Genomic DNA, 265,865 nt, shown 5'->3' with positions numbered 1-265,865 from the left:
TATGTTTTGTTTTGCCTGTCAGGTTCACTTTCATCATTTCATGCATGAAAATTCCCGATGCGATTACAGGTGGGTCTGCCTTGAACCAATATGCCATATTTTTATTTGTCCTTTTTTCCGGTTTTTTCTTACATTGGCATCAAATTTTTTAGAAAAGCTTAGCTACTTTTTCTAAGTCGTTTCATTATTGTACTAAGAGTTCAAACATGCAAGGCTAGCTCCTCGGATTAGAATCCCCGATCAAGCTTGTTGATGTTCATCCCCTTGCTTGGATCTTTGATTAGCTTGGGCATGGATTCAAGTCTTTTGTGAAGAAGAGTGTGAACCGGTGCAAGAGCCCAAGTTCATGCAAGTACTGTAGGCAAGGCCCAAGGGGGTGGGTATTAGGTATAGCCTATGCGGAGGTTTGTTTCCTGTAAAATGAGGACACCTCGTTGTGCTTTTTCTCTAAAAATCCAAGGCTAATTCAAAAGGACCACTGGAATTATCTCCATAAATAGGTTTACCCTCAGAGATGGGATCCATCTCAGAGCAAGTAAATTATGCATGGATACACAAGTGGGCATGGACACATTAACATGCCCACGCATGTAGGAACAGAGATTTGATGCCAGAAGCAAACTTATATATTGGAGAAACAATTCCATTTTTCCATCAAAATTTTGCTCCGACCTTGGGCATGAAGCCATCATTACATCTCTTGGAATGACATTGAATTAATTGATTTTTAACGTATCTGATAAATCCTAGCTAGTCCTACGAATTCAAGAGGTGTGACCGCCGCTAAACCAAGGGAAACCTACTATTTATCCTAGTATAGTACAGGTTTAGGTCCTAATGCATAGTTTACTATTTGGAGAAGTGGAGGGAGGGACTCACATGAGCTAGGGACTGAAGGACCCAATCAATCCTAGGAATAAGCCCCTTTACGGAGAAGTAGAAGTTCACACCTGTCCAGCAACGAAACTCAAATCATGGGCGACAACGGGGATTCCCTTCCAAGAAAGTAAGAACTGGTGGAATTGGGCGGGGCGAACTATCCTAAGAAAATAAAATGTGATTCAAAACTGGATTTAAACCATTAAATCTCCTGGATTAGCATTATACAAGTTGATAACACATCTTTTCTATGCTATAAGTCTATAACACAAGAAAATTTTGGCAACATTTATGTAAGGTTCCATGCATGGATAACGGGCTGCATATGGCCAATAAATGCGCGATAAGATAAAAGATTGTCCAGCACATCAGCGAAAACACTAATTTTGCAACTTAACAAGTAGATGTGTGTAAAGTATTGTTCAACCTGTACATGGAAAGAGTAGTGGAATCCAAAAGATACTTGAGATAAACTATTAGACATTAAGCACCAGTCTATGCAGAGACCTGTAATCATAAGGAGCACCATTCAAGCAGATCTCCACTCAAAAGAAAGTTTGAATCAATACCCTTCATTTTCTTGACAAAATAATCATTCAGAATAACGGGTGCCAACAATGTTGACCGCTTTTGCTTTCTCAGCTTCCTCTTGTGCAACTTTTAGCACTTCCTTTGCTTCATCCAGCGTGATTCTGGTGGCTTCTGCTTCCTTCTCTAATTCTTCGGCTTTCTTCTTCATCTCAAGTAATTTTCTATTAATATTTGAATTTACCTTCTAGAGGGAAACAAAATTGAAGTCTACGTAGGGTCATCATATTATGAACATCACTGTAATTTTCTGTTACGTTTATTCCTCCTATTGCTGCTGTTTTTCGAAACAATTCTGAAAAACACAATCACCATATTTAACAATACTGGAACCTAAGACAGAAGGAAAATCAAGCATAATAGGTAAATGCACCAAGATCGACCTATGGTCTGATACAAGTTGAGTTTGAGCCAAGCTTCGTAGGTAAATGCACCAAGACCAACCAATACAAGTTGAGTTTGAACCTTTAGTCACAACAATTCCGACGTTATTAACTAGGTGATGCCGCTCAAGTAATTTCAATTGATCAAAATAAAATGTCAAGAAAGTGGAAGATTAAGTCTTTCGTTATGCATCACTCATGATGAATAAGTGTAACCCAACGTAGTTGATTGTTATTAAAATAATGCTATCAAAAGACGAAACACAGATCACAAGAAACCTACAAAAGCAGTTAAACTACCCAACCCTAGTTTCCGGCACCAAATGCCGTCGAGATTCAATCTTGGTCGATAATATGGCGGAAAGTGTAGTGGAACGTAGCCCAATTGAAGTGGTGAGGTTCCCCTGCAACTCTATGGAGTGTTAAACCAGTCAATACTTCCATGAAGCATTAATATAAATCCCTGGATTTCTTCATCCAGAAATGGGACATAGTTCCCCGTTAAATCCACAATCATTCAGGTAGTTGGACCATCTCACATATTACCGACTTTATTATATCACAATCCCAGCTGAAGTCAATGTGTCATGCTTTCCACCCAAAAGAGCAGAGTGTTTTAGCTCCCGCAATTTCCCATCATCTAGAAGAAAAACTCGTTCAGCCATCAGAACTGTCTCCAAACGGTGAGCAATGACTATTACCTATGAGAGAAAACCGGCATGTATTATTAAGTATGTTTTCCGAACCATAAGAAATTAAAATGATTTGTATTCCAGTCCAACAGACTACTTTATGCATAGTTAAACAACTGCAGGTTTGTTGTCGACCACACACACACCCCACATATTCCTGCACACATGAATGGACAATTGCTTAGTTGATTGCATTATGATAGGCAGAATCACAACCTAGCGTCATGGTTTGGCGTACGAGTAAGATGGAATTCCAATTAGGGCAACAGATTGACATCCCTAAAACAAAGACTCGACACATGATAGTGAACCCACAAAACCACCCAGACCCCCTTGCGTGTTGAGGTTGCCAATACCAAATCCTGATGGAAATGAAGAGGACGTGCACCAACACAAAGCCAAGCCACTACTATAGTTTGTTGCCTGACGTATCACATAACCTCTTCTAACCATAGAAATACTAAAGTTATTTTTGCCCCTCCATTCTTTGCTGTATGTTTTTTGGGGGTTCCCAAAGGGGATAATCACACGCTTTTGTTTAGAGAGTTTCTTGAAAGAAAGGATGGGTGGGGGGGTCACAAAATATAAAAAATTGGTCTTAGGTCCATTATGTGAATGTCATAAGCCCACAAGTCCACCTATTAGTTTTCTAAGGTGTCAAGTCCAATTTAAAAAGTTCATAGTAGGGTACCCTAGGGTTTAGGCACTTTTATAGGGTTTTAGGGTGCACTTTCCTATTATAGAGTAGGGTACCCTAGGGTTTAAGCACAGGGTTTTAGGGTGTACTTTCCTATTATAGATTTTTAATGGTTTAGGCAATTTTATAAGGTTTAAGGTTTTGGGCACTTTCATAGGGTACCCTAGGGTTTAGGCACTTTTATAAAGTACCCTAGCGTGTGGACTTGTGGGCTTACAAAACTAATAGGTGGACTTGTGGGCTTATGAAATATAGTGGACCTATCACCAAATCTCTCAAAAAAATAGTATTTCAATAAGTACAACAAAAAATTGTTTGTACCTATCAAGACATTGAAAAGAGATAAGACACGAAAAAATAATTAGTCGATTGTCCTTACAGTACGATCTTCCATCAAGCGCTGCACAGCCTGTCTCACCAATTGCTCAGATCTGCTGTCCAAAGCAGAAGTTGCTTCATCCAAAATCAAGATGGACGAGTTCTGATATACTGCCCTAGCAATAGCAAGTCTGGCATTCCACAAAACAGTAAAGTACCAGCACAATTAGTATATAGTGCAATTCGACCCTGATCCAAAACAACATCCATCCCTTTGAAGAAATCCAGTGTTGCGTACTTCTATTACACTCCTATCATTAACTTCTAAGCCAAACCAAACCAATCATTAATGTTCCAATCACCACCATTAGAATCAATATACTTTGGAAGACCACAAAAATGTATTTGTGAAGATTGAGTGAGTTTAACTTTATACGTCTCAATACTAGAATCTAAGTTCCCGATATGGTACCCCACCTTTGCTTTTGGCCACCACTTAAAATTGAGCCCCTAGGTCCAATATCAGTTGCATATTGTTCTGGAAGCGATTCAATAAATTCATCAGCATTTGCAGTTCGTGCTGCAAGCTTAACCCTCTCCATGTCAATTTGAGACATGAGATCTCTATACCCAATGTTTTCAGCAAAAGTCCCTGAATAGAGTGTCTGATAGGAATACAGCAGTTAAAAACAAATTCTTGGATGAAACCGCATAGAAACTTCGCAGTTCGATGTTGACCATGAACAAATTAACACCTACAAAAACAATGGCTTCCAAAGCATTCACCACAAAGTATTGCTTCACAGCTAAGTAGCACGGACAAGTATATGGACAGACGACACACAAAATTTCAAAGAAATGCAGGACACACCTTAACATATGAATTAAACATATTATACCACTCATATATGAAATTTTATCAAGAGAGAATAAAAAATGCTGCCAAACAGTGATTGAAATTGAAATACAAAAATATTTCATAACTTAATCACCTTTGTATCGTTCCCACAATTTGATGAAACATAATAAAATAAACTATACATCATCACATAAATGTACCACAAAGTCCTCAAAATTGGTAGGGAAAATTTCAAAATACCCTCTGGCTCTGACCTTTCATCAAGATCACTCAAGAGACGCATGACATTTTAAAAATGTCAATTAAACACCTGTACTGTCCAACATTGCTCCCATCGTCAACCTCCATCCAAAAACACACGGAATCTATGACCTGACCAATACAGCCTTTTTACTTTGAATCTGAAACCACCGTTGGAATAATACAACTTTAATCTGCAACCACCATCGAGCTAATACAGCTCTTTTACTCTGAATTAGCTTTACTCAAGAGGGCCTATTTGCTTTTAGGCGCCAACATTCCCTTCCAAATGCCATGTCATTGCCATCTTCCATCCAAGTAAGCACCAGAAGGCCAGGTTTTGGCCATGTCACCGATTCCGTTTGCTTTTGGACGTAGGTTGACGACGAGGGCAACACTGATGAGTTTTTCTAACAGTACAGGTGTTCATTTAAATTTTTTAAAGGCAGGTATCTACAAGTGATTTTGATGGAAGGTCGGAGGGCATTTTGAAATTTTACCAGAAAAATAAGCTAAAGGACGTGGGATCAATAGGATGAGAGTGTCTAACAAGTGTCATGTCTGCGTCCTACACTGCATGCCAGTGATGCCATCTTAGAAATCTTCATGTTTCTTAGCCTGACAATGATAACAGATGCATCAAAATGTCATAACCGCCTTTATCCAAGGCCTCTGCTAAAAGTACGAGTCAGAATTGTACCAAATCACTTGTGAAGCACTGCAGGACTCTCTGGTTAAAGCAAGGATTAATATCCAAAAACCAATCCAAAAGTAGAAAAGTAGTTAATCAAATTATCCATGTTCCTTTTTATGCCCTTGATAGCTGTGTTCCCAATGGGCCAACCTTAAGTGCAGATGTGAAATATTTCTTTTTCAAAACTATCAAGACCATGTGGTGTTTTCACTGGCTTCCATAATTTCAAATAAAATTCTGTAATAACAAATGTTAAGTTAAACCCAATTCATCATAAGGAAATTCTGAAACAAAAACCAGCAGGATCGAAATGGGTATCTGCCAATTACTCACCACATCCTGAGAGACCAGTCCAACATGCCTTCTTAAACTTTGCAACCGTATATTTTGGATGTTATGATTATCGATTAGGATAGAGCCTGTTAACATGAGGTAAACAGAGGTCATGTCAAAAGAAAACGTAAAGTTTGTAAGAAGATAGTATAATGCTAAACATAAACGTCACAAAAAATTCCAAGTTCATAACCATTAGATGGCATACCATGCAGAGGATCATAAAGGCGAAGAAGCAGTTTTACAAGGGTCGTCTTTCCTCCTCCTGACGGCCCAACAATAGCAACTGTTTCACCAGCTTTGACATGAAGGTCCAACCCATTCAATACAGGAGGCATATCATCACGATATTTAAATAAGATGCCACAAAATATCACATCCCCGGTAACCCGGTCTAAAGTAATGGCATCCGGTGTTTCAATTACCTAAATAAAGCATACATTAGGTGGCAAATTTTTGCAAGGGGATATTTATGGCAACAAACAGCTAAAGTGAAAAACTGTTTTTTAACTTAAAATTTTCATGTCAATACGACTGCAAGAAAGTGTGACAAGACTATATTACTTGTGCTTAAAGTTAATACCACCAATCAGCATAAACAATACAACAAGAATACTGTAACGGAGATGCAGCTTGCAAAACCATCGGCACATAGGCTGCCAGCTGTGAAACTCCATCCATATTACATGCAATTTACATAGATCAAAGATGCCTAAGAGTTCATTATGAATACTCTGCACCACCTTCAAGTCAGACAAATAGCTATTTGTAATAGATAATGATGATGCTCTTTTAGTGGGTTTTCAAATATATGACGATGATGCTCTTTTAGTGGCCAAAAATGGCATCTCAAATCACCCAAAGTTGTCTACCCATTCAACCAGTAATGGATGAATATCTGGCTAAATACACTTGTATGACCAAAGAATTTACACTTATATGACCCAAGAGGACATGAAACAAAATTTCCATAATATCAAGGCCTACGAGAACAAACTAGAAAAGCACAACACAACCTGATTGCAGCACATCATGAACTCATCTCAAGCAAGACATTAATGGTCTGTTTATATTATCACTTACCGAATGTCAACATTTGATGGAAAGCCTACCCCGATTACTCCTAACCTGGTTAAACCAAAACAAGTTACCTTACATTGGAACCTGGTCAAATCAAACAAGCGTTCGATTGCCGGCTCTCCTTGTTTGAACTCATTGTATGCTTTTCCCACCCCCTGCGTGATTCTTCAATTTCAGATCGAAAAATAATATAGCTGCTCAATGGCTGAACCATAATGAGAATGAAAAGAAATGTTAGCAAAATGTATATGCACTGGTTATCAAGAAACGATTAGATAAAAATAAATACCAGAATCATTTTCATCATGCCGGTGAAACAAAAGAAACAAATTTAACCTAAATCTGCATGTACTTTATGCATCTTGTCCTTTTTCATGCATCAGTGATCCCACCTAGACAGTAGAACCAAGCTATCTAACACGGAATCAGTATATGAAGGGATGTATTACACATTTATCACTTCAGTATAATGTTTGTACAAAGCTTGGTTGTGATTGGATTTAAAAGCTAGTTCCCAAGAATTCAACATTTTGGCACTGAATATTTTACATTGCACAAGGGTTACAACATTCCAGGTAACTAGCTAAAATACATCCATTCAATCGGCCAAAAAAAAACTGGAAACGGGTAGATTAGGCTCTTCATCAATTTCAAACCAATAATGTAACCACAAAAAAAAAAAAAAAACAAGGAGTATTCTTATTTTAAACTGCAAAAATGAATTTGAACCATGAGATCCTACTGTTGTGTATCTTTTATGATTGAAGTGTTAGACCGATGACATGCATGCACTTAATACACCCACAAGAGTCTACACAATGGCACGAGCGTGAGGTAGATTGCCATACTGCTCCAATGGTTTGGCTCTAAACATTCGTAGAAAGACATACCGGAACTATCCACAACACTTGTTGCAAGCTGAGCTATATAAATAATTACGCAGCAGTTAGAGGAGAGGCTAACGTTTTCATTTTGCAAAGCAGTTCAACAAATTTATTGCTTTACTCATTTATTGTCAGTGTCTAAGATCATCATGAGTAAGACCTGAAGAGTTTCTTTTCTCCTTATTCTCTCTTTAAATGCAAGTATATCACGCCATACCTTGGTTTTGTTTATATGTATCCACTTCTTCTACATAGCTGAGCTCCCTTTACCTTCTTCTTCTTTTTTTCTCCCTAAGTGGTTTTTTGTATAAAGAAAAGAAAGAACGGCACAAAATCTTATTTTAGAGCTCAAATTGTCTGAACGGGAAACCACCAGAACTCAGAGACTAACATGCATTTTTCATTGTGTAGTGAGCCAAACCAAGAGCATCCCAAAGGTCTAACCCTCAGTATTCTCAGAGGCCGAGGTCAATTCAGTACCCGAAACGCATGGCTATGGCTGAGGCGAACAAACAGAATGAACTGGTACAGTGGTCTGGCTCCTATCATTCTCACCTCGGATTGATGGGTTCCTAAATGGTTCGGCGTAACTGACAGGTATGACTCGCGCGACTTAAGGATGACAGCTCACCCCTGGGCACCTAACCCTCTGGCTCCATAAGTCACGTATGGCGTTAGTCGAAGCGGTTACAGCACGAGCCAGGCACATACACACCTGGACGACAGCTCATACACATGAGCAGTAACTGCCTCACTCGATGCATCAATTGTGACGTCAGCTGAAGCGGACTGACCGTGCATATGCTTGGAGGACCAGTCTAGAGGTTCTATATAAAGGGTAATCCTACCCTAAAAGGGGTACGCCATACCTGTCTACCTTAATTGCTTTTTTCTTGCCTCTCTTCCTGCAACCTCCTACTTAACCATTGGAGTGCCTTGCCGGTCAACTCCGACCGGTCAAGGCCCTAACGGTGGGTGTTGCTTGTGAAGGTCAGGCGACGGAGCAAGGCTAGCACATAAGCTCAAACCAGAAGTCTGGTTGAGATCCCTAGTTAGAATCATAACCCCACACATTGTCCATTGAACTCTAAGATAAAGCATCTTTGGATTCGAAGAAGTATATTTTTAGATACTCATAAATCAAGAGTTAATCAAACAGAAACTTCCACAAGGGCTTAACTGCCATGGTGGAGAGTGGAAACCACTTCTAATCCGATGATTGATCAATAGACGTACTGAACTCTTAGTGTTCAAGTTGAAGTCATGAAGTCATTCAAGTAGGTGATGAAAAGCATACTCAACTAATCCATAGACATTCATCACAAGGTCCAATAAACAGGTTATGAAGAGAGTCTGGATATGGAGATATAAACAAATGAGTGTAGCTGCACAACTATATAACTAGTTAACTATGAACTGCATGCAAAATGAACTAGTATGTAACTGTGAACATTGAACAAGATGAACTAATGTGGATCTGAGAGTTAAATTGGCTATAAAATGCATTAGAAATAAGAAAAGAAAGACATGCGATGCTAGAGAAGTAAATCCACCACAGAAATAAGACCATTAGCAGCGGAATATGAGCAGCGGAATATGGTGTCTATTTAATTGACTTGACTGACATGCCTATTCCTACACAAGAATCCGGAACTCATCCTACGTTCAATCAAAAATTGTACTAAGAAGAAGAAGAAAACGGTGTCTATATGATTGATTTTACTAACATGCCTATCCCTACACAAGATTCCAGAACTCATCCGATGTTCAATCAAAAACTGCAAGACAAAGAAGATATTAACAGGTTCCTGCATAACCCACCTAAGGTCATAACCAAAAATCACTTTTTCCCTTTCATGCAATGTGACTTCAAGATCAAGGTTAACAAGAGATTCCAAACTTTGAGTGTACAATTCAGAGTTTTCAGTTTTCACCATCTCACACTTCATATAAGGGAAACTTGCATCAGATAAACATCTAATGGGAGCTTGTTGACATACGGTAAACCACAATAATACATATTCCGTTAGTTACCAAAAAAGACTAAAGGCACAAGCATGGAAGAAAATAAGACGTGAAGTTAATGTCGGTAATTACCTGAATAGGCTCAATCAAGAAAACCAATGATGTTATGAACGAAACCATGCCACAGCAATCGCACGAACCGCCTAAAACGACCAGTGAGCCAACACAAAATATCAACAATGCCCCAAAATATACAATTTGTACTATCTGAGGAACTAATGCCTTCATTTTCTTCTTCTTTAATTGCCTGGATAGGTCGGCATTAGCTAACCACCGAAACCTTGCACCCTCAGAGAACTCTGCATTGTTAGCCTTCACAAAAAGAATTGAAGGGAGGACCTAGTACATAAGATATAAAAGCTAATCAGCAAAATAAAATCAACATAAGCAAGAGCTTTTTTAATCCTAGGTAATAATCTTGAAAGAGAAACTTTATCTCACATGAAAAGGTGAGAAAGACAGTCATTGGAACTCCCAAAAAATTAAGACAATAATGTGCTAAAGCATAAAGGACCAAAATGAGCCTTGAGTCCAATCAATTGGGGTCGGCTACAAGAATCTGTTTTCTCTATTAAGCTTTGTCGATAAGAAAATAAATGGAGATATCAGCAAGGAGTAAAAAATGGCATGGAAAAAACTAAGGCGGATGCACATAAAAACTTCAGGAAAGCAGATCAACCACCTCACTGATAGAGGTAACAACAGAAAATTGTAATATTTCTATGTCTAACCAGAAACCATATTCAATGGGTGAAGAAGCAAAGTATAGGAGACAAAGCTCAATCACCTCCGAGGAATCTCACAAATTAGGGCAGCAAATGAACCGAGCCATCCATATACAGCTTGAAGCTCGCCTCGTTTTGGCTTGTACAAACTCATTTAAATATGTTATGAACAAGCTTGAGCCAAAAATCCAAGCCCAGTTAGTGACCGAGGTGAGCTCTGAACTCGAATAAGCTTGGCTCAATTAATGACAAAGCATTACTTCACCAAAGAGCATTCACCAATGAACCTCTCTCTCCCACCCTCCCGCTCTAATAAACTGTACATGTTGATGTAACAGAATTTCATATCAGGCCCTCCTTAGTACATGCCCAGTGACCAGACTCACGTGCCACATCAAGCTTCATGGCTTAGTCTGCCTATTGACCCAGGCAATTTATGATTTCATTCGGGCCATATACTAAACAGTTCCATGGTACTTAGCCACCACATATGAAACTAGTCTACAAATGGTCAATAACCCAACCATATTTCATAAAAAATTTAACCAATTGCAAAACGTAATGGAAGGGAATTCAAAATAGGAATAACAAAGGAACTTCCGGAGATTAGAGCATATCGTAACCCGGTTACCTCAATCCAATATCCTAACCGTCTGGTATGACAGTCATGCAACCAGAACCAATACTCCCAAAGTTGGACGATCATCGAGAAAACTAACACCAATGGATTAAACACGATTCCGCCAGATCTAAATCCAGTGACTTAACTTTCTTTCTCCTTTTTAAATAGCATGACTAATCCCCAAAGTGAAGTCCATATAAGTGAAACTTTTCTTTTTGTTACAATCGTGTTTTACTTCCTCTTTTTTCTTTGTCCTCTTCCCACGTAATAATCCCATATCCACACATGCATACATAGCACGACCCTAGCAAAAGAGATCCATGTTTAATCTAACCCCAGCACTATTCATTTTCTATCATTTACAGAATGTAATGTATTTATATCCTAAAAATTACAATAGATGTTGTACTGGTTTATAAGATTTCAAATAACCAAGTTGGGGCATTATAGGAACAATACCTTCTATTCTTCTATTGGGTAATGAACACAAGTGTACCTCATTTAGGTAGGCTGACAGAGCAGCAATGCTAAGATTTGCATCCTTTGATATCTTACGAAGCCTTTCACCAAGATATGCAGTGGCAAAAGCGATCAAGGGAATCACCTTCAATGAACCAGAGAAACCCAACACCTTAGCAATGTACACTAACTAAAAACTAAGGATATAAGGAAAATAATCTACTTATTCATTTCTCACCAATGCACAAATCAAGGAGAGAACAGGGCTGATAACCAGCATCTGGGTTGCCATTGCCGATAACTGCAGAATACTTGGTACAATTGTCTGCAGTATGATGGCAAGAATCAGATTCAAAGTACCTCCAAGGAAATTGACAAGCTTCTTTCACCTGTCTGGTACTCTATGTTAGAAGGTTGGCCCTCATGCCGTAAGAGCCCACGGCATGAGCCCCGTAGGCGGTAAATGGTTGTCACAAGGCAGTGTTTGATTCATTTGAATGAACAGAGAGCCATGATTCCAAGATTAATGCACATTCTATAATTTCCTTAGCGATTGAATGTATAATGTGTACCGAGTGTCAGGTAAACGTCACCAATCATCCCTCTAGTTTTCATCGAATGTCACTTTTGTCCCTTTGATATCAATCGCAATGATTTTAACCTTTAATTGCCTTTTCCCTTTCCTAGGATATCACATGAGACTGTATGTACTATAGGATTAGTTGTACTATATTCAATTTTGATGGGATTAAGAGTGGAGAATAATTTTTGACCATCCAATGAGGGAAATAAACCCTTATTTCCCATCAAAACCTCTCTCAACTTGGAGCCACTCCTCACCTCCACCTCCCCTCTTTCCTCCGGCCTCCCTCTTCTTCCCCTCCTAGCCTTGTCGTGCTCCACTTGCGCCTCCCCTCCCCCCCTCCCCACCACCCTCCGCCTCCTTCCTCCGTCTGCTTGTCCGGCCTTGCTAGGGTCGATCTAGTGAAGATTTGAAGATGGGATGGCTTGGCTTTGCTCATCCGGCGAATAAGCCGACGGATCCCTCGGTCGGGTTTTTTTTTTTTGAAAAATTTTCCTGTCTCTTTTTGGTTTCATTTGTTTTGGGTTTTGTTGGTTTGGTTCTCTCCCTTTAATGGGAGTTTTCCCTCCATTGTGGGATTTTTGGTGTTCTGTTGGATGTCTTTGCTGCAGTTGAGGGTTTGTGTTCTTCTCTCTATTTGGAGGTCACTCACGACTGATTAGCTGGCAAAGCTTGGTTGCGAGGCTTTAGTGGGTGATCTTGGGTAGCTAGACCTCTTGTTTGGTTATTTACTCCCTTTGGGACAATATCCAACTTCAATGTATTCGATAGTTTTCTGATATAATACAACTCATACCATTTTGGCAAAAAAAAAAAAAACCCAAATGTTTGGATTAACTACAACTACCCCCACGTGGTATCCAATAATTCCTTCAATAAGGTATTAAATGGGCAAATACTCTCCTCTAGTCAAGTCTTATTGTTAGTCCCACGCGATAAACACGGGACGATAACAATGCCATGGATGCGGGGTTACAATTCCGACATCAAACATGAGCATCTCCGATCTTGGCTTAAAAAATGGGGATGTCACTCTTTTTAAGGCACAAGTGGCAATTTTGCATGTAGAAATTTGGCATATCTTCAAATGCACACTCCAAAGAATATTTCAAAAGTAAATATATTTGGGGAAATGATAATGCCAAAATTGTTTTTTTGGTGTCAAAACTCTAGTGCACAAAAGGTTTGTACCATGTGTAGTGTACAAGACTTTTATGCGTAGAGTTTTGGCACCAATAAAAAAAGTTTTGGCATTATCACTACCCTATATTTTTAATGATTTAATAATTTATCAAGTTGTGTAGTAAAACGGGGAGAGCAACAGAGACTCACATTGAGCAGAGCATGGACAGTATCAGCAACATCCGAAGCCTCGGCCGTAATCCTATACGCAATATCTCCCCCCGAAACACCGCCGCCGCCCCCTTCGAAAAACCCTAAATCCCTCTCCAACACCCTCTCGAAAACATAAACCCTAATCCTACACACCGCATTCAACGCCGCGTCCCACACAAACGCCTGCTGCCAGTAACTCGCCGCCAGCCGGACCGCCGCCAGAGCTCCGAGCACCACCGCCTCCTCCCTCACTCGAACCGGACTCATCGCGGCCGCCGCGGAGGAGAACTCCCCGATCTTGGGGACCATGAGGGAGAGGGAGAAGACCGAGACGGCGCTGCACGCCCAGCCGGCGACGATCGGCCTCCATTGGGATTGGACGTAGGGTTTGATGGAATCGAGGGAGGAGCGGTTGGAGGGCGAAGCGGCGGTGTCGGTTGAAGAGGATCGAATGGTTTTGTTGGCGAGAGTTGGTTTGAGGGTGGTGGTGGTGGTGATGATTAGTCTAGGGTTTGATTGGGGTTTGTATTTGCAATGGAAAAGAGATTTGGAGGATGTAGAGGGAAGGGTGAAGTGAAGGAGTTGCAGGGCCATTCTTTTGGAGTGGATAGTGGCCGATGAGTTTTCCAATTTAGAGAGAGTGAGAGAGAGAGAGAGGGGGTGGGGGAGGGGAAGGGGGAGGGGAATGTCCCGTCGTTAGTTTGAAGTTGGTTACCGTTACGTGGCGGTGCAAAAGGGCAAGGTCCAGTCCAGTTATTTTCATGTCAAAGTCGGATCTTGTTTTGGGCCGTGGTGGGTTCATGTCAGTCCGACCTAGTTTTGGGCCATTGTGGACCTTTTCTAAGCCCACATTAATGAGCAGAATAGTTCATTTCATAAATCTCATCGAGTATGTCATCTACGAAAAAAATTAGCTCGATTGAACATTGATAGATACATAAACGAAACTCATAATTGCCCATTCTTTTTCTTGTACAAATATATTTCGTTCATGTACTATCGATATTTGGTCATGCTAATTTTTAGCGTGGATAACGTACTCGACGAACTCTATTAAATGAACGATTATGATCGTTGTTATGGGTCCAAGAAGGGCCCAAAACTGGACCAAACTGGACATGAATATTACTGGACGGACCTTCCTCCGTACAAAAGATAAAGATGACTAAGGGGTTCTGGTTTTCGGGTTTTCTTAGTTTTATTCTTATTTAAAAAAAATTGTGTTTATTACTCCATCCGTCCGGATTTAATAGTCCTTTTTTGGAGTTCGTACATTTTTCAATCGATTATATCTTCTAATTTATAATGTTTTACGTGATTTTGAAAACATTGTATTATAGAATTTATCGAGATCTATTAAACAAGATTCATATTCGATATGAAATTTATTACTGATTCAAACATATAACCCGTTTTTTAGCCGGTTAGAATAGAACTAGGGACAATTAAATCCGGACGGAGGGAGTATAGTTTTGCGTCAAAATTTTGTGATTTATTAATTCGTCTCCACAAGAAAAATCAGAAAACTAAAAATTTATTATTTTTACTTATTTTTTCTTGTCAATATTCAAGAAAAAATCCAAAAATATAACTGTAACTTTATAAGCATTATGACTTTTTACTCAAATTTCTTGGGTTTTATGGGCTTTTTCTTGGATTTTTTTTGGGTACAATTAAATATTTTTATTTTTCCGATTCCTCTCGTTGAGACGAATCAATAATTCACAAAAAGTATGGCGCAAAACTAATAAAAGTAGAAAGGAAAAAAAAAGAAAAAGGAAACAAGAATGAAGCCCAAAAGCCTAAGAGGAAAAGTAAGAAAAAAAATGAAGGGAAAGTAACACTAGTGAGAAAATAATTGATAACCGAGGAGTTGGCTCGATGGTTGATTATTTGCACTTCAGAGACATATGGATTCATATCCCCTGCACATACATCTCCTTCCATTAATTATGCATCCAGGATAATCAAGATAATCTTAGTACTTTATAATCAACACTCAGAAAAGGTCTCCAGAAAATTGTACAAACATTTTAAGAAATAGCATTACTTTGTGTAGGAATAAAAACACCTATAATATGGTCATGCCAAATTACCAAGAAAAGCAATGGCAAAACAATAACAGAGAAGGAGAATTATTATAAAGGAAAATTAATGGCTGGGGATATTGATAAAAATCCCACAATTAAATAAGCTTCATTTCTCCTTTAGTTTCTTGGTTATGGCAAATACTGCCCCAGCCACTGCAACAACAATCCCTGAAATAATTAGGGCAGACTTGAGGGTTTGAAGTGCATCCCTCTTTTCCCTTTCCTTCTGAGTTCTGGCTGCTTCAGCTTGTTCCTTCATCATGAACATTTTGTACACATTATTATCTTTTTGTCAGGACTATATAAATTTACAAGAAGGAAGATGGACAACTAATGAAATTATGTAGAAGAAAAAAAGAGAGAAAGGACACTTAACTACGTACGTGGCTCATTAAATTAACCTCAGGTTATACACTAGTTGCTTGCGTTTTCCTTATATTATACCTTTACTTTCTTTTTCTCCCCGACGTGGGACTCCATGTTTTAGTACATTCCCTTTTTCATTTACGCATATAATATCACATCATCACCTTTTTTAAAACCGGAAACCAAAGAATAAGAGGGTGATAAAAAGAAGAGTGTGAAAATCAATTTCCAAAGGAAAAAGGTTGATCTGTAGAGTTGAAGTCATTAGTGCTTAATTGTGAATTTTATGTGTGGACATTCTATATGTATCAACTAAACAGTTTACATAGAAACTAGAAAAAAAAGTGATCTAGCTTTTGATGCTATTTATATTTTGATCTGCTCCCTTTGGTAGACAAAAAGACTCCAATACTTATTCAAATAGTTCTCCCACTTGCAGGAAGTTTTTTTCATATACCTTCTATGGTTAGCGTAGAAAAAAGAAGTCTTACAAACTTAGTTTCATTTTTGTGTTGGGTACGGCTACATACATAGTGGGGTACTTATGAGAGAGCAAAGATATTAAAAATATATATTTATCCGCAAACGTGTACCCGGTATGAATTTAAAATTACCATGCATGCAATATATTTGCTTTTTCTTTTATCAGCCAAAACCAACATTGTGTTATTGGCTCCTCTCTCTTTTCACCAAAACTCTCCCCGTGATAGAGATTTGGCGATAAAGGGTAACTGTGATAAAGATTTGACGAGAAAGATCCTTTCTCGCCATCCAAAGAGGCACTATAAAGCGCAGAAAAAGTTATAGTCCTACCTTATTCTCTTTTGAGGCAGCAACTTGGGAAGAGACAGGATCAACATCGAAACTCTTGTTGCGGCCAGGATTCAATTCTTTGTCCACATCTGCGGGTGGAAATATTTGATCATTTTCCTCTGGAATCCCATATTGTCCCTCCATTATCTTCACCGGATGGATAATCTTTTTCCTTCAATCTGACAAATTTCTGTTCTTTGTTTCCTTTTTGCCTTGTTGCTGTAAAGAGAGGAGAGAAAACAGATCTGTAAAGCAGAGTCTTTGGAGGAAATTCCGGAGAGAAACTTCTTCTCAGACACTTGTCAGTATCCCCACTATTGTGAATTGTTTGGAGAGAGAGAGAGAGAAGTGCCAAATGCCCGGGAAAAGCTGTTGGATTTAACTAACTCCGGATATCCAAAATTAGAAAAGTCTACCATTCAACTTTGGTCGATATTTTTACGATGGAAGAAACTTATCTACGACTTCGCGCAATCTTGATCATTCATTTCGGCAATCAATGGTTAAAATCTGCTTTTCAATTTTTACCGGTCAAAATGATTTTCAATCCAGACCGTCCAAAACACTTTTGGGCGCGTGCGATTGAGCGCCGTAAGCTTTATTTTCGGGTTGCTCCGTAAAGAAGTTTTTTCCTTTTACAATATCTTTGCAAAGAAGTCTGCCAATTCGTAATCTTCCTGTGTGTATCTTACGCATCCATTAGTAACTAACTTTATGTTACAAACACCATACAAAATTATTCAAACAAATAGACTAAAAAAAGATAAGGAAATCGAACCATAAAAATACATAATTAGAACTACATAATTATTCGTAACTTGTCATTAATCTTCACGTGAGGTCATGACCTTTGAACACCACGAAGAACATTACTAAATTCTAAAAATAAAATAAAAATGCTTGAACCACACTCGTGTGTGGATGTGTGATGACTGATGTGGGTGTGGTTCGAGACTAATTGAAAAGTAAATAATCTCAATACTATACCAAATGTGAGAGAGAGAGAGAGAGAATACATTGGCCACAAAGGTAATGTACATTTCTTTTGATGTCCTAATAGATTCAATTCGCTGACAAAATAAACGAGTTGATCACCAACTCGAACGAGAGGCTCCGTGACAAATAAGAGTAGCAATCATCACCGCATACATCCCCTTCGCTCCCTCTTCGATCAGGAGCATTACGTGCAACAACTGTGTGTTCTAGAGCAACTCAGTAATTTCCCTAACAAATTCACTTGAGAAAATCTGACCGTGTGGATACCAGGACATAAGCGAAAAGTATCTCTACATCTACCTAAGTAAATTTGCATAAGCATCTTGGTCTTGGCTGCTGAGCCTTCGCTTCAACTTTGACAATGCTTTGCTCTCCAGCTGCCGGACCCTCTCCTTGCATATCCCAAAACCAACACCAATATCTGACAACAATTGTATGTTCGAACCCTCAAGGCCAAATCTCATCCGAATTATTGTCTGCTCTCTAGGAGTGAGAGTGCTCAGGAGGTAGCGAAGATGCTGCTTCATGAAATGTTTTTCCATGCTAACTTCTGGGTTCTCAATTGCAGGGTCAGCGGTGATTTCCTGCAAGAGCATAGCCAAAAAATAGCAAAACTACAGATCACAAAGCTTTCCATTGACACAAAGTGGGTACAAACACAAAGTAGGTTAGGATCAAAGAGAGAACACAACAAGGGATGAATTATAGAGAACACACTAATTTACACTAGCTTGGATTTACAATAAGGTGGTGCCCACCTTTTATAGGCATAAGGAGGGGAATACCGACACTATGAGTTACATACTTTACTGATCTTAGTCATACGTCTGCTTTTACACATACCTACTACATCACCACTCATAATTGAACTTTACTGTACATACGTCTGCATCACTACTTCTTACATAATTGGTTATTACTATAGATAACGCAGCGTGCCCGTGCGATGCAGAGAGAGTCATCACATAATTTTTTCATAGTTGATAGAAGTTAATATTAATTCAAGGTGAAGCCTCAATATTCTGTTTCGAGTGGTAAGCGTCAAACAATAAAATGATGTAACTTTGTCGTACCTATTAAGTCAAACTTCCTCTGAATTGTGATCAAGCTAGATACTTATCTTTCCATTGATAATTCTTAATTTTTTTTTTGCATTTCTAGATGGATTGTGTTCCCTTTTGGAGTTTTGGTTGAGTTTCCCCTTTTCTAGAGGATAAAAGGGGAGAGGCAGGGATGGAGGTAAGGCCAGGGGTTGTGTGGGTGGGTGGGTGGGTGGAGGCAAAAAATGTATTTTCAAACTTAAAATTGGATACAAAACAGAATTCAAGGAGCAAAATGAAAACCATGCCTTCAATCTTACCTATCAGTTCGGGAGATTTATTTATTTTCTTATTTCCAGATTAGTCTGCAAGTTGCAAACCATACCTTCGTACTAGGGTTCGCAGATTTTTTCATGAGATTCAATTTTACTTGTAACTCCAAAATGTTCTACTCAAGTAGTTAATTATCAATTTTTAAATAATCAGGCCATCAAATGGAGCTTCAAACCGTTGTTATCTGCAAACTAAGTTGCAAGACAGACACATAACGGTTGGCAGATTGAGAAAGAACACATCTAACAACCACGTTTGAGATGATTAAAAGATGACACGAATACCTAAAAATCTATTCTTTACTTTCTATTTTCATATACTCTAGCTGAGGTTTTATTGTTTTTCTTTTTCCTATCAGCAAATCTTAAGTACCTAAAAATCTAATTGCAGTTATACCACATGGAAATCATAAATGGGTACCTGATACGTAGTGTCTTGGTCCGTCCATATAGGTTGGTCGATTGAGACAGGCTTCCTCACAGAACACAGAAATCTTTGCAACTTCTCATCTGTCATTCCAACTCTTGTGGCAATATCCTCTGTTTTTGGTTGATGATTTCCATCTTCAATGCATAATCTCTTTGCATCCATCACCTTGTACAGAAGGTTGTATGAACTCTCCTTCAACATTCAATTTTTTAGGGTCAAACTCAACAATTTTAAAATTCTGAAACCTTGCTCAAATAATCTTCAACAGCTTAGTCTTCTAAATAATTGAAGAAAAACACAGATTAACTTCATAATGTAGCTGAATACAAGAAGCTGAATAGTTGAGAAGGAAGAGGGGTGCGCACTGGGATTGCAATTGTCCTAGAGTTTTGAACAATGGCTTTCCTAATTGCTTGCTTTATCCAAAGGTAAGCATAAGATGAAAACCGGCAACCCGGCCGCTGCTTGAATTTTTCAACACTTCGCATAAGACCTCCACTTCCCTCCTGCAACAGACAAGCCAATGGATGAGTAAAGAAGCTAGTTTCTTTGACTCTGCATAACTACTAGTATCTGATTGCCAAGGGAGGGAAAGAGAACTTGTGATAATGTCGGCAAAGCGCAACCAAAACAAAGAATCTGTACCAAATATAAGAGGAAATTTCCCGGGTGTGTTGTATTAAATGGCTTTCAAACTTGATTGATTGCTTTTATCTTGGCTATGCTTATCAACTATGAAGCACCGACACCTTTAGAGGTCGAAGAATCGCAGTGTCAGGACACGGGGACACGGCGGGACACCTCGGAGATACGTACGGGACACGCCACGTGGCGTGTCCCATATTTTAATATTAAATTTTGAGGGGGACACAGCTGGGGACACGGCGGGACATTGCTGGGGACACGACAGGACACCGCTGGGGACACGGCGGGGACACCAATGGGGACACGACAGGGGCCAAACTGCAATTTTTTTAAAAATTTTGGGGGCCAAACTGTAATTTTAAAAAAATTGGTCAAATTGTAATTTTTTTTTAAAAATTGGGGCCAAATTATAATTTTTTTTAAATTTCTAGGTGTTAAACTATAATTATTTATTTATTTATATATATAAATAAATATACACGTGGCGTGTCCCCTGCCTTGTCCGTGTCCACATTTTTTTAGAATTCCCGTGTCCCGGTGTCGGTTTCAGTGTCCGTGTCCGTGTCCATGCATCATAGCTTATCAATTTACCAAACATGATTGATAACTGGTATAGATTACCATCTGGGTGTTCACAAATAATTCTCGGAGCACATTTCGAGATTTAGCTTTAAAAAGCTTGTGAGTGTTTGTCAAAAATTTTATGAGCAGATTTTGAGAATCTATGAATTCCTAGAAGCTGAAATAGGGATAAAATCCGATTCTACAGAAGCTGGGTTTAAGCTGCTTTTCGGATCAGATTTTATATTATAAGTATTCTGGAAGTTGATTTTCATCTTTTTGCAGTAAACAATATTAGCTTTTATCATAATTCGACACCTATTGTAAACAAGTTTATCTGCTTCAACAATAATTCAAATCTATAATCTGCACCAGAATCTGAAGCTATAATCTAAAATCTGCATCCATAGCTATCTCAAACACGCATATGCTATTTTTTAAGAGAATCATACTTCTAACAAATTTAGGTCAAAAGAAATATCAAAAGGGATTTACAAGCAAGTATTTAACTTCTAGGTTAATTTGGTCTTCTATGTAAGTATATTTCATGATGAAACGAGCAATGGGGTTGAGTTCCTTGGGAAAGGTGACGTGAAGAGGTTATCATAAAAAACTACAGACGTTAGAAAATAAACTTTTTGTACCTGCAATAAATCCTCAAGGTTGAGACCACGTCCACAATATTTTTTAGCAATATGAACCACCATACGGGAATTGGCATAAATTATTCTCTCCCGGCAGTTGTTACCACAACGGACTTGCCACTTCAAGGCCTGACAACTAAGCCCAGCAGCAGAAGCCCATTCTGCCATTGTTGGTTCACGGTCAACCTCAGACTGAAGCCTACTCTTCAATTCTTCTAATCTCTTCAAAACCTGATAAAATATGAACAGTAATAAGCAGATCTCTTATTTTCCGAAATTTGTTGTAGAAAAGAAGATAGAGCACCAAGTGTACATGTATCTGAGTAAACAATTCAGTTTCTTCTTGTACGGTCAAAAGTTTCTTCTTTTCTGGTCTCCGCAGGAAATTTCGAACAGGATTGTCTGGTTCGTATGGTTTACTTGATTTTCTTCTTGATTTTGACCTTGGAGGATTTCTAGTCTCCTGAACCATAACTTCAGGAATTGGTCCGCCTCTTTTCTTTTGCCTCTCTAGTAGACGTGTTGACCTTACAGTTATCACCTCCTCAAGCGGGAAATTTGAGAAACTTGTGGATGTGGAACTGAAAAAAGGTTCAAGACATGATTCCCATTTGAAATTGATTTTGTACCAAGAACATGATAATATACATCTATACAAACACTCCTTGTCCCTTTTTACCATTATTCCATTTGGGCCATCTTGAAGTTTCCCATAATATAAGTCCACTTACCAGAATTGATGGAAAAGTTTGCTATCATTCCTATATTGGCCTTCTCTTCCGATCGCAGTGAAAATTAAAGGATCGAATTAAATGCCATAGAGGAGGGCACCTTTGGAAAGTGAAAAACTTTGAAACAATTATGATGTCTCCGTGAGAAGTTGGCTTCCAGAAATGGACTACCAATCTTATTTTGGCCTTCTCTTCCAATTGCAGTGGAACTGAAAGGATCAAATTAAATTCCATAGAGGAAGGCACCTTCGGAAAGTTAAAACTTTGAAACACTTATGATGTCACCGTGGGAAGTTGGCTTCCAAAAAATGGAGCAACAAAAAGAGACAAAGGGTTTTTCTTTCTATTTTTCTTTCTTTCTTTTTTTCTCTGTGTGCGTTGTGCGTTGGGGGGGTTCTGTGTGTGTTGGGGGGGTTATGGCGGAAGGGACTTTTAGAAAGAAACAGACCTAGGAGTTTGGAATTCATCAACTTCGGCGCGGAATTCATCAACTTTGGGTCCAAATAAATGTAACTCATCGGCTAACAAAGCTGCTTGTTTTGAGGCTGACAAAGCTTTCTTAGCAAGGGCAACCACATCATGTGATTCAACATCCACAAGCCTCTTTGTTTTACTAAAACCAGACAGCATAGAAAAGGATGTTAAATCACCATACTGCAAGGACGGCAATCTGCAACAGATACCAAACAAGCGACTAATAAATTGAAGAGAGTGAAGACAACGATTGCCATATATTCCATAAAACATTGTGAAAGCAGGGTGGCAAAAAATCTTACAGATACCATAAAGCAGGCAAATTCAGAATCCGACATTCTAAATCCTTTAGCCGTTCATAAGAATAGCTAATATCGTCTTCATGTGCTGAGGACTCACTCTCCTCTCGTGTCTTCTCCAATATTACCTTGACGCAATACAAAGTTAAGTATTAGTACCTCAGAAGAGATCATGTCATTCTATGCAAAAGATGCAGTTGGTGGTGGTTTATCACACTGAAGGGTTGGATATAATGTGAGGCAGAATAAAACTCTCCACTCCCAAAGAATTGAATATAAACCATGGTCAATATGGTGAAAAACTGTACAAGGGCTTCTGATGGGAGAACGAAAATATGCCAACTAAAAGTGCACTTAAGCTAGGTTTTCTTAAGAATATGTAGCTGATATCCCGAGAGTTTTACCTGGCATGTTTTGTCTTCCCTCGTTATGCGCAACAATGACCTACCCTCGTCACGCTGCTCTTGTTGAACGACTGAGGTTGGGAAATGTTGAGCTAAAGAAGTAGTAGCCAAAAAGGGAAGTGAACGAGCTGATTGCTCATGAAGCATCAAAACTGCAATAACAGGATTACACGAGCTTGGTGTACTTATAAGAAAAATGTGCTTGAAACCAAAACAAAGATGGAATTATGAGCAAGTAGATAGCAACCCACCAGCAAAAACACAAAGAAATCTTCTGAGGAGCATTACTCTGCAATATCAAATACCATTACCCTCACAAAAATTTCCCTCAGCCCCAGGAAATCCATTATTCCCCCAAAAATCATTTCCTATTTTTAATTTTGCAGGTTTACATACCCTATAAAATGCTGGTCAGAGCATAGTTAATGTATGGGAAAATAATGATCTATTGACTATGAGTTCAGTTAAGCCCATTTAGAAGACTTCTGTCCTATCCACTAGACAATGGACGCTGTTCATTGATTCCGCAAAAAATTAGACCCTGATGCATAGTATTAGATAGCTTGATAGACATTGTTTGGTCAATTTATTAACAGCTTTAGCTTTTGGGACAATTGGTAACTTAACATGGTATTGGGAGAGGTCTTGGGTTCAAGTCTCTCTGATTGCATTTGTTCCCTGTTTGCATTCTGTTTCTCCCATTCGTATTCGGTTTCACTCTATTTATGAAAATTTGCATCTCCACGTGCAAGATGGGGTTGCAAGTGAGGGAGGGTGTTAGATAGCTTGATATACATTGGTCGGCTCATTTCCTAACAACTTAAGCTTTTGGAACAATTGGTAACTTAACACATAGCATCAGAATAAGAAGAGAATATATACAAAACATTGGATCGTGATGCAGACTGCGGAAAAATGGCAATGGTTGAGGAATTATAGTAAGATTTAGAAGGGTACCGAAGGAGATTGAAACAAAGAATTATAACTACATCACTCCATTTAAGTTTGAGCACCAATTATCCGTCAACCCCTCTAAGTAGAGTTTGCCCTGAATTGTCGTGATTTTTTTTCTCTCCATCAAGACTCAAGTGAGATAGACGCCAGGAGGAGGTCCCTAATATGAAGGCTACCAAAAAGAGGTAGAATATACAGAAAAAATGAGAAGAGACAAAACCCTCCTTGATCCAAAGATTGAACACTCTAAGTAAGGCTAATATAAGTCTGTGCTTGCGTGATAGAATGGCCTAAAAAATCCTCCTATTTCTCTCTCCATAACGCCAACAAAGGCTCAAGGTAACCACTATCCAGTATCTAATCCTTCGTCTCTCTTGACCCGACAACCAAAGTCCCAACACTAAACCAATTGAAACACACTAGCTTCTGTAAGACTGTAACCCAGTAACCCCAACAAGGGAAAAAACATGATCCATAGAATCCAACCTACCTCAGCAGAATGGATCACTCTTCCTGCTGAAGCCAGGAAAAGGTTTTCTACACCAGAGTTCCACAACAGGACGTAAACCATACCTCTCCAGGATGTTTAGTGGTTGAAAGCTCCTCCAAGCGACGTGGTTTGTTAAGGTGCACGATCCCCCCAAAACTTTCCTAGGTATTCCAGGAAAAAACATCCTAACACCATCCCCCGAGGGCACAAGATCTTAATCTCAAGAAGCCATAGGATCGAGAGCAACAATGGAAGTTCCTTGCTTATTATCTCCTCTATATAGTAATAAGAGATCCATCATTTCTACAGCTTTCTCACATACAAGACCAAATTGACAATTATAAACTTTCCAACCTAAACTATCAATGGTAAAAATGGCATCTAAAGCAGTCGTGCAAACAGAGAAAGCAATGGCTCCATTCACTTGTCAAGAAATGAATGCAAGAAAATTATTCCCGAGAAAACTCTAGTGAGGTAAAGGAAAGGGAAATGTGTTTTCCAACAATGTGTTCATTTGATTAATGAAATTTGTGAGAAAGTTAAAAAATAGTAGTGTAAAAGAGAGATTCCTGTCAAGATTTTGCCAAAAGCTCGGTTTGCTATGGAACCCTCCGGGTTTTCATCAAATCCTTTATAAATATTCCCAACTCATCCCAAAACCTTATTTAACTAGTTCTGGTCAAAGAGCCTTGCTGTTCTTTCACTTGCAAGCATTTCATTAATTCCTTCCAAAATGTTACAAGTTTATCCTTAGAAGCATCTTTCACCAAATTTGGTGAAAAAACTTGAATCTATCTTAACATAATGAAAAACTATGATGTGTCTAGAGTTAATATGAACTTCATGAAATAGATGGATTGTACTTTCAGTCCCTTTCCATCAAATTTAAATTGATGAATCATTGGAGATAATTCAGGAGCAGAAGACACAGAAAACAAAACATATATGCAACACGTAATTGCAACCATTGTCAAATATGACGCAGCCAGTTACCTTCAAAACCACAATCCAATCCTGCAATTTTCATACATTCTTCCAAACATGGTGCTGTTTTGTTTAATTTTAGAGGCACAACCTTAACCAGAAAGTGAAGCTAACAAGAACTTCAAATCATTAAGTTACATCATCAATCTGGGGTAACCTTTTGTCCGTATTCACAGTGAACTCAATACCAAAGGCAGGCTGTAAAAACCCCAAGGGGTTTGGCCAAGTGGGCATGGGAAAGCTAATAAGTGTTTCTCCTCCGTGAGGTCGCATGTTCGAATCCATAGAGGCCAAACATTTCAAACCTTGGATCCAAGGGAATGTTTCAGGGTTTCGGAATTAGTTGCGCTTAAGCTGGTCCAGACGTCTGGATATAAAAAAAGAAAAAGAAAGAGGCAGGCTGTAAAGACCAAAGCAAAAAAAAAAAAAGGATATACCCATTTGCTCTTTGAACGCCCGCATTACAGAATTCAGATATCCATGCATTACTCCCTATTTCCATACAAAATTTACCTGAAAAAGAACAAAATGAAGAAATCCGATGATGGGTTTGGGGAGGGAGGATCGGAGGAGACAAAGTAAGCAAGTTTCTTCCTGCCTCCATTGGTGTATATACATATGTACGTATGTTCATGTTCTGTAGTGTTATCTCCATCTACATGGGTTCTTCATTCATCACTGTCTCTCCTCTCCTTTTCGTTGCCCCAAAAGTGATAAAACCCAAATATTTGAATGGATGAGGTATATGGATACTTTCAGATTTCAGTATCTAATCTACTCTGTTTCGCAATAACATCCCTTAACTTTCTCCAAATTGCATTGGTGCCCTTACCTTTCTTTCTATTTTCAATTTTCATTCCCACCAATCCGCCATCTCAATTCTCAAGCTTGGTTGGGACTTGGGAGTCTTGGGGCTCAGGCCTCGTTCCCGAAAGGGAAATAAGTAATTATTTTATAAGAAGGTAATTTCAAGCTCAAAAAATCATGTGCTTACGCAAATAATTTTCCTATTAATATGAAAATTGTTTGATAGATCTTATTGAGATTTTTAATACGGTGCCAAAAAAATTGAAAAATTATTTTTCATTTACATTATTTTTGAGTTTAAAATGTGAAATAAGTACTTAGTTTTTAAGAAGGTGTTTTGGAACGGGGCCTCAGAAGTCAGATCCTCTCTACATTTATGTCTCTCCATATTTTCCAAAGGTTTTATCCTGGTTCTGACACTTCATAAATGAGAGAATTGGACAGCTAAGATTGCACCAACACGAAGGAGCAAACCCAAATGTTGCGATGTGGTTTATCTCTAACGCCCTTGAGAAATGACGTCGTAATATTTGAATGGGTTTGCTCTTTCGTGTTGGTGCAAACTCAGCTATCCGATTCCCTCATTTATGAGATGTAACTCCGGGATAAAAACCTTTGGAAGATATGGAGAGACATAGATGTCGAGAGAATCCGAGTCCGGTTTTGAAGCACCAATACACAACACACAGGAAAATAAATTTTATTTCCATTTACTTCACCTCACTTAATTTTTTATGGGGAATCAATTTCTCTTACAATATTTCCGACAACTAAACATAAAGCCTAAGCGTGGGGCATATACTTAATGTGAGAGAGTTTGTGTATATAAAGTGTTTATGGTCGTATACACATGCAAGTTGAAAAACCCAATATCTGGTTTATGAGTCCTTGTATGGACATTGACCTATTGGGCACTGATTGTGCATATACCAGCACATGGAACTTACTTCAGGGACCCATACAGATAATTTGAACTGTTCAATAATTTTTAATTATTTTTTTCAAGTGGCCCGACTTGTAATCTAAATAAAAAATTAGAATATTAAATCAAGCACCTACACTTATCCAATTGAGTTGATTTCTCACTTGTCCAGCTTAGCGGTATGTGCACAATCAGTGCTTTGAGGTCCCACACGGATAATTCGAGCCGTTCAATAATTTTTCAAATGGCCCGACCTATAATCTGAACGAAAACTTAGAATATTGAATCAAGCATCTACACTTATCCGGTTGAGTTGATTTTTCACTGGTCCCATGTGGCGGTATGTGCACGATCAGTGCCCAATAGGTGGGAATTTTTCGGTGCCGGGTGAGTATATCCCACGTGGTACCCGCTCGGCACATCCAGGCTATCCAATATACTTTTGAACGACTCGGATAGAAACCTCTCTCTTCTATCATCCCAATACTTTCTCTCTCCAAATCTGAGCCGTCCAAATTTACAATGGAGGACTCGGATGTACCGAGCGGAAATCACGTGGGCCCGGCGCTGGAATTTTTTTCCAAGGTGGGTGTCCATAGCTTTTTCGCTGGTTTATTAACGACTACAGTAGTTGCCAACCAAGGGTATTGAAAAAAATGACAGATGAAAAAAGCTAGACCACTCTGCTCATTGCATTGCACAAACACTACAAGCACTACAAATTCATGGACTACCCAATTGAGAGACCTAGCCAAACAAGGCGACTACCACCAAGCCCTCCTCCTCTACCGCAGCCTCCTCCGCTCCGGCGACCCCTCCCCCGCTGCCTTCACCTTCCCTTTCGCCCTCAAGTCCTGCGCCGCCCTCTCCCTCCCCCTCCTCGGCGCACAGCTCCACTCCCACGTTGTCAGAGCCGGGTCCCAATCCGATCCCTTTGTCCTAACCGCATTGATTTCCATGTACTGTAAGTGTAGGTTCATCAATAGTGCACGTAAGCTGTTCGACGAAAATCCTCTGTGTAGAACCCTGAGTGTTTGTTACAACGCTTTGATTGCTGGGTACACTTATAATTCAAGATTTTCCGATGCGATTACTTTGTTTTGCCGAATGAGGGAAGTGGGTGTGTCGGTTAACGATGTTACGATTTTGGGTTTGGTTCCTGGTTGTACTGTTCCTAACGATAGGTATTTTGGGATGTCTGTTCATGGGTTTGTTGTGAAATGTGGATTGGACACTGACTTGTCTGTGGCAAATTGTTTGCTTACAATGTATGTTCGATGCGGGTCGATTGAACTTGCTAGGAATCTTTTTGATGACATGCCTGAGAGGGGGTTGATTACATGGAATGCTATGATTTCTGGGTATGCCCAGAATGGACTTGCTACTCAAGTTTTGGAGCTTTACCATGAGATGGAATCCTTGGGGATTTGTCCAGATCCCGTAGCACTTGTTGGGGTTCTGTCATCTTGTGCTAACCTTGGTGCCCGCAAGGTTGGTCTGAAGGTTGAACAACAAATAGAATCTGGTGGGTTCGGATATAATCTGTTCCTGAAAAATGCTTTGATAAACATGAATGCTAGATGTGGTAATTTAGCAAGAGCTCGCTCTATTTTTGATGAAATGCCAGAGAAAACCTTAGTATCGTGGACAGCAATTATAGGCGGGTATGGAATGCACGGGCAAGGAGAAATTGCAGTAGAATTGTTTGATGAGATGATCAAGACAGGGATTAAACCTGATGGAGCAGTGTTTGTGAGCATTTTATCTGCTTGTAGCCATGCAGGATTGACCGATAAGGGCTCGGGTTATTTTAGTTTAATGGAAAGCAACTATGGGTTGCAGCCGGGTTTGGAGCACTACTCTTGCGTGGTGGATCTTTTGGGTCGAGCTGGTCGACTTGCGGAAGCTCATGGACTCATTGAATCAATGCCTGTGGAACCTGATGGTGTTGTATGGGGGGCTCTTTTGGGTGCTTGTAAGATCCATAGAAATGTCAACCTAGCAGAATTAGCTTTTAATCGTGTCATTAAATTCGAACCCTGGAACATCGGCTTCTATGTTTTGATGTCGAACATGTACACAGAGGCAAAGGATATGGAAGGGGTAAGGAGGGTTCGAGTGATGATGAGGGAACGGAAGCTTAAAAAGGATCCCGGGTGTAGTTACGTGGAATACAAAGGAAGGACTCACCTTTTTATGGTAGGAGATAGAAGTCACCCTCAAACAGAGGAGATGTATAGGATGTTGGACAGGTTGGAAGGTTTGGTGAACGAACTTGGCAGGTATGAGAAAACTGATCCAGCTAGAAGAACTGAAGAGCTTGTAAATGGGGTGGGAGTGCATAGCGAAAGGTTGGCTATTGCTTTTGGGCTTCTAAACTCCGGTTTAGGAAGGGAGATTCTTGTGATAAAGAACTTGAGGATATGTGGAGACTGTCACTTGTTCATAAAGTTGGTCAGCAAGGTTGTGGATCGGCAGTTTGTCATTAGAGACGCAACTCGTTTCCACCATTTTAAAGACGGAGCCTGTTCTTGCAATGAGTTCTGGTGAAACTTGCCTTGATGAGTTCAATTGTTTGACAATCTACAAGTTGGCAGGTTGTTACGCATCACTCACCCATTACTGACTTGTAACACCATTACAAAAAAGGAGAGAATCTAATCGAACTACTAAAAATTTGCAGAGAAGGGTAAAGGCATTTTAAAGCTGAGAGCAAAATATTTCTCCGGAATTTTCCATTCTGCTCAGGGTTTTGTGACATCTATTCCAGAGGGGAAGAAGCTGTGTTGTATTTTTAAGGTAGACAGCAGGGATTTTTCTCACACAAGGTTTTGGAGATTAAAAAAATTCCTCCAGCAACTGACTAGAATGAAAGGAGGTTCTTGTTGCAGAAAATTATATAAAGAGAGCAAGGTAGACGTGAATTAGGATTTGTTTTGTCAAAAAAAGAGAGCATTTCATGGAATTCTAATATACATGTAAATTGCAGAGCTGTACTCATCAAGAAGATAAGTTTAATTGATCTTCTTCAAGGTCATCTTTCGTATACATGCATACATAGGTCTTAGAAGCGTGCAATTAGCGGTTCATTGGGTCATCAACATGGCTTGATTGCATGAATTGGAAATACTTGCGCAGCAAGGATTCACGGCTCTCTCTCTCTCTCTAAATGGACTCAAACTGTCTTTTAGTGTTTGTGTCGTGTCATTGTGTGTAATTTTAAGCACTAAAGAATAAATTTTGGAGTGCATTCATGAGAAAGTGGAGTGCAAAAATCATTATCTTAAACCTTTTCTGAGTTAAGGAAAACTGGAAAACATTGCCATAACATAATCAAAGAAATATGTTACATGGAATGAGTGGAACAACAATTCCTTCTTTCTATATTACACTACCATGTACATATTTTATACGTGCGTATAATGACTGCACACAGCTTGAAATTGAACTCGACCCACCCAACATTACTTTCAAATTTTGGTACAGAATAACACAGCCAATAGAAAAACGCGCAATGCTGTTCAGCATGCAATGTTTTACTTATTGTCCATTTCCATGGCCTGAATAATCAGTTGACAGTTTGGAACAATCAACATCAGATATATTAACACCTAACAGTATAATAGCTGCTGCTAGTTCGAGCCACCAATTCTTATAACTGCATCAGTCCCAGAAACACATTCATCTTCAACCAACGGAACCGTCTTCCACACCGTCAACTTCATCGGCTGCTTCCCTCTACCTACACATATAGGGAAGACAATTTTTCGAATTTATTTAGTTTCACATTCTTTAATTCCTTGTAACATAGAGTCATTCTCACCATCAGCAGGGCTAATATTTTCCATGCAAATGGAAGCAAAATGAGAACCAGCTAATTCCAGGAGGGAGAACTGCCAGTTGCCTGCTGAGTTGGAGGGTTCTTCAGAAGAATCAACAACTATTTCAGATGCCTGAACGTACAAGGTGGAGATATAAGTAGTGAAAAACAAATGATAGCTTCCTTTTTTCACTGCATCGAAGATGGATGTTAAATGTTGAGTGGTGTAAAAGACAATTTGAACTAAATTAATAATTCTTGAAGACCGACTATTCTTGGTGTTTTACAACAACAAAAAAAAACATCTTTACTGAATTTGTTTAGCTTTCATTCATAATAATTGTTTAGTTTTTAGATTCCTCCCACCAAGAGGAACGATTAATCCAAAAAAACGTAACGAGAAATTAGGAAGGAAAAACGAAAAGACACTTCGCTTAATTTAAGTTAAACCCACCCTAACTTGGGTTATTTTGCTTGGTAGTTAAATGTAAATTCTCGTTCTTTTGGCTCAGCAAATGTAAATTCTCATTACGAAGGTCAAAACCTAGACAAAGGAACCGAAGAACGCACGGGTGAGTGGAAGCATTGTGGGGACACACTGCCACATGAGGGATAGTGTATGGTAATTGCTCCCCCAACACATGGGCCCTGTGACAGAAATGGTTACCAAATCACCTCACTTGGGTAAAAAAAATCACCTCTCAATTTTGTGACATACCTCAGAGTTTAAATTGCCAGAGAGGTCACAAGTTCCTCTAGTAGCATCCTGGTACCGCATGGTAAAGGTCTTGAAAGGTGCACCAGAGAAGCCCCTTCCCAGAGCTTTGACATATGCTTCCTGAAAGTAAATAGAAAGGAAACAAGAAAAATAAATATCACAATAATAAATCAAGCACGCAAACCCCTCTGATAAGCATGGCAGAAGAGACACGCAGAAATTCAAGGTGACATTGGATGCAGAAAAGGCCATGGTAGCTAGATGGCTTCACTGTCTATTGCAGTATAATAGAATGTGAAGTTACAAAAATCATCATGAATGGGTGCTAGAAACTAGATCCGATGCATTGTTCTCTGTTGGATTGAAGTTATTGGTTATTGTGGCTTCCTTCTCCCATAAAGACTAAAGATCCTACATTCATTGAGATGGATGGCTTCAAGAGACAAGCAATGACAAGGTTAACTCCTCGTAGAATATGCCAGGCTGGAAAAGAGGTGTTAAAATGGACAGAATCAAAGGAAATGAAATACGAAAAACAGATGTGTGCGCGTATGCGCATTTGTTGATTTGGAAATTAGATAGCTGTTTCTTTTTTGATAAAAAGTGTAGGTATGACAAAACAGCGGAATACTGGGCATTCCTGAAGTCTTAACCCAAACATTCAGGGAGTTGGAGGAAAACAGAGTTTTCACCTCGTAAATTTTGGAAATAGATCCTTTCTCTGTACTCTAAAAGTCATTATTGAACTTCCCAGAGAACTCCAATAAAAAGAAAACTTCCAAAGAAATGGCTCCAAATTTTCTTCAGAAGAATTTCTACTAAAAACACCAAATATTAAGGAACCGACTTTTTCAATTTTCTGATAATGTTAGCTCATTCAACTTTCTAACCAAAGTAAAAGAAAATAGGATAGCAATAGTAGGATTTCATCTCATCCCTGTAAACACAATGACAGTCATCTCTGAGGCTTTCCACAGATTTTAGCAGATTTATGATTTCCTTTAAACTTCAGTATATGGTGAGAAAAAAAAAAAGGATTATTTCCAACTAAAAGTATATCTAGTACTAGTTATTCGAGAAACATAGCTAACCTTTAGCGTCCACAATTTTATGAACTCCTGACGCTGAACTTCAGCGTTTGGAACAGCTGCTAAGAAATCCACTTCTTCATGCGAAAAATACCGCCTAGCAAAAGACAAGATATCGTGCTTTATTGTCCGTTGCTTTTCTTCCACATCAATACCAATCTATAACCGGAAAGGTATACATCAATTTAAGAAAAGGAAAAAAAAAAAAAAGAAGCAAAAGGAGAGCCAAGGTAACTAGGTAAGTATATATATTAACTGAATGAAAGTGAAGTCCATGAGAAGGATCGAAGTGTACTAACTGGAGAATCAATTGCCACCCCACAGGCTATCAAAGAGGAAGTATGTGATAGGTTGAAATGCAACGGTGGTGGGTGCGAATCTTCACTTTGTTGCCACTCCACCTATCAACGTATCCAATTAGAAAATCTAATGATATACAAGTTTATTTACCTTCCAAAATATAGAAGGAACACACACACACACAAAAAAAGCATGAGGAAACGACGGGAAGTTCTCTAGCCTTCACAGAAGAAAAACAAACCTCAGGCTTCCCATAGGTGTTCTTCGTAAACTTCAAAGACCTCGGACTAACTTGAGAGTTTATCTGATCTAGAATGAGAAAAATGTAAAGTTACTGCAAGGTGTTGCACAACATCTCTCTACGACATTGAAAGATCACAACAACAATTTTCAAAACAGTAGGCACACATGATATTTTTGGGTTCTCCATCCTATTTTGGCTCATGTTATAGTTGGTTTTGCTCCTGAATCTGCCGATCAGTCAGTTTAAGGATCAATCCGATTGATCTGACTGTAACCTACCAGAGAACCGAAGAAGTGCAGCAGACGGTTTGGACGTGACTCACTGTTGAAATCGGTTTACATCAGAGAGCACCCAACTAGTTTGGTTTGGGTGACGAGCCAAGGTCAAGCCCAACCCGGCCCACAATCCCCCATAATTTCAGGTCTGTGTTAATAGATCCTAACCCATTAGATATTTCCTAATACTGGATGACAGACGAATATATAAAAATGAACCCTTAAACATTGCTGCTATCAGTTTATGCAGAGATCCCAAGTAAGACCCAACCAAACCCCCACCAAGACCCCGCCCCCCCCCCCCCCCCCCCCCCCTAACGCACACACAGAGACAGAGAAAAGTTGTAAAATGTAAGTAAATTGCCCAGATAGCTCATAGCTGATAACATCCAATCAATGACAGGTTTCATTTTCAGAAATACATTTGAAAGATAATGGTCCTACATCTTGCTATGGTGGTGCGAACCAAGGCACGGGCTAGCAGGGCTCTTTTCCTAAGCTCATCTCCACGCATACCCAAAACATTTTCTTTCTCACAAGGTGATAGGAGTTCCAGATATTGACTGAGAAGGGATGCATTCTTCACTTCATTTGGTAAAATGTACCAAAGATGGGTTTCCCTGGAAATTACATGAAATTTTTCAGAGTTCATACCACAAGCTGAACTAAGCACTAGCATGCTAGATATTTAACTATTTTAGGATGTCCAACAAATGCAAGAAGATGGACATAATGATAAAATGCTAAATTCCATTAATTTTTTAAGCATGATATATGGCATCTTAGTACATGAGGAGAAAGTAGTACAACCCTTCAGAAATTTTTGTAAGTAATCAAACTTAATTCCTTTCAACTTTCACATGATCTTCCAACTTCTCAACTGCACATAACCATCTAGAACAAAAAAGTAAAACCCATGATACCAAAACCTATTTTCAACAGTCTCTATCAAACAAGAGATATCAAGACTGAGAAAATGAGCACAGGGAAGTCAAATGCAAGTCCAGCTATTGCTTTTATCAACAATTGAATTGGTTCCACGTTGGATGATCATTTTGAAACTGGGGTTGTTTTCTTAAGTGAAGAACTTACGGCAACCGCATCCCAATTGGGATGATATAAAGGTAATAATGACATTCCCATTTAAACGAACCTACAAATGGTATTCAAAAGTAAGAAATACAGGCTTGCATACATTTGAGATGGAAGTTGCACAGGGACCAGAGGGGATACAGAATTAAAGAACCTCTGACTGAAGCAATGTGTCTTCATCATGGAACTTGAACTTAGTAGATGACGTGACATGCATGTTGGGATTGTGCTAAATCAATCTTCTGCACCATAACAACAAGAACGAAATAAGACAGTTTCACATATACAAGGAAGGGTATCACTGTACTGTACAAGAGGTAAGCAAAGACACAACACTAAGTTCATTGAGTCGGATTCATCTAAAGGACTAATCTCACGCCAAAATGTTGGAAGACACGACTAAATTTCACCCTTTCCTACGTAGATCTTTAATTTCATAAGATGAGATAGAGTTTACAAACACAGAGAGCCTTTTCAGCTCAGAGCGGGAGCCTTATGTAATGCACAAATAAATATACATGACATAGAATCTGCAAGAATACCTAGTCTATTCCCCCTAAAAATAAGTTCTTTTTTTGAATCCAACCTTGTGTACTTAGCACCAGCAATGTTACGAGGGAAAAAAAAAAGATTTAGAACAACTAAACAGACATGATCACCTCTGCTTAGTTGTTCTAAATCCTTTTTTTTCTCACAACATTGTAAAGCAATGGTAGAAAAACTATGTAACTAAGGAACCAAACACACCACAAAAAACAATGTGGAACTGCAATCAATCAATTCTGATAGGCTTACATTTGAGATTCAGATTTTTCAAAAAAGGTGTAAAAAAGAAAATTCATAATAGTGCTGTTTATGTAATTTTAACTCAGCATCCCCATTAATAAGATGTGCTCTTACGAAAAAGGTCAAAAAATACACTTGTTTGGCATCAGATTAGAGATTAGTAAAAATGAGTTTAGTAAACCTCTATTCAGTTGGATTTGGGAAACCAGAACATCCCAAACATATTTTCTTTAACCCCCAACAGCCCTACTCTAATCACCCCATCCTACCTCTAAAAGACTAAAACCATACAGTCTTCCCCATTGCAGGGGAATCTTGAATCATTATGACTTGCAATTCATAAAATCTACCCCTAATTTCAACCAAATTCAAGCCTAAACCCATCCCATCCCAGACCTAGATTTACCTTATCTCAAATATTAACTTGAATATTTGAGTAAATTGACATGTTGTTTGCTTGTTTGTTGTAATATATCATCACAGTTCTTTTCTCTGTTGTGAGGGGGGAATTGAAGACACTTTCCTTTGGATTAGGGATTTGGTGAGAAAAGAAAAGAATAGAGAAGGGATTCTCACCACTTGTTTGGATAAATGGTGAGAGATGATGAGGAATATGTGTAAATGCACGGCTTATTTTGTTTCTCACCAGTTCTCACAAAAAATGATGAGATTTGGTGAGAAACCATAACCCTTTCTTTTCTCATCAAATCACATCTTCCAAAGGGGGAACTCAAAGCACTGACAAGCTGTGAGAAAGACAACACCATGAATGCGAGAGAAAGAAACCCAAATCAAATACTCGGTTAAAATAAAGTAAATTACAACGAGCCCATCATCCAAATCAAAACCATAGTATCATATTCATAAAGATGGGAAAAGCCCTGTAAGGCGATTAAGCAACACGTCGTATACGTGATATAGTCGCGAATGATTAACTCTGACCAAAAAAAAAAAAACCTTGAAACTCATCAAATGAATCCAGTGCCAACTAAAACTGTAGGGAAATTACAAGAGTTCGGCATAATCTATAGAAAGTAACAACGACTGATCTAAACAACAGTAGAAAAAATTCCAATGGATCACACTTTAATAGTCCAAAGATACTCTAAAACAACAATCAATCAAATTTTGCAGCTGAATCTAACGATCGAACAGGCCAAAAACATCATAGATACATAATGTGATTAAGAGTATGGGTGATAAACTAGCCAAACACGATCTCGTCTTGCCATTAAAAAAAAATCTGAGCTTAAAAAAAAATGTTCAAGCTCGGTAACAAACCAATCTTGAACAAGTTTTAAAAGCGCGAGTAGCTCGATAATTGAGAGAGAGAGAGAAGATTACCACCAGAACTCTTCGGAAGAATCGAAGGTGTATAGCCCTTGCGAAGGGAGGAACCCCAAGCTGCTCCTCGCTTCGCATCCACCGCCTCTGCCGCCGTCACCCAATTTTTTCCCTTTTGGCAAACAAAAATGCTAGGCACACAACATACGGACGCACAACAACTCACACAACTGCTGATGTCATTCTCAAAACGACGTCGTTTTGCTTTAAAAAAAAAAAACCGGTCGCAAGGAATAGTCGCCCTTCTTCCCCTTCCCCATTTCACGATTAGAATATAGACAAGAGGAGCGAGAGAGGGACTCCCACCACCACCCAACCCAGCGCTCCCCCATCGGCGGAGACCGCCATCACCACCGGCCTCTAGGTACCCCGGCATTCTCTCTCTCGAGAGAGAGACCGTTTGTTACACTTTCTCCAACAAAATCGAATGAAACTTGAAGAGGTAAAAATTTTGAAGATAGATGGCTTGATCCGAAACGTGTAAATCACTCATTTTTTCCTACTAATCTTCCCCATTTTGTGTTTCTTCCTTAGACTTCTTTGATTTTAATACAAATCCTCTATTCTGAGATTAGGGTTGCTCGAAAATTAGGGCTTTGAAGGTATTGTTGTATCCTACTTGATTGGCATTGTTGTATCCTACTTTCTTTCCTTAAATTAGGGCTTTTGTGTATCTAGAACTGTTACATAGCTAGATTTGTTTCATTTTATAGAAAAAATCAGTGTGCTCTAACTTTTTAGAATTACTTCATATAATTGTTGGCTATCTGAGAATAGAGATTCATTTTATCCTAACATCCCCATTTGATTCATGTATTTACAAAGAACCAAGCTCCCTTCTGCCTTGTTTATCATATTTGAACCCGATATTAGCAAGCCTCCCAAAGGCTCTCCAAAGGCTCTATATGTACATACAGATGTTATGTGTAGATTTTAAGGCATATGATTTGTTTTCTCTATTTTATTGTGTAGATAATGCATTAGTTTTGTTTCTGCCTTGTGAAAATGGTTCATGTGTCTCAATACTACCAATCCTATAAGAAGACATATTTATATAGTTTTTTGTGCGACACAATTGAAAGGAGAGAGACTGGCCTGGTGTTAACTCCTGAGTCCTGATGAGACCCTAACCTTTGAGACTGCAATACTACATCTTTGTTGGATTTTCATTATCCTTTACTTAATAGATAAGTAGTACTATATTAACAAAGTAGTGGACTTAATAGATAAGTGTTGAATACATCATTTATATAGCAACCTGTTGAGGTTACTCGAACCCTGCAGGCTGCCTTTGAAGCAAGGATATTTGCTCTATGTGAAGGAAAGATGTTGTCATGTACCTCCCATCTTATTATATGCATTTAGCCTGATTTTAATTGTTTGAAATGATGCTGTTTTTAGCTTCTCTTAGGTGGTCAATCACCATTCCAGTTGACTAGTTTCTTTCAACTCTGCTCGGACCAGGATTTGTTTAGGAATTTCTACAATGAAGAAAAAGAAGATAGGAAACTTGGACCACTGAAAGGGCTCGAGGAGAAAGAACTGCTAGTGCTTGTAGCCAACAAAGAAACTTGGACCAAGATGATTCGTGAGTTTAAACAGACAGATATCGACACAGAGATGACTCCGCTTGGCAGTTCAACAACTTGGAGATGCCACATGCCGTTGAAAGAGATTGAAGCTATTCAAGTGAATCAAAGGCCAAGAAAATGATCAATTGATGTACTTTGAAATATGAAGTAATTTGTTGGAATATCAAATTGTAGTATCAAGTTTTAGTTTTGCGAAATCTAACTTCGATTGTAGCCTATTTGTGTTACTATATTGTTTTATTGTTTTTGTTGGGAATGGATAATTTGGCAATGGATTTTGGCTATGAATGTGGCTTGTGAATGGTGATTTAGAATAAAAAATGCCTGGGGTGGGCTTGTGCGTAATCTCATGTTGTTTCTATTGTTGTTATTGCTGTACTGACTAAGACGTCAGGCTAGGACCAAAAAACAGGGGAGACCATGCCAAAATTGAACATGAGATTCTATTCGATTCGACATTATCATTTCGTGGCCGGAGGAATAACAATCAATTGAGTTTTTAAAGGCTTTTTCTGGAGTAAGATTTGGTCAATTGAGATTCTTTTTGGAAGGTTGAAGTTGAATTCATAGTTCCATCAGATAAGTTTTTGAAAGTCGTTTTTTTATGGAGGATGATTTGGTCAGTTCATGGTGTTATTGATAGCTTAGAATGAAAGCAAAATAGTACTAAGTTTTGAGGTGAATTCAGTCCGCAATATCAATACTAGAATCATGCTAGTGTATTTGGTTCTGGAAAAATTTCGGCATAATCTCCCCTGTTTTTTGGTCCTAGCCCGACGTCTAGCATCTCAGTCAGTACAACAATAACAACAACAGAAAGATTTGTATCTTGTATCTTGAAAGATTTGTCTCAAGGTATTTTCTAAAAAATTCGACAGAGTTTCCCTTGTTTTCAATCTAGCCCGACTTCCCAGTCAACAATAGCAATAGAAAAAAGAGCAAACTAGTAGTTCAATTGCAATTGAAACGAAAGTTTTAAATTTAGCCGACATGAATACATAATGTTTTACAAAAGAGGCATGAGCCGAACATCATCATCATCATCTACCCTAAGCTATATTACAAGCAAAATGAAAAAGAAAAATCCTAAGTGTCGCTAACATCTCTTCTTGGCTGGACGCTCCATACACCAAGGAGAACTTGATTTTGGAGTTGTGGAACTGCTTTGTGCTCTCCCTCTTGCTGGGATAGTAGCAGTTTTGATGATCAGGGAAGTAGTGTCCAGTTTGTGTCTAGCGTATATCCTACAAGAATCCCCAAGCTTCGTGAATTATCATATGGAACTATGGAATGCTGGGTCATGGAAGCAATGATCAGTCAGTCCATCCATTTGAGAAGGGAAGAAGGTATCCTATAGTCAAAGCAGCTGCTGCTGCTCATTCTCTGCTGCTGTTCAGTCAGTCCAACTCAGTGTGTTGTTGAGCCATGGCAATCTCGTTAGTCATGTTCGTTGTTGGACCATGTGTGGACTGCTAGTGTAACGACCCTAGCCCGTCCCTAGAGGTTAAGCCATAACAAAACGCCGGTGGAACTCCCACCAAGGCCATATCAAGTAACAATTACCTCATAAGCAACAAAAACATGATCAGAAGATGCTAATAAGCCTATCTTTAATGAACATAAGGTCCTAGAGTGAAAGATATGAAGTTAGACAACCAATCTCAAGAAATAATTTCAGAATCTGCAATTTCATCAACTTCAACTTAAAATCTGACTTTGCATAGAAATAACTAAGGTACAAACTCCACATATTTTTTAAGGTCTATGAATCTAGTTTCAAAATCAGAAAGCGGTTCGTAATTTCATCGCTCGAGCTAAAAATTATGGCTGTTTCCTCAACATGTGTCGGTGCAGACTGCACAGTTCCGAAAATGAGTGATGCTAGGTTAAGAATTTCTATAGAGCTCAATACTTCGAACTTGATCCTGAAATTTTTACTGTAGATAGAAGACTCATAGAGGAACTCTCAGTAAAATTCTCAGAAATTTAAGAACTTTCGAACTATCTCAATAAAATTCCCCAAAATCAGACAAACATGAATTTTCCAATTCTGCAGAATTCTAAACCAAGTAATTTCTGTTCTAAACTACTTAAACTACACAAAATCCAAACATTCAGTAGGGCTTTCATGAGTTCTTCAACTCCCTAACAAAAACTCAACTCCCAATTCCAATTAAACTTGAAATCAATCTACTAGAGCAGCAAGGAATATGAATTTCACACTAAGAACTTTGGAATTCATACCTACTTGAATTTCGATCAGCAAACCTAGGATATTTCCTTCTAGAATTTCGATCAGCAAACCAAGTATTAGTGTAACAAGATGCCAAAACATATACAATTATTTACCTGCCGCTGCCGTTGCTCGAGGCACAATTTCTCTGAATTTGCCATGCCAAGCACCTCTGATCGGGTCAGAGCCTTGAATCTGTGGTGGATAAAGTTACTTTGGGAGTCAAATAGAATTTCAGGGATTGACACCCACAGAAACAATTTAGGGGTTTTTTTTTTTTTTTCAAGAAACTCAATTTAGGTTTTTTTTCCAGCAACTCAGCAATTAGTTCAAGGAGAGAGAGACCTTCGTGGTGGGGTAACGTCGGACTGCCCAGAAGCCGGTTGTGGTGGCGGTCGCCGGCGGTGGGGAGCGCTGCCCTCGTCTGCGGTGACCAGGAGAATCAGCCCGAGATAGGGAGAGGGGATTTGAGAACAGACGACTTGGGGTTGGGTACCGGTGGTGGACGTGGAGGTGGGAAGCGTGGTCACCAGTGGAGGTGGAAGCGTCGTCGCCGGTGATGGTGGTGGTGGGAGCAACCCTCCCCCTCGATAATCTTCTCATCGTGAATGTGGGGATGGAAGGAAAAGGGGAAATGCGACCTGGGAGGTGGGTTTTTTTTTTTTTAAAAGGTCAAAACGACCTCGTTTTGAGATGACGCCATCACAACCGTACGTTCTGTGTCTAGCATTTTTGTTTTGCAAATGAAACCCTGTACCTTGACAAGTCTCAATTCGGCCGCCTATTTTTTGGGGCCCGATCTCTCCGGCTCCGAAAATTCTTGTGCCTCTGTGCAAAGAGATTTTTCAGCCGTTGGATTGTGTTATTTTTTTTTTTTAAATTTAAAATTTTCAACGACCAAAAAATCTCTCGGCACAGAGGCGCAAAAATTTTCGACACAGAAGATCCTGCCTCCCAATTTTTGGGGTCCGATCTCTTCGGCTTCGTCCGAAAACTCCGGCGCCATTTGTACTGAGAAGTTTTTCAGCCATTGAATTGTGTGTATTTTTTTTTAAGATTTAAATTCAATAACCAGAAAATCTCTCGGCACAAAAAGATCATGTCTCCGAATTTTTGGGCCTCATTGCTTTTGAATGCTGAATTGTGCTGGGACTTGGGCCTTTACTATTTTTTGGTATACAAACAGTCTATAGATTTTCGGATCCTAAAATTAGCCAACTTTTGAGGGCCTAAAACGATGGGTATATTGGGACTTTAGTCCAGAACCGGTCTAATTGATTTTGGAAACCTACTTTATGGCTTTTTATTTTTATGGTCAGAATATATTTTGGATTTGGTAAATTATTTGGATGACATGTTCAGGATGCATTTTGCAACGGTAGTAGCTTTTGGGAGATATGTGATGAAAATGAATTATGAATTAATTTTTTACCATATCTTTGGTTATTTATTATGATATACAATGTGTATGAATAATGTTTTACGCAATTTTTTTAAAGTTATATTGTTAAATTGTTTTCTTCTTCGTTAATTGAAATTCTCCAAGTAGTTTTTAAAATTTTTGGTGCTTGGAAGAAATAACGACAAGTAAAATAACGATTAAGTTTTTTTGGTTCGAAGTCTCTTTTGTCCTTCCTTTATTTTTTTGTAATTGAAAGCCTCCAACAATGTTACTGCCAATTTTTATACTAATAACAATTAAGTTAAATCTAAGTAATTACAAAAAAGCAAGAACACCTCAAACGATCATTGATCCCAAAAAAAAAAAAAAACATACGAACTAAAAGAAAAACAAAACAGACAACTAAAACGTTATACAAATTAGGTCTACAAATTTAAATGAATTTGTTTCATGATGGTGTTTTGGGTACTATCCGAAATTGGAGAGGGTAATATGGTCTTTAGGCACACCTGCTCAAAGAGAATGCAAAAGCGCTACTGATCCTATCAGGGATCTTAGACATGCACAAAATACGGACTTCTTTTGTAGGCCGTTGGATGAGTCATCCAATAGCTGTGATAAAATGGAAGAATCTCGTGGGTCAAATGCATAAAAAAAGAGACGGGTCGGAGGAAACAGGTTCTCCACTCACATGAGTCAAGACCCAATCCCCCATTTCTCAATTCCTAGTTCATTACGGTCAGAGAGAGAAAGGGAGGGAGGGAGGGAGGGAGAGAGAGAGGAGGAGGCAATTAAGGCGTTCGAATTCGAAACGAACAATCCAAGCGACAACGACTCCAATGTCCTCTCTCTCTCTCTCTCTCTCTCTCTCTCTCTCCAATTTTTACAAATACAGAATTAGGCTTTTAGGGGTTTTTTTTGTTTCGAACCAAAAAGAGCACTAAGATCGAATCTCTCTCTCTCTCTCTCTCTCAATTTGGTTAGGGTTCAAGACCCGATTATGGTTTTGCTGATTTCAAACGAAAATTAGGTTTTGTGAACTAGGTTTGTCAAATTAGGGTTATGGTTTGACGAACCAGAAATTAGGAGAAGATCAGGGCCTCAGGCTGTTTGGAACCAGAACTGGATAAATCCTCGTATGCCTCAGCCTAATACATCCGAGTTCCAATTCTTTTGATGTTGTTCATTTTTTTCTGTATTTATATTGTGGTCCATTGGTTGATTATTCTAGTTTGTCGAAGAGTGAAACGTGATTTCATATTGGATTCCTTGCTGTTGCTGCTTTAATTTTGGACAAATTGCGGCATTAATTGGATTGCCTTTTTTGCACAGATGGTGCAGTGAGAAGGCCCATCGTGCACTCCATGAAAAGGATTTCATAGTTTCTGAAAAGCTATTAAAATACGCCATTGCAGATGCATCATCTTGTTCTGGTGTCGCGATAAAGCAAGGATTGGACATGAAAACTTTTTAGGTTTGATGTCTAATATGACCCCAGAACAAGAATGATGCATCTGCAATGGCGTCTTTTAATAGGTTTTCAGAAACTATGAAATCCTTCATGGAGTGCACGAAGGGCCTTCTCACGCACCATCTGTGCAAAAAAGGGAATATATCAAATTAATGCTGCAATTTATCCAAAAGACTACCGACTATACAATATCCTAAATCCCATGAACTAGAAATCGAACCTACTCTGCTAGTACTCAAACTTTCATAAACTGGAATTTTGAATTTGAAACTATTAAGCCCAAGGCGTATGCATAACCCTAATTTGACAAACCCAGTTCACAAAACCTAATTTCTGTTTGAAATTAGCAAAACCATAATCAGGTCTCGAACCCTAACTAGATTGGGAGAGAGATTCAATCTTCTTCTTTAGTCGTTCTTTTGGTGCTTTTTTTGGTTCAAAACCAAAAAAAAAATCCTCAAGCCCTAATTTCTGGTTTTGCAGAAAAATGCAGAGAGAGAGAGAAAGAGAAAGAGAAGAGACCGTGGAGTCGTCGTCGCTTGGATATATTGTTCGTTTCAGATCGATCGTTAAAAAATCTTCGAACGCCTGAATTGTCTGAAGGGGAGAGTATCAGGTATATATTTGGACAGGATTTTTGAAGGAGAAGAGTACTTGTATTTCACTTAGAACTTGAACTTTTTTGATATCTTTTACAAGATAATTTATAGGTACATTCTAGATTTTACACATGTGACTTATACTAACAACAAATATCTAGATACTTTCCAGGGATCTTCTAGAACAAGGTCTTCTAGAACAGTAAAGATACCGGTACAGAAAAATTGGGACCGAAATCCTACCGACGGCCGCCGGTGGGCCGTCTCCGGCCACCGGACGGCCGATCCGAGCCGTTCAAAAATTCTAAAAAAAAAAACCGAGGGGCCCAACGCGGGAATCAATGTCATCCGAGGTGTGTAGGGTGCTTGATCGGAGCACCCCTTTTCGTGCGTATATACACGAAAAGGGGTGCTCCGATCAAGCACCCTACACACCTCGGATGACATTGATTCCCGCGTTGGGCCCCTCGGTTTTTTTTTTTAGAATTTTTGAACGGCTCGGATCGGCCGTCCGGTGGCCGGAGACGGCCCACCGGCGGCCGTCGGTAGGATTTCGGTCCCAATTTTTCTGTACCGGTAGCAGTACTCCTTCTAGAAACAACATATTTAATACTCCTCCAATAATATCTACTATTTGGGCTTTTTTATTGGGTTTGTCTTGGACTTCATTTTTCTTGGGCCAAAATACCAAATCAAGTTTATGCTCCAACATAAATCGCCTCTTCTCTCTCTCCCTCTCTCCGAACGTAATGAACTGGGAATTGGGAAAGAGGGGATTGGGTCTTGACACGCATGAGTAGAGAACCCGTTTCCTCCAACCCGTCTCTTTTTTTATGCATTTGACCCGCGAGATTCTTCCCTTTTGTCATAGCCATTGGATGACTCATCCAACGACCTACAAAAGAAGTCTAGATTTTGTGCATGTCTAGGATCCCTGATAGGATTAGTAGAGAGAGTGTGTGTGTATGTGTATATGTACACCACCACGTTTCAAGTCCACACCCTTTTACCGTCTGCACCTCCCATTTTCCGATTGAAATTTGATGATCCGAGCCGTTCAATGTGTTCAGAACATGATTTTAAGCGTATTTACGAGAAATTGGCAAACAAAATGACCGGGTATGGCTTGATTTGAATAATTTTTTATTGAACCGTTCAATAAAAAATTATATATATATATATATACACACACACACATACAGATCGAGTCATTTAATTTATTTTTAAAAAAATTATTATTTAAATTTTTGAAAAAGGAAAGTAAAAGCACACTTTTTCCAAATTATTCACCCTCTTACAAATGAAATAAAGCGATTTTTGGACGGGGTACTTTTTTTTCCTTTCCCCAATATCATCTCTACTCCTTAGGCCATCCACAGTGGTATAATCAAAAGTCAATTGTTTTTAAAGTTAACAATGTTTGTACAAAAGATGGCTCACAATGGTATAATCAAACTTAGCAACATCCTTAGAAATAATCAAATTTTAGGCTTTGGATAACCAAAACTAGCAACATTTTTCAATAATCAAAATTTGTCGACCCCACATCACATAAGTTAACTAGTTCCAAAATTTATATACACGCATGTTTCAATTGGTATTTTCTTCTTCTCTTCTTCGCCAACTCTATATATTCTCTACTTTATCCACAAACTATTTCTCTTTCTTTCCCTCCAAAAGTGAAGTTCATATCTCTTGATCATCTACAATTCAACCAATCGTCGCCAAATTAAGGTATTTCATTCTTCTTTCCCATTTCTATTCCCCTTCCCCCCAAAAAAAAATTTCATAATAGAATGAAAGAAAGTCGCTGATTTTTCCCCAAAATTAAGGGAGATAATCAATATATTTTTGCCCAAAAAAAACGTTAACGAAAAGAAGTGAATGGCGGGAAACAGAGGGGAGAGGGAGAGAGATTGAAATTGTTGTGGACCCCTTATTTTGGTTATGGACTAAAAGCGACCATTGTGAACCTCAACATTGGTAAACTTAGCAACCTATTAAATGAATAATCAAAAGTTGATGTGTCAACTTTTGGTTATCCATTTTTTATTATGCCACTATAGATGGCCTTAGAGCATCTCCACCCATTTACTCAAATTTGAGTAAAAATATGAGTAATGCTTCATTTGGTATCGTATGTTCCAATGAGTAAACTCAAATGTCAAATCCAAGCATAAATATGCGCAAATTTGAGTAAAAACTTCATTAATGACAATATCGTAAACTTAAAGGTGTGAAATTTGTCTTCAAAAATTTAGTAAGAGTTTGAGTCTAACCAATTTTGAGTAATGGTTTAGGTTTGGGTAAGGAGTGAAGGGGAGTTTTGGGTGATTTTACTCAAATTTAAGTTTGAGTCAAAATTTGAGTAAGGAGTGGAGATGCTCTTACTCAAATTTAAACTTAAATTCAGATCCGAGTAAAAAACAATCAAATTGGAGCTCCACTCCTTACCCAAAGTTATACCAAATTTAAGCTTTACCCAATTTTTCACCAAATTTCAATGGCTATATTTTGGTGGTAGGCGGTGGTGATTACTCGTGGTTGAGGGCTGTTGTTGACGACTCAGGCGAGAGTAGCAGAGGTCGAGAGAGAGAGAGAGGTCGATCATCGTCGTCAGCAAAGATCAAGAGAGAAAAAGATGCAGGAGATCGATCGATTGATCGAGACACAGGAGTTAGTCGTCGTCGTCGTCACTCGGGCAAGGGTAGCACAGGGAGACGCATTGCAATTTTTTGGCGGCGGTGAGCGAAGGACGTTGGTTAGGGTTTGAAATCCGAGTAAAGAACTGAGGAAGCCAGTTCCAAACCAAACTTTTAGTCAGATTTTTATTGAAATTTGAGTAAAAATTGTGTAAGGGTTGGAGATGATCTAATAAGCCAAACATAAGAGAAGGAAATTCTTCTTCGTTTTTCTGTCAACTATGATAATTACATTGATATAAATTTAATGGCACTTGCATAACTTTTTTTTATCGGCAACGACACTTACATAACTTAATTTATTACAAATATCTATATCTATCTACCTATACTATATATTAAAGTGGTCATTAGTGAGGAGGACTTTCATCATGACAAGTGTCATAAATTAATGGCGTTTCATAAAATCAATTGAAGTTGGCTAAAACCAATTAAACACTTAATCACAACTCAATTACATCTCACAATCATAATAAAAAACGAAAGAGAAAAAGAAGAATCTATAGGGGTAAGTAGCATGATCTATATTCTCTCCATCTTTATTGTCGTTAGTCTGAATGTGTTAATTTTGCATTCATGACAATAACTACATTATTATTTTTGGTTAACTTATCTCATTGAATTACGGACAAAAGCTTTAAAAAAAATTGAACACCCGACAACCGTCGGACTAATCGTTTCGGTTTGCATCTTATGTGGTCTAATCGTTAATGATGGTTAACATTTTGGATGGAAAAGTTGGGTGTGCCGATCACATGTGATCAAAACCTAAATGGAAGAGGCTTAATTCTTCCCTAAAACCAAGTGGACTGGAGTGTAGTTGACTTCCTTTACATACTCTCATGCACATGGGCATGGTTCGATCCCCGTAAGCCTCATGTCCCTCCCCCAAGTCCCCTAGGATAGTGTAGATTAGGATTAATGAATGGCAAAAAATAAAAATAAAAATAAAATTTTTTCCTAAGAGAGTTTTTTAAAATTCTGACCTACTGAGACGAACAATAAAATTGAGCTAGAGCTGCGATGGGAGAGTGGGGAAACAAAACGTTGGGGGTAGACTTTCTGTTTGAAAGAATGATAGGCCCTACAGAATACTATTAAAAGGTTCCATTTCCATCATTATTTAAGATCTTGCTAAATAATGTCCAATGGAGTCCCCTCACAAGTTGATGTACTTCATTGTACAATAGGGTCTTGTGCCGTGAACCAAGCCTCAAAAAATTGACAAATGGATTGTGCTTTGGTCCAGTTCACTCTAGATCATCTATGTCCTGTTGTTAATGGAGATCCATTCTCATGTCAACTATACTGTCTAGATCTCTCCCTTTCTCTCCGAAAGCAATACGGTTCTTATTCACGTAATTTTTTAAAGGAAAGTGTTACAATATACTCTTTAAAATGTCGTGCACTCTTCTTTTCAATTTTTATACTGCGCTCGCGCTCTCGATCCTTGCTTTCACGGATTTAAGTAATTTTAAATGTGTTTTAAATAAGCTTTTACAGTCTCGTTCTATATTCTCACTCACGCATGCAAATTATGTGACTTAAAGTCAGTGTCGCCCTTAATTTCTTTACTAATATCCAAGCATTTTGGTCAGAATTATAGTAGGCTTCTTTCCTAGCTCCAAGCACGTTATGGGGTCTAAAGCAACCCATTTCCAATACCCAAAAGGCAAAAGATAAGTATTAATTAAGTACATGATCAACTACAACCTCCCCACTACAACAAAGCTATCCATCATTTTCAGCCGACCACCAACCGCACCACTCTCTCTCTCTCTCTCTCTCTCTCTCTCTCTCTCTCTCTCTCTCTCTCTCGTATTAGAAGGTATGTGTTGAGGATTCTCTCTCCCTCCCTCTTCCTTTGCTTCAACATTGAGTGGTTGGTGCGTTAGGATTCTCTATCTTTTAAAGTTATTTTCATAGTTTGGGTATTCGAACTAACTTATGTGTATCTCAATTAATTTTGCAAGTTCGATTCTACTATCCACTTGTAGGAGCCCAATTAAAATCGGAGAAAAAGTCCGTATAACCTGACTCTATTTTTTGAGAGTTAACTAGTGCATTGCACCCTTTTTTTGGTACGGAAGGAAGGGAAGCCAAGTCCTTATAAAATATGGCACTCGAATCAATTATAGAACGGTTATAACAAACCATACATTTTTTTTTGTTGTAGGTCATAGAATAATTTCAGATTCTACTTCTCGTAAGTTGAGATAATATTAAAATGGTGGTTGGTATTTGATTCTTATTTCTTACCTGTTTTTTTAAAAGCACTATAGGCTATATATATCATGAGTGATATTGTAAAATCTAACCTACTTAAGAGTTGATAACGAAACCTTATTATTTATTATTTACTTTGGGTGATTAACTTTTTTCAATTCTTTCCTTTTTGATAAGTTGCAAGCTTCAATTTGGACGAAACATTATAATATAAACCTTTTTTCTCCTGGATTTGAATTTCTTTTATGTGTAATTAGATGATAGAGACTTGATCAGATAGGGATGATAAACGACCAAACGATCTGAGAAGGTGGTTGATTAGGCCTGGTTTGAAAATTTAACGAGCTTAAAAATTATGTTTGAGCTTACCTTATTTATGAGACGAGCTAGCCGATGTCAAATGAGCTTTAATCAAGCTAAACATGAGCCGTCTTAGTAGTTAGTAGCTTGATGTTTTTATACATCATTAGTCAAACGAGCCGAATAATAGTTTGTTTGAGTTTGATTTGAAAACTTAACGCTCGAGCTTCAAAAAGATATTCAAGCTTCATTTGTTTATGTGACGAACAACTCTTGAAGAAGCTTTTAACGAACTCAAGTAACTCATTTGGTTTATTGGCTTATTTTCGTCTTTATTCAAAAAAAATTAGATTTTGATCGTAATTTATTAATTTTTAGATTCCTATCGTCATGACAAAACAATAATCCTCAAAAAATGGACAAAAAACTAATAAATATAAAAAAAATTTAAAAAAAATTAAAAAAATAAGTCAAATAACTTATTTAGCCGAATGAGCACTTCGGTTGATTTGGCCGCCCTAACTTGAGATGTAGGCCATCCATGTACTAAGGCACCGGAAGCCTTATCATTTGCTAAAGTGGTGCTGCTGCCGCCCAATCCAAGGGATATATTCTGATTTCTATCTTGGCACTCCTCACTTGTCAATCAGAAAGTCTAGGCTTACCGCAAACGTGTGGGACTCACTTTGGGTCCCACAAAAATACATAAAAAAATATTTATAAATTTTAAAAATATTATTTTATGGAGTTCTATATAATAAAAAAAGGGCTAAAAAAAGAATATCGGTAATTTTTTTTTTTGTTGTCAATCACTATTGCTTGTCGATAAATCCATGCATGTTTCCTTATGCGTTCATTAAATAAAGAAAACATGTGAAAAAGCTAAAAAATATTGGTATTGTTTTTAATTGTGTAAAATTCTTATAAATTAATCCTATGTCGGTCCCAATTCCCATGACTTCCTAAGAATAATTAATTCAACCATTGATTTCCTATTGCCCTAAGGGCTCGTTTGGATGCCACACTATGAAGGAGTATTGTCCAACTCCCTCTTTTAATCCGTGGGGCCGGTTCTATAACATGGTTTGAGAAGACAAAATCGGGGAATTTGATAATACCCCCTCCTCCATAACCCTCCCTAATACCCCCTGAGGGGGGCTTACATATAGATAGGGTTTGAGCCGGCATTGTGGAATCCCCCCTCCTAATATTCTCTCTCTTTCATTTCAACTACAAAATAACATTATCTCTCATTTCATCCATCAGCCAAATCAAGTATTATTTAATCATTCTGTCACATCAATGTGGGCCAACCCTTCTTACATAATATCTCCTACTATCCAATTCCTCTTTTTTACATAATACCTCTTAGGCCCCGTTTCAGAACACCTTCTTAAAAAATAAGTACTTATTTTACATTTTTAAACTTAAAAATAATGTAAACGAAAAATAATTTTTTAATTTTTTTTGCACCGTATTAAAAATCTCAATGAGATCTATCAAACAAGATCCATATTGATAGAAAAATAATTTGCGTAAGCACATGATTTTTGAACTTGAAATTGCCTTCTTAAAAAATAAATACTTATTTTCCTTTCCGAAACGGGGCTTTAATCTAATCCCGCATCCAATCGAGCCTTAAGCTAATTATTCTACACGTGGAAGAATAATCATGAAGACAATCCCCAACGACAGAGAACCTAAAACCACCTCCACAATCATAGGTTCTCAATTTTTTTGAAGTCAAAAGCACGTCACTAGCTATTTTAAGCCATTCCCCTTCCGAAGTTCTAAACCCACACTCCTCTCTCTCTCTCTCTCTCTCTCTCTCTCTCTCTCTCTCTCTCTCTCTCTCTCTCTCTCAAAATGCTGGGAAAGAAAATGGGGTCTGTCAAGAAACTAGCCAAGAAAGTGAGGGTAATGGGGGGTTCACGTGATCATGAGCCAACGTACCACGAGTGTTTGCTAAGGGATGATCACCAATGGGAGGAAGGCTCGGGGACGTCGGCCGCCACCCCGACGGGGTTTTTGGCGGTGTACGTGGGGGAGGAGCGGCGGCGGTTCGTGGTGCCGACGGGGTACTTGACGCACCCTCTGTTCAAGATGCTGTTAGAGAAGGCGTACGATGAGTTTGGGTTTGAGCAGAGGAATGGGCTGGTGGTGCCTTGCAGTGTCAACGCTTTTCAAGAGGTGGTGAGTGCTGTTGAATGCTGTCATGGGAGGTTTGACTTTGGGAAGCTGGTTGAAGAGTTCATTTAGAGAGAGAAAACTTGAAGGAAGCTTGATTGAGAGTTTTTCATTTTGATCATCTTTCAGTGAGAGAATTATGGCTCCTTCAAATGAAGTAGAGATCAATCGTATTGTACATATTAGTTCAGTTCCAAAAGGTGGGGTATATTTCTTACCCTTTCCTTTCCAAATTAGTAAAAGTCTAAACAGTACTTCTTCCGTTTCATATTGAGAGTCCATTATGAAAAATCGTGTCATTTTTTAAATGAAAAAAATCAATTTTTCGTGTATAATTTTTTGAATTTTTTTGCACCAAATTAAAGTATAAATCGAGATTTTAAATACTGTGCAAAAAATTCAAAAAATTATGCACAAAAATAATTGATTTTTTTATTTCAAAAATGACAAAAGAGAGTATAGGACCCTCAATATGGAACAGATGGAGTAATATACTAGGTATCATGAGGTTTCAACTCGAATGAGGTCAACTCATATAGGGCTGGCTAAAGCCCAAGTTACATGGCTTTAAGCTCAAAAAAAAAAAATTGACAGATTTTTAGGTTCCCAAAATATATAGTAGTTTTATGTAGTATATAACCAAAAAAAAAAAAGCTCATCCAAAGATGAAATAAAGACCCAACACGAATTCAGTCAAAGCAAGATCCAAAAATACTCGGTGGCATATTTATAAATTGGAGAACTAAATGATCCATTTTTATCAGATAATTCATCTTACTAATTGGAATTAGGTTTTCTATAGTAAAGACCATTGACCAAGGAAGTTTTCGTTTTTCTTGGCAAAACAAAATTATTAATCGTTAAAAATAATTTACAATAAATATAACAGCTTGTCGTTCCGTGTCCGTATTTTTTTCGTGTCCGTGCTTTTATCATGCTTTTTTTTGTGCCCGTGATTTTACCTTCTTTTTTTTGGGCTCTTGTTTTTTCCTTACCATTGTCCGGCCAGTGCCATGTTTTTCAAAACAACACACCAACCATACTCACCTTGAGTGATTGACGACACGCTTTCTTCACTGACTTGATTCATTAATTTGGTTTGAAAAGAACACATACCAACATTTAGAGAGAAGGGTTCGGAGAAAGAGAGAGGGTTTGTTTCAGCGGTTGCCCCAACTAAATGCCTTAATCTTACTTCATTGGAATCTAAATATCTTCCTGTTTTTGGGTGCAAACGTGTACTAGAGCTTAACATAAAAAATCTAAATTTCTCATTTTCATAGAACAAGAGCTTTGAACTTTGAAGCCATTAAAAATCTGTGCATGCACGGTGCCAATACAGCAAGTGATAGATCACTTGTTCCGAATGCAGTTGGGATTTTTTCTTATTGGTCAGTGCTCTCTTATTTTGGGAAAAGTGATTTTTTTATCTTATGTTTGTCTTACAAATTTGTAAAAAAACCTCATTTTTTACTTTCGCTTTAGGCCTCCAAAAATTCAGGACCGGCCTACGTATAGGATTGTCCTGATTTTAATCTCAATTCCTGCTAATGGACTGTATGATTGGTTTCCCAAAGTTAGTCAATGTGCATATAAACTAGTCGGACCTTGAGTTGCGAAAATGTGCATATAAACTAGTCGGACCTTGAGTTGCGAAAACATATAATTTGCTCATTTTTTTGTACAGTTTTAAAATAATAACGTACCGGAGAAGCTTGAGCAAATTGGTATACTACTATACCATGTGTTGTAGCCGCGGTAAACAAAGGGACTTGATAGGACACATGATTGTCTTGGAAAGAGAATGGACGATTGAGATTCACATCAACACTATCCATTCTTTTTCTTAGACATTTTCATGTACCATAACATTTTCTGTATACAAACTACCACAAAATCAGCACCATAAATGCTTTTACTTGACAAAGCAATTACTACTATAATTATGGGTTCAAATTCTTTCTAGTCCAAAACCTGAACGGACCATCCAAATCTAAATCATACATTAATGTATTTCAGATTTGGACTGTCCGCCAATAAACGATCTAGAGCTTTTACTTGACAAAGCAATTACTACTATAATTATGGGTTAAAATTCTTTCTAGTCCAAAACCTGAACGGGACCATCCAAATCTAAATCATACATTAATATATTCCAAATTTGGACTGTCCGCCAATAAACAATCTAGATTTGGACTATCCCCTCCAATCCAAATTAAGGACCAGAGAGAATCCAATTCCTATATTAATTAACGGGGTTGGCATTTGGCAACTCTTTGATCTTCCAGGAACTTTATCCACTTTATTGGAACAACTAAACCATCGATTATAAGCAGGACATTGTTTTTTGCACTCATAAGAATTAGGAATGTTTGCATATTATACAAAACGCCCGAGAATTACGCAGGTGAACAATAGCTATAATGCACTTGCCTGATAGATAAAAATTCGAAATGAAAAGTTGGAAGAGAATACTTGATCAATTCTTAAACAAGAGACAGATAGAAAGAATTTTATTGAACGCTTAGAAATGTGAATGTTCCCATTAGAGAACATGTTCAACACCAGAAACTCATGAGAAGAAATTTAGCTTGCATGACTGTCCACAGAAGAACTAGCATCCACAAGAATCTTCTTCATATTCTCAGCCAACTCTTCCATCTGCTCCCTCGAATGCAACGGCGAGGGATAAACGCAAGCGCAATCCAATTCCCCATCTCGTATAGTGTGGAATAAAGCAATGGATGGCCCGACTCCATGCACCGAAGCGCACCCTATATAATCCCTCACTCCCAACTCCGTGTGGGTTTTGCTAGAATGGTCGATCACGGGGTCCTCAAACACCGAGATGAAGGAAGTTCTCAAGGACGACGAAGGAGTCAAGCCAGGGTTGTCAATGGCCTTGCACATGAGGAAGTTGATGTCTGCCATGTCTGAGAAATGCTTGTTGTTGTTCTTTGCATTTGAGAAGGACGTGTAAGTTCTGTTTGCCAGATCCCAGAGTTTTTCTTCCCCATTTATGTCGTGCGTGTTCAGGATCGCAGAGTGGTAAAACCCTGTATCATTCAGGCACAGCAATGTCACATAACTAAGTCTCTGTAAGATCACATCAAACAACATTTGGTTATCTTCTTTTTATAAGACATGTCTGGCTTTTATTCAATCAAAAATAGTTACCAATTGTCATTTGCTCAGAAGAAAGCCAAAAATGCCATGAAAATGGCAGGCTGCCTCATGATAACTCTGCCAAGTGTTACAACAATTTGAGCAATTATTGCGTCTAGATAAAAAACACTTGGCCAAATACAGAGCAAGTACAAGTATTAGGAGCTGACAAAAGACAAGTATATTTGGGGATGTGGTATTCTGAATCCCATCACTGTTAGTCTAATGACATTACTTGATCTTATAGGACTTTATATCCCTCGACAATTAGACCAGTCAAACTACCAGGATCATAGAGTTCCAAGGGAGCATCGCAAAGACTAAGCTCAAAGGAATTGAAAGGGGCTTGCACAAGTGATGTTGCACCATTTTTCTTTATACATTTCACCTGCTCATATACGACATGATTCGGATCTAATTGTAGCAACATGCTCTTGAAGTTAAACAACCTACCCTTTGTATGGCGATTACATCCTAGTTGGAAGCCAGCTCGTTTAATGCATCCTTCTGCTCTTCAGAGATTTTGCTTATTCAAGTGTTATTTTTTTTTTGAACATCACTTTATTAAGTGGTTGACCACTTCATCTTTACTTCGTCTTTCAAGAAAGGCAATCATTTAATAATTTGAGAGAAAAATTGGACCTACTTGCGTTACACTTAATAATTGACATTAAAAACAAATTTTCTGATAGATGGTACTCCGTAGTCTGCAGTATAACTTTAAGACCATAAATATTCCATTTTTTCCCAACACCTGTCAATTATCTGCCAAAGTGTTTCTATTTTGTGTTTGCGTTGGCAATAGTATCATTCAGATGAGTTTTCTTTTGCTATTTTGGGTCAGAAGGGTGGGCTGGGCTAATATTGGACCCGACACGCTGTTTTTCCCTAGATGTGTCACAGTGCATAGCCCAATATATATCTACCATGATGCGTAGCATAGTCATTCAGTTCCAATATCCAAGCATAATATTTATAGGACGCCCAAAAAAAAAAAAAAAAAAAATGTTGGAAAGTGACTGAGGAATAAGGACAAAGCCATACCTATATATCTACCATGATGCGTAGAATAGTCTTTCAGTTCCAATATCCAAGCATAATATTTATAGGACGCCCAAAAAAAAAAACTGTTGGAAAGTGACTGAGGGATGATCAGGGAATGAGGACAAAGCCATACCTATATCGTGGCTACTAAGCACCGGGTCAAGAATCGGACGGCAGTCGATGAGGGTTACAACTGCATACTTCTCCCATTGATCATCAGGAAGGTTTTTAGAGGAACGAGCTGCAATAAAGCCGGCGGCTGCTAATGCCCCGCATAGTCCAATACCTCTTGACTTGCAACCCTGCAAAAGAAAAAAAATACCATAGTGTAAGTGCCCAAGTTTCTGCAAGAGTATAGGGTGCTTGATGGGTACATGCAAGAATAAAACAATTAACAATAAAAATGAACAAATTGGGAAGAAATTTCGTGATCAACAGCAAAATACGAGTTGGGTAACAATAATGGTGCCTACAATTGTTACCCTCCACCAACCATGTCACTCAGGCAATGTTTTGGGTGAATTACATTGTCTAATGCTTTGTCCATAAGTTTTATTGTTTGAAAACATGTGAAGTGCCAAAATTAAAAAGAAAGCCTCCTCGTCCACTAGCAAAAGAGTTTAAACCTTGCCGAATATTGTAATAAGGGACTCAAAGCTGAATGCATTCAGTGGTTTCAAAATTAAGAGCATTTGGTGACCCACAAATACCGACCCCTTAAATCTGAAAAAAATTGACCCAAAATGTATCTGAGTTTTGAGTTAAGGATATATGAATGATAACAAGATGCTGTATATGCTTTGCTAAAATAACTGCCATAAAATTTAAACTTGGAGTTATAGTAACATATTTCAACTCTAGAAACTCAAAATTAAAACAATCAAGGCTTGATCAAGGGGCCCTCACTCTTTATACAATCAGAAACATGTTGGATTCAACATATGATGTGTTACATGTGTATTTGGACCAATTTGCTAGACTTGTTTGTTTTTCTCTGTTTGTGGTGGACTTTCTCTGGATCACCCAATCTTTAAAAAAAAAAAAAACAACCTTTGATTAGGACCCTCAGCCCCACATGCAAGTATACTGCCAGTGGGTAACCCAAAACCAGACAAAGAGTAACAATGACGGATAGGTGGATTAACTTGGCAGTTTTTCAATCGACTTGTTTCCTCTTTTCGTAAGGTATTGAAACTAATGACCACTCAAACCTAATATGATGGCGATTGGTAAAAAGCTTATGTTATGAATTCTCATTTTTTTTCCAAGCCCCTGGAACCCCCAAAAAGGTCTTAGACATCTCAGGTAAGGCCATGTTTGGATCAGGTCTTTTACATGTTTTCCTACTAGGCTTTTAGCTTCTTTACAAGCAACTTTTCCATTGAATTTGAATTTTTTTTTGTCTATCCTTCAATGCACTTTTATTTCACAAGGGAATATTGCTCAATGGGCCCACAGCAAGGCCTACCTAGATGATCTGAGATTCATCTTGTCGCACCCATAGAGCAAATCATCCTGTGCAAAATCAGGATGATTGGAAAACCATAACTACATGATCAGATCAGTTTTGTTTCCAAGAAGATGAACGGTCCTCTGTTGAAAACTGTACAAGCCACCCATTTTTCCGAAAGACAAATATGGTTCGTTCGCGCGGCTACAGTTATACGAATATACAATCATCCTAATAATCAGAAATCCTATTGGTACCGACGGTACCCATAGGGAAAATGCACCGACGGCCACCGGACGGCCGTCTCCGGTCACCGGACGGCCGATCCGAGCCGTCCAAAAATTTTAAAAAATAAAACCGAGTGGCCTTACGCGAGAATCAATGGCATCCGAGGTGTGTAGGGTACTTGATCCGAGTACCCCTTTTTCGTGTATATACACGTATATACAAATATACACGAAAAATGGGTGCTCGGATCAAGTATCCTACACACCTCGGATGCCATTGATTCTCGCGTAAGGCCACTCGGTTTTATTTTTTAAAATTTTTGGACGGCTCGGATCGGCCGTCCGGTGACTGGAGACGGCCGTCCGGTGGCCGTCGGTGCATTTTCCCTATGGGTACCGTCGGTACCCATAGCAGTACTCCCTAATAATGCCCATATGATATTTTTGACGAATATCAAAAATGAATTGGTTTGCGAGCATCGGTACGAGCTACGTGCAAGACCATTGCGAACAAAACAGTGTGGTCAACAATCCAACTCCTTTAGTGAGTATCTTCCTTTCCCCAAACTTCAATGCTAAAAGCAATTGGAAACTCAAATGCACCTGTAGCTTGGGTTCTGTTTGGATCAAGATTATTATTTTTAGCTTCTTTTTTTTTTTCAGAAATGTTACACACACAGCATAAGTGCACAGATTTTTTGTGGGGCCCACTACGGGTCCCACACAAATAATCCAAGCCGTTCATTAAATGTAAAACATTTTTTCAAGGGCCTCCACAAAAAATCAGCTTAATCCAACACCTATAAGTGCTCGATTCAATCATCTAACTTTTCATTATCCTGAAATTTGAATGAAAAGTTAAATGATTGAATCGAGCATCTATGAGTATCGGATTGAGCTGATTTTTCGCGGAGGCCCTTGAAAAAATGTTTTACATTTAATGAACGGCTCGGATTATTTGTGTGGGACCCGTAGTGGGCCCCACAAAAAATCTGTGTACAAAATCTGTGCACTTTTGCTATGTGTGTAGCATTGCTGAAAAACAATACTAAACCAATAAAACTGCTCCAAACAGAACCCAAGCCACAAGTGCTTTTTTTTTGGGAAATTTTTATAAATGGTCCCTCTAGTTTCCATGAATTTTCATTTTCGTCCCTCTAGTATCAATTGTGTTACTTTTAGTCCTATAATTTGCATTCTGTCTCAATTTCGTCCCTCTCACTTACGGCGTTAATGAAACAAACGGAATTGGAGGACAAAATTGTCATTTCTCCTCACAGAGGGACTAAATTGAGATTTCATGCAAACTAGAGGGACTATTTCTATAATTTTGTTTTTTACTTTTGTTTTTGTAAATAAATTTAAAATACATCATATATAATATATTTCTCATCTCATTTTATAGTGAATAATAAAATATATGTTGAAATTTTGTAAAGTTTTTATTATATACATCACAAAAAATATGAGAAAATTCAAAAAACAACCCTTATGTTAATTGTCTTGGTCTTGTATTTTTTTTTTCAATTGAATTTTCACTATCGTTATTTTTTTTGTCATAAGATTAAAACGAAAAAGTTGTTCAGTAGTATTTAGAAATTTTGTAATTGTGTTTAATTAAGCAATGAAACACTATTAAATATTAAGAGATCAAATACATTAAAATATGGGTATAAGTGTATTTATTTTTGGACTTACTCATAAGATCACTCATATAACAAATAAACACGGATTTTAAACATTTTTTTATTGGGTGAAAAAATAAGAAGATTATAAGAACATGATACAAAGACATTAGCTAAGGCGTTGATTTGTGCATTTTCTAATATTTTTGTAATGTGTAATGAAATATAAATTTTTCAATATAGTTTGATTACCCAATAAAAAATAATTCAGTTTTCAAATACATTTCTTATGGTCTTTTTTAATTTATTTGCAAAAAACAAAAGTAAAATGTAAAATTTTAAAAATAATCCCTCTGGTTTGCATAAAATTTCAATTTGGTCCCTCTGTGAGAGAAAATGACAATTTTGCCCTTCAATTCCGTTTGTTTCATGGACGGCGTCAGGGAGAAGGACGAAATTGAGATGGAATGAAAACTATAGGGTTAAAAATGATACAATTAATAGTAGAGGGACGAAAATGAGAACTCGTGCAAACTAGAGGGACCATTTTTAAAAATTTCCCTTTTTTTTTTGGGGGGTGGGCACAAAATTAATGGGATTAGTGAGTCAGATTACTACCGACTGAGATCCCTTGTCCGACCCCTCTCGGCCGTTGATCTCGCAAATCAACGGCTGAGATGGGCCGAGCATGTTTTGCTCCAAAATGACGTCGTCGTCGTTTTGAGAAAGAAGTGCTCAACCCATCTCAGCCGTTGATTTATGAGATCAACGGCCGAGAGGGGTGGGACAGGCGAGTCAAACATGGGATCCAGATTCGATTACTACTGGAGGTGTGGACACTATTCGACTACTATTCTATCAGCTGGGTCAAGACCACACAACACAAATGCTGCATGATTATTATTGGGTCAACAATTACTAAACTTAGCCCAAAATTTAAATTGCAAAATTTTCTGATTATAGTCATTGGCCACCTCGTACTGTTGAACCCGATGGGTTAACACACATGCTGTCCCGGCTAGAGGCTCCCCAATTTGGTCTTTATGCTAGTATCTCAATACTAATTCAAACCAAACAAAATTAAATATCCAAAAACTAGTAACTCACCGAAAGAACCCGACCCGTCTCATCCGCACCCATCCGCAGCCTCACGAACTGCGAACACCGGGGCGAACCGGCGTCCACGAAATCCAGATTCGAAAACCTAAACGAGTTCAACGAGTACCCCAGCATGTCCACCCCACGTGCCCAAAACGGCTTGTTCGCTTTCCCACTCGGCACACACTCCTCAATCCCCAAATTAACCTCCCCTTCCCCCTCTATCTCCCTCCCTACCCCTCCCCCCATCATCCCCATCAGTTCCCTCAGCACCGCCGCCGCCGCCGTCCTGTCGCACGCCGCCGTGTGAAGCCTCAGCATCAGGGCCCACTCCCCCTCGCTCAACCTATAAACCCTCACGAAAAACACGTCAACATTCACAGCATCTGCAGCGGAACCCGTGGCGTCGTCCTGCCACGGGTTTTGGTTCAGTTCGTGTTCGAGGATGAGGTGGAAGGTGGAAAGTTTATTGTTCGGGTTGCTGATGGTGTGGAGGATGCGGGCGGTGGAGGGAAGGTCGACGGGTTGGATGCGGAGGAGGGGAGGGGAGGGGGGAAGGGAGAAGGAGAAGGCGTGGGTGGTGGGGTTGAGGTGGAGGTGGGAGCGGAGGAGGGGATGGGTGGTTTGGAGGTTGCGGAGGGCGGTTTGGAGGAGAGAGAGGTCGGGTGGTTTGGAGAGGAGGAGGGCGAGGACGGTTATGCCGGTGCCGATGGGGACGGCCTTGCACCAGCTGTGCTCGGTGCCGCCGACGGGGCGGCCGGTGGGATGGGGTGGGGATGCGTCGGTGGGCTGCCCAGACATAGGAGAGAGAGGGGGGTTTTGGATTGTGGAAAGAGTGCATGCGACAAAAGCTTTGATGGTAACGGAGGAGGGAAAATTTCAAAATACCCCAGACCTTTACTCTAAATTTCAATCAGACTCCCAATTTTTTAAAACAAATCAATTTTACTCTCAACGTTATCTTTCGTTAGTTAAAATGCCCCCTTCCGTCCGAATGACTAATGGATTTCGTTAAAGGCTCTGTTAAATAGCGTCTCAATCGAATTTCGATAATTAGAGCCGCTCAATATGACCAGAACGTGATTTTAAGGGTATCCGTGATAAATCAGCAAAAAAAAATAATCGGGAAGATCTAAATAGTTTTTTTATTGAATACTGTAGTTCAATAAAAACTGCTCAAATCAAGCAATTTTCGATCATTTTTTTTGTTAATTTCTCTCAGGTATCTTTAAAATCACGTTCTAATCACTTTGAGCGGATTGAACAATCGAAATTCGATTGGGAGGATTGAACAATCGAAATTCGATTGGAAAAGGAGAGGCGCAGATCAATCCGGATTTGTTCAAGTCCGGACGTCTAGATTTTGCTTCGGTCCGCATCTCCCTTTTTCCGATCGAATTTCGATAATCCGAGCCGCTCAATGTGATTAGAAAGTGATTTTAAGACTTCTCGCGTGAAATCAAAAAAAAAAAGACTAGAAAGGGCTTGACTTGAGCAGTGTTTATTAAACTATTCAATAAAAAATTATTCAGATGAAGCCTTTCCTGGTCATTTTTTTTGCTGATTTTTTACGGACACCTTTAATATCACGTTCTGATCACATTTAGCGGCTCTGATTATCAAAATTCAATCTAGATGCAATTTAACGAAGCCTCTTAATGAAATATGTTAGTCATTCGGACGGAAATGAGTTTTGATTAACGGAAGATAACATTGAGAGTAAAATTGATTTTTTTAAAAGATTGGAAATCTAATTGAAATTTAGAATAAAGGTTGGGGGTATTTTGAATTTTTCCCAACGGAGGACGACAGTAACTTCTCGTGATGTCAGTCACGTGGGGTTTTTGGGGTTCAGCTCCAGTCCAGTGGGTTATTGTCCATTGTGGTCCAGTACATAGTGAGGATTAACTCTGGGAATCCAAGGCTCCATATGAAGCCAGCGTGGAGCCTCACATTTGCTCTTAAACGGCACTAACGATCGTTCCGTTAAGTGCCAAACTAATTGAACTTAAGTACTAGTAATTGTTAATGAGAAAAGTCAATCTACTCCATGCCTCTTAAGAAAAGACGCCAAGCTTAAGAATAAAAAATACTAGAGTATTCACAAATTAGATGAATTCCCCGGAACAAAACGGTAGGAAAAATACCATCGTTACCAAATTGATTTCGTTAATTATAATGATTTGAAGTAGGAGAAGGCATCGTGTCTTGTCAATTTTGTCCAAGTCACGACAAATGGGTTCATGTCGAAATTCCTTCACTCAAATGTATCACATATTTTTACATTAACCCGAACTGCTTGAAATGGTGTTGTGTTCGTGTTGACATTGTTAGCCCCTGTAGTTAACAATCTTTAAAGAAGTGTCTAAAATTATGTGCATGCCATGTTTGGGTTGATATTTTTAATCCCATTTAACTAGAGTGAAAATGATTAAAAAATGTGAGAAAGAGAAAAAAAAATTACTCCTAATATTTTTTTCGTGTTTGATAACATGAAAATAATAAAAATTTACAATTTTCACAAAAGCACCCCAAAGTAAAGTTCATTTATTTTTTTAGGGAGAAAGTTAAAGGAAGGTAGCCATGCTTAGATGTGTTGTAAAAAGAAATACTCCTACCTTTATTTAACTTTTATTATTTTCAAGCTAATCAAACATGAAAAGATATTTTTTTTCTTCTCTTTCTTGCATTTTTTATTATTTTTGTTTTAGTTAAATTGTATAAAAGGATCAACCCGAATACGGCATGCTCATAATTTTATCCACATCTTTAAATATTGTTGACCTATGGGATTAATAGTGTCAACCCATATACAACACGATTGTTAGCTAGTTAGGTTGATGTTACACATTTAAGTAATATATAGGTACTTGGATATTCACCCCGTTTGTCATGACCCAAACACAATACGTCAAGACACAATGCGCTCCCCTAAGTCATTATAACGTACATCAGCTAATGTGATTATTTATGTTGGTATTTTTCATAATTTTTTTATTTTTTATTTTCTGATGGGGAATATGTCCTACTCCTGCTTACTCTACTTTTAATTCTTCTTAAGCTTGTCGTTAGCAATGGTTTTTGGTGGCTGGAGCTTTCCGTTAAAAAACAATCGTCAGTGCCGTTTAAGAGCAAATGTGAGGCTCCACGCTAGCTTCATATGGAGCCTTGGATTCCCTAGAGTTCATCCTCACTGTGTACTGGACCACAATGGACAATAACCCACTGGACTGGAGCTGAACCCGGGTTTTTGAAAGGAGAATTGCGTGCAGAAATGGAGCTCCGTTGGAAGAAAACTCTATTTACAAAAAAAATAAAATTCAATTTTTTTACATTATTCAAAAAATATCATCGACATTTGTCAAACAATATTCTTTTTTCTTTTTTCTTTTTTTTTGATCCGCAATCAAACAATAATCATATTGTATATTATTTGATTTCGATAAGCTCATTATTTTTAAATTTGAAAATAGGTACTTATTTTGTAAAGTGGAATGAGGCCATTGTTTGGTTTTAAGTTTTAAAAAATCATTTTGATGTAATGAGTGATAATAAATAGAGAGGGCTAGATAGAGAAACTTTGTGTAGAGAGTAAAATAATATTCTAAAAAATGGTAAAATAATTTTCTCACAAATAATTTCCTCCTAACTTTTCAAAATGGAAAAAAAAATATTGGACATTCAAAAAACTAGTAGTATTAGACAATGATTTGCAACAAAATTGAAAATAAGTATTATTTTCAATTTTTAAAAATTAAAAATAATAATTTATTTACAAAAATAAATTTTCAATTTTTTACATCGTTCAAAGGATCTCATCGAGATCTATTAAATAATATTCATATTGCATATTTTTTGATTTCAATAAGCTCATTGTTTTTAAACTTTGAAAACTTTAAGTACGTACTTATTTTGAAAAGTGAAATGGGGCCATTGTTTGGTTTTAAGTTTTGAAAAATCATTTTGATATAATGAGTGATAATGAATGGAGAGGGCTAGATAGAGAAACTTAGTGCAGAGAGTAAAATAATTTTTCTAAAAAATGGTAAAATAATTTCCTCGCAACTTTTCAAAATGGGGAAAAAAATTATTGGACATTCAAAAAACTAGTAGTATTAGATGACGATTTGCAACAAAATTGAAAGAACCACTAAATCAATCCGAACTAGACCAAACCGAATGAAACTTACATTTTGGTACACATCCATAGATTAATGGTCCGGATACGGTTTTAAATTTTTGCGACCCGCTGTATATGGTTCAGTCCACTAGTTTTTGCTTTGAAACTATGGATTAACAGTACCGTATACGGTATATATATTATAGAGATAAGTGTGTGCGTGTATACATGTAGTCTATATATAAAGCACGTAAAAATTTTAGTTTCAAGATTTTTGAACTTCCAGCAGTTCAGTGGAAGCATATGCTCATTAGAATCGGAACCAAAATTATGCCCAAGGCTGCGTTCTTATCAACTTGAATTAAATCTATAAATTTTGTCTTTATTTGAAAAAATTTCGCATATGTTAGTTTTGTGTCAAACTTTTGTCGGTTATTGATTCGTCTTCGACGACAGGAATCGAAAAAATATTTTTTTTTATCAAAGTATTTTGAGAAATAACCACTTTTTTAATTAAGTTCATAAGAGCATAAGAGCGCAGCCTATAAACCAAAATAATTATAGCATTGATTGAGATCTACCAACATGATTAGTGAGCAAGAAAAAACCAAGCAATTGTCTCTATGAGATTTGGTCAGATTTTAACATTTGATTTGGTGTCTCAGGCCAAAATGTCATTAGCCCACCTTATGTTTTACCTCAAAAATGGGCTTAATTAATAACATTTTTGGTCCCCAAAGTATTGACCGTGTGTTAATTTAGTTCTCAATGTAAACATTGCTGCCATTTAGTCCCCAAAGTAGAAAATGTGTACCAATCAAGTCCCCAAGGCTATTGCCATTAGTCCAACCCGTTAAAATGAGGGTCATTTAAGGTATTTTACCCTTTTTTTATTTCTCTCTCTTTTTTGAAAAAAAAAAATCTCAAAAACCATTTTTTTAAAAATACAAGTAAAAGTTTTGAAAATAATTTTTTGACAAAAAAAAAGGTTTTACAAAAACTCTTTTCAATTATTTATTTTTTCTGAAATCCAAAATGATTAAAAAAATATACTTTTGAAAATAGTATTTAGAAAAAATAAATTCTATTTAAAAAAATTGTTTTGAAAAAATGAATGTTTTTTTTAAAAACATTTTTTGGAAAACGTTACATGCAACTCACTTGATCTCTCATTTGAAAATGAGAGATGTTATTGCCCATTATCTTCTCCACACCAAGGGTTCGGACCAAAACCCAACTAGGGTTTGTTGAATCCCTTTCAAGGGGATTGAACATAGCACGACCTACTAAATGATTTCACAAAACCAACCAATTTCACAAATAAACGTTTTCGATCGACCTTCATGCAAAAACCTTTTAACCTATCGCCGCCGTCACTATAGAATCACGCTCCGCCGCCTCAGACAGCCCACGACCCACACCTGAATGCCCTATCCGGTGACCTTAAGGTATGTCTTGCGATGTCCATTTTCAGGGGAGAGAGAGAGAGAAAGAGAGAGAGAGAGAGAGAGAGAGAGAGAGAGAGAGAGAGACGAAGATGTAAGTGATGTAGTTAAATGTTCCAATAGAGGGATAGATTTAGGGAGAGAAAGAGTATAATTGGTTTGGGTTTGTTGAGAGATAAATCTATGGAATCATGATGGTTGTTGCCTTCGTCGATGCCATCGATTTCATCCATCTTCAGGGTTTGCTGGTTTAAACCTCGGTGAGGCGGTGGTAGCCGCGAGAGTAAACGTTATTTACATTTACCTTGTTAGACCGAAGGAGATGGTGGACAAGGAAGGGGCAAAAGAAGTAGTTTTTTGGCAGGAGGAGCAACGGTGTCATCGGAGACGATGGAGTTTGAAGATGACGAGAAATAACTTAAGGCTGCTAGAGTAGAGGTCATACTCGACGGATGGCGTGGACTCTGCTTACATGGTTGTGAGATAGAGTCTCTCAAGCGACCTATTATCAAATCCCGCCATCTTGGGTTTGTATGTTAAAGGTCGATTGGGTTTGTTTGTATGATGGCTGATTGTTTTAAATCTTTAAGTCGAGTGGTGGTTGTGTTAAGAGGAAAAAAGAAGATTGATGGCCTTGGACAATGGTATCCTACTAATTAAAGGCAATATGGCAATTCAATGGTTTTTCGTTAACGATGCCAAAGGCATTGGGATTTTCAAAATTAGAGGGGATTAAGTGTCAATTTTTATAGTTTGGGGAGGTAAAGTACTAACGGGTGTTAGTTTAAGGGGTTAAATGTACTTTACCCTTGATTAAATTTAAAAACAAAAAGAACATTAGGGTATTTCGGTAAAACGAACGAAACCCGAATTCAAACGTCGCACAGACCATCAGATCTACCCTCGTACAGATTGGGGAGCGGCTGCCAAAAGTTCAAATCTCCATCCCGTCCCGCTCTTATTTTGAGCATTCAGAGAGAGAGAGAGAGAGAGAGAGAGAGGGCAAAAAGGAAGAGAGAGAGAGAGAGAGAGAGAGAGAGAGAGAGAGAGATAACAACTAAACTCGTGAGTGCCTGGATCTACAGAAGAAAACCTCATAGGCGCCGGCCGACTCTCTCTCTCTCTCCTCGTTCTTCGTTAAAAAATGTCGAAAGAGAAAGGCGTCAATGTTCAAGTCCTTCTCCGTTGCAGGTACCAGTACGCCTGGGTTTAGGGTTTCGTTTTACGAGGTCTTCAATTTGGAGATCTAAAGGTACAACTTTGTTAACTACGACTAGTCATTTACGTATGTGTGTTTGTTTTCCAGGCCATTTAGCGAAGATGAGTTGAGGAACAACGCGCCGCAGGTGGTGACCTGCAACGAGTACCAGAGAGAAGTAGCAGTCTCTCAAAACATTGCCGGGAAACACATCGATAGGGTTTTCACGTTCGACAAGGTATTCGGTCTTAAAGAGCTTTTAATTCTGTTCAATTTAGTGAGTTTTGTGTGTATGATTGATAGGGTTTATTTTTTGTTTGTTTGTCTTACCAGAAGTGTGCATCATAGTCTGTGTGTGTATTGAGGTTATAGAGGAGTTCCATGACTTCCATAAGACCCCTCCGAGACCTATTTTCTATTTCTAGTGAGAAGAAATTGCTTTTTTCCATCACGCAACTTGAAAGACGGCATCAGAATTGATAAGAGTATTGGAAACTCATACAATGAAAGAGTAAAGCTGGTAGCTTTTAAGAAGACTATCACGAAGAAATTGTGTGAGAAAAACCAATTATAGGTGAAAATCAATATCCTATTATCCTTGTGGTGATTTCACAGCCCATTTGACGGCAAGCCCTAATGGTTGATCCTTTATAAATGTTGCGGTGTTTTGCATGCAGTTTCACTACCAATTTGTGAATATAGCCCGTATTATAAATAATAACAGGGCAAGGAGATTAGGTACTTGTAGATCAGTTTTAGGTGAAAACCAACATTTTTGTTTTCTGTTTTTGTAGCCCATGAGATGGGCGAGCCTATTAGGTGGAGCCTTCATTGACGCTGTGGTCCTTTGCACAAAAAGAAAAACTGATGGTGGGGTGGGGGTGCCTTTCCAAGTTTCTTTTCTTCTTCTTCCTTTTCTGTTTCTCATTTTCTTTATGGCACTTCAAGTGACTCTAGGAAAAATAAAGATTTGGTAGTTGTGTAATGAATGATCCAAGTCTTGTTTTTTTACTTAGTTCTTGTTGCCTTATCTGCATTGGCTCTGTAGAGTTGAAAGAGATAAAAAAAGGATCCGAAGGAGTTTTTTATGCTTCTCCCTATGAGATATCAAACACTTCACTTTCGTTATCTATGTCTGATACGAAGTTAGAGTGGGACACTTCTCCCCTAATTTGTATTTCTACCAGCATGGATGTATGTAACCCAGAGAGAAGCAATATGGTTAGATTTTTCATACAGGAAAATTGTGTTGTGTTAACTACTTAACATAGGTGTTGCAAAGTCAATCTAATAGCCTTGCTCGAAAGAAGCATCATTCTCTTGAAGATTCTTCAACTTTTAACTGTTAGTTTGCTAAATTTGGCATTTTGTGCATTGCAAAGTTAGCATTTCTGTCTTTTTTGTTTATTTTTTACCAACTTGATGAATATCACGGTTAAGTTTCACCAAAGCTAGGTTAACTATAAAATTTTATAGTAAACCTGTTCTAGTGGTAGAATTAGAACTTAGAAGCCAAATAAAGTTACACAGGACTAGGGCAGGTCATATAATCAGAGGTGTTAGGTCTTTTAAGGAGTGGAGGAGATTGTTGGTTTTAAAATCTACGGAGCCCTGTTGTACCTTGATAGTGATTTACCTTCTTTATACATGTTGCAGTACTTTCAAGTTATATACTGTCAATTTGTGCTACATGTAGGTTTTTGGCCCTTCAGCTCAACAAAGGGATCTTTATGATCAAGCAGTTGTTCCCATTGTTCATGAAGTTTTGGAGGGGTTCAATTGCACCATTTTTGCATATGGACAAACTGGTACAGGAAAAACTTACACCATGGAAGGAGAATGTAAGAGGTCAAAGGTACAGTTGTTTTTGTGGTTACTGGTTAGTTCATTTTAAAGGTTGTAATAGTTGTTCAATTTTGATATGGATGCTGTCTCTATTTTTGTGACAGAGTGGACCTAATGGGGAGTTGCCTCAAGAAGCAGGTGTCATACCTAGAGCTGTGAAGCAAATTTTTGACACGTTGGAGGGTCAGAATGCTGAGTATAGTGTTAAAGTCACTTTCTTAGAGTTGTATAATGAGGAGATCACTGACTTGCTCGCCCCTGAGGAGATATCTAGGGTTCCGGTGGAGGATAGGCAGAAAAAACAGTTGCCTCTCATGGAAGATGGGAAAGGTGGCGTTCTTGTAAGAGGATTAGAGGAGGAAATTGTGACAAGTGCTAATGAGATTTTTACTCTACTTGAAAGAGGGTCTGCAAAACGTCGCACTGCTGAAACTTTATTAAACAAACAATCAAGGTAATGATACTTTCACTCTTGATGCAGTAAGATATGTAGTTAGTTTCCTTGTTTATTAAGGATATATTTTGTTTTTTCAGTCGGTCCCATTCCCTTTTTTCCATAACTATACACATCAAGGAAGCAACCCCAGAAGGTGAAGAGCTTATCAAATGTGGCAAGTTGAATCTGGTTGATTTAGCTGGTTCAGAAAATATTTCTCGCTCTGGTGCTAGGGAGGTATTTTGACATTCTCCTCTAATTAATTAAAAAACAAAAGAATTTGGTAATAAAACTAGGATACTTAGTTATTTTCCAGTTACTACAGCCTACTTTACTCAGTGAAATTGTGTTCCAGTCCTCATTGGAGTCCGCAGGCTACAACCGGTCCCTTTGATTGCGATTGGGGCAGATTGGACCAAGTACATGCCCTGAATTAGGGACTACAAATTGATGAAAAGATTTTCGTATTGATTTGACTTGCTTTTCCTACATTTTTTTGTTTTGTCTGTGTAGGTATGTTATGATTCCTTTCTATTTATGCTTGTGGTTAAACATGAGTTATTATGTTACATAGGGCCGTGCAAGAGAAGCTGGAGAGATAAACAAAAGTTTGCTAACTCTTGGACGAGTTATTAATGCTCTTGTGGAGCATCTTGGGCACATCCCTTACAGGTTAAAGTTGTTTTCTGAAATATTTACCTTGTCCTTCTCTTCTTTTCAGATTTCTTAGCATCTATGTTAATTCAGGGATAGCAAGCTTACTCGTCTGCTTCGTGATTCACTGGGAGGAAGAACCAAGACATGCATTATTGCAACAGTATCACCTGCAGTACATTGTCTGGAGGAGACATTGAGTACACTGGATTATGCACATAGGGCAAAAAATATTAGAAATAAGCCAGAGGTTGATCTTTACATATTGTTTTTCCTATATTTTGAGCTTTCTTCTCTGTTTGTTTGCATTCTTTACAGATATTTCTCATTAGTTCTAAGTTGGATAGTCACTTAGATACTTAGTTTAACATTTCTTGGTCTGTAATTTTGTATATCTAGCATAACTAGGGTTTATTGCATAATCTGCAAATTCTCAAGATTGAGATAAGGAATGTCCTAAAAACATACATGATTACAGATTTGATCATCCTTTAGCATTAGAATTCCATAACTCACACTTCCAATTTCATTTGCTTTCCAGATTGTTCTTCTTTTGTTAATAATTTTTTCTGAAACGAATCAATTGTTTATTTCACTTCCTCCCCGGATTGAGTTTTTTTTTGCGTGGATTAACATCTTGTCCTTAAAAACTGGTTCAGTAACCATGGTCTTCCTAGTTTTACAAAGCTGGTCAACATGTATATACATGCATAAATACGCACATAATGTGAACGTGGTCTACTAGTTGTCAACCCATAATGTGGTCTCCAGATACGGGAAATGAAATGCTAGTTTTTTAAACTATTTCTAAACTCATCACTTCCTGGAATTCTCTGGAAGGAACTTTGTGTAAGACTTTGGACCGTGTTGCTAGTGATGTTGGCATTTCCTGTCAGTGGATAATCTATGAGAACGTTGTACCATGTTGCTAGTAAGCTGAATGTCCTATAATTGCTTCAGCTTCACCAAAACGAAAATAAAGTCTGCAATGTAGCTTGGGTGGATTCAATATGCATTTGTCATCTTTCTGTTGAGACCTGAGAGTCGAGAGATGACCTAACTTTTGTCGTTGATGGTGGTGTAACTCAGATGGCCATAATTAACTTCTCTTTTTGTCTTCTGTTTCGTAGGTCAACCAGAAAATGATGAAATCAACACTGATAAAGGATCTTTATGGTGAAATTGAACGGCTGAAGGCAGGTAAAAACTTTTGGATACCTGTTTTTGATGTGAAGATGCTTTTATCTACTAGTAATTCAGTTATACTTCTATTTGATATGTTTACCTGTGTTATATGCACCTATCATCCAGAGGTCTATGCTGCTCGTGAGAAAAATGGTGTCTATATACCGAAGGACCGATACTATCAGGAAGAAAGTGAAAAGAAGGTACTGGATTGGTCTTGTCTTGTCTTTCTTTCACTGTTTGAGCAGTTTTTTACTTTTTTATTCCTTTATAGTTCTGTAATTGACCTCTTGACCGTTGAAGACTCTTCATTGCTAATCCAATCCATTTGCTTTCAAAATCGTCGTATTTCTGTTGTCTGCTTGAATTTTCAGTGAAGCATTTGGGATGTGTTGCATGTACATTCTTACTTCTTAGTACATGGATTGAGTAACCTTTGGATTGACACACCATCAGGCGACATATGTTTCCTAAATCATTTTATATTGATTTTCTGAATCTTACTATTCTAGTATTCTCCTCCTAAATTGTATATTCTTTCTTCATGTCTAGGCAATGGCTGATCAGATTGAACAAATGGGTGTTACAATAGATACTCATCAGAAGGTCAGTTACATTTAAAACTTTAACAAATAACAAGATTCATCTGTAATGTTGTTGTGTTTTTTTGTGTCACCTCACATTCCTTGTTTGTTATGACCAGCAACTTGAAGAACTGCAAGATAAATATGATGCTCAGGTTCAAGAATGCTCTGGTTTAAGCAGTGAACTTGGTGCCACCAAGGTAATTTATGTTCACTGTGTTATATAACCTGATGTAGGACAATTGCAGGATTTAGGATCTGTAAAGGAAACAAAGAAGTAGGGTTTTGGAGCAGTGATTAGGCAAGGTTCAGGAAACAAAGAAGTAGGGTTTTGGAGAAGTGATTAGGCAAGGTTCCAGTACTAATTTATGTTGTTTAGGCAGTGGTCTAAAAGGCGCCAGGCCGCCTTGGCGCCTGCCTTGGTTTTTTTTTTGGAGATTCCAGACCCTAGGCGCCCGCCTAGCACCTAGGCGCCTAGCCCAGCCGAGCGCCTAAACAAACCGCCTAGGGACAATCATGTCGCCGCCTTTTAGAACACTTTTAGGGCTGTGAATAGTACTATGTGAACAGTAACAGGGGCAGATTGCAAATAGAAAACAAGAATAAAAAGAGAGAAGAAGATAGGTTTAGGAATCACTACTTGAATCCTTAGGCATCGCACCAAGTGTTTGATTTCATTACACAATCCATCAATGATGCTATAAAGCTCTGATTGTGCTGTAATATCCATCTCCCTTATTATTGAGGCATGACATCCTCATATATTCTATAGAGGCTGTTACATGGTCTTGGGTAGAACACAATCCATCAAAGATGTTATAAAGTTTTGAATGTGCTGTAATATCCATCTCCCTTATTACTGAGGCATTACATCCTCATATATTCTATAGAGACAGTTACATGGTCTTTTGTATAACTTAACCCTAAAAGCTAGCTGTTTAAGTGAGGGAACCCTCATGCTATTTAAGCGAGGGTACCCGTAGGCCAGGCCAGAGAAATACACCCTACCCATCTCTGGAACCTAGCTTTGATGCCATGTTACATGATCTTGGGAAGAACTCAACCCCAAAAGCTAGCTACTGAAGTTAGGGTGCCCTCATGGTTATATACTTTATATTACTTAGGTACCTAGGCTATGTGAGACTTTGCTTTACATTCCTAATTTAAATAAGGAAACTACTTAACTTTTGATTTATTAAATCAATCTCAACCCAAATAAGCCAAAATATAATACCCCCCCCCCCCCCCCCCCCCCCCCTCCAAAAAAAAAAAAAAAGGAAAAAGAAAGAAAAAGAATAAAAGAAGAACTTGACCCATAAGACGGATCATGGGCAAAAAACCCATATCCATCGAATCACACAATTAGCAAGATACTCTTTCGACTGAAAAAACGTGTCAGTAACAGAGAATACAAAAACAGAACTAAAACAAGACTTCAAGACTACCACATATTTAAGCTAACTCCAAGTAGGTGGAGCATCATCCAATGCATGCCAAATCAAAACCCAAATTTTAAATCTGGGCATTTTAGGCCTTTGTGATGTATTTGAGCTTTATGTGTTTAAATCTGGGCGTTTTGAAGCCTATAGGGTGCTATTGGGCTTTGCCCACAGATGTTTGGGCCTCAGCCCACTTGGTGTTTTCTTCTTCATCCAACCCTTAGTTGGATTCCCCTCCCCTTACCCCCTGAACTTGATGTACCCTTTGTCAAGTTTTCTTTTAATAAAATGTTACTTTTGCTGATAAAAAAAATAAAAATTCAAAGCTTGAGTCTTGGAAACATCTCTTCAGTGCCTCTTGTACACTTTTAGGTTTGATGCATCTTGTATCCATTGTAAACTTTTTGATTCTTCCCTTGCTTTCATCATAAAATGCAAAGTTTTGCAGAGAAACTTGAACCAAACAAGCAAATCGTTGGCTTGCACTGAGGAAGAGTTAAGGAGATGCCAGTATGCTCTCAAGGAGCGTGATTTTGTCATATCTGAGCATAAAAAAGCAGGTATGCTTGATTTGTTCTTTTTGTTGGAAATACTTCTGGTTGCTGAATCTTCTAATGTCGATTCCTATTTGGAACAGAAAATGCATTGGCTCATCAAGCATGCGTCTTGCGATCTGACTTGGAGAAATCTCTGCAGGATAATGCTTTGTTATATTCGAAAATCGGTACGTTATGTCAGTTACAATTCATATCCTACTAAGTGTCTTGATTACGTACATCTGTTTCTGACTGCTGCCGTGTGATGTGTTTTTTTATAGCAAGAGAAGACAAACTGAATGTTGATAACAGGTCAGTTGTGAATGATTTCCAAGCCGATCTAGTGCAGCAACTAGGTTCCCTTTGTAATACCTTAGCAACCTCAATGTCTCGTCAAAATGAACACCTCCAGTGCATTGAGAAACTTTGTCAGTCGTTTTTGGACATACACAATAAGGTACTGGTGAAGTTTTGGCTGATCTTATTCGACCACTTCATCGCGCTCTCTCTCTCTCTCTCTCTCTCTCTCTCTCTCTCTCTGTATCTGTATATATATCTATCTACCTATCTAATATTTTGTGTGTATTTTATTGGAATGATTGATCTTTGCTACAAGCTTATAAGTACTTGCTTTTGTATGAGATTGAGCTTCATCCACGTTCCCATTTCTTTTTACACACATGGATGTTAAGTCAAATTCCTATCACAGGCCATCATGGATTTAAAGAAAAAAATGACTGCTTCTAGGGCGCTGTATATATCTCACATTGAGGCAATACAAAATGTTGTTCGTCTGCACAATGCAAGCTCTGATGCTGGTTTAGAGGAGATTTCAGCCTCAGTTTCTTCTAATGCATCTTCTATTGAGCAAGTAGGTTGCACCAATTTCATGTTTGCGTGAATGGCTTTTCTTATGCTATCGTAATTCTCGTTGATGATTGATTGATATCATGCCTTCTGTCTTTCTTTTTGTTATTTGTGAATCAGTTTTTAGCTGCAGAGGCTGTTGAAGCGAATTCTATTTTTGAGGATCTTCAAGGCACTCTGTCAACTCACCAAGGAGAAATGGCTCATTTCGCTAGAGATCTTCGCCAGGTTTGATTCATTAGTTCTTCACATCCTTCGAGAATATCTAGTTTCTCTAATGGTACTTGGTGACATATCTCACTTGAAATTCCAACTTTCATGGCCAATTATTACAGAAAAATGTCCGCTTATGATTTTGCAAAGTCCTTCTAGAGAGGATGCCTAATTAGTTGATCTGTGGACTTACATTAAGTTCTTTACCTTCTTTTGCATTTTTGCATTTTTGAGTTTAGTAATTGTCTTGACTGTTTTACTGTTATTTAAACCAAATTTTGTTTACGTTTGTGTAATTGTGCAGAGATTTAATGTAAGTATTGAGCACTCCAAGAATATGTCAGAGTTCACCAATGGATTTCTCCATAAGCTTATGGAAGAATCAGGAAAGCTTCAAAGCCATGTAACCAAAATTGATGACATCCAATCAAGAAGTATAGTAGAGTTTCAGAAGGCTTACGAGGTAAATATTCAGAATCTTGTTTGCAGAGATAATAGGTTTTGAGTAGTGTTTCACAGTTTAAGCTTAACGTATACAGGAGCAATCAAAATCAGTTGCAGAGAAGCTTATTGCTGATGTAACTGGCCTAGTCTCTAATCATATTCGTCGCCAAAAGGACTTGGTATGTTTGTGTTTGCTGTCTTGAATGCTTTTTTGCTTCTCTTGTTTTGTTTTCAGGAAGGACTAATGGTTATGCTGACAGGTGGATGCACGGCTCATTAGTCTCAAAGAAACAGTTGTTGGAAATAAGAAATTTTTGGACGGGCATGTTTCCTCGATGGAGGGTATCACTACAGATGCAAAAAGAAAATGGCAGGAGTTATCCTTGCAAGCAGACAATGATGCAAAAGATAGTGCAGATTTCTCTGCTGCCAAACATTGCCGTATGGAGTTACTCCTCCAGCAATGGTAAAAAGTGAATGATGCAGTGCTTATTTCTCTCTGTTTTGTTTGCTTCTGGATATTCGGATAAACTTTTGCTGGCAAGTTGGGACCTCGTGTAATATGTTCTGCCATGGATAGGGACTTGTATAATATGTTCTACAATTGATCTTTCAATGTTGCCTGTTGGTTTCCATTTTTCCTTCGCAGTGTAAACACTACTGAAGCAGCTTCCAAGCAGTGGAAAGGGACACATGAGACCATTAACGAAATGGGTTGTCAACATGTTTCAACGTTGGTCTCCCTTGTCAGGTTGGTGGCCCTAACATTGTTTGTCAAGAAACAGAAGACTATGAGTATTCTGCACTAGACGTAATTGGAAAATTTGACGTCAGTCCTTTCTAGTTATGAAACATGGGGATTGTTTTCGGTTTTATTGATGGTTCAGTGAATTGTAGCCATATACTTCTTCCTAATTGTTTTTCGCTCTTGCAAATTCGGCATGTCCCGAAAAATAACTCCTCTATGGAAAGTCAAAGCATGCATTTTTATTTCAAAAGCTGTTTCTTACAGAATGTTGGTAAATATTTATGTGGGAATGAAAAAGGTAATGGTGGAATTCAATACTTGAATGGATTTTGAGTGCATTAGTTGCAGATGCCGTTAATTTGAGATAATTCTTGGACCTTTTGTTCCAGGAATGTGTCTGATAGTAATGAGCAACATGATACTGAGATTAGCTTGGCAAGGGCTTCAGTTGAAGATGATGTGGCAAAAAATAGTGAAGATATTATTCAGCAGTTTGATTGTGAGTATCAATCACATCTTATCTTTTCGAGTTCGTATGATATTATTCTGATATATTCTCTGTTTGTTTGCGAATTTAAATCATGTTTTGAAATGACTCCTTTCTACATTAGGGTTAAATTTCAAGGTTGGAATTTGACAATGCAATCTGTATGTTGTAGCTTGTTTGTAGGATGTGTCCATGTGGCCAGGCTAGATATGTTCCATTGAACCACAACATATTTTGGCTTCAAACTCATCTCCATGAATTTCCAATCCTTCCCAAATTCACTATCTTTGATTGCATGGCTAAAAACTAGTTTTCATGGGAAAAATAAGTGTTACAGCTTGCCTTAAACCTTCCACAGACTTTCTTACTTGACATTGCTGGTGTATTGTATGACCTAAGAATAAGATCAATTTTATTGCCAGTCAAAAACATAAATGCCTATGTGTTGAATAGATTCACCTTTGGATCTATGCTAGAGCTTGTCCCACATCTGTTGATTGTTACTCACAAAACTCGTATATGTACAAGGGAAGCCTGTCCACTACCCGCAATTGGTTTCAAGTTGGATGCTCTAACATAACAGAGGAGCTTGACTTTTGGACAACTATGTTGCCTATTTACTCATTGTTTGAGCCTCAAGTGCACCTCGTTTCACTATGATGCATACGTTATGGATCCTTTGTTTAGGGGTTGCACTATAACATGACAGGGTTTAAGTGAACATCCTGGGTTCAAAGAACACACTAATTTTTATTCTACATATTTCCCCATATATAATTTTCTCGATGCATAAGCATAAGAACTCTTTCATTTAGGGTGCGGCAAAAGGCGCAGTCACATGGTATACCATATTCCACTAAATAGATATTAGTGTTAGGATACAAGTCTATGTTTTGAAAAAAAAAGATGAGATTTTGTCCTATCAATTTTAAACAATCTTGTTTTTTTGAATATGGAGAGATAAAGAAGCCATTGCTACTGCCGGAACTAAACCTGACTTGACTTTCTGGCTTCCTTCCCGCTGACCGAACAAGCTTTGAGAACATAGAGAGCCAACTCATTGAATAAAGGATTTAGTATTTCACTGATATTGTCCTCATACGGAGCCAAAGTAAATACTAGTCCAATTTCTGATAAAGATTTTTTGGTCATATCTCTGTGTGCATTAGACATGCACTCAGTGTGTCTTCTGTTCCCATTGATGATTTCCATGCCTGTCCCGCACCCTTGAATTTCTCGTCGTAGTCGGTCATATGTCTGAGAAAGTTGCTTGGCTTGTTTGAGTGTTGATAGCCAATGGCCAATGCTAATGAAATATTAAATATCTTACATTGACTTTGAGTTCAATTTTATTATCCGATGCTCTCTCCACTGTTAGTCCTTCTGTGGAATTCAAAATTCTTAACAAGACGTTCAAGGTCAATCATATCCAAAGGCACCGATTTTCAAAAGTGCCCTTTATAATTGCCGTTTATTCTCACGTCTTAATATCTTCATAGTCATGACTTTTCAAAGTGGATTATTTTGGAACTTCCCAAATTGGAAGGACCAACAACTTGGGACCATGGAAGAGTATGGAAGAGTGATTGCTGGATGTGTAAGCCAGTTTTGCGCTTTGATTGGACTCTATCAGCTGCTGGTGCTCTGTAAAATTTTAAGACGAGGACACTCTAGTTCTTTGTGGTTGTGAAGCATTTATATGCCTATTCCCTCTTGTTTATATGCATCCTTGTATCCTTACAGGGGTCAGGGTACCATTTCTAGAAGCATAACAAGTGCTGCTGAAACTAATTTATTGTTGTTTTTCAGTTTTTAATGGAAATGGTTTGAATTTTTTTCCCAGGTGTATCAGAGCAGGAATGTGGCTCTGTAAGTGGTATTTTGAGTGCAGTCAAGGCTCATGTGACTACTCTTGAGGTTCTCCGGGAGAATCATTCCGGCCAATCGGCTTCTATTGAACAAAAAGCACTGGACACCTTCCAACAGAAATACATGGTATGCGATCTTGCATCGTACTTGTGATTCCAGATAAGTTGCATCTTGCTTGTGCATTCTTGGCCGCCCCACTCTAACCTGAACTATCCAGTTCTTCAGACTTTAACAAAAACCTTTTGGCCACCTAGTCCACGTTTTTGGCCGAAGAATACAGAAATCTGATCTAGCGAATGTTGAGGAACATAACTATAAAAACAATGTGTTTCCTCTTTCTCTTGGATGTTTCATGGGAAATACAAAAAATTGTGGGGAGAGGAAATCTGTCCTTTTGTTTCTCTTCCTTTTTTCTTTTCCTGCACAAATTAAGATTGAAAGTTTCTGCTATTGTCCTTGTAATGTACATATGAGACTTGTGACCTATGTGTTGTTGCTCTGGCCAATATATTTAGAGTCATAAAACCAATGTCATAAATTTTTTTTTGGATCATCAACCAGAGTCATAATATGCTTCTTTGACCGTCTGATACATCTGTTTTTCTGTTTGTTTCAAGACCTACTGAGGGCTCTACCATGACTATTCCTGCTTGTTTAAGAACGAATCATTGTGGCATTACCATCTGTATTTTACTCATTCATTTCCGGATATAGGCTGAGAACACGTGTTCACAACTATTTGTCAACTCTCGTTTGCTATTTACTTCCAAATTGTACCGGTTTGAGATATTCTGTTACTTCACAATAGTTACACATTTTCTGTTGCCCGATCAAAATAGAGTTAGATTGTCATCCTTTTTTTTTTTGATAAGTCGTTAGATTGTCATCTTGATTGTTTCAAAATTGATGATTAGGATTACGAGCCTACCGGCACAACACCAATCAGAAGCGAGCCAGACATTCCCAGCAAGGGGACAATTGAATCGCTTCGAGCCATGCCCATGGAATCCCTGGTAGAGGAATTCCGAGAAAACCATTCGTACGAATCATTTGAAGTAAAGGGCCTGAAGCCGTCTCTTATACCACGCTCGCCTCTCACTCAACTCAATTCGTAAGAGGCATCACTCATGCCCATTTGTCTGACTTGTAGTTGTATTCTTCTTGTATACTGTTATTATTCGCTTTCGAAAAATACAGCGATGTGGCTGGCTGGTCTCAGGGGGTTAGCAATACTGGGTAGTGTTGAATGTAATATCTTAATGAATCTGAAATAAATCCCTACTCGGGATTTACCAAATGTTTGTTCTGTTGAGGAATTTGTTATCTAATGTAAGATTTTCTGTTAGATTACCGGAAAGCTGGATATTCTGTTATTTAAGTACTCGTTTTTTTTTCTTCCCCCCTTTCCGAATTTGAGAATTTCACAGCTGGATAAATACCTTTTGTAGCTAATCCTCTTGATAGTAGGAGACTCAATTTTTTTACTGCGAAATTTACCAGGTGTTTTCTTTCACTCACTTTTGGGCTGTGCATAGCGCTAACGGGATGTTCAGATTGCAGTCCAATAACGGTTAAAAAAAGGGTTATCTTTTTCTTGTTTTCTTATGGATTGGCATTTAACCTTAGGGCAAGTGCAAGAGACTTGCTAATTTTACTTTTTAGGTAGAGTAGAGAGCCAAATTAGGGGAATTATCCTCCAGCAGTCTAGGTATCGGCCTAGGTATTATACAAATTGCTACAGAACCTAGGCAAATGTAGCAAGGAACTGTTGCCGAGCCAAAGAGTAAACAAATACATTCCTGATGCAATTTAGTTTTGGGGATTGAAGTTGATCGAGCACTTGATGCAATTTTTTTTGTCCCATTGATTTTACTCAGTTTAGTGTTCAAGCAGAAGTCAGTCTACTGCAACACTGTCCACACATACCGCGTACCATAACACACTTAGATTTCTATGGTGCTTCGGTAGATATGCAGGTTTTGAAAATACTTCTCAAGGTTTGGGGTTCGATTTTCCACCGGGCTAGTACCCTGTAGTAAGTGGGGGTTCGTGACTGGTGTGGCTGCACTAGCTCGCCGGAGGTTTGGGTTGCGCAGTCGGATCCATATAGTAGCTTGGCTGTAAGCTTGTAGGGCTATTCCTCCGTTAAAAAAAACAAAGTCAAACAAAAACACACCACCCAAAATTTATAACTTTTCTTGTTCTAGCTTATGCTTTATGACATTTGAAGAAATTTGGAAGAATCTTGTAGGAGTATATGTATGATATGAATGTGCATTACATAACGCATGCTTTCAATCCCCCCAGCTAGTGGGAACACATCCTTGTGTAAAAACCTTAGTGTGTTAGCTTCTTCCTTTTTGATGTGTTATGCACTCCATAGAAAAGCAAAATCACCTTTTGCAATTTTTTTTTTTATCGGCAATATTTTTTTTTATTAATCTTCGAAAGGGATTATAAAGATTAAAAGGATCATAGGGATACCGACAAATGCCACCCGATAATCATACCCAAAGAATAGCAAGATGCCAAACAAGACAACACAACAAAAAAATGCACACTTGTTAAAACAACCCAACAACCTACTACCAAAGCAACGGAAAGACAAAAGAACAAAGTGAAACCCAAAGGACAGATTGAATGAAACAAATCCGAAAACCAAGAGGACAAACCGAGAACCACAAAAAACTCGGAATTAAAGTTTGAGAGAGAGAGAGAGAGGGAGAGAGAGAGGGGCACCTTCCTCGAAGTCACCATCATCTTCTAAAACCACGTCCTCCAAGTCATCAAGAGCATTGATCCTTTCCACTTACACGTTCTATTAATCCTCGAAGAACTAATCCCACCGGCAACCGTCCCTCAGTGAAGAGGCAATTAAAGCTGGGACTTTGCTCCACATGGCCGGCTTGACCTCCAAAAATTGATAACACCTGAGAGATTTTGAACTTGAGATCTAACGACATTGCCACACCACCATATCCACTCCTTGCATGGTTTTAATCAGCTTTTGCAAGGTTGTTCCATACAGCATTGCCTTGACACACTAAACGTTAGACGCACCAAAGAAAGGTGATTTTTGGGTGGATTTTGGAAAATAGAGTTGACAAAAATTTTCCAATATTTTTAAAAAGTTCTGTAAGGCCAAATTACCTTTTTCTAAAAGATGAGAACCACTATCTAGCAACTTGTGAGTTGTGGTGACCACAACCATCTTCACGCCACTTGAAAATGATCGCTTCCAGCCAAAACTTTCTTCACTTCAGTTTGAAGTGTGTTTTGAGTCATGTTTGAGAGTGGTTTCCTGTTCTACACAGAAACGGGTAATTTTATTCATTACTGTCGGAGTATAGCCTCGTTTCAGCACTACACACATTTATTTATGTAAGGTCTACTAGCGTTGTACCCGTTTTATGCACGGGACAAAAAAATTCACGTTGGTGTTTTTTTCTCATTCTTGTGATCGAATGGACATAACACTAGTTCAAATTAATTTGCATTTGTAAAAAAAATGTATCTTTTTTTTTTTTTTAGTAAAACTCAAACCCAATTCTCCTAAAATCTCTCTCCCCTATTCACACCCCCGGCCTCCCCCAGGTTTTTTTTTTATCACCTCCCCTAAAATCTCTCTCTGAATCTCAATCTCTCTCTCTCCACGTTCCCTCTTTTCTCTCCCAATCTTTAAAAAATACTAAAAAATCTACAAAATTAGGAAGGGGGTGTTTGGAGGCTTAGGAGGCACAAATACATTTATATATAGTATATGACAGTATGTATTGATGATTGATGCACTCTGTCAACCGCATGAGAATGTGTAGTGTTAAAGTGTCTTGGAGCACCACATGACTGTGCTCGAAGAGCACTAATTAACTAGTTCACATAAGAGAAGTAGAAAGAAATTCAAGAACAAGTAGAAAGCAACAAACGTCTCCCACATGATTTTAGTAGAACCCTGCAAACAAATAAAGTTCTTCTTTTTCATTTTACTTTGGACATATTTCACTGTTAATATAACATCCGCACATTGTGTGCACCGCAACAATGTTATGTGCGTATCCGGACTGTTCGTTTCAGCAATCAATGGTCCGGATTGCTCAGTGTTGTGCGTAATCTCAACCGTTCAACCATCTCGGCAATCCTGACCATTGATTGCCGAAACAGACGGTCTGGATGTGCACAACATGCACCATCTCACATTCCGCTTTTTGGTTTATATTATATATGTTCTTTTTTGGCACATATAGTTAGGAATGAGTGCATACCGTAGAAAAGTAAATTTATCCTCATTTATAAGGTACGAACTTCACGGTTCATGTGCTTTACACTTTTTATAGTTCAATTTCTAACATATTTTTTGGTAACTCAAGCATTTTTTTTTGGGTACATTGGAAAGTAGTCAATCAAGATTTGAGGGAATGAAATTGGCTTAATCTGTACCTACCTTCTCATTAAATTCTGTTCCATCCAACTTCCTTGTTGGATTCTTTTATTTTCTCGATGTATCCTTGTTGAGCTTTTTATGTATAAAATTTTTCCTTTGGTGAGTAATAAAAATTTGGTACAACTTTGGATGCTGATTGTTATGTACGATATTTTTTTTTGGTTAGGAATGTGGTGTACGATATGCATAAAAATGTTACAGATTATTTTGGCAAGTTACAAAAATATTTAATTTTAATTACTATTGTTTTGGTTGCTTAAAAATTTTAGTCGAAGTGTATACCATAAGCATCTACTTGTTATTTTGGACGTGCATGTATTCTAAGTATCGGACCTGGTCACAAGTTTCTCTTTACTTATTCATTCCAATAATTTTACTTCTTTCACAATGTTATATTTTCATAATGTTATTTTATTTTCGTAATGTCGTCGCGTGACTCACAACTTCTAATTTCCCAATGAAAAACTTTTCCTGCAAAATAGATTATACAGAAAAGAATAAATTCAATTTTCCTGCTAAATTCTTGTCGATAGAACACACACAAAAGCAAAATTTTCTTTTCCTTTACTTCACTCCAACTTTTAGTTTCTTGGCAAAAAACCCAATAACTTAATGGAGCCTAAAAGTATAACAAAGTAGAATTAGTTAGTTGGGAAGTGCTACAATACACATCCGTTATTTAGGTGTGTATCATATGCACCCTCATTGAAACATATAAAAATGTTATGATTTTCAAAATGTTATGAATCTATTACTAAAAAGTTACGAATTTTTAATATAAAAGTTACGATACGAAATAAAATATTATGAATGACCAAGTAATTTTTTATAAGGTGGCACAATATGTGCATATGGTACACACCTTAAAGAGGTGTGTATTGAAGACTTTCCCTAGTTATAATTACATTGTTTTTTTGAAAAAAAGGAAAATAATATATAATTATACAAATGCGAAAAATGGAAAAGGCAAGTAAGAAAAAAGTTAATCTATGAACCCCCAGCTATAAATCGTGTCCTTGTTCTTCTTTTCAAATATAATTACCAAGTATGATTATTACGTTCATATATAAAGGGGAAAAAGAAGAAGCAAATAATGAAATGAATGGGAAAAAAAAAATCTTGTTTTTGGATTCTAAAACCAAGTGCCAATAATAATAATAATAAAAAAAGAGAAATGATTTTGCCACTTTCTTTTTTGTTAACGTTACTCTCCTGCAAGCGTATTTTTACACAAAAAATACACTTGCAGGGGAGTGGCGTTAAAAAAAAGGAAATGACAAAATCAGCATCCCAACAAAATCTTATCAGGATAGTATTTACTCCGAATATTAGAAAACTAACCCAAAAACCAAATCAGTTATTGATAAGAACTTATCCAATGTCTACCCTATACTAATCCCTCCATCTCCCTCTCCCTCTCCCTCTATATATATCACCAAACAAACTCCCCACAATTCTTTCAAACTCAAACCCCGTCTCTCCTTCTCTCTCTCTCTCTCTCTCTCTCTGCATGGAGGCCACCAGGTTTCTTTGGGTAATATTGGTACTGTATGGAACGGCAGTGATACTTAACAATGCAGGAGTTGAAGCCTCTCACAAGGTCTATACCGGGTTCGAATCCGTCGAAGCTGTTCAAGTGAAGCAACTGCACAGAACTGGCTTCCACTTTCAACCTAAAAGGCATTGGATCAATGGTATTATATGTTTTGTCCCTTGAACCGGCCCTATATATCGCCTCCTTGGACGTCGAATATATATCTATTTGTCTGCAAGTGACGTATTATATATGCATAAAAAAAAATCACATAAAAAAGCTCTCTGCAAATTTACCAGTCAGATGGATCTTTGCAGTTCTTAATTAATTTTTTATAACAATTTTTTTGTGACGCATAATTATTTAATTAGATCTTTTTAACCTCAAGCAAGAAATTAGGGTGACAGTTTGCAATTAGGATTGGAAACATAAAGTATTTTTATGTCCGCATATCCGATGCATAACTCTCGTTTGTTCTAAGGGTGAGTCCCATGCGTCAATTTGTATCTCTTATGTCCGCATACCTGATGCATAACTCTCTCGTTTGACTGTTTTATAATATTTTAAAGTACCAAAAAAACAAAAGTATGAATACACATATAGATCGAGATTTTAGACGATTTGTTTGGGCATCTATAGCGTCAAAATTTTGCCCGTAAAGTGGGAATTGTCAATTTGTGGGAACCAAATGCCATTAGTTGCTAGGGTATATCGATCATATCTTAATTAGACGAGCAATGCTACGGTATCATATTTTTGGTGATCATTGTACTAGTAGAATGTGTTCTGTGCTGCATGATAACACATCGTAGGTGCCCAAGTTGTGATTTTTGGTCTTGCATGCATATTAGGTTTAAGATGTCATAGCATTGTACGGGTAAATTAAAGAGGAGGTCGAATGGCGGTAGGGCTCGACATCTCTCATCACCAACTAACCATATATTGTCGACGTTCCTAGATTAGAAGCCATTATTACTATTCAAGTTTTATCGAGATATACTATTTAATTTTCATCTACAATAAAATCTAGAGGTGACGGTTCTATATTGTTTGATAATAAATGAAATAAAATACTACTATGGTAAACGAGTTTTGTAAGATTATCAACAATCACTGTTTACTTCAGGCTTGACTATATATAGATATTGAATTGCAAAGGAAAGTAGATTTTTCAACTTTGATATATGTTTGTAAACTATTTCGATTCCACTTGTCGAGACGAAAACTATGGTCTAAAAATTTATTCCAAATCTTGTAAAGATTAAGAGAGCAACCAAAAAAACCCGTACCAAAAATCCCCTGAAAAGTTACGCCAAACTCGCCCTTTACATAGTCAGAAACGAACCGAATTAAGAAATTCCCGAAACAACTTTGTCTTTTTGATATCCTAGGCATTTTATTTTTTGGAATCAAAATCGTGGGACTCTTTTGCCCTTATTTTTTTGTTGGATGTTAGTGTCAATCTATGTAGTTGGAAGTTGAAATATCACAAAGTGGATCATAGTGGGTCTTTGATGAGTAACTCTTTCACACGATATAAAGTTATTTGCAGGGCCACCTCCACAAACTGACAAAAGGTTTCATTTTGGTCCCTATACTTTTCGGAATTTTTTTGCTTTCGTCCCTGTACGTACATCCATGATCCCACTTCATCAATTTGAATCTTGAGCCTTCCACCTTCATTTCGCTTTCAACGTAGCCTATACTCCATTAGTTTTTTTTTTTTTTTGGGGGGGGGGGGGGGGGGGGTGGGGGTGGTCTCTCTAGCTTCAAATTAATCTTTTTCCGGTTCATATATTTAACCTCTCATGATCCAATTCAAAATATACCGATAAGACTATAATTAATGAGATACTGTAATGTTCGAATGACTATAATCTCAATTGAAAACAAGTTCGTTATCAGGAATTCAAAGTCTAGTAATACAATGTCGAACGCAATCATATTTAATGGGTATATACAGCAACAATTCGCAAATCATTCTTGTCATCTTTTTTCTCTTTGTTTCTGATGGTTATGATCTTAGTGATTTTACCTTTATTTTTATCTTCCGCATTGAAAAATTATTGTTTCCTAAGTCGTTTCAGCTGTCATTACCACTGCACTGACCTTTCTTTTCTTTCTTTTTCCTCTATTTTTTTCATGGTCAATTTTGGTTGCAAACAAACAGATCCAAATGGTGAGTTATTTCATCACAATCTTAATTTCAGAAATATCCTTTTTCCATATTATTTTTTGTTTGGTCTATTTTTATCTTCTAATGCTTTCTATCCCTTGTGATTATTATTACCATGTAAAAAACAGGGCCAATGTACTATAACGGAATCTATCACCTGTTCTACCAGTACAATCCCAAGGGTGCGGTTTGGGGCAACATTGTGTGGGCCCATTCGGTATCGACGGACATGATCAACTGGACTTCACTTGATCCGGCAATCTACCCGTCCAAGCCGTTCGATCGATACGGTTGCTGGTCCGGGTCGGCCACAATCCTTCCGGGTAACAAGCCCATCATACTCTACACAGGGATAGTGGACCAAAACCAAACCCAGGTCCAAAACTACGCGATACCCGCCAACTATTCGGATCCGTACCTCCGGGAATGGGTAAAACCCGACAACAACCCCTTGGTGTCCGCGGATGTCGGCGTGAACGGATCCGCTTTCCGCGACCCAACAACCGCTTGGTGGGGCAAAGATGGGCATTGGAGGATGGTGGTGGGCAGTAGGAGAAGGCAAAGGGGGTTGGTATATTTGTATAGGAGTAGGGATTTCATGAAATGGACCAAGGCCCAACACCCTTTACACTCCTCCGCGAGATCGGGTATGTGGGAATGCCCGGATTTTTATCCGGTTTCGTTGGATGGCGAAACCGGGCTGGAGACCTCGGTGATCGAGGGAAATATTAAGCATGTGTTCAAAGTGAGCCTCGATGTGACAAGGTACGAGTACTACACGATCGGGACGTATTTCCGAGAAAAGGATAGATACGTCCCGGATAATACTTCCGTTGACAGTTGGGCCGGGTTGAGGTATGACTACGGAAATTTTTACGCGTCAAAGACGTTTTATGATGCGGGTAAAAACAGAAGGATCTTGTGGGGATGGACTAATGAATCGGATACTACTCAGGAGGATGTTCAGAAAGGATGGGCTGGAGTTCAGGTTGTACATACTGATATTTGATCATTGTGAATCTAAACCGTCAATTTATCTTTTATGAATCTTAACATTTTCGTTTTTTTCTTTTGTGTGTCGTAGACAATTCCGAGGAAGGTGTGGCTTGATCCAAGTGGGAAACAATTGCTACAATGGCCGATAGAAGAATTAGAAACCCTAAGAGGGAGGAAAGTTCACCTGAACAATCAACAGCTCAAGTTGGGAGATCGTTTTGAAATCAAAGGAATTACAGCTGCACAGGTTTGTCCCTCCTTCTACTGTAAGGTCCCGTTTCGCTAAGTTTCTTATTTTTTTAGTAAGTACTTATTTTTCGTTTTACGAAATAAGTTATTCTCTCTCTTGTTCTAACCATGATACAACAGTGGCACCGAAATGGAAAAGATAATTCTTCAGAGAATACTCTATAATATAGATTCAAGATTAAATGGGATATGTTTTCAAATCGCTCAACCAATACACAAAAAAAAAGCACGAAAGAATAAATAAGGAAAGAACACGCTAACAGAAAAGCATGACACAGAAATTTGTGTGATTTCGGACTTGGATAGCTGTATACATCAACGGCTCACAATAGTTTTCATGATCTACCGAATGAAGATGAATGTATGACTGTACTGGTTGCGCCTAATATATATATCCCAGAATTTTACATAATTGATTACCGTGATGCCCTATTTAATCCTGCTGTGAATGTTTTCTGCGCGCTCAGAAACCCCCCGAACCTCAACAAAGTTAGAGAAGCGGAAAACTAGCTAGATGAAATTAGGCTTCACAAACTCTAATAAAATGAAATTAAGCTTCACAAACTCAACAGACTACACACCCACGTCGTACGTGCTACGTGCATTGATTTTGTTCCACATACTATTTTGTATTTTTTTTTTCCAAAATTGCTTATTTGTTTTTGTTTATTTGTGTGATTAGGCTGATGTGGAAGTGACTTTCACATTCCCAAGTCTGGACAAGGCTGAGAAATTCGATCCTAGCTGGGCAGCCATGGACGCCCAACAGCTTTGCAGCCGCAAGGGTTCAACCAACAAAGGTGGGGTTGGACCGTTTGGGCTCTTGACTCTGGCTTCCGAGGACCTGTCGGAATACACCCCTGTCTTCTTTAGGGTTTTCAGAAGAGGAGACAAGCACGTGGTCCTCATGTGCTCCGATGCAACAAGGTTTGTTAAAACACTCCTCCTGAAGGTTCCTCTCATTGGATTTGTAATTAACTTATTTGGTAACATGTTCGTTCTAGTCATTTCTCTTGTCGAGCAGTGTTACGTACACATCCATCCACCACATCTCCGACCAGACCCCTCCCACGTTTACGGATTCACGTGGATCGTAGAAATATGGGGTCCACATAGAATAGTGGGCCCATGTGCGTAAGAGAAAGGTGAGTTTGGAGGTGTGGTTGGTGGATACTGGATACACATCTATCATTTTTTTTTTTTGTTCTTTAGGATATTTCTACTGAGTTTTTTTTTTTTTTGGAATTTGTTTATTGTTTTTCGTGATTCCTTCTGAGTTCTTACTTGGTTTTTCTACATTTCGTACATTTGTGCAGTTCCTCATTGAATGAAAAACCGTATAAGCCTTCATTTGCTGGCTTTGTGGACGTAGATTTAACTGATAAGAAGCTTTCCCTAAGGACTTTGGTACGCCTCTCTCTCTCATGCATGGATTTAAATATCTACGTACGTAGCAATTTTTCGATCCTCCATCTATCTACGTATAGCGTTGAAACTGATTTTGCCCGCTTCATGGGCACTATATATTTGAAATTTTTTTTACCATCGCTACACCCATTTTCACTACGTATCATTTGATACTCCTGATACCGCTACTACTGCTATTTAACACCTTGTAGTGTCTTGTGTCTTCCTCCCTAGCTACGAATGTGGTTGCTAACTGCGAGTTTGTGTTCTATACAATCCAGATTGATCACTCGGTCGTGGAAAGTTTCGGAGCAGGAGGGAAAACATGCATAACATCTAGGGTTTACCCCACCGTAGCAGTATCGAAGGATGCTCGTCTATTTGCATTCAACAACGGCACGGAGAAAATAACAGTCGAATCTCTCAACGCCTGGAGCATGGCCAATCCTCTTCTCATGAACTGAGACCAGATAGAGAATAGCCCCAGATCCGTTATAAAAATCTAGAAATAAAGAAACTCCTCTCTCTCTCTCTTGCGTGTGTGTTCTGTGTTCCTAGGTTAGTAATAAAACTGGGGAACAAGTAGTTGATTAGCACTCTAATTAAAGATGGTTAATCGGGAATTAATTAGTTAAGCTACTGTATGTAACTAATTTGGTTTTGATTAGACTATTCAAGGAAAGTGATCCACCTGAATGTCGTTTGCACTGAGCTGCTTTCCATATTCCAATCGTTGCTGTTAGATGGCCGCCTTGTTAGTTTTGGGGTCTTCAAATTTTTGGGTACGGTCTCTAATAAATTTTCTATATCCATCTTTCTCCACTTATTACTATAAAAAGAGAGAAACTTATTCACGGGCGTTTTCAACCATTCAAAAGTGATTTGGATAGTCCGGATTCAAAATAATCTATCAACGGTAATAGATTATTTTGAATCCGGAATCTATTACTATTAATAGTTATTATTATTATTTTGAATCCGGATGCCAAGAATGAGTATCATAAAATTTATTCATGGCTCCTGCGTGAATAAGATTTTCACCTCTCTCAGAACCCAAACCAAACATATCCGAATTAGCAAAAGCGGGTGGTGGTGGTTGTTGATATTGATTTCTGAATTCTAGTTTAACTTCAGAATAATATAAAACTAGTCAAACAGGTGTTTGTTGTTGATACTGACTTCTGAATTCTAGTTTAATATTCTCAAAGTGTTTGGGTCCTTTCGGATAGATTTCATTCACCTAGTAGAAGGAGGTGATTGGGTAGATGATTGTGAGGGACCAGCGGGTGTGTCAGGACTTTGTCGCGATCAAAATGTGGTCGGGACCTAAGCATATATATATATACGGCTCGAATTCGGACTTCTAATATGGACATTGCGCTACTACCTATCGGGAAGATTATAGTGCTGGTCCGTTTTTTGCCTGGTTGATGACTTCAGATTTAGACAACCCAATAATGACTAATATTGATGAATATCGGAAGAGCAACATGAGGTTGCGCCTTGATATTTCGTGGGAGGTTGTGTTTTTTTTCCTCTTGGCTTTGCTCTTGCTACATGGTGCATCCATGGGTTTGTGTTTGTGTGCCGTTCTTTCCTTTTCTTTCTTCGATGTACCCATTATCGAGTTATCAATATACTATATTTTTGGTGATGAAAAATGTTATCTAAGGAAATTAAAAAGTGGACGGATCACTAATGTTGTAGTCGGCTTAATTTATCTGAGCGGCGGGCCCAATTGGAGGATTTTCTTTCTGACCTAAGATCCGTTTTGATGTCAACATTTTGCAAGTTCTGGCTATTTTGGAGCAAGTTGCAAAGCTTGAGCGGCCCAAGCACCCGCAGGCCATTGAGGCTAGTGCATGCCCAAGGCCGGCCTCCAATTTTGAAGGACCTAGATCGATTTCGTCCATGATTCATGTGTATGTAGTATATGCAACTTTCAAAAAATTCTCAATCAATAAAAAAGCTTCATTTAGGTGAAATGTCTCCAAAAACAAGATCTTTTTTTTTTAAACAATTAAGGATTGATCGGTCATAATGTTAAACTCTCTCATATTTCAGATTTTACTAGAATTGTAGATCCTAGAGACTAGGTATATTATTGAGTAGTAACTTAATTTACATCTCAAAAAGAAAGAATTTTAATTTTCAAATACGTACAAAAAATATATATCACATTAAAATGTTCAACATGAATACTTCTCAAATCTTAGATTTCGCTTTGGACTTCCAATGAAGTTGGGCCGCCCCCGGTTCAAGCCATTTCCTCAGAGCCCAAAGCTGCAACACAGCTGGTGGAGGAACCCTTTAAAGCCTTCACACTCGGTTTTTTTGTCCCCCCATTCAGGGCCGGCTCATAAGTTTTGGAGGTCGGAAGCGAACCTCTTGAATGAGGCCACCCTATATTTTTCATACAAACGTGATCTACAAAGAGTCATAAAAAAAAATCAATACAAAAGATTTACCATTACAAAATAGAAGCATATAATTATCCCAAAAAAAATGCAACTATTACAATACCTCAACATCCATCATTTGAAAAATTATTCTTCTCGCACTTTTTGCTGCAAACGCACTGATTAAGTCTCCATAGTCAAGCTGCTTCACCAACTCCTTCTCGATAGACAACATAGTCAACCCATTTAAACTTACTTGGTAGAGGTAGAGATAGTAAAAGAGAGGCCTCAAGGAATTCCGTGTGCAAGTATTTTCCGTCCACAGTCGTTGGTTGTTGTCTTCCTCCCCCCTTCTACTCCTCAAGCATGAAGCGTTTCTAGTTTCTGCCGTACTTACTCCTTATGATCGGTTATATCTTCTTTTTCTTTTTTGATCTTTTTTGATTGGCCATATCTTCCTTGCTAGTTCCTGCTGACCCTTAAGTTATTTTCTTCTTCTTCTTTTTTAATGCATTAGTGTTTCTAATGAATAATTCCACAATTTGGGCTTATTTTGTGGTTCTTAAATTTCAATTGGGCCTATTTTGTGTAAAGAAGTCTAGTGCAATTTTTTGTGAACCATATATACATACATATATATATATATAGGAATCCTAAAAATTTGGAAACCATCGTTTTTAATTTTTTTCGGAGGCCCGAAGCGCTCGCTTCCCTCGCCTTGGCTATAAGCCGGCTCTACCCCCATTATCACGAATGTCAAGATCTTCGGTCTACAAAGAACCGAAAGTTTGGTGATAATAACTTGTGATGAAGCTAGGTGCCTTTCAAATGTCAAAGTCATGCTTTAGGTAGGCCTTAAATGTCAAAAAGTGTATTGGTCTAGAAAGAAAATGATAGTTTACGATAAGTAAAACTAACTAGTCAGCAATGGGGTGCTATACCTGCGGTACCGTGCTATGCACATTAGTCCGTTGGTTTGACAATCCAACGGTTTATATTTTATCTCAGTAATAAACGACTCGGATGGTGGACATAAAATTTGAACCGTTAAATTACTAAACGAAAGACCCAAATATGCACAACAAGGTGCCACACAACACCATCCCTGGTTCAGCCAGAGTGTTTCTTAGAATCGAAGGCAACAGGGGAGAAGCCAAACACGACCAAAAGGGGGTGTTCAAAGTTAGGTGGCCATTATTTAAGTTCCTCTTGGCATAATTACCCTTTACCCTTGGCCAAAATTGAATTGAATGAGTAAATAACAGGAGCAAAACATTACATCAAGTACAAATCCCCTAAGTACTTTGTACACCTACATGAATCTTTTTCCAATCTTAAATCCTCTTCCGCGTCCACTGGAATACCCATCATTAATCTCTCTAACATAAAATGTCGATTGTCGGCTCTGGGATTTTGATTCCGGAGTGACTATCTAATATCTATATCTATATAATTCTATATAATAAAACACAAGGATGTGGACCCCAGACAAACACAAGTTGTTAGAAAGGTTGAGATTCATTTGATCCAAGGGCTGAGATGTGTTCTCCTACTTTTAATAACGTAACCACACTCTTTCAAATATATTAAAAAACGCAATCAGTATTTTTTTCCCTCCCCCTTACCAATCAGCTTCTGTTGTGTTGATTAGAAGAAGAAAAAAACTAAGCTTAGTCGAGTAGAATAATGGGTTTGGCCAGGAAAAAAAAAATCAGCGTCGTTTGGAACCCCTTGGTAATGGGATTCTCTGGCCCTGCACCATTGGCAAGAAGAATGGGTTTCCCTGGTAATCTTTTATCTCTCTCACTCTCATCTACACTGCTCCCCCTCTCTCTCTCATCTCTTACTTCGACGAAATCCACCTCTCTTACTGGTGCCACCGGCAACGAAATCCACCGCAATGTGTCACAGCGACGAAATCGACTGAGGTCTCGACATCAAGAACAACGTTGAAAGCTGCGTGGAAGATGAATGTGCGAGTAGAAATTTCTACTTAAAATTTACACGCGCAGTTTATGCGTTCGACGGAATGTGCGAGAGACCTATGAAGAATGAGTGATTTGGGAACTATAAATATTTCCAAGAGAATTCAAAGCCAATTGCCACGGAACGTAGAGGCCTTGACCCTTAAGTCGTATTTTCGCCTTCAGTGTCTACATATACTCCAACTAAGAATGAACTAACCTAAAAATTTCATGGGCTGAATATCTACTTGCTAAGGACTTGAAACCTTTCTCCAGTTTCACAACAAAACTCCAGTTTACCTCTGGATGAATTGCATGTGTAAAAGCATGCAATTAGGCCAGTATCTTTAATGTAAAATTAGAATTTGATCTTTCCAAAAACCCAACGATGAAATTGGTGCACTCGAGTGGTAGGATTTCACAAACACTTCTTGCTTGATAAAATCTGAAACAAATATACGTTGCGCCCAGATATAATAGATTTTTTTGGTCTTTTCTATTTCCGATATTGTCGGTTCTGTTTTGCCCTTGAAACTTTTGCATGTCATTGAAGCACTTGAATATCTGCCCTAATTATTTTTTTCAACCCGTAATTCATATTTAGCTGACTGAGTGTTATTTTCAAGTAATGTTTCATATTTTTCCCAACGGTATTGTTGGTATCTTTTGTAGTTACTATGTGTATATCTCTTGGAGGAATACCCGACCAAATAGGAGGTCGAGAGTTTTGCTGGTATCTGTTTTGATCTTCTTCTCTAACGGCGGAACCATTTTCTTACTTTGTTGTAGTCTGTTTTGGTCTCCATTTTCTGTTTCCACCTGGAGATTAGTATTTTCTTTTGTTGGAGCAGATAGTGTAGCTGTGTTTAATGACAGGTTAGCTTTGTGGCAAATAGCGTAGTAAATATGAAGGGGGAACTCACGAATTTGGAACATTGAAGCTGATTTCTCTGGTAGTATTTGGTGGTTTTGTACTTTCTTAATGCGTTCTCTATTGAAATTGAAAAAGATGAGTTGGTTAGCAAAGAAGCAAATTTGTAGGTAGTTATAAACTACAAATTGCTGGAAGTTAATGCATTAGGAACTCAACTTCCAACTCATCTTTAACCTGGTACAAAAAACATTAGTTTTCAATCGTTTGTAGAAATTGAAAAAGTTTAACAATATAGACCAAAGTTGTGATAAGTTCAATAAGACGAAAAAATTTCGAAAGCAAGTAAGTGTTTGTTCTTTTTAACACCCGCCTTTGCTGATGCCAAAGGTCAAACATTCCTCCAAATATTATAGCCACTAAAAGATTTGTTTGCTCGTTAATTTCAGGACTTCGGACACCTAACCAAGACACTTGCCCAGACATTTCCATCCTCCTAAATAATAAGGATCGGATTGGGGGATGGCATTTTTTGTCCAATTTTTCCAATAATGTCCTCCGAAGTTTCAGGCCAGAGGGTTTTGGGTGTCTAAAATCGTAATTTCGCACGGGCCTGGGGTAGTGGGCTAGCTGGCATGATCTGAGTGCCCTACGGGATGCGTGAAGTATCTCGCCCGTTCCTTTACTGTCTTCTCTGGCAACTTCCCCCAGAGTCCAGACCTTTCCATCCAGCTCCACTGGTTTATTTTCCCCTTGGTTTTCTTTCTCTCTCATCCCCTCTGTGCTTTCAACTTGGAAGAGCAAAGACCGTCAACGCTTTGATCGCCGATATTCATGGGTAATCTCTCTCGACCTCTCGACCTCCTGTTCAAAGTGTTTTTAGGGTTATCTCGATTTCGATTTTGTTTTTTCTCACCTCTATGTGTCCCTCTATCTCATGGAGGCGCCGACGTCGAAGTCACTCATCGGCTGCAACAGGTAGGTTTTACCCGTACAACTCCAAGATCGCACTTTTCCTGCTCCAAAATCTATCGCCGCCATAGATCTGGTACTCTCTCTCTCTCTCTCTCTCTCTCTCTCTCTCTCTCTCTCTCTCTCTCTCTCTCTCTCTCTCTCTCTCTCTCTCTCCATGGCAGGTGTTAAAAACACCAAATAATATACCTACGAGTTCTTGATTCTGGTCTCTCGATTTGTCTGGTAAAGAATGCCCAATAACTTTCATGGAGTTTCTCAGATTTTTTTTTTGTTGAGATGTGGGTTTCTTGATGTAAATGATGCCCAATAATTAATTGTCATGTTACTTGTTGGACGATAAGATTTGCACCCGGGCTTTCTCTCTCTACACAAGGGCTTTCTCTCTCTACAAAAGTCAGAAAATAACCCAAAAAGCTACCCATTAAAAGAAAGTTTTCTTAAGTGGAAAGTCTGAAAAGCAACAAAAATATCTGCAGAAAACCAATGTTATCGATACCATTGATACCTACAAAAATGGTATCGATAACATCACTCAAATATCTCTTCGGAGAAGACTGGTATCGATACGTACACCAAAGGTTATCGATACCCTTAGGTCTGGATAGCTTCTGGACCAAGATGGAGCAAATGGTATCAATAACAATTTGCAAAACTGCAGATTCCAGGTTGAGGCTTTTGCTTCAGCAAACAACTCCCAGCAACTTCACAGCTCCTCAGCATCTTATTTTCATTCTCTAAATTTAAGTAAAGACTACATTTTAAACCTTTTCTTTATTTAATGAAATTAAGAAAGTACTCCCTATTTGAAAACAATGACATTACCAGAATTTCAAAATTTCAATCATATCAATATGTTAACCCCCCACTTTTAGTGTAAAATGAAAAACTACACATTTTTCTCAAGAGAAAATGAATCAAAACATGACCTTACTCTTCAAATAAAATCTTGCAACTTTGTAGTTACTCTTAGAAAAATTCAAGGATCAATTACCGCCATTTTTTATCTCGAAAATCGATATTTTTCCAGAAAGTTATTTTTCCATACTTAGACAGATTTTAAGCGGTCGACAGGGTCTTCGGGTACTTGAAAACATCCGGAGCATTTCTTGGCGTTCAAACGCGCTTTATTTATACGAATTACCTGAAACATACAAAAACCTACCTTACGTGCATTATCGCTATAAAAGTTAAATAAATGCAAGATAAAACAACATAAAGCGGGACTAGTCGCACCAAATATCTACAATATTGGGTGCTCATCATATAATTAGACAAATTTTCCTAGGATATATATTTTTTCAAAGTTCATTCATTCGAGGTTCATAGAACGATTTTAAGAAATGTGAAAATAAATCAATATACTTCCATTTGCGCTGACACATTACTCATTGACACATAATACCATCGAGATCCAAAAGTATCCCTATATGATCTAATTTTTTTTTTTTTTCAAATTGAGGATTTATCTTGTCTTAATTAACTAGAAGGGTTTTGATCAATTGGGCATCAAAACAAATAAAAGATTGTCTTCCATGAGGCTACATATATGTCGAATTTTACGGAGGTCAAATATTGTAAACTTTCAGGACACTAATGGGTTTGCCCGGTTATTAAGTTCTAGATTTTCGAATCGGATGACATGCCTGTAAGTTGGTCCGGACATCATATTATATATATAAAAAAATCTCTATTAATATAGGCACAATTTTATGTTTCTCTTACGAATATGCAACAAAACTATCTACTCCATCCGTTCTTATTCTTTTGTCTCTCATACTTTCTCAATTAAATAAAAAACTAATTATAACTTTTAATTGATTATACTATTTATATGCAATATGGATCTTGTTTGATAGATCTCAATAAGCTCTTTTAAACGATATTTTCAAAATCACCTAAAAAATTATAGATTGCAAGATATAATTAATTGAAAAGTGTTACAAACTCCAAAAGAGACTAAAGAATGAAAACAGAGGGAGTAAATAGTATTAATTCTAAAATCATTTGTTTCGGCCACCAACCCATAATTCATTTATTCGGATTAGCTTTACACGCTCAACCCCACCTTTGTTACCAAACAACAGTCACCCCATATGATAAAAGTTAGGGGCGCATGTATATAAACATCTACTCAACGTATAATCACAACTTCATACAGAGGAAGCAAATGGCAGCCGCCGGCTATGACCGGATGAAGGAAGTCAAGGAGTTCGATGAATCAAAGATGGGTGTCAAAGGTCTGTCCGACTCCGGCATCACCACCATCCCTAAGTTCTTCGTACACCCACCGGAAACTCTTTCCGGTCTCAAATCCTCGTCGACATTCACTGGAATACCCGTTATTGATCTCTCTAACATGGAGTCCGATACTAATCGGGTAAAGATTGTGGAGCAAATCCGAGATGCTGCGAAAACATGGGGGTTTTTCCAAGTGATCAACCATGGCGTGCCCGTCTCGGTATTGTTTGCAATTTTTTTTTTTTGGTGAAAGCAGAGCTATTATATATATTCTCTGGCCGTTCCTGGTTTGTTAATTAGTACTCCCCGTTTCAAAATGAGTGACATTTTCAAAAAAGCGTGATATTTTTAATTGCTTATATCTTTCAATATAAATGTTAAAAAATATACAATATAGATCTTATTTGATAGATTTTAATTAGTTCTACTAAACAAAGTTTTCAAAATCACATAAAACTTCATAAATCGAAAGATATAAGCATTTTAAAATGTCAAGGAGTCCCAAAAAGGTCACTCATTTTGGAACGGATGGAGTAGTAATTTTTTAAGGACCCGACACATCTGTAGTCTAACACCGCAGAAGCACTTGTAGTTAAATCTCGATAATTCATCTTGACAATAAAAGTTTAGTCTGTGAGAATAGTAACTTACGGATAAGAGAGTATTGACAAATTTGAGCTACTGAAAATACTTTGGGACAGTTACTATTTCATAGTCCTCAACATAAGCCATATTTATTTTCTAAATACTTTTGTTGCAAAACATGGGTCGATTTCATAGTCTTATCAACGTGCTTTGTATCTGAAAATCTTCGTAGTTTTATCGACGTGCTTTATATCTGAAAATCTTTGGTCAAATACTATTGCATTCCTTGGTACGTCGTGGGCATGCCAAACGACATCTGTTTAGTCGTTTGACAGGTCCTTTGGGAAACGGCTGAAAAATGACCAAAATACCCATAAAATGACGTGTGCTAGTCACCGTGGCCGGGCTAGGCAAGATATGGGTCTATTCCCAATTTTTTGTGTTGAAGATATTACAAAGTTGTTCTTAACAGGCACTCGATGAAACGATCGCCGCCATCAAAGCGTTTCACGAACAACCAACCGAGGAGAAATCAAAATACTACGTACGAGAGGAAGGACGCGGCGTCATGTACGCGAGCAACAACGACTTGTACAGAGCCAAGGCGGCGTGCTGGCACGACTCGCTGCAAGTATGGATGTCGCCGGAGCCGGCTCCGGCGGAGGACATCCCGGCCGCGTGCCGGAGGGAGGTGGCGGAGTGGGACCGGCACGCGACGGAGGTGGCCGAGAGCGTGATGGGGCTCTTGTCCGAGGGGTTAGGTCTGGAAGCTGGAAAATTCAAAGAGTTGAGTTTTTCAGGCGCCAGGGTTCTTGTGGGCCACTGCTATCCGTACTGTCCCCAGCCAGATCTGACGGTGGGGATTACGTCGCATACGGATCCTGGGGTTGTGACGGTTTTGTTGCAGAATCAGGTGCAGGGGCTGCAGGTTAAGCACGGTGGGGAGTGGGTGGATGTCAAGCCTTTGGAGGGGGCGTTGATAATCAACGTTGGAGATTTCCTCCAGGTAACACAATTTTTTGTTTGAAAAAACATAGGTACAAAACTCATGAATTGGCCGTGCTGTGCACCATCCTAGTCGTCCGTTCGGCAATTCAATGATTTAGATTTCATTTCGATAATGAACAGCTCAAATGCTCAGAAGACAGAGATGAGATATTGATCCATTGAATTGCCAAACGGACGGCTCGAATGTTGTATAGTATAGTGCTGTTGTACACATACCACCCACACAACACCATCTCCGGGTTCAAAAATCACATAGAAAAAGCTTATGGAAATGTGCTACAGGTATTTGCCATCGTGTGCGTATAAACCGTCCTGGCTCCAAAAAAATTTTTTTTTTTAGGGTGTTTGTAATTGAGTAACTTAAATTCTATCAGTGTTTTGTAGCAAAAATCACATATAAATTAAGAATTTAATAAATTGGTATAACGCTTTTAAGTAATGCTTTAATCTATGGTAATTTTCTACAGATAGTCTCTAACGGCGAGTACAAAAGTGTGGAACACCGAGTGTTAGCTAACTCTAATCCGGAACCAAGAATTTCCATTGTCATATTCTTCAATCTTTGCAAGTGGAAAGGATCTGGATACTACGGACCCTTGCTGGAGTTACTGAGTCCTGAAAAACCAGCTATCTACCGGGATTTCACGATGCAGGAGTTCTATGAAAATTTCTATAGCAAGGGATTGGATAGCAAGTCTCTTGTTGATAAAATCAAACTTTGAGTTAATTAGTAGTACTACTAGTAACCGATATCAACTCTCTCTATATACGTGTGTATTTAATTGAGTCCTCACCGGTGGACATTAAAATTAGTCTCTCTGGAATTAGTCAAGAGGTGTGTGATCATTGTTTTTTTTTTTTTTGACATGATATGTGAGCATTGTTTACTGTAATGTTATTCCAATATTCTTAAAGCCCATAAATAGTCCTATTGTGATCCATCTTATCAGTGTCTTTTTTAATGCGCGCGCACACACGTTATCAACCATCAAGTTAAAATCCTTGCTATGTCTTTGCACAATCAAGTAAAATTAAGCAAAAACAAAACTTGAAAACTATTGGTTCCATTTCAATATACAGTATATTTGAGCATCACCAGCAGTGTAGCCATTTCCTCCGATAAGACCAGATTTTCGAGCAAAACCATCAAAATTGAGTTCCCAGCAGCCTCGCCACGAACTCACCAGTTCCCCCCTCACTCCAGCCCCTCGTTCGTTTGAGCAAGTACGGAGGCTCGCTTCATCAGACAGATCGAAGACCGTGGTTTCTCTCCGTTTTCTGGCGACAATGGCTTCAACGGATCGACTTAATCCTAAAATCGTTTTGAGCCCAGAGGATTGTAGATATTGTCGAGACGATTTCAACGCCACCAATCCCGTCAGCAACTTACGTTACCGGGGCTCTTTTGCGCCGATAAAAGGCTGTGCTTGAGCGAGAGTAATATCTACTCTTGCGCGTGTTGGTCACGCGCCCATCTGATTTTTTATTTTTTTTACTTTGTTGAGGTTTTTATTGAGGCTATTGGGTGGTGGACATGTTTGGTGGCTAGCCAGCCAAGAGGGAAATCCTATGGTAAATGGCTAGAATTATGGCTACACTGCTCGAGATGCTCTTACAGACTTGAGTTGACAGAGTTGATTTCAAAGTGCGAAAGGGTTGTCAAAAAGGAAAATGTCTTCCTAATTACATAAATGAAATACTACTATGAAGGAAGCACAACAACACAAACTCGATCAATAACATTTTTTTTTTTTTTGAAATGGCAAAAAATTTATCAAGAAATTTGACAAAGGTGGTGAGAAGATGTTAAAGAATGTTGAGCCGGTGAATGAAGTCATGTGTGGTTTGCTTACGGTTCATTTTTATTTCCGGTTTTGGACCATCTATAATTGTCTAGGACCCACCAAACCTGTGCCACCATTGCCATAAATATTGTTTGTCCAAATACAAGTTGACTAGGAAATTTTTTTTTAATGTCCTTTCATTTTTCACAAAATCATGTATTGGAAAATGTGCACTCTCATTAATTGTTCAAAAAATGAGGGTATTTTTGAAAACTAAAAACATTTTGAGTGTAATTATTATGCTTTCTTAATAAGTTGGAATCTCAAAATTAGAACAAACAAATTAGGACGGAGGGATTAATCATTGTGAATCCAAACCTGCAAACACTTGATTGGCACCCTTGCAGCGATGGAGTTAGACTTTTGTTACCGGGGGGCCGGCTTAACAGACATATATGTTTTATCGGAACGTATAATTATTATATCATAAAATTTTTACTTTTCAATTCATTACATTTGTACATTAAATTGATTCTTTAGGCTATTAATTCAACTGTCACGTGCTTATTTTTTTATTTATGAAAGAAATTGAGAAATGATAATGTAAAATAACCAATTTTTTATCAAATCGAAGCAAAATTATTAAGATTATAAGTAACTATACACGAATAATTATTAATAATATTTAAAATCAAATATATATAAAATAAAAATTTTAAAAATTCGAACACTCGGAGAGCCGGACCCCTACATACCTCCCCCCTTGCACCCTTGTCATCTTCTTCTAATTTTCAACCTTCACCAAATTAAGTAAATTATAACTCACTAGTTTGAAAAACGAAATGAATCATAGATGAACTGAACAACCACCACCCCTGTCCAAATATTCTGCACTCCAACCAGTCATTTTCACCCATGCTTGTTGAAATTCCACCACCATCCTAATAAGCCTAATCTTGTCTTTTTGACCAATAATCCAACCAAATGATAATGAATCTCTATCCACCATTGTTGCTGCAAGTCAAATTAAGCAACCAAAGGTCTCAAATTACTGCCAGGCCCAATACCCACTGATCGAGCACACACCATCATTCATCAAATCATGTAGCCCAATCAGGCTACGTGAATTGATGTACTGCACAGACATGTTTCAAAATCACCTGCTAATTTTTCCTGGCCACGTTTATGTGAGAAAAATCTTTCATTGTCTCAGAGACATTATCTCGTGGTGCTCCAACCATATATTCTTTCCACCACACATTTGTGTAATGGAGCGTGAGTTGGGACATCGCTTGACAATGCCCAGGAACACTGAATAATTACTCTTTATGATTATGAGATGGCTAAAGGAATTGAAGCACATGGCCATCTCTATAAACCACTTGCAAATTTACTTTAATTTCCATTTAATTTTATGGCATACCCAGGAGTTTGTTTAGATGAGAAGATTCTTCGGACACATATTGGGGGGGACTGCGAAGGGATAAAAAAAAAAAAAAACCCTTCGGATATGAGTTGGGCTGGATTTTCATATCTGGAAACTATGTCCATGTTCGTTTTGGGACTCTAGACCCAACTTTTTCTTTCTGGATACGGTCCCCAATAAATTTTCTCTCCGATTATTACCCCAAAAAATTTCCTCAAGTCTCAAACCGAATATGGCCATGTGTTATATATATCCGGTCATGTTTGCGGCATAACAAACACACCGTTAACTAAAGGCAAAAAGTTATAGTGAAAAAAATTTAGTTGAAAAGTGGCCTTAAAACATGATTCATGACTTTTAATGGGATTCGTCCTCTCTCCACTATTGAATGGGAGAATGTTGCTATTGTACTACTATCAGTTTTGTTGAGGATGAATAATTTGTTCCGCTTGTTTTGTAGAAATCGTGTGACTCTCTTGGCATAACAGTGTATATAATCAGGGGCAGAGTCAGAAATCAATTCTTCTACAACCGCAAATACTTACAAAAACGCTTTCACAAACACACTCGCATTCATATGGGATCCAGTGTGTATGGATTCCATATGAATATGAATGTGTTAAGCGTTTTTGTAATTAAGGAATTGTGGTTGTATAAGAATTGATTTCTGATTCTGCCCCTGATGTGTGTGGGATTCACAAATCAATATTGTGAGTGTGAAGTATTGGTGTGTATGTTTGTGGTGGTAGAATTTTCCGCCTGAAATTTTGGTTAGTGGGATGAAAATCAATAAATCACGCCCAAGATATTTTTTCTATTTACTAATCTAAAAAATAACTATATTAAGAGGTTAATATAATTTGTCCCAAATACCTATTATATTTTGAAATCAATGCATGATAACTTCATTGATAATATGCGAAGAAGTCTTTAGCCCTACAGCATTGGGGGTGCACTTAGATGGTAAGAGTAAGAAAGTCAGGAGTTCGACTCTTGTAAGGATGCTAATCTAACTATAGTAACAATACTAGCTTTCACTGAGAAAAAAAAAAAACTTCATTCATAATATTATATATCCACTCTCAAAAGGAAGAGAATGCATTAGTTTTCTATGCATTTGTAACAAGTTGAGCAAATTTACAGATTTTTTTGGAGGTCAAAATATCCAAAATCGATTGCAAACTTGTATGCGTTCTTGTGAGAAATCAACGTGAGTATGGTCTAGTGACTCAACTTATACCTACATGCCTCCCCGGCCCCCGCCCATGACTTAAAATACCATATTTTTTTTCTATAACTCGGGTGTCCAAATCAATTTTGCGCATACAACAACCAGTACGTATTGTTTACACAAAGGAAATGGTTTTTTTTTTTTTTTTAATTTTTGCTCAATTAACGTGCACCAGTTTTGTATGGGATGGTCACCGGGCTTCTATATATAGATATCCAGTGGTCATGGTTGAGCCTATGACAAAAAGTTCAAACCTACAAAATAGAAACAAAGACTACTTAGGCTTCTTTCTTTTGGACTTAATTAAAATTTAATTTAAATCTGAAAATTGTCTTTTTTTGAAATTTGGTTCACTTTTTAGCGCAAAAAAATACTTGGTGCCAAAATTTTACTTTTCTGATTACTCTCGTCGAGACGAATTAATAACTCAAAAAATTTGGCGCAAAACTAAAAAATGAAAAAAAAATCCAAATATAGACAAAATTTTCAAATTTAAGTTAAGGCCAAAAGAACGCAGCCTTATAGTTAGGCAGTACGACACGCAAAAATTTCTTTGCTGTAAAAAAAAAGAGGAGTCATTTTGTGTGCCAAATTTGACTCCAACTATGGCTTTGTCAAATCTCATACGTCTTCTAAAGCAAGTTGATATTCCTTGGAAAAAAAAAACAAAACACGTGGAGGCTAGTTAAAAAGTAATTTTTGACCCAACTATTTTGACACGAAGAGATGTTTCCACCGGGGGCGGAGCTATGTTGGAGTTCGGGGAGCCGAGTCCCCGAGTTTTAAAATTTCTATTTTGCATATACTTGATTTTGAATATTATTGATAATTATTCGTATATATATAACTACTTATAATCCTAATTTTTTTGGTTTGATTTGATAAAAAACCAGTTATTTTATATTTTTATTTCTCAATTACTTTCATAAAAATAAAAAATAAAGAACGGGATTATTGAAGTAGTCTAAAGAAAAAAATAAAATGATTGATATACTTTAATTTCATTAGATTAGAATTATTTTAATGTATAAATATAATGTATTAAAAAGCAAAAACTCTATAATATACTAATAAATATACGTTCGGATAAAAAATAGAGGTCTATCAAGCCGACCGTCAAAATCCTAGAACTGCCCTCGGTTTCCACTCACTCTCCCCCGTCTAGAAAAGGAACATATTTTCTCTACATGTATATATCTACCTAGAGGTTGGCTTATTCACGGAGACTCCATGAATCTCTTATTTTTATTCACGGAGTCGCGTAATCTCGGTCATCCATTTCAGCTTAATTAGACGGTCTGGATTTAAATGAAACTTTTTCGGGGAATAATTTAATTCTTTCTTGGAAAAATTTAATCCAAATCCGGACCGTCCAAAACATTCTTGGACGGTTGCGACTCATGTCCGTAAACAACTATTCACGGAACCCTCGTTAAATAGATTTTCACATCTACCTATATCTGTAACACTCCTATGAAATACAACTGAGTAGATCCCCAGCACCACTACTTACAAACCGTCGGAGAGAAATGGCAGCCGTGAGTTCATCAGCCGAATACAATCGCATGAAGGAAGTGAAAGAATTTGACGAAACCAAAATGGGTGTGAAAGGTCTCACCGATTCCGGCATCACAACGGTCCCTAAATTCTTCGTACAGATGCCGGAAGTTCGCTCTACTCTGAAGCCTTGTTCGGAAGATCATGCCGGAATTCCCCTCATTGATCTTTCTCGAATGAACTCCCCTGATCACCGGCCAAGGATAGTGGACGAGCTCCGAGAAGCCGCCAAGAACTGGGGTTTCTTCCAAGTGATCAACCACGGCGTACCCGTTTCGGGTAAGTTCGATTAAAAATCAGTAGATAGTTGAGAAAAGCAGAATTGAGTTTTGGTTATGTGGGTGAGTAGCAGTAGTAGGAGCGTATTGCGTATTCTTTGAGACTCTCTCAATGCCTTTTCTTCTCTTATTTTACAGATTTTATTTATTTTTATCCTCGTAATGCATGAGAAAATTAAATTGAATGAAAACGTACGCAAGAAAAGAAAGCATGACACACATATACAAGGTTTGACAACGTGCCTATTGATTCCCCAGGTGCCACACCCACCTCAGACTCGGAGATGCTGCCAAGCACCCCGCTTGGCAGCAGTGTCGAGTGGTTAATCCGGTCGTTTATCTCGTCAATCGACGGCTCGAATATTAATTCGAGAAACGGACGGCTCGAATCTTTATCCAGTTAGATTAGATTAAAGCCGTTCATGCCAAGATAAGCGGCTGAATCGGCCGCTAGGCACCACTGCCAACCACCCCGTGCTTGATAGCATCTCTCATTCCCACCGCCACACCCCCTTACACACATAACTGTTTCATTGATTTTTTCCTTTTCAGTTCTCAACAAGACAATAGAATCCAGCAAATCATTCCACGAGCAACCCCAAGAGCTGAAAGCAAAGCACTACGTCCGGACAGAGCAGAGCGGCGTAATGTACGCAACCAACAACGACTTATTCCGGTCGAAGGCCGCCAGCTGGCACGACTTCGTCCACGTGTGGATGTCGCCGGAGCCAGCTGACGTCGACCAGATCCCGGATGTGTGTCGGTCGGAGATCGTGGCCTGGGATAATGAGGCCACGATGGTGGCGGAGACGGTTGCGGAGCTGTTGTCGGAAGGGCTGGGAGTGGCGGCGGGAAAGCTGAGGGAGGCGGGGCTTTTGTTCACCAAGACAATTGCGGGGGTGTACTACCCGTTTTGCCCTCAGCCGGATTTGACGCTGGGGCTTAACCACCACACGGATCCAGGGGTATTGACGGTATTGTTGGAGAATCAAGTGGTTGGGTTGCAAGTGAAGCATGGTGGAGAGTGGGTGGATGTTAAGCCCGTCCCTGGGTCGTTGATTATTAACATTGGAGATGCTCTTCAGGTAATGGAAGTTATTAGGCCGAAGGTTGTTATTTTATTTAAAAAATAACTACTCATTTATCTTAGCGGAATGGAAGAATAAGTACTAGTTATACACAAATTAGTGTCTCATCCGTCTCAAAATGATAGTCCACTATAATTGGAAAAATCTTCAATACACGCCTCTTTAAGGTGTGTACCATAGGCACATATTTATGTGGTTCATATTGAATCACTTCATAAAAAATTATTTGTAGGACCGATCATTCATGCTACATTTTATTTTATATCGTTACTTTTATACTAAAAATTTGTAATTTTTTATCGATAAGGGCTATTTTTGGATCAAAAAATAAAGTTCTTCTGCACATAATTTTTTGAGTTTCTTCGCACCAAAATATCTTGATTAATTCTTTAATATAGTGCGAACATATTAAAAAACTATGAATGGCGGTGCTTGATTTTTTTATCCAAAATATTAATTACACGTCTTTTCGTAATACATTATCAAATTGGACGTATAGAGGGAGTTTATATTTTTGTCATTAGTTTTGTTATGAAACCTCAAAAACTAATTTTGCTGGAAAAGTAAACTTGATTTTAAGAATTTGTGAATTGTAAAGAATTGTGTAGACACGCGATACATGAATGATGTTGTTCATGTATGTAATTGAAGAGTCTAGTTGAAGTATTCATATATACGTAGATGAATGGTCATGAATGTAGAGATTCATATACTTGGCTAGATTCGTAACACTAGGAGGCTATAAATACCAATGTAAACGAGTGATAATGATGTGATGGAAAGTAGAGAAGAAAGAGTTGGAGAAAAAATAAAGATTTTTTTTTATAGTAATGTAGGGTATTTCGGATCAGCTTGCACGTACCTCGGACTAATCTCTACAGTCCATTCCTCAGCCGTTTCACATGCTAACGCTTGGGAGTGAGGTGACCCATGGTCCCAAGAGTTGTTGGCAAAGAGAATCAACACTGAAACCTTAGAATTGAGCAAACACCTAAATCCACGTCAAAACCATTTGCCCAACCCCTTGGGGTTAATAAAGATCATCTTGTTGAGTGTTTACATTGTGTTTGATTTGCAGTTTTGAGATAAAAAAGTTTTATAGGTTTGCGTATTTTTTTGTCTTTAGTAAATTTTTTTAACATTTTAATAAACTCTTTTATTTTTTGAATAAAGATACGCTATGTACATCCAAAAAGTAAAAAGAAGTAAAAAATTTGACAAAAAATCACTAAAGATGAAAAACATGGATGACGAAACAGTAAAAAATTAAGGTATTGAGGGCGTGTTTGATTGCAGATTTCGTTTTGAGGGGATTCGTAATGATATGGGATTAGGATTGGGATTGAGAATGAGGTGGGATTATTAATGAGGAGATGAATTATTTATTCATGTTTGTTTTGCACGGGATTAGGATTGGGATTCGATTGAGAATGGGAAGGGATTGTAAATAACATGTTTGTTTTGGCTAGGATTAGGATTGGGATTGGGATTGAAGTGGGTTTTTAAGCATGTATTGCTCAATCCCATGGGGATGGGATTATTAGTAACACCCCCCCCATGGTATTGCTAATACCCCCATTTTGGGGGATTAACAATCCCATGGGATAACTAATCCCCCCTACAAAAACCTAACCAAACAAGGTATTAACAACCCCATGGGATTATTAATCCAATCCTCCCCTCCAAACCTCCTATCAAACACGCCCTGAGTTTCCTGGGATTGGAGCTCTAGCGATATGTACGGCTTTAGGGTTGTACATCTCCGAAATGTTTATACTCTTTGTTATCCTCCACTTTATGTTCAGTAATATTAGTATCCAATATATTCTGTTGTGTTCTCCCGAAATAGAGAAGCATTGATCATTCGTTTTTCGGATTTCAAACAAATTTTTGTTGAAAATGAAAAAAATACTACGTGATTAGATTTTTCATGCATATCGTATGAAGTGTACTAACAGCCTCCATCAATTTGTGTTGCAGATTATCTCTAATGGTGAGTACAGTAGCGTGAAGCATCGGGTGCTAGCCAACTCTTCGAACGAATCTCAATAGTCGAATTCTTCAACATGGACAAACGGGTGGAATCCCGTCGCTACGGGCCTCTTCCAGAGTTGGTCACGCCAGAGAGTCCGGCCCGGTATCAAAACTTCACCGTCAAGGAATTTCACGACAACTTCTTTAGCAAGGGGTTGGATAGCAAGTCCCTTGTCGAGAAACTTATGGTGTGAGACACAAGAACTTTCGAGATATAAGAAACTTTGCATATCGTTGGTTTTAATTGAATGGTTATTATGGGAAGAACTAATTCAGGTGTCCAAATTAGATAATTTAAATGAGGGGATCAGTCAGGTCAATAACAATAGAAGTATTTGTGGTTAGATTCCTGTATTGTGAGAGTTGGAATAATGTTAAACACAATGTTCTGAATACCGTACGGATCAGGGTATCGGTTTTCCTACTGGTACGGTATGTACCGGTACCGGTCAAATACCGGGTACCGTTTCGGATTGATCGCTATTAGTGTTATTTTCTTACTTAAAAGAATTTATAGTATAATATACACTTTTTTAAAATAAATAAAAAATAAAAATTTCGGTATTTGTCCGGTACCATCCGGTATTTGCCCGGTACCGTCCGGTACTTGAAGAAAAAAATAAATTTAAAAGTAGTCCGGTACTATCCAGTATCGGCCGGTACTGACCGGTATGTCCGCGGTACCGGCCGGTACAGACCGGTATTTGAGCCGAAATGGAATTAGAGGTATAGGATACCGAATTTTGTCAAAAACGGTATATACCGGCCGGTACGGAACGTTATTGATAACATTGGTTAAACGTTATATTGGAGATGTATTATTGAGAATTCGAAAGTGCACGATTGACTCAGTTGGGGAGATTGTAACTACCTTTTGGTGCATTGGTTTTTCCTTCTGTTTCGTTTGTGTTTGGTACTTGCCAAAACCTCTATTTCTGGATCGTGGATGGCGTGTGGTTGTGTAAGGCTTGTGTGTTAATCTTGTTGGGATCGATGTTTGTCCTCCTCGGTTGTGATGCCTTTTATTGAGGGAAATATTAAGCATGTGTTGAAAGTGAGCCTCGATGTGACAAGGTACGAGTACCACACGATCGGGACGTATTTCCGAGAAAAGGATAGATACGTACCGGATAATACTTCCATTGACAGTTGGGCCGGCTTGAGGTACGACTAGGGGAATTTTTACGCCTCAAAGACTAGGGGTGTACACGGTCTGGATTGGTCCGGTTCTCTAGAAAACCAGTAACCGAACCATTTCAAACGGTTCTAGAAAATTGAGAACCAGAACCTAACCAGTATATGCATGGAACCTAACCAGAACCAAACCGCAAGACCGGTCCGATTTTGGTCCGGTTCCGGTTCTATCCAATAAGCATCCAAACACTTATTCACAAAATATGAACTCATAAAATTAAAGAAATAACAAGATAATCTGTTGGAATAAGAAAGGAAGGAAGAAAATAAAAGTTTTCCTAATAAATGAAATTTCATCTCTAAATAAATTAAGTTTAGCAAGGAAAAGATTAACCTACCAAATTCAAATACTTATTTAATTACACACACATATGTATATCTATATTATTTTAGTTTTAAACGGTTCGGTTCGGTTCTAACCACGGTTCATTAATTGAGAACCAATAACCGAACCAAAATTAATGATTCTTATTTTTTTGGAACCATAACCTGACTGTAGATCCGCAGAACCTGACCAAATAAGACGGTTCGGTCCGGATCGGATCGGTTCTACGGTTCGGGCGGTTTTCTTGAACACCCCTATCAAAGACGTTTTACAATGCGGGTAAAAATAGAAGGATCTTGTGGCCGGGGATGGGCTAATGAATCGGATACTGCTCAGGAGGATGTTTAGAAATGATGAGTTGGAGTTCAAGTTGTACATGCTGATATTTGATCACTATAAATCTGAACCGTCAATTTATCTTTCATGGATCTCAACATTTTCGTTTTTTTCTTTTGTGTGTCGTAGACAATCCCGAGGAAGGTGTGGCTTGATCCAAGTGGAAAACAATTGCTACAATGACCGACTGAAGAATTAGAAACCCTAAGAGGGAGGAAAGTTCACCTGAATCAACAGCTCAATTTGGGAGACCGTTTTGAAATTAATCAAAGGAATTACAGCTGCACAGGTTTGTCCCTCCTTCCACTGTAACGCTCTGTTTCGCTAAGGTTCTTATTTTTTAAATATTTATTTTTGTTTTACGAGACATATTATTCTCTCTCATGTTCTAACCATGATACAATAGTAGCACCGAAATGGAAAAAGATAATTCTTCAAAGAATACTGTATAATATATATTCAAGATTAAAAGAGATATGTTTTGAAATCGCTCAACCAATACACAAGAAAAGCACGAAAGAATAAATAAAGGAAAGAATGCTAACAGAAAAGCATGACACAGAAATTTGTGTGATTTTCTCACAGTAGTTTTCATGATCTACCGAATGAAGAAGATTGTATGACTGTATTGGTTGCGCCTAAAATATATATATATATATATATATATATATATATATATATATATATATATACAGTTATTTTCAAATAAAGATGTCCTTATTTTAACTAAAATAAGGACCTCCCCATTTCTCCCATTTTCCGATTGAATTTCGATGATCCGAGCCGCTCAATGTGTTTAGAACGTGATTTTAAGGGTACCCGCGAGAAATCGGCAAAAAAAAAAGACCGTAAAGGGCTTGATTTGAGCAGTTTTTATTTGAACCGTTTGATAAAAACATAATAAAAACTGCTCGGATGAAGCCCTTCCCAGTTTTTTTTTTGCTGATTTCTCGCGGATACCCATAAGATCACAATCTGAATATATTGAGCGGCTCGGATCATCAAAATTTGATCGGAAAAGGGAGGTCCTTATTTTATTAAAATAAGGTGGTCCTTAGGAGAATGGGACTATATATATATATATATATATATATATATATATATATATATATATATATATATATATCCCAGAATTTTAAATAAGCATATATACATGGCTTGAATTCGGACTTCTACTATGGACATTGCGCTACTACCTATCGGGAAGATTACAGTGTTGGTCCGTTGTTTGCCTTGCTCGTTGATGACTTCAGATTTAGACAACCCAATACCGACTAATACTAATGAATATCGGAAGAGCAATATGAGGTTGCCCTCTATATTTCGTTGGAGGTTGTGTTTTTTTTCCTCTTTGGCTTTGCTCTTGCTACATGGTGCACCCATGGGTTTGTGTTTGTGTGCCGTTCTTTCTTTTTCTTTCTTCGATGTATCCTTTATCTAGTTATCAATATATATTTTTGGTGATGAAAAATGTTAGACTAAGGAAATTAAAAAGTGGACGGATCAGTAATGTAGTCGGCTTAATTTATCTGAGCGGCGGGTCCAATTGGAGGATTTTAAAGGCTTCACACTCAGATTTCGCCTCGGGCTTCCAATGAAGTTGGGCCGCCCCCGGTTCAAGCCATTTCCTTAGAGCCTAAAGCTGTAAGACAGATGGTGGAGGAACCCTTCAAAGCCTTAACACTCAGTTTTTTATTTATTTGTTTTTTTTTCCTTTCAGGAATGTCAAAATCTTCGGTCTACAAAGAAATGAAAGTTTGGTGATTAAATTGTGATGAAGCTAGGTGCCTTTCAAATGTCAAAAGTATATTGTCTACAAAGAAAAAATGAAAGTTTACGATAAGTAGAACTAACTAGTCAGCAATGGAGTGTTGTGCACATCCGGCCGTCCGTTCGGCAATTCAACGGTCTAGGTTTTATCTCGGTAATGAACGGCTCGAATGCTCGGATGGTGGACATGAAATTTGAGCAGTTGAATTGCTGAACAGACGATCCGAATGTGCATAGCACGGTACAACACAACACCATCCCCGATTCAGCGATAGTGGTTCTTAGAATCCAAGGCTACAGGGGAGAAGCCAAACACGACCAAAAGGGGACGTTCAAAGTTAGGCGGCCATTATTTAAGTTCCTCTTAACATAATTACCATTTACCCTTGGCCAAAATTGAATTGAATAAGTAAATAACAGGAGCAAAAGATTATAGATTTTAGCACCTTTTTTTTCAATCGATATGAGAGGTTATTACATCATGTATAAATTACAAAGTACAAATCACGAGACACTATATTAATTGTGTGAGAATTTACAAGATAAGCACAGCAATTCAACCACTATATATAAACCCATCTACAAGTCCCCATTAGGAAAAGAAATCATTCCAATGGAAGAACATCCACACGCAGATAAAAAGACTCGAACTCCTAATCTCCTAGAGACATGTAAGAGCCCTGGCTCGAGTTGGTTATAGATTTAGCACTTTAATTCTTCTAAATTAAGAAGCATTTTGAAACGTCCCAAAAGGCCAAAGTGGACAGAAGATTTGGGCCGGACAAGTATATAATAATTCTATAAAGCTAGCTATTGTTAGTCTCACTAAGCCAAGAGTACTCCTGCATAGGATAATGTTTTTGACGAGAGTGTTCATATATATCAGTATACGCGAACCTCGACTAATTTGAGATTATATAGTTAAAGATCCACAGTACTCTAGATGGTAAAGTCAGTCGTGCATATATAGAAAAAAACATACATACATACATAACATCCAATGGAGGAGGAAGAAATTGCAGCCGCCCGTACGATTACCAGTTATGACCGGATGAAGCTAGAAGTGAAGCAGTATGATGAACCAAGGATTGGTGTCGAAGGTGTGTCTGATTCCGGCATCACCACCATTTCTAGGGTGCGTTTTAGCTATATTTTTTTCTTTAGGCCAATGACAAAAATCAAGTTTTTTTTGCTAAATGGTATTTTAGTTGATGATTATGAAAAGAATGACATTCCCATAAATTTGTGAAAATATGAGCTTTTTAGTCCATTTAGTACATATAGTTTAGTTGAAACACCTCCTAAGTTTTTTGTACACCTCCATGAATCTCTCTCCCGTCTTAAATCCTCTTCCACGTCCACTGGAATACCCGTCATTGATCTTTCTAACACAAATGTTGATGGGTGACTCCGGAATTTTCATTCAGAGGTGACTATCTAATAGGAGTATGACGAAAAGCTCTATGCAAAAAGTAAACTCAAACATGGTGAGATAAATTACACTCCGATCAAGACGAATATATATACATATGTGTGTATTCCTATATCTCACATAAGGATATTCCAACATATGACTCTTAGCTTTGTGTTGTTGGGCCTAATTTTTTAGGCCTTTGTGACGGGTTTTTTCTTTGTTTTCTTATAATTCTTAGTAGATTCGGGTCAATTTTTGGATTAAATCGTTTGTAGAAATCGAAAAAGTTTAACAATATACATCAAAGTTGAAATAAGACGAAAAAAGTTCGAAAGCAAGTAAGTACTTGACCCTTTTTTAACACCTGCCTTTGATGATGCCAAAGGTCAAACATTTCAAATCTTGGAGTCATTAGAGGGTTTGCTCGCTTGTTAATTTCAGGGCTTCGGACATCTAGCCCGGATACACTACAAGAAAAATGAAATTTGGTGACGAAAAAGTAGCGACGAAATTTAATTTCGTCACTGGTTTGACAACTTCCGTGACGAAATAATTTTGTCACCAATTATACCTGTTTAGTGACCAAAAAAAATATTTTCATCACCAAAGATATCCATTTGGCGATGAAATACATTTTCCATCGCCGAAAGCTTAAAATATGTGACTAAATTATTTTTCGTCGCCAAATGGGACCAATTTAGTAACAAAATATTTTTTTCGTCACCAAATACTTAACTTTGGTGATGAAAAATAATTTTCTCACCATTTTAACAGTTCGGCCACGAAAAATATATTTTGTCGTCAAATGGGTACCTTTGGTGACGAAATTTATGAATTGTGCTTTGTCACAAATGTATTTCGAACATAACTTTTTACTAAGAACTCCGATTGAGATGATTCGAATTGGGTTTGAACAATAATTCAAATGCCTATAACTTTCATGTTTATCAAAATTGCTAGTTTTAATGTTTAAAGGTTCAAAACTACATTCGAAATATATTTTCATGTTAAACATATATGTTATATATTAGATATTTCAAATATATATTGAAAAGTGTGTGTGGTGTGATTGGTCGAATCTTGTGCGAAAAACTCAAGGGATTTGGGTTCAAAACCCAGTAGGAGTAAGAAAGAGAGATTTTTTTCTCATATGAAAACGTCTTTTGCAACGAAAAATTCCGTCACCGATTTCTTACATTGGTGACGAAAATTTTCGTCACCGATGTGACCCATCGGTGACGAATTTTTTCGTCGCCAAAAGAAATAATTGATGTCAAAAATTTTCGTCATCAAAAAACACAATAGGCAAGGAAAAAAATTTCATCACCAATTATTCACTTTTTAATGACGAAATATTTCATCGTTGCTTTCGTGGATTCCTAAACCTAAAATAACAGGTTGCCCCAAGCGTAGGGCTGGGATCGACATAACACAATATCTGGTAAGATCGGAGAATCCACAGAGACAGTGATGTGTGCTGAACCAAAACTTGGGTTACTACTAGTTAAACTGGTTTTTAGGCGGCCACCCCTTGTCGTTTGATGAAAAGATTAACTAAACCTAGGAAATTGTTTGGTTTTCTTTAAATAATTAAAAAAGAGGTACGGACGTAGGGTTCATAGCACTCGTAACCAGTCCTAGACTTGTCTGCTCCATTTGGTGTTCTTAAAAACGTTTGACTTTAGAGAGAAAAAACTACCCCGAAAGATGCGAACCTTTATGGTCGTCGTTCACCCATGCGCAGCGGAGGACAAGTTTTGGTCTCCCGTTCCCCACCACTCATAGGCTCCGACAATACTCAGGTTCGTCTAACGAAAATTCTTTGCTAACCTAAAATTGCATTTTCATTATTATTTCGAAACAGGAGCAGAACGTGTCCGGTCTGGTCACGGTGTACTAATCACCCCGCGACCATACTTATACGACTACCCCTCCATTGACAAAGGACTTGCCAAGGAATGGTTAGAAACAACTAAAAATATAATTAATTATTATTAGTGCGATTATAAAAGATCGGTACGAGTGCGCGCCAAAAAGGTGTTTACAATGGAGGTAAGCCAAAGGCGTACCGTTCTCAACCTTTAAGGGAACTGCACTAATATCAACCTTAGATTTAAGTTTGGTGCGAGAAACAGCTGAATAGTTTGCGAATTCCCACAACCAAACCTCAATCTTTACTCATTAATGAAAATTATTTAACAGACTAAAAATATATAAACAGAATTGAAATAAGGAATTTTAATTGAAAACTAAATTCATTACAAACGGAACACAAACAGATTACAAGGGCCAAGCCCCGAAGAGAAATATGCTGGTAAAGGAAATTATTCTAGAGGGAAGTGGGTTGCGCAAATTGGCTAAGAAATGAAAAAGGAAAGACAGAAAGTGAGGAGAGATTTTTCAGTGCCGAGCGGGTATATCCTACATGGTATCTGTTCGGCGCATCCGAGTTGTCCGATACACTTTTAGACGGCTCAGATTGAAACTTTCTCTTTTTTCATCCAACACTTTCTTTCTTCAAATCTGAGCCGTTCAAACACGAAATTGACGGCTTAAATATACGAGCGGGCTCCACGTGGTACCTACTTGGCACCGAAAATTCTTCCGAAAGAGAGAGAAATAACGGAGAAAAAGAGAGAGAGGGGTTTTTATTCTACTGATTTCTTTTGGCTGCTACCCAGCCTACTAACTTTTTCCTTTTGGCTGGATGCCCATATATATATACTAGAAATTGCCTGTGCCTGAAGGCACGGCGCGATGTAATGGCGAGCTTGTAACTATCTAGAATTACAAATGGGTTGGAAACAAAGACAACAACAGAGTAAAAAAATAGACATGCCGCCTTAGATATGAACATCAAGAAATTAAAAGAAAATGGTTCCGCCGCCTGAGAAGAAAGATCAAAATAGATCCCCCAAAACTGGTAATACCAAGCTGATATTGTTGTGGATTTCCTACGTTTACCCAATATTACTGTCCTAGCAACCCTTTTTAACAACACCACAAACACATCATATGAGATTCACAGAACTACTCATAATACCATAGTAAGAATAACGTGTCATAGAATCGTTCAGCATTAAGCATGTGATACAACAAATGAATGGTTGCATCGTCCAACTTTAACCTTCAACTCTACACTTTCAAAATGGCATCTTTCAATATTGAGGATCTTCGCCAAAACTCCTAGATAAAAATCAAGCTGATCGAGATAGGGACCATGATAGAAAGCATAATTCCGTGTGCAAATTACCTAACAGAAACCAAAATCAAAACCAAACGCAAAAATCACGTACTACCAAAGAGTTGTTGCCTTCATTCCATAGAATAGTCAATAAGTTACCTAACCAAGCACACCACAAATCAGTACAAAAGGTTATATAATCAGATTTTTTTCCCGAACTTATAACGACACGATCCTACTATGGTAAACATAATCCGATGACAATCCATAGGGATTGTGTCGTGCCAGAAGGTGCTTACCGCTAAAATCTGACAAAACCCGTTACTATCAGTTCAACTTTCCAGCAATGCTCCCTTTACTATCACTTCAATTCACCTCCTGTTCGCATAGAAACTAAAAAAAGTTTATAAAAAATAGATAGGAACTATAGCCGAAGAGCTATGGAAATAATGTTATAGTGATATGTAAACTCGTATTTCTCGAAGACTTTAATCCAACACAAAGCTTTTAAATTTTATAATTCACATTATTGTGTCCCCGGCTCGTCCCACCATTAATCATATTAAAATCTAATGGACACGTACATGTTCCCGGTGTCTCTAGTGTATTTGGAGTGTCCAAAACGGATATGGCAATTTCTAGGAGTATTGGCGACTCACCTAACCAAATTAGGTTAATTTTTTCAAGAAAATCTCATAACTTCCCACAACCTATTCCACTGAGCTTTACTCATAGATATACAAAACTTGGTTTTAAGCAATGTGGTTGTTATATGAATATCCCTTTGCAATGGAGCATCAATATTCTAGAGTTAAAGCTTGTGTTCTATGAATTGCTTGTGCCCAAAGGCACGATGTGGATTGTTATTAATACAATTAAACTAAACCAGTCTTCCCTACTATTGATTCCACAAAAAGGACATGAATATATACACTAAATTTTAAAATTCAACACCCCTATTATGGTGTCATGTCCGAAATAGGAGCAGAAATCAGTTTCCTTTAAAGTAAAATAAAGTAGGATCGAGCTCAAGCTAGACACCCCATCCCAAGAGGCTTAATGAAGTCCCCAAAATTCAACTACTATATCAACGAATCAAACAATTAAATAGATGAGCCTGAAAATACATAATCTTTTATCATCTCTCTGTGTGCATAGTTAGTTATGAACTTAACATATGTTCCCCCTAGCTTCCCTTTCCCTATCTTAAAAAATCCCTAACAGCTTTTCTTTCCCCAACAAAACGCATAAGACTTGATAAAACAAAAAACACCATCCATCCAACATTTGAAGATGCATACCCGCCAGTGCTATGCATTAACTAAATCAGGCTCAGGATCTAAATACACCAGTTAATGGTTTGCATGTAACAACATAAGAGCAAATCTAAGCACACCAGCCAGTGCTCTGCATTTAACAACATAAGTACATCTAAGCACACCAACCAAATGCGTAATAAGGTAGTTTCATACTTACAGATCGGAAGCCTCACAATCCACGTACTTGAGTTGTATTTCTGCGTAAATGTAAAATTCAATAGAAAACTAATAAGCATTGGTAAAATCAATACTTCCAATTCAAAAAAAAACACTAAAAAATGCCAAAAATATAATGTTGATTAAGAAGGAGACATTGTTGGATTTCTATAGAGAACTAATGAGCACAGTGTTGGATTTCTATTAAGAAGGAGAAGTAACCATAAGAAGGGAAACTAAACAAAGGAATCACCAACACTCAAAGAAGTATATGTATCTGTGTCTGACACATTGGGGACACCACGCGGTGTGTCATTAAATAAAACACAGGAGGGACACAGCAGGGAATGGGGTTAAATACACGTAGAACATCATTAGAAGTGCTAATTTGAGCCATTAAAACAATGTCTACACACGCATTATCCAGGTAGGAATATATAAGGGAAGTGTAAGTCAAATGCTAAAGTGTCTTTTGTTGAAAAGAGTGTATTCACATTACAATAGTGTCATTCCAATATAGTGTCTTGTTTACAAAATGTGTTTACTTTACCGGTTCAAAAGTCTTCAACATGCCTCTAATAAAGTCCCCAAATGCTTCTCAATACGGCTATCCAAAATACGCCTGAATATGCCTCTCAAAAGTCTTGATCTAATGCCTCCATTTAGGAGAATGCACGACAACCTAAGTATTTAGGAAAACAATAGTGTGTTAGTATCCAGTTGGTCATATACACATGGACACCATATGAGTATGAAACTACCTTATTACGTTTCCATTGCAGTATTGTTGATGTCATATTGTTCCTTTTTGAGATCCATAGCCTTTTCATCCCAATCCTACAAAAATACACAAAGACTGTGGAGTGCCCTTTTAAGAGTTGATTAAACAAAATTATACAGAGAATGACAAATGAATCCTACCTTTAAATATTGGCTACTGGTTGTTTTGATTACACATCACGACAATAACACTTCAGGATAAACAATGTTTGTTGTGGAATCATCAAGCTCATTATTAGGGAGAAGAACGCTGACACGATCAAAAGAGGTGCATCTTGATAGCGCCACATATAACTGTCCATGACTAAATACGGGTGTACGCAAATCAACCCCAACAAATTTTACTGATTGTCCTTGGGATTTATTAATGGTCAGTGCATATGCCAATCTAATTGGAAATTGACGTCTTGTCATTCGAAAAGGTAAATCTGAAGATGAGGGGGAATGCAAATTTGCCAAAATGTCCTCCTGTTAATATTAGGACTTCAATTATGCGCGGGGCACATCTAACAACCATCATCCTTGTGCCGTTACAAAGGCCGTCTTTCGGTGCAATGTTTCTTAATAAAATTATAGGACAACCTACTTTCACCTCTACCTTAAACGGTGGTAGCCCAGTTGGATCTAATGAGTTCAAGTACTCATTCGGATATCGATTTGCAATGGTACGATCAACTTCTTCATCTTCAGACATTTTATCTGCCGCTAAATAACTAATAGCATCACCTGGAAAGATATTCAATGCAACAGCATTGATTGCATTGACATCCTCATTCCTCGCAGAAAGAATAGTACGCTCAGTTAAAAATGTGGGAGTTGATGCATCTACGACATCCAGCTGTGGATAAACTGTAGACAATAATTCATTGAGATCCCGACATTTGCGTATTGTTGATGGAAGTTTTACGGTTTCTTGTGGGATGGTTCCGACCTAGGAACACCAATAAAATGAATTAATAGAACCCATAAGTGTAAGCATTTCCTCAAATTAAAAGCACCAATTTAATTAGAAAGAAGAGTTTTGATACCTCAGTCAAAAATGTCGCAAAATTAGCATTTCCAAAATCGGCTTGATCTAAACGCATATTTACATCCAATGTCAAGACAACAATCTCCTTCCACAACGTAGATCGTCTCAATGATGCATTCACAATTTGCTCACGACTTCCTCTAGTAACAACTGGTAAGATTTGTCGAAAGTCTCCACCAAGAACAATAGTGATTCCCCCAAATGGCTTATCATTGTCGCAAATGTCTCGAAGTGTCCGATCAACAGCTTCAACACAATATCTATGTTGCATAGGAACTTCATCCCAGATTATGAGTTTTGTCTCTCTAAACAGCTCTGCTTGTATGGATTGCTTTTTAAACCCACAAAATGAATCTTCCATCACATCTAATGGGATGCAAAAGGTCGAATGTGCAGTACGACCTCCTGTCAATAGCAATGATGCAATTCCAGATGAGGCCACAGAGACAACAATATGGCCGAGAGTTCGACATTTTTCAGCAATTGTGTTGTACAAATAAGTTTTTCCTGTTCCAGCACCCCCATTCAAAAAGAACATAGTCCCTTTGTTTTCAAATACTGAAGAAGTGATGGCATCGTACGCAATGCTTTGTCCACTATTCAGACAATGAACATTAAATGGTGCATCTGCTTGTTGCGCCTCAATCTGAAGTTGTCGATGTTCAAGAATCAATCTGTTCCCAACTATTGCACTCCAATTTTCATTTGGTTGCGGCATGGGAGGGAAGTCAAGCAAGGTCTTGCTAGATTCTTGTAGTAAATGATTTAAAAGATATAGACCATAGTCCTCAATCTGAGCCTCTGATGGGTTAGATATGGCAAACAATGTATGAATTTTGTGTGCGAGATCATCACATATATGAATTGAGAAATGTTTCCATAAAGCATATGGGTGTATCGGAGAGCACTGCGTGAGAATTATACTGAATAATCTCCTCAATTGGTATCCAGTTTTCATAACAGCAGCTTCCTGTAAACATTGTACCCATTCATCATCGTCCTCCAATAGCCCTCTCGCAACACAGGCTGATTTAAATGTATGGTGCACCACATTTTCAACCGTGCGTAAGCATTCAAAGGATGTTGGTCCTTTGACAACAGTTAGTAGCAAACGCAAATAAAATCTCTCCCCACAGTTAGGACTCGCAAAGTACATTCGGCCAATTGCAAACCCAGATACTCTCGGTGTCCAGATCTTACTTGTCTTGTTCCACGTAAAATGTTGTGGAAACTCTTGATAAGTGTATTTGGGTGCATCTTTGTTAGAAGCGTACCATGAAAAGAAGGCCGTGAGGGTTGACTTTTGATGAGCACCTCTAGCTCTGATTGTTTCCAAGCTTTCGGATGGATTGAAAATACAACTGTGCATTCCGGGTAAATGAACTTCTAATCGAACAACTGCTGGCACCTCTTCATGAAGACGATGACCAAATATTCGGCAAGCTGCTTCAGGAGGTCCAATATACCTTGCATCAAGATATTGTTGAATCTCATTGTCCCCTCCCAACACCATCGTTGTGCAATCATAACCCTTGTAAATATACTTGTGGATATATTTTACACATCGTAATCCCGCACAAACTTCCACATTAATGTGACAGTTGAACATCCTTGAGAGATGTGGATTGTAGGGAACAATATCCCTATTATCGACTGGGTGGCCCCTCACAATATAGACTTTTCCAGTATTGCGACGACGATAAATGGGATAACCATCTTGGTCCATGGTAGTTTCTTCCGCAAAGTCTCGTGGGTATCTTTTAGTGCATATCCCGTTTTCCATACATGGTGCTTGAGGATTTCGTGCTCCACATGGTCCATGTACCATACAACGCAGGACAGTTTCAAAAAGTGCTGGATCATCTATTGGATCTGGGAATTCGGCGCACACTAATTTGTCTACCTGAGCACATGTTCAAATTTATTAGTAAAGAAGCTTGGAAATGCTTACAACTTAAATAAATATCTTCATATGTTCCGGTATTTAAAAAATAGACCATACATATGACTAAGAACAAAAAATGGACCATGACCATAACCATGAGATAATACCAAGAAAATAAAAAAACCAATAAAGAAGAATCAAATAAATAAGGAATGCGGCACTAATTTATGTACCTTAGCACATGTTCGAATTTTATCAGGACCTCCAAGAAATGTTAGTTCGTGCATGTGTGGTAGCCCCCGCTTTTGGTATTCAATAGTAAAAACATGTGCAACTTTCTTACCAAACACTTTGTTTGTTTCTATCTCCTTCATCAATGCCTTCCTTTTCAACTCGAAAACACGGGCAATTAAATCCGGGCGGTCAATAGATTTCTGATGTGGTAACAAAGCTGCGATAATTTTTGGCCAACTGGGATTTGCAGTCATTGTGAGAAAGATATCAGGGTGGTGGTTATATCGTGTGATAGCCATTGAGTCTTGAAAAATTTCGAACATATGTCTTGGACCACTAGTAAATGAAGATGGCAAAACGACCCTTTTACCAATTTGATTGGGTCCCAATTCATCTGGACCAATATCTTTCAAATCTTCATAAAGCTCAACACGAAGTTTTCCTTGATTCATCTTATAGAATGTCAATCGATTTTGTTCTGTTGAGGCCCAAGCATCTACCAAGAATTCTTGGAATAGTTTGCCTCCTCTCAAAATAGTTGAATACTCGATACGACGCTCAAACAAACGATGGCTGTAAAACTGCAATTGGGTGAGTCGATCAGTTGAAGCCTCATCATTACTAACATTCCATTGCTTGAAATCAGGGTCCCATCCAAGCTCACCTTGTGGAAATAACAGAACATAATGCAACGGCAAGTATGCTGGGTGGCATTCATTTATCCGCATAAGCCCATTGTTTCCCCTTAGATGTAAAACAATGTCTCTTAACCCACTTGTTTTAGTCCCATCTCCTGGTATAATGACAGCAATCTCATCTGCAGTTGGTAAATTATATCGTCGACGATCTGTTGACGGACTATAATGGAGATGAGCAGGTAAAGTTTGTTCTCTCTCCGCTAGTTGATTTAAAATCGCATGAGCCTGGCGAAATTTACCAACAAATGGATTAACTTGCAACAAACAATCTTGAATAGTTCCAAGGACATCCCTTCTCAATTTAGGATTTCTACGGTTGCGAATATCAAGAGCTGAATTAGGGTCATAAATGTAAAGTTGAGCATAGGATGCTTCTTGGTTCGGTAGTGGCATTAGTGATCCTGTACGATGTCGCAATTCTCCATGAATAGTGAATGATGTTGGACCCCTTCCACTTAAAACTCTTGTATCTAATGTGGCTCCAAGACTCGTGAAAGCATTGGCTGCATTGTAAACTCGAGTTTTATCCCGAAACGATTTAGACCGAACATCATTCCCATCATACAATGCTTGAATTGGTGGAGGAGGTGTCATAAGCAAAGGTAGCTTAACCTTTCCTTGCAAGCAGCAAGTTCCGAATAAGGGATTTTTTTTAGACGATTTTACCAATTTTTCGTCCACCCAATGTAAAGCTTTACAAAAGCGACATAATGCATCCATCTTGCCAAGAAAATGCCGACATGAATTTACGCGGGCTCTAGCATCAACCTCTAATTCCAAAGTCATATCTTCTTCTTCTTCACTACATAGATTATCTTCGTGCGTGAGATTCAAAGGGTATGAGTTTACGTGGGCTCTAGCATCAATCTCTAATTCCATAGCCGTCGTTTGTTCTTCATGGAGTTGATTGTTAGGGGTAGATCTTCAAATATGAAAGGATGAAAGGATAAGATTTGAAAGGATAAGATTAAATTCATATATTAGCAATTAAATTTATGTAGTTGTTACCTTTCATTTTGTGTAGCCCAAGATGTGCTCTGCGCAGAGATCGAACATGAAAGACGACTAACCATCTGTCGCTTATAGGGTTGTTGGACTGTAAGTGCTTCATGCTCCGTGATGTCTCGACGGGTAGGTGTCAGAGAAGGGAAGTAGGTGGCTTTTATCGGTTGGATGCACGATAGCGCTCTATCCCTCTCTCGTCGCAAGCGTTGGCCCGATTGATATGAAGGGCGATTTTTATCACTTCTTTCGCGTTCTCGCCTTTTACGTTGGGCCAAGGAAGCTTTTGATATCGTGCTACCATTAGTTCCCTAAAAATATGAGCACATAGAAATATGAGCACAATTTGTTAGACCTTGTTCCCAAAAAAGAGAGTGTGTAATCAAGTTGTTTCAATTTGGTAAGAAAGGGCAAAAGAATCATACCATTGGAAATGCATTTTCTTTTCCCTTACTTGCAGAGATTAATTTCTCTTTTTCCTTGGACTTTGCCTGCGCCATTTCAAGGTCTCGCCCCTCCCGGATCACAATACCGATGTTTTTATCTCGAAGATGTCCAATCTGTAGAGAAATACGTCATATAATCGCTAAATATATTATTTTAAAAAAAAAGACGAATGAATGGTTAAAGAAACATACTCCCGGACATGAATTATCTTTTCTCTTATTTGCATAGATGACTTTCTCTTTTCCCTTGGACTTTGCGTGCTCCATTTCTTTATCCTAGTAAGTAAAAAAGCATGTAAGAGAAGATTTTTTCGTCCCTTTCATGAAAAATAGGATGTGCTTACCCTAAGAAAGCGGATCATATTCATATCGCATTCCTCTCGAAGCACAACACTGACGTTTTTGAAGACATTGTCCATAGCTTGTGGATTGAATGGAGGCTTAGTAGTTGCTTAAGAGGTTTCTGCAGTGAAGATGTTCCAAGACAAATAGTTAGAATGTAGAGCTAAGCAGTCCACAATTTCTCTTAACATAAATAACCTCAATCAATAACTTAGTGAAAATGCCCACTTACTATCATGAGGGACACGACGGGAACATGAGACATCTATTATAATATCTATTCTAATATACAAAGGGAGAGCACCATTTGTGTGGACTCCTTTTGAGGTTGGCTCACATTGTCCTAAAAAAATAATACAAAAGTGAAAGCAGAGTACAACGATCAAAAAGCATATGAATATCCTATTAATCTTCATCCCCAATGGAAGGTTTCAGAACTGAGTCAAAGTCTTCCTTGGCAGTTTGTAGATCCACTCTCAAAAAATGATTTCCTAAATTAGACTTGCATGCAAAGAAAATAAAACAACATCGAGGTGATCAATCCAAATGAGGCAACAATCAATATAAATATCCATATAACAAAAAAGTAATACTCCATGCAAGTTTTCACTACTTTCAGAATAAACACAACAGAAGCAAGCCACAAAGTACAACAAAAAGTTTCAGAAAAAAGGCCATTCCTACTAACCGCATAAGGAGGTTTAGAGGACTTTCCCAAAAACTGGGTCATGGTTGATATTTTCTTACAAACATAATATGTGTTAATTTGCTTTACCAAAAGATATCACGTGCCTCAAGACTTGATATTTCCAATAAAACTGCTCATATCCGTCCGGTCATGAGAGGCTTAAACTTCCGTTTATCAACTTCAACTTACCAGTTTGAAGCATTCCTACACAATCTGTTAATTTACTTTATCGAGGAAATGCCAGAGTAAAAGATTGAGAAATCATTACAGTCAACATCAGAGAATAAAGACAGCTTGCATTTGGAAAGAATGTATTCACGACTCGTTGGCACCAGCCCGGGGTCCATTAGGCTTAGTTATGCTCCAAGTTTAATTGACACGGTGAATTTACAATTGATGGGTACAAAGAAGAACTAACAATCAGGTCGAAACTGCTTTTTCAGAACTAACAATCAGATGGGTACAAAGCATAGGGTTGCCTTTCAGTTCCCAAGTAAAAAATCCAAATGCAAATCAAGTCTTAGACTTAGGGGCTGTTTGATAAAACTGAAAACTGAAACTGAAAGCTGAAAAATTAAGTACTGGAAACTGAATGCTGAAATTTTTAAGCTGAAAAGCTGTTTGATAAATATATTAAGTACTGAATTAAAAAAATGATGAATTAATTTTGTTCCAATTCTATCTTAATTTATTAACGGTCACAATATACTTTTGGTAATGGTGGTGGAGTGGTGGAGTGGTGGTGGGGGAGTGGTGGAGGTAGTAGGAGTGCTGGTAGTGGTGGTGGTGGAGTGGTGGTGGTGGTGTAGTGATGGTAGTGGTGGTGGAGTGGCGGTGGTGGTGATGGTGGTGGAGGTGGTGGTAGGAGCGGTGGTGTGTGGTGGTGTAATGATGGTAGTGGTGGAGTGGTGGTGGTGGTGGTGATGTGGTGGTGGTGGTGGTGGTGGTGGTAGTGGAGGAAGTGGTAGTGGTGGTGGTGGAGCGGTGGTGGTGGTGGTAGGAGCGGTGGTGGTGGTGGTGTAGTGATGGTAGTGGTGGTGGAGTTGTGGTGGTGGTGGAGTGGTGGAGCTGGTGGTGGTGATGTGGTGGTGGTGGTGGTAGTGGTGGAAGTGGTGGGGGTGGAGTTGGTGGTGGTGATGTGGTGGTGGTGGTGGTGGTAGTGGGGGGAGTGGTGGTGGTGGTGATATGGTGGAGGAGGAGTGGTGGTAGTGGAGGTGGTGGAGGAGTGGTGGAGGTGTTGGTGAAAGTGGTTGTGGTGGTGGTATGACATAAGTACACAAAAATTCAGCCAGAATTAAGTAGCTCAAAGCTACTTAATTTTTTTCAACTTTTTAGCCTATATTTTAAGTGGTACTTAATTTGTTAAGTAATATGAAATGTGGTTATCAAACCTACTGAATCACTTATTACTTAATTGATTCAGTATTAAGTGCTGAATTTAGGTTATCAAACAAGCCCTTAATAACATAGGATACACATTTCATACTAACCAAAAACAATGCTTAAACTAACAAATGCCAAGTTAATGATAACATGGATAGTAGGCCATATTTGTGCTTAGAACCTATGTACCCTGTACTTACTACTTAGTGATTACCACAGTGACATCGGTGAAAATTGCCCATACACATTTCATACTAACCAAAAACAATGCTTAAACTAACAAATGCCAAGTTAATGATAACATGGATAGTAGGCCATATTTGTGCTTAGAACCTATGTACCCTGTACTTACTACTTAGTGATTACCACAGTGACATCGGTGAAAATTGCCCATACTTTTATTTTATGAAGGCATACTTCAAACCGTTACGCTCGGGCCAGATGATGCTTGGCAGTGAACTCTAACTAAGGAGCTCCACAGCTAACTACTGACCACAGAGAGGGGGTTCTAGTGGCTAAAAGGGCGATAAAAGGCGACGCCGATATAGGACAACTGATACGCCTTTAGCCCGCTCCGCTCGCCGCTAAGAATAGCCCCTACACTTCGATCCATCAGGGGGGTCTAAACACCACTTCCTTATTGAAGTAGTATAGACAGTCATGGAACCATACTTTTCTTGCAAGTGAAAAAATAGAGCAGTATAGACAGTCATGGAACCATACTTTTCTTGCAAGTGAAAAAATAGAGCAATAGGGAATAGAGCAATAGGGAAGAGATATACTTAAGAGCGAACCTGAAATTTAAGGCACCCATTGGCTAATGATGAAGCCGCTCTCTGCTCTGATCGTTGATGCATGATTGCTCTGATTCCATGAAAGCCACTAAAATCAGAAGAAAGCCCTAAAACCAGAATTTTCAATTAAAATCAACACACAAAAAGCCATAAAACCAGAAGAAAAAAAGGGAGTTCAGAAGATCGGATTACCATCTCAAACCCGGTGAATTCTCCAACCAATTTTGCTCTGTAAAACTGAGAATCCGACTACCGACGAACCTTGAGGGAAACGGAAGGAGATCCAGTGAAATTGGTGGGTCGGTGGGTGGGAGTGGCGAGATAGCAGTGAGATTGGTAGGTCGGAGCGGAGAGAGAGCAGAGAGACAGAGAACGCGCGAGAGAGAGATCGTTGGTTTTGGGCTGTGAGAGAAAGAGAGAGATATACACAGTTTGTATTTTATTTTATTTTTACGGGCTTTGGTATGTGACTGGACAGTTTTGAGGGGGAAGTGAGAAAAAAGAGTTTGATCTTGGCCCTTGGTCTAAAAGTCCAATTCAATCACAGCCCTTGGAATGGCCAAAAAGTTAGTTTGTGAGGGGGTATTTTGAAAACACCCCCCTCCCTTATTATATGGATATATATATATATACACACACAAAGCTGAGAGAGTGATAGTATCTGGTGTGGTGTGCGCAATGAATTGAGAGATATAGATCAACGGTTTAGATCAATTCCGAAGTACGATCGGATGCTCTGGGAGCCAACACGTGGGCTGGGGTTGAATTCCATCTTGCCGATTTGAAAGGCTGTGTGACCCATGTGTAATTACTGTGCTCCCACAGTGACTGGGCCGTTCGGCAAGTCACTTGGCTTATTTTTTTGTTCTTATTCAAATTTTTTTTGCATTTGTTAGTTTTACGTTAATTTTTTAGAAATTATTGCTTCTTCATGACAAAAGGAATCTAAAAAATAAAAAATTACTATCGAAATCCAAATTTTTTTAAATAAAGACGAAAAAATTAGTTTATTAATTTATTTTTGTCTTTATTCAAAAAAATTAAGTTTCGATCGTAATTTTTTACTTTTTAAATTCCTTTCGACATGACAAAACAATAATTCTTAAAAAATTTGAAGAAAAATTAACAAATGCGAATTTTTTTTGAATAAGAATAAAAAAATAAGTCACTTGACTTATTTAGCCTAACGGTCGAAGCTGAAAAAATGATCCAGTGTTGTGCGATGGCTATTAGGCAACCACGTTGAATAATTTTGCTACTGTCATTGTCTCAATGTCACTATCTCATGGACATGCCGACAATTGCATTATTTATCTCCGGCAAATTCAATGCACGTTGTCCAATTTTCGTTCCTTCAGATTATTTTGGTATCTCTACTGAGACTCTGCTCTGCAGCGCTCCATTTTGTGTTCGATTGGGTGCAGTCAAAATTTTTATTTTTATTTGCACTTCATGGTGACGATATCTGCGTCATTTTTTCGCGCTTGAATGGGTAGGCCAAATTAGATGTCAACAGTAACATTTTATCTTAAATTACTTGAAATTAAGAGAAACATATCTTACGCGCAATATCATCTAACATATTCAACAATAAACATAATTATATAGAAAATGAGATATATTAAGCACAATAATATACAATATTGTGTGCTTATTGGTCATCAAAAAACACTATAAATGACGAAAAATAAATTTCGTCATCAGGTAGAAATTCTCGACAACCTTTAGTCGACAAATTTTTTTCGTCATCTGGTTATTAAGAAACCGCCCTCGATAACAAACAAGAGACACTAGACAAGATAAAGCTGTGGGTGTGACTCAGGATACAATAATCGAAAGGAAAAAAGGAAATCCATATACTGTTTACACAAATTAAGAAAAAGTGGTTTTCAATCTTTGCTCAATCAACGCGTACACCTAACACTGGGGTCAAGGGTCAAGTCCAGTCCCCATTACAACTAGTTTGGTCCCATTTGTGGGCCTTTTCTGAGTCCACAGTAATGATTGAAACCGTTTATTTTTAATTTAGAACTCGTTGAGAATATTGATCATGCGAAAAATAACGTTGATCAAATATAGTTTGATATGATTTCGAAATGCATTTATTTTCGGATAATTGTATCAAATGAGTTTGCAATACAGTGTTGCACACTTTTTTTCCCCAAACTTAATTCATTTTGAAATCATATCAATCCATATTCGAGCAATGTAATTTTTGGCATGGCAAATGTTCTCGACGAGCTCTAATACGTGAAAGATTTCAATTATTGTTGTGAGTCCGAGAAGGGCCCACAAATGATCCAAATTGGACCATTTGTGTTTGAGAGTGATTTTGTGGGTTTCGGGCTGGTGTTCCTCTTTGTTATTGGGTGCATGGGAGTTATTTTTTTTGGGGGGGGGGGGGGGGGGGGGGGGGGGTGGGGTATCTTTTTGTGTCTTGGTTGACATCTTGTCAATCTCGTGTTGTTATTTCCTCTTTGTTTCTTAGCTGCATTTGATCGTTGGTGTGTAGCGTTGCTATTCCTCGGTTTCTCTTTGTCCCGTCGCGAGGCTTCATGTTTAGGGTCCTATTAATTTTTGTAATTTATTTTGAAAAATAAATAAATAAAATTTGCTCTTAAATAAAACTAGAAAATATAAACTACATAAGACTGACTTTAGGTAAAATTGCCACTACTCCATAAGAGTAGCTAACACCACAAAAAAGGAAATCTTCATTCTCTAAGCAACTTCAACTTTGTGTTATTTAAGTTATCAAAGTTATATAATTAGACAAATTTTCCTCGGATATCTTTTTTCAAAGTTCATTCATTCGAGGTTTATAATTAAGAAATTTGAGAATAAATCAATATACTTCTATTGGTGCTAACATGTACAGTACTCATTGACAAATAATCTCATCGAGATCCAAAAGTATCATTCCCTATATCTTATTGTTTTCAAATATTTGACGATTTATGTTGTCTTAACCAGAAGGGTTTTGATCAAGTGGGCATCAAAACAAATACTACTAAATAATCGTCCTCCATGAGGCCACGTAAGTCAAATTTTACGGTGGCCAAACATTACAAACTTTGGTGCCGTTAGAGGATTTGTCCGATTGGTAACTTTAGTGTCTTGAAATTAATTAACATGTTTGTAAGTTGGCCCGAACATCTGGTTATTAAAAAAAATTCTCTTTCAATATTGGCATTATTTTATGTTTCTTTCATGAATATGCAACAAAAATATCTAAATAGCAGTCCTATTAATTCTCAAATTATTTGTTTTGGCCACCAACGCCCCTTGTTTTCTGTGATAATTCAAGTGTCCGGATTAATTTATGCATCCAACCCCACCCTTGTTACCAAACAAGAGTCTCCCCATATATGGTAAAGTTAGGGGTGCATGTATAAACTTCTAGTCAACAATCACAACCTCACACAGAGGAAGCAAATGGCAGCCGCCGGTACGATTGCCGGTTATGACCGGATGAAGGAACTGAAGGAATTCGATGAATCAAAGATGGGTGTCAAAGGTCTGTCCGACTCCGGCATCACCACCATCCCTAAGTTCTTCGTACACCCACCGGAAACTCTTTCCGATCTCAAATCCTCGTCCACGTCCACCGGAATACCCGTTATCGATCTCTCTAACATGAAGTCCGACAGTAATCGGGCAAAGATTGTGGAGCAAATCCGAGATGCTGCGAAAACATGGGGTTTTTTCCAAGTGATCAACCATGGCGTGCCCGTCTCGGTATTGTTTGCAATTTTTTTTTTTTGTGTGAAAGCAGAGTTATTATATATACTAGAGGCCGGAGAATTTTTACAACATTTGTAAAAATTTGATCAAACAATAAGTAGGAAGCATTTTTACAAAAATGTTGTGGAAATCAGACTTGCACATGCATCCCATATGTCCCGGCCTCTAGTTTAAAATTATGCTAAGATAGATTAACAATTCAATTGCATAAAATTATGACGATTGTAAAGATTTAAGTGAAATTACAGTGACGCTAACAACAAAAAGATAAAACAAAACACTGGGGGAAAAATGAAGAAGATGAATAGTATATAACATATACACCACTGACAGAAGAGAAGATCTGTTTTATCTCTTTCAATTTTGTCCCTCTCAAAATCTAAGTTAGAAAACTTGTCTCATGCGCCAACGTTGCCTTGTACGAAATCGGTCATGGAAAAAAGTACTTATTGCACATATTATTCTCAGAAAAGAATAAAAGAAAAGCGAAAAAATAAACTATGAATATATAGACACATACCTCATTATTCTCTTGAGCATGTAATACAACAATTCACGTTTATGATCACCAAAACAATAGGGCTCTCACGTACCTAAATTTTAAAATAGGGATTAAAAAAACCCAAAAGGGGCTCATGTTCATTAAATACATTGACATTGGGGAAAAAATACATTGACGTAAAATTCCAAAATTCTACCTGTTCAACTTCCTCCATAGCAATTATTAGAGTGGAGGCGTGGAGTGTGTCTTTGAAGTGGTCCAAGTGGAGTTTGATGGCATGGAGAACCGCCAACAGTTATAATTGAGTGCTTCATTTACATGTGTACCCCTTTCGATCGGTTAACAAAGCTTAGGAATGGCATGTGCATATAAGGGGTGTTTTTGACGCAACTCTGTATTTCAAAGTCCCTCCACGGTTTAAAACTCTTCTTCTGTAAGAAACTGAAATTAGGGAAAAAAACAAATACAAAATTATTAAAATTGGCTAATCATTATGGACAGTGCCAATGGCGTGAAGAAATTTTAGGGTCCAAAAAGATGAAGAATATCAAATATATTACCTTTTTTCACAACCGTTGCTTCTCTGGCCCTCCAAAAACCTCGAACGACTTCTCCGACAACAAATTAACGAAAATCTATAGAATGAGAGGCTTAGCATTAGACATAACTTACCAACACTGATTATTAAATTAACGGGTACAAAGTGTGTGTGTGTGTGTGTGAGAGAGAGAGAGAGAGAGAGAGAGAGAGAGAGAGAGAGAGAGAGAGAGAGAGAGAGAGAGAGAGAGATTTTCATAGAAAACACCAGTTTATGGGAACCATGAACTGGAAGAGATATTCATAAAAAACACAAAAACTGGAAGAGGAATTCATAGGAACCATGAAAGAGGACGAAGGATACCTTCTTTTGATTTCTTGATTTTCGTGTGAAGCATAGATTATCTCTTTTGGAGTTACTTTGTAGGTATACAAAGCTTTTGCCAGCAGCCAGTAAAATGAAATTCCACCATTTTGGGATTGGGCTGCGGAAGGTGAAGAGTAACTGTTCGGTGAGTAACCGCAAGTAGTGTTTGTACGTGGGGTCGCCCATTTTGTGGCAGTTACTTGCATCGTGTATAAGCAGTTATTAAACTTTGTTGTGCGAATATATCCTTGAGAATTGGGGTTAAGAGTTGGGTAACTGTAAGGGTATTTATGGAAAATGAAAATACATGACAGGAGGGGAGACACCAAAGAAGTGCTTTCCCTTTATATATTAGAATAGATTCTCTGATCGTTCCTGGTTTGTTAATTAGTAGTAATTTTATAAGGACCCGACTCATATGTAGTCCATCACCGCAGAAGCACTGTAGTTAAATCAATCTCGATAATTCATTTCGACAAGAAATAGTTCAGTCGGTGAGAATAGTAACTTACGGATAAGAGAGTGCGTATTGACAAATCTGAATTCTGTACCCCTAAAAATACTTTGGGACAGTTACGATTTCTTGGACTGTCCTCTACAACATAAGCCATATTTTTATTTCCAAAAGACTTGTGTTGCAAAACTACTCCGGATGTTTTATTTTCTCCGGTCGGTAAGTATACCCATTCCATTATTGATCTCTCTTAACATAAACTTCGATAGTCATCGGGCAAAGATTGTGGAGCGAATCCAAGAAGCTGCGAAAGCCGAAAACATGGATCGATTTCATAGTTTTATCAACGTGCTTTATATGTCTGTAAATCTTTGGTCAAATGCTTTTTTTTTGATCGGCCGGAGTATTAATCTTTGGTCAAATACTTTTGATTCCTTTGTACGTCATGGGCATGCCAAACGACATCTGCTTGGTCGTTTGGCTACAATTTCTCCTGCTAGCAGGTCCTTGGGTAACGGCCGAAAAATGACCGAAATACTCCTAAAATGACATGTGCATGTTGTAGGTTCGTATTTTGCGCTAGGTAGCTGACGTGTAGATCTTACGTGAGTTGGAGAGGTATGATTGGTTAGTAGTTAAAAGAATGGGGGAAAGAGGAGTAGTCTAGTGGGGTGAAAGAAAATGGCGTGGAAACAGAAAGGACAAAGACAGCATGTCGCATACAGGTAAAACTTGTTCCTACCGACTGAACAAATGACATCTTTTTTTCTTAAGACTTCAATAAAAGATTATTTTGGAAAACAAGGAATAATTCTATTTTTTTTTCTGGATTAGCATCTATATTTTTGTCGAACTTTGACAGTCCATGACCCTTGGATGCCGAAGGCGTCCTTGGGGTGATCTCGTAGTTCTTACTGACAAGATCGTTTTATCAGGTATTGGAGATACTCTAAGCATTCCATTAGTTATGTATCCCATATGGATCATATGATATTAGCCCAAGAAGAATGTTATCCCTCCTAAGTCTAATATCCTCTAATCTTTTCTCTAGAAAAGCCTGTTTCTGTCTCTCTCTTAGTGTGTCCAAAAAAGGAACGTCGGACCTTTATTTATAGGCCTCTGGGCCTAAGGTGGTTCCCAAAGCGGTCCAATCTAATCTCGACACGTGTCCCTTCTGTTCCCGAGGTCGCGAGGGTGACATCATTGCGCGGGCATAGCGTGCGGGTGACGTGCGCTACCCCGCGACGGACCCCTTTTCCTTAGACAACAAACCACTAGATCTCCCCCAATTTCCGTAGAAGCAAGGTCGCGACCCGCGACGATCGTATCTTTGCTAAACCCATTGGTTCTGCCTTTGACTAGGGCACACTCTATTATGTAAGTGATCTTTAGGTATCTAGGTCTTTTTTGCGTTCTTTGGCTTTCTGGAGCTTGCGCGGACCGATCCCCCATTGCGATGATTCTCACCATCTCTTTGTTCTCTTTTAATCATTTTATTATTTTATTTGATTTCTTTGAAGTCCACCCCCTCGCGCTATGTCTGCACGCGGGTCCCACTCTATGCCACCTGGCGCTGAGGTTCTCATCATAGAACAGACTACATGAATTCCGTTCTTTTGTCACTTCCACGTGTCACTTTGTAAGTGGTTGGTCAAAGTTTTTCTTTTAGTCAACAATCCATTATTTTGACCAAACCTACACATGTCACCCGGCTAAGCAAGACATGGGTCCATTTCCAATTTATTGTGTTGAAGATATTACAAAGTTGTTCTTAACAGGCACTTGACGAAACAATTGCCGCCATCAAAGCGTTTCACGAACAACCAACCGAGGAGAAATCAAAATACTACGTACGAGAGGAAGGACGCGGCGTCATGTACGCGAGCAACAACGACTTGTACAGAGCGAAGGCCGCGTGCTGGCACGACTCGCTGCAAGTATGGTTGTCGCCGGAGCCGGCTCCGGCGGAGGACATCCCGGCCGCGTGCCGGAGTGGGACCGGCACTCGACGGAGGTGGCCGAGAGGGTGATGGGGCTCTTGTCCGAAGGGTTAGGACTGGAAGCTGAAAAATTCAAAGAGTTGAGTTTTTTGGGCGCTAGGTCTCTTGTGGGCCACTGCTATCCGTACTGTCCGCAGCCTGATCTGACGGTAGGGATTACGTCGCATACGGATCCTGGGGTAGTGACGGTTTTGTTGCAGAATCAGGTGCAGGGGTTGCAGGTTAAGCACGGTGGGGAGTGGGTGGATGTCAAGCCTTTGGAGGGTGGGTTGATAATCAACGTTGGAGATTTCCTTCAGGTAACACAATTTTTGTTTGGAAAAACGCAGGTACAAAAAATTGGGAACTGGGGACAGTGCTGTGCACCACCCGAGTCGCCCGTTTTGTAATTTAATGGTGCATATCTCATCTCGACAATGAACAATACGGATGCTCAAATGATGGAGATGATCTTGACCGTTGGATTTCCGAACGGACGGCTCATATGGTGCACAACATGGCCCGCACAGCACCATCCCCATCCCCAGGTTCAAAAATCACATAGAAAAGCTTATGGAAGTTTGCTAGAGGTATATGCCATCGGGTGTGTATAAACAGTGGCGGCTCCAGAATTTTTTTTTGAGGGTGTTCGAAATTGATTAACTTAAATTCTAGTAACAGTTTTGCGACAAAAATCACATACAAAGAATTTAATAAATTGGTATAACGCTTTGTAAAAACTTGCAATCTTTGAATACCCTAATAGTTTAGTTGCTATGGTATTAAGTAATGCTTAATCTATCGTAATTTGGTTCTGCAGATAGTCTCTAATGGCGATTACAAAAGTGTGGAACACCGCGTGTTGGCTAACTCTAACCCGGAACCGAGAATCTCCATTGTCATATTCTTCAATCTTTGCAAGTGAAAAGGATCTGGATACTACGGACCCTTGCCGGAGTTGCTGAGTCCTGAAAAACCAGCTATCTACCGAGATTTCACGATGCAGGAGTTCTCTGAAAATTTCTATAGCAAGGGATTTGATAGCAAGTCTCTTGTTGATAAAATCAAACTTTGAGTTACTAATTAGTACTATCTGATTTTAACTCTCCCTATACATGCGTGTATTTAATTGAGTCCCCACCGGTGGACATTGAAATTAGTCTCTCTGTGGATGTATGTGAAAAACACTGTTTACCGTAGTTTTATGATGTTATTTTGATATTTTAAAAGTCGATAAATAGTTCTATTGTGATATATCCATCTTTTCAGTGTTTTTTTTATAATATATATATATAAAACTAAAATGCGGACTTTCTCATTTGAGACTGACCGTATATCAGTCGCTCTCTTATGAGGACCATCACATTTTAATAAAATGCGGACCTCTCTTTCCCGATCGAATTTCGATGATCTGAGCCGCTCAATGTGTTCATAATATGATTAAGGATACTCGCAAGAAATCAACAAAAAAAAAAAGACCGGGAAGGACTTCGTCCGATCAGTTTTTGTTTGTTTTTTATCGAACAGTTTAAACAAAAACTGCTCGGATGAAGCCCTTCCCGGTCATTTTTTCAGCCGATTTCTAGAGGGTACCCTTAAAATCACGTTCTGAACACATTGAGCGGCTCGAATCTACAAAATTCGATCAGGAAATGAGAGAAATGAGGAGGTCCGCATTTTAACTAAAATGCGGACTCCCTCATTTAAGACTGACTATATATATATATATATATATATATATATATATATATATATATATATAGAGAGAGAGAGAGAGAGAGAGAGAGAGAGAGGAATTTTCAAGTGAGGGATCCCTCATTTTATTAAAATGAGGGACTTTCATTTTCCGATCAAATTTTGAAAATCCGAACCGTTCAATGTGTGCAGAACGTAATTTTAAGGGTCCTCAAGAGAAATCAGCAAAAAAAATGACCGTGAAGGATGTCATCCGAGCAGTTTTTTTTGAACCGTTCAATGAAAACTGCTCGGATGAAGCCATTCCCGGTCATTTTTTTTGTTGATTTCTCAAGGGGACCCTTAAAATCACGTTCTGATCACTTTGAGCGGTTCGGATCATCCAAATTCAATCGGGAAGGGGAGTCCCGCATTTTAATAAAATGAGGAATCCCTCACCGGAACCTAACTCCATATATATATATATATATATATTTATTTATTTATTTATCCACGTTCTCCACCATCAAGTTAAAATCCTTACTGTGTCTTTGCTCAATCAAGTAAAATCAAGCAAAAACAAAGCTGCAAATTAAACTTTTGGTTCCATTTCAATATGTGTTAGAGATTTGAGTTGAGAAGATGTTCAAGAATGTTGAACCGGTGACACTGCATTCATGGGCACCAATTGATTCATTAGGATCCTAGCTAGATTAATACTTAATTCATTTGTAAACACTCAGGAGAATGAAGTCATGTGTAGCAGTTTGCTTAAGGTCCTTTAATTTTTATTTCCTATTTTGGACCATCTATAATTGTCTACAACCCACCAAACCTGTGCCACCATTGCCAAAAATACTTGTACCCCTCACTGCACCCAGACCCACCCACCACGACGGTTGTCTCAACCAAATTAAGCGTGCTGAGTGTCGATGCATTTGCAAGTGACACCACACACCACCATTGACACGGATGCGGTTTGTTATTATGCTTCTATTCCCATTAATTGTATCGAATCCTTATTAGATTTGAGTTTTCAAATGCTCAAGTACTCCCGAATTGTAAACTCTTAATTTAGTTTTAATGCACTTCTTTTAACAAAAACAAAAAGGGAAGAAAAAATCGTATTTTTTTGCCAGGTGGGCACAGTCATCTTTATCTGTTTCCTTCTCCTTCAAGAACTTGTAAACGTGCCAACACTTGATTAGCTCCCTTGTCATCTTCTGGGGTACTAATTTTCAACCTTCACCAAATTAAGTCAATTATTGCTCACTGGAGTACTTTGAAGAACGAATTGAACCATAGATGAACTGACTGAACAACCATCACCGGCCCCTGTCCAAATATAAATTCTGCAGTACTCCAACCAGTCATTTTCACCCATTTTGAAATTCCACCACCATCCCAATAAGGCAATAAACCGTATCTTTTTCTTTTTTTTGGGACCAATAATCAATCAATATTGTTTGTTGCAAGTCAAATTAAGCAACCAAAAAGTCTCAAATATAATTACTACCCCTTGAGTACACACACCATCATTCATCTAATCACTGCCAAACCCAACCCCTAAAGTCACCCTCATTCATCAAACCACGTAGCCCGGTCGGCTAATGAATTGATATACTGCGGGGACATGTCTCAATTACGATTACAGTAAGTCTAAGTCAACAACCGCACGCCACGTGCGGCCTAGTTCGGATCCCATAAAAATATAGAGAAATATTTATAAATTTTAAAATATTTTTTTACGGGGTCTTGTAAAAAATCAGCTTCAACGGATATTAGGAGATATATTTTCTGAATTCATAGGGGTGAAATTGAGCAGTTGAGTAGTTTCGACCCTACAAATTCAGAAAAGATATCTACCGATATCCGTTAGAGCTGATTTTTTAGAGGAAAATATTTTTATGGGGCCCGGAATAGGCCCCACGTGATGTGCGATGAACGTAGACAGGGACGGATCCAAGAATAAAGCCTAGTGGGGGCACCTGTTAATCATAATGGCAAAAGTTCATTTTTTTAAGTCAACCATAGTAAGATTATACAAAATTAAGGCATGCATTACTAACTACAAAATTTTAAAACGCGTACTTTAAGTTAAATTAAGTAAAGATGAGCACAAAATCTTAGACGCAAATTTTAAAATATATTTTAAATAAACATCGACAAGTTTTATAATGATCGAGCTAATTTTGTTAATGATTTTATTTTAAAATATTTCTTCTAGACGGTTAAAAATAAAGATAATGAAGAAAGAATAGCTCCAAATAGACAAGCAACTCGTAAAGTAACAAATACAAATGCACCATATGATGAAATTCAGGCATAAAACTAATTTTATATGTGTGCTTTCGAGATATATGCAAGTGCGTATGTTTATATATATTAGCACACTTTCATAATTATGCTAATTTATATATAAATATATTTTAATTTCGAGTGCGGGCACGCATTTGAGTGTGGGCACGTGCCCCCCTTTAGATCTGTCCTTGGACGTAGCATTGTTTTATCTCAAAACCACATGCTAATTTTTCTTGCTCACTTTTATGCGAGAAAAATCAATATTCATTGCCTTAGAAGCATTGCCGCGTGGTGCCTCAACATATTTGTGTGATTCCACCATAATGTATGTGAAGCCCACACAAAATGTGTAATGGAGCATGACTTGGGGCATCATTTGACAATGCCCTTGAAACACTAAATAAGGCGAACTCTATATCTCCAACTCATCTATTTTTTGTCCAAAATGGAGGATAGATGTGACACATTAAGAGAGAATTTTATAATTTACCCCCCTTTTTTTATTACTTTTTGAAAGAATCTTGAAGGAACTCATCATCTTTTTTATAGATTTGGTCTCCAATTTTACTTTTAGTCCTTTGTATTTAGAAGATATCACAATATTTTAAGAGGACCAAATCTCTAAAAAGAACTATGAATCCCTTTAAAATTCTCCCAAAAAGTACAAAAATAAAGAAAAAAAAAATTATAAAATTTATCCTCAATGTGTCACATCGATCCACCCTAGTTTTGGAAAAATAGAAATGGTTGGAGATGCTACCTTGGATATGCTACCACTTGCAAATTTACCTTTCCATTTAATTTTATGGCATACCCAGGAGTTTGGTTTAGATGAGAAGATTCTTCGGACACATTGGCGGACTGCGAAGGGATCCAAAAAAGAAAAGAAAAAACCCTCCGTGTATGAGTAGAGCTGGATTTCCTTGAACCGGACAACCAGCTGGACAAAGATCGTTATCAACAGTGTTGCGTGATTGTGACTCGGCGCAACAGTTGTGGTGCGGTGTTGGGGTCCCTTATTATGTTAGAAGTTCTTTCCTACTTCCCTTTGAATGCTGGGTCCATGTGAATTGCGTTTCAAAAAAATTTCATCCTTGTGGTGCTCCGTGGCGTGTTCTTTTCCCTATAACCCTTTGTGCTATTTGGCTTTCCAGGACTCGTCGTGTTTTTGATTACTCTAATTCTGACATTTCGGTTACGATCAGGAATGTTACCAATCTAGCTCTTGAATGGGCTCTTGCTTGTGAGCACGATCAGGTAAACCGTGGCACGCGGACTGTACTTGTGGGATGGAACCCTCCCCCAACTGGTTGCTTCAAACTAAATTGTGATGGAGCTTTCAACCTGAATCTGAAATCTGGCGTGGCAGGTGGTCTCATACGAGACAGCCATGGTAATTGGGTTGTGGGTTTCCAAAGGAAAATTGTTGCAGCTTATTCTAGTACTGCAGTAGTGGAGTGTTGGGCACTACGGGATGGTTTGCAACTTGCTTTAGAGCGAAATTTGCAGGGTATTTTGATGGAAATAGATTCTGTGACTTTGATGCATCTCCTTTAAGGAAAAGAGCTGGGAAACCATGAGTTAAGTAACTTTCTTGCTGATTGCAGGGTGTTGCTGGACCGGCTTAAAGCAGAAATATGTCATGTTTTTCGGGAGGCCAATCGAAGTGCAGATGCAATCGCTAAGGCTTATTTAAGTAGTAGTAATGGTAGTCTTGTTGTTATTCAGACTATTCCAGTTTGTATTAATCAGGTTATCCCAGATGATATAAGGGGAGTTAAGCTCCTCAGAACTATATTTTAATTTCTTTATCCATGCCAATTGGATCAAAAAAGAACTGGATTTCCATATCCGGAACTATGTGTTACATCCGGTCATATTGGAGCCATAACAAACATGCCGTTAAGTTTGATGGACAACTTCTAGTAGCTATTTCTAGCTAGTTAAGTTATTTTCACTAAACTAAAAGTTGTAGAAAATGTGTAGTGTTAGTGGAAGAAAACGCGTTGAATGTTTTAGTTTAATGGAAACAACTTAACTTTTGAAAATACTTTAGTTTAGAATGAACAACTTAACTAAAGGCAATAAGTTGTAAACTCCAGGGGTTGGCCAAGTGGTCTTGGCTTGAGACTTAGGTGTTTGCTTTATCTTAAAGTCTTAGATTCGATTCTCCTTGCCAAGTTGCCAACAACTCTTGGGGCCACCTCACTCTCACGTGTATGTGTGTGAAACGGCAGTGAGAGGGACTGTAAGGATTAGTCCGAGATGTGCGCAAACTGACCCAGAACACGCTGCATTACCAAAAAAAGAAAGAAGCAATTAGTTGTAGCAAACATGATTCATGACTTTTAATGGAAGAGTGGCAAACATGATTCATGAATTGTAGTGGAAAAGTGGCCAAAAAAAAAAAAAAAAAGAGAAGTTGAAAATATGGGAACCAAACACCCCCAAAATATTTTACCAGATTCAAACTACATTTTTACCAAAAAGCCAAAAGCCACAAAAAGCCAAAAAGTAAGCTTCCAAACACCCTCAATGTGCGAGAATGACTTTTAGTGGGAAAGTGGCAAAAATTTGTTCTACTGGTTTGTAGAAATCGTGCGTCGAATCTCTGGCATAATAGCGTATATAACTTGGGGTGAAGTCAGGAATCAATTCTTTTACACCATAAATAGTTGTAAAAACGCTTTCACAAACATACTCACATTCGTAGGGAACCCACAGTGTGTGTGGGATTCACAAATTAATGTAAATGTGAGTGTGTATGTTTCCGGTGGTAGACTTTTCTGTCAGAAATTTTGGTTGGTGGGGTAAAAATTAATAAATCTACTCGCAATATATTTTTTCTATCTACTAATCTAAAAATAACTACTTATGTTAAGAGGTTAATTATAAGGAAGATATATATATATACACACACATTGTTTAATATGAGATAGCTTGATAATTTGTCCCAAAAGACCTATTGTATTTTGAAAACAAGGCATGATAACTTCATTCATAATATGTGAAGACGTCTTTAGCTTTTATAATATTAGCTAGGGGGTGCATTTAGGTGCTAGGAGTAAGGAGGTCAGGAATTCGACTTCTGTAAGGATGGTAATCTAACTATGCTAACAATACTAGATTTCACCGAGAAAAAAAAAGTTCATTCATAATACCATCTATAGATTTTAGCTTCTATGCATTTGTAGCAACAAGTTAGGACAACTTACATATTTTTTTGGAGGTCAAAATATCGATATTCGACTACAAACTAGTACTTGTAGAGTCTAGTGATTCAACTTGTACCAACAAACCTCCGCCCATGACTAAGAATACCGTTTTTTTTTATTTTTTATAACTCAGGCGTACATTCAGGTCAGCTTATGCATACATCAACCGGTACATATTGTTTACACAAAGGAAAAGGTTTCTTTTTTTAATTCTTTGCTCAATTAACGTACACCAATTTTGAATGGGATGGTCACCGGGCCTTCTAGATAGATCCAGTGGTCATGGTTGAGCCTATGACAAAAAATCCAAACCTAATACAAATCAAAGACTACGAAACAGACTATAGTTAAGCAGCACAAGACGCAAAGATTTTAACAGAAAACGATTTAGATTTGAGAGATTCAAATTAATGTCACAAAGCAAGTTGATATTCCTTGCTCAAATAAAAAACACACATGGAGGCTAGTTAAAAAATAATTTTTGACACAACTATTTCGACACGAAGAGATGTTTCCACCGGGGCGGAGCTATGTTGGGGCCAGGGGAGCCGAGGCCCCCCGAGTTTCAAAATTTTTATTTTGTATATACCTGATTTTGAATATTATTGATAATTATTCGTGTATATATAGCTACTTATAATCCTTTTTTTTTTTTTGGTTTGATTTGATAAAAAACCCTCGGTTATTTTACATTTTTATTTTTCAATTTCTTTCGTGAATAAAAAATAAGCATGTGACTGTTGAAGTAACCAGAAGAAGAAAATAAAAATGATTGGTATCATACTTTAATTATATTAGGCTAGAATCATTTCAATGTACAAATATAATGTATTGAAAAGTGAAAACTCTATGATATACTAATAAATATGCGTTTGATAGAAAAATATATATTCATCAAACCAGCTCGAGGTCAAAATAGCAGGGTAACAAAATAGTAGAGTTTTCCTTGGACGTATCTACCTATTTATGTCCACCCACCCTCCCCCGTCTAGAAAAAGGAACATATATCTACCTATTTATGTCCACCCACCCTCCCCCGTCGAGAAAAAGGAACATATTTTCCCTGCACGTATCTACCTATAATATTTCCGTCCCTGAATAAGTGTTCGGCGCGCAAAATTAAATCTTACAAAACGTGCATATTTTTCATTAAAAATTTTAACTTTTTTTCACAATCTAATAGAACTCATTGCTATCTACTGATTTGTAAAAAAGTTTTGATTTTTTTAATGAAACACATGCATCTTTTTAAAGGTTTAGATTTATGTGTCGGACACTTATTTAGGGACGAAGGGAGTATTATGGCCCCGTTCGGCTAAAAAAGCCATTGGCTTTTCCTCCAAAAATAAGCCAAACAAATCCACATAAAAACAAAAATAAGCCAATAAGTCACTTTTTTCGTCTTTATTCAAAAAATATTGGATTTTGATCAAAATTTTATACTTTTTAGATTCCTCTCGTCATGAAGATGCAATAATCTCCAAAAAATGAGAATAAGCCAAGTGATACGAAAAAAATTTGAATAAGGACAAAAAATAAGCCTCTTTGACTTATTTGTCCGAACACCCCCTATATATCTGTGTAGACCATCAGCACCACTTGCAAACCGTCGGAGAGAAAAATGGCAGCCGTGAGTTCATCGGCCGAATGCGATTACAATCGCATGAAGGAAGTGAAAGAATTTGATGAAACAAAAATGGGAGTGAAAGGTCTCACCGATTCCGGCATCACAACAATCCCTAAGTTCTTCGTACAGATGCCGGAAGTTCGCTCTACTCTGAAACCGTGTTCGGAAGATCATGCCGGAATTCCCCTCATTGATCTTTCTCAAATAAGCGCCACTGATCACCGGCCAAGGATCGTCAACGAGCTCCGAGAAGCCGCCAAGAGCTGGGGTTTCTTCCAAGTGATCAACCACGGCGTACCTGTTTCGGGTAAGTTCGATTAAAAATCGGAAGATATTTGAGAAAAGGAGAAAAAGAGAAAGGAATTTGAGTGTGGATAACGTGGGCGAGTAGCAGTAGTAGGAGCGTATTGCGCACTCTTTGAGGCTCTCTCAATGCCTTTTCTTTTCTTGTTTTACAGATTTTATTGTATTTTTATCCTTGGGATGAATGAGAGAATTAAATTGAATGAAAACGAACGCAAGAAAAGAAAGCATAACACACATATATGAGGTTTGGCAACGTGCCTATTGATTCCCCATAAGCCACTCCCGCCTCGGACCTAGGGGTGCTCCCCGCTTGATAGCGGCACCGAGCGGCAAATCTGGTCGTTCATTTCGGCAATCGACGATTCGGATCTTTATCCACTTGGATTAGGTCTAAGTCGTCCATGTTGAGATGAACGGCCACATCGGCCGCTCGGCACCGCTACCAAGCACAGAAAGCATCCGGTGCTTGATGCTATTTCCACCCGCCACACCTTCTTACACACACATACTTTGTTTTCATTAATTTTAGGAGCATCCTTTTTGAAGCATATAACTGTTTCTTTTTTTCTTTTTTCTTTTTGTTTATGTGCCTTACTTGCTTTCATTGATTTTTTTCTTTCCTTTTCAGTTCTCAACAAGACAATAGAATCCATCAAATCATTCCACGAGCAACCCCAAGAGCAGAAAGCAAAGCACTACGTCCGGGCGGAGCAGAGCGGCGTAATGTACGCAAGCAACAACGACTTATTCCGGTCGAAGGCTGCCAGCTGGCACGACTTTGTCCACGTGTGGATGTCGCCGGAGCCAGCTGACGCCGACCAGATACCGGATGCGTGCCGGTCGGAGATTGTGGCCTGGGACAGGGAGGCCACGGCGGTGGCGGAGACGGTTGCGGAGCTGTTGTCGGAAGGGCTGGGAGTGGCGGCGGGAAAGCTGAGGGAGGCGGGGCTTTTGGCCGCCAAGACAATTGCGGGGGTGTATTACCCTTTTTGTCCTCAGCCGGATTTGACGCTGGGGCTTAACCACCATACGGATCCAGGGGTATTGACGGTATTGTTGGAGAATCAAGTGGTTGGGTTGCAAGTGAAGCATGAGGGGGAGTGGGTGGATGTTAAGCCAGTCCCTGGGTCGTTGATTATTAACATTGGAGACGCTCTACAGGTAATAGTGTCTCATCCTATCTCAAAATGATAGTCCAATATACAGAAAAGGACAGCTTTCGAATCAAAAAATAAAATTCGTTTACGTAACATGACTTTTTGAGTTCCTTCGCACCAAAAATATCTCGATTAGTTCTTTAATTTGGTGCGAAAATATTCAAAAACTCTGAACGGAGATACTTTAATTGTTGATTCAAAAATTACAAGCCTTTTCGTAGGAGATTATCAAATGGAAGTCATGGGACTGAGGGAGTTTATATTTTTGTCATTCATATTTTGTTATGAAAACTACTAGTACTAATTTTGCTGGAAAAGTAAACTTGATTTTAGGAATTTGTAAATTGTAGAGAGTTGGGTAGACACGTGATACATGAATGATGTGGTTTATGTATGTAATTGAAGAGTCTAGTTTAAATATTCATATATGTAGAGAAAGGGTCATGAAGGTAGAGATCTATCAATAGGAGGCTACGAAGTGTACTAACAGCCTCCATCAATTAATTTGTAATGCAGATTATCTCCAATGGTGAGTGCATTAGCGTGGAGCATCGGGTGCTGGCCAACTCTTCGAACGAACCTCGAATCTCGATAGTCGAATTCTTTAACATGGACAAACGGGTTGAATCCCGTCGCTACGGGCCTCTTCCAGAGTTGGTCACACCGGGAAGTCCAGCCCGGTATCGAAACTTCACCGTCAAGGAATTTCACGACAACTTCTTTAGCAAGGGGTTGGATAGCAAGTCCCTCGTTGAGAAACTTATGGTGTGAGATATAAGAACCTAATTTCGAGATGTACACTCCATGAGTGAAAGTATAAACTCCATGACTGCAAATTGGATGATAAACTTTGCAGATCGTTGGCATTGAATGGTTATGTATTATGAGAAGAACTAATAATTCAGGTGTCCAAATTAGATACTAATTTAAATGAGGGGATCAGTCAGGTCAATTAAGAACAATGGAAGTATTTGCATGTGGCTTAAATTCCTATATTGTGAAAGTTGAAATATTGTTAAACGTTATATTGGTGAGAATTCGAAAGTGCACGATTGACTGATCAGTTGGGAGATTGTAACTACCTTTTGGTTCATTGATTTTTACCTTCTCTTTTGTTTGTGTTGGGTACTTGCCAAATCTCTATTTTCGGGCGATGGATGGCGTGCGGTTGTCTGAGGCTTACGTGCTAACCTTGTTGAGATGTTTGTCCTTCTCGGTCATGATGCCTTTTATCCATGTTCTTTGTAGTCTTTGTAAACTTATAGATTGTTTGAAAAGATCTTTCTAATTTAACGGCAAGCGAGAAAGGATGATTAGATCAACTAGACATTCTGAGGCTTGAATGTCAAGTCTGTTCTATGTATGGAGTGAGGGATCTTCGGCTCACTCTTAATGATGAAGTCGGCGCTGTCCCATGCCAGCATTTGACCAACCCGTCTATTCATGCATTCGTAGAGAGTACAAGCTCATATAAATTCATCGTATAACCGATGGTGGTTATACTGTTACCTTCTGAAATCTGGTTAGGATTTCCTGAGGGTTTCATCCCATCACCCTCTCAAATGGGTATGGTTAGATGGAAGTTACTCCAGTCGTGTGATTTCCCTCATGTGCAGCATATGGCAGATGACTTTGAGAGTAAACTATATGAAGCCGCGTTGTCTCTCACGGGGAGATTCATGCAAACGAAGTTTTTTAAACATAGAAAGTGGATACTTTTCCTATCCATGTTTTGGGCGGGAGTTAGGGGTGTCAAATGGGTAGGTTTGGATCAAATTAGATAAGTTATTAATGAGTTGAATTTTTAATGGGTCATTGATCCATTTAGACCCAATTAGTTATGAGCCTAATTACCCATACCCAACCCAACCCATTTATTTTAAATCAAACCTGACCCGCCCATTAATCCGGCCAATTACATATATATTAAAATTTAAAATGACTAAAATACCCATATACACTAAAATGACCATATTACCCTTATACATTTTAATGACCAAATTACCATTGTATACTAAAATTACCATAATACCCCTATATACTAAAATGACCAAATTACCCCTGTATACTAATATTACTAAACCGAATGGAAATTCTGCTGAAATTTTAGCATCCAGTAAAAAATGATTCGAATAAATTGACTAGATCAAAAAAAAAAAAAGACTATTGCCAACTCCAAAAGTTTCCTTCGCAAACAAAAAAAAAAACTTTTCAAAAATGAATCGAGCTGAGCAGCTTGTGGCTCGGCTCGGCTCTTTAGTGACCGAGCCAAGTTTAAGCACGAGTTTTTGGCTCGTTTTCTAAACAAAGTTGAGATCGACATTTCAAAGCTCAGCTCAGCTCGCAAAAGTTCGGCTTGTTTGAGCTCGAGCTCGAGTTTTATGGTCGTTTAATAAAAGGGCTGAGCTCGAACACTACGAAACTCGACTTGGCCATGCACTAGAAAAATCAGAAGTGCAAATAGCAGGGGTATGATAACAAATCAATTAGCAGGGGTAGTTACGCTGACCTTCCCTTCGGATTTCTAACAAAGAATACTGGATGCTATCAATTAGCAGGCGAATTCTATGTCGGAGTCGAGTGGAGGAACAATGAGATCAATGAAAAAAATTTCAGTGCCAAGCGCGTACCACATGTTGTCCGCTCGATGAAAAAAATTTCAGTGCCGAGCGGATACCACATGGTGCCCGCTCGGTGCATCCGAACCGTCCATTTCGGTTTTGGACGGCTCGGATTTGGAGAGAGAAAAATGAGAGAGTGGTGGGGTGAGAGGAGAGAGAGTGGTTTAATCTGGGCCGTCCAACATACTTTTGGACGGCTCAGATTTGGGTGCTCGTCACCACGTCAACTGGGTGACATGGTACCCATTCGGCACCCAAAAATTTCTCGGAGAGGGGCTAATTTCAATTTATATTGTGTTTTTTCTATTTTTCTTTGATGGGTCATGTTTATGACTTATTGAATCATTTAAGTTAACCCATTATGACCCAATTACTAAATGAGTTAAATGGATTGAACCCATTCTGACTCAACTAATAAATATGCTAGATTGGGTCTATTTTTTAGTGGGTGATTTTAAATTGAATAATGGATTTGAATTTAATTTGCCACCCCTAGCTGGAGGAGATAGTGGGCTGGAGGAGACGGTCGAAATATGAACCTATGAACCAACCAATACTGCAATCATTGGGCGAATCTGCTCAAAGACTTTTCACTTGAAGAATTGAATTCTTTGCACGAATAGTTCTTGAATAGATCCGAACCATTGATTTTCCCAATGAATGGTCCGGACTTGGACTGTTTCCGAACTATTGATTTTCCTCCCATTCAAAACTTGGACCAGGGAGGATGAGACCCCCTTAAGGCCTTAAACACAAGGGTAGGAGTGATTGGTTAGTACAATTTTCTATAATTCTCCCTAGAGCATCCACGGACTTTCAGTAGAACGAACAGTATCTTGTTCATGAAGAAGATTTAGTGACAATAAGATCCAAAATACAGTACAACTAACAGTATCTTGGTACCCACAAAATGCACTTGGGGGAAAATCAAACACAATTCAGGGATGGAGATAATTGAAAAAAAAAAACACAATTAAGGGATAGTATCAAGCTCCAGTCTCCAGCTCCACATCAAGACACAGACAACATAGTCATCTCACTTGATCTTCTTCTTCGGCCTCAACTGCAATAGCCAATAAAGGAGTCATGCATTAATAGTGAAGGAAAATTCACGTCAGTTTATAGATTAGTTAAACATGTAAAAGCAAGAAAACGGAGTTAAAAACCTGATTGCTGTGGCCACACTTCTTCTTACGGCAGTTCACAGCCCTTGGATGGAGACGAGCATAACATCTGACACCCACGAAAATAAAAGATGGTGAATGCAATCAGCAGCAGCACCAATGGAAAACAGGACACAGTTAAAAAAACAAGTCTAATTGCTCAAACATAGTAGCTAAACGAAACGGAAAAAAAAGTTTAAAAGGTTTAAGAAAACAGAGTTGAACTAGATTATCGCAGAATTTGGAAGATCATGCTGATTGCTCTGACCATGCGAAACATGAAAGTTTTGTTATCTACAAAATCGTGGAAGTTACATTTCATTCATATTGTTCAAACTAGAACCACACCGCACTGCTTGAACAAAGTAAGTCTGATAAACAGGATTCAAAATTGCGAAGTTCTACATATGGTGTTCCATTAGGGGTAGCTTATAAGTTGCAAGACCAAAATAGACAAATATTGCACAAAGAACAATTGCCATACGGTATATCTAGTAGTACTAATAAAGAACACCTTAATTGGCACAAAAGGTGAGGCATACCAATCAATACGTCGGGCTTGACTTTTAGGCCATAAAGACTCTGACTAAGAAAGACTAGCCCGATTAGTTGAGCTCCAAATCAACCAAATAGCCTGATTCAATGACAAGCTTAACTAGCCAGTTTCAAACATAAGCAACCAGGTCGTGGACCGGTGGTAACCCCAAAATATTACATAAACGACAAAACCTTGACCAGCCAACCCTGAGTGGAGCAAACATGGCCCAGTTTCCACACCAATCCTGACTCGTATCTAAACCATGCAACCTTTATCTTAGCCAAGTTTGGATACCCAAAAAAATAAGAAACCAATCCACATTTGCCATCTTCCAGGGGTGAGGCAACATTCATATGTTGTCATACGTGGATTGTGACCGTTGGTAACCGGGTACAAAGCGATTGTCGACTACACAATGAGTTTGGATTGTCCTTGACCATAAATCTTCCCAAAAAAATTGTACATCCCACGTTAATAAATTTCACCTTTGATCTATGTAGCATGTTCACGGACACAGATACGGACATAGAACACGAATATTCTAAAAAACTGGGGACACGGACACGGCAAGGGACATGGCAAAAATATCTTAATAGATAACTATATATATATAAATATATCATACATATATGCAATAACAGTTTACATACAGAGATATATACACTTTATTTTATATGTAAGATATATACACTGTTATGTACTGCTATTATACCAGTACACACACATGTGAGGGTAAGATATACGCTCATACACATAGTGACAGAGATGTATACATCGAATATATACCAGTACATACATATATGAGAATGTATACAACGAGAGAGAGAGAGAGAGAGAGAGAGAGAGAGAGAGAGAGAGAGAGAGAGAGAGAGAGACTACTTCAAGGATGGTGAGGTTCAATTGACGTCAATCTAGATTTGTAGGGTTTCCTACTTCGAGAGAGATCGAGAGAGAGAGAGAGAGAGAGAGAGAGAGAGAGAGAGAGAGAGAGAGACTCCTTTGATCGCTATGCGTTCTATCGATCATTTAGACCCTGTTCGTTTTGGGATTTTGGATTTGAATTTGTAGATAATGAGTGTAGAGAGAAATAAAGTAATAATTGAAAACATGGGCAACGATTTGAGAGAGATAGAGAGAAAAATGATAGTAATGATTGGAGATAGGGGTAATGAGTGAAGAGAGAGATAGCACAACGATTAGAATTCAAAATCCAAAACCCTTAACCAAACAAGGTCTTAGGATTGTTTACATAGGTTTGATTACACTAAAACCAAAACATTTGATTACCATGTTGACCCCCAAAAAAATGAAAAAAAATTACACTTCTACCCCTGCTGTGTCCCTGAATGTGTCCCTTGTGTGTCCATGCCGTGTCCCCATCCAAAAGTTAATTTAATTTAAGGTACACGCCATACGATAAATGATATGTAATGAAAACAGGAAGCACCAAGTGCAAAATTTATTCTCTGTTCTTTCCCATGCCTCAGCCTATGATAAATGGATTCCCCCTTTTGGGCGAAGTACCCGTGTCGACACGACATGGGTATGGGTGCAGGATCTGCACCAGATCCTCCAAGAAAAAATCGGACACGTTAGTTATAGGAGGAAGAGGAAGAACTTCGAAGAAGAGAGAGAGAGAGAGAGACGCCTGCCCTGAAGCCTTTCGCCATCTCCGACGAACCAGAGCAGCTCGCTGCTGAGATCCAGAATCACATAAAGCACATATAGATTTTAGGGTTTTATTTTTATGTTAGACGTGGGCTGTGATTATGTGGTTTGGGCCATCTAGTATTTGGGCCATTTATGAGGCATGTACTTTGTATTTCTCAATAAGTACGTCATAACATTCCTTTATTAATGGGCCATAAAGACATTTGTTCACCTTTTACTCCTATTTAGTTTTTTTTAAACATTTGTGCTGGAATGTATAAAAATTTTAAATTAAACAATGATATGTTGGAAAATAAATTTATATATTCCTTTAAATAATATAAAAATTTCTACGCATATACAAATATTCAGCGGATCCCCGCACCCATACCCAAATTCGGATACATATCCCCGAATCCTCTATTTTCAGCTTTGAGGTGTCCGACCCTCGGATATGTACCCGCACCCAATTCACGTACCCGTGTCCATGTATCATAGGCCTCAGCTACCAAACATGAGGAAGGAACAGTTTGGGAATTATATCATAAAAGCATCGAATTTGGAATCAATGAAAAAAGTACAGCAAGCAATGAATTAACTAAATGTTCCAGCAGATCAAAGCTGAAAGAAGAGCATGGAAGGGCAGAATCTTACTTCCTGCAGATCATCTTGTCTTGATTGTATTTCCGAGCCAAAGCCATCAACGAAGGCTCTATAATCCCTCCCCTAAGCCTCAACACAAGATGAAGAGTCGATTCTGAATCAATCAAAAAACCCAATAAACAAACAAAGAAGAATATATAACAATTTTCAGAAAATCATAATCATGATAAAAATGGCACTTATATTCCTTGACCAGATGAAGTATATACAAACCCAACATAAACACCTCCCCATTTCAGAAAAGAAGAAAAAGAAAAAAAGATATCATAGGGCATGCTTGATTAGCTGGGTTAGAAATGAGGTTGCATTAAAACTTAAAAGTCCTACATGACCATATTTCGGGCCACTGAAGGATTGCCCCCTCCAATGTCTCAGAAAGTCAGAATCCTCCGAGGGACTTAGGGGTCCTTCCAGTCCACGGTGGGATTGGTCCAAGGGATTAGTTGAAGCACGTGTAAGCGCACGATAAGTAATACAACAAAGCAACGCAGACACAATACAATGGATCTAGCTGTTCTCTGATTCTCTCGCTGCTGGTCTAATTGGACCACTCATCTCACTGGACTAGTGGACTATAATAACTATATAACCCCTCACTAGTCTCTAATAGTTCAACCTATCAACGAAAGCTATAAAGCTACTCATTAAGACGGTTACTGAATTGCACAGATATGTATATCATATGTGTGTGTGTGTGTGTGAGAGAGAGAGAGAGAGAGAGAGAGAGAGACCTTTCTGGATGTTGTAGTCGGCGAGGGTTCGGCCATCTTCGAGCTGCTTTCCGGCGAAGATCAGACGCTGCTGGTCCGGCGGAATTCCTGGTTAAACGAAGTATCAGAAGAAATCAACCGTTCATTTCTCATATACTCTGTATGTACTAGTATATTGAAAACATCCAAAACCAAACACAAGGACACAAAAGATGAGAACCTTCCTTGTCTTGAATCTTGGCCTTGACATTGTCAATGGTGTCGCTACTCTCTACCTCGAGAGTGATCGTCTTCCCCGTCAGGGTTTTCACGAATATCTGCATATCTCTCTCTCTCTCTCTCTCTCTCTCTCTTCAGTCTTCTCTCTCACAGGAACGGAGACCGACTATATGTGTTCCTACAGGCTATAACGATTTCTAGGGTTTCTTCTATTTGGGTCTCGATCCTGTGTTTAGCGGCCCATTAATTGAGTCGGCCCAAATCCGCGAATAGATCAAGAGGCCGATGATATTCGGCTTGTTTGGATTCAGCCAAGCCCAAAGAGTTCCGTGAAGGCCCGTAGGGCTGAAAGCCTAAAGAAACGTAATTGATTTTGGCGCTCCACTTTTAGCGAGGAAAAAATAAAAGACCAAGAAGGATCGAGGAAGGAGGAAGAATGAGCATAGTTCAACTCGCATGGCGGATTTCCACTCCCCACCACCATCGGTTGGATTAGTCAAAATAAACTTCAAGCGTGTTCCACTAATTAAATGGGGACGGAGAGAGTAATAAATAAAGATAACTGACTCCATGGATATATAAGCGCACCAATGGGCTTGTAGCCCAATTGGTAACTCCTGGCTCTTCCTTGTGGAAGACCAGGGTTCGAGCACCGCTGTGGGCGGTTGTGGGTTCAGGGCTATGAAGAGTCTCTAAGCCCTCAATGGACTAACTCACAAACTTCTCGTACTAACCCCCTGCTGATTTATACAATATTGTAAAAAAAAAAAAAAGGGGATATTTAAGCTCACATAGATACTGTGAGCTTATGGGTTCGACTCGTCCGGAGAAGATACCTCTTGATAATGGTTGGGTAGGATTGGGATATGGCAGGGGCATATTCTTCTTCTTCTTTTTCTTGAAGAAGAACGTGATATTATTTTTAAATTCGATAGCAAATTTGTAGCAATAAATTACATCGGATTAAAATTGAGCTCCCCAAAAAGAGAAAAATCTCCATGCAGGGAGGAAAAGCATCGAGTGCGTTGCATGGTTTGAAAATATATTTGTCGAAAACATCAGATAAATTTATTAACACAAGTAAACTACGTATTAAACATTGGACACATTTATCAATGAGAAAAACTATTGAAGGGATGGTAAATTAGCAGATGTCGTTCTAGATTTGCTTCTGTTTTCCAAAGTTCCTTTTTCGGTAATGAACAGTAACAAAAAAGAAGATCTATTCCACTTTTCCTTAAAAAGTTCTTCTTTTTTTAAAAAGATCATTGTCGTAACGATCACAATGCCCCTTTTATCAATTCAACTTTCCCAGACACCCTCCCTCTCCTTTGATGCAGTATTGTCATTTCACTCGAAGATTTTCTAAATAAAGTGTGAAGAAATTACAAATAGTTTTATCGTCAATTTCATGTTGAAACGACAATGTGTAAGTTATCTGCAGAAATTAAAGTATCTTGATCGATAATTATTATTCGAATTTAAAAAGATTTGACACGATCTTTAATTCCGGTAGTAAGGGTATTCATCGAATACTTCAAATTTTAGGAATCCGTGGGTCATTGTTTTTGTTTGGCAAACAGTCAACTATGTTCAAAAATACTTTCGGCAGAAGTCCCGCAAAACTAATCATGGAAACTCGACAAAATGTCAAAAATGTTTTGTACGATCGCATAAATAGTCCCTCTAAGAGAGAAATGATGATCGCGATAAGTTGATAACAATCATAACACACCAAACAAATTACCGGAAGCCTTTCTGAAGAAAATAATTCATCGAAAAACCTTAAAGTCAATAAGCGTTTCAAATTCACACAACCTCCGAAATATAACTGATTTAAGCTAGGGAAGCGATTCTGGGGGCCACAATCTCTAGAAGTCCCTTTGGATTGTCCACATGAACCCAGTGGCAATTGGGAAGAACATGTACTGAAAACTTTCCCTCAGATTCGTCAACCCTTCGCTTGACAAGGCTTTCAAGGCTCTGAATCACATGAGCGTCCCATCTGTCACTCTTCTCGGCGCGCACGATAGAGACCTCCATCCCTTTAGGCGGGTGCTCCAGCAAAGCCCAATAATCCGTCTCCCTGATAAAATACTTTGCATACCTCAGTAATCTTGTACGTAAATAGGCAGATGGGAGAATAACGATGACAAACACAAAAGAAAATTAATCGAGAACCGACAGAAACCAAATTCAGAGAGGAAAGTGGTAAGTTTACCGGTAAGAATTGAACGTATCGACAGCACCTTCAAGATTGAAAGCCGATGTCTCATGTTCTCCTGATTTTTTGAGGTTGCTTGCTGCCTATCCATTCCGACAGTGACTTGGAGAAGCCAAGTTTAATCATGTTGTCTACCAGCCACCTGAAGGCAGGATGAATAATTGGCATACTTATCACAATAAACAACTGAAAATCATATAGGTACCGACCGTCCTGTAGGGAAATCGTACCGACGGCCGCGCTGGGCCGTCTCCGGCTACCGGACGGCCGATCTGAGCCGTTCAAAAATTCTAAAATATATACACGAAAAATAAGGTGTTTAGATCAAGCACCCTGCACACATTGGATGCCGTTGATTCCCGCGTAGGCTCCCTTTTCTTTTTTTTTTTTATAGAATTTTTGGATGGCTCGGAACGGCCCTCCGGTGGCCGGAGACGGCCCGGCATTTTCCTACGGGGACGGTTGGTACTCATAGCACTACTCTTTCAACTTGCAATATTTTGTGTCAAAAAAAAGCTAAAGTAAACATATAATAAAGCGAAAAATAAGTACTTAAAAAATAATAATTTTAGCGGAACAGGGCCTCACGCAAATGAAGTCGTTTCGCAGTGAGAAAAAAAACACAAAAAGAATTGGCTTGGCTCGTTTAGTAAACGAGCGTTAACGAGCCTAGCCGAGCTCGCGAGCTGCTCGGTTTGTTTAAGGCCCTAAATTGCAAGAGAATAGCATATCTCATAAAACGAAAAATATGTACTTAAAAAATAAAACCTTAGCGGAAAGTTAATGCAAACGAAGTCGTTTCGCACCGAGGGAAAAAACCACACAGAAAGAATGACAGCTGTGGGATTTGAACCCACGCCCTTTCGGACCAGAGCCTAAATCTGGCGCCTTAGACCACTCGGCCAAACTGTCGTATGAGTCTAACAGTCTTACTTTTATTTTAAAGAATGGTCATCCAAAGTGACTGTGCACATTCATTCTTCTTTTTACCACCTCTTTAAGTTGGTCCAGAAAAGAGAGAATTTTTATCTGACCCAATGCATCATTACAGGCTTACAGCTAATCTAGTCCCATTTTTAGGCCAACGGGTATCTCCCAAAGTCAGACAAGGTAAGACTCGCCCAAGGCAAAAACAAAAACATTTGCAAATAACCCAAATAGAAATATGGTTAAACAAGTCAAAATGAAAAGGCTGATCGTGGTTGGCGTTGGGTAGGGATGACAATTTATTCTATTCCGGGTTTTCCTTTTCCTTAATACAGCAAACTTTTTCTTTCTCAACGTAAAAGATTTCAACCAATTTTTGATCAATAAAATTCTGCCTTTGTCCATCATATGACCAATTTATATTTGGGTTTGTTTTGGATTTGGGGAAAATAACTGGCCCAAGCACCTTTTCTCAATTTTCGAATGGGCCATGTATGAGGTTTGGCATTTTGCCTGAACCTAATGTAATTGGATCAATCCGCCAACAACGACAATGGTAGTGCACTACTGTACTGTGAGAGGAAGAGAGATGTAGCAAATACTCCCATATCCCCATCGCTAAAACCCCTCTCCCCCGTCTCTATGTAATAAGAATCACCCAGAACCTGCTTCACCTGAAGAACATTTCTTTTCTGGATAAGATACTGATCGTACGCTTCCAACATTGAAACAACCCAGAAGAAAAGAAGCTTGTTCATCCGAAACCTCCATACGATTTTCAATTAATAACATATGGGTAATACAGTATCCAATGGCCTTGAACTCGTTCGCAATTCAATATTTTCGGCTTGGGAATGGGATGGAACCGACATTTGGATCGTCTCTCATTAATAATTATTGAGTTGTTCTTCTTTGAGAGCAAATATCACCACTGTCTCTAGCTCATCGGTAGAGTCAGTCATCCAAAAACATGTTGATCAATGTGATGCTAATCATATTGTCTAATTGGAAGATTGAAGCTATGATAGAAGATATTTAAGGCTGGTCAAAATGAGGAGAGAAATGATATTCATAGATATCGAATATCACAGTTGAAATCTGACCTTTGGAAGACGACAATTGGAAAACATAAATTGCTAAGAAAACATAAACTGTCAATTCCAAGTGAAAATTAAGGCTATACAGCGACGATCTGCAATTTTCTCTAGTCAAACGGATCGATTCGTGGGTCATGTTCGCTTGCCATTAACATCCCCGTGCAAAGACATGTTGGGCACATAACCTAAGGAAAAACCAAATGAAACCCGTTAGCAAACGCAAAGTTTGAATTCACTCATCATCTTAATATCGTTATCATTTTCCCAGGAATAATATTTGAGTATTCAGAGAAATATTTTTGGTGTATTCCAAAAAAGTGGATCATCTTCAGAAATTTTCTTCCAAAAAGCACTTCTCAGAAACAGAACACAAACAAATTTACCGCTTTCCCCAAAGAAAGAGAATAGAAAACAGACAAATTGCGCGCTGTTGACAATAATATGGTTCTACTCTCCTACTTGTGAAACATGCACTTCACCAAAAAATAAGAAAAAAAGCATCAGTTCGCCAAATCATGTTTTTTCTTCGCGTGCATATGTTACATGCATAACTCAGGTCAATGACTAGACCAACAAACGAATGATCATAGAGAGAAACCTGAATAATTGAAGGGGCACAGACTAATGTCAATGCCACGTTATGCCTTTCTAACAAAATTGTTTGACATAGTTATATACTTGGTGATTGTCCATGTTGGTAAAAACCCCACAAATCTATAGTCGATCAAACAGTCAAAGTAAATACCTTTCCAACACCTGAACAGCTTGAACACCTTTGAGTAGTGGGTGCACGTAATGGGCGATCTGAAGCGTTGGATACAGAAATGGGTTCAACATTCAAACACATACCACTTGCTGAACAACGGGCACAGGCCAAATATCCTGTCAACAGAAAATACAATATGATGAACTCCAGCACTTCTGCAAGAGAAACAGGAAAAGGATCCCCCACTGGAAATTGAAGATAACCTATTAGGTATTAAAGGACCATAGCTAGGCCACGCAATAGATAAACATAACTTAAATCTGATCCGTTTCCAAGCATCAGGCTCAAAATTTAATGACAAAATCAAATTTCTGGTGACACTAGGTCGAGTCAGGATAAACCAAGAGCTAATCCAAGATTTCATAGTAGCACAACGTTCATAGAAACTATGGCCCCATTTGTTTGTCCGGATCAAAGCACTGGATTCGAACTATGAATCCAATATAATCATACGTCCTGTCTTTGGTCAAGACTTTTGACATCAGAACTAAATATCCGGTGGTTATGAAATCCCAAAAAACATAGGATACACATGGAGAATGCGATATCACGGATCCCATGTCCCACACAATGTCTGATAGGATTACTAACCCTGACTACATATCGCTTCACTATTAGTCCAATCAACAAACAGAGTTCGAAAGTTTTGGTTTACAACCATAATTGTTGCAAATGCATTTGCCTACCGGACCAGAGCAGATCAAACTCAGATATTAATTTCAGAATAATTTCATAGTTGAGGCCCAAATTCGAAGCTTTCTAGTCCTCAAGACCACCTACAGTCTCTCAAATTTCATTGATTGAACAGCTAGCACTGATCCATTAAAATGGAACTCCAAACAAGATTATAATAAGACACTCACACTAGGAATGGCAGGTTCACAAATCTACTTCTTTACACATACCAGTTCCATGGCAATACTTGCACCTTTTTTTCTCTTGTTGCTCAACATTGTTAGCTTCAAGTATCATCAAAGCTGCAATTACACCCACTGCCCCACCTGAAAAGGATGCCACGATAGGGTCCACCTGACTACATTGAGAAGATAAACAACTGTAATTAGGAAATAATCTGCTGACACATTATGATAAAGCAACATAAAAGTAACTCAACAACCAAATAAGCACAAAATGTGGAATATCCTGAGAAACTTGCATTAGCAAAGTTCTAGTAGCAGAAAGGACAAGAAAGTTTCAGCAAATACCTTAACTGCATAGGCAGATGCATGTTGCGTATGAAATCTTCATATGAGGTGCCTCCTATGCCTAATTTCAGCTCCAGCTGCCATATCAAACAGGTTTAAGCAGTTTACTAACCTCATGTTCACCATACATGAAATTCTATTAAAAGAAACATAAATAAACTTTGAAATACTCTGTGCCAATCCTATTTTACACAATTATTTCATTTATTGAACACTGACCACTGAAATGTCCAAAGGCTCATAGTTATAGGCTTATAGACCTAATTAGAAAGGAAAGTAGAATCCCTACCTAAGATAGAAAACCAAAAAGTGAATACAGGAATGAAATACCAAATATATAATGAAGGACAATACGAATCAAATTGTGTAGCATCCACGAGAATTGCCTCGACATACGGTACCATTCTCGACATCGAGTTCCCTTTCAAATAATGGACTTTCCATGCCAATAGTTCAAGGAGTTGCGGTATTCTCGCTGCTTCATTTTCTTCTATCATTTAAACTCCTCCAAGTATATCAACAAATCAAGTACTTTCATTAGTTTACATCCTTAGCAACAACAGAAGGCTCAGATTACACAACCTTGCTCAGAACCTTTGATGTAGGTTGGGTTTGGGTTACATCAAAGAAGGAATTCCAAGAAAGGGCAGAACTTCCCCGAAAGTGACGTCTTTCCTAGTATGTAAATGAACTTGACCATTTCAAGCTAGGTTTTAATTGGTGATCATTTTTCAAGGAAAGCAGCTAAAAAGAAAAGCCAACATCTCACGAAAGTAAATGCTCTTACTGTACCTCAAGTCAACACCTGATTGAAGAAAACTTCAACAACTAATTAATCCAAATAGAATATCCTTCCCCTTATAAAAATGCAGCCTTAACTGACTTATATCAAACAAACTAAAGTGAAACAACCCTTATGTCCCAATCAATTCGGGCTACCTACATGAATTCCTTTCACCATTCCACTCCGTCAAAGGACTATATGCTCCCTCGGCAAGTTTATACAATGATGCCACTTGACAGAATTCCACGTTTGAACTCCCACTTTAAATCTCTACGGTCGCCCTCCATATTTGTTTTTTAGACACAGTTCCTATGATGCACGGACACCGACTCCAACACGGACACGGACACGGACACGGACACGGGGACACATGAATTCTAAAAAAATGGGGACACAGACACGGCGGGGGACACGCCACGTGTATATTTCTTTATTTATTTATATATATTTTCAATTTTTTTCCAAGTTTAAATGGCAAAATGTGGACAAAACGAAAAATCCATAGTTCCAATACCATTCAAACAAAACAACACATCCATAAGTTCAATACAATCCTATTGAAAATTACAGTTTGACCCCTGAAAATATTTAAGAATTTACAATTTGGCCCCAAAATTTTTAAAAATTTACAGTTTGATCCCGAATTTTTTAAAAAAAATTTACACTTTGACCCCACCGTGTCCCCAGCCGTGTCCCCCCCATGTCCCCAGCCGTGTTCCCCTCAAAAATTTAAATTAAATTACGAGACCATACGTGTCCCTGCGTGTCCCCATGTCCGACACTGCAATACGTCAAGCTCTAGAGGTGTTGGTGCTTCATAGCTCAGTTCTTTCAACACCCCAGAAACAATGAGTCCTTGTTATCTTGTAAGATAGCTATCAGTATGTAGTGGGCTGAACAAAATGACCGAACCATGAGCTATGTTACATGGACTCGGGTGCGGGTGCGGGTGCGAGTTCAAGCGTTGGATCTTCCTAAACTTAAATCTTAGGATAAGTGGATATGTGTCCTCAACTTGGGTACGGGTACGGGGACACGTCTTGAACTTTTATTTGTATTATATATTGCATAATTTTCTCAGATTATGTACCGCAAATGTATTTAAACATGAAAGGATTAAGAAAATTATGTTTTTGCTATTTTTCTATTTCTTGTCTATGTGAAATACTCGAAATATCGCTTTTCTAGCTAATTTAATATTCCTTTATCTGTAAGTATTTTAACAATTAGAGGTCCGAGTGTCCAAAAGGATGCAGGTGTCAGACACATCGACACGGGTACTTAAGCCAAAATGAAGGATCCATGTAACATAGACCATGAGGGACGGTGGTCAGGTCAAGCGAGCTCTTTGGTGCAGCAGACCTGGAGTCCTAGAATCCCGACCCTGTGGGCCAGACCGACTCATGGGCCAAATGTAACTAAGGATTCCACCCTGATACAGTTTGTTATACCGGACTCAGACATCTGGTCTGAGCCGGTGACCCGGATGTCATGCCATACTAGATAAGGTTGTGATGCGACATTGTCAGCTCACCCACGTGCAACTAACCGCCTGGCTTAATACGTCATGGAGGACGTCAGCCGAAGTGGTTACCGAGCGTGCTGGGCACGTGCCCGTGCTATCTTGGAGAGCAAGTCTTGGAGGTCTATAAAAGGTACAAGGATAAACCCTAGAAGGTACACTCTACATCTCTCCAAAAACCCTAAGTTCTATGCTTGCCCTTTCTCCTACAGATACTAACTAGACCGTCAGAGTGCCTTTGCGGTCACCTCCGACCGGCTTGGCACTAACGTGGGCGTTACCTTTACAGGACTTGAACGACGGAGCTAGGCTAACCAGGAGGTTCAACCAGGGGAACAGATCTGGATGAGGACCCCACACAGTACAGTAACTAAAATACATTCAAGTAGTAGCAAGCCCACCATCCACCAATGATCAATGTAAACCCGCACCATAGATATCCTATAGGAACCAAGAAACGTGTCTACAAAAGTACTTGCTGGAAAAGTGTCAACAGCACTTGCTATCCTTCTCCTTCCCAATTCCGACACTCATACGCAACCATCTCAGGCTTTGTGTATCAAAGCTATACTCTACCCAAACATAAAGTATGCATTGTGACAACTAAATAACAACAAAACTTATGACTAATATTAAACTTGGTTCAGCAAGACCATATGGTGAGAGGAGAAAAGGAACTAGTACTACTTGTTATCTTCATGAGCTTACCATTGGTGCAAGAAGGGCCCCGAAGAAGATAATCCCAGATACGATTGAAAAGCTTGTCAGGTAGAGCTGCTTCAATGTCTTCGGTGTCTACTTCAAACAAAGATGCACAAGGTAAGCAAAACAATCATGTCTGTAAGGAATAAGGTAAAACACACCAAATAATTGCGAACCTATGTTGGCCTATGTTAGACTTTAGAGAGCTTCAAAAAGACAAAGTAAAAAACATTATTCATCTGGAAGACATCTGACAATGCAGCAAATTTGGAGACCATCCGTGTAAAATGTCATCCTTGATTGGTAAAATATTTTCCTTTTTTCTCATGTGTGTGTGCCAGAAACATATGCCTATAAAGCCCATTTCAAATATCCCCGCTTCCACAAGGTATGCCTGCTGTCAACTTAGGCTTGTATGCAGCAGCGGAGCCAAAAAAATTATCTAGTGGGGTCAAAATCTTACCTATAATTACATGACAATTTTCCATATAGAAAAATAATACCTCTATCACTGTGAATAAGTACGAAATCTACACATTAATTAAACCAACCATCAACAACTTTGGATATTTAACTACGATATATAAAGGGTCAACCTTAATGCCAAAATTTATGATGTCTTCTCATTATAGACATCAGACATGTAAGGTTTCATCAAGTAATTCCTTAAAAAATAAAAAATAAATAAAATTCAAGTGATTCCTGTTACATTGCGAAACAGTTTCACAATCTGCATACTTATATTTTGTATTTGGATGGAATGTTTTGGGGGGATTTTTTGCCTTAGATTAACTGTTTTGGGGTAGTAACACAATTTTAATAACAGGAATTTTAGAACATTGAGTGGGGCCAAGTGATCCCACTTGAACCCTATTGGCTCCACTCTTGCTTGAATCCCATCCTTCTAAGTTAGCTTAAGCGCACACCATGCATGCATGCTATGTGTGGTTGGTTGAATGTTCATAGAGTTTTTGTCAAGGGAAAACCCTAAACTTGTCTAGAAAATAGCTTCGAGAATCACCACATGGGAGAGAAAAGGAATTGTTGACGGGATTTCAGGCATCTCATTTTCCTCATTGCCGTTCTCGTCGAAAACTTTACTACTCTTTAAGCGTTGTTGTACACGTAGTCTTCGAACCTAGAAAAAAATCATGTAGAAAAGCATATTTAAAAGGTGATATTTCAGCTTTAACAAACAAGAAATAAGAAGTTAACTTTACATATTTTACCTCTTCCATGAGGAGAAATATCTTATTACGCCTACTCTTTATGTTATCTTGGATTTCCTGCAGCTGCATCTGAACAAAATCCTGAACAGTCTCTGGTCCTTCTATAATACAGAAGCTGCTGAAACAACAATGTACCGATGCCCATTTAACTTACTGGACAGTTCTTGAACCCTCAAGACACAATACTACAAATACAGTAACACATTAGGATGATTATTAATCACCAAATCAATGGTTAGTGACCAGGTTAGCTTCATATACTTAGCTGAAAAAGACAAAGATCAATCTTTAAACAACTTCTATGGTATTGATATTTTCTTTCCCACCACACCCCCCCCCCCCCCACCCCCCCCCCCCCCCCCCCCGCCTCCCCCCCCCGCTTTTTTTTTCCTGGTTTTTTCTTTGTCTCAGTCGATCTGTCATCAAGGGATCACTCTAAACGAAAGTAAATGTAGAAGTCCATTAGCTGGTGGCCAGTCAGGTTAGCTGCGTATACATAACCAACAAAAGGATATAGATCAAACTTTAAACCATTAACATTGCTATCACAAGAAAATGTGAAAGTCCATGGGCTGGCATATATAGTGCTTTTCTGCTGAATGAACTACCTTGAATATATTATACAAAGGTTGCTCTGGTAGCTTCTTTCAACGAGTAACAAAAAACAACACAAAAACAAAGAATTCCCATACAATTTTGCAACTATACAAATTAAAAACAAAGTATCTTAAGAGATACTTTGCACTATTGAGTATTGGCCACTGTACCCTGAGAGAGAGGAATAAAAAGCAGGCACACCACCGAGCCCAGTTTTAACTAGGCGGCGTCTATTTCATGATATCATCAATTTATCATTATTTAATTTAAGCTTGAATATGTTTTATGGGGGGTGTTCTCTTGGTTTGAAAACAAATTTCATATTGTAGCTTTAAATTATGAATTCTTGATTTTTTAAAAAAAATTTTGATTATGAATTCTTGACTCCAATGGCAGCGAATAAACTTATTTGCTCTAGCTGTATTATCATGATTAAAATTCAGCAAAAGCTGTAAATATTGTCGCAAATACCTGATAATGTTTCCAAATAACTTAAAATCCTATATATGATCCTAAAAGCACCTCAAACCTAACTTACCCAAAATCAAATTTTTAACCATTTCTCAGGTTACACGAATTCTTGAATACGTAAATACGAATTTTCAACAAAACACTAACAATTAAAGTTCCCAAATTCTGCCCCTAGAAATTCTTGTAAACAAGTGCTAACCATGGAATCAACCATCCAACAGTGAGATGAACACTGATAAAACTTGGGTTATATACTTATATAGCATTTTCCTGTTAGCAATTCTGATTCACTTTATCCCAAACCCAACCCCAATTTAGCTCTTCTATAATAAGCAATCCACAGAAATCTGAGGGGAAAAAAGGGGGGGTTGTGTTCAAGAGCATAAAACCTTGGGACGTTATCACCAGCAGGGACGGAATCAGATGAGTCCTTTGTGGAAGAGCAGAAGACGATTGGACTGCTACGCAAATCTTTTTTGAACAAGGAGAGGTGGTAAGGGTTTCCATGGAAAGATGGTCTGAGGGAAATTGGGGTTTTGCAGGAATTGAGCTTTGACGAGGAGACAGAAGAAAGATGATGAGAGCATAGGGAGAGAGAGCTCATTGCTATTGCTACTGTTTTTGGTGAGAGAGCGAGGATTTTATAATCAAATGAAAAATGGAAAATGGAGTCGAAAAGTTACACCCACATCAGATTAAATTGATTTTTTACAGGGTTATTCGAATTTTTTTAAAAATTATTGAACTAACGGTTCGAATCTCTCATACGAAATCCGTAGTGAACCTCTCACATGACCGTCGGGGCAAAGTCAGGGTGGCGACTGTTGGTGGCCATGTTATTTTCGTTTAGGATGTGTGGAATCATCTACAAGGCAGTTTTTTTACCAAAATAGTATTCCATTACTATTCTTGGTACACTATTTTAAATTCAGAAATGGAATCCTTTGCTGTATTAATTATGTGTACTAGGATGATGCTATGATATCTGCGGTCATTTTGGAGACACCGTATTTTTTAGCATAATTTTACCATTATGAGTATAACTAAAACCCATTACAAACATAACAAAATCCAAACAAGGCATAACTAAGGAATATTCAAAAAACTAACTAAGGCATAACCAAACCCAACTAAAGCATAATGGTTTAAACATTATGCCTTACTATGATTTTGGTTATACTTTGTTATGGTTCTGTTATACTTGTAATGGATTTTGGTTATACTTATAATGATTTTGTTATACTAAAAGTTATGGTATCCCCAAAATGACCGGAGACACTGAAGTCATTCCCCGTGTACTATATACTATACTAATAAGCAAATGTGCATTTGAGACCAAAAGCTTCTCAATCTTAAATTTGGCCATGTTGGGTTTGAAACTTGAGAAAGTTTTTTGGAATAATTAGTGGGAAGAGATAGGTAGAGAAATTAGAATAATAATTGGAGAGAAAATTTATTAAGGATCGTACGCAAAAAGAAAATGTTGGCTCAAGAGTCCCAAAACGAACATGGTTTTAAAAAAAAATCAAAAAGAGAGAGAGAGAGAGAGAGAGAGAGAGAGAGAGAGAGAGAGACGAGCAGAAAAAAAAAACGTGGAGGGAGAGGAGAAAGAATATATGGAGGGATCTGAATGGGGGGAGTGATTTTAGGGAGAGGAGTTGAGTTTTAAGCGTATTAACGAGATAAGTAATTATAATTGCACCGAAAAAAAGATAAGTAACTATAATAGAAATCAAACTCTTTTTTTTTTGATAAATCAAACTTTTTAGTTTTACAAGACCTATATATTGATATGGGGTGATGTTTCTGTAAAAAAAAAATGAAGAAGGAGAAGATGACGACCTATATCAGTGTCTTATTGTGCAAGTATGTTAGAACATGTGTGAACAATGACAGATCTACCAATGGTCATATGGTGGCTATGGCCCGTTGGCCACCCCCTTGTTTCAGTTTTTTTTTTTAAATATATAAGAAAACATAGTGGCCCCCCAAGTGGTGGCAGAAACTGGAAACAATTCTTGTCTTCAATCTCACGTGACTCAATAAAACAAAACACATGGATGGTCCCCACCACTAAAATACTAAGAGAAATCTTGGTTCGTCGACGACTTTAAGGATCTAAAAGAGTGTCGCATTCCATTCTGATACATGGTTGAGGTAATGCATTGAGAAACTTTTATTTTTTCACCTTCTTGTTGTTTTTTGTTTGTTAAGAACACTTGGATATTGTATTTTGTATTTGGCGTTATTTAGACGTTTAAATCCTTTAGATTTTGAACCTTGAAATTTTAAAATCTTGTTGTTCGTAGTTAGGCCCCTGCATTAAAGAATGGTTCCGTCCCTGTGTGTGAACGTTGAGTTCCACATCGGATAAACAGAAAAAGAGTTGGACCTTAATATATAATTAGATGTCTCACTACTTACAATGCTTAGACTTTTAAGTGGATATAGGTCATTATATTGGGCTTAAGTGATGTGGTAGACTATCTGTCGTTACTCCTCTACAAATTGGGCCTTAAGTACGTAGTGGCGGGTCGATGCATTGGACAAACTCCCAACAAGTAGTATCATGGCTGACGATCAATGGGAAGACTCTCAACGCACCATTGAATGAGCTTGCACAGAAGACACTCAATGGAGCAGGAAAAATCCCGATGAAGCAAGGTGGCTCGATGTTGGAGTGTTGTATTGGATGACTTATTATCGATGGAGTTGACTCATCGAGGACGTTGGGGAGCACGGCGTTGTTGAATTAATGAACACATTGGCTCTCAATGGAGTTCTTGTTGGGGAGCATAGTGCCGGTGATTAGGCACGTTGGCTCCCAATTGAGATGACTCTGAATCGATGGAGTGGGTGCAGAAAAGCCCAGTTCGGGAGATAGAGATGAGATTTGTAGATCAGAATCAAAATGGAGTTTGGATGCAGAGAGAGATTAAGGCCCAATGTTCGGGAGATAGGATTCAGAGTTGTAAATTGGAATCAAGGAGAGTTTGGATGCAGAAAGAGATCATTAAGGCCCAATGTTCGGTTCACACATAAGGGAGAGATTTGTTAGAATATGAGTGAACGTTGAGTCCCACATCAGATAAACAGAAAAAGAGTTGGACGGGACCGTGACGTAAAATAACCCACAAGGATAAGAGTCATCTATCTGCTTTGGTAGTTGCATGCCCATAATGTTCTCTGCCTCTAGTTGCTCCTGCCTTCAATTGTATGGAGTCAATGCCCATGCATGTACATCCATCGGGCTCCGGTTATTGCAGTCTAACTTACTAACGTACCGATATATTATCGTCCAGCAAAAAACGTACACAACCCGCATGCATAGGCAATCAAAATAGTAAAACCACTTTGCATAGCCCAAAGGAAGATATACAGCAAAGCTCACAAAATCATCGCATACCTGAGATCTTCCATTCGCTAACCAGCAATTTTCAGTCGGTGAGTACAGTCACAGACTCAACTGGATAGCAACCTTAGTTTTGGAACACTTAAAACAGAGATTATCGTGTAGTTACCTCAACGAACGGTGAGCCAAACACACCAGGCCAAACCGATCGAACCTACTAAATCAAATGCCCAAGGCAGATCACAAGATCAATGTGTGAATACTTTCCTTTCTCACCCACTTTTGCTCCATTGAACTCTTGAGGAAATAGAAAAATGCAAAAATGTGGAATTTATATCCTTTTCTTACATGGTTTCAGCAAGCTAAGCCTATTTAGTTCATCTCCCTGATTCCTTTTCTTTTCTATCTATTCTCGCAACCAAACAAGATTCTACCACTGAACACAAACTACAATGACTAATAACAATAACAAGAGGAGCCAGATGGTAAATGGAGTAAAATAACTCAAAATTCCTCCATTTCCATCAACAAATGGATCATCACCCCATGCCAAGGCCTCTTGATTGTACTTTGTCCTCTCACCACCCGTCACACTCTTTTTGTCTTCTTCAGCTAATCTAATATGGGCTAAAATGTGAGGAAAAACCTTCGTAGAGGACTCTTCCCCAATTAACAAATCCGAATGACCGAAACCCTCCACAACCACCCTCTCATGCCTAATAAAACCAGGTTGGTGCATCTTCATGTAGTTATTCGCAAGAAAAGAAGTGTGAGGAGTGACAAGAAGAGTCCTTCCACCGGATAAATAAAGTGTTGGGAGTGCCATTCTCTCTGGGTGTATCAGGTACGCGTTTTCGCCATTGGGGTCCACTACGTAACCAGTGTTGCATATCTTTCTGAGGTGGGGAAATGCTCCCATAGGAAGATGTGGCAAGTTCTGTTTGTTTAACCAATAGTGGAGGGTGGGGCTTATGTTGCCGTGCCAAAAAGCGTTGCCAAATATGCCAGAGACGACCTCACATTCGTCGCAGGTGCATCTCTCGTAGCGTGGCACCAAACGGGCTATGGATTTCAAGAGGCGTTGGCGTGGAGTGGCATTTGATGTTTCGAATAGAGGGAGGATCGTGTTCTTTCCTAGTATGACCATTGACATCTGCAGTGGGATCAGAGTTGAGATTAACTATTAGCATAAATCAGTAGAAAATTGGTGCTAGAGATGTATACGTTGGAACTATGACTAACTTCATTAGCTCATAACTGCTGTGTACAGCTTAAAGTTGTTGGGGAAAATTTGAATTTTAGCTTACTTAGAAAATCTCAACAAAGAAAAAAGAGAGGAAGGAAATGAGAAACAGTTGAAAAAACAGCTTTTGAGTTTTTTGTTGTTGTTGTTGTTGTTGCCATATCATCATTCTCCATTTATTTTGATGGAACATGATTTTCTTAATCAAGTTTTTGAAATGGGACATATTTTGCAAAAATAAAATAAAAGGCAGAGATAAAGCTTACTGGGATGAGGGGAAGCCACATTTTGAATCTGGATGAAGCATTGAGCTTGAAGAACATTGACGAGTTTGTGCAACACAAAGAGGCTATATGGGCTGCAGAGACATGGCCTCCCATAAGAGCCATATGAATGGCTAGGCCCCCAACACAATGTGCAACCACATGTATTTTTACCATTGGCCCGTGCAAATACCGGATTGTGTTGATCACTGCAGAAAAAGGAATTACAAGTCAAAAGTATACCAACCTTATTGGCTGAAGTAAAACTCTAGGTTGTGTGAGGAGACATGGACCAGAAACTGAAGGATTCGAGACAAGCTAGTGAATGAACATTGCACAAAACTCAGATTGCATAGTTCAAAAATGGATTGGAAAAATTGTACTATTTGGGAGCTCTGCAATGATGCATTGTTGGATTTGAAAACCGAATGCAAAAGTAAGTTATTAGTTACTAACTCTACTGTATCATCATGTTCAATCTAGTTATAATAATCAAACTCTCGAATTCCTTCATTTGAAACGCGTATAACCGAATGGAGCCTTTAATGTTGGAAACTTACCAGATGGTATGTCGAATCTTGCAATATCCTCAATGGTGAAGTTGTTTGAAGAATTCAAAGGGTGCAATCTTGGTTGGAGTACCCATGTCTCATGCCCCTCATCTAGTAGAGTTCTAACCAAATCATTTGATTCTGTTGGTAGCCAATAACTCTCAGTTGCATAACCATTAATAAGAAGAACTGGACTTAATTTATTCTCTCCTTCTTCAACCCTCAAAGTGTTCTCATTGCATTTCCACTGTTGGCAACTGATGGTAAACCCATCCTCTGCATGATGTCAAAAGCCAAAAGTACATCAAGAAGTCATGTACCAAAAGCAATAAGGGACACAAAAGAGCTCTGCTATAGAACTCACCAATTAAGATATGAAATGAGACAAAAAATTTGAATTTTAATGCTTGGGATACCTGTTTGAATCTCATGGAGAGTACTGTTTGGATAAGGTTTCTGATGGAGTTTCAAAGGATTGAATTCCTTGTGACTTCCTCGCGGAACTTGTGAGATGTAGGTTCTGAAGAAAGTCAGTAACAAGAGAGACACGAAGCTTCCCCTCGCGTTCCCTTTTAGGCTTATTAAGCACTTGAGGAGCTCTGTCATCGAAATACAAAGCTTCCCTTTCAACTTCACTCCTTCCTTCGCATTGTTCATGACCACTTTATTGACTGTCACGTGCATCGTTGTTGTCTCTCTCCACGCGTATAATCCAAAGAGATAAGGATTCATCACCTTCTTCCCTTCAAGAACATATCTGTATCAAAATAAATCCTTAGGATTTTCATGACTAGTAGGAATATAAAATTAGGGAAAAAAACAACAACAGAAACTAGAATTTGAACCGCGTAAGACCTTGAACCAGAAGAAGCAGCAAGGAGGAGGCGATAGCGCATATATTGAGTGTATGGAGTTCTTTCATCTACTGCACACAAATCGGCTTCACCATCGATGATATGTAACTCACCGACTTCCAAAGCTTTGAATACGACATACCCGCCAACCTTACCCCTAAGTAGAGGGTAAGACACTCCCAAAATTGAACTCTTTTGATCCACTTCTGTCCAAGTCCTAGTATTTGAACTCATCTGCAATTTGAGATAAGCTGAACAAGGCATACCCCCAACATAACCTCTCATGGTTTCTTTAAATACAACAGTTGGATCCAAGCTCCATTCCAAATTCACGCTAGTTATGGAACCAGGCTTTTGACCACCAAAATATTCACCAAAAATAGTACTTTCTTTGCTCTTGTACTTTAGAATATCCTGCACAAGGTGCCTACTAACGTGCTCAGAAAGGGTTGCGATTGTCAAACAAGGATTTACGCCAACAGAGCAAGGTAGTAATGAGGCATCACAAACGTAGAGCCCCGGAAGAACTGAGGAAGTAGGAGACCTTCTGTCGAACACTTGACCGTTGGGGTTGCAAACCCCAGATGAAGAATCAGAAGAAGCATTGCAGCCGCCTAAAAGATGAACTGATGTGCTCCTATACCTTGAGACGAACAGAATCCCTCCTACTTTTTTGGTCAACTTTTGAAAGGATTCGATCTTTCTTGACAGTAGACGATCGTGAGGAGGGCTAAAACAGATCTTATTTGTGTCCTTGTCAAATGTTATCTTTCCATCACTCTGATCATACCCCATTGCATTGAGGATCATTGCATTACATGCTTTAAGTCCTAAGATGTGCTTCAGCTTGTCTATGACACCGTGTAAGAACCAGAAGCTGTATGGCCATCTGTAAGTCACTATGCCTTTAAATAGCAGGTCAGGATATGCTGTTGGGAGAACTGCACTCTGCCAAATATCATAAAAGAAAAGAGATCAGCTAAGAAACAAGGAAATTTCTAAAAACAGGGAAATTTCTAAAAAGTTAGCATGTCGGATACGGACATCTACATGACATGACACACAGTGACCACTTCTCGACGCATCAGACACATTCATAAATTTTTCTCAGAAAGTTCAAACGATAGAATCCAATTAATGTGTTTTTGACACTAGGAGAACACATCTGTTGCCTGTCTAAATTTTTCCTAGTATGCTCAAAACTGAACTCCGATATGTTTTCGACAAAGGAGAACACTTATCGCTCGCATAGACATGTGAAACACAGTAGAAGGTTAAATAGAATTGAATGATAAACAGAATAGCAACGTAAGCTTACGGATATTCTCCTCCGTTAGACTTTAGAATTAAGCGTCACATACAGTGTGCTATTTTCTTTTCATTAAAAATCTAAACCATTACATACATTATTGTTTACTAGCAGCTTTGCTATTTGACTACCACACAAAATGTCGGCGCAGGTAATTGCCACACAATCAGGTGCCTCAGGAAGCCTTTAGTTTGGGATTCGAGTCACCTGCATGCTATCAACTTCTATGTTGGGCCAGTCCATACTGGACTTTTGCCTCGGATTTAATTGAGACGCTAGCAGCTGATGATGGGATTGGTCCCTATATTAGTGGGTTCAGACTGGATAATGAGTTTAACAACAAATGGCTACTGCATAAAAACTATATATTCTGCGCGTTTCCTCCAAGTTTCGTATTTGAAAAGACGCATTATTATGCCAACACCTCCATTGTCCTACCATATCGTGTCAAGTGTCCATGTCTATCGATGATGATAAAAATTTCTAAACGGTGGAAGGTTAGTGTCGGTATAGTACATTATTTCATGGTTACTTCGCATTTATAAAGTTTCAAACTTTTCATGGTAGAAGTAGAGAAGATTCGAATTTAATGCCTGTTCGATCGTCTATTTTAACATGGATAAAAAAAAATTATGTGAGACTAGCTAGAGATACAAAAGGAGAGTTTGATGAATACGAAATTGACCTGAATTGTGAATCCCATTGAAGAGGTGTATGATGAAGAAATGGAGGGTCCAGGCCTTTCTTGGAAGGGTATTTCTGAGAAATTACTTGTGCCTAATCCATAAGCATTCAAAGGAGCAGGACTTCCAGCAACATAAGCAACAGCATTTCCATTACAACTAAACCCTGAACCAAGTGTCTCTGAGAGTTTCAATCCCCTCAATTGGGACTGGAATAGTATTTGAGCAGTACCGAACACTCCGGCTGCCAAAAAACAAAAGGGTCAGATTAAGGGATTAGTTAAGAACTTGAGTACATTTTTCAATCGAATTGCAGTAGGCTCTTGTGCAAATTTTTGTTACCTGAGAGGATGACAAAATCAGATGTCAAATAGTCAATCTCATTGAGAAAGACACGCCATCGCGGCCTTTTTCTTTCATTTTTTCCTTCTTGTTTTGAAATGTAATCTGGATTTTCTGTCACAAAGTGTACTTGGCATCCTGTTTTGATAGTACATCCTGCCTGCATCTTATAAAAATTTGGTTTAGGAAAGAGAAGACAACAAAAAGGACCTTTTTATAGCATCTATATTGAATCCAAATTCTTGAATTAGATATGTTCATCAAAAGCTATGCATAACGCAGCGATTCCAAAATTCATGTTAGTTCTAAGATTCCTTTTGTTTATCGTAGTCATTTCAATCACTTCTCTCAAAGAAAATAAGTGTACAATTTATATCGCTGAAAGGGTGTCTTTTGTCTGATTGTCTCTAATCATGCTAATGGAAAATCCCTCGGCACAGAGGCACTGGAGTTTTCGGCACAGAGGATCCTGCCTCCAAACGGGGGTGGGTTTATAGATTTGGTATATTTTCTGCACTATAGCTTCTCATAATTTATGGGGAGAAGTCGGTGATACCATACTGAACAAATTGTGATACCATACTGAACAAATTTCAGCTATAAAAATTTCGATTACAAACAAATGTGCATAACTAGCAAAAACAAAGAATAATTTTAACACCAAAAGAAATGCATAACTGACCAAAAAATGTATAACTAATCTGGAGCTTTGCCTTGCAATCCTATTTGGAAGTTCACCAAACAAAGCTTAACTAACACTGTGAATACTATGATAATTCGTAGCTAATGAAATAAAAAATTATGTGTAACATGCTTCAAGCCTATGTGTACTATACACTTTCAAGGCACACTCATTATCATTATCACTGCCCATTTTAAAAAGAGTCCGGCTAACATGAGTTCATTGGGCATGGGATAATACACACAAAAAGACAAAATAGTTAGAACTCCAATACATTTTTCACAGATATCAACGTACTCTGACAGGTATTTATGCACTTTTTACGGATATCAATACACTTTTTTACTATTATCCAAACATCTATGCACTTTTAGAAATTTTCTTTTTAAAATAACTATACAAACACATGTGTATATATAGGAGAAATTTTTGGGTGCGAATATTGCTGACGTGATATCCGTGCAGCATATTCAGGGTGTCCAAAAATGCAACCGGCGGTTTGGATGCAAAGGTACCAAATGAATTTTTAAAAAAAATGAAAATGAAAATGAAAAGTTGTTTCGATCCGGACCGTCGGTTGCTCAGCTTGGACGGCTCGGATGCGCTGATCAGATACCATGTGGTATATATCCAATTTGCAACAAAAAATCTCTCGTATTTATAGACTTGCAAGCTCAAATAATTTAAGGGAAAAGTACAAGCACCTGGACTGCAGATACCAAGTAAGTTTTGTCAGTGGAGTTTTTGGCATTGTAAGGACATCCAGCAAGACAATTTCCACAGGCCAAGCAACTGCCCATTCCTTGATTCTCTAGTGACCTGTTTGGCTTGTCTTCTATATCAAAAGTGACACTGAGCTTCACTGGCCCATGACTAGTTTCCTCAAACTCTTCTCCTACTATTTGTTCCATCACTTTGGCATTGGGAAATTTGGTGGGAACACTTTGAACTCTCAGCATGGCTGAAGCAGAAGCCTCACAACTCTCCCAGTCTCTCTCCCATTCTCTTGGCCATTTAGGGTTCCGCCGCGCCCGGAGCGGAGTTGGTATCATAACTCCTGCATTCACCAGTGAGCCTCCGCCTAGCCCGCAGGCCACTGCTGCCAGAGAGTCATCTTGTTCATATAACTGTACAATTTGATCAACCAGATAGTTTAACAACAGAATTTGCTTACGGCTAAACCAAACCAATTCTTTCTCCTTCTGTTGAGATTGGGTACATTCACCGCTCAATATTTCACCGTTCGTTTCGGCAATTAATGATTCGAACTTAAACTCTTCCCTGAAAGAGTTTTTTAAAATTCGGACCGTCAAAACACTTTTGGACGATGAGATTAATAACGGTAGGGAAACGGTGAAATTTGAGCGGGGATGTAGACTTTCTGAATTTTCTATTAGAGCATCTCCAAGACTCCAACCTTTTGACTTTTTTTTCAAAAAAAAAAAAACAAAAAGGATGAAAATCTGAATAAAACCTTCTGAAACTACTCCAATATTTGAGCCAAACTTTTATTAATTGAGTTTTACTAAAATTTTAAGACTCAGTGTGTTTTTGCAAACCAGCTAGGGAAAGTCTAAAATACACATTTCTCAAAAGGGAGTATCATATGCACTTATTTTATAGTTTATTCATAATATTTTAGCGTGTTTTATAACTTTTGTCCTAGAATTCATAATTTTTCAGCTGTACGATTCGTAACATTTTCATTATGATTTATACAGTAATATTTTGGTGTATCTCGTAACCTTTATCCGATTCGTAACTTTTTAGCAATATGATTTGTAACATTTTTTCTATAATTCATAATATTTTGGGGGGTGCATATGATACACATCCAAATAAAATGTGTGTATTATATAGTCTTTCCCTTCAAACAATTGTAAGAGCTGATTTTAAGATTTTAACTTTTACAAAAAAAACTATTGTGAGTCCTTGTCAAAAATTCTTGTCAACGGATTTTGGAATTCTAGGGATTCCTAGAAGCTGAAAAAGGGTTTAAAATCTAATTCTAGAAAAATTGGGTTTGGGATGCTTTTAGGATCAGATTTAGATTCTAAGTATCTAAAGGTTGTTTTTCAGCTTTTTGCACTTAATATTATACGCTTTTATTGCAGTTTAATCATATTCTCACAGTCATATATAGTACACAAATTTATCTGCTTTTAGCAAAATTCAGAATCTATAATTTGCAGCAGAATTTGAAACTTTAATCTAAAATTTTTATCCACTCATAAACACACTCTCAAATTTTTACTAAGATTTTGCTCAAATATATGCTCAGTTTGAAGTACAATTTATTTTCTCCTCAAATTTATAACTATGTCATTAATGAATCATTTACTCAACTATATCCTCAGTTTTGGGTTTATTCGTTAAAGTGCTTCATATTAAATGAATTTTTTTCTTAGATCCAAGTAAAATTTTGAATGAAGGCTGAAGATACTCTTATATCTTTGTTTTTAAATCAAAATGTACGTCTTATGTGAATTTATTTTCTCCTTCCTCTAGCATTTTCCGCACAATATTTAAGGAGTACTATTAGTATTGTATCTACTGGTTTCGTTCTAAATGGCCAAATAATTTTCTTCCATTTTAACAAAGCCTTTTTTTTATGAGATTTGTTTTTAAACTTGTCCCAAAAAAAAAAAAAAAACTTTCTAAATTTATTTTATACTTTTTGAGTGCTTTAGTCAAGAAGCAAAGAGGCTGCGGCTGCAATTTCATTATCTATTTCTTCAAACGGGATAAATAATAGAAATAGAATAATTTTCAACGATGCTCAAGCAGTTGGGATTTTGATAACTCTCTGGGAATTGGTTATGATGATGAAGGAGTGGAATTTATTAGTAAGAGATTACTGATCATTTGAAGAAAATTGTTGAAGAAAACGACACAGAGAAATGTTGGCGGAGGAGGGAAGGACCCTAATGTAATAAGTTAAGGGCCCGATTGGATGGCGTATGTGTTTTGGGTGTATTATTTATGAAGGGGTGATAAGATAGTAAGGGGTATTAGTTAAGAAGGGAGGGCCCACATTGATGTGATATTTATAGAGGGTGTATTAAAAAATAAATGGTTTGGATGATGTATTAGAAGGAAGGGTGTATGATGTAAAAAATTGTTAAATGACTCTTTTGCTCTCAAACTTTATTATGCCTAACATTAATTATATAATTGCAAAACTTAATATATTTAATTATTTTTTGGCAATTCTAAGTTATAATAATTTACTATACCAATAAATTAAATAATATAACAATTTTTTAAAATATAAATTTTATTTACTCATTATAAAAAAAACTTAGAATGTTATTTAGTTTTAAAAAAAATTTCAATTTGTCCTAGTTCCATCCATCCGTTCATTTTCTTTCTTCTATGTTCCAATACACCAAATCATTTTTCTTTTTTTACCCTCGTTCTTATCGTTTTATAGAGAGAGAGAAAGCGAGATAGAGAGGGAGAGAAACAGATGGAAACGAAGAAGAAAGAAGAAAGAAGATAAAAGAAGCAGCGCGCAGGGGCGACGGCGGCCAGTGGTCTCTGTCTCTTCGATCGTCTCTCCGATCGTCTCTCTCTCCGTCTCTCCGATCGTCTCTCTCTCCGATATGTACGGAACCCAAGGTACGTCTTTCTCTAGTCTCTACATATACATACATATTTTGTGTGTGTGTTTTTGTGGTGGCCTGTTCTTCTTCTTATTCGTTATCTCTATTAGCAGAGAGAGAGAGAGAGGGAGAGAGAGAGAGAGCCGTTGGGGGAGGGGATGAGGAGGGGTGTTTTGGTCAAAAATCAGGCGTATACACCCGGATTAGCTATTGCTACCTGGGAGGGTAGCAATAATTTATGGCTGTTCTTGGTGTATTAGCGAATACGGGGATTAGTTAATACAGGGGAAGAAATGGATGCCAAACGGTATATTATTTGTGAATCCGGGTGTATTGTATAATACACCCACCGTATACACCATCCAATCGAGTAGGGAGTAATTTTTCGGCGACCTTTAATTAGGAGGAAGGGGTGCTTTTATTGGCCTCTTACAAACTTTGTCATTGGGTTCTACTGTCCTATATGACATATGATTATCGGGGTGTAATTTCAAATCGTTGGGTCCCAGACCGTTTTGATCTCTGTAATAATTTTTTAAGATTAATAAAATTTGCTTTTCGATCTTAAAAAAATAAGAATTCAGAAATGCATGAGAGTTCTAGAAACCTTCTTATCAAACGAGATCTGCTAGAAAAATTATTTGCATAAACATATGATTTTTTAGCTTGAAATTCTCTTCTTAAAAAATATTTAAGTATTTGGATTTCTCGAACCAGAACCAAGAATAAGTACTTATTTTCAAATAAGAATAAGTACTTATTTGCATTTTTTAAGCTAAAAAATAATGGACTTTTTGAAATCTAAAAATATACAATATAGATTTTATTTGAAAGATCTTAATGAGATCTTTTGAACGATGCAAAAACAATTAAAAAATTATTTTCTTAAACCTATTATTTTTAAGCTTTAAAATTATAAATAAGTACTTATTTTTTAAGAAGGTTTCTGGAACGGGATCCTCCATTCCAATTTCCTTTTTTAAAAAATAAGTACTTATTTTCAATTTTCAAACTCAAAAATAATGTATTGAAGAAATAATTTTTTAAATTTTTTGCACCGTTTAAAAGATCTCAATGAGATCTATCAAATAAGATCTATAATGCTAGAAAAATTATTTCCGTAAGCACTTATGTTTGAATTTGAAATTACCTTCTTAAAAGAGAAGTACTTATTTTAATTTGGAAACTAGAACAGGCCTCAACAAACCTTCTTAAAAAATAAGTATTTTATTTCACATTTTGAAACTCAAAAATAATTTTTTTATTTTTATACCGTTCAAAAGATCTTAATGAAATCTATCAAATAAGATTCATATTATCAGAAAAATTATTTGCGTAAACATATTATTTTTTAGCTTAAAATTGTCTTATTAAAAAATACTACTTATTTTGGATTCTGGAAGTCTATTTTCTTGGGAAAAAATTTCCGTGCCGAGCGGGTACCACGTGGTGCCCACTCGCGAATCCGAACCTTTCATTCTATGTCTGAACGGCTCAAATTTGAAGAGAGAATAAGGAGAGAGAAAGTGTTAGGGTGAAAAGAGAGGGAGGTTTCAATTCAAACCGTCCAAAAGTATATTGGACGACTCGGTTGCACCGAGCGGATACCACATAGAATATACCCACTCGAAAGTGAAAAATCTCTCATTTTCTTGACATTGATGTTCAAAGGTGATCGAGTCTTTTTCATTGCAAAAGTAGGAGTATTTAATAAACTCACACGCTAGTAAAAAGTCCACCACCAGGGCCGGACTCGGGGATCCAGCGGCTGAGGCCTCACTGCTGGAACTGCAGGGCGCCAAAACGACGTCGTTTTGGCGCCAAAGGGGATGTCACCAAATTAAAGCCAAACTGATCAGCCAAGTAATAAACCAACTTAGTGCTGAGAAAAAAAATTATGTGTTCCAAATTTCAATCCGTTTGAATCGGTGGGAAGATTTTATTTTTCTAATCATTTTATTATAAAGGGTCATAATTAAATTTTGACTCTAAAGCTCTCGTTGATTAGCCCTAAGAAAGTCGTAGAATCAAATATCTCTTAGGACTAATCAACGAGAGCCATAGAGTCAAAATTTAATTATGACTATTTAGGATAAAATGATTAGAAAACTAAAATCTTTCCACCGGTTCAAACCGATTGAAATTTGGAACAATTAATTTTTTAACCTCTTTACACGGTTTATATATTAAAAAATATGGTTAAAAAATTAAGTGTTCCAAATTTCAATCCGTTTGAACCGGTGGAAAGATTTTAGTTTTTTGATCATTTTATCCTAAATGGTCATAATTAAATTTTGATTCTAGGGCTCTCGTTGATTAGCCCTAAGAGATATTTGATTTTACGACTTTCTTAGGGCTAATCAACGAGAGCTCTAGAGTCAAAATTTAATTATGACTATTTTGGATAAAATGATCAAAAAACTAAAATCTTTCAACAGGTTCAAACGGATTGAAATTTGGAACACTTAATTTTTTAACCATATTTTTTAATATATAAACCGTGTAAAGAGGTTAAAAAATTAATTGTTCCAAATTTCAATCCGTTTGAACCGGTGGAAAGATTTTAGTTTTCTAATCATTTTATCCTAAATAGTCATAATTAAATTTTGACTCTATGGCTCTCGTTGATTAGTCCTAAGAGATATTTGATTCTACGACTTTCTTAGGGCTAATCAACGAGAGCTCTAGAGTCAAAATTTAATTATGACCCTTTATAATAAAATGATTAGAAAAATAAAATCTTCCCACCGATTCAAACGGATTGAAATTTGGAACACATAATTTTTTTTCTCAGCACTAAGTTGGTTTATTACTTGGCTGATCAGTTTGGCTTTAATTTGGTGACATCCCCTTTGGCGCCAAAACGACGTCGTTTTGGCGCCCTGCAGTTCCAGCAGTGAGACCTCAGCCGCTGGATCCCCGAGTCCGGAGGCCATAACATTTCACAAATGAAAACGGTTAAAACAAACGGATAACCGCTTTTCAGAAAAGTTAGCTCTCTTTGACTTTTTCATCAAACGTTTTCAAATACTCATAGTTGGTCCATCTTTGAATTAGTAATTTCATCATGAACTCCAAAACGTATTCGTCAAACCACGGATCAAAGTGATTCTTTTTCGAATCGTAAATCGCTTTCAGTGAATCGGTTTTTTTGCTGTATTGAACTGAATCGTACGATTGGTATCGCGAATTATACTAATTTTTTTTGTCTTTCACCTATACATCGTGATATGAATCCGATAGCTTGACGTAATGAATCCAATGGTGCCGGCCCAAGGGTAAGCCCAACGATTATGAGAATTAGGCTCCATTTGTTTGGACGTAAAATATTTTATATCTATTTTCTGGTGTTTGGTTGTGTAAAAAATGAGAAAAATAATTTACATGTAAAACATTTTTCATCAATTGAATGAAAATTACTTACCCTTAAATCTTCCGTAAGTTATTTTCGGAAATGAACTCACTGCCTTCTACTGTAATTCTCACTGTTTAGTTTCCTCGATCGTCAGTCCTGACCCACGTTCAATTCTAATAATCTCATATCTCTTCACCATTTAAACTCCCCCTCTACACTATTTTGTTGATTTCCAAAAATATTTTCAAGTGCCAACCAAACATCGGAAAATAAAAGTTTGCAATTTGTTTTCTGAAAAAACATTTTGCATTGAAACAAACAAACGGAGCCTTAGAGTTTAGGTTATTTCTCCTCCTCTAGTTTTTGTGCTCTCTTTTTCCACTGCTGTTTTGTTGATTTGAGTACTTTTTTTCAACGATTTCTTATCGTATCCACTGATTTCCCTAGCTATCATAATTTCTTGATCCTTCTTCTTCTTTCATGAATTTTCTTTTCTAGATTTAATTGAAAGGTTGTATATATTCTGCTACTTTTTACTAGTGGATTTTGTAATAGAGAGAAAAAAAATTATGTCTTCATGAATAGGGTTCTGCTTTACACAAATACAATGATGTTTTCGTGCGGGGTTGGTCAAAGTACGTGGAGCGCGTTAGAAAATTGTTCCTCGCGCGCTATCCGGTAAGACCTTTTGTGGTTTGTTTGGACGTTGGGGAACTACATTGCTACACATTAGTTTGAATTTATTCTCATCTGTAACGATCAAGATTGACCTATGAGATTTTTTGTTGTGATTATTGCTACAGCTGGTTATCATCCCATGCATACAGCGAATGGCATTCAAATTACGGAAATTTGGGGGCCCGATATGTTGCAATATTAGGGCTTAAAATAGTTTAGTCAACAAACAAACAAACTGATTCTTTGATCCATGAAATCAAGAAGATGGATGCGGATTATACTTAAATTAATTTGACAAGCTCAAAATATGAAAACGAGGATTTTGATTTGGATGATGGACTTGTTTTGGATTTGCTATATATTTTATTTTAATCTATTATTCGATTTGAGTTGCTTTCTATTATGTTAAGCAAAAGATATGTGAAAAGATGTGCAAATGAGAAGATCTAGCAATGCGATTTGAGTTGCTTAAAAAATGCAAGAAGTATTTTTTTTTTAAAATCAAATCCTGCTAATCATAAAGTTCCATAACCCGGGTTCCATTTTTATTTAAATTTTCATTTTTTAAAATCGAATCGTGCTTATATTTAGGTTTGTCCATTGAAGTACTTCATTCCAAGTGAAGTTAGTAAAAAAATTAGTAGGGACAGAGATGCTCTACCAAGACCAAAAAATGTTCATTCTTGGCAATTTCGAATATGTTAAGCAGTTTTGTTTGTTTGGCATTTTAGTTTAGTTTAGTTTTGGTAGTGGGTGGAAAGAGAAATAAGCTAATAATTGGAAATATAGATAATAAGTAGAGAGAGATAAAGAGAGATGACAAAGTACTAATTAGAAAAATAAGGTAATGATTGGAGAAACAAATAGGTAATGATTGAAAAACAAAACAAAAACAAAACAAAAATGCCAAACAAACACAACCGAATTCATGTTTTCAATTAGCCAAATACTTTCTTCGTTCCGAGAGAGAGAGAGAGAGAGAGAGAGAGAGAGAGAGAGAGAGAGAGAGACCTGGAACAAAGCATCTTTAGGACCAAAGCTAACCCCCAAATTCTGGTTCTCAACTCTGACAGCCGAAAGAATTTTCAAACTGTCAGTGGGAAAATCCTTGGATTCCCATCTCCGCCCTTTCTCAACCAAACACACCTTTACACCAGCCATTGACATCCGACAAGCAGCAACCGATCCTCCATATCCAGACCCCACCACTATAGCATCATACCCTTCTTCGCTTTGATCCACGTTCTCCATGTTCCTAAAATCTATAGGCCCGTAACAATTGGCCAAGTGAAGGGGTTTTGGGAATTTGAGTTTCAGAACGATCAGCCGCTCAACCTATTCTATCTATATATATAAGCAAAGCAAATGCTGTGATGATCATATTACGTAAATGTTACTGCATGGCTTATTTTCACAAATAGTTCTCAATGTAATAGCAAAGTGTCAATTTAGTCCCCAACATTTGCAATCCCTGTTTAAATGGTCCTAAAATTCAGTGGCTGAGTCAGGATTTTTAATTTGGAGGTGGTATCCAAAATCGCTGTAAGCCCTCAGTCCCACAAAGAGAATCTATTACGATAAGACATACAATTGTCGAATAAAAGATATAATACTTTCGTGTATAATTTTTGAATTTCTTAACACCCAATTAAAGATCTTAGTAGTTTTTTAATTTGGTTTCAAGAAATGTTAGAATTATGCACTGAAGTGCTTTATTTTCTCATCCAAAAAATTGCACGTTTTTTTTAGTAATGGACAATTGTTACGGGGCGAAGGGAGTAATTAGTATGAAACAGGTACTAGTATTCTAAGTTTAATCATTTATAATTAATACCAAAAAAGATACACATTTTTATATGTTAATTATAATCATCCATCAACATATTTAATACTACTAAAAAAGCACACGTGTTCTAAAGTTAACTATTCATAATACCCAAAGATAGTACACATTTTTGTCGATTAATTGCTCATTAACATATTTACTACCCAAAAAAAATAGTACGCTCATGCCATAGAATTACGCGTTTCTGTAATATAAAATTAATTTTTTAAACTTTTTTTTGGACTGGCCCCGCCAAAATTAAGCACACGACGTTCGTGAGAAGCCTTTTATTCAGAACGGGGAGGGGTTTGCAATTGAGATTGGGAAGCGGAGGAAAGTGGAAAATTTTAGAGGGGTTCTGACTAAAAGACGCATCGCTTCGACAGCGAGACCAAACTGCGCGTACTCCAGGGACCGTCTGAACGTGCATCGCAAACGTTGGGACGCAAAAAGACACAATTTTTACGTCGGAGGCCAGAAGCCATACTTCCCTAATACATTGAGGACCATTGGTAGAAAGCGCAGCCGTCAATGCATATACGACTTTCGAATTCTCTGTCGTGGGTACTCTTTCAATTTTTTCAGACCTAAGATGGCAGCCGAGTTGGACCGGGACCGTGTGCTGCTAGGATCTCCGTGTTGACAAAACTAACGTAACAGACTTTAATCCAGTGGTGGTGTCTTGGCAATATATGGAACAACGCTGCTACTTGCACAGCAGCCGTGCACAGATCAGTTTTGTGCCCGTCTCGGGTCTCGCAAAGATGATCGGAGCTGCTCATTTTGTTCAAAATACTTCGTTTATTGTCCCTGAAAAAAATCACCTCAATCCGATATCGGGAAGGGTGTTTACGAATCATCTAACTTTGCTTCAAAATTTAGCCAGCGGCTCCGATCATCTTTGCGAGACCCGAGACGGGCACAAAACTGATCTGTGCACGACTGCTGCGCAGCCTTTGCTGTGCAAGCAGACTTTCTATATATGGAAATCCCAGTCAGGGAGGTAACTTGTAAGTTTTTTTTTTGACAAGTGAAGGTAACTTGTAAGTTTAAACCACCAAAAGCCATTGAATTTTGAACAGGTCTCTGGCTGTAGCGATATGGTTCGTCGATCTTTCTAATTCGGAATGAATCCGGAGACCCTGCCAATCGCATCCGGACTGTCCATCTCGACAATCAATAGTTCAGATATGTTTGTTATTTTTTACCGGTATTAATAAATTAACTTTGACCGATAAAAAACAAACATATCTGACCTATTGATTGTTGAAAATGAACGATCCGGATGCGCTAGCCGCTATGCAGCATCTCTCAATCCCCGTTTGTTTCGACATAAAGTGTTTGACCAAAAAAAAACACTCCTTTTGTAACTTGTTTTTCCAGGAAACAATTTTTTTACGTTTACTTTTCGAGTGTCATTTTCTTAGTTTTCAATTGACACTTTTAGACATTCACACGGCTATAACGTACACCATTCTACAAAAACTGGTTAAAGAATAATTCAACCAAAGAAAATCCTATTCTATAGCTACATTATCCTGGAGGAAAGGGTAAAAGTACCAAACCAAAGGAAATTGTAAAAATCATTCGGAACTAGTAATCAGATCCTTGACCAAAAGACATATCGCTACTCCCTCCGTTCGGATTTAATTGTCCCTAGTTCTATTTTAACCGGTTAAAAAATGGGTTATATCTTTGAATCCGTAATGAATTTCATAACGAATATGGATCTTATTTGATAGATCTCGATTAGTTCTATAATGCAATATTTTCAAAATCACGTAAAACATTATAAATTGGAAGATATAATCGATTAAAAAATGACACGAACTTCAAAAATGGACTATTAAATCCGGACGGAAGGAGTATTTACTAGGGCCGAGAACTGACAAGTCAGAGAATACAAGATAGTACTCCTACTATAATTCATTGTTTGCTAAAATTTTCAGTCCAAATCCTTCGGAGGTTTGTGCTTTCTGCCAAAAATGTCTTCCCAAGCATTTATGTTCGTCCAAAAATCAAAAGCAGCCTAATCAAAACCTTTCCTTTTCTCGGCAGCTCAGATATATATGGGGAGCCAGATCTGGGTTTAGGCGCTTCAATCTGATAGGTTTTGCGACAGATTTTTGAGCTTCTTGGCTGTGGCGGTGAAGGCGTCTGCAGCAGATTTGACGATTCAGTGGCGGGAACAAGCCTATCGAGAAAGATTTTCCATGGACTGTCCACCCAGTGGCGGAGCTAGTGAGAGACCAGTGGAGGCACGGCCCCACTGGATTTTGGATTTTTTTTGGTTGCATTTGTGAAAAATTAGTGGAAGTTTTAAAATAGCACTGAAAAAGTTATTGAGGGCTTTGGGACGTCGTCACATGGTGTTTCAACCCATTTCTCCGTCACAGACTCATGTTATGTGGGACTCGTTTCATATGAATATATAGTATAGAACGGTGTTGGGGTACCACGTGCAATACCCAGGACTACTTAATTATTCATAAGCAAACCTCCATTAGCTGAATTTTGGCCTCCGAACTTTCACGTATTTATGGAGGTTCATTTTCACTTTCTCCTTGATTTCTCTCTCTCTTCCTAAATGACTTCTCTCTTTTCCGTTGAATATGATTCTTTGAAACTAAAAAATGAATTATTTTACGCGCATAAATTATAAATTTATCTCAAATATAAAATTATGTAAGAATTTTTTCGTCGTAGCTATTTAAAGATAATGTGACAGTTAAACACTTTTGAGATAAAACATATAGTATGTTCAAGAAATAGTTCAAAAGAAAATCAAGGTATGTCATCAAATTCTTAAATAGAGATAGGTAATTTTTTTATTTTACATAACTAAGTCGTGTGAATGGATTGTGCTCCCATTGGTTCAAATTTCTGGCTACGCCACTGTCTCCACCCATCCCCATCCCCATGAGTAGATCGATGGGTCCGACACCGAAGCTGCTTTTTTTTTTTTCTTTTTCTTTGTACTTCTATTATTATTGGTTGTTTTTTTGCTTTCTTTCTTGTTGTAATTGTTTTAGTATTAATATAATATTATAATATGTTTCTATTTCCTCCAAAAAAAAAAAAAAAATCTTCCAACACGTCATCGTGAAGACTTGAACATTAAGCCTTGCATTAGCGAATCGCCCAAGTTTTTTTTGAAATTATGTTGATATCAGAGTACTGCTCGTCACAGCATCACGATCATGATTAATGAGATCTTTGTTGAGATGTGTTCCAGATTTTCAAATAAGTACTTATTTTTTAAGAAGACAATTTTAAGCTCAAAAATAATAAATTTACACAAATAATTTTCTATTGTTTGATAGATCTCATTGAGATCTTTTAAACAGTGCAAAAACAATCAATTAATTATTTTTTTAATTTTATTATATTTGAGTTTGAAAATATAAAATAAGTATTTATTTTTTTAGAAGGAAAAGTGTAGTAGTTGAACTTGAGGATGCCGATGTGTTTTCTTTTCCGACGTATTCTTGTCTTTTGTGATGTATTCAATGGCAATGTCACCGTCCAAATGTTTTTGGTTCAATCTTTGGCCTAGTTTCCAAGTCAACGTTTGCATAGCCCAAGGAAGATATACAAGAAAGCTCACAAAAAATCATCGCACATCCAAGATCCGTCAATTGCTGCCCATGCAATCTCCAGTCGATGAGTAAAGTCAACGGGATACGAAAATATACGTATCCAATTTACTGATCTAATTTAAGCTGAAGGGAAAAAAACGACAAATCTACGCGTAAAAGTGCTAAACCCCGGCCAGTTTCATTCAGACAGATCGATCTCAAAGCATTGGGCACCATTGTCACTGGTCTAAATCTGCGCTCCAAAAATACCTGGTCCGTGTCGCCCCAAAGAAAGACCTGACAACCGGATCATGTCAACCTAAGTTTTGAAAGCTTAAAAACAGAGATAAATCGTGTAGTTACCTGATCAAGAAATGGTGAGCTTGCCCACTTTACAATTGATACTTTCCTTTCTCACCCTCTTTTGCTCCATTGAACTCAAGAAAATGGAAAAATGCACCAAAGTGGAATTTATAATCCTTTTCTTACATGGTTTCCACTATAAGCCTATAGCATTTTTTTTTTTTTTATCGGCAAAAAGAAATAGTATATTGAAAAACTAGAAAAAGGAGATACATCGGTAAATGGGGTTGATAAAGAATCAACCCAAAGAGACCAAAAAACAAAAGAACAAAACACCGAAAAGCCAAATACACCCAAATCCACTAAGCAAAGACAGGACCACCATTACAAACTGCATCCGGGAATGGCCGTCACCATAGCAAAAACAAATAATGTCACACCAAAGATTTAGCCGAGTTGTAGCAGAGATCACAGCAACACTGAGAACACAACAGCAAGTACCAGAAAGTACGAGGGGAAAATTGCAGCAGTAGCAAGGAATCCAAATCTTTTGCACACCAAAGACTCCTGGGGAGGATCTCAGAAGCACCAAACCAAAGCAAACAGGATTTCAAAGGCGGCCGCTTCACAATCATCGACAAGACAATGGCATACCATTTGGAGAATCCAACAGCAAAAAAATGGCACACCACAGCAGCAAACAGAAAACACGAGACAGCAGCAGAGCAGTAGACCAACAACAGAAATAGGCACATCTTCTAGAGGAAAACCGAAATAAGACTGGTATAGTAGTGGTAGTTCATCTCCCTAACTCCTTTTCTTTTCTATCTATTCTCGCAACCAAACAAGATTCTACCACAAAACACAGACTACAATGGCTAACAACAGCAATAAGAGCAGGCAGCTGGTAACTAAAGGAGGAAAAGAACTCCATATTCCTCCATTTCCATCAACAAATGGATCATCGCCCCATGCCAAGGCCTCTTGATTGTACTTTCTCCCCTCACCACCCGTCACACTCTTTTCTTCTTCTTCAGCTAATCTAATATGGGTTAGAATGTGAGGAAAAACCTTCACATGGGACTCTTCCCCAATTAACAAATCCGAATGACCGAAACCCTCCACAACTACCCTCTCATGCCTAAAACCAGGTTGGTGCATCTTCATGTAGTTATTCGCAAGAAAAGAAGTGTGAGGAGTAACAAGAAGAGTCCTTCCGCCAGATAAATAAAGCGTTGGGAGCGCCATTCTCTCTGGGTGTATCAAGTATGAGTTTTCGCCATTGGGGTCCGCTATGTAACCAGTGTTGCATACCTTTCTGAGGTGGGGAAATGCACCCATAGGAAGATGTGGTAAGTTCTGTTTGTTTAGCCAATAGTGCAAGGTGGGGGTTACGTTGTCGTGCCAAAAACTGTTGCCAAATATGCCAGAAAAGACCTCACATTCGTCACAGGAGCATCTCTCGTAGCGTGGCACCAAACGGGCAATGGATTTCAAGAGGCGTTTGATGTTTTGAGTAGAGGGAGGACCTTGTTCTTTCCTAGAATGACCATTGACATCTGCAGCGGGATAGGAGTTGAGATTAAATAAAAGCATGAGTCAGTAGAAATTAGTGCCGGAGATGCATAAGTTGTAACTGTATGACTATCTTCATTAACTCATAACTGATGTATACAATTTAAAATGCAAAATGATTAAAAAGAAAACAGCCTTTGAGTTTTGTTGTTGTTGTTGCTATGCCAACATTCTCCAATTACTCCTATGGAACATGATTATTTAATCCAAGTTTTCCAAATTGGACATATTTTGCAAAAACAAGGCAGAGATAAAAAGCTTACTGGGATGAGGGGAAGCCACATTTTGAATCTGGATGAAGCATTGAGCTTGAAGAACATTGAAGAGTTTGTGCAACACAATGAGGCTATACGGGCTGGGGAGACATGGCCTCCCATAAGAGCCATATGAATGGCTAAGCCCCCAACACAATGTGCAACCACATGTATCTTTACCATTGGCCCGTGCAAATACCAGATTGCACTGATCGCTGCCAAAAAAAGAATTTTGAGTCAAAAGTATGGCGACTGTATGAGTTTTTCTTACTTTGGCTGAAATATAAATTCTAGGTTGCGTGTGGAGACATGGATTAGAAACGGAAGGATTTGAGACCAGTTAGTGAATGAAAATTGCACAAAACTCAGATTTCATAATTCATACATCGATTGAAAAATAGAATTTGAGAGCTTTGCTATGATGCATCATTGGATTCGGAATCAGAATGCAAAAAGAAGTTATTTGACATCCTCCATATAACACAAAGATACTAGTAAGTTACTAACTCTACTTTATCATCCCCTTTATATGTTCAATCTAGTTATAATAACCAAACTATGTTACAAAGACTAATCTCGAATTCCTTCATTTGGAACATGTATATCCGAATGGAGCCTACAATTAATGTTGATGATTTACCGGCCGGTATGTCAAATCTTGCAATATCCTCAATGGTGAAGTTGTTTGAAGGATTCGAAGGGTGTATTCTTGGTTGGAGTAGCCATGTTTCATGCCCTTCCTCTAGTAGAGTTCTAACCAAGTCATTTGATTCTGTTGGTAGCCAATAACTCTCAGTTGCATACCCATTAATAAGAAGAACTGGATTTTTTTTCTTCTCTCCTTCTTCAACCCTCAACATTTTCTGATTGCATTTCCACTGTTGGCAACTGATGGTAAACCCATCCTCTGCATAATGTCAAAAGCCAAAAGTACCTTAAGAAGTCATGTGAAATGAGCTAAAAAATTTCGATTTTTTTAAAATGCTTGGGATACCTGTTTGTATCTCATGGAGAGTGCTGTTTGGATAAGGTCTCCGATGGAATTTCAAAGGATGGAATTCCTTGTGGCTTCCTCGCGGAACTTGTGAGATGTAGGTTCTGAAGAAAGTCCGTAATAAGAGAGACAGGAAGCTTCCCCTTGCGTTCCCTTTTATGCTTGTTAAGCACTTGAGGAGCTCTATCATCGAAATACTAAGCTTCCCTTTTAACTTTACCTCTTCTTCCTTTGAATCGTTCACGTCCACCTTATTGAATGTCACATGCATCGTTGTTGTCTCTCTCCACGCGTATGATACAAAGAGATAAGGATTCATCACCTTCTTCCCTTCAAGAATATATCTGCATCAAACTAAATTCCTATTATCATTTTCTATAAGAAGAAATATATATACATATACATAAAAGAAACTAAAATTTGAACCGCGTAAGACCTTGAACCAGAAGAAGCAGCGAGGAGGAGGCAATAGCGCATATATTGAGCGTATGGAGTTCTTTCATCCACTTCACACAAATCGACTTCACCATCGATGACATGTAACTCATCGACTTCCACAGCCCTGAATGTGACATACCCGCCAACCTTGCCCCTAAGTAGAGGGTAAGACACTCCCAAACTTGAACTCTTTTGATCAACTTCCGTCTGAGTCCTAGAATTTGAATTCATCTGCAATGTAAGATAAGCTGAACAAGGCATACCCCCCACGTAACCTGTCATGGTTTCTTTAAACACAACCGTTGGATTCAAGCTCCTTCCAAAATCCACACTAGTCATGGAACCAGGCTTTTGATCGCCGAAGTTCTCACCAAAAGTAGTACCATCTTTGCTCTTGTACTTCAGAACATCCTGCACAAGGTGCCTACTAACGTGCTCAGAAAGGGTTGCGATTGTCAAAGAAGGATTTACGCCGACAGAACAGGGTAACAATGAGGCATCACAAACATAAAGCCCCGGAAGAACCGAGGAAGTGTGAGACCTTCTGTCGAATACTTGACCGTTGGGGTTGCAAACCCCAGATGAAGGATCAGAAGAAGCGTTGCAGCCACCTAAATGGTGAACCGATGTGCTCCTACGCCTTGACACGAACAGAATCCCTCCTACTTTTTTGGTCAACTTTTGAAAGGCTTCGATCTTTCTTGACAGTAGAAGATCGTGAGGAGGGCTAAAACAGATCTTATTCGTGTTCTTGTCAAATGTAATTTTTCCATCACTCTGATCATACCCCATTGCATTGAGGATCATTGCATTACATGCTTTATGTCCTAAAATTTAGACACGCGTCTAAATTTTTCATACAACGTTAACACTCTTATATGTTTTCGATAGTTTGGAGAACACTTTTCGGTCGCTTAGACACGTGAAACACTGTAGACGTTAACTGGAATTGAATGATGACACATTCTCCTCCTTTCAGACTTTAGAAATAAGCGTTGCATATAGTGTGCTATCTTCTTTTCACACATATATCATTGTTTACTCTCAGCTGCCCCATTTTACTACCACATAAAATGTCGGTGCAGTGATAGTCACCCGACAAACGGTGCCTCAAATCCTTTAGTGTGGGATTTGGGTCACTAGCATGCTATCAATTCCTATGGTAATTTTTTTTTATATGGAAACAATTTACAAAGATTAAAAGGATTTTAAGCATGAGGTGTCACCATGGGCAAAGAGAACCCCACACACTGATGACCCTATCCTGCTAGGACCTAAAGAGAAAGTAACAACTCGAGATTAGCAAGATGCTAACCAAGACATAAAAAGAAACTCCCACTTTCCACAAAACTAACTCTCTCCCGACCACAAAAACACCCACCAACACCCAAAAGAGAAAATCTTTTTTACGGCCCCGCCATAAATAGTTGTTTATGGCGCTAATCTTGGTTGTCTAAAAGTGTTTTAGTCCGAATGTTAATGAAACTTTTTCGGGAAAAAGTTAAAGTTTCATTAAAATTCGGACCGTCCGGAATACTTTTGGACGGTCGCAATTGATTGCTGCCATGAAAAACTTGTTCACGGAAGAGCCATGAATAAGTTTCTCTCACCAAAACCCACAACCCCCTCCCCCTGATATGACAAAGGATGTGGTTTTGTTGCTTTCTAGTCCACGCATACTATTCCTAGGTAATTATCTTGTGTATTTCTATTTTCTACGAAACTATTATCATTATGAAAAATGAAAAATAAAAGAAAAAAAAATTCACGTAAGACTAGAGACACAAGCTTGTTCGTTTTGGTATTTGAGATTTTGGATTCTCTCTCTGCGCACAGTTCCCAATAAATTCTCTCAATTATTAATCTCATTTCTCTCTCTATCTCTCTCCTATCATTGCAAAAAATCCAAATACCAAAACGAACAAGCCCCGGATTGTTTGATGAATAAATATGAAAATAACCTGAATTGTAAATCCCGATGAAGAGGTGTATGATGAAGAAATGGAGGGTCCAGGCCTTTCTTGGAAAGGTATTTTTGAGAAATTACTTTTGGCTAATCCATAAGCATTCAAAGGTGCAGGACTCCCAGCAACATAAGCAACTGCATTTCCATTACAACTAAACCCTGATCCAAGTCTCTCTGAGAGTTTCAGTCCTCTCAGTTGGGACTGGAACAGTAAATGAGCAGTCCCAAACACTCCAGCTGCCAAAACGAAAGGGGGTTAGATTAAGAGATTAGTTAAGAACTTGGGTAATACTCCGTCTGTCCCAAATTGCTTGACTGGGTTGCAAAATGTACAATTATCAAAATGGTCAAGCAACTTGGGACGGAATACCAAAAAGATTGAGCAATTTGGGACGGAGTAAATATATATATTTTCAATTGAATTGCAGTAAAATCTTGAAATTCTTGTTACCAGAGAGGATAACGAAATCAGATGTTAAATAGTCAATCTCATTGAGAAAGACACGCCACCGCCTTTTCCTTTCATTTTTCCCTTTTTGTTTTGAAATGTAATCTGGATTTTCTGCCACAAATTGTACTTGACATCCTGTTTTGATAGTGCATCCTGCCTGCTAAAAGACAACAGAAGGCTTTTTTTTTTTAGCATTTACTATGTCGTTCGATGCACGAGGACATAACAAAATGTACGGTTGATTCCATTCGATTCCTTCCGGTTTCACAGTTTATCGGATTTTTTGTACACAGTCTCATATAAATGTGCGTAACATAAGGAGATCCATCACCTGGACTGCAGATGCCAAATAGGTTTTGTCAGTGGAGTTTTTGGCATTATAAGGACAACCAGCAAGACAATTTCCACAGGCCAAGCAACTGCCCATTCCTTGATTTTCTAGTGACCTGTTTGGCTTGTCTTCTATATCAAAAGTGACACTAAGCTTCACTGACCCATTACTAGTTTCCTCAAACTCTTCTCCTACTATTTGTTCCATCACTTTGGCATTGGGAAATTTGGTGGGAACACTTTGAACTCTCAGCATGGCTGAAGCAGAAGCCTCACAACTCTCCCAGTCTCTCTCCCATTCTTTTGGCCATTTAGGGTTCCGCCGCGCTCGGAGGGGAGTCGGTAGCATAACTCCTGCATTTATCAGAGAGCCTCCACCTAGCCCGCAGGCCACTGCCGCTAGAGAGTCATCTTGTTCATATACCTGTGCAATTTGATGATCAACCAGAAAGTTTAACAGTAGGATTTTTAAAAGAAATTTCAAATATATTTTTATACTTACGATTCTCCCGTCGAGACAAATGGTGCAATGTAAAAATGTGTTTCGAAAAGCTAGACAAAGGTAACTAGAAATTAAATAACACCAATTGTTTTTAACAACAATTAATTTAGTCCAGATTGATGTTCTAAGAGCATCTCCAACCTACTCATGAAACGCTATATTTTACGTTTTTTTAGGAACATCCAATGTTGAAAAAAAAAAAAAAAAAACCCTTCTCCAACCCACACATCAAAAGAGAGCATCAAAATTGGTGATACACTGTGTCTCTCTTCAAATATAGTAACTCCTCGATCAAATAATCAATTCAAGAGTAAAATAGCAAAAAGATTTTAAAAAGGAAATGAATTAATAAAGTTTGAGGAGTGGGTTGTAGTCACAATTTTCAAAATTACAAGAATGAGTTATCAAAATGCCACGTAGTTCAGTAAAAGGTATACATGATTACATGGTGAAAAAAATTAGACGAGTGGATTGGAGATGGTCTAAGGTGAGTCTTTTGTTCGAACTCATAAAGTATTATCGGTATTTATCCACTCTCCACACCTGCTCCAGCTAGTTTTTCTTTTTCTCTTTGATTACACACCCGCTAGTTTTTGTTTTTTGGACAAAGTTTAGGATAGTTCCATTGATTGAAAAAAGAAAACAGTAAATCAAGACGGGGATACAAGCTAAATATGCACCCCACTGCATTCTGGGCTATGCCATACGCCACAAAATTGCCACCACCCCGCAAACTCACTGCCATTACATCAAAACACTCCACACAACCACCATTCTAGGCTACACCATGCGCCACAGAATTGTCACCACCCCACAAACTCACTGCCATTACATCAAAACACTCTACACAACCGCCAAAGGAGTGAGAAAGTTCCACGAAGGAAAAAAAATGCATGCACAAGGGTAGGACAAACTAAAGAACAACTACCTCTTAACAGAGGCCCAACAAAACAAGAACAACGACCTCCTAACGGAGGCCGAACAAAATCTTTCAAATGGAGGCAAAAAGCTACGATCTAAAAATGAAAAAAGAAACAACCAGTCAATAACTGATAATAAGTCACCCGAGTAGCCCACTGAGTCTCGCCGAGTAGCACCATCACAGACCATCTTGAGGCCAAGGCTCAAACCTTCGAACAAATCGATGAAATCGTTGGAGATGGAGCGGCAGAGAGAGACGGCTTGTGCTGGCCATGTTATGGGGAGGAGCAGGAGGATGGGGGTGATGAAGGAAAAGAGAGAAAACTACCAAAATTAGAATCAGGAGAAGGAGATCGCCCGTGAGGGAGAGAAATCCCCGCTAGTTAAAAAGTTAAAGGCCTTATTCGTATGGTAACTTTGGGTATTTTAGTTTTTGTAGTGGGTGAAGAGAGAAATATGGTAATGATTGGAGATGGGGTAATAAGTAGAGAGAGAAATGAAATTAATAATTGAAGAAATAGGGTAATGATTGGAAAAAGATACAGGGTAATAATTGAAAAACAAAATTAAAACAAAGTAAAGTATCAAAATGAAAAGGGCCTAAGTTTTCTATAAAGTCTACTCTTTGTTTTTTGTTTTGTTCTTGTTCTATAAAAAGTCTACTAGAGGCCATAACATTTCATATGTAAACAGTGAAAGTGACCATATTCGTTTTGGGTTTTGTGATAATTTTTTTAGGGTAATGAGTGAAGAGAGAAATAGAGAAATGAGAGTGACCATATTCGTTTTGGGTTTTGTGATAATTTTTTTAGGATAATGAGTGAAGAGAGAAATAGAGAAATGAGAGTTAATATTTATTAAGGACTGTGCAGAAAGGAAAAAAAAGTTTGGATCTAAAGTTCCAAAATGAACAGGACCAAGTGAGACGAATAACCTCTTTTGTGAAAAGTTATAGCTTTTCTTGTTTCATCAGATCTTTTTAAATTGAGAAAAACTTTTTAACGGGTACCCTGTGAAAAGTTGTTTACGCCGTGAATTGCAACTATCTGTTTCGGCTTTGGACTGTCCAAATAAATGAAACTCATTCTCGGAAAAGTTTCATTTAAATCCGGACTGTCCAAAGCCGAAACAGACGGTCGAGATCGCGCTCCGCCGTGAATAAGTTTATCTAATTTTGGGTCTTGTTATCAAAAACAATACCATTCGACGCTACAATAATAAGCTATCGATCCTTAATTATGCTGAATTGGCGAAAGACTTAAAATATTATAATTCATGATACCAATTAGTGACGAAGCTAGAATTTGGACGTGGGAGTGCCACAGTTAGATGAGAATCTACTTTTATTCAAATGCATAAAAAGATGCCAAATGTTGTAAAAACCTGACCAAATCAGAATTATTCACTATTAAAAAGAACCATTTTGATTCATGTTATAACAACTACGTTATGTTGTTATACCGGAGTTCAAGATAAGATTCCGAAAAAGGACATAATTTAAAGAGATAAATTTAGTCATGGTTCCGCGCAATCTCGGCTGTCTGTTTCAGTTTTGGACAGTCCAGATTTAAATAAAATTTTTCCGGAGAAGAGTCTCTATTCAGAAAAAGACGACCAGACTTATCTAGATCGTCTCGATTTAGAAGAAGAAGAGAAGATCTCTTCAAAAGAAAAAGAGAAGACTGATCAAGATCTTCTCGATTCAAAAAAAGACGAACAGACTTATCAAGATTGTCTCGATTTAGAACTCTTTCTCGAAAAAGTTTCATTTAAATCTGGACCGTCCAAAACCGAAACGGACGGTTGCGATTCACGGCTGCTCCCCAAAAATATTCATCCTTGGCAATTTTGAATAAGTTAAGCAATTTCATGTGTTCAATTAGCCAAAACATTTCTTAATTTCGAGAGAGTAACTTTTTGGTAATAGAGATATATACCTACTTTTTGGGTAGCAGTGTACCAAGTGATTTTCTGCCGCAAAATTATGTGAGAATCTTTAAACATGATCCGCGGAGTGAATATCAATTGGTATTAAGGGTACACCAAAAAATCGGTACAGAGGATTTGAGAGGGAGAGAGAGACCTGGAACAGAGCATCTTTAGGACCAAAGCTAACCCCCAGATTCTGGTTCTCAATTCTAACAGCTGACAGAATTTTTAAACTGTCAGTGGGAAAATCCTTGGATTCCCATCTCCGCCCTTTCTCAACCAAACACACCTTTATACCGCCATTGACAACCGACAAGCAGCAACCGATCCTCCATATCCAGACCCCACCACTATAGCATCATACCCTTCTTCGCTTTGATCCATGTTCTCCATCGTTAGGCCGATGGACGAGTGGCCAAAGTGAAGAAGGGGTTTTTGGAATTTGAGTTTCCGAGCCACTCACCTACTCTAGTTATATATAAAGCAAAGCAAACGCTATCATATTACGTGAACGTTATTGCATGGCTTATTCTCACGAATGGTTCTGACGTAGGACAAGATTTGAGAAGATTTTATATTCTTGGCCTTGGGTGTTTAGTATTTTCTATAATCAAATTTTTGTTAGGAAAAAATACAATACTTGTGGCGAAATCCAGAACACATGCACTTTCATTGGACAATAAACTGTGAATTACATATTACAAATATATGGAACGAAATAACCAGCGAACCGAATTCTGTGTTTCAGATAGTCACCTTAAAACACATTTGCTGACTATCAAGAGTGTTGAGATTGTATCGACGTCTGTCTTTCAAAATAATTCAGCTAAAACCCATAAAGCACCACCGTAATTCTACCTCTTTCTCTCACAAAGAATGAGACTCATCGTATGTGTAGCACAGAAATTGGGAGTGTCCAATATATAATTAACCAAAGAGTTCTGAGTTGCTTCGAGAATTCAAATATCAAAAAGACAAAAACTGATGTAATGGATTTCAAGAACGAATTCAGCTAGCCATCATGGGGTAAAAAACCAGCCAAAACCGTTGGCCTTTGGGTTGCATGGTCCAGGTACAATGTACCGACAAGGGATTTCTCGGTTGCCTCGAGAGACTCTCCGAATATCCCTAATTCATTCACTAAACTTTAAACAATTTTTTCTATTACAGTTTTGATAGCTAGAAATTTCGACATTGTTCTAGTTCGTACTTTTTCTGAACTGGGTAAGTCCATACTTCGAAACAAGGTTCTGCATCAAGTAAATCTTTTCTTCTACACTCCAAAACCCCATTCAACAGTGGTTCGCAATGATGAGTGGCAATGATCGAAAAGCTCTCTTTTATTTTCAGGCTCATGGTTACTATAGTACTGCTCTTTTAGGTGACATCAAACGCCACGATATGGAGGGATGAATCCACTTCTAATGGCATAATCGGAGTCAGCAAGGTAATATTTATGTACCATTTTTTGAAAAAAACAGAAAAGAAGAAGGCTAATGTCACATGTCTTTTCCTCCGAGTTCATAGTCTTTAGAAGAGGAAATTTGTGGGTGCCGGGTGCTGCTCGCTCGGCACATTTGGGCCGTCCATTTCAGTTTTGGACGATGCAGATTTGGAGAGAAAAAAAAGAAGAGAGAAAGAGGAGAGAGAGTGGTGGGGTGAGAGGAAAGAGGAAATTTCAATCTGAGCCCTCTAACACACTTTTGGATGATCCGAATGTACTGCTCAGTCATCACGTGTTACCCATCCGGTACCCAAAAATTTCTCAGAAGGGTTGCCCCCAGAATTGGCGGGGAACCGAAATTGTCAATCAAGGAGTAGTAGGCCTAATACGACAGTATAGTATAGATTATTTACTACTTACGAATGAAAATCTAACGACATGTCATTCTACGCGTCGAAAAATCCATTTAACATATTACCATTCAATTAGCAATAAAATATGTCTTCCTAAATCTGTTAGACTTAGGCAGTGTTCTTCTTAGCTTTTTGAGCCTTTCTTTTTATTTTTTTCTTATTCAATTTATTTTTGTGTGTTTGTTAGTTTTACTTCAAATTTTTCTGAATTATTAATTTATCTCGATGAGAGAAATCGAACTTAATATTTTTTGAAATATCCAAGATAAAGCCCAGAAAATATGCTTTTGAGGTTTAATCTTGGATATTTTCAAAAATATTTGGGTAAAAGTGTAAAATTTTGGGTTTTTCAATTCTTCTCGTCGAGACGAATCAATATTTCACAAACTTTGGCGCGAAATTAACAAATGCGAAAAAATTCGAATAAGAACAAACAAGAAAAAGCCCAAAAAAATTAGAAGAATAAGGCCTTATCCATAACAATAATGAAATACTATATAGTAATATAACAATTGTCTAATTACGAATGAAAATCTGTAACGATGTCAATCTACATTGAAAATCCATTTAATTAAGATAGAATTCATACAACCTGTCGAGAATATAATTAATAAAGTTGTCTTTCTCTCTCTAACAACTTAAGCTTTTAGATGAGTTGGTGATTAATTAATAATATAATATGGTATCAGAACATGCAATAGATCTTGGCATGGGTTCAAATCTCATCGCCTACCTAATGACTAAAAAAATTTGCACGTGTTTAGCTTCCTTATGGAGGAGAGTCTGGCTATACGTGAGGGGACGTGTTGAGAATATAAATAATAAAATTGTCCCTCTCTCTAACAGCTTAATATCGCATGGGGTGTTTTAGTGAGAAGCCTTCCGAATGCGAAAGTGGCATATCTAATATTTTTAAACATATTGATGTGTTAACTATTCTAAAATTGATCAATTGGTCTTAAACAATAAAAAAAAAACATTCATGATCTGTTTGACACAATCTCTCCCATAATATTTTTAAATATCTTCCTTAGAGCGTAATGAAATCCTCAATCTGATTTAGTTCCAGAAGTTTGAAAACAATCATGATCTGCGGCATATAATTCTCCTTTAAAGGTTGAGATTTCTGTTAAAAAAAAACTCTAGCCACCTCATCTCTTCCTTTCCTTCCCTCCCCTTGTGGTTTTCACCACCCTATAATGCGGCGGGGAACGGGAGGGGAGAGCTTTAATTATCTGTGACAGGGTATTTTCTTTCCTCCCAAGTTTTTTGATTTCAATAACCTCTAGCTTCTGTTCAGTGAGGGTCTTTTCTCTCTTGATTTCAGATTTGAGAGTTTCTTTTTTCTTTTTATCCTTTTTTCTTCTCTTGGCTTCTCCTTCGTCATAGAGATGCATGCCGTTTCGAGTTAGTTTCGATGACGGTGGTTATACATATCACTGGTTTTTGTTATGCTTGTAATGGTCAGTTATGCCAAAAATTACGATGTCCTCAAAATGATCGGGGACACTATAGCATCATCTTATATATTTATCTTCCCCGGATACGGTGTCTCCGGTCATTTTGAGAACACCATAACTTTTGGCATAACTGGCCATTAAAAGCATAACAAAAATCAGTGATGTGCATAACCAATACCTTACAGAGGCATAACCCTCAAAATCTCCCAGAAATTTTGGGAGTTATGCCTTTGTAAGGTTTTGGTTATACACATTACTGGTTTTTGTTATGCGTTTAATAGTCAGTTATGCCAAAAGTTACGGTGTCCCCAAACGGCGGGTGGACACCGTAGTATTTCCCTCCCCGGAGAGTAGCGAAATCTTCAATCTGATTTAGTTTCAAAGTTTTTGAAAACATCCCATGATCCGTGGCTTGTAATTCTCCTTCAAAGCGGGACTCGATCAGGTTTGGCACTTCAACATCCCACTCCCGGAGTTACATGCCGCGCGCAGTATATTCCCACACGCAACAAGGATGGAGATGGAGTATATTCCCGTATGCAACGATCCCATATATCCCAATGATCGATGCCTCGATCGCCTCCAGGGTACGCGGCGCCGCGAAATGAATCGGCAGTGGATTGCGAAAGAAATCTGCCGAAATTGCCAATCGCCTAAACTACGGATGACAATCTTGTTGAGTTTTTTTTGCCCATGCGTGAATGCATTAAAAGAAAAAAGATGTGAGACCCCTGGAAAAAGGAAATCCCGCGTAACATGTTACGCCATTGTGTATATCATTTTTAAAAATGGCATGACATTTTTTATTATTTTTATATTAGGTAATGATACTTTTTCAAAAATGACATAATATAACCACTCAAACGCATAACACTTTTTAAAAATGGCATAAAAAAGTGTTATGTCATTATTACAAAAATGGCATAACATAACCACTCGAAATCATATCCACTCAAATTAAGGCAATTGATTGTCTTGTTCTCAAGGAGTTTTGAACAATTTCGATCACCAAAATGGGTCAAGAAATGAACTAGAAATGCCTTGAACAGGAACCTCAAGCCCCTTCAGATACTGGATGGATCTTGTTCCCTTACGATATTATGCAATAAAAAAAAATTTAAAAAATTTAAAATTTAATGTAATAGAAGCTCCTAGACCACAATGTGTCCACTATGGTCGATGTTTTGCCTCAAGGATGCAAGTTCAGGTGTCAACAAAGATGAGCTGTGTCAACAAAGATGAGCTGTAAATCCAGACATCTTGAGTTCGAAACTTGACAATCCCTTGGGGCTAGCTAGGCTACAAGTTTACAACAGAAAAATCTCTAGTGAATCTCCTAATCCAAGCGTAAATGGCCGATCTTTGGCAGGACTGGGAAGAAAATAGTCGAGACGCGCGTAAATTGACCCGGACGCCCCTGACCGTCAAAAAAAAAGAAAGAAAGAAAGAAAGAAAATCAGATTTGAGCACCTCAAAATTCCTGCGCATCATCCATTCTTGCGGTATCTCCATGTTATAAGAGTAAGGTAATACATATTGGAGCTCATTTACAATGAACATTGAAGATCACAAGAGTAATAATTAAAGAATTATATTACAACTCGAATAAGGAATTGTCATTTAAACTCTAGCTATTTCAGCTGACTTTTTGATGGCCTGTAAGAGGCTTCTCATAATCCGGGGCTCCCCGGGAGCCGGCTGACCTTTCGAGGGCCCGTTTCTTATAGCTCGGAATATCGGACCAGAGCTACTTGTTGCCGGAAAAACCAGGCAGTCTATGTAGACGAGGACTTCGGTCACTGATCCATCACCAATGGTGATGAAACCCAGTCTGGCTCCACCTGGAATTTTGTCAACCTGTTCAATATTTTTGCGAATCTGATTATGTGTTGCTACTCTCAATGAAACAACATCAATCCTGTGGATGGATAGATAGAATCTGATACGCGTCGTATACGTAGGCCCAACGATACAAGAAGTTGACTCTGGACATCACCTTATTTTGGTGTGGTTTATTTGCATGACTTCTTACTGATCATCAAATGAAGTTAGTAGGAGAAGTATATTAATGTAAGCTATAGTAACTACGCCAAATGACTTTAGGCGAAGACTCCGAATTGTACTCGAACTTAAATCGAAAGTGGAGTAAACGCATCTCTTCGTATAAAGCACTCCAAAGCGGTGCATACGCGTTCTCGTGCTTAAAAGTTATAAAGGCACGAGAATGTAAGTACCGCATCGCAGAGTCTATGCAGCAGAAGTCAAGGTTGATGAATCCTATACGGTTAGCTTGAGCTATAGCTATCTTCTAGGGTCATCCATGCCCAATCCCAATGGACAAACATTCTATTCTTCCCTAGCTCTATAATCCACCCGTTTGCCCAACAAAGCCCTTACAGGGGGCCTAGCCTTCTTTCTCAACTCGAGTCTTAAGTTCAGTGGCTTTCATCTATTCGAGACCATATATATAGTTGATCAGTTTCCCAGAGAACATGAAAATAGCAGCAAGTCCAAACAAATTGAGGATACAGTGAACTGATGCACTGAAGGTTGTGAATATATGTCTACCTAAAATGCTTTTTAACATATGAATATTCCTAGTGGCTTAGATGTCATGAAAAAAGAAAATCGTACGAAATATGCCTACCTTGAGAGGAACAGGAAGTGGCAAATTGGCTCCTTGGAAGAGACTGTTTGCCCACTGCAACAAACCAGAAAGAGGAAAAATCACTTGGTGAAGACGAGTAACGACATCAAACTAGAAGTACCAATTTTTCCAGTAATCTTCCACTGAAAATGGGGAAAGCAAACAAAGCAGAAACCCTGTGAAGTTTTTTGGTACTCTGATCAGGATAATTTTGCTTTTGCTTTTGGTCTATTTAATGTGAATGGAGAGGCAGAAAGGGCAGAAGGCTATAAAAGGCCACAACCCTGATCACAACTCAAATCTCAACTCCAATCGATCACATTCTGAAGGTTACAAGAACTTCTGCTTCCATGAGACATCTTAAGATAGAACACACAAACTTGTCTAAATTTGTTATGGTCAACAATAAACAAACAGTTATCCTTGTTCTTCACCCAATCTCTCTCTCTCTCTCTCTCTCTCTCTCTCTCTCTCTCTCTCTCTCAATTTTCCCCGCCCCTAATAAACGAAACAATGCTAAAAAAGAAGGTTTTTGTACGTAATTATTAATAGAATCTCTTGTATGCTGCAAGGGGATCAACCTCTTTCAAAGATGGATTCTGGCAACTCGAAAGGTTAAGGATTACAAATCCTTCTAAGAAATGGAATGGATTCGCTCTTATACATAAGCCGTGAGTGAGGAAGGTAATGAACACTTCATTAATTTTTCACCAAATTACCCAAACCAAAAGTGGCATTGCTTAGCTTCATATGGTTACTTTTCAGATTAAGGAAAAAAAAATCCCTTTTTTGACATCCATCCAATCTTTACGGCGTTCATCACTATCTTCATTATTTTGTCGAGCCAAACAAAGCTTCACTCTCTTAATTGCTTCCATAAAAATAGATAGGAAAAGTTTTGACCTGGCTTTGTGAAAAATGTTGGGAATCGAATTGTATCATATCTCTTGATTCAAGAAAATCGTATTCTTCGCTATCTTAGGGGAAAGGGACTCCCGAAATGAAGTGCTCATTACCCGGTCTACGGCCAACTAAAGCTAGGAGACACAAGTGTACAATTTCCACCACACTTTCATAATAGATACATGAATGAGGAGATGAATTACCTGAAAGAGCAGGGTTTCGAATCTGGGAAGGTCGGTGTCCAACGGCAGTTTCATGGTCCCCAAAGACACTCCGTCGTCGTCGTTGTCATCCTCATCGGCCGCCGAACCGCCGCCTTTGTTTCCAGGCAATGCCCTGGGGGCAGGTGTCAAATTCCGGTGGCCGCACGAATATTCTGCTAGTCTAGAGAATCGACTGGTATAATTGGTAGTACATAGACGTGAGTAAGGAGTAAACGGAGACGCCCAGAATTGCAAGTTGGGATTGGCAGAGGTTGGGTGGAGGAGTTGCCTAACTGTTGCACAAGCCATGGCTTCCAAGTATCCACAGAGAGAGAGAGAGAGTCAGAGAGAGAACAAAAACTATGCCATGTATGTGAGTGAACATGGAATTGAGGATAGGATAGGCTAGTAGTGGCACTTGAGGTGGAGAAGAGGTAAATTGCTAATCCCCCCCCCCCCCCCCCCCCACGACACACACCCCCGGCCCCACCTCCTTTTTCCATTATACCCACGCCTCTCTCTCTCTCCCTCTCTCTCTCTCTCTTTTCTTTCTTTCTTTTTTTACAGTTTGTTTCTTCTTCTTTTTTTTTCTTTTCTTTTCAGTTTCGGTTTTTTTTTTTTTCGTTTTTTTTTCAATTTCGTTTTTTTTTTCATTTTATTTCCTTTTCTTTCTTTTCAGTTTGAATTTTTTTTCTCTTTAATAATAGGTTCAAGTCTAATTCTAGGCCTTGTAAAGTAATTGAGAGAAAAAAAAGTGTTTCAATTGATCATGTTTATCCGATTGTTTTATTTTTATTTTTTTGTCCTTTATAGATTAAAAAATATAGTTACTAAAATAAGTGTTTCAATTTTCAATCCGTTTGAACCGGTGCAAAATTGTTATTTTTCTGATCATTTCATCCTAAATGGTCCTAATAAATTTTTTACTCCAGAGGGAATTAAACAGATCACTTGGTTGTCCATTATGACCATTTAAAATAAAATAATAAAAAAAACGATCCTTGCTCTGATTTAACTGAATTGAAAATTAAAGCACTTAATTAATTCTTCAATTATATTTTTAAATATACAAAGGGTGTATTTATAAAAATTAAATAAATGAGGTATAAGTAAATAAAAAATTAAATTAAAAAGTAGGGGGACTTGGGGGCTCTGCTGCCCTCATTGGCACAGTAGCCCTTATGAAGCCCCTAAAACGTTTCCATTTTAGTTATAAAAAAAAATAGAAACCAGCCATTTGCAATCCTATGGAGTAGAGACGTAATTTGAAGCAACATACTACTGAATCAGTTAAGAGGATTTGTGCTAAATAATGGTTAACCAATTTATTAAATTGTACACTATAGTTAAAAAAAAGTAATCCTAAATATAACATTTGTATTTTAGATTAGTATGTCGTTTGCAAAATACATTTCGTAATTGTTCCCGAACACTAATTGTAATCTTAATGAATTTTTTGCTTTACGGCTTTTCAACGAGCACCTTAAGACTCATTATTTAATTTTAGGACTCTCTTAGGGTTAGGGTGTTCATTGAAAGGCCTTGGAGCCAAAAATTTATTACGACCATTTAGGATGAAATGATCAGAAAAATAACATCTTTGCACTGGTTCAAATGGATTGAAAATTGAAACACTTATTTTCGTAACTATATTTTTTAATCTATAAAGGACAAAAAAATAAAAATAAAACAGTCGTATAAACATGATCAATTGAAACACTTTTTTTTCTCAATTACTTTACAAAGCCTAGAATTAGACTCAATCTATTATAAAAGAGAAAAAAAATTCAAAACTAGAAAGAAAGAAAATGAAATAAAATGAAAAAAAAAACTGAAAAGAAAAGGAAAAAAAAAAAGAAAAAAAGAAGAAACTGGAAAGAAGGAAGGAAGGAAAGAAAGAAAGAAAGAAAAGGAAGAGAGAGAGAGAGAGAGAGAGAGAGAGCGGGGGGGGGGGGGGGGGGGGGGGTGTAATTTCGGGAAAGGGAGGTGGGACCGGCGAGGGGGGTGTGTCAGGAGGGGGGGGGGGGGGGGGGAAGTAGCAGCTCTCGGAGAAGAGGGCTGCCCTTTTTTCACTCCAAACTTAAAATTTGAAAAAAATAATCCTCGAAACTCTCTTTAGCTTAACTTACACCAAATTTCAACAATTACCCAATTTATAGGAGTATTTTGCATGACAATAATATTCCTTCTTTAAAATTTATATAGCTACTCCCTTCATCCCGATTTATTTGTCCTTTTTTTAATTTTTTGAAAGACACGTATGTCGAAATTGAACAAACAAATTGGGACAGATGGGCATACCATTATTATAGTGTTTACTTGCTTAAACTTTTGTTGGTCCATTTGCGTATCTTATTTCAAATAAAGTTTTTACTAAAAAGTATGAGTAAAGAAATAGTCTATTCATTTGACCTCCAGATATTTCAGGAAAAAAAGTGCATGGCCAAGATTAGCCCTAGCTACGCCCACTACACGGTTTCACCGTTTTTTCAATCTCACTGTCCGCCTCGACAATCAATGATCCGAATTTTAAACAAACTCTTCCGGGGAAAAACCCTGGAAGAGTTTGTTTAAAATCCAAACTGTCCAAAACATTTTTAGACGATGAGATTGAGTACAGGAAGGGGAGCGGTAAAAGATAAGGGTGGGTGTAGACTTTTCGGAAAATGACCTTAAATTAGTACTATGCTCGAAGAACTTAAATATATTAACTTAGCCCTGGTCCTCATAGCTAATAATACCAGTTCCTATTATCAGATATCAGATACACCAAGCAGAAAATAAGGACCAGTTAGAAACCGTAGCAGTGTTTCAATTTTAGTTGGCAATGCCAACGTCTACATTCAGCACTACTTCTATGCTCAGTGTGGCTAAAATAAAAACAAAACAAAAACCAAAAGGCAAAAACCATCTATGCAAAATGGATTTTCAAGTCTAAGATACACGAATTTTGTTACGTTAACAGTGTCCCAAGGATTCAGAACTCAGTTTTTTACTTTGCTGTGAATTTCTGCAAGTGACGGAAAAAGAAAAGTACCAGAGTTTCATACAACACTGAGAAAACAGAAGTAACTTCATAATGTTGTTTCAGTCTGGTAGCGGGGTTTTATGTTTTCACGAAGAAGAGCAAGCGTCGAGTTTGGGAAGGAGACTTCTCCAGGCCTCAGCTATACCATTTGCCAAACGTGCCTGTCCTTTTGCGAATTCATGAAAAGCGATTCCGATATCTATTGTTTTCTGTTCTTGGAACCGCACAATTTCCTCATTCATTAGCTTCACAATTGTCTCAAATCTTCTAGTTGCTTCCTCACTATCTGCCTTCAGCTGCATTTACAAAACCAATATCAGCAAAACAAATAAGATTACCTGAGCTAATAATACATCTATAGGATGCCAACATCAAACTAACCACTTCATAATCACGCTCAGCTTCTGGCAGTTTTTCTGATTGGGTAGCCCTGTGTCTGTCTCTGCAAACATCAAAGTATGCATAATTACTGAGCACAAAACAGAAAACTTAAAACTAGATAATGTTTCTCCTAATGTCAATGGATTGAAAGGGCGGTTGGTTTACAACTTTCCTCTTTCATACTCTGTTAATGTGAACAGAAAACTTGTGTGATCACTTCGATTTAATCCACCGCAAGAGATAGAAGACACAGATGACAATACTGTAATAATATGTGCTTTGGACTTCCATAAACTGAAGTTTCTCACAGAATCTAATGTTTGGAAGAAACGAATCCTTTCTTAGGGAAAAACAATAAGACAAGTAAGGTCATCTAAAAACAGCTGACACAATACTCACAGTAGTGTTGATCTTGAATATGAAAAAGAAAGTTATGTGAACATATTGACAAATGACCTAAGGTGTCTACTATAATTCAATCACTTAATTTACTATTCTTTGGAGGGGAATAGTGGTAATGACGTGAATCTCGTTATAAAAAAACAGCACATTTGAAAGCATAATCTGAGCAAAAAACTCAAAACAGAATAATTTATTAGTCTCAGACGTTTGCAAACTATCATAACTCGGAATATTACTAACAAAGGCAAGTTTTGTATTTGCAGAGAATAGAGATATGCAAGAGATGGTGTGTGGGTGGGTGTATGCAAGAGATATATGAAAACAAGTTTTGTCATACAGATCTATTTCCTTCAGCTTGATGGTTTCAGCCAGTTCACACTGCTGCCTAAAAGCATTGGCTCTCTCAGCTATAGTGGCCTGTTTCAAAAGACAGAAACAAGGGAATTAGCTTCTATAACAAATGTAATTGATGCCCCAAAAGAAGGTTAAACGCCATAACAGGAGATTTCCACCAAAAGATCCACAATCATTATCACTTGTTCCTTTTACGAGTTTTAAGCAGCCATTTTTAGGCCATCTTTGTTTGCCTGATTAAAGCACCGGATTGGACTGTAAACCCTAGAGAACCAATATCCCATGGTTGGCAGGAACTTTTAGGGCTAGGATAAAAAAATCCATCAGATAATCTATCCCACAAGATATAGGATACCAACATTTTGGGAGACATTGTATCCCCTCAGTATTAATCCCATGGGTTTACTTATCCTCTGGAGTTCTTTCCCTTCACTATTAGTCCAATCAAAGAAACAAGGAAAGTTGAAAACACACGAAGCCCTTATGTGGACATTGATACCATTTCAAAAATTGGATGAGCCAAAAAACCTTACCTTTATAGATTGCACAGCACGAACATAATCCTTCAATGGCTCTTCAAAATTCATTAACAGGTGGTGGGCCTGAATGATAGCAAAGGCAGCTGTATCATCACAACGAGATATTCCATTTTACAGAAGACCAGTATTGTTTGACGAAAATGCATGAGCCAACAATGAGGCTTACCTCCTTTTGCAACTTAATCGACAAAATCTCTGATTTTGCACCTAGCTCAGAAAATACCTTGCCAAGAGCATTTCCTTCACAAGCACCGAGAAGGTTTACTGCCTTTCCAAAATCTGACAGGGATTGCCCCAGTTCTGTGTGAAGAGACTGTACAATGGTCAATATATTCAACTTCGTCCAAGTATAACAATGGAAGAAGAGAATGATAATTTCATGAATGAAGCTGGATGCACAACAATATATATACACGGAAGGAATTCGACTTTAGGAGGGCCAAAAGTGTAGAGCAAAAAATAAAAGCTTCTGAAAATGACAACCATTATAACAAAAATAGCAAGAAAAATCAATAAACCAACAGCAGTCATTTTATGAGTTGACATAAATTGGGCCTTCCAATCACCACCATTTGGTGGTATGGGGTGAATTCGACCAGGAATATTAGTTTCAACACACTCTTCACATATATTCATACACTTTAACAAGTTCTTATATATCATTTAAACAAATACCTACGTCCTCCATCATCCAATGGGTAGGTGGTTTAGCAACCAAAACGATTTATACGAATAAAATCACACTATTTACTTTTCGTAGTTGAGAAATAACATAAATCCAGAAGACAACCATTTGCAATGTACAGAATTGATGAGAATACAATGGTAACCAAGTGGCATAAACCATAGGGATAATAGCACGTGTAGTCGAAAGTTGAGGGGGGCCATGGGTGGCCTCCCTTAGCCCCACATCTATGGTGTTGTTTCCTTTTCCTTTCGTTTATTACTCACATCTCAAATGAATTCAAAGAAATATTCAAAAAAATTCTGACTGCCAGTCGGAAAGCAATACTAAATCAGCACCAATCAAACCGCAATCACTGCTCATCGTTTTTTAGATATTATCTTTTTGAAATCTAGTTTTTGCATCTGAAGGTTTCCATTTCTTCACAGTAGTACCCTCATTGACTTTGGCTTTACTAAGTTTGATTATTTTTTAAACTTTCCCTATAAAGAGATAGACTCGAAACGTCCCTGCGGAAAGGAAAAGAATTTCACACTCTTCCTTTCTGGAAAGTGAGGATTAGCGCACATGGATCCCCGGTTTTCGGCAAACCACCCACGTTGGCACAACATGACACGGGTTTGGTATGGGATCCAGCCAAAAAATTCCAGATACATCCGTTTTTTCGCAGACTGGGTTCACTGAGGAAGAATATGAAGACGAAGGAGGAGGAGGTAAAGGGGTACATGGTTTGACAGGGACATGGGAGCCAGATTGTCGCTGCAAGGTTGTCATCAACGAAAGCTGTAGACCGACAAGATATATGATGCTTGTTTGTAATCAGGTTCTGTTTTATTCTCTTTTGGGTTGCAAAATTGGGTTTATTTTTGGAAATGGGCTTATTTCACTCTTTTTGGGCTACCATTGGGTTGAATATTTGGGCAGGTATGGTAAAATAGACTCCAAAATGGGCTGCTAAAATAACACATCATGGGTTTTTATTTTCCTTAGTTAAAAAAAAAAAACAAACAAACAAAGTTGTGCATCTTTAATAATAGAATTACGCATATACAAAACTGTACAATATAAAGAATACGTTGCGAAAAGACGTTATTTATCATATCCCTGTACCCATATGGGCCACATCCAAATCGAGATCCATATCCACGTATCCATAGTCAGTAGACTTTTTGGTGTCTGACCCCAGACATACACCTGCACCCGATACCCTCACCGTGTAACATAGCACCCCACTGCATTCTACCCTAAAAAACAGTATACCATGACTGTCCAAACTTTCTCTATTAGAAAAAAGGCACAAAAAAAAAAAGAAAAACCAAAATTGAAGTCAGTAATACCTCTGTGCCTCTTTACCAGACGATATGCATGCTTCTGGGCTTCAGCTAAGTGATCTTCAAGCTCAAAGATGTAATTTTTCAGTTTCTCATACTCAGGATTGACTTCTTCAACTGGTTTTTCCTTTCCAAGTACTACGTCACTCACTTTAGACTGTACATCCTGTCAAAAGCAGATGAGAAGTCATTAATTGTTACGGGTCATTTCATTTTTTCCAATGGAGGTTGTTCCAATTTGACCAACCCTAAAAGCCCAATTGGGACCCAATGCAGACCACAATCTATCAAGAGAAATGAAGACTGACTCAGAAAATTAATGAACTCTCTAGTAGCAATTGCTTATACGATACAGGAGTGGGGAACACTTGTACTAAATACACAACAATTCGGAGTTCGTCGTATTGCATCTTAATAGTTTTGCGGAAATACCATCCACCCTAACTTGAGCTATGGATCAAGAATAAAAAAAACTTCAGGACCTACTTCCCAGCTAGACTCTTTATCCCATGCTGTCCAGTATCTGTTAAATACATAACAGCCCAGTTCTTATAAGCAACTAAATACAGGATAACTTCTTGGGTTTCCCACACAATAAATATCTTCTGAGAGGTTAGTCAGCTAACATAAAACCTATTCATAAAAACTTCATCGTTATGGCCCCAACAAACTGTACAACAAGAAGGTTCCTATCTAGATGTCCAATATTATCCAAAGCTTTGTGCAATCAAATTGCTGTAAGATAAATAAGAATTTGTTTATATTTTAGTTTACTGTGAGTTACCTTGAAGATTTGCATAAAATCCATTGGCTTCTGCTTAAAAATACCAGTCTCTTGCGATCTGGCCCTCTCCATTGTCTGCAATATGAGGCAAGAACATGACATCAGATTGATATAGTGACTCAGAGAGAGAGAGAGAGAGAGAGAGAGAGAGAGAGAGCTTAATAGATTCTGAGAGGTATAGTAGTAATCGATCAGTTTACATATTAAGCATTTAGGTAAAAGAAACTTTTCCCAAAACGTAGCTAACCATTTGACACATCAGAAGTACCATAATCACATCCTGAGTATCAGTTAAGAGAGTTTAATTCTTGACAATGTATGGTTCGCAACCACTAAGGGACAGACCCCATCGATTTTCTCCTCCTAAAGTTTGTGCAAAGGTGAAATATTACATATGTTTTCCTTTTCATTTAGAGATGCAATAAATCCCCGCCTACATTAATTTAACTGTTATGGGCCCACTGTGTGCATTCAAAGACTGCCAGAGTTTACAAACCAGAGATCGAAAGCACCACCAGAGAATCCATATAAATACAGATTTTTATTGAATGTCATCTAAGAGGTAGTTGATGTTTGAATATGTCTTCTTACATATGTCAAACATATTTAAAAATGAGGATCATAAAAAAATAACTTGATGCTCATCAGTTCAATCCACAAACAGTGGTATAAGTTTCTGTAATGCTTTCAAGCCTGCTTAGTGCTCAGATTGAAATGGCATAAGGTGTGTGGATGATTTCATCATAAGAAACGTGGCACAGTCATCCTAATAAAGAAGACTGGTCAGGATATGCTGTATATAGGTGCACAATTATAAATCCTGACAAGAGTCCAACAAGGACACATGCCCGATTTATAGGTAAAAGAGATTTTTGCGATGAAACCCCGAATCCACAGATGAATCCGCAAAACAACAATAACCAACTTTGTGGATTAGCCGTTTAGCTACAAGTTACAAGTTGGCTAATCAATGAATCAGAGCACAATCCACCACCCCATGATGGCGGACTAGGTTAAGGAAGCTTCAATACAGTTGCTCCCCACACTGGGCCAAAGACGGAAAATCAAGGGTGAAACATGACTATCAGGGCCCTTGCTCACAGAATTTCAATTGTTTTCAGCGGCCACTTGTATATATTAAGTACCACAACTTTTTCCCTGTACATCATTGCCACATTCCTACCTTTCTCTTTCATGGAATATAATGAAGTAATGAACTCACTCATTCAACTCTTTCTTACAAAAGGACACCTTTAAGTTCCACATAAATTAGTAAACATTGGGTTAATCTCTGGAGATTCAGCCGATGAATGATGAAAGCGCGCTCCAGGTCCAGCAAGAAAAATGTATTGTACCCTTAAAACATAATTTCCTTGCTTTTCTTTCAATCACATGTGAAATATGACACTGTTTGATGGTACATGCAACCTATGAACCTACAGGACTTTTTCCATCAAGAAAAGTTTTAGTAAGGAATCTTTAGCATCCGCTTTGTTGGGTAAATATATCATCTTTCAAAATGATTACTAACCGACTTTGGACCAAAGGAACTTGCAAAATCTTAAAAAAAACAAACCATGGAGAATTTTGTTTTCCAAAATTTAGATATTACCTGCTCGTCTGCTTGCAAAAATGTTCTCAGATCCTCACTTTGCTGAAGTTCATGATGTGAAGCAATCCGGTTAACAAATATATCCAATGCTTGACGCCTCATCTCAATAAATTCAGCACTGAATCTAAACTTCTCTGCATAATAAAAACTGAAGTTAGTCCAAGTATGATCGCAGATTATGTACACGACTTTTTGCAACTTTATTTGCCACTGATCACCTATATTATGATCACGCATGAACTGAAAGAGGGTACATCACTATGAACAGAGGCATTATCCTGACAGTCGACCATGGAATGAATGTAAATACTGCCTAAGACCACTTCTGGAATGACTGGAAGTCTGGAAGAACTTACTACTGGATGGCAGCAAGATTCTTAAACTTGTTATGGTTCCCATCAAGGGGGTGAGTATGTGCTGAAAAGTTCCTTCCAGGAGGAAATTGCAATAAATGAAAGCACAACTAGGGCAGTTTGGTGAGAAAAAAGTGAGGAGAAAGAGATTCTAGGCATGTCAAACGGTGTCATACTGGCATGTACACCAAAGAGCTAAAGGATCAATAAAAAAAAATGTTGGCCTTTACATATGCCACAGTACCTAATTGCGTGTGTGTTTTGATTAGCATGGGCTTTGTGCTTGGACGACCACCTCCGAGTAAGGAAACTAATTCCGTAAGGCGGTGGGGGATAGCCGGATAGGTTTTCCTTGTTGGAAGACAACGGATTCCACCATTGTTTCTTGTCTCTTCCTTAGAGAACTCCAATGGTTGCATGGTGTTCCTAACTCTCGCGTCGGATATGGATAATTGAAATTTTTTGGAGAACTTTATGGAAGAATATTGGCGAGGAGCTGGATTTTATCACAACCTTGCATCCACCACCACATGGACAAACCGAAGATGTTCATCGGGTTATTAACTGAGGTGAATAGCCCGTGTAATCATAGGCTCTGGTCTCAAGAGCTATCAGTTGCTGAATTAGCCAACAATTCTCGCAATAATTGCAATGCCGGATTGTGTCCTGTGAAATTGGCTATGGTGCAAAGCCTAATAGGACCCTGACTTGACTCATCTCCCAATCTCAGAAGACACTTGTGAAGATTGAAGACATGGAGGAGTTATGAAGGATTATCACAAGGCTAACAATGCTATACACAAGGCTGGAAGAGATCTGCACACGAGGATAGTGGCTTTCAATGTCGACTGGCAGGATGCAACCAGGAATGAACAAGAAGTTGAATGAAATGAGTATGGTCCATCCGAAGTGGCGAAGTTATCGTGCCTTGGATGTGTTCAATGTCACGCATTGTGTTCCTTACCATGGCAAGCTTTCTACAAAGGAGGTGACTGACTGGAGGACAGTTTTTCCTCAGATATGAGGAATTGAGGAATGATGTGGATGACGGTGGCCTCTAGCTGCCTGGCATAATGGAGTCTCGTGCAACTAAAGTACATTGAAATTTTTTTAAATCATCACATGGTATGTGTGAGTTAGTTATTGCATGAGGGTCAGAATAGAACCTTTGGATGCAAGGATTCAGATTGAAGGAGAGTCCGTATGTAGCAGTTTATCCCTTTTGCTAATTGGTTTAGCTTTTAGAATTGATAAGAGATTTGGTTACAAGAATTTTGCCTCGAAATTTTTTCTCATTGTCGATTAATTCAGGTTGTTTAATGGAATCTTGCCACTACAGGGTTAATGTTTCTTTCTCTACCAATCTGGCTACAACAAGTTTGTGTTGCGATTGACTGATATAGAAATATATTGCTTAAAGATAATATTATCCATGGAACCACTCTCAAAGTTACCATGTCTTACTTGTAGAGCTCAGTTAATAGCTTAATAGCAAAAATTGAAGGCAGTTAGTTACTACCTTTTTTTTTTTTTTTTTGAAAATTAGTTACTACCTAATTTCACTAGAAACTAATGTATAGTCATAAATTACTACTAATTTCTACCCATTTTCTCCGCTAGGAACGAAAGTAACAGAGAAAGAGATGGGATCATTACCTACAGTATTCTTCTCTGGAAGAGGAGGGATGAAAATACCCCTGTATCTCTCAAAAAGACGATCACGTAACCAAACAAAATCACTATAACGGCGAATAACAATCTTCTCTGGCCCTTGGTATTCAGGTAAATTTGTCTGCCAAAACAAGTTCAAAAGTCATTCGAGTAGTGACTGACATCGTTAGTATAAATATTCTTCCTTTCTAGTACGAAAAGAACAAAATCATAACTAAATGTTATCAAAGAAAATATTAAGGATCTCACCCACAAGATAAATTTAGCGGAATGCAACAGTGCATGCATGTAATTCCACAGTACATTACAGCCAGAGTAAATCGGTATTTGAATACTACCGAGCCGTAATGGATTCTGAGTTTGTGTTATAACATCACATCTCTAGCAGAAAATACCATTTAATGTCTATGGCAGCCAAGAAGATCCACATAAACCTTATACTGCAATGTAACCGCGTGCTAACCAGAGACCATCTATAATGTATAGGACTCATACCCTTTTCGTTCTGTTCTTCCATCTTCCAATTACGGGTATTTGCACGATGTAACAGAAGGAAAACAGTTACCAATTACTTTCCTCCCTCACCTCCCTAAATCCAAGTATCTGACATATATGTCAATTCGTATTGCACACACCATTCTAAGCTAAAACTTCAAAAAGTTCACATGTTCAATTCACATTGCACGCACCTTGACTAATCCTGGGGGACCAATCTGACGGTCCAGTCCAGTAGGGGAGACCCCAATTAAAGCCCAAGCAAACGCCCCACATGGACCCGCCAAAACAAGTTGATAGCACCTTGGGGCTTGGAGGTTTTGAACCTTAGACCCAAGGAGGATGCAAACCCTAAGTTCCAGGCCTTGACCGCCCACCAACCCCTTGGGGTTAAGTCCTGGTTTTTTTAATTTTTTAATGCAGGGTGTCCTAAGCCAACTTGCTCACATGCCCCTTGGACAAATCCCTACAGCCGTTTCACACGTGTAAGTGTGGGTTGAGGTGGCCCCAAGAGTTGTTAGTGAGGGGAATCCAACCTGAGATGGAGCAAACCCTAAGTCCCAGGCCAAGACCACCAAGCCAACCTAACCCCTTAGGGTCAACTTCTTCTCTGAATGTTGTTACGGAGAAACTCGGGTAACCTAATGATTTTTCATCCTACATAAATTTCTCTCTGAAAAACAATTAATAACAATGATCATCAAACCCACACCCGTATTTATGCATACCTTGGTGATGACTTTGTAGGAGATATAAGCTTGAACGCCGGTCCCCATCTTAGCAGGATCAGTAACAGAGACTGATAGGAACAGTTGAGCAGACGGAGATCTAGGGCTCTGCGACGACCCCGATAAACTTCTTTGCTGCATATTTCGATCAAAACCAAAATCCCCAAAAAGAAAAAACAATCATAAATACATTCGTAGTAATACGAAGTCTACACACACGCCGAGTTTGTGCAGCAGAAAAGGTGGCGGCAGATCCGGAATTACCTGCGTAATCATGGCGGAATTGGAAATAGGGGGGAGGAGAGAGAGAGAGGGTAGAGTGATGGAGTTTGAGATCGATGGATGGAGGAGAGTCCGGAATACGCCTCTGGAGCGGGGGGTCACGGCTCCGTCGACCTGAGAGAGAGTCTTCGGAGGAGGAGCGATATGGCGCGGAGGTGACTGGCACGAATCGGAGAGAAGTCAGTTTTCAGCGGAGGAGTTGGGTGTGGCTAACGTGGCCTTTGCTTCATGGGTGTGCCAAAGTGTAAAGCCACGTAACCAACTAGGCTGCGTATTTTCTTGGAAAAACCTTTTTCTTTTTTTTTTAAATATTAATTCATACTCGAATCCTGACCTCTTTTGTGAAAAGACTAGGAGATAATCGCTTGGCTCCAAGCCATTTGATTATCTAAACAATTTTAGAAGGTGTTCCCCCTCTCAAAATAATTTGTTCATATTTTACTATTTAGATTTTCAAAAAAAGTGGATTTTCTAATTTATAATATTTTTTTAAAAAGATCTAATAAAACTAAGCCAACATATATGTTGCGTATAAAAATTTTGAAATTAAAAAATATAAGTATTTTTTAAAAAGTTCAAATAATGAAAAATGATCAATTATTTTGGGACGGGATGAGTATTAGATTAAAAAAATTAGAAATGGAGGAAATTAGAAATTCAAAATTCCTACGAGTACGTATCTTTTTTGTGCAAAGGATGCAAGATCTATGGGAGAATCGATATAAAAACAATCCAACTACAAACAGAACAATTCAACCACAACACCATTTACAACCTCGCACATACATGTGAGACCTACACACACTAATTGATATATGTATAGATTACGTTGCTCCTATTTTCTTCAAATTCCTCTTCATCTAATGAATCATATAATTCCTTGCAATATTTCTCTAATCATGACAGATCATCGTGGCCTCATGTCTCGATCAAATATGAGCTAATAGTTTTGGTTTCAATTTTTTAGGTGTGACAATAGTGGTATCAACATCTTAATACTATCTTATAGCCGCATGAGTCGTCATTTTATTTGTTTAATTCCCCCTTAATTTTATGGTATGTTACATTGAAGAGTATTTTTAAGCTTAAGGTGATGGACCGTCCACTATGTGTAGTGTGAGATCTACAGTAATTGCTTCTACATTTGGTATTTGCACTTTGTAGTTTGTGGTCGTGGTCAGACCACGCAAGTGTTCGTGGTTGAGCTCGGGCTATCCTCCCAACAGCTTATGTAAATTTAGCTACCCCAACAGTTAATGTCAATTTTGATGCACCAGCACCTTCGGTTATTCCAAATGTTCCCATTGCACCATTACACTCTAGTTGCTTAAGTTGAATTGACCGCATAGCTCCACGACTATTTATCAAGCTATTCAGACCTTGGAAAGATTGTTCACCGGGCAACAAACCCAAATGAGACCGATAGATGCAACAAATTCATTTATCGATCTTGCTATTGTTAGCCACTGAATTGACGATAAGCATACTAAAAGACAATAAAAACATTTATTTCTGTGTATTTTTTACACCCTTTAATACGCATTCACACACTTATTATTATCAGTCAATTGGGCTGATTTTAGAATTTTTCTTCATTTATTTTAGATAAAGGTACCGGATAGATTTTTAAAGACAAACCCTCCATGTTTCATGGGGTCTTATTTGGGGGTTGGGATTGGAGTATTAATCCCATGGGACTATTAATACCCTGTTTGGTAACAAAAAAAGGTCATGACTATTAGTCCGTTGGTATGTCCAATCCGGCCTTTAGGAGTATTAGCAATACCCCGTGGGACTTGGTAGTCGTATTTCCATCCCAACCCATTTCTCATTACTAATCCCTTTTCATTACCAATTTCTTCTATCAATTCAATCTCATCATCTAATCTCATCTCAAACAAACATGATATTAATAATCTCATCATCTAATCTCATCCCAAACAAACATACTCATTATCAATCCCTTCTCATTACCAATCCCAATCATAATCATATCTCCTTACGAATCTCATCCAATCCCAATTCTAATCATATCTCCTTACGAATCTCATCCATCTATCACTGCTATCAAACGGGGCCCTAATGTCAAACTTGGTCGTTTATATTGAAGATTTTTTATTTTTTAATTTTTTAAATCTTTTCTGAGACGGAACATCGGTAATGTACGGCTTAACAACAATATAATGGTAAAGGGCACTAAATAGTTCAGAGCACTTTTAAAAACTTCGATGATAATTTCACAAATTTTTTTTTTGAAGAGTCACATTAATCAATGGTTACCAATACAGCAGTTAAAGTCTTTTTTTTTTACTGAACCAGATCATTTCAATATTATTAAGAAACTCTCAACCAAAGTAAACACAGTACAATAAGAGGAAACACTCTATACCGGTCCCAAAATACCAAACTAATAAAATAAAATACAACAAAATCAAAAAAGAAAAGCCGCCGAAAACCACGACGTGGAGCTGGACCCGTCGCAACAATTAAAGTCTAATAAACATTGAACATCCTTAAAAAATCAAATCTCCCTAGGAATTCAGATGAATATACTACTACATAAACAAATGTAGAAACATAAAATAAACTAAGTTCCACATAATCCAGTCACATCAATCCATGGTTACCAATAGTAGCTCCCTAAGAGTTGAGATGACATTTCTTTACTGCCTGAGAACATCCTATCGAGAGATGCAGCCAACACAGATGTAGGAAGCCCATAACAAGCATTGGCTCCTTGTAGGGACATTTCATGGATTCCAGCGTTTAGTAAGCAGCCATCCTCAAGCGATAAGGGGCCTCCGGAACACCCCGGAGTGCCCCAAACATCCACTTTCAGCATCTTCATGTATCTGTTAATGAGGTCAGTAAGTTTACCTTGGGATTTGCATTTCTGAAAAAAATCACTCAAGGGGTTGATTGCAGAGATGACGTGTCCAAATCTAACAGAAAATGAAAGTTCGGTCAAATGACCCGGCTCCGAAATGACATTTGTGAAGGCGCAAGGTTCGTTAATAATTGGTTTTATGACACGTGGAGGTATTTGAAGTAAGGCTGAAACATTGACAATATCTACTGACAAAACCTTTACCCTTGTAAGATCTCCACCTTTAAAATTGGCAACTACCCGAACAGTCTTCCAACGCCAGTTGCTAATGTCCCGCTCCCGCAGAGAAGGGGCCCCCTGCAGAAGTTGAAGAGTCCCAACCACCACTTGTGCATTGGTCAACACGACCCTAACTATCTATCGAGAAGTGCACCAGCTCCTCTTGACAATCACTCCATTTTCAACGAACTTTGTGTTGAGACAAAGCATTCTGCGGAGGACTCGATCAATGACATTGGTCTTAAACAATTTCAAGATGCCAAAGCGTTTCTGAGTTCTTGTGTCGATTGGGTGTTTAATCCCTTTTTTCATAGGACTGATTGGATTATGCTCGATGGCCTCTCCAACGTTATTTCGAAGCCCAACGCCGATCCTTCTTTCCCCTCCGGTGATGTACAATTATCCGTCTGGATTCAGACTCAAGCCGACGACGATGTAGACAACACGTTTCGAGAGTCATGGATCTCAGATCAGCCGCATGAGGCTCCCATGCAATCAAACTATGGTGAAAATTTTAGAGAAATGATCAGTAATAGAGGGAGAGATCTTTGATGAGAGGAAGTTCTTGAAGATGTTCTTGAAGATTTGTAGGGAGAGAATCAGAGATAGAGGGAATTCTTGAAGATTTGTAGGGAGAGAACCAAAGATGGGAGGAGGGAGAGGTAATTTCACAATTTAAAACAAGGCGTCACTAACTGAATATCAACACAAATTTAAATATCTCGACAACTCTTTTTCTTTTCTTTTTTTGTATTGATATTTAGCAACTGACACCCTTGTTTCAAATTACGAAACTCAACCCGCTTTTGGTTTCTAATCACCGGAGGAATGTATTTACCATCAAAGTTGTTAAAAATGCTCCAAACTAATTCATACTCCTTACCCTTATATTGTTACATAGGCATACATCAGCAATATTCTGCCCCGCCTTCCAATTTATAAGTTGCCAATGATAGAAGAGTCGAGAAGAGTTGAGAGAGAGTCACCCTCTAGAAACTCTAGAGAGAACCCTTCTCTCCAACATCCGCCCCCCTCTTCATGCTTTCCCTTCTCCGGGCTGTTGTGGCTCATATTTGGGGAATCAGGTCTGGGTTTTGGTTCCTGGTTCTAATCAATGTAGGTGACGGACTTCAAGGCTACTCATCGACATCGATAAAGGTGTCTTGTGGCGACGAATACGATAGGAACGAGCTACAGTTGGTGTAGATGTAGATCTTGATTCATCCACCCACCTCCAGGATTGGTGGGTTCCTACACCAAATTCCCAATTTTTCATTGTATTTTGTTTTGGTTTCTTGTATTTTGGGACCTCTGTGTCCTTTGTAATAGCTCTTTTTGTTATGAATATATGTTTACCAGTTCAAAAAAAAAAAAGTTGCCAATGATTGTCTTTTGTATCTCAAAACAATCCATAAAATAAAAACAGCCCACAAGATAAATATTTTCTCCACTCTCAACAGCCAAGCTTCTGCAATAGGTGGTTTATCTAACCCCATGAGAGATTGAGGGTTTGCCTTTAAAAAGATATCCAACACTGTACAATTGAAATTATATCCGGAGTTATTGACTTTTGTTGCATCTACCGGTCCTGCTGTCTTGTGAACAATCTCACCAAGGTCAGAATAGCTTGATGAACAATTGTGGGATTTAATAATACGATTAGGTCAGCCAAAGTAACTGGAGTGAATGGGGTGATGGATACTTATTGAATAACTGTTAATGCGATTAGGTCAACTGAAGTAACTGGAGTGAATGGGGTGATGGATAATTTTTGAATAACTGGGTTGCAAGTGCTTCGGAATCGAGATTAACTGTTGTTTGTAACTGAATTATAGAATTTGTTAGGATCTCGACCACAAACTATTGAGTGCACACGACCACTACTAGTAAAAGTGGCTCCAATGCGACCAATAACTATAGACCTCACAGTATGTCATGGAGGATACGTACCCTGAGCTTGAGAATATAACATACCAAACAATAAGTTAGATGCGAAATTGAACAAATAAAATCACATCTGATTTGCTAAGACAACTCAAGGGATCCAACGCCAAATGCAAGTGTAAAAACCAAAACCAAGTTCTGATACCAACTGGAATGCCCCATGTAGACCACTGGCTTGATAACTTGTTGGAGCTTAACCAAATGACACAAAATGCTTACGCTCAAGTCATTAATAGTGGCTTTTATGATTTATTATATACCCGAGATCACCCATATGGCCATATTAACTTCCGATGTGGACGGAGTCCTACATCAGTGCTATTTTTAGTTACCTAGCATAGTTAATTATCGGAAAAAAATCAAACTCAAGCACATAAGCTAATCCAAGGATGGTGGAATAAATACAAGACAAGTTAGAAAGGAGTGGCAAAGTCGGAATATCAATAAGCCTCAAAAGTTTAGTTCATGGATATCTCCATTCACTCATCTAATTGTTTCATCATTCTTGCCACAATTTGCCTTTCCTTTCTATCCCCCAAAATACGAATTGAAGACCCAAGTATAGCATGGAAATTTCTAGGAACAGAAACGAAGAGTTTCCAAAACAATTTCTTGAAGTTACCATCTTTTCACCACCTACACCTGTTTCTAATCAACATTTACAACTACCCATTATAATTCCTCTAGTTTACCAAATATCATTCTTCCACCAACTGAGTTCCCATAAGAACATAAAAGATCAAACGAGAAAAATTAGCAAGTATTGCATTTCGAGTAACGGAAACTGCACAACATTAGTTCTACGCAAATCTGCCAAATCTAATTTCCCTATCAAAAAGTTCATCAAAGAAAGTTTTTTTTTTTGCTCGGCAAAGACGAACCGTTTATAACATCTCGAAAGGATACATCGAGGAGGCTCAAGCACAGTAAGAATACACACTTACTTGAGCAAAACGAAGGAAAAGAAAAGGAACAACAAAATGAAACCCTCCAACAAACAGTTGGATGGCTAACACCTCACCACCCAACCAATTTACAGTTTCAATAGACGAACTCCATCCAAAAAAATCCTGAAGTCCTCCACTGAATACACTTTTATGTCGAACTTTGCCTTTGCCCACATTGCAACTCTAGTTTTAATCAATTCGCCCACTTCCCCAGTACTTGTTGAAGCATTGTTAAACACATAAGCATTTCTTACCAGCCACAAGGACCACACTGTTGCGAGGAAAGTAATTTCCCATAGGTGTTTCTCCCACTTTTTGAATCTACTGCCAACCCACCAAATGAACTGGTCTTCCAAAGATGCAGGGCACACCCAACTTACATGCCACCAATCCAGAATCCGCGACCAAACACCCCAAGAAAATTGGCAATGCATGAATAAGTGATGAGGAGTTTCCAAGTGCAGCACGCAAAATGGACAAAGGACAGATTGACCTTCGGGGATCAGATTTCTTTCCAAAAGCACGGATCTCGTAGCCACCTTGGATTGAATAGCCAACCAAGCGAATATTTCCACCTTTGGGGGACAGAGATTCTTCCAAAGAGCTTCCAACACCAAATTTCTTGAGAAACCTCCATTCTCCCACTGGTAATATACAGATCTTACCGAGAAATGCTTGTCAGAGGACCATTGCCAAAGAACAGAATCTGGCTTGGCTGAATCAAGATTAACAAGTAGCAACCTCTGCTTTAATTCCTCCACTTGAAGGTTTTCCCAATCACGTAAGGCCCTACAAAATGTCAGATTCCAATTGCCCTCATCAGATCCGCCCCTCACCGCACTGACCACCGCTTCTTTTTGAGAAGAAATTAAGTACAGCCGAGGGTAATCTTCTCTAAGAGTTGTATCCCCTAGCCATACATGATTCCAAAAAGAAATCCCCAAACCTGAGTTGATCTGTAATCTAAATCCCTCTTGAATTATAGTGCCGATACATGAAGACACATCCCCAATTGTGCAAATATCTTTCCATATTTGAGTAGCCCTTCCCGATGCCGGCATACGAGGAAACCAACAGCCAAGCTCTAAATTATATTTTTCCCTAACAACCCGCACCCATAAAGAATCCCTGTCCTTATGAAATCGCCACCACCACTTGGCCAGGAGGGCCACATTTTGGACCATTAAATTCTTCACGCCTAAACCACCAAACTCCTTCTTCTTGCAAATCACCTCCCATTTGACTAGGTGGAGTTTTCTCTTATCAATTGTGTCACCCCAAAAAAATTTCCGTTGAATTTTCTCTATTACTTTTGCTACAGTCACCGGCAGTTTGAAAATGGACATAAAATAAATGGGTTGGTTGGCAAGAGAAGAATTGATCAAGGTAAGTTTACCCCCAGAAGAGTTGTATCTACCACGCCACACACTTAATCTCTTTTCCATCTTCTCCACTATGGGATCCCAAGTTTTAATCCTATTGGGGTTAGCACCCAACGGCAAACCCAAATACTTGATCGGCAACCTTTCCACTTTACACCCCATAACCTGCGCCAAGAATAGCACATCCTGATGGGGAACTTTAACACCACATAAAGAGCTTTTGGAATAATTAATTTTCAGTCCTGACATAAGCTGAAAGCATCTAAGGATTCTTTTGATGTTACTCAGCTCCTCCAGATTATTGTTACAGAAAAGAATCGTATCATCCGCAAACTGAAGGTGGGACACCACAACCCCATTGGCCCCTATTCTTGCTCCTGAAATGATGTTCCGATCCCTAGCTCTCTCCAATAGAATGTTAAGACCCTCAACCACAATATTAAACAGAAATGGGGATAACGGGTCGCCTTGTCTAATACCTCTCTGGAGCTGAAATTCCTTGGATGCCGATCCATTAATTAGAACTGACATAGAAACTGAGGATATGCACTCCTTTATCCAGGCACACCATTTCGCTCCGAAGCCCATTTTTGCAAGAAGGTCCAGTAAAAAACCCCAATTGACACAGTCATAAGCCCTTTCGAAATCAATTTTGAGAAGTAACCCCCCATGAGAACTATTTTTCCAGCTGTGTATAACCTCATTTGCAATGAGAACACCATCCAAAATTTGTTTTCCCCCGATAAATGCAGCTTGAGATTCGCCAATAACCGATGGCAGGATAGCTTTAATTCTATTGGCAAGCACTTTGGAGAGCACCTTATACACCCAACCAACCATGCTGATGGGCCTAAATTCTTTGAACGACACAGGACAGTCTACCTTAGGAATCAAAGCAACGAAAGTCGAGTTGATACCTTTTGTAAGTTTACCGATAGAGTGAAATTCAGAGAAGAATTGCATGACCAAACCCTTCATAAACCCCCAGCCATGCTTCACAAAGGAGAAATTAAAGTCGCCCGGGCCGGGAGCTTTAAGGTTGCTACACTCCTGTTGAGCAGCTAGAATCTCCCTCTCTTCAAAAACTCTACCAAGATGGGCTGAAATTTCCGGTGACAGCCTCCTTTGAAAAATGCCCCCCAGCACCGGCCTATCGGCTCTATCCTCTTTGAAATTGTTGCAAAAGTGTACTACAGCAGCTTCTTTAATGTCCTTAGGCTCTTCCACTAGTCTCCCGTTCGCCTTGATTGAACCCACCAGATTTCTCCGAAACCTATTATTGGCTATAGCCTGGAAGTATCTTGTGTTTTTATCCCCCAATCTCATCCAATTCAACCTCGATTTCTGTCGCCATAGAGATTCTGATAAACGAGAGAGTCTCCAATACTCTGATTTAGCTTTACATCTAGCCGCTTTTTCCTCGATACCAAGTTGTCGTTCCTCCGCTACCAAATCAAGTTGATGAAGTTCTGCTTCCGTTGCTAACAATGCTGAATTTATATCCCCAAACTCCTCTTTGTTCCACACCTTGAGCTTATCTTTAACGGCCCTCAACTTTTGCAAGATTCTAAATCCGGCCCATCCAGACACCAAAGTATTCTCCCACGTCTCTTTTGCAATTGCCATACACCTCGGGTTTGATAGCCAGACATCCAAGAACCTAAACGGTCGAGGTCCCCAATCCCTTTCGTCATTAGTGAGCACAATTGGACAATGGTCAGAAATTGGCCTATGAATCCCCCATTGAACCACCTTGAATTTCTCAAGCCATTGTTGGGATATTAAAAATCTGTCCAAACGACTGTGAATCGCATGATCTTGGAAGTTAGTCCACGTAAATTTCCTACCCAACAACGGAAGGTCGAGAAGTTCCAGATTGTTACTAAAATCCACAAAATCCCTCATACCCCTCTCCATTCTCTGGCAGCCTACCCTTTCACCGATTGCCTTGATTTCATTAAAATCTCCCCCAATACACCAAGGAACTGGAGAGACAGATTTCAGAGCTAGCAATTCCTCCCATACTCCTCTCCTATTTACCGCATCATTCGGAGCATAGATATTCACCACAGCACAAGGGAATTCCTCATTGATGACACCTCGCAATATAATAAAAGATCTATGGCAGATAATATTTTCAGCTTTGAAAAAAACTTTGTTCCAAATAATTAGTAATCCCCCTGACGCCCCGGAGGCACTAGAGAACGCAAAATCAAAACCACTACTGCCCCAGAGTTTCTGAACCGAAAAAAAATCCATGGCTTCCAACTTAGTTTCCTGAATCAACACCATATCAGGTTTCCTCTTTTTAATCAGCTTAAACAAAAATCTCTTCTTGATCGAACTCCCCAAACCTCTAATATTCCAAGATAAAATTTGCATAAAAACAGTAGACCCAAACAACAAACTCCACAAAAACTTGATAGGTAAAAATTAATCACCAGATACCCTCTCACGTTCATGAGAGAATGCCTGAGACTCAATTTCAATCATATTACGCAGAATCAGCTCATCAGTAGGACGAAATGAAATGCCCAACTCACCTCCAACGGCAATGGTGGCAAGTACCTCTCTAGCGACATCGGGGTTGGTCTGAAGCACCTCCTCCAACTCGGGTGAAGAGTTGTTCGCCACCAGGTCGGGATTTTGATCAACAGCCTCACAAATGGTTGCCAAGTTGGATAGTTGTCGACGTCTCCTTCTTCTACAACCAGCATCTTTAAGGTCCACCACCAAATTGATGCTTGGAATTTGAGAACACCTCACAGGATCCGCGAGAATTTCTGGGATTGCACCTTGCTCGACACTTCCACCTGGGGACTCCGCCTCCTTCTGAGAAAGAGTTTGCTCTCCCAAACCTCCCCCCAGCACATTAATTTGACTAAGAGAGTCCGGTTCACAAGGGGGAACCCTTTTATAACTCCCAGGCCCAGCCGGCCCATCTCCCTCTTCTAAGCCTAATGAAACCTCCTGGACTATCCCCTCCTTTTGGACCAATAGCATACTTTGGGCCGAAGAGCCCAAGAAATTTTCAGAACCCTCCTCAAGCTCCACCGAATCACCAACTCTAGATTCAAAATTGTCTGACTCATGAAGGAAGCTGGAATTGACAGGCATTAAATGCATGGCTACATTTTCATGCTTTGAGCCCCCTAACGCATCTTTTCCTGCCTCCGAGTCCCATCCCACATCTACCACCTTCTTCAACATGGGCTCCTCTCCTGGGTCCCTCTCCACGTCATCATCTGTATCCTTGTCCCTCCTGGTTACAGTCTCCATGGCAGCTACCACCGGAGGATTAGAAGCCCCATTTTTTACCATTTTCATAGGAACCCAAGCTTCCATAGCATCAGGATTGGTAAAAGAAGATATCTCCGAGACCCTTACATCATAGTAGACACCCGCTACCTCGACCTGAATCCATTTATCAATGGTGCTGTTCTCCTCCGTTGCTATCAAGACCCTCCCTTCACTAAAAGATAAATCTTTGAGGGTTTGCTCATCGACCTTAATAAAACTTCCCCACACCTCAGCAATTAGTTTAAAAGTATAAGCATTCCACACATTCAAAGGAACTCCTGTACAGTTAAGCCAAACGAATCTCTCCATGCTCGCTGGTTCACCCCTCCAAGGTTTCACTTTATCAAACCAAAGCTTCATCCACTGTCCCCCAATAAGAGAATCACGAACCTCTTGGCTTTGGAAAGTAATCAGAACGGATCTTCCTCCCAGAGATCGAAACTGAGCCACCCTGTTTGTCTCTAAGCTGAAACTTACATTCAGGGTCATCATGGTCACCACCCTATGCATCACAGCCACCGCACTCCTGTAAAGCCAACCATTTCCACTGGGTTTAATGCTAAGAGTAATCTGTTGAGCAGTCCCCGATTTCGATGATTCTCCTCTTAGCACCTGAATATAAGACCTTCCAAGAGATTTGCCCCGTTCCATCTGCACCATCACACATTTGCCAGATCTCTGGCCCGAATTTGTACCCTGCTTTGGTAACAGCTCTCTGTCTGAATCTGGATGAAGCTTGGGTAGCTTCACCCTATGCTGCTCTTCATTCCGCCCAAAGCAAGCAACTTTAACATAGAGTCTCACATTATCCACCCACACCCCATTCATTCTAGAAACTGCCATATCTGCCGCCTCACTACATTCATATCTGACAAAACCAAATTTGTTAGCCGTACGCTTACTCCGTTTCCGCGGAATAAAAGCGTCCCTAACTACCCCAAATTTATTGAATGTCCTCTTTAACCAACTGTGGTCCATATTCTCAGGAATATTATCCACAAACAAAGTGACTATCTCCTTGCTTCCTGCCCTTTTCCGTGCCTGCACCCTATGGTTCCTGATCACAGGAATCCATCCCCCCCTCTTGACCTCCATTACGCCCTTCTGCAATATCTCTCTCTCTCTCTCTCTCTCTCTCTCTTCATCAAAGAAAGTTCAAACAGCAAAAGAGAGAACCATGGGAAAATTTGGAAAATAGTGGCAATGTCAGAATATCAATAAGCCTCAAAATTTTCTTTCATGAAAAACTCCACTCAGACATCTAATTGTTTCATCATTCTTGCCACCAAACTTTCTTTTTCCATTTTCTTTATAAAAAAAATACAACTACCAAAAAAACACACCTTGCCAAATGTAATTTCAGTTTTAGAACTGCTCATCTAAAGGTTTCCAACATCAAAAGAGAAATCAAGAGAAGAAAAGAAACAGGGGAAAATTAAAGAATTGTGACAATGTCAGAATATCAATAAGCCTCGAAATTTTCGTTCAGGGAAAACTCCATTCAGACATCTAATTGTTTCATCATTCTTGCCACCATCCCTTCCTTTTCCCTTCTAATACAAAAATAGAACTGCAAACAAAAAATATTTTCTCACACAGTCCTTATTTCACATAGGCGTAGTTAAAATATTCAATTACGCATATTGCAAGTAACATGATAAATCGAATCCCACAATAAAAACAAGGAAATGGATCCTCTCAGTCCATGTCACGGACTAGAGAAGACAGTCCTGATCGATACCATTCTTTTGCTGTAATCTGTAATCAATGGTTTGGATGCATTTTTGAACTCTTGCCGGTAAGAATTGATGAGCAAATCCGAACCATTAATTATACCAAAAGATGGTACCAATCTGGACTGTCTCGTCGAGTCCAATGATCCGGACCCTCAAAACAAATTCTAGCATACCGAGGTCAGCTAATTCTACAAAAACCCAACAAGAAATAATTAGAAACACATATCAATAAAGAACCCTAGCATGAATTGGATGTGCCCCCACCTAATATCAGCATTCAAAGTAAAATTTCTGGACCGAAAAATCAAATCAACCAAGACACCCAAAGATAACAACGAAAGGAAAAACCTTTGATCTTCTCTTTAGGGTCTCGAAAACAGGAAGATTCAGAACCAGAAGAGTTTGAGATGCCTCGTAAAAGCGAAGGTGCGGGCGAGTGGGGACTCGAAAGGGAAACCCTAATGAGAAAAACCCCAAAATACACACACACAAACGTACAGGTAAGACGTATACGTATGCGCGTGCATAGAGAGCGTCGATGTGGCGCGGCTATGACTCGAAGCGCTTCCATGGGTGAAAGTGGAAGGCGATCTTAAGGGCCGCGCGTAGGGATGCGTAAATAAATCTAAGCACTGTTACAGCAAAAGAGTCATGGAGACTGAAACGTAGAGACGCGTTTGTATAGAGATGGAAGAAGAAAAGGAAGAACCCTAGATAGAGCTTCGGCCATACTTGGAGTGAGAGAGAAACCCTAGCTGGGTTGCGAGAGAGAGGCGACTGCCGGAGGAATATTTGGGATAGGCTTTCGATCTTAACTTATAGTAGTACTACACTGTGGAGGACGACGTCGTATTTTACATGGGTCCGATGGGTAGTTTTTTATTTTTATTATTTTTCTCTTTCCAATATTGTACTACTGTTAACGTGTTTGTTAACAGGGTTTAGAAGCTGTCCATAACCTTAAATTTCAAATCCACCTCTCGCGAGGCTCGAACTCCAGCCTCTATTGAGTAGGAAATAAGATAACCAACTGAGCTAGCTTAGTTTCTTCCGATGCGTAGTTTACATGGTTGGTTTTATCTGTTTCCCAAATGCCCCAAAAAAAATTAGTACTCCCTTCGTTTCCATTTAATGTTTTCTATTTTGACCGAAAAAAATTATGAATTTTACTCAAATATTTTTTTTTATTTAGGGTTTTCATTCTTGCTTTTCATTTTTCTTTGTTTATGTATTTTGTGGGTAGGGCTTATTGGGCCATCGTTGAAGAGATCTCAATCCAGCCCAAAGACTAGGTACTCGAGTCCACATTTCCACCCAATACCACACTGTCGGGTAAAGCGGTTGGGTTGGGCCACAATTGGCTTTGTCGTACCTTTTCCCTTCAAGGGCATTTTTTCTTTTTTCTTTTTTTTTTAAAAATCTATTTTAACTTCGAGGTTGATCTCATATTTTTGTCCGAGATGGTCCGAGTTAGTATTATTTACCCAAAATCCATCCTTTTACTCATCTTATATTCGAATACCACCGGTGGCGGCTCCAGGATTTTTGTATTAAGGTATTCAAAAATTATCTTTATATGAACCCAACAATAAATACAAGTAATGCAGTTTCATGTGCAAGTATGAGTAATGCAATCAAAAAATTCCACAAAAATTGTCCACTATGCCACATGAGAACTCAAAAAAGTTACTCTTGGTAAAAAAAAAAATTATCCACCCCCTTTTTTGGCAAGTGAGTAGATAAGTTGATAAGAATGAGTTTTTTTATTTATGAAAAAAATTTAAATTTCAAAGTTCTTGTTTCGCGTGTTGAATAAGTTTTTTTTTTTTTTGGAGTGGGGAGAGTAAGACTTTACAATTGACTTAGATAAAGTGTCATATTTTGAGTTTATGTTAAATCAGTGCATTATTCTACTAATATCTTTTTGAGAGAAATGGTGGCGAAGAGGTTAGAGTGGACCTTTTTAAGAATGTGCTCTTCCTATTTAATTCCTAGCAATAGATTTTCTATTGTAGTTTTGGATCTAAAGAAAATTTGTTGAAGTTAGTAGTGTTTTGGAGCATACTTGAATTTCTTTTAAGGTTATCTATAATCTCATAAACCAAACAAACAACAAATTTGAATAATTAGTTAGTGCCATAAATACTAAAAATTACTAGTAGTATATTTAGACAAGGTGGACATGTAGGGCAAAGGCAGGGCACGATATCTATAGCAACAAATCTTGTTTTCCCTTTTCGAATATACTACTAGTAATTTTTAGTATTTATGGCACTAACTAATTTTTAGTATTTATGGCACGATATCTATACCTAATTCATTAATTCAATGAGTTAATGAATTAGGTGTTCAACTACGAATTATCTAGATTGATGAGTGTTCATAGTATATTGAGTTGAGTATTTAAATACAGAATAACAAAAATAGGCTATTTAAATTGGTTGATTTGTGGATTGAGTTTTTGGGCCGAGTGCTCAAAAAAATGCTGGACTCAAATTTTTACATGTATTATGAACAAATATATTTTTGTTTGGATGTTCATGTGACCATCCACATGTGAATGTGGAACCGTCAATGAACTGGTTCATTACTCTCTCGAGAGAGGTTTTTCAGTGCAAGTCTTCATGAAAGATGTGCTTGACCCCCATTACAACCACTAAAAACAAGTTCCTAACATCCTATCGTCTGGCAAGGGAAAAAAAACTATCTTATATTTGTGAGACCCCAACTCAGTCCCACATCCGAAAGAGTATACAACTGAAAAACCATGACACGTCTATCGGTTTTTTAGTCTTATTATACCAAATTGATTATTATTATTATTTGGTATTGAAGGTGCAACTTAGATTAAGAAACCATGACACGTCTATCGGTCTATGGTATTTTACCCCTACATAATCTTTTTGATATTGTAATAACAACACATTGGATGTAACATCAAATAAAATTAAGCCCAAAGATAGATTGAAAGTGTTATGACAGTTACGAATTAGAGAATAAACAAATCTAAAAGCGATCGAAACAATGATACAAAAATATACATGGTTCCGTTCAAGCACAAAGCAAGAATGCATTCCACGGGCGAAGAGCGAGAGAAGATTCACGGTATGGGATTTTTGTGAGGAGGAGAAGAAACGATTGACCCCATATAACAACAAATTGACCCAACAAAGAAGTTATTGTGAGAAGAAGAGAAGAAGAAAACGAACATGTCATTTAGTGGCACGTCTTTGTCTGGTACGCGGATTTTGCTTTCCATTTTCTTCTCTTCTTCCTCCGCGTACAAAAAGCATGACTTTCAACACTATCCCGCTATTATTTCACTTTAATTTCCAGAAAAATAAAATAAACAAAAGATTTCTTTGTATTCACACTGCGTTGAATTCAAATCTTCTTAACCTTTTGCTACGATCACCAAATCAAAAAATTAAAAAAAATTGTATTCTAATTTGCAGGTCAAAGGATGAATAGAAAACAGGAAGAAGAGAAATAGATATATACATTTATGAGATGTAGAATTCGCGAGGAGTAAAGCTAGAGGGGATATTGCACAGGATACGAATAAAAATGTGTTCGGGATGATTTGATTGGTGCACATTAACTCGTTGTTATTCTAAGGCCCAAGAGGTATGGGCCTTAAGCGAAAAAATTGACTTATTGGCTTATTTTTTATCTTTATTCAAAAAAAATTAAGTTTTGATCGAAATTTTTTACTTTTTAGATTCCTCTCGTCATAACGAAGCAATAATTCTCAAAAAATTGACGAGAAACTAACAAATGTAAAAAAAAATTGAATAAGGACAAAAAATAAGCCACTTTGGCTTATTTAAAAGAACAAGTACTACGAGAAACACCTAGCAACTTTTTAACCACAATTAAAAATTTACAAAATTTCTACTAGCAGAAACACACTCTAAGAAGACCCGCCCTGTTACGCTAAGATTTTTGAGCTTTTTCTTATTTTGTTCTTGATAAAAAATGTCAAGTTATTATTTGTGGTAGTAATTTTTTTTTTTTTTACTGGGTGTGTGAGTGAAACTTCTTTTTATTATTGGAAACCAATTGGTAAAATGCTTTAAATTTTTTGTATTTTTTTGTTAATGGAAACAAGGTGCTAAAATGTGTTAAGTGTTTTTTGTGTCTACACAATTTTGGGCAATTCAATTTTTTTTTTTTCATTTACACGCCTATTTGCTATTTTAGAGAGAGAAGGTTGTATAGTGGAGAGTGAAAAATGTGTCAGTGGGATGTCTCAATCAAAATGACAGACTTTCCAATAGTTTCTCCCAGACGGCAGGCTTTGATTGGTGGGAGACACCACCAGGCATGGATGACGTGTTGCCCTTGGGGCAACGAATAATTTCTCTTTGTCTTCGGATGGGGGGAATGATTAGGTAGAGAGAGACATTGACGAAGGCAAATTGCTTTTCACCTCCCCCGAAACACACACACCCCCCGATCCCACCCCTCTTCCGAAAATACCGCCAGCTTGCCCCAGAAATACCCTCACTCTATTTTCTTTTATTTACTTAATTTTTTTTATATTTTTTTCTCTTTTATTTATTTAATACGGAGTATTATTTAAGTGTTTCGATTTTCAATCCAGTTGAATCGGTGCAAAGATCTTGTTTTTTTTTTTTATCATTTTATCTTCAATGGTCATAATAAATTTTTTGCTCTAAGGCCTTTCAACGAGCACTCTAAGGCTCTTTATTTAGTTTCAGGTCTCTCTTAAGGTGCTCATTGAAAGGCCTTAGAACCAAAAATTCATTACAACCATTTAGGATGAAATGATAAGAATTTCATTACAACCATTTATGATGAAATGATAAGGAAAATAAGATCTTCGCATCGGTTCAAACGAATTAATAATTGGAATATTTATTTTTTTCAATCTATTTGAACCGGTGCAAAGATCTTATTTTTCTGATCATTTTATCTTAAATGGTCATAATGGATTTTTGGCTTTAAGACATTTCAATAGGCACCCTTAGAGAGCCCTGAAACTAAATAAGTAATTTTAGGGTGCTCGACGAAAGATCTTAGAGTAAAAAATTCATTACGACCATTTATGATTAAATGATAAAAAAATTAAGATCTTCGCACTGCTTCAATTGAATTGAAAATTGGAGCAATATATAAAGGATGTATTTATTTTGTTTTAACCTGAAATGTTCCAATTTTCATAGATAAACGGTGTATATATTTTTATTTATTATTCATTGTTAACAAAAATTAAAATAATATAAAATTCTTAGGCCCCATTCTCTTGAAGTTAATTTAAACTTAACTTAAATCTAAAAATTGTCTTTATTTGATTTTTTTTTACATTTGTTAGTTTTGCGCCAAATTTTTTTGGGTTATTGATTCGTCTCAACAAGAAGAATCGAAAAAGTAATTTTTTTTACTTTTACCCAAGTATTTTGCTAAAAAGTGATTATTTCTCAAAATACTTGGGTAAAAGTAAAAAAAAAATTATTTCTTCAATTCTTCTCGTCGAGACGAATCAATAACGCAAAACTAACTTCAAATAAGGACAAAGTTTCCAAATTTAAGTTCAGTTCAAGAGAACGGAGCCTTAAATATAAAGTCAAATTTAAATGTAAAAAACATATTTCAGTTGAAAATATTATTTGAGTTAACCAAATTAAAATTAAATAAGTAAATAAATAAGATAATAGAATTGAGGAATTAAAAAAAATTAGTTAAAAAGGGTGGGAGTTGGGGGCATTTTGGTCTTCTTGGCAAGAGAGAGAGGGGGGCGGGGCGGTGTTGGGGGTGGGAAAAGCAGCTCTATTTAAATGAAACTTTAATTTCCGGGTTCGGACTGTCAAAATACTCTTGAACGGTCGCGATTTACCTCTGTAAACATTCACAGTCCTCCATTAATTTTTTTTTCTCAATTAGGTAACTAGGTAAGGGGATTAGGTTGTGTTCTATTAACTAAAATACATACTTATTTTTAGAATTAACAGTGATGTATTGTAAGAATACTTATTTTTAGAATTAAAGGTAATGTATTGTAAGAGAATGGCTTGTCTCATAAAGTAAAAAATAAATACTTAAAAAATACTAAGAACCTTAGCAAAACGGGGCCTAATTATGAGCAAGGGTAGAATGTCCATAACTAATCCCACTGTAAATAGGCTATCTTTGGGATTAAATAGTCTGTGTATATGTGCCTACCAAATACCAGATTAACTAGTGCCAGATTAGCTAATCCAGGCAAATAGTCAATCCAACCCGATAGGAAGGCTAACAAATAGGTTCAACGGGTTGGCTGGGTAATCAAGACTGAGACTTAGGAGTTTGCTTCCTCTAAAGGTCTCAGGATCGAAATCTCTCAGATGCCATCAACTCTTTTGGAGCCAATTCGTAAGGGGCATTTGCTCCAGCTTTGTAGCATGCCGAATTTTTGGAACATTAAATGAATAATAATTGAACAATCACTGAAACTAGAATAAAAAGTGCATACTAACTGTTTTGAAAACTAAGATTACATCCAACGACTAGTAATTCGTTTATTTTAAAACCGACCCATTAACCTTACATTTTTCTCATTCTTCCCAACACTTTGCCTACAAAAGTACTTATGAAATCGACATTTTTTAGTTAGAAGAATTTCAATTGGTTATTTTTGTTCCCTACTTTTCTTTGATAGATATCACAATATAAAAACTTTCGGCGCAAGAATCAACTAAACCGAAAATATTTTAGAGGTCTAGGAAATTTTTGAAAGTTCCCTGTCACAACAGGAAATAGAAACTGATCATCAGTGAAGTATTTCCAAGTCTACCTAGAGCTGTGACATTGTTCAAGCAAGCTATTTATGCCTTTTTCATTTATCCTAGAGCTGTAAAAATCATTTACAGACAAAAGAGCACTTAATTCCAATTTCCAAGGGCATACGCATAAAATTACTAAGGATAAGCTAGAGTCCTATACGTTCAATTTATAATAAATTATGTTATAAATTATTTAACCAAACACTTTTGAAGTTCTATTCAAATGTATCAAAAGCTAGCTACACCAAATTATTTGTATTTTGGACTTCAAGGCATCCCTCCCCACCGCGTCCTTGCTCGGCCGTCCTCCCTCTTGCTCGTTCTCCGGTTGAATTTCTCTTGGGTTTCTGATTTTGGCCTAATGGCAAGGGGATTGGGTGGGTGGGAGGCTGGGCCGGCGTTGGCTCCCCCTGTGGTCACTGTTGAGTGCCACGGTCCGCCTTGCAGCAAGGGTTGAGCGTCCACGGCAACCAGGTTGTTTGTTTGCACCGTGTGTCCCTCCATTTCGGTTAACCAATGGTAGTTTGGAGATTGATGGAGGTGGCTGTGCGGTGGTGGTCGGCTGTCTGACTTGATGGGCGGCGGATTTGGGTGGCTATGCATGCTAGAAGTGTTTCAATAGTTTAGGGTTTGTTTTGGGTTTTTCTTGGGCCGGGTCTAGCCCAATTTTATGGGTTAAGGTTTTTTACGTGCTCTTATTATATTATTTGGGTATTTTAGACCCACAGGTGTATTTGGGCTTTATCTTTCTAGGAGTGGTTGGACTTTGTTTCCAATAGGCTGTAATTTCTAACATTCGGTTGGATTCTCCTTCTCATTTCTCTCATTAATAAAATATTATTTTGCCAATCTTAAAAAAATAATAATAGAAAATTCGTAACTTGAAATTTTAAAATATGAATGACAACAACAACAACGGGGTCATAACCCTTTTTGTTGTTTTGTTACACATGAGGACATAGGCCTTAATAAACAAACAAAAAAAAAAACACATTCGACACAATAGCTCGATATATATACTCCAAGACCGTCGCGGTCATTGCTAAGAACATCCAGCCCCTCTACCAGGGCTTATCAAACACTTGTTCGACTCGGTCTAACAGAGACCCAATCCAGCTAGTTTATGTGTACATTTATTCTCTTCCCTTCAACCAAAGGTTAAGTCACAGATACAACTCATTTTGAGTTGTTCATTGATCAACATAGTCAGGTTGTATCCAAATACCCGAAAGTTCAGCCCTTAATGCATCCATATAATCGATTCTGCAAGCAAAGCCCCTAATCCAGTTCCCACCATAACCATTTTGACACTCCTTTATTTTCAAACGTTCTCTAGTCAGGCCATTTAATATTAGTCGAAAGATATTAGTGGCCCAAAAAAGGCCAGGCACTTTATGCACTTTTTAAGTTAATTTATTCAAATTATTAAATTCGAAAATTTTGACACTAATATTTTCCAATGCAATTATATACGGTATCAGGGAATCAAAGTCAAAATTTTACGCAAGCAAGGAAAATATTGGCCAATTGGGCAACTTACGACTAAAAGAAGACGGAGCCACTTTTTGATGATGCATGATAATGCAAGATATTTTCCTGTGTCGGCGGGAAATGTGGAGAGAGAGAGAGAGAGAGAGAGAGAGAGAGAGAGAATTTTGAGTGAGATTTTTGGTTTTGTTGATTTGCTTTGTTTTATTGTTTATCTTATATAGTATTTTCATAATTGTTAACAGAAAATGATAATGTCAAAATTGTTTTTGAAGTAAGTACTCTATTTACACTTTAAAATTCTAATTCATAAAAGTAGATATAACTCTTCCCGTGCATAACCGGGAGCAACGTTTGGTCCCAACTAAATTGCAATACATGATTTGACCAATTTATTTTGACAAACATAACTAGCATTTAATTTGCTCATTCAATACACGAAATCGGGACGGAAAAAAAAAACATCAATGTGAACATATTTTCTATTGTTCATGTATTGAATGAGCGCAAAGCTAGTTTCTCCTATTTCAAAGTAAACTTGTAGACTTGACATGCTCCTTGTTTTGTCATGTCAATTGCAACATGCTTGTGTCACACAAGCATTATTTGTAGAAGACTAGCTGTGAAGTAAAAGACTAGCTGTGAAGTAAGAGCATCCTTATCGGCCTCAGTTGATTTTGGACTAAATTAACGGAATTGATTTTATCACTTTTTTTTAAAGTCACTCTCATTCTCTCACAAAATAAATTATAAAAAAAAAATAGAGATACAAAGGGGACTGGCATTCGAGAAAAGGGGACTGGCAAAACCACTTCATCAAATTAATCCTAAAAATCACTTTTTTACTTTAGCTAGTCATTTTTTCACAATTACATGGGATCAAGCTCTCTATTCTAGCTGCACTGTATTAAACTATTCTTTTTTTCTAAGGGACTATTTGGTATCAGACAAGAAATTGATGATTTTTTTGATTTTGCAGGGCCCATTAGAGGTCTTACAAAGATTATTCATATCGCAAGTCATTCTTAAAATATTTTTTTATGCATTCCTTAAAAAAATTAGTTCAATCCGATATTGGTAAAGACTGTTTTGGAATTCTTTATTCTGAAACAACCTACGAATTCCAAAACAGCCTTTACCAATATTGAATATCGGATTGAGCTAATTTTTTTTTTAAATTCATAAAAAAAAATTTAAAAATGATTTGTGCTTTGAGACATTTTTTAGAACCGGTAATAGGTCCAAATGAATATTAACCATTGTTTGATCAGTACACATGTGTTATTGGGGCACTATAAAATACCGAAAATTCTAGTCCCAAGGAAGATTTGAAGGGAACCGCGCAAGGAAAAATACGTTTGGGCCCATTTCGGATCCCACAAAAATCTAAAAAATATCCATAAATTTTTGAATTTCACCCCCACGAATCCAAAAGTAATATTTACCGATATCCGTTGGAGCTGATTTTTTACAGAGCTCCATAAAATAATATTCAAATATTTATAGATATTTTTTTAGATTTTTGTGGAACCCAAAATGGGTCCAAACGTATTTTTTTTTGCGTGATTTCCTGCAAATTTTCTTTACGAATAGCAGGGCTCATAAAATACTAAGGAGTTGGTGAATAGTGGCTCGTTTCTTACAACGAGCAACTTTAGCGAATGAGAAGTTTTTTCAAATTAACGATGACGGTGACGGAGAAGAAGGACGACAACCACAGTGAAGTAACCCAGCGTCTCTCCTGCGACAAAGGTTCTCCCAAAACTCCATTTTCTAATTTTCTTTCACAGTTTTAATTCACATTTGTAATTAATGAGAAAGTAAAAAGATAGACTTAAAAAATGGGTCTCGGTTTGGGTTTCTCCAAATTTGGAGGAAGGAAATGGTAGAACTCAAAATGGATAGAAAAATTGGTATGACATTGGAAATGATTTTTTTTATTTTAAGGTTTTTACTTAAATTTACGGTATGAGTAATATACATATGAGTCTCTAGTATTTATTGTGAAATTTTTCACACATGCACGTGAGAGAGATGTGGGATTGGAGTGATGTGTCTCTAGCATTTCCCTAACGGATAAGGATTGGGGAATTTGGGCTTGGACGAGCTAATTCTGCTATCAAATTAAAGTCTGCCAAGTGCGAGAATATCCAGCTAGCTGGGTTGCAGTCTTGCAAAGACAAAAGTCTAATTAATATGTTGACCCAATCCACAAAGTCGTCTCTCTTATGTTACTGTACAATTCTTCGGGGAGTGATTTTGGCACTTCTCAAATTGATAATCGTATTTTCAAAACGGTGTATCAAAATCAATTCCCCCTGAGATGCGTGGTTATAAATTTGAAAAGTGCCAAAATCAATTTCTAATTCTTTTTGATATTTAATAGTAAGTTCATGATAATTACACAAATTGAAATACTTAAAGTAATGACAAAATCTAACACCATCATTCACCAACATTATTACATATCCTCATTATTTTAAACACAACTCTAAAAAAGAGAGAAATTTTTTTCTTTCTTCGCAAACGAAGGATTTTATTAAACTCGAAAGGGTACATCAAGGGAGAAGGAAAAGAGAAACACCAGGTGCATCTAAAAAACATAACCAAAAAAAAAAAAAAAAACATCATCCAACAGAGAGTTGGATGAGAAACCTCAAAAGAAAGTTACAGTTTCAGTCTACGAATCCCGTCCAAAACCCCCTAAAGTCCTCCACCGAATATAACTTCATATCGTGCTTAGTCCTCATCCACATAGCCACCCTTGTTTTGATTAAATCCGTCACATCCCAAACCAACATAGAAGCATTGTTGAAAACATAGTCGTTGTTCCGCAACAACCATAACGACCATAGAGATTTTTTTTTTTATCGGCAAACAAAACTTTTTATTGAATTCGAAGGGGTACATCGATTACAACCTTGACCTTAGAACACAGCTATTACAAAGAGCTACACTCAAGAACTATATCCAACCAAGATTGGATAAAAACACCTCACTTACTTGCTCACAATTTCACTTTTTGAATCTCATCCAAATACCTTTTGAAATCCTCCACTGTGTAGATTTTGATGTCTAACTTATCCTTTATCCACATAACGACCATAGAGTTGCATAAAGACAAGATTCCCAAATGTCTTTTTCTAAATTTCGAAATTTGGACCCAAACCACCAGTTTACTAGAGCTTCTACCGATGGAGGACACACCCACTTAACATGCCACTAATTCACAATCAAGGACCAAACAGCCCATGAGAATCAACAGTGGAGTGAAGAGACAAATTATTTACTCTGGGAAAAAGACTCAAACCGTATTTGGTTATAAGAGTGGAGTGAAGATGATGGGAATTATTATTGACTGCTGGATGAAGAGGAAGATAATCTGAAGAAAGGAACTAGCTAATACCACCCCTCCTTGTATTAGTTTTTTTTTTTGATCGGTCTACTCGTATTGGTTAATCACTCAAAAAAATTGGTGTAAATTTTTTTTGAGAAAAAATTTCATAAAAGCATGATCTTCCAGAGAGTAACTGTCGCACTCCTCTTTTTATCAACCACACTCCCCTTTTCGGTTTTCGTGTGTGAAATTACTAAAATATCTTTAAACTTTGTAAAAAAACCATTTCATTTGGTTAACAACAAAAAAAAAGTATTGAAACGTATAAGGGTGGTATGGTAACTTCACATACTAAAAACAAAAATGGGAGTGTCGTTCGTAAAAAAAGGTGTAACGCCCCGATTTTTAGAAATAAAATCGGAGGTTTTGAATATTGATTTCTAAAAATTTATTGAATTAAAATTCAAAATCCAAAACGGATAATTCACTCTAAAGTTTCGTCTATTACAAATTATTATAGAAATACTGAAAATAGTCTTTGTGATAATAAACTAAACAACATAAAAGAGCCATCTTCTAAGTTTGATACGGATCCCAAGCATACTCTGGCTTAGCCTCTGCCTCTGCCTCTGCCTCTGGATCCTTCTCAATATAATACTGCTCACCTTCGAGATTCTGCGCCTTTTCTGGATTTTCTGCAAAATCTGGTACGGAAGCCAGGCAATCCGTACCTGAGTGAAAGAGTTCACCCCGTAGTATAATCCAACCCAACTACCCCTCTTACTTTACAGTTAGCAAGTAACGGATAATAAAGAGACGAAAGTAGAACAAAAATTCACAAACATCAGTTTATTACTATTCATTATTCTAATGTGAAATCTAAGATCTCCTCCGCGGGATCTTTCCTCCCCAACCGCTAGCCATGTTCGGTCCTATGAGATCACTTCCCTTTGCTGTCGCAGATGCACCTAAGTTATGTACCGAGTATGCTTCCCAATAACTACAACAAGGGGAAAGCTTATCATGCCTGAATCACGACTAGGGTTCGCTTATCTTATTTACTACTTCACAAACCACATCACAATCACCATTGGACACCCGCCAGTATTAATTCATCACTGGACACCTGCCAGTTTCAATCTCATCACAATCACAAAATCCGCCTGCAGGCAATCTAAAAATAAAAACTTTCCAGTTTATCCATTATCTAGCATCGTCTAGATGAATTCTATTTCGCAATACCACCTCATGTCTCTAGGGTCCAATCTAGCATTTAAATCAAGTATCGGCACAATATGCAATTAATCAATAATAATTAAAACAATTAATAAATAATGAAATCACGCAACTTTTTATGGATGGGCCGTTGCCCTTAATCTTGTATGGTCACAATGTCAATAATAAAGTAAGAGTTTTAAAATAATTTAAAAGGAAAATTTTCTGGGCTCTTATTAATTAATTCTAAGATAATAGATTAATTAAAAACTAATTAAATACATTGATTAGATAAAAATATTAGAATATTTATCATGACCTTAATAAGAGTCCTAAAGGTTCTATGCAACCAGTTGAGTGCCAAAAGTTGGGTTCGGAAGGCCGCGAGATTATTTTAAATAAAAAAATTAATAAAAATTGTCAAAAGTAAAATAAATTGATAATAAATTATTTAATAAATAAGATATGTCGAGGTTAACAACGTTTCGTCTTTGGAAGGTAAAAAGTCCAAATAAAATTACTCGGGAATTTATAATAGGGTTTATATGGTCGCAAGGTAATTTTATTTGGAAACACTGTAAAAATATTAATAAATAGTAAATTAAATAAAAAAAGTATGAAATTAACAAGATAACATCTTTGAGGTGTGAGGAATCTAGGAAAAATAGTTTGGGTGTTAAAAATATTGTTTGGAAAGTCGCAAATATTTTTCGTTTATAAAATCTTGAAAGATAATGAATAAATAATGAATAAATATCTAAATAAATAAATAAATTATGAAATTGACAAGGTATGATCTTTGAGGTGTGAAAAGTCTAGAAAAAATAGTTCGGGGGTCAAAAACAGTGTTCGGGATGTCGAAAAATTGATTCGAAACAAAACAAGTCAAGCCGCAAGGTTGGACCGGTCAGAGTTTGCGGCGGGGGCCTTCACCGCAAGGTCAGGCTTGGTTCTTGCGGCCCGAACTTTGCGGCCGCAAGGTTGCGTCCAGATTCGATTTTTTTTTTGTTTTTCTTCACGGTTTTGATGCGGGTCCATGTAGGGCATAGGGTTACGCTTAAAAACACTTAATATACTTAGAGGAGTGTTTGGAATGGATTATAATACCTTGGTTCAGGCCGAATTGATTTTAAAACGAAACTTGGAAATTCGGGGAAGATGACTTCGGTTTCTTTGATCGGGGAACTTTGGGATCAAATTGACCGACGTTTGGTGATGCTAGGAGTTGTAGGAAGGGATTGGAATGGTCGAATTGAGTTTCGATTGATTTTGGAACGTAAACCCACTTTTCTCTCTCTTTCTTTCTCTCTCTAGAACTCCATAGATTGGAGCTTTGTTCTCTCCGATTTTTCTCTTCTTTCTGGACTGGTGGGGCGTGGGGAATATTGTGGTATGACTTAGGGTCGAATTAATGAGGTATATATAAGAGAATTTGGAAGAGGGTGACAAGTTTGTATTTAAATAAAATTCTATTTCTTGGGTTAGGAGATGGACGTAAATACGGACAAATTTGTGGCTAGGGAGGAAGTAGAGACTGAGTAGGAGAGGGAGAGATGGGAGGAGTTCGCATGCATGCATGCTTGTAATTAAAAAGAAATTAAAACATGATAATTAGAATAGGATAATTATGCTTGTATATATATCCTATTAAGGAAAAGAATTAATTTTATTATTAATAACACTAATTAAATGATATTATTATTAATAAAATTTTCGGGTTGTTACAAAAATGGTAGTGCTGAAATCACTACCCTATTTTTGGCGTGAAAAATGAAAGGTTTTTCAAAAAGGGCAAGTATTTAAATTGGGATGAAGGGGGTAAGTTTTTGAGATAAAAAAGTTTCATAGGTTTTTATATTTTTTGTCTTACTCAATGTTTTGAGCATTTTAACAAAAAAATTTACATTTTGAATATAGGTACGCTATGATAAACAAATCGCTAAAGAAAAAAAAAACAGGAATAATGAAACAGACAAAAAAAAAATTTGATCAGCAAAAGATAAAATTTTATTAAAAACAAAAAAAAAAAAGAAGATGATCCAACAAAAAGTTGGATGATACACCAAAAGGGCACGGCCCAAACATCCAAAGGTCTACAAGGGTCCAAGACAAATAAAACAGTATAGCTCAACCCAACACGCAGATAAGACAGAGTAAAACTCAAACACCCTAGCCCAAACAAACAAAAAAAATTCAAAAGAAGAAAAGATCAAAACAATCTTTCATGTACATTTACAGTGATGACTCTAAACAAGTCTTGAGAAAAACTTTAGAATTCTTTACACGGTCCTCTATAAGTTTCGCATGGGGCATTTGTGTTCTCATCAATAAATTTTCCAAGTGGCATGTTCTGTTTTCCACTTAGGCTTCGTGGAACTTCCCATGAAACCTCATCAAAAAGTAAATAGTGGGTCGCATTTACAGCTTGTTTCAGTTTCTTTAAAAATGAACTTTTAAAAAAGGTGTGTAATTTCAAGCTCAAAAATCATGTGTTTACGCAAATAATTTTTTTACTAATATGTATCTTGTTTGATAAATGTAATTAAAATCTTTTAAACGGTGCAAAAAAAATTAAAAAATTATTTTTTATTTTTATTATATTTAAATTTAAAATTACCTTGTTTTTAAAAAAGAAAGTTTAAAAAGAAAAAGCGAAACGACACCTTACCTTTGTTTTCTTACTTCATTCGGCTTGTCTCTCTTTCGATGTCTTTGCCTAACCTAAGGGGTACACCTTTTCCCTTCCCTTTAAATACACACACAATTGCCCTAATAACCTTCGCAATATTGATCATCAAGTAGTACTAAAATACACAAGCAAGCAAAAAGGGAAAACTGAAAACAGGAGAGAGAGAGAGAGAGAGAGAGAGAGAGAGAGAGAGAGAGATGGATGTGATGCCGCCAGGTTATAGATTCTACCCAACGGAGGAAGAGCTGGTTTCGTTCTATTTGGAGAAGAAGATACAAGGAAGGAGACAAGAAGACCTAAACCAAGTGATACCCGAGCTTTACATTTACGAGTTCAACCCATGGGATCTCCCAGGTCTGTACATTCTTCTCTTTTCTTTCTCTACATATTAGTACTAATTGTTTCATTTTTTTTGCTTACTACTTCCTCCGATCATTACGAAAAAAATCGTGATATTTATCGGATCACAAAATGAAATTAATACTCCTACTTTTGTTCGTAGTTTTTGATATCATTTCGTATCGATTTGAAGAAGTCATTTAGATCGATCATTAAATTGGTGCAAAACATCTGAAAATTATACACCTAAATGTTTTATTGTTTTATTTTACTTAAAAATAAATATAATTTATTGGTTTCCGTTAATTGTATCCCTGATATCTCTCTCTCTCTCTCTCTCTCTCTCTCTCTCTCTCTCTCTCTCTCTCTCTCTCCCCTCTATTTTCTTCATCGTTTAGGATACCATAGAGATGTCAAGTTAGGGTTTTCTTCATAGTTTATGCCATGGTTCCCTAGTTAGGGAAAATAGAGAGAGAGGATTCCATAGAAATGTCAAGTTGGGGTTTTCTTCATAGTTTATGGTTCCATAGAGTTGTCAAGTTAGGGAATTGATATACAGTATATTAGTACTATTAGAGAGAGAAAGAGGCGGATTCATAATTTGTTTCTCATTCTGCGCTCTTCTAGGGTTTCCATAGAGATGTCAAGTTAGGGAAAATAAAATTTTGACCTCTACACCCCTCGTTTGTTTTAAATTTGTGTCGTTCTTGCTCTCATTTTTTCATTTTGCCACTATTTAAATCAAGCTCACGAATCCATAAAACCTTAAATCAGTCATTTACTCTTATAGTTGTAAGATCTATAGCTTCCATGATCTTTTCTTTCATTGTCTCTTGAGATTAACAAAAAAGACACAAGTCCAAGAAAATTGCCAACAAAGTCAGGTCTACAAGTGCTATAGACTTTCTGAGAGCATGGTTTCTGAGAGCAACCATGCACTGTGTGTAGAATATTTGCAACGATTAGGTTTGTCTCAAGTCTTCTACCGTCCATACCCCATCGATTGCGGATTATACGGAAACTTGTATTGTTGTTACAAGTGCTATAGAATGTGAGTTTATTAAAAATCTAGCAAAGTCAGTGGTATATTTTTGGCTAAACCATTCCTTTCAATGACCCAGAAAAAGCAGGAGAGCGTTGTCTGAAAGATCCGGAACAGTGGTTTTTCTTCGTCCCTAGGCAGGAGAAAGAAGTCCGCGGAGGGAGATCGAACCGGCTCACAACTACGGGGTTTTGGAAAGCCACGGGCTCCCCCGGTTACGTCTATTCTTCCGATAACCGAATAATCGGTGCGAAGAGGACTATGGTATTTTACAAGGGGAGAGCTCCAACTGGAACGAAAACTGAATGGAAGATGAATGAGTATAGGGCTGTTGATGGAGAATCAGCTTCACCGTCGTCGCTTAGTGCAACGCCAAAGGTTTGTGACTCAAACACCATGCATGAGAGCTTGATTAGGATGTTAATTGAATAACTGGATATCCGTAAACACCTACGTTTTTTTTTTTCTCGGCAAACGAAATAATTTATAAAACTCGACCAGGGTACATCGAGGAAAAAGTAAAGAATACAACCACATCCAACCGATAGTTGGATGTCCACCTTAAACTAAGTTACAATTTTAATTTTCGAATACCATCTAAGAAGAACTTGAACTCCTCAACAGTGTAGACCTTGATGTCAAACTTCGCCTTCATACACATTGCAACTCTAGTTTTGACTAGATCCCCCACCTCCCAAACTTGTTTCGAAGAGTTATTGAAGATAATGTCATTCCTTGCCAACCATAGAGACCATAGTAAACACCTACGTTTCCGTTGCATGCTTATAGAATTACATCTCTCTGTATGGTTTTTTTTTTTTCTGAACTGGAGAAGGGTTATAGGTTAGTACAAGAATATAGTCGGTTTTTTTAATCGCCAAATTTTTTTATTAATAAATTCGATAAGGGTACATTAAAGGAAAAAGGACAAATACCCGGCCGCTACATGATGTTGGTAAATGCAGCAAGGAGTAATTTGTAAGTCTGAGGACTTTTTTGTTTTTGTTTTTCTGTAAGTGTGAGGACTTGCCAACATCGATCTGGTTATAGAATTAATAAAGGCAAAGAACATGAACAACTGGAATGTTCTTTTTACGTCAAGGGAATTTCGTTAACATACCGTTGGGAATTTTGCCAAACTAACAAGCACACAACGTGCAAAGAGTGATCAGGAACGTAAAACAAAAATGCAAGATGTAGAGATTTTACATGGTTCCCCAACAGTTTGTCTGGTATATCACGGCTCACACCAATACGTTCCGCTATATGTCAATTAAATAAAAAGAGAACAAGTTACATCGACTGTTATTTATAAGCCAAGACATATATCATGAGAATACCAATAATAGGATAGTACCATCATGTGAGAGTCTGAAACCATACGTAGATCATGTTTAATTATGTTTGGGGCATGTTAAGGAAATGGGGTCCTACATTGCTTGTAAGTGGAATAGGTGCTCACTTAATAACATGAGAGACCTTTTCGACTCATTACCAATTGATTTTGAGATGACTATAAAGTTTATTAGAGATCCCTCGTTTTATTAAGTGATCACTTATTCTACTTCCAAGCAACGTGATACTCTATTTCCACCCCTGCAAATCTTCAACGATGATGTTAGAGATCCCTCATGTTATTAATTGATTTTGAGATAGATCTTTTTTTTTTTTTTTTGAGTTATCATATGCAAATCTTCATCAATGTAATGGAGAGTCAAAAGCTGCCTAATACTTGTCATTTTACACCCTTGCTATACATGCAGCTACGGGAAGAGTTCAGCTTATGTAGAGTGTACATCAGATCAAAATGCGTACGTGCATTCGATAGGCGGCCATCCTCCTCCTCATCATCATCATCATCAGCTGCTGTGAGTGTGACAAGCACTGCAACGGTTAACCATGCTAATGATGATCACCACATTGATCATGATTGGGCGGCAACTTCCTATCATGATCATTATCAGAACAATCATCCCATGATGGAGAGAATAATCACCACCTCACCGGATCTGAGCTCCTCAAGGGACTGTGCAAGCCCTAATTCTCAAACTTTTAACCAAGCTCATGATCATCGCCACGTTGATCATGATTTGGTGGCAACTTCCTATCATGATCATTATCAGAACGATCATCTCATGACGGAGAGAATAATCACCACCTCACAGGATCTGAGCTCCTCAAGGGACCATGCAAGCCTTAATTCTCGAACTTTTAACCAAGCTAATGATCATCGCCACGTTGATCATGATTGGGCGGCAACAACCTATCATGAGCATCATCAGAACAATCATCCCATGATGGAGAGGACAATCACCACCTCACCGAATCAGAGCTCCTCAGAGGCCCATGCAAACCCCAATTCTCAAACTTTTAACCAAGCTAATCATGATCATCACAATGTTTATCATGATTGGGCAGCAACAACCTGCCATGATCATCTTCAGAACGATCATCCCATGATGGAGAGATTAATCACCACCTCACTAGATCAGAGCTCCACAAGGGAGCTTGCAAACCCTAACTGTGACATGAGGTTTGATAATAATGAGGATCTGTGGGACTTTTGGGAACAACTTAATTTGTCCTAATTCTGGGGAAAGACAATGAAAATAAATTAAGGATCAACAGCTCAGGTGAAGTGATCATCGAGTGACGAGGACATTTATTAGAATAAATTAGATGTAGAGAGATTGAATTGCAACAATTAAAAGCACAAAGACATGAGTAAAACTAACGGATATAGTACAAAATTCGTTGGTTCTATATGGAATATTGAGGACAAATAAGATGTTAGGACTATTAATATTAGTGATACTCAATTGGTTTTTGGTTTTGGTTCTGATTGGGAATTGATCTATTAGTTGTATTTTTAGTTGGGTTCATATCATGTTCAACTGGTTTCTTACCAATTGTGTTGTATTTGCTCTTGGGTCCACGGTGGCATATGATTTCGGAAGTCTTGAATGAAAACTTTGTTGGGATGCTTGTTTTCGTTGCGATGCTGTCATTTCTCTTCGTTCCGTTAAGCGTTCTTAAAAAATAAGTATTTATTTGTAATTTTAAACTTAAAAATATTGTATATATGAAAATAATTTTTTATAAAGAAGGCAAATACAAAAATGAGAAACAGTTGAGTTGATCGATATATAGCTTATTATAAAGAAAGCAAATATAAAGCAAAGAGCCATTTGAGATTGAGAAAACTAGCATTTGGTATTCCTACCAATTACACGTGATCTGTAGAACATGTGACTTCACACATGTACTATGAATTAATGGTGCCATGGTGACCTGACCTGACCTGACCTTTGACACTCAGCGCATTGAACTCAAAGAGATGAAAGTACAGTGTGATTATAGAGCTTTTTCTTTTGGTGGGCATGAACTTCATTACCGGGCTGAAATGAACTGGCAATGGGCTTTAAGGGTCAATCTTGTTAAAACCAAGTGGAGGCTAACCAAAACCAAGGGTTGGTCAAACGGTCTAGCTTCGGACTTAAGGGATTGCTCACTCATAAAGCCTTAGGTTTAATTCTTCAATGCTAACTCCTTTGGGCCAGATTATAGAATTTCCTAATAGAATATCTCAGGTTCAATCTGTTTATTAATATGTTTTCCTTCTTCAAAAATTAATACTCCCTTCGTTCATTTTTTTCGTGCATCTTTTTATTTTGGGACATCCTCAAATACACGTCCACTTTCAAAAGTAAAAGCCATAATCTTTGTCGTTCTCCAAAAATGTCCTTCACAAAGCGGTATGAACAATTTCAAATTTTGAATTGAATGGGCTATTTGGGTAATAAGCACCTTTTGATGTGACTTAAAGTGCATTAAATGTATGTTTTCTTAAAAAAATTGAATTTTTAAAAAGAGGAATTGATTTTTATACTTCCCTTCCCTTTCGTCCAAATGCATTTTTTCTGTTTTGTAGTGATATAAAATTACATGATTAAAAAATGAAAAAATGAATGAAGGGTAATTTTATAATTTTACCTAAGTCGTGATAAAAAATAAAAAAAAAGTGTCACTCCTTACTTTTTAATCCAAACCTACCCATGGTCGGTTTTATCTATTTCCCAAATGCTCCAAAAAGTTAGTACTTCTTCCGTCTCCATTTAATGGTTCCTCCTTCTATTCTAAACGGATATAAATTTATGATTTTTACCCAAATGTTTTTTGATTTAGGCTCCGTTTGTTTGGGCGTAAAATGTTTTACCTATTTTCCGGTGTTTGGTTATGTAAAAAATTAGAAAAATATTTTACATGTAAAATATTTTCTATCAATTAGATGAAAATGACTTACTATTAAATCTTCCATAAGTTATTTTCCGAAATGAACTTGATGTCTTCTAATGCAATTCTCACTGCTCAGTTTTCTCGATCGTCAGTCATGATCTACATTCAATTCCAATATTCTTAGATCTCTCCACCATTTAAGCCCCACCCCCCCTCTCTCTCTCTCTCTCTCTCTCTCTCTCTCTCTCTCTACTATTTTGTTGATTTCTGAAAATATTTTCAAGTGCCAACCAAATATCAAAAAATAAAAATAAAAATTTAATTTTCTGAAAAAATATTTTACATGAAAAAATATTTTATATTGTAAAACATTTTACAATGAAACAAATTTAGGATTTCCATTCTTGCTTTCATTTCATTTTTCTTTGTCTATGTATTATGTGGGTAGGGCTTATTGGGCCATCGTTGAAGAGATCTCAATCCAGCCCAAAGACTAGGTACTCGAGTCCACGTTTCCACCCAATACCACACTGTCGGGTAAAAGCAGTTGGGTTGGGCCACAATTGGCTTTGTCGAACCTTTGTGTCCGAGATGGTCCAAGTTAGTAGTATTTACCCAAAATCCATCCTTTAACTCATCTTATATTAGAATACCACCGGTGGCGGCTCCAGGATTTTGTATTAGGGTGTTCAAAAATTATCTTTATATGAACCCAACAATATATACAAGTAATGCAGTTTCATGTACGAGTATGAATAATGCAATCAAAAAATTCCACAAAAATTGTCCACTATGCCACAACACAATTCAAAAAAGTTATTTTCTAGATAAAAAATAGATCCAAACCTTTTTTTGGCAAGAGAGTAGATAAGTTGATAACAATGAGTTTTTATTTTATTTATCTAAGTCAATTGTAAAATCTTACTCTCTCCAATTCAAAAATATATATATTCATCACGCGAAACGAGAACTTTGAAATTTTGAGTTAATGTTAAATCAGCGCATTATTCTACTAATATCGTTTTGAGAGAAATGGTGGCGAAGAGGTTAGGGTGGACCTTTTTAAGAACGTGCTCTTCCTATTTAGTTCCTAGCAATAGATTTTTTATCGTAGTTTTGGATCTGAAGAAAATTTGTTCAAGTTAGTAGGGTTTTGGAGCGTAGTTGAATTTCTTTTAAGGTTATCTATAATCTCATAAACCAAACCAACAACAAATTTGAATTAGTTAGTGTCATAAATACTAAAAATTACTAGTAGTATATTTAGACAAGGTGGACATGTAGGGAAAAGACAGGGCACGATACCTATAGCAACAAATCTTGTTTTCCCTTTTCGGTTTTTTTAAATTTCGTTCAATGAGTTAATGAATTAGGTGTTCAACTATGAATTATCTAGATTGATGGGTGTTCATAGTATATTGAGTTGAGTGTTTAAATATAGAATAACAAAAATAGGCTATTTAAATTGGTTGATTTATGGATTGAGTTTTTGGGCCGAGTGTTCAAAAAAATGCTGGACTCAAATTTCTACATGTATTATGAACAAAAAAAATTTTGTTTGGATGTTCATGTGACCATCCACATGTGAATGTGGAACCGCCAATGAACACCACACATAGTGTGATTGGTTCATTACTCTCTCTCTCTCGTGCGAGAGAGGTTTTTCAGTGCAAGTCTTCATGAAAGATGTGCTTGACCCCCATTACAACCATTAAGAGCATCCGCAATGGGAATAATTAAAATCGATAACCAAAATGTGTCACGTCAGCATTTGATTATCCATTTAGTTCATAATCAAACTTAACAAACTTGACCTCCACATTGGTTATTTTTGTATCCCTATAAAAAAAACCCCCCACAATACACAATGCACTTATGTCCAATTGCAAATGAGTTCCAATCACACACCCGACCACACCAAATTATTCGTCTAGATGAGACAATTCTAATGTGAGGTATTTTTTAATTTTTTAGTTTTGAATTTGGTTATTGGGTTTGGTTATTGAGTTTTGGTTATTGGTAAAAGTTGTTAAATTTGGTTATAGAATGGGTGGAATTTGATTATTTGCTAAAAGACTTGTAACTTTGCTTATTACAATGTGAAGTGTTTTTTTAGCATTGTTGTTAAATTTGATTATCCATATTAATTTGCTTATTACAATGTGGATGCTCTAAAAACAAGTTCCTAACATCCAATCATCTGGCAAGCTTATATTTGTGAGACCCCAACTCAGTCCCACATCCGAAAGAGTATACAACTGAAAGGTTAATTTTGTAAATTTGCATCATAAGAGGACTAAAACTAAGTGTGTTTATAACAGAATAAAAGGGAGTATAAAAATCAATTACAGGTTTTTTAGTACTTAGATTAAGAAACCATGACAAGTCTATCGGTCTATGGTATTTTACCCCTATATAATCTTTTTGATATTGTAATAACAACACATTGGATGTAACATCAAATGAAATTAAGCCCAATGATAGATTGAAAGTGTTATGACAGTTACGAATTAGAGAATAAACAAATCAAAAAGCGATCGAAACAATGATACAAAAATATACGTGGTTCCGTTCAAGCACAAAGTAAGAATGCATTCCACGGGCGAAGAGCGAGAGAAGATTCATGGTATGGGATTTTTGTGAGGAGGAGAAGAAACGATTGACCCCATATAACAACAAATTGACCCAACAAAGAAGTTATTGTGAGAAGAAGAGAAGAAGAAAACGAACATGTCATTTAGTGGCACGTCTTTGTCTGGTACGCGGATTTTGCTTTCCATTTTCTTCTCTTCTTCCTCCGCGTACAAAAAGCATGACTTTCAACACTATCCCGCTACTATTTCACTTTTCCAGAAAAATAAAAATAAACAAAAGATTTCTTTGTATTCACGCTGCGTTGAATTCAAATTGACTTTCAAATCTTCTTAACCTTTTGCTACGATCACCAAATCAAAAAATTAAAAAAAATTGTATTCTAATTTGCAGGTCAAAGGATGAATAGAAAACAGGAAGAAGAGAAATAGATATATACATTTATGAGATGTAGAATTCGCGTGAGGAGTAAAGCTAAAGGGGATATTGCACAGGATACGAATAAAAATGTGTTCGGGATGATTTGATCGGTGCACGTTAACTCGTTGTTATTCTGTGGAGCAGTAGCGGAGCTACCTTGGGGCCCGGGGTGGGCCCCGGCCCTCCCGGACCCCCTCCAAGCCCCCGAGTTTTAAAATTTTTATTTTGTATACACTAATACACCTAATTTTGAATATTATTGATAATTATTTGTGTATAATCTTAATAATTTTTGTTTGATTTGATAAAAAAACCCCCGGTAATTTTACATTCTCATTTCTCAAGTTTTTTCATAAATAAAAAATAATCATGTGACTGTTGAAGTTGCCTAAAGAAAAAAAAAACAAAATAATTGGTATATTTTAACTGTATTAGGCTAGAATCATTTCAATATACAAATGTAATATGTTCTTCTAGCTTGAGAAGTCCTTTGCGTAGTAAAGAAAAAGAAAGAAGAGGACAGAAGAAAATATGGCATAATGAGAGATTAGTCAAAAAGAGAATATAAAAAAAAGATGTCAATTAATTTACTTGCTTGGCCTAAAAAGCTTTTTTAATGCCCAAATTGGTTTTATGGTTATTAAAAATTTCCACAAACTCATCCAAATAACACAAACACGTTTTCAATCAAGGTGATTTCTTTTCTTGTAAAAATAAAATAAACAATCAATTAATTAAGCAGCCAAATCACATAAAATAGTCGAAAGTAAAGATTAACCTAAGAGGAGTGCGAGTCGGTGCGGCGGCTCTGTCCATCTTCATTCGTTTCGGCAGAATGAAAATCCAATTTGGTGTTTTGTCCTCGGAGTGGGGATGATTAGGTAGCTAGAGAGACTCTTATTCACGAAGACGCTGTAACACGGGCTGTTCATAGAGCCGCGAGATCGGCTTATATTTTGGCTTTGGAGGTTCCGTATTTAAATGAAACTTTAATTTTCGGGTCCGGGCTGTCTAAAATACTTTTGGACAGTCGCGATTTACCTCCGTAAACGTTCACGGAACCCTCCGTTAATTTTTTTTTCTCAATTAGGTAACTAGGTAAGGGGATTATGGTGTGTTCCACTTACTAAAATACATACTTATTTTTAGAATTAAAGATGATGTATTATAAAAAAAGATGATGTATTGTAAGAATACTTATTTTTAGAATTAAAGGTAATGTATTGTAAGAGAATGGCCTGTCTCGTAAGATAAAAAATAAATACTTAAAAAATACTAAGAACCTTAGCTAAACGGAGCCTAATTATGAGTAGGGTTGGAGTGTCCATAACTAATCCCACTGTAAATAGGCTGTCTTTGGGATTAAATAGTCCGTGTATAATTGCCTGCCAAATACCGGATTAACTAGTGCCAGATTAGATAATCCAAGCAAATAGTCGATCCAACCCAATAGGAAGGCTAACAAATAGGTTCAAGGGGTTGGCTTGGTAGTCAAGGTTGAAATTTAGGAATTTGCTTCCTCTGAAGGTCTCGAGATCGGAACCTCTCAGATGTCGTCAACTGGGGTCAATTCGTAAGGGACATTTGCTCCAGCTTTGTAGCATGACGAATTTGTGGAACGTTAAATGGATAATAATTGAACAATCACTGAAACTAGAATAAAAAGTTTTGAAAACTAAGATTACATCCACAAAAGATAAAGTTGCGGGACTAATAAGGACTGATTCAATTTAAGTGACACTAAAATAAAACGGTTCAGCTAGGTAAACCATGGCTCTTTCTGCTTTTCTGGTGTGATCTCGCTCTCAAAGTTCTCTACTTGGTCGTCGAGATCTGGCATTGAATACCAAAGTACCGCATGTGCGGGGCTTTGATGAATCTGGTTCGCTCCCTCCGGGACCGTGGTTGGAATGAGAGTGGCTCCTAATTTACACAACGAAGCACAACTAAAGATCACACTGGAGGATCTCTGGAATGACCCTCTAGTGCAAGGATAAGTATAGTGCAGAGAGAGGAAAGCTAAGGACTAGGGTTTGGGTGTTGAATACCATGTACCTCTCTAGGGTTACTATCAATGGATATTTATAAGGCTTCTCTTTGCTTGTCCTCCAAGATTGTACATGTGCATAACACGTGTCGGCTGACGTCACCATGTCGTCAAATTAGGATTTTGTAACCGTTTAAGAGGGTGAGCTGGCGCTTTCACATGCCCTTATCCTTATCCAAGTATGTAACCGCTCGGATGACGTCACAATCGTCATCACGGCTAAGGCGGTCGTTCCCACCTGGGTGAGCTGACAGCAAGACCCTAACGTCCACTCAAAGCCGAGGGTGATGGCTGACCGTCAAAGGGTCGGTGTGCCAGATCGGCATTCCAACTGACTTCAATGGAGCTTCCGCCGAACACCAGTGATTGCCGAGCCAAATCCACATCATGGTTCGGACCAAAATGGGTCTTCCGCGGACGATTAGGTCGCACGTTCGGTATAGCCGAAGGGTCGTTATTTCGACCTGCTATAGCATGTAATACCATGAATTTTGACACAATGATATAAGCTAGGATTCTATTTGGAAATGTAGTGGCATGGTAAATACTCATGGACTACAAAGAGTAGACAAGGAATGAAAATCTCTCTGCTGATCTAAGATACATATATGGGAGAAAAATTCGAATCAAAATCTTACTTATCTTAAAGTTATGTCAATTTATTTTGTTGAAAGGTAGCAAAATTGTTGAACCCTTCAGTTAGGTTTAAGTCTGACGAGAGTAATATTCAACGACCAGTCATTCGTTTATTTTAAAACCGACCCACTTACTATCTATCTGTATTTGATTGACTTTAACCTTACATATTAGTATTTTACTCATTCTTCCCAACACTTTGCCTATAAAAGTACTTATGAAAACGACATTTTTTACTTAGAAGAATTTCAAGCGGTTATTTTTGTTCCCTACTTTTCTTTGATAGATATCACAATATAAAAAGTTAAAAACTTTCGGTGCAAGAATCAACTAAACCGGAATATTATAGAGGCCTAGGAAATTTTTGAAAGTTCGTCTGTCAATGGCCAGATCCGACAAATCTGAATCCGTTCCGAAAAAAAAATTTCTCCAAAAAAATTTTTAAATTTTTTTTATTTTCCAAAAAGAAATAAAATAAAAATACAAGTTCTTAAACATTTTTTTTTCAAAATAAAAACTTTATAGTTTTTTTAAGAAATAAAATTTTGAATCGGATTGATAACGGATTTAATCTGATCCGATCCGTATTTGCATTACCGGATTCGAATTATCGGATCGATGTTATCAGATTCGGATCAGATCTAGATCAGATCCAGTCCATTAACAAGCCAATTCCCTGTCACAACAGGAAATAGAAACTGATCGGTGAAGTATTTCCAAGTCTACCTAGAGCTGTGACATTATTCAAGCAAAGCCATTTATGCCTTTTTCATTTATCTAGAGCTGTAAAAATCATTTACAGACAAAAGTGCACTTAATTCCAATTTCCAAGAGCATACATAAAATTATTAAGGATAATCTAGAGTCCTATACGTTCAATATTTTATAATAAATTATGTTATATATAAATTATTTAACCAAACACTTTTGAAGTTCTATTCAAATGTATCAAAAGCTAGCTACACCAAAGTATTTTGTATTTTGGACTTCAAGGCATCCCTCCCCACCGCGTCCTTGCTCGGCCGTCCTCCCTCTTGCTCGTTCTCCGGTTGAATTTCTCTTGGGTTTCTGATTTTGGCCTAACAACAAGGCGATCGGGTGGGTGGGAGGTTGGGCCGGCGTTGGCTCCCCCGTGGTGTTGAGTGCCACGGTCCGCCTTCCGGCAAGGGTTGAGTCCACGACAACCGGATTGTTTATTTGCACCGTGTGTCCCTCCATTTCGGTTAACTAGTGGCGGTTTGGAGGTTGATGGAGGTGGCTGTGCGGTGGTGGTGGTGGTCGGCTGTCTGGCTTGATGGGCGGCGGATTTGGGCGGCTGTGCTAGAAGTTCAATAGTTTAGGGTTTGTTTTGGGTTTTTCTTGGGCTGGGTCTAGCCCAATTTTATGGGTTAACGTTTTTTACGTGCTGTTATTGTATTATTTGGGTATTTTAGACCCACAGGTGTATTTGGGTTTTGTCCTTCTAGGAGTGGTTGGACTTTGTTCCCAATAGGCTGTAATTTCTAACATTCGGTTGGATTCTCCTTCTCATTTCTCTTATTAATAAAATGTTATTTTGCCGATCTTAAAAAAATAATAATAGAAAATTGGTAACTTGAAATTTAAAAATACGAATGACAACAACAACAACAACAACGGGGCCATAACCGTTTTTTTTTTTTTGTTACACACAAGAGGGCGTAGGCCTTAATAAACAAAACAAGAAAAAAAAAAAAAAACATTCGACACAATAGCTCGATATATATACTCCGAGACTCTTGCGGTCATTGCTAAGAACATCTAGCCCCTCTACCGGGGCTTGATCAAACACTTGTTCGCTTCAGTCTAACAAAGACCAAATCCAACTAATTTATGTGCACATCTATTCTCTTCCCTCCAACCAAAAGTTAAGTCACAGATCCAACTCATTTTGAGTTGTTCATTGATCAACATAATCAGGTTGTATCCAAATACCCCAAAGTTCAGCCCTTAATGCATCCACATTATCGATTCTGCAAGCGAAGTCCCTAATCCAGTTCCCACCATAACTGTTTTGACGTTCCCTTATTTTCAAACATTCTCTAGAAAGGCCATTTAATATTAGTCCAAGGATATTAATGGCCCAACAAAGGCCAGGCACTTTATGCACTTTTTAAGTTAATTTATTCAAATTATTAAATTCGTCAATTAGGCACTAATATTTTCCAATGCAATTATATATCAGGGGAATGAAAGTCAAAATTTTACGCAAGCAAGGGAAAAAAAAAATTGCATTGATTATAAATGGTTGCCCACAGGATCATGAATGGTGACATTAATTCAAGAAATTTTCCAAGCTAGTCCTTGAATAGGATACCGAAACGAGAAACACATGCATAATTTTTATTTTATAAGGTTTAAAAGGACATTCAATTTCGTTTCCCCCTCCGCGAATCATCAAGTTCGATCGGTTTTATCTTTTTTGTTTTCACATTTCAATGTGTTGGTTGGGTTAACTTACACACACTTTAACCAATGTTTGGAAGACTAATAAGACTAATCCTACAATGCCGGCGTGTTCTGGCTGGATTCGGGGTTGCTACTGCACAACACCGTGCTACACGGCTCGAATGCCATCCGTTTGGCAATCCAAAGGTTCAAATCTCATTTCGGTAATGAACGACTCAGATGCAACAGAGGTGGAGATAAGATTTGAACCATTGGATTGCCGAACGGACGGCATCTGAGCCGCACAGCATGGTGCTGTGCAGTAGGAAGTCCATTTAAAGCACTAGCCCCACGAAGAGATTCGTAGCACTTGGAGGATTTTGGACGTGAATTCAAGGAGGGATTAAAGTCCGAAGTCACATACCTGGCCAAGACAATCGATCACTTGGATTTAATCTTCAAAACATAATTTTCTTTCCATTTTTCTGATAATTTAATTTATCCTTCACATATTTATCTAATCCTCATTTCTTCTTAACGTTTTTTTTTCCTTTTTTGTTTTGTGTATTTTGTTTGTTTGTTTTAAATTTTTGTTAGATTTGCCTGACATTTTTTGAATTAATCATTTGTCATGACAAGAGAAGTCAAAAAAATACAAAATTATGACTAAAACCAAAAAAAAAGTTCACTCAAGACAACTGTATTTTTTTTGTCTAAATGTCGTCTTAAACGATTTTTTTTTTAACATTGGTCCAAATTTCTTCTACTTTTCCGATTCGTTCTGTCGAGACGAATGATTAATTCCAAAAATTATAACGAAAATCTAAACAAAAATTTATGTAAATACCGAAAACAAAGTCATGGCAAATTTTTTTTCCCCCACAAGAATGCAACACAGAAATTTGATGAGAATCAGAAGAGGAAAAAGTTGCCTCGTATGAGTCGTGTTAACCGTGATTTGGGTTGCTTCTGCATGCATGTTTTCCAACATGATGACTCCGTCAATTTTCTTCCATGGATTTAATTAATTAATGCAGATTGTGTGAAGAAGTCAAAATAGTGGCCAATTGGGCAACTTACGACTAAAAGAAGATGGATCCACTTTTTGATGATGCATGATAATGCAAGATATTTTCCTGTGTCGGCGGGAAATGTGGAGAGAGAGAGAGAGAGAGAGAGAGAGAGAGAGAGAGAGAGAGAATTTTGAGTGAGATTTTTGGTTTTTGTTGATTTGCTTTGTTTTATTGTTTATCTTATATAGTATTTTCATAATTGTTAACAGAAAATGATAATGCCAAAATTATTTTTGAAATAAGTACTCTATTTACACTTTAAAATTCTAATTCATAAAAGTAAATATTGTTGGGTGGAGGAGTATTGATCACACACTTATAATGTATGAAACTCACAAGAGAATTGCACAAACAAACTCACAATATATTGAACTCACTCAATCTGAAAATAACATACAAGGAGAAGGAATTTTTTAACACCGGTCCAAATTTCTTATACTTTTCCGATTCGTTCTGTTGAGACGAATGATTAATTCTAAAAATTACAACGAAAATCTAAACAAAAATTTATGAAAAATGAGAAATACCGAAAACAAAGTCATGGCAAATTTTTTCCCCCCCACAAGAATGCAACCCAGAAATTTGACGAGAATCAGAAGAGGAAAAAGTTGCCTCGTATGAGTCGTGTTAACCGTGATTTGGGTTGCTTCTGCATGCATGTTTTCCACCATGATGACTACGTCAATTTTCTTCCATGGATTTAATTAATTAATGCAGATGTGGTGAAGAAGTCAAAATATTGGCCAATTGGGCAACTTACGACTAAAAGAATACGGAGCCACTTTTTGATGATGCATGATAATGCAAGAAATTTTCCTGTGTCGGCGGGAAATGTGGGGGGAGAGAGAGAGAGAGAGAGAGAGAGAGAGAGAGAGAGAGAGAGAGAGAGAGAGAGAGAGAGAGAGAATTTTGAGTGAGATTTTTGGTTTTTGTTGATTTGCTTTGTTTTATTGTTTATCTTATATAGTATTTTCATAATTGTTAACAGAAAACGATAATGCCAAAATTGTTTTTGAAGTAATTACTCTATTTACACTTTAAAATTCTAATTCATAAAAGTAAATATTGTTGGGTGGAAGAGTATTGATGACACACTTATAATGTATGAAATTCACAAGAGAATTGCATAAACACACTCACAATATATTGAACTCACTCAATCTGAAAATAACATACAAGGAGGAGGAATTTCTCTGTCTGTAACTCTCTTATTCTCTTACTTCACTCATATCTTTTACATAATCAGAATACATTCTTTTATAGGCAAATCAAGCAGACAAGTAGATAATTTTGCAATAAATGCAAAGATCACAAATTGAAATACGGAAGCTTAAATTCAATACCCATGTTTTTGTTATTGTTCTTCTTGCAGGCTTATCTGACTTTCATTCATCACCAACTTACCCTTCCACTTGCAGGCATTCATAGCCTCCAAAACAATAGTTCCACACGTTCCAAATCTAGCTTATTGGTTTTTCAACATCCCCCCTTAAGCTTGATTCTCAGAGATTCTTCATTCCAAGCATTGTCTTCATTTTTATGAAAGCTTCATGTTTGAGGGGCTTCGTAAAGATATCAGCTGCTTGATCATATGTCCTGCAAGAAATTAACTCCACTTCCTTTGCTTTTACATGCTTTCTGATGAAGTGGTAGCGGGTATCAATGTGCTTGCTTCTTTTGTGATGAGTCGGGTTCTTTGCAAGCGCAATTGCAGAGCGGTTGTCGACGTAGATTTCTGTGGGCAATTTTTGCAGAAAGCCCAAATGCTTCAGCACATTCCTTAACCATATAGCATGACAAACAGCTAAGTTGGCGGTAACATACTCAGCTTCACAAGATGACAACATCACAATCGCTTGCTTCTTGGATGTCCAAGTGAAGGCAGTATCTCCAATGAAGAAAACGAACCCTGTTGTGCTCTTCCTTTCATCCAAGTCTCTTCCCCAATCGCTATCTGAATAGCCGGAAAGATTCAGGTCACCGCCTGACTGATAGAACAGTCCATCACTATGAGTCCCTTTGATGTAGCGGAGAATCCGCTTTGCTACAAACAAGTGTGACTGATTTGGTGTCTCCATGTATCGGCTGACTAGCCCAACACCATAGAGTATGTCTGGCCTAGTACAGGTCAGCTATCGCAGACTTCCAACCAAGCTTTTGAAATAGGTTGGATCAACATTGCCAGTATCACTTTTCTTCAGTTCCAGTCCACTATCGACTGAAGTCGTCACTGGATTGCATGTCTCAATCTCGTACTTCTTCAGTATCTCCGTGGCATACCTACTTTGGGAGATAAAAATTCCTTCTTCACTTTGCGTCACTTCAATGCCTAGGAAGTGAGCCATAAGTCCAATGTCCGTCATTTCGAACTCTTGAAACATCGTCTTCTTGAATGCTTCGAACATGGCTGGATTGTTGCCTGTAAAAATCAAGTCATCAACGTAGAGGCATACATACAACTGGCTTCCATCAATCTCCTTCTTCATATAGAGTGCATGTTCGTAGGGGCACTTCTCGAATCCATTCTCCTGGAAGTACTTGTCAATTCTGGTATTCCATGCACGAGGCGCTTGCTTCAGCCCGTATAGTGCCTTCGTCAATTTGTACACTTTGTCTTCACGACCTTTCTTCACATATCCAGGTGGCTGCTCAATATAGATTTCTTCTTCAAGAAATCCATTCAGGAATGCTGTCTTGACATCCAACTGGTAGATCTTCCATCTCTTCTGAGCAGCTAATGCGATCATTAGCCTAATCGTATCCATTCTGGCAACAGGGGCAAACAATTCACCATAGTCTATGCCTTCTCTCTGTTTGTAGCCTTTCGCTACAAGTCTTGCCTCGTATCTCTGGACCTCTCCTTGAGCATTCTTCTTAACTTTGTAGATCCACTTTACTCCAATTGCCTTGTGACCTTTTGGGAGGCTGGTTAGCTCCCAAGTCTTGTTCTTCTCTATGGACTGAATCTCTTCATCCATAGCCTTCCTCCATTTTCCTTCTTGGGTAGCTTCCTCGAAACTAACTGGATCACAACTGATTTGCAGACAGAACATGGTAAAATCTGCATCCATCTTATCTGTATTCTGATACAGATCATTCAAGTTCCAAATTCCTCTGGGCCTCATGTCTGAAATTTCTTGTTCAACTAGTGAGGATGGTTCACCTTGTTGTGGTGAAGAGAAACCATGGGAAGATGCTGGCTGATCTTCTGGTCTCCCAGGTACATCTCTAGTTTGTACCTGTTCTTCATCTTCAAGTGTTAGCTCCATATTCCTGGTAGCTTCTGTTTGACCACTACAAGAAAATGCGGATTTGGCAACACAACGAAGTACATTGGCAAAAGTGTATATGGGTTGGCAAAGGTTTTCGCCGATGAAAAATTTTGTGTCGGCAAGCTGTCGGCGTTGATATGTCGGGAAAGGGTTTCGCCGACGTGAATTGTCCTTCATTGGCAAAAGTATAGTTACAGCGACGCGGGTTTGCATCGGCAATTTCGGTCGGCAAATAGTATTGCGTCGGTAAAAAGGGGTATTAAAATCAAAGAGGAAAACACTTTTGCCGATGAGATTTTTGCATCGCCGAAAGTCAATTTTTTAAAAAAAAGTTGCTACTTCCGTTATATTTCCGCCTACCCCATGTTTCGAACTGTGGACGTCTCCGTGTCCTAGATCTATCTACCAACTGCACCAACATACTCTTCATTACTAATTTTGCAATATCTATTATATATCACTTACATACGCAGTACATATACAATTTTACACTAGATACAGTATAACATACTCTTATATATAGTGTTACTAGTGCTTTGCCCGTGCCTACGGCACTACGCATCCTGGTAGTGCTGTAGGCACGAGCATTTTTGTAATATATTTTGTTTTTTTATGTCAACGCCAGAAGTCGAGCAGTCGATAAAAAGAACCGATTGCATTTTTGTAATATATTTGTAAAAGTGTAGGTGTTTTTTTAAGAGAGTTGGAGAGCACACATCAACCCTTGGATCAAATGAATCTCAGCCCTTCTTTCAACTTGTGTTTGTGTGGTCTCCACACCCTTGTGTTTTATTAGGTAAATATAAGTACTTTATATATATTTATAAAAATATATTGTATATACATACAAATAACACAAACACATATACAGAGACGGAACTACTATGGGGCTTATGGGGGCCTTGGTTCGGGATTTTTTTTTCCAAATTTCAATATTAATATTACTTATTTTTTGATTTGCTAGGAACACTTGGATATTGTATTTTTTATTGGATGTTATTTGACATTTAAATGAATGTTATTAGACACTTGGATATTAATATTAGTTTTTTTTGTATTGGATGTTATTAGACATTTCGTATTATATATACTCTCTCTGTCCCACAAAGTTTTTTTTGTCCACAAATTTAGAACCTAAAAAAAATAATTCAAACTCTCTTTCGTATTGTATATACTCTCTCTGTCCCACGAAGTTTTTTTTTCCCACAAACTTAGAACCTAAAAAAACAATTCAAACTCTCTTTTCGTATTGTATATACTCTCTGTGCCACAAAATTTCTTTTGTCCACAAACTTGAGAACCTAAAAAAATAATTCAAACTCTCTTTTTGCAAATTACTAGAAATCCATGTGTTCTTTAAATTTTTGCAAAAAGTGAAAATTTAACTTTTGCCGACACAAAAATGTCATCGCCGAAAGATTTATCTTTTGGCGATGCACATTCTATCGCTAAAATTTTCCCTTAGGACAATCACCGACACAAAAATGTCATCGCCAAAATGCTGAACTTTTGCCGATGCACATTTCGTCGCTAGAAAACAAATTTCGTCGGCAAATATTTTGCGGGAGAATATTTCCCGCCAACCTTACTTTTGCCAACAACATTGCCGATGCACTTACTTTCATCGCCAAAACATCTACATTTACCGACACGAACTAGGTTTGCATCGGCAAAAGCTTACTTTTGCCGACAAAAAATGCATTGCGTCGGCAATCGGGTCGCCTTTGGTGCATTTTCTTGTAGTGGACCCTAGCTCCAGGATTCATTTTCCTCGAAAATGACATCTCTGCTGAAAATCACCTTCTGAGTGACGGGATTATACAACCTGTATCACATCGTTCTGTCACCATATCAAACAAGGATACACTTAACTCTTTTGTCTTTGAGTTTGGTTTTGTTTGCCTCCGGAACTTTAGCATAGGCAATACAACCAAACATTCTGAGATGACCAACACCTGGCTTGTGAGTGGACATGCTTCTTGTGGTGTCTTCGACTGCACATTCTTCGTAGGACACCTGTTCAGTAGATAGACTGCACACTGAACTGCTTCGGCCCAAATCTCTTGGGCATGTCTTTATCTTTTAACATGCTTCTAGCCATGTTGAGAATGGTGTGATTCTTCCTCTCAGCTACACCGTTTAGCTGAGGAGTATAGGCAGGTGTGCACTGGTGTCTGATTCCTTGTTGCCTAAGGAATCCCTCAAATTGATCTCCAGTGTACTCTCCTCCTTGGTCTGACCACAATGTCTTGATGTAGTAGCCGCTTCCTTTCTCAACAAGAGCTTTGAACTCTTTGAACTTTTCAAATACTTCTGACTTCAATTTCAGAAAGTATACCTACGTCTTTCTGCTATAGTCGTCAATAAACGTGAGGAAGTATCTATTCTGACCGTTTGAGATTGGCTTCAATGGACCACAGACATCTGTGTGTACTAGCTCGAGCAGCATGGATGCTCTCCAATCAACTTGCTTTCCAAAGTTATTGCGGTGTTGTTTGCCAAGAATGCAGCTTTCGCATATCTCATTTGGACGTTGAATATGAGGTAAGCCCTTGACCATCTTCTTATTTGCCAACAGCTTCAAGTTTTCAAAGTTGAAATGTCCATATCTGAGATGCCATATCCAATCTTCGTCATTGATAATGGCATTGAGGCACTTTGGCGTGTCATGAAGAATAGTTAGCGGAAACATCCTGTTCTTCGCCATCATTACTCGAGTAATCAGCTTCCCTCGAGCATCTGCAATCGTCAGTTGCATATCCTTTAGACTAATTTGATAGCCTTTTTCCAGCAGCTGGCCAAGACTAAGAATATTAGTCTTCATATCCGGAACATAGTAGACATTGAAGATGAATGCATGATCTCCATTCTTCCTTTTGATTATAATATCACCTCTCCCTCGAACTGGTACTTTAGAGAGGTCACCAAAAGAAATATCTCCCTGAACCTTTTCATCAAGTTCAGTAAAAAGCTGCCTTGAGCCGGTCATATGATTACTGGCTCCAGAATCAAGAAACCATGTACCTTGATCCTGCTCGGTAGGACTGTGCGCCATGAGACTCATTGAATCTCCTCCTGTTGGCTCCTTGTCTACATAGTTGGCTGTTTTGCCAACTTGATCTAATGTTGGTCTTCTCCGGCACTCGTTGCTATAGTGGCCATACTTTTCGCAATTGTAACACTAAACGTTACTTTTGTCAACGTTCGAACGGTTGTTGTAATCGCCTCTTCTGCCTTGTCCTCCTCCCCTTGGATTATGACTTTGCTGTCCTCGTCTACCTCCTCTTGGAGCATAGTTTTGTTGTCCTCGACCACCTCCTCTTGGAGCATGATTTTGATTCCCTCCTCTGGAGAATCCTCTGCCACCTCTGCCTCTGGAATTTGAATTTTCAGAGCCTTTTCCATGGGACCCATAGCCTCGTCCCCTCTGAGATGTCCCCCCTTGCTCGTACCTTCCTTCATTGAGGGATAACTTCATTTGTAGAGCTTGTTCCGGGGCTCTATCATCGTCTCTGTGCAACTTCTGTTCGTGGGCTTGCAGCGAACCCACGAGCTCTTCAATAGACATGG

General features: G+C 38.0%; 20 protein-coding genes, 1 long non-coding RNA gene, 4 other non-coding genes and 2 pseudogenes across 43 annotated transcripts; 10 read left to right on the top strand and 17 right to left on the bottom strand.

Moving 5' to 3' along the window:
- Nucleotides 1–2,016: 2,016 nt before the first annotated feature.
- On the bottom strand, nt 2,017–14,044 carry LOC131318890 (ABC transporter B family member 29, chloroplastic). The gene is made up of 10 exons (XM_058348920.1): nt 13,394–14,044; nt 11,717–11,803; nt 11,516–11,623; nt 9,745–10,011; nt 6,835–6,918; nt 5,892–6,108; nt 5,684–5,769; nt 4,035–4,222; nt 3,619–3,748; nt 2,017–2,551 (listed from the first exon to the last, which is right to left on the bottom strand). The coding sequence occupies exons 1-10, from the start codon at nt 13,988–13,990 to the stop codon at nt 2,405–2,407; spliced, it is 1,911 nt and encodes a 636-aa protein (XP_058204903.1). The 5' UTR covers nt 13,991–14,044; the 3' UTR covers nt 2,017–2,404.
- A 1,471-nt stretch (nt 14,045–15,515) lies between these two features.
- Nucleotides 15,516–17,007, bottom strand: LOC131318889 (uncharacterized). Its single transcript, XM_058348919.1, has 2 exons — nt 16,666–17,007; nt 15,516–15,739 (listed from the first exon to the last, which is right to left on the bottom strand). The coding sequence occupies exons 1-2, from the start codon at nt 16,807–16,809 to the stop codon at nt 15,593–15,595; spliced, it is 291 nt and encodes a 96-aa protein (XP_058204902.1). The 5' UTR covers nt 16,810–17,007; the 3' UTR covers nt 15,516–15,592.
- Nucleotides 17,008–17,658: 651 nt separating this feature from the next.
- On the bottom strand, nt 17,659–26,405 carry LOC131318887 (RNA polymerase sigma factor sigF, chloroplastic). Of its 5 annotated transcripts, none has more exons than XM_058348914.1 (9): nt 26,163–26,405; nt 23,222–23,373; nt 22,821–22,945; nt 22,493–22,738; nt 21,627–21,894; nt 21,314–21,544; nt 19,829–19,969; nt 19,455–19,655; nt 17,659–18,245 (listed from the first exon to the last, which is right to left on the bottom strand). In XM_058348914.1, the coding sequence occupies exons 1-9, from the start codon at nt 26,302–26,304 to the stop codon at nt 17,958–17,960; spliced, it is 1,794 nt and encodes a 597-aa protein (XP_058204897.1). In that variant the 5' UTR covers nt 26,305–26,405; the 3' UTR covers nt 17,659–17,957. The 5 variants fall into 5 exon arrangements, with proteins under 5 accessions (XP_058204897.1, XP_058204898.1, XP_058204899.1 ...); XM_058348915.1 differs by having other exon boundaries at nt 22,493–22,714; nt 26,163–26,404; XM_058348916.1 differs by having other exon boundaries at nt 26,087–26,212.
- A 1,582-nt stretch (nt 26,406–27,987) lies between these two features.
- Nucleotides 27,988–30,528, top strand: LOC131318886 (putative pentatricopeptide repeat-containing protein At3g11460, mitochondrial). The gene has a single exon (XM_058348913.1). It carries the CDS (start codon nt 28,042–28,044, stop codon nt 29,926–29,928), a length of 1,887 nt encoding a protein of 628 aa, XP_058204896.1. The 5' UTR covers nt 27,988–28,041; the 3' UTR covers nt 29,929–30,528.
- A 350-nt stretch (nt 30,529–30,878) lies between these two features.
- Nucleotides 30,879–37,180, bottom strand: LOC131318884 (uncharacterized). 5 transcript variants are annotated; one of them, XM_058348906.1, is made up of 9 exons: nt 37,046–37,176; nt 35,019–35,157; nt 34,268–34,443; nt 33,546–33,613; nt 33,304–33,405; nt 33,008–33,163; nt 31,917–32,036; nt 31,202–31,331; nt 30,879–31,120 (listed from the first exon to the last, which is right to left on the bottom strand). In XM_058348906.1, exons 2-9 carry the CDS (start codon nt 35,126–35,128, stop codon nt 31,011–31,013), a joined length of 972 nt encoding a protein of 323 aa, XP_058204889.1. In that variant the 5' UTR covers nt 35,129–35,157; nt 37,046–37,176; the 3' UTR covers nt 30,879–31,010. The 5 variants fall into 5 exon arrangements, with proteins under 5 accessions (XP_058204889.1, XP_058204891.1, XP_058204890.1 ...); XM_058348908.1 differs by having other exon boundaries at nt 35,070–35,157; XM_058348907.1 differs by having other exon boundaries at nt 35,019–35,154; nt 37,046–37,168.
- Nucleotides 37,181–37,287: 107 nt separating this feature from the next.
- LOC131318885 (uncharacterized) lies at nt 37,288–38,921 on the top strand. Its single transcript, XM_058348912.1, has 2 exons — nt 37,288–37,487; nt 38,447–38,921. Exons 1-2 carry the CDS (start codon nt 37,473–37,475, stop codon nt 38,756–38,758), a joined length of 327 nt encoding a protein of 108 aa, XP_058204895.1. The 5' UTR covers nt 37,288–37,472; the 3' UTR covers nt 38,759–38,921.
- A 673-nt stretch (nt 38,922–39,594) lies between these two features.
- Nucleotides 39,595–41,515, bottom strand: LOC131318883 (uncharacterized). Its single transcript, XM_058348905.1, has 2 exons — nt 41,216–41,515; nt 39,595–41,065 (listed from the first exon to the last, which is right to left on the bottom strand). The coding sequence occupies exons 1-2, from the start codon at nt 41,471–41,473 to the stop codon at nt 40,979–40,981; spliced, it is 345 nt and encodes a 114-aa protein (XP_058204888.1). The 5' UTR covers nt 41,474–41,515; the 3' UTR covers nt 39,595–40,978.
- A 9,883-nt stretch (nt 41,516–51,398) lies between these two features.
- On the top strand, nt 51,399–51,991 carry LOC131318881 (auxin-induced protein 15A). Its single transcript, XM_058348904.1, has one exon. The coding sequence runs from the start codon at nt 51,437–51,439 to the stop codon at nt 51,827–51,829; it is 393 nt and encodes a 130-aa protein (XP_058204887.1). The 5' UTR covers nt 51,399–51,436; the 3' UTR covers nt 51,830–51,991.
- Nucleotides 51,992–54,240: 2,249 nt separating this feature from the next.
- Nucleotides 54,241–61,195, bottom strand: LOC131318880 (uncharacterized). The gene is made up of 3 exons (XM_058348903.1): nt 60,376–61,195; nt 56,100–56,268; nt 54,241–54,813 (listed from the first exon to the last, which is right to left on the bottom strand). The coding sequence occupies exons 1-3, from the start codon at nt 61,165–61,167 to the stop codon at nt 54,344–54,346; spliced, it is 1,431 nt and encodes a 476-aa protein (XP_058204886.1). The 5' UTR covers nt 61,168–61,195; the 3' UTR covers nt 54,241–54,343.
- A 5,639-nt stretch (nt 61,196–66,834) lies between these two features.
- On the top strand, nt 66,835–79,793 carry LOC131318879 (kinesin-like protein KIN-5C). Its single transcript, XM_058348902.1, has 23 exons — nt 66,835–67,122; nt 67,238–67,367; nt 68,826–68,984; nt 69,079–69,428; nt 69,509–69,647; nt 69,985–70,082; nt 70,158–70,314; nt 71,195–71,264; nt 71,376–71,452; nt 71,802–71,855; nt 71,953–72,033; nt 73,721–73,832; nt 73,910–73,996; nt 74,090–74,265; nt 74,518–74,679; nt 74,796–74,903; nt 75,193–75,351; nt 75,428–75,511; nt 75,593–75,798; nt 75,982–76,083; nt 76,470–76,579; nt 78,411–78,562; nt 79,351–79,793. The coding sequence occupies exons 1-23, from the start codon at nt 67,076–67,078 to the stop codon at nt 79,549–79,551; spliced, it is 3,021 nt and encodes a 1,006-aa protein (XP_058204885.1). The 5' UTR covers nt 66,835–67,075; the 3' UTR covers nt 79,552–79,793.
- Nucleotides 79,794–84,332: 4,539 nt separating this feature from the next.
- LOC131318873 (beta-fructofuranosidase, insoluble isoenzyme 1-like) lies at nt 84,333–89,932 on the top strand. Of its 2 annotated transcripts, XM_058348898.1 has the most exons (7): nt 84,333–84,577; nt 86,713–87,572; nt 87,669–87,827; nt 88,512–88,756; nt 89,146–89,236; nt 89,518–89,723; nt 89,796–89,932. In XM_058348898.1, the coding sequence occupies exons 1-6, from the start codon at nt 84,385–84,387 to the stop codon at nt 89,698–89,700; spliced, it is 1,731 nt and encodes a 576-aa protein (XP_058204881.1). In that variant the 5' UTR covers nt 84,333–84,384; the 3' UTR covers nt 89,701–89,723; nt 89,796–89,932. The 2 variants fall into 2 exon arrangements, with proteins under 2 accessions (XP_058204881.1, XP_058204880.1); XM_058348897.1 differs by having other exon boundaries at nt 89,518–89,932.
- A 7,611-nt stretch (nt 89,933–97,543) lies between these two features.
- On the top strand, nt 97,544–100,192 carry LOC131318874 (1-aminocyclopropane-1-carboxylate oxidase homolog 4-like). The gene is made up of 3 exons (XM_058348899.1): nt 97,544–97,903; nt 98,741–99,274; nt 99,744–100,192. The coding sequence occupies exons 1-3, from the start codon at nt 97,559–97,561 to the stop codon at nt 99,996–99,998; spliced, it is 1,134 nt and encodes a 377-aa protein (XP_058204882.1). The 5' UTR covers nt 97,544–97,558; the 3' UTR covers nt 99,999–100,192.
- A 4,978-nt stretch (nt 100,193–105,170) lies between these two features.
- Nucleotides 105,171–109,077, top strand: LOC131318876 (1-aminocyclopropane-1-carboxylate oxidase homolog; annotated as a pseudogene).
- Nucleotides 109,078–118,290: 9,213 nt separating this feature from the next.
- On the bottom strand, nt 118,291–128,066 carry LOC131318878 (uncharacterized). The gene is made up of 3 exons (XR_009197830.1): nt 127,847–128,066; nt 127,655–127,761; nt 118,291–118,413 (listed from the first exon to the last, which is right to left on the bottom strand). It is a non-coding gene; the product is annotated as an uncharacterized LOC131318878 (long non-coding RNA).
- Nucleotides 119,134–124,927, bottom strand: LOC131318871 (uncharacterized). Of its 2 annotated transcripts, XM_058348895.1 has the most exons (8): nt 124,792–124,909; nt 124,640–124,723; nt 124,427–124,561; nt 124,008–124,312; nt 122,301–123,921; nt 120,181–122,085; nt 119,294–120,083; nt 119,134–119,209 (listed from the first exon to the last, which is right to left on the bottom strand). In XM_058348895.1, exons 1-7 carry the CDS (start codon nt 124,864–124,866, stop codon nt 119,541–119,543), a joined length of 4,668 nt encoding a protein of 1,555 aa, XP_058204878.1. In that variant the 5' UTR covers nt 124,867–124,909; the 3' UTR covers nt 119,134–119,209; nt 119,294–119,540. The 2 variants fall into 2 exon arrangements, with proteins under 2 accessions (XP_058204878.1, XP_058204879.1); XM_058348896.1 differs by lacking the exon at nt 124,640–124,723 and having other exon boundaries at nt 124,792–124,927.
- A 2,999-nt stretch (nt 128,067–131,065) lies between the features above and the next one.
- On the top strand, nt 131,066–136,486 carry LOC131318877 (1-aminocyclopropane-1-carboxylate oxidase homolog 4-like; annotated as a pseudogene).
- Nucleotides 136,487–144,015: 7,529 nt separating this feature from the next.
- On the top strand, nt 144,016–146,593 carry LOC131318875 (1-aminocyclopropane-1-carboxylate oxidase homolog 4-like). Its single transcript, XM_058348901.1, has 3 exons — nt 144,016–144,361; nt 144,989–145,521; nt 146,034–146,593. Exons 1-3 carry the CDS (start codon nt 144,049–144,051, stop codon nt 146,286–146,288), a joined length of 1,101 nt encoding a protein of 366 aa, XP_058204884.1. The 5' UTR covers nt 144,016–144,048; the 3' UTR covers nt 146,289–146,593.
- A 2,359-nt stretch (nt 146,594–148,952) lies between these two features.
- Nucleotides 148,953–244,942, bottom strand: LOC131318870 (ubiquitin-ribosomal protein eL40 fusion protein). Of its 5 annotated transcripts, none has more exons than XM_058348893.1 (6): nt 244,919–244,942; nt 153,083–153,185; nt 152,884–152,970; nt 152,144–152,246; nt 149,305–149,371; nt 148,953–149,201 (listed from the first exon to the last, which is right to left on the bottom strand). In XM_058348893.1, exons 2-6 carry the CDS (start codon nt 153,183–153,185, stop codon nt 149,175–149,177), a joined length of 387 nt encoding a protein of 128 aa, XP_058204876.1. In that variant the 5' UTR covers nt 244,919–244,942; the 3' UTR covers nt 148,953–149,174. The 5 variants fall into 5 exon arrangements, with proteins under 5 accessions (XP_058204876.1, XP_058204875.1, XP_058204874.1 ...); XM_058348892.1 differs by having other exon boundaries at nt 244,925–244,942; XM_058348891.1 differs by having other exon boundaries at nt 244,929–244,942.
- Nucleotides 156,138–156,217, bottom strand: TRNAL-UAG (transfer RNA leucine (anticodon UAG)). Its single transcript has one exon. It is a non-coding gene; the product is annotated as a tRNA-Leu (tRNA).
- LOC131318868 (protein ORANGE-LIKE, chloroplastic) lies at nt 157,284–212,198 on the bottom strand. Of its 2 annotated transcripts, none has more exons than XM_058348883.1 (9): nt 212,195–212,198; nt 164,995–165,213; nt 163,538–163,655; nt 163,330–163,446; nt 162,315–162,401; nt 159,301–159,377; nt 159,001–159,128; nt 158,075–158,211; nt 157,284–157,514 (listed from the first exon to the last, which is right to left on the bottom strand). In XM_058348883.1, exons 2-9 carry the CDS (start codon nt 165,207–165,209, stop codon nt 157,437–157,439), a joined length of 957 nt encoding a protein of 318 aa, XP_058204866.1. In that variant the 5' UTR covers nt 165,210–165,213; nt 212,195–212,198; the 3' UTR covers nt 157,284–157,436. The 2 variants fall into 2 exon arrangements, with proteins under 2 accessions (XP_058204866.1, XP_058204867.1); XM_058348884.1 differs by having other exon boundaries at nt 163,538–163,652.
- LOC131318864 (uncharacterized) lies at nt 168,212–182,816 on the bottom strand. Its single transcript, XM_058348880.1, has 9 exons — nt 182,534–182,816; nt 174,589–175,011; nt 173,203–173,362; nt 172,863–173,104; nt 170,870–171,816; nt 170,431–170,771; nt 170,024–170,290; nt 169,467–169,672; nt 168,212–169,110 (listed from the first exon to the last, which is right to left on the bottom strand). The coding sequence occupies exons 1-9, from the start codon at nt 182,771–182,773 to the stop codon at nt 168,388–168,390; spliced, it is 3,549 nt and encodes a 1,182-aa protein (XP_058204863.1). The 5' UTR covers nt 182,774–182,816; the 3' UTR covers nt 168,212–168,387.
- On the bottom strand, nt 201,367–204,093 carry LOC131318869 (uncharacterized). Of its 4 annotated transcripts, XM_058348887.1 has the most exons (4): nt 203,659–204,064; nt 202,553–202,606; nt 201,531–201,762; nt 201,367–201,491 (listed from the first exon to the last, which is right to left on the bottom strand). In XM_058348887.1, the coding sequence occupies exons 1-4, from the start codon at nt 203,965–203,967 to the stop codon at nt 201,487–201,489; spliced, it is 600 nt and encodes a 199-aa protein (XP_058204870.1). In that variant the 5' UTR covers nt 203,968–204,064; the 3' UTR covers nt 201,367–201,486. The 4 variants fall into 4 exon arrangements, with proteins under 4 accessions (XP_058204870.1, XP_058204868.1, XP_058204872.1 ...); XM_058348885.1 differs by having other exon boundaries at nt 201,367–201,762; nt 203,659–204,093; XM_058348889.1 differs by having other exon boundaries at nt 201,367–201,746; nt 203,659–204,066.
- On the bottom strand, nt 206,555–216,544 carry LOC131318866 (sorting nexin 1). The gene is made up of 11 exons (XM_058348882.1): nt 216,286–216,544; nt 216,022–216,156; nt 214,784–214,919; nt 212,775–212,908; nt 211,163–211,237; nt 210,385–210,544; nt 208,529–208,662; nt 208,357–208,425; nt 207,807–207,886; nt 207,068–207,128; nt 206,555–206,982 (listed from the first exon to the last, which is right to left on the bottom strand). Exons 1-11 carry the CDS (start codon nt 216,295–216,297, stop codon nt 206,773–206,775), a joined length of 1,206 nt encoding a protein of 401 aa, XP_058204865.1. The 5' UTR covers nt 216,298–216,544; the 3' UTR covers nt 206,555–206,772.
- On the bottom strand, nt 221,775–221,867 carry LOC131321432 (small nucleolar RNA Z266). The gene has a single exon (XR_009198478.1). It is a non-coding gene; the product is annotated as a small nucleolar RNA Z266 (small nucleolar RNA).
- On the bottom strand, nt 228,178–228,270 carry LOC131321430 (small nucleolar RNA Z266). The gene has a single exon (XR_009198476.1). It is a non-coding gene; the product is annotated as a small nucleolar RNA Z266 (small nucleolar RNA).
- Nucleotides 228,426–228,518, bottom strand: LOC131321433 (small nucleolar RNA Z266). Its single transcript, XR_009198479.1, has one exon. It is a non-coding gene; the product is annotated as a small nucleolar RNA Z266 (small nucleolar RNA).
- LOC131318865 (NAC domain-containing protein 96-like) lies at nt 244,372–248,408 on the top strand. Its single transcript, XM_058348881.1, has 3 exons — nt 244,372–244,586; nt 245,693–245,991; nt 247,377–248,408. The coding sequence occupies exons 1-3, from the start codon at nt 244,430–244,432 to the stop codon at nt 248,199–248,201; spliced, it is 1,281 nt and encodes a 426-aa protein (XP_058204864.1). The 5' UTR covers nt 244,372–244,429; the 3' UTR covers nt 248,202–248,408.
- Nucleotides 248,409–265,865: the final 17,457 nt, after the last annotated feature.

The sequence above is a fragment of the Rhododendron vialii genome, chromosome 3a (genome assembly GCF_030253575.1).
Source record: "Rhododendron vialii isolate Sample 1 chromosome 3a, ASM3025357v1".
Lineage (NCBI taxonomy): Eukaryota > Viridiplantae > Streptophyta > Magnoliopsida > Ericales > Ericaceae > Rhododendron > Rhododendron vialii.
This window is presented reverse-complemented; position numbering and strand designations above follow the sequence as displayed.

What these genes read in the sequence shown, in the direction of transcription:
- LOC131318886 (XM_058348913.1), top strand. Translation starts at nt 28,042, where the DNA reads ATGAAAAAAGCTAGACCACTCTGCTCATTGCATTGCACAAACACTACA.
- LOC131318864 (XM_058348880.1), bottom strand. Translation starts at nt 182,773, where the DNA reads ATGGAGAACGTGGATCAAAGCGAAGAAGGGTATGATGCTATAGTGGTG. An exon ending in TGATTTTGTCATCCTCTCAG is followed by an intron (nt 173,105 to 173,202) that starts GTAACAAAAATT and finishes GTTTTTTGGCAG; the next exon opens with CCGGAGTGTTCGGTACTGCT. An exon ending in CAATGGGATTCACAATTCAG is followed by an intron (nt 171,817 to 172,862) that starts GTCAATTTCGTA and finishes GATATTTGGCAG; the next exon opens with AGTGCAGTTCTCCCAACAGC.
- LOC131318871 (XM_058348895.1), bottom strand. Translation starts at nt 124,866, where the DNA reads ATGGACAATGTCTTCAAAAACGTCAGTGTTGTGCTTCGAGAGGAATGC. An exon ending in AAGAAAATGCATTTCCAATG is followed by an intron (nt 124,313 to 124,426) that starts GTATGATTCTTT and finishes TCATATTTTTAG; the next exon opens with GGAACTAATGGTAGCACGAT. An exon ending in AAATTCGAACATGTGCTAAG is followed by an intron (nt 122,086 to 122,300) that starts GTACATAAATTA and finishes ACATGTGCTCAG; the next exon opens with GTAGACAAATTAGTGTGCGC.
- LOC131318873 (XM_058348898.1), top strand. Translation starts at nt 84,385, where the DNA reads ATGGAGGCCACCAGGTTTCTTTGGGTAATATTGGTACTGTATGGAACG. An exon ending in TTGGATCAATGGTATTATAT is followed by an intron (nt 84,578 to 86,712) that starts GTTTTGTCCCTT and finishes TGTAAAAAACAG; the next exon opens with GGCCAATGTACTATAACGGA. An exon ending in ATGTGCTCCGATGCAACAAG is followed by an intron (nt 88,757 to 89,145) that starts GTTTGTTAAAAC and finishes ACATTTGTGCAG; the next exon opens with TTCCTCATTGAATGAAAAAC.
- LOC131318881 (XM_058348904.1), top strand. Translation starts at nt 51,437, where the DNA reads ATGCTGGGAAAGAAAATGGGGTCTGTCAAGAAACTAGCCAAGAAAGTG.
- LOC131318865 (XM_058348881.1), top strand. Translation starts at nt 244,430, where the DNA reads ATGGATGTGATGCCGCCAGGTTATAGATTCTACCCAACGGAGGAAGAG. An exon ending in CAACCCATGGGATCTCCCAG is followed by an intron (nt 244,587 to 245,692) that starts GTCTGTACATTC and finishes TCAATGACCCAG; the next exon opens with AAAAAGCAGGAGAGCGTTGT. An exon ending in CGCTTAGTGCAACGCCAAAG is followed by an intron (nt 245,992 to 247,376) that starts GTTTGTGACTCA and finishes CTATACATGCAG; the next exon opens with CTACGGGAAGAGTTCAGCTT.
- LOC131318868 (XM_058348883.1), bottom strand. Translation starts at nt 165,209, where the DNA reads ATGAGCTCTCTCTCCCTATGCTCTCATCATCTTTCTTCTGTCTCCTCG. An exon ending in CAAGTATTGCCATGGAACTG is followed by an intron (nt 158,212 to 159,000) that starts GTATGTGTAAAG and finishes TTCTGTTGACAG; the next exon opens with GATATTTGGCCTGTGCCCGT. An exon ending in GCTGTTCAGGTGTTGGAAAG is followed by an intron (nt 157,515 to 158,074) that starts GTATTTACTTTG and finishes GTTTTTCCTTAG; the next exon opens with GTTATGTGCCCAACATGTCT.
- LOC131318870 (XM_058348890.1), bottom strand. Translation starts at nt 153,185, where the DNA reads ATGCAGATATTCGTGAAAACCCTGACGGGGAAGACGATCACTCTCGAG. An exon ending in CAAGATTCAAGACAAGGAAG is followed by an intron (nt 152,971 to 153,082) that starts GTTCTCATCTTT and finishes TCGTTTAACCAG; the next exon opens with GAATTCCGCCGGACCAGCAG. An exon ending in GACAAGATGATCTGCAGGAA is followed by an intron (nt 149,372 to 152,143) that starts GTAAGATTCTGC and finishes CGTGGGTGTCAG; the next exon opens with ATGTTATGCTCGTCTCCATC.
- LOC131318884 (XM_058348906.1), bottom strand. Translation starts at nt 35,128, where the DNA reads ATGTCACGTCATCTACTAAGTTCAAGTTCCATGATGAAGACACATTGC. An exon ending in GTGCAACTTCCATCTCAAAT is followed by an intron (nt 34,444 to 35,018) that starts GTATGCAAGCCT and finishes TGTAATTTCCAG; the next exon opens with GGAAACCCATCTTTGGTACA. An exon ending in AAATATTAGCCCTGCTGATG is followed by an intron (nt 31,121 to 31,201) that starts GTGAGAATGACT and finishes CTATATGTGTAG; the next exon opens with GTAGAGGGAAGCAGCCGATG.
- LOC131318866 (XM_058348882.1), bottom strand. An exon ending in CCTACAAAGTCATCACCAAG is followed by an intron (nt 214,920 to 216,021) that starts GTATGCATAAAT and finishes TTGTTTTGGCAG; the next exon opens with ACAAATTTACCTGAATACCA. An exon ending in TCTGGTAAAGAGGCACAGAG is followed by an intron (nt 208,663 to 210,384) that starts GTATTACTGACT and finishes CTCTTCACACAG; the next exon opens with AACTGGGGCAATCCCTGTCA.
- LOC131318880 (XM_058348903.1), bottom strand. Translation starts at nt 61,167, where the DNA reads ATGTCTGGGCAGCCCACCGACGCATCCCCACCCCATCCCACCGGCCGC. An exon ending in AGACGGGTCGGGTTCTTTCG is followed by an intron (nt 56,269 to 60,375) that starts GTGAGTTACTAG and finishes TTTCTTTTGCAG; the next exon opens with GGTTGCAAGTCAAGAGGTAT. An exon ending in GCTTAGTAGCCACGATATAG is followed by an intron (nt 54,814 to 56,099) that starts GTATGGCTTTGT and finishes TGAATGATACAG; the next exon opens with GGTTTTACCACTCTGCGATC.
- LOC131318887 (XM_058348914.1), bottom strand. Translation starts at nt 26,304, where the DNA reads ATGGAGATAACACTACAGAACATGAACATACGTACATATGTATATACA. An exon ending in GATGAATTCCAAACTCCTAG is followed by an intron (nt 21,895 to 22,492) that starts GTCTGTTTCTTT and finishes ACCTTTTTTCAG; the next exon opens with TTCCACATCCACAAGTTTCT. An exon ending in ACCAAGACACTACGTATCAG is followed by an intron (nt 18,246 to 19,454) that starts GTACCCATTTAT and finishes ATGCTCTTGCAG; the next exon opens with GAAATCACCGCTGACCCTGC.
- LOC131318890 (XM_058348920.1), bottom strand. Translation starts at nt 13,990, where the DNA reads ATGGCCCTGCAACTCCTTCACTTCACCCTTCCCTCTACATCCTCCAAA. An exon ending in TGTCAGCCTACCTAAATGAG is followed by an intron (nt 10,012 to 11,515) that starts GTACACTTGTGT and finishes CTTATGTACTAG; the next exon opens with GTCCTCCCTTCAATTCTTTT. An exon ending in TCTTGATTGAGCCTATTCAG is followed by an intron (nt 6,919 to 9,744) that starts GTAATTACCGAC and finishes AGAATCACGCAG; the next exon opens with GGGGTGGGAAAAGCATACAA.
- LOC131318869 (XM_058348885.1), bottom strand. Translation starts at nt 203,967, where the DNA reads ATGGCTTGTGCAACAGTTAGGCAACTCCTCCACCCAACCTCTGCCAAT. An exon ending in TCGAAACCCTGCTCTTTCAG is followed by an intron (nt 202,607 to 203,658) that starts GTAATTCATCTC and finishes GGTTTGTTGCAG; the next exon opens with TGGGCAAACAGTCTCTTCCA. An exon ending in CACTTCCTGTTCCTCTCAAG is followed by an intron (nt 201,763 to 202,552) that starts GTAGGCATATTT and finishes AATATTGAACAG; the next exon opens with GTTGACAAAATTCCAGGTGG.
- LOC131318879 (XM_058348902.1), top strand. Translation starts at nt 67,076, where the DNA reads ATGTCGAAAGAGAAAGGCGTCAATGTTCAAGTCCTTCTCCGTTGCAG. An exon ending in CTTGGGCACATCCCTTACAG is followed by an intron (nt 70,083 to 70,157) that starts GTTAAAGTTGTT and finishes ATGTTAATTCAG; the next exon opens with GGATAGCAAGCTTACTCGTC. An exon ending in TTCGTCGCCAAAAGGACTTG is followed by an intron (nt 75,512 to 75,592) that starts GTATGTTTGTGT and finishes TTATGCTGACAG; the next exon opens with GTGGATGCACGGCTCATTAG.
- LOC131318889 (XM_058348919.1), bottom strand. Translation starts at nt 16,809, where the DNA reads ATGGAGGGACAATATGGGATTCCAGAGGAAAATGATCAAATATTTCCA. An exon ending in CTGCCTCAAAAGAGAATAAG is followed by an intron (nt 15,740 to 16,665) that starts GTAGGACTATAA and finishes TTCATGATGAAG; the next exon opens with GAACAAGCTGAAGCAGCCAG.
- LOC131318883 (XM_058348905.1), bottom strand. Translation starts at nt 41,473, where the DNA reads ATGAGAAGATTATCGAGGGGGAGGGTTGCTCCCACCACCACCATCACC. An exon ending in GACGTTACCCCACCACGAAG is followed by an intron (nt 41,066 to 41,215) that starts GTCTCTCTCTCC and finishes TATCCACCACAG; the next exon opens with ATTCAAGGCTCTGACCCGAT.
- LOC131318875 (XM_058348901.1), top strand. Translation starts at nt 144,049, where the DNA reads ATGGCAGCCGTGAGTTCATCGGCCGAATGCGATTACAATCGCATGAAG. An exon ending in CCACGGCGTACCTGTTTCGG is followed by an intron (nt 144,362 to 144,988) that starts GTAAGTTCGATT and finishes TTTCCTTTTCAG; the next exon opens with TTCTCAACAAGACAATAGAA. An exon ending in ACATTGGAGACGCTCTACAG is followed by an intron (nt 145,522 to 146,033) that starts GTAATAGTGTCT and finishes TTTGTAATGCAG; the next exon opens with ATTATCTCCAATGGTGAGTG.
- LOC131318874 (XM_058348899.1), top strand. Translation starts at nt 97,559, where the DNA reads ATGTATATAAACATCTACTCAACGTATAATCACAACTTCATACAGAGG. An exon ending in ACCATGGCGTGCCCGTCTCG is followed by an intron (nt 97,904 to 98,740) that starts GTATTGTTTGCA and finishes TGTTCTTAACAG; the next exon opens with GCACTCGATGAAACGATCGC. An exon ending in ACGTTGGAGATTTCCTCCAG is followed by an intron (nt 99,275 to 99,743) that starts GTAACACAATTT and finishes AATTTTCTACAG; the next exon opens with ATAGTCTCTAACGGCGAGTA.